The sequence below is a fragment of the Dasypus novemcinctus genome, chromosome 8, assembly GCF_030445035.2.
Source record: "Dasypus novemcinctus isolate mDasNov1 chromosome 8, mDasNov1.1.hap2, whole genome shotgun sequence".
Classification (NCBI taxonomy): domain Eukaryota; kingdom Metazoa; phylum Chordata; class Mammalia; order Cingulata; family Dasypodidae; genus Dasypus; species Dasypus novemcinctus.
Window position 1 is genome coordinate 57,782,505 of NC_080680.1, and position 288,358 is coordinate 58,070,862.

General features: G+C 38.8%; 1 protein-coding gene across 4 annotated transcripts; it reads right to left on the minus strand.

The window, feature by feature from the left end:
• Positions 1–44,598: 44,598 nt before the first annotated feature.
• Positions 44,599–186,552, minus strand: TTC39B (tetratricopeptide repeat domain 39B). 4 transcript variants are annotated; one of them, XR_011649411.1, is made up of 21 exons: positions 129,495–129,774; positions 112,357–112,449; positions 97,169–97,279; positions 94,851–94,982; positions 93,840–93,916; positions 88,842–88,909; positions 85,914–85,978; positions 80,402–80,507; positions 79,501–79,566; positions 78,538–78,646; positions 77,861–77,928; positions 77,714–77,773; positions 76,088–76,249; positions 75,500–75,591; positions 73,072–73,198; positions 70,375–70,483; positions 64,002–64,119; positions 55,795–55,911; positions 51,094–52,902; positions 45,296–45,366; positions 44,599–45,183 (listed from the first exon to the last, which is right to left on the minus strand). XR_011649411.1 is itself a non-coding variant. In XM_058301888.2 (20 exons), exons 1-20 carry the CDS (start codon positions 186,293–186,295, stop codon positions 52,812–52,814), a joined length of 1,848 nt encoding a protein of 615 aa, XP_058157871.1. In that variant the 5' UTR covers positions 186,296–186,552; the 3' UTR covers positions 44,763–52,811. The 4 variants fall into 4 exon arrangements, 3 of the variants coding, with proteins under 3 accessions (XP_071072841.1, XP_058157871.1, XP_058157870.1); XM_058301888.2 differs by lacking the exon at positions 129,495–129,774 and adding exons at positions 145,232–145,266; positions 186,254–186,552 and having other exon boundaries at positions 44,763–52,902; XM_058301887.2 differs by lacking the exon at positions 129,495–129,774 and adding exons at positions 145,232–145,266; positions 149,791–150,015 and having other exon boundaries at positions 44,763–52,902.
• Positions 186,553–288,358: the final 101,806 nt, after the last annotated feature.

The window sequence follows — 288,358 nt, forward strand, 5'->3', positions numbered from 1 at the left end:
AGTTTACTGTTTGTTTGTTTTTTCCTATGTATAGTTTTTTTTTTCTTTCTTAAAACTTTTTAATATGGTCACATATGCAACTCAAAATTTCCCATTCTAAAACTTTCATGTATACAAATCGTTCATATTAATTACATTCACAAAGTTGTGCTATCATCACCACTATCCATTACCAAACCTTTTTCATCACCCCAAACAGAAGCTCTCTGCCAATCAAGTAAACTCCCCATCCCCTAGTCCAGGCCCATTGGAATCCATAACCTACTTTATGTTTCTATGAATTAGCTTATTTTAGTTATTTCATAGAAGTTAGATCATACCATATTTGTACTTTTATATCGGTAAATGTCAGTCAATATGACCTTCAAAGTTCATCCATGTTGTTGTATGTATCATAACTTCACTCCTTTTGACAGGTGAATAATATTCTATTGAATGAATATACCACATTTTGTTTATCCATTCATCTGTAAATGGACACTTGAGTTGCTTCCACCTTTTGACTATTGTGAATGGTGCTGTGAACACTGGTGTACATATATCTACTTGAATGCCTGCTTTCAATTCTTTCAGAAATACACTGAAAAGTGAGATCGCCAGGTCACATGGTAATTCTATATTCAGTTGTCTGCAGAACCACCAAACTGTTTTCCACAACAGCTGCACCATTTTACATTCCCAGCAACAACGTACAAGTGTTCCTATTTCTCTGCATCCTCACCCACACTTGTTATTTTCCATTTTAAAAATAATATCCATCATAGTGGGTATGAAGTGGTATCTCATTGTGGTTCTGATTTGCATTTCCCTGATCAGTGAGTATGCTGAGCATCTTTTCATGTGCTTACTGGTCACCTATATATCATCTTCAGAAAAATGTCTATTCAAGTCCTTTGCTCATTTTTAATTTGGTTTGTTTGTCTTTTTGTTATTGAATTGTAGCAGTTCCTTATATATTATGGATATTAAATCTTTACCAGATATATAATTTCCATATTATTCTCCCTTTCTGTAGGTTGTCTTCTCACTTTTTTCAGTGTCCTTTTATGTAGAGAAAATTTTAATTTTGATGAAATCCAACTTATCTATTTTTTTTTCCTCATACTCTTATCATATTTAAGAAATCACTGCTAAATGCAGGGTCATGAAGGTGTTCCCTGTGTTTTCTTCTAATAACTTTATAGTTTTAGCATGTATTTTAGGTCCTTGATTCATGCTGTGCTAATTTTTGTATATACTGTGAGGTAGGGGTCCAACTTCAATCTTTTACATGTGGACATTCAGTTGTCCCAGCACCATTTGTTGAAGAGACTATACTTTACCCATTAAATGTATTTAACACCTATGTCAAAAATAAGTTGGCCATAGATCTGTGAGTTCATTTCTGAACTGTCAATTCTATTCCATTGGTCTTTATGTCTATCTTTTTGCCAATACTACACTGTTTGGATTACTGTGGCTTCATAGTGTCAACAAAATTTACCTAATTAACATTTGTAGAACTCTATACCCCAAAATTGCAGGATACACCTTTATTTCTTGTGCACATGATAATTCATTAAAATAGACAAGATATTTATTACACAATAAAGCAATTTTCAAAAAATTAAAAAGTACTGAAATCACACAGAATATTTCTATGACTACAGTGGAATTAAATTGGGAATTAATAACATAAGATATCTAGAGTAGCCCCAAATATTTAAAAAGTAAACACACTTTTAAGGTATTAGAGAAGAAATTGCCAAGAAAATCAGAAAATATTTTGAACTGATTGAAAATGAATATACAACATATCAAAACTTGTGGTTTGTTGCTAAAGTAGAATTTAAAGGAAAATTTATATCTGTAAGTTCTATATTAGAAAAGGAGAATGATTTTAAAATTAATAATCTTAGCTTCTACCTTAAGAAACTAGAAAAGAAGAGCAAATTAAACTCAAAGGAAATAGAAGGAAGGAAATAATAAAGATAAAAGCAGAAATCAATGAAATAGAAACAGGACAAATAGAGGAAAATCAATAAAACCAAAAGGTGGTATTTAAAATATCAATAAAGTTGATAACATATAGCTAGATTGATCAACAAAGAAAAGAAAACACAAATTATTAATATAGGCAATAAAAGGGACAATACTAAGGTCCTATGAACATTAAAAGGATAATAAAGGAATATTATGAAGAATTTTATGGCAATAAGTTTGACATCTTAGAGAAATTGGGAAATCCTTAAAAGACACGAACTATCAAAGTTGACACATAAAGAAACAGAACACCAGAAGAGCCTTATAGCTATTAAAGAAATTGAATTCATAGTGCAAAACTTCCTTACCAAAAAAAAAAAAAGAACACAAAAACACCAGACCCATTTGACTTACTGGTGAATTCTACCAAACTTGTAGGAATACCAACAAATTTATCTCAGGAAAAAGAAGAGTAGGGACACTCCTCAGTTCTTCTTATGAGGCTACCATTGTCCTGATATAAAAATAAGACAAAGATATTACAAGAAAGAAAACTACAGATCAATATTCTTCATAAACATAGATGGAAAAATCTTCACCAAAATATTATCAAATTGAATCCAGAAATATATAAAATAATAATGCATCACAGCAAAGTGGAATTCACCCACCCAAGGTTAGTTAAATATTCAAATATGAATCAATGATATTTACTGCATTAAAAGAACAAAAAGCGAAATTCATACCATCATTTCAAGTGATATGGAGAAAGTATTTAACAAAATTCAACTCACTGTGGTACTTAGTGAATTAAAACTCTCATAAAATTAGGAATAGCAGTGAACCAACTGCCTCATCCTTTTAAGGGGCTTCTAAAGAAAACCTACAACTAACATAATACCTGTTCATAAAGTACTGACCATGTTTCCGTAAGACTGGTAACAAAACAAGAATATCTGCTCTCACTATTTCAATCCAACATTGTACTAGAAGTCCTAGATGGTGCATAAAGGCAAACAAAAGAAACAAGAGATTTTCAGATTGGAAAAGAGGACATAAAATTGTCTTTATTCACACACAATGTGCCTGTGAAAAATCCTAAGAAATCTAAAAAATGCTAATAAAACTATTACGTGAGTTTGGCAACACTGCAGTTAAAAAGCCAGTATACAAAAATCAATTGTATAATTGTTAACTTAATATCAAACAATGTAAAATGAGATTTATATACCATATGTAATGGTATCAAAAAACATGAAATGCTTAGTAAAATTTTTAAAAATATTTTTATAGTACAAGTACATGGAGAACTAAAAGTCATTGCTGAGAGAAATAAAAGAACTGAATAAATAGAGAAATATGCCACATTCATGGATTGCAAGAATCAATACTATTAAGAAGTCAATTCTCCCACAATTTTTCTATACATTCTATTAAATCCCAATTAAAATCTGAACAGATATATTTTATAGAAATTGACAAGCTATTTCTAAAATTTACATGGTAATACAAAGGGCCTAGAATACCAAAATGAACAAAATGGTAAGTCTATTGTACCTGAACTGTACTACTGAAAATAAACTGCAGTAATGTGGTATAAGGAGAGACACACAGATCAATGAAACAGAAAGACACCTAAACATTGATGGTCAGTTAACTTTTGACAAGCACAACAAAGGTAATTTAATTCACTACAGAAAGAATAGTCTTATCAACAAATGGTGCCAAAACAACAGGTATCTTGAATAGACAAAAATCATCCTCACACCATGCAAAAGAGTCATTTATCAAAAATAAAACCATAAAACTTCTAAAAGAAAACATAAAAACAATCTTCACTATCTTGATTTGGGCAGATTTTTCTTACATAAGACATGAAAAGCACCAACTATAAAAGAAAATAAAGTGATAATCTGTATTTTTAAACTGATATTTAAAAACTGATTTTTGAAAGACATATTAAAAAATCAAAGGTCAGCCACAGACTGGGAGAAAATACATAAAGAACTTGTACTAGAACTCTTATCTCTCAATAATAAGACAAACCAAATTTTAAAAATTAATAAACTATATTAATGGACATTTCACAAAGGAAGATATACAAATGGCAATTAAACACATGAAAATATTCTCAATCTCTTTAGTCCTAATGAATTTGCAAATCAAAACCTCAGTATGATATAGCTATACACCCATTGGAATGGCTAAAATTTTAAGAACTCACAATACCAAATTCTGTCAAGGATATGGAACAACTGGAATTCTCATACACTGCTGGTGCGGCTGTAAACTGGTACAAGCAAGAAATGGTAAAGAGTTAACCATTCACCTACCATACAACCCAGCAATTGCTCTCTTAAGTATTTACTGAAGATAAATTAAAACATGTCTCCATAAAAATTTGTATATGACTCTTCATTAAAGCTTTGTTCATAACATCTCCAAGCTAGAAATAACCCATATGTCCATTAACAGATAATGGGTAAAATGTGGTATACCCATACAGTGGAAGACTATTCAGCAATAAAAAGGAATAAGTACAGAGAAAATAGCATGGACTTTGGAAATATACTGAGCAAAAGAAGCCAGACATTTTAAAACTGCATAATGTATGATTGCATCTAGATGAAATTCTGGAATGGGTCAAACTAATTCATAGTGACAAAGAAAATTAGTGGTTGCCTGGAATTGAGGGACAGATTGACTATAAAGGGGCATCAGTGAGTCTTGGAGAGAGTTATGGATATATTCTAAATCTGGATTGTAGTGGGGGTTACACAGGTGTATACGTTATACATTTGTTAAAACTTATCAAACTAACGCTTATAATGGGTGCATTTACTGTATTAAATTATATCTTAATAAAGCTGGTTTTTTTAAACCTCTTGACAACACCTCCTCTAAATTACTACTCCACTTCTCTGTTCCTATACAGCTACACTTTCAGAAAGAGTTGTCTGAAATTGCTCATTCTACTTCTCCTTTTCCTCAGGAGCTGACCAAGTCAGGATTATGAACCCACCATGCCAACAAAACTGTTGTATCAGTCAGGGTTCTCTAGGGAAACAGAACTGTCAGGATAACTGTCAGAACTGTCTCATTATTTGTAAATAATGAGATTTTATAAAATTGTCTCAATGCAACGTCATGATACACAGGTCCAAATTCTGTAGGGCAGGTTGCAAGCCAGGAGCTCCAATGAAGACCCTCAGTGAATTCCCCAGGAGAAGCTGGTTGTGAGAAGTAGAAATGGGAATTCTCTCTCTCACTGCTGAAATCACTTCTCCTTTTAAGACCTTCAACTGATTGGATGAGCCTCTCATTCCTGAAGGTAATTTCCTCAGTCTATTGCAGATGTAATCACTCTTAGATGCAATCAACTCACTGGTGATTTAAGTCCATGAAATGTCCTCACAATACAATTAGGCCAGTGCTTGCTTGACCAAGCAACTGGGCACCATTACCAGGCCAAGTTGACACATGAGCCTAATAATCACAAGTGCTCTTGTTAAATCACTGATAACTATAAATTGCCCAACACAATTATCACTTTTATACTGTTTCTTATTCCCTTCTTGGTATGCTTTGAGACAGGTCTCTCTCTTCCTACCTCTCTCTTACTTGTTTTCCTCATCTTTCTCACCTCTACTTGGATTTCCCCATGCTTAGCACTCCTCTATTCCTTCTCTATATTCATTTCCTAGGTTATCTGATCCAGCCATCTGGCTGTAAATGCTATATATAAGCTAAAAATTCTCAAAATTTTAATGCTAGCCAGACCTCTTCCTAAACTCCAGACTCACATAGTGAGCTGTTGCTTGACATTCCACTTGGATGTCTAAGACGTATCTCAGACTCAGCATGCCCTAAAGTGAGCTCCCAATCTCTCCGCTCCAAAACCCTATAGTCTACTTCTCAGTAAATGACTTAGATTAAAAACAAAACAAAACAAAAAAAACTTAAATATACCAAATGTAAGATACTTTGGTTAGTAGTAAGATTTTGAGGATGTGCTTTCATCATTAGTTAAAAATGTTTCATAACAATGCAAGGTATTGGTGGTAGGGTGAGATAGGAGAGCCCTGTACAGTGTTATATATGTTTGTTCTGTAAGTTCACAACTATAACTATACACTTATTGTTTATGTATGTTTATGTATAATGATGTATTTCAATAAATTAAAAAAAGAAAAAGAACTTAGATATATATTCCATGAGAGCAGGGACTTTGTTTTATGCACAATTGTATCTCTAAGCATTAAATAATGTGGGATTTGTAGTAGGTATTAAAAAATCATTTAAGAAATAAATAAGTGAATGTGGAAAACAGAAAAGGTCTATAGAAAACTATCGTTAATATCCTTAAAAATAAATTAAATGTGCATAAAGGTAGATATTGCATCCATGAAATAAGAACAAAATAATATATAGTAGTATTAGAAATCAGAAATCAATAAAAAGAGCTCTTTGAAATGAAAATATCTTGGCTGATTTTTTAAAAATTTATTTTATTTTTTAATTATCTTTTTTAAAGTTAATAGATCACACAAAACATTACATTAAAAAACATAAGAGGTTCCCATATAGCCCACTCCACACCCCCCACCCCTATAATTTTTTATTGTATTTTTCTGAAGATACATGGATCACAAAAAATTTTACATTAAAAAATATAAGAGGTTCCCATATACCCCCCACCTTCCTGATTTTTTAATGCAATATAAGAATTCAAAGAACAGAATGAAAAAGCAGAGGATAAGAAAATTAGGACTGAACAATAGCACCCATTATCCAATTAATATAATTCCCAGAAAAGAGAAGAATTTTCCAAAATTGAAGTACTCTTACATGTCTTTACTTTGAAAGAACCATAAGTGCACATAAAGTTCATTTTAAAAGATCCACATCTCTGTGAAATTTTAGAATGCCAGAGATAGAAAACCTAAGGTATTTCAGAGATTTAATAATAACGATGATGATGAAGGAGGAGGAAGGGGAGGAGGTGGAGCAGAAGGAGGAAGAGAAAGAGGAGGAAGAAGAAGACAAGGGAGGAAGAGGGAATCAAACAACAACAATAACAAAATGGGAATTAGAATGCTATCAGATTTCCTAACAAGAAAACTGTATTAACAAAAACAATAAAAAAGGCCTTCAAAATTCTATTGGGTGGGGAGATTTTTAAAACCAGGAATCCTACACCAGGCCACACAATTAATTAATCAAGGTGTGATAGAGAATAAAGACATTTTCAGACTGTGCAAGAACTCGGAAAATATGCTTCCCAGCACAAGATGTGCTTCAGAAAATCAAGGGAAGGGAAAGACAAGGGATCCAGGAAACCAGGGAGCTAAGACAGAAGAAGTCACAAGGGCTCCTGTGCCCCAGGACTACAGAGCACATACTCCAAGGTGAAAGAGAAGGCCCAGCTCTAGGAGGGAGAGAGGGGTGGAGGGAATAGAACCCACATTTTTTAAAATTGCTTTGAGTGCTGAAAAAAAAATTGCTGACAAATGTTTGACAAATTGGTTGGGGCATTTGGAAACAAATTATCAATGCATACACAGAAAACTAAACAAATGAAAAAATGAGACAATTATTAACTTCAAGATTAAAAAGTTATACAAGAATGGAGCTGGACTCAGATGTGATCTTTGTCCACAAGCCTCTCCTGTTACTTTTACTGAAACTGTAGTTGGTGCTGGGGTTTAATGTATACCTAGGGGCCCTGAATCTCTGAACTGACCATGTGATAGCCAGGCCCTGAGCCTCAACAGACTTGCAACTCCTACACTCTGGTCTATTGGACTTACCCCACTCAGCTAACATGGAGGTGAAGGTCAACCACCACACCAGGGAGCCAAGAGTGCCTACAACTGAAAGCAGGAGGATTGCATCCAGCATCCATGTGGAATCTAAGCCCCCTCTTGATATAGATGTGGAGTGGACACAACCGTTCTAAGGGCCACAGGATGGAGAAATAGAGTATGGATTAGAGTGGACTTACTGATATTCTATTCATGAACTATTGTGATTAGTAATCAAAAGAAATGTGGCACTGGTGTGGAGAAAGTGGCCATGGTGGCTGCGGGAGGTAGGGAGTGGGAGGAAGAGATGTGATGTGGGGGCATTTTCGGGGGTTGGAGTTGTCCTGGGTGGTGCTGCAGGGACAGTTACCGGTCATTGTGTGTCCTCCCATGGCCCACTGGGTAGACTGGGGGAGAATGTGGGCTATGGTGTGGACCATTGACCATGAGGTGCAGCAGTGCTCAGAGATGTATTCACTAAATGTAATGAATGTCTCATGATGATGGAGGAGGTTGTTGTTATGGCGGGAGGAGTGGGGTGAGGGGGATGCGGGGTATATGGGGACCTCATATTTTTTTAATGTAACATTAAAAAAACAAATAAAGACCAAAAAGATGTTATACAAGAAAGGAAGTCCAATCATCAAACATCAGTTGCACCTGCAGTAAACAATTTATATGGTCATTTTCATGTATTAGCACCAATTTAACCAAAAAATTGGACATAAAGTAGATTTATGAGGAAGGGGGCATTGATTTAATAAAAAATTTGAATATAAAGTAGATTTATGAGGAAGGAGGCATTGATTTAACCAAAAATTTGAACATAAAGTAGATTTATGAGGAAGGGGGCATTGATTTAACCAACAATTTGAACATAAAGTAGGTTTATGAAGAAGCAAAAGCAAGCAGTGGGAAAGGGGGAAAAGAAAAAAAAGAACTAAAGCCTCATCCACAATAGCAAAGTAATACCTGAAATTGGGGGAAATTACAAAATATCAGTATAAGCATGATACTTAGAAATATTATAGTAAAAACTAAACAAATACCTAAAAGAGTTTAATGTGATTATCCTCAAGGAGAGCCAGGAAGGAATGAGACAGGAGACTGCTACTTTTCTTTATAAGTCTTTAATCCTATTTGACTGAGCTTATATACGTACATGTATTATTTTGATAAAAATAATGTTAAAGCAAATACTGATATAAATAAGTAAAGGGTTCTGAGCAAGTATGGATATGAAGAGTGAATTTTCCACAAATTGTAAAAAGGGCCATGACACAAGAGTGAGACATCCCTCAATGTGAGGCCAGCAGCAGTGATGATGACAGAGAACCTGCTTTCTAGCCACACCTGGCTCAGAGCTTTTATCAATCCCATGGTGAAAGAGGAATGGAAATTAATAAAACCATGCATTGCTTTTAGTTTTTAGAGCATAAAGTTTTTGTCATGTAGAAATGTGTTTCTGCTTCTCTCCTATGCAAATATGCTCATCACCCTCAGAAGGTCTTTAGATCAATAGGCCTTCAGATATGTCCTAGATCAAAACAAGCACTGGTTGAAACCAAGGGGCAAGTGCAAGGGGCAAGGCTTTATGGTTATGTGCTAATATTAATTAGGTCTTTGCTTGCCCTTTAAATATAGACACAAACACACAGTGTGTGTGTATGTTCATCTGGCATCTTTTCACTCATATTTGCTGTTCCTCTCTCCCTGCCTTCTTATTTTGGTTGTTGCACAACTTTTTAATTGAATACCATTTTCATCTTAACCAGAACAACAAAATATAAATTTCCTTGTGTGAGTTGAGCAAAGGTACAGAATACTGTAGTTGAGAGCATAACTCGTGGAAAAACGAATAATGATAATAACCAAAACTGACCACAAAAATAATCATTGGAAAATTGCTCTAATTTGAAAGGATCTTGCTGTATTATCAACTTCTTAATGGTTTGAAGCTGCATATTTAATTGATATGTAGCTACATATTCATAAAAATATTTTATTGTAAAACAGAGCTAGAAACCTTGAAGGTCTGCCATGTAATAGACCATGAAACAATCTTTAACTTTGACTAAAACAAAAACCATCTACTTTGTTTCAAAAAATACACACTTACTTTTACACAACCACATCATGATCAAAGAGTTGCTTATGTGACCCAGAAGTGGTAGAGATTAAATAACTAAATTGCAAACCCAGCATGTGAGCAAATACCAAGTATCAAGCAAATCCCAGCTAAAAAGAAAATCAATGGTAAGCTAGTAGACATGGAAGCATTTCTAAATAAAAACTTCTAAGGTGTTTCCATGTTGAGGGGTTTTTTTAAATCTAACTGCACAGAATGAGCATTTTGCAACAGGCATTATTAGAACCTGTTCACCCTGGAGGAGAGTTGTCAGTGATTGCAAAATTGCTGTGGCGCTGAGATGCCATTTCAGTCACTTCTGGCCAGTATCTGTGCAGAGGTATTACTGGATAAGACCAACCCTAATGAAACCTGAGTGTGTGGCTCGTGTGTGGCTGCTCTGAGGGAGTGCACACATATAGCGACACATGGACTATGAATTACTAAGCCATATCTAGTTAATTATTATGGAATGAGGTGGCTGTTATGTGGTTGTTTACGTAGTATGGGTTCAACACTTTAGTGACAGCTGGCATTGTGGCTCACCACAAGCTCTGGCACTCGGTCTACCTGGATTCAAATCCCAGCTCAGCCATTTGACCACTCTGTGCTTCAGGTTCCTCCTCTATAAAATGACAATGCGAATGGTATCTACCTCATAAGATTTTGTGAAGAGCAAATGGGTTGATAAATACCAGTGCTTGGCACAGAGTAAGCACCGCATAAGGATTGGCTACTGCTATCATTCTCAGCTTGTATTTTTGTTACCATGAAGTCAAAGTTCAAGACCCCACTGCAGCCTTATTAATGGAAAGAAATTGAATCTGGTGGATGCAACCAAACTTTGAGGCCAAGACATTCAGGTTCATATTGGGAAGGCCAGGAAGGCTGCACCTCTAAGTTCAAAACCCAACTTCCCTATCTTTGCAACTGGAAACATTAGTAATGTTGCTGAGAATAGAAATTACTCCAGTTATGCCTAACCCGGAAAACTGCTGTGAGGGTTCAACAAAATACCATCAGTGAAAGTAGCTGACACATAGCAGGTGCTCCTGAACAGTATTTCACTTTCAGTTCCCTCACAAGATGGTAAAATGTATTGGACAATAAGCTCTGCTGAGACCAAAGCAAATCAACTGTCTTCCTTCCCGCTGTTTTCAGTAGAGCAGTAAATAAATGGCTGTACTAGTATATGCTCAATCAATGGTGGATGAATGAATGAATGGATCTGTTTACAGATTATTGATTAATGAATGAATATATTTGCAAAGAATTTATATTTGTAAAGTTACACCATTCCTTAAAAAGTGACGTTCAAACAGATTTAATTGAATTTATTTGCACTCAGCAAGAGGTATAGATGAAATTTTACTGAAATAAAAGGTGCTGGGAGTAATTAAAATAAAGTAGTTTCAGGGCATGGAATATTATGAAAAGAGTGGGATAAACTTCATAACTGTAATAATAAATTAATTTCAGTCAAAATACCCCCTAATAAAATATGACAGGCCATTATAAATGATGGTGAAATTAAGAATGGGGAGAGATTACAGAGATGACAAGACATTATAATCTTACGTGAATTAGAATACATATTTCTAGGCCTGGAGATATCTGACCTCAGAGATGGGTGAGTCCAACAGAAATTGAAAAACCAGCTACTGTACATACTAGGGGTGTTGAGGTCTCTGGAATTATTAACTTTTTAGGTCAGATACCAGTACTCTAAGCGGTAAAGCCCTCTATACAGGCAGGCTCAAATGGGAGAATACTAGAAAGCTGTTCTGAGAAAGATCAGAGAGTGGGCTGCTAGTGCGTTTGTAACCTGGTGCTACGAAGCTCATGAGAGCACTACCACCTGCGCAGTGCAAGAATGCAAAAGGCATACACAGACCCAAGACCCAGGTTCCCTGGAATGGCCTCAGAACTGACCTTATCCCATTACAGGCGGCTCCAGTATAAGGCCAAAGGAAGAGTTTTTAGATGTTATGAGTCACTAAATCATCATTAGAATAAATATATGCCCTCCCACAGTGGTTTCTTTAATGAACACATTGTTTGTTTAGAGGCAGTCTTTCCAATTTGCTTACTAAAATTCAATCTCATTTCCTTCTTCCACAACTATTTAGTATACAAATGAAGATAATTTGAGAAAAAAGTGACTTTGGGGGTTGGATGGTTCAGGGAAACTTCCCATAGGAAGTGAAATGTATGCTGGTGACCCAAAGCTCTAGAAGGACAAAAGAGAAGGAAGTGCCCTCTTTTCCAACCAAAATGCCCAAGTAAGTGGCAATAAACAGTTCAGGTGTGAACTCGGAGAACAGAGAGCTCTTAAAAATGTACAATGCCTGGGATGTTATTCCAGAAAATGTCCACTTTCCAAATGTACCGGTATTATATTCCAACTTCTATGTTTTATAAAGCAATGAACTCTCAAATATTCTTGTTAAAGAAAGACAAAAGTTGGAATAATATGCCAGTTTGTAATGTCTGTTTTCAATTGGTCTCGTGCCCTTGTGTTTTTAAAAACATTCTCTCCTTCCAATTGTTTTAGTAATAAAAACTCCTATTCAAAACTTTAACATTATAATCTTGTAAAAAGGAAAAAATCCATACCAAAATTGAAAAAAAATAACCATGATTTCTCCTTAGTCTTTGGGAAAAAAAATAATAAAGAAAAGCTTTGTTTTTATATCTTCTCCTTCTCCAAGCACACACGGGCTGGAAAATGGAATCACTTAAATACAACTCAGACATTTTCCTCTCGCAACACAGAATAATAGTGGGAACATTTTTGTGACTCCAAGAAAGCAAATGTTTCCAATTAGCAAACAGGATCAGCTGAGGTAGCTGCTCTGGGCATCTGCGCCTCTCATTGCAGATGCTATCCTACAGACCAGCCAAGCAACCAAATTGTCTGAATTCTGTTTGTGGAGGTTGCCACCTACTGAAGAACATGCAGTACTGCAGTTCACTTTAGGGGTGGGAGAAACATTTTTTGTTTGTTTGTTTTTTAAATCGGGGAACGATGGGAGTGTAAGGAAAAAGCAGCCGATAATCCTGTGATGAGCAGTATGAGATTTACATGCCAAAAGAAAGCAAGAAGGGGGTATAGCACTGATGATACCTACGGGTATCAGGCAGGTCAGACCGGAAGGCTTTGCATAGAGCATGCATTACCCTGGGCAGTAAGAAGCCATTAGGATTTATCAGGAACTAGGAGAAGTGGGGGAGTATATAAAGTGGAAGGCATGGTTTGGATACCACCACAGAGATGAGAAAAGCCAAGATAACTACAAAGTCCAGCGTGCAGAGGAGACTGGCTGTAGATTGTTTGCATTGGGAACTCATAGGAAATGAGATTTGTTACTGAGGGCCTTGGATTCGTGAGTTAAGACATTTCCCCAAAGGCAAAAAGAAGCCATTGGACATTTATCAATTAAGAACCAATGGTTTTGGGCAACGGAGCTCTAACAGAAATCACAGCACAGTCAGCAAACCTCCTGACTCTTTGGAAATTTGTCTTAAAGGAAGCTATTCAGATTAAAGATGGCCATAAGCATTTTACAGTTAAAACAGTATTTCTAATATTATATTGGACCATCACCTTCCACCCAGCACCAAGAGCTACTACACCTGTGAGCCCCACCCCAACCCAAAACCTCATTCTGCCCACACACGGTTTTTTCTCTGCTTCCATGAAAGTCAGACTCCCACACTTCCATTTGTTCTAAAGATGATTCCTAAGCCCAAACTATGTGTCTGGCATTAGCAGAGGGAGAACAAAGGTGAAAAGACATGTAGTTCCTTCTCTCGTGATAGTTATGATCTAGTGAAACAGGGAGACAATAAATACCCTCACAAATGCAAGTATAAGAGTCATAAATACTCTAAACTCAAAGCCACAGGAGCCTAAATAAGGATAATCAAGCTAATCTGGGGTGGAGGACGGCATATAAGGAAATCATATAAGGAAAAAATACGTGGCCAGTATGCACTGATTCATGGCCGCAGTTGGGACCTTCTTTATTAGCAGAGCTGCTAGAAGAGGGGAGGTGCCAGCATAGAGTTTGTTTTTTGTTAAAGATTTATTCATTTCTCTCCCCTTTCCGCTATTGTCTCCTCTCTGTGTCCATTCGCTGTGTATTCTTTGTCCACTTGCATTATCTGGCGGCACTGGGAAACTGCATCTCTTTTTGTTGCATCATCTTGCTGCATCAGCTCTCTGCGTGTGTGGCGCCACTCCTGGGCAGGCTGTGCTTTTTTCAAGTGGGGCAGCTCTCCTTAAGGGGCACACTCCTTGTGTGTGAGGCACCCCTATGTGGGGGTGCCCCTGCATGGCACAGCACACATTGCACACGCAGCACTCTACATGGGCCAGCTCACCACATGGGTCAGGAGGCCCTGGGGATTGAACCCTGGACCCTCCATATGGTAGACAGACTCTCTATCAGTTGAGCCATGTCCACTTCCCAATACAGTTTTGAGTCAACATGCCTGGTTAACAACTATTTCACTGGGCAAGTCTCAGTTTGCTGCTGCATAAAATGGGAATAATTGTGGTAATTAAATAATGAAGTCCAAGAAAGTGCCTAGAAAAATGTCTGGAGTATTGTACACCTTTAAATGTTAACCAATATTATTATTATTGATGTTATTAATCCTCCCAGCCTTTATATTGGAAAAAATGCAAAGAGGCCCACATTTAACTAGTTTAGACTATGAAGTAATTTAAGTCCCAGGGCATTGTTGAAAATAGTAAGGGAAGCAGATGTGGCCCAAGCAATTGGGCTTCCATCTATCATATGGGAGGTCCAGAGTTCAATACCCAGGGACTTCTGGTGAAGGCAAGCTGGCCCATGTTGTGAGCTGGCCCATGTGGAGTGCTGGCCTGTGCAGAGTGCTGCCTTGTGCAGGAGTGCTGGCCCATGCAGACAGCTGGTACAGCAAGATGATGCAACAAAAAGAGACACAGAGGAGAGACAATAAGAGATGCGGCATACCAGGAGCTGAGGTGGCACAAGAGAATGATCACCTCTCTCCCACTCCAGAAGGTCCTGGGATCAGTTCCTGGAGTCATCTAATGAGAATACAAGCAGACACAGAAGAATACATAGCAAATGGACACAGGGAGCAAACAATGGAGAGAGGGGGGAGAAATAAATAAATAAATCTTAAAAAGTAAAAATAATAGAGCCATCAGTTGGAAGTTAGTGGAGTCTTAACAGCTGAGTGTGATACCAACAGCTGTGGACAGCTAACAGATCAGGGAGAGATGGCCAAAGCAAGCCCAGCTAAAACCACTGTCATTCAAGGGTGACTGCAAATGCCCAAGATGGTTTGCACTGAAGAGCAACGTCAGAGGCTTCACAACTATGGGGGAAATAGACTGTGTTGATGTAGGTGCAGCCAAATCACTAAGCAAATAAATTAATAAACACAAGCATCCTGTGAAGGGAGATCATTCTTGAGAGTTGCTAGAATACGTTATATAAAATGTCCAGTTTTCAACAAAAATTATGAGACCTACAAAGAACCATGAAAGTCTCACTTATACACAGGGGGGAGGAAAAGCAGTCATAGAAGCTTCCTGTAAAAGGCCCAGATTCAGACTCACCAGAAAAAGAAAAGAAAACAAAAATTCTGAAAAAGTTATCATAAATATGTTCAAAGAACTAAAGGAAACCATACTTAAAGAAGTAAAGTGTGATAATAATGTCTCATCAAATAGAGAATATCAATAGAGAGAAATTATATGTGAAAGAGCCAAGTGGAAATTCTGAAGTTGAAAATATAATAACCAAAATGAATAACTCACTAGAGGGGCTCAACAATAGATTTAAACTGGCAGAACAGGTAGAAGAAATATGGCAAACTTGAAGATAGAGCAGTAGAAACTATACAATCTGAAAAACAGGGGGAAAATGGATGAAACAACGTGATCCTTGCTGAAAGCAAGTGATCCCAGACAGTAAATCAATTCATACAAAAAACAAAGGGCACCAGAAAAGGCAATTATGAAGATAATTATTTTTAAAACAGTGTAATTGCTTATTTCTTCTCCTTTCTTCTCTTCCAATTAAAAAGAACTGTATAATAGTTGCAACACCTCCTCTCCAATTCATTGGACTCACCTAGGACAACTAACAAGGAGATGATGATGGACAACGAGCATCCCAAGGAACAGAGAGAATCTGCAACTGCAAGAAAGAGAGACCCATCTGTCTACCCCATGGGAAATAAGCCCCCTCTCAATTAGAGGCATCACCATCCCAGAATCCTCAGGATTGGAGAATGAATGATGGACTAGAGCAGACTTATTGGTATTCTACTATAGACATTGTGATTCTAGCAATGGAAGAGCTTATATTATTGATGTGGAGGCAGTGACTACTGGAGGTTCTGAGGGGAGGGAGAGGAGAAAACAGGTATAATATGGGGGCATTTTTGGGATTTTGGAATTGTTCTGAATGACGTAGCAATGGCAGATACAGGCCATTATTTATCTTGCCATAACATACAAAATTGTGTGAGAGAGAGTATAAACTACAATGTAAACTACAATCCACACTTAGTGACAATGCTCCAAAATGTGTTCATCAATTGTAATGAATGTACTACGCTAATGAAGGAGCTTGTTAATGTGGGAAAATGTGGGAGGGGCAGGGAGTGGTGCATATGGGAATCCCCTATATTTTTTAAGTAATATTTATGTAATCTAAGTATCTTTTATAGAAAAATTAAAAACAGAAAAAAACTGTATAAAACAATATGTTTTTAACTGCATCGTTGGGCCTATAATATATAGAAATGTAATTGCCTTATTTTGCCAGGGCTGCTGAAACAAGTATGTCTAGCTGGCTTAAACAATAGAAATTTATTACCTCATGGTTCTGAAGGCTAAAAGTCCAAACTCAAGATGTTGGCAGGGCTTCCTTGTAAAGGAAGGAATCTGTTCCATTCCTTTCCCCTAGCTTCTGGCAGGAGGCTGGCAATCCATGGTATTCCTGGGCATATGGCAGCATAATTTAATCCCTGCCTCTGCTGCATGGCTGTCTCTCTGTTTCCCTCTTACTGTCTATGTCCAAATTTCCTCTTACTATAAGGACAGTGGTTAACTGGATTAGGGTCAGCCCTAATCTAGTTTGGCCTTATCTTAACTAATAATATCTTTGAAGATCCTATTTCCTAATAAATTCACATTCACAGAACTGGGATTTAAGACCTGAACATGTCTTTGGGGGGGGGACACAATTCAATCCATAATGTAATTATTTCACATAACAGTGCAAAGGAGGTACATGGGAGCAAAGTTATATTAGAATAAGGAAATGATACACGAAGGTGATATGAATCCATAAGAATAAATGAAAAGAACCAGAAGTGGTAAATAAGAAGGTTAATATAATAAATTCTATAAATATGAGCTTGCTCTCCTTCCTTCTTTCAGCTTCTTTTAAAGGCATTAATTAAAGTTATAACTAAAACAATGTATTGTTGGGTTTGTACCACATGTAGATGTAATATTTATAGCAATAACAAAAAATAAGAGGAAATAGAGCATTTAGGAGTAACATTTCTATATCTCACTGGAATTAGGTTAGTGTAAATGTGAAGTTAATTTTGATAAGAAAATATTTTGAGATGAATTAAGATGAAAATACAGCATACCAAAATTATGGGATATGGCTAAAGAAATGATTATAGAGAAATTTATAGGTATAAATGCCTAAATTAAAAAAGAAGATAGAGCGCTTCTAACTAAACTTTTACCTTAAGATATGGGAAAAAAGAAGAGTAAACTAAGCTTAAAGCAAAAAAGGAAGGAAATAAAAATTAGAGTGAAAATTAATGAAATAGAGAATAGAAAATAATAGAAAAAAGGAACCAAAAGTTGGTTTTTGAAAAGATCAACAAAATTGGCAAACTTTTAGCTAGATTGACCAGAAAAGGAAAAAAAAAAAACAGAGAAGATTCAAATTACTAGTACCAGAAATGAGAGAGAGGCTATTGCTACCAACCTGAGAGAAATAAAAATATGTAGATATAATACTATGGGAAGCAGATGTGGCACAGGTGACTGAGCTCCCACCTACCACATGGGAGGTCTGCAGTTCAGTTCCCAGTGCCTCCTAAAGAAGACAGCAAGTTGGCAAATGGGCAGATGCTGCAAGCTGACAAACAAGATGATGCAACAAGAGACACAAGAAGAAAAACATAATGAGAGACACAACAAAGCAGGGAGAAGAGGTTCCCAGTGCCTCCTAAAGAAAACAGGCAGGAGGATGAGTTGACATAATGGGCAGGTACAACAAGATGACTCAACAAGAGACACAAGAAGAAACAATGAGAGACACAACAAAGCAGGGAACAGAGGTGGCTCAAGTGATTAGGTGCCTCCCTCCTACATCAGAGGTCCTGGGTTCAGTTCCTGGTCCCTCCTAAAGACACAGCACACAGCAAAGTGCAAACAATGAGGGGGTGGGGAGAAACATATAAAATAAATCTTTTTTAAAAAAAGATAATACTGTTAGCAACTATATGCCAACAAATTAGATAACCCAGATGAAATGGACAAATTCCTAGAAACACACAATATACCAAATCTGACTCAAGAAGAAGCAGAAAATCTACGAGCTGTAACAAAGAAAGAGATTGAATTAGTAATCAAAAACCTCCCAACAAAGAAAAGTGCAGGACCAGATGGTTTCATTGGCAACAAATATTTAGAGAATAATTAATACCAATTCTTCATAAACTCTTACAAAAAGAGAAGAGGAGAGAATACTGCCCAACTCATTCTATGAGCTCAGACTACAACATAACAAGAAACGAAAACTACAGATTGACATCTCTTATGAATATAGATGCACATATCCTCAACAAAATATTACCAAATAAATTCAACAATATCTAAAAGGATTATTTCCCATGATGAGGTGGGATTTATCTCAGAAATGCAAGCTTGGCTTAACATCCAAAAATCAATTAATTTAATATACCATATCAATAAAATAAAGCATAACAATCACATGACCATCTCAAAATACACAGAAAAATGTGTTTGGTAAAATCCAACACCCTTTCATGAAAAAATCACTCAACATACCAGGAATAGAAGGGAACTTCCTCAACCTGATAAAGGGTGTGGCAATTTGAAGCTGGGTGGACTCCAGAAGATCATGTCCTTAGAGCGAATTCCTTCCTGTGACTGTAAACGCACTGTAGATGGGACCTTTTGATTAGATTCATTAACGGACTTTTTGATCAGATCACTTTTGATTAGATTTCTTCAGTTAAGGGCCTTTGATTAGATTGCAGGACCCAGGGTGGGTCTTAATTTACAGAAATCCCACAGCTAGCACCATATTTAATGGTGTAAGGCTGCATGCTCTTCTCATAAGACCAGGAATAAGAGAAATATTTCTGTTCTCACCATTTCTATCCAACATCGTACTAAAGATTCTAGTCAGGGCAATTAGGAAAGAAAAAGAAATGAAAGCCATCCAGGTTGGCAAAGAAAAAATAAAACTATTTGCAAATGACATGACCTTGTTATATAGCAAATATAGAGAATCCACTCTTGAAACTAATAAGTTCAGCAAGATTGCAAGGTACAAGAATAATATACAAAATCAATTGTATTTATATATACTAGCAATGAGCAACCCAAAAATGAAGTTAAAAAACCAATTCCATTTACAATAGCATCAACAAAAACAAAATACTTAGGAATAAATTTAACAAAATAAGTACAAGACTTGTACACCGAAAACTACAAAACATGATTGTGGTAATGGTTACACAACTCTGAATATACTAAAAACTATTGAATTGTACATTTTAAATTGGTGAATTATATCTCGACAAGGCTTTAAAATGAGAGAGGGAGAAGATGGGTGCAATAAAGGCTAAGCAAAGGCGTTGAAATTCTACTAGTAGGTACTCAGCCCTAATGCAAAAGGTTATACAAAAGAGAATTGAAAAATTAAATCGTTCTTATTTTTTACAAAGTAGCTATATTTATAAATATAACAATATGTGGGAGTTGAACTAAAATACTTAAGAAAATGGGTCTTAAGATTTATAACTTTAGTAAATTGGACATTGATTAAAGCAATTAATGTGGGTAAAGGGTTCAAAGCCCTTTTGCATGATGCGGTTAACATCTAGTTCTATTTCCCTGTAGACTGGTAAGGTTGGTGAGGAGTCTTGCTCTAGGCCAAAATCCTACTTGCGCTCTTTCAAGCCCCACCATAGGCAATTGCAGAGATTTGTCTGGCAGGCCTCATGAGGGAAAGTTGCCTTCTCCACCACAGACCTGGTGCATAGTCAATGCATTGTAGTTTCTGGAGGAAGCTGCAATCAAGGATACAAGCTACACACTCCCATGCCGACTGCACTTGTATGCATATTTACATTCCTAGCCCAGGTAAACCCATGGGGAACAGGAGGGTGGCCTCCTTGTTGGAGGCCTTGGCTGAGGCACTCTTCTCCACTTTAACTCAGTATCTTTTCACTCCTAGCTCTTCCCCTTTCCCTTCCCTGGCTCACAGGTTCCTAGAGAGGGATGATCCCCGCCCCCATCACCCATCTGTGCTGCATCTACTTGATCCTCAACTGGTGCTGTTCCATGGGGGAATAATGCAACGCTGGTGGAGCCAGCTCCTCTCCATTTGCCTCTGCTTGCCCTGTTGCAGTAAATGAATAAATACTTGATTGTTCTTTTCAGCTTGGCTCATTGTCCTCATTGAGCATCTCAACACCTGATAGCTTGGCAAGTGGACTGTCAACATGATACTAAGCAACATTGCTTAATGATAAGGATGATCCTTGGTTGGTTATTGCATCTGGTTTGGGAGAAACAATAAATGAACTCTAAATACTTCATAGGACAGTATATCTATGGGTTTCCCTGAGTGTGGTGACTCTTGTCACTGGAATGTCCACAGGAGGACCCTGACAGCCTAAAGAGATGCTACGGTAAATATTTAGTGCATGTGAGGTATGAAGCTTCCACAATATGGCTGCTCTTGCCCTATCTGATGTGTTTTTCCTCTCCTTGCCCCAGAATGTACTGCTGCAAGGACTCCCACTGAAAAGAAATGCCTGATGCTACCCTGCAAATGAGCTGCGGTTCCTGTCAGACACCACTCACAACAATCTGGGGCCAAATGTGTCCTCTGACAGCCTGGAGTCTCAAAGTTGAATTGACTAACAAGATCCCCTGGTGGGAGTGGCAGATACACAAATACTCATTGATCTATCTATTACTTTACATAAAGTGAATCATCCCATAAAGACTGCATTGGAACCTTTTATCACTTAATAAAATATGATAAACTTTCTTGTATTAAATATTCCATATTATTTGCAATAATTGCATAATATCAACCATATAAACAAACCATAATTTACTAAACCTGGTGTTGGATATAAAGGATTTTACAATTTTTTGCTATTTTAAACCACACGTTTAGAAACATGCTTCAAACTAAATAATTTAACAGAACCATGATTATTCCTGGAATATGTTTCTAGAAATGAAAAAATCATATTTATTCTGCCTGGATTCAGGCTAGTCTTGAAACTTCTACAAAATCCTTCTATTACTATTTCTTTGAGATGAGGGCATTTTTCAGCTCTTCAATGTGCGAGGTAAAGGCCTTATCCATACCTATTTCCAATGATCCAGTGCTGCTTTTTAATAACAACAAGGTAATGATATTTTCCAGAAATTTTCCATAAAATAAATTGATTCGATCAAGGTAAACATACTGGTTAAAATCTTTATAAATCTAACAGTCATGGCTTTTGGTTAGAGTCAAGGAACAAAATAGTTTATATTTATAGGCTATACATTTCTTTTTTTCTTGCCAGTGAAATTGGAACAAGAAGTTTCTTTGCTTCCTGAAGCATGTTTATAAACCTCTTCTAAAATTGGAAGTAATTTATGACTGAATGTTCTCTACAATACAGCTGTGTATCCATCTGGCCCTGGTGCTTTATTACCTGATATGTCTTGTAGGGCTTTTTTTTTTTTAATTTCTTTTCATCCACAGAGCTTATTTAATTTCCCTTTGCGTCTGGTCTCAATAATTCTGAAACTCTATTTCATCCTCATGGCACACTCAAAAAATAAATCCTATAATCCTACATGCTATCTTCCAGGGGTCATATTTATAAGGTCCATAAATCAATGGGAAGCTTCCAAAAGGATTTTTCTTCAGTTCTATTTAGAATCTGTTCCTCCTGTGCTTGAACTAAATTTTAATTGTTACTGAAGTTAGCTTTTGTCCCAAGTAAGAATATGCCTTTTTAAAATCACAGATCTGTCTACAAAGAAATTGTCAACATCCTATAAAATTTCTTTTCAAAGAAGAGACCATTTTTAAGAAGTTACCCACAATACTTCAAGGAGCGAGCGGACAAGTCAATTTAACAAGCACTTTTTAGCTTCTCTGAATTTAGACCTCATAATAATAAGGAAATCGTGATTGCCCTTGGTTCCAAAGGCCAATATAGAGGGCTGTCCCTGGAAAGACCAGGCACTCTGACTCATAGCTGCCAGGTATGTGCTGTTTAACAGTGGTCCAGCATGGAGCCCTGGTACAGGGTAGGTCCCTAGAGACATTCCCTAACCCTAACCCACACAAAGAGTCTGAGACTTGAGGGTACAACCATGAGAAAGGCTAAGGGGTGAAATTATTTTTAATGTCTTGTGTAAGCCCAAATGACTAATCCCATACCATGAATGTAAAAAGGTAGTACACCTGTGAGATGGCATAACGCAGATATTGAACTCAGGTAAAAACTGAGAAAATAGTACTGATTACCTTTGCGAGAGGGTGGGCCCAGATGAAAGAGTGAGGGAAAGCTTGATCTGTGGTATGTTTGGCTCACTCTTCTATACCCCAACAATAAAACCAAATCACCACTTTGCCTGATGCCTGGGAAATGAACTGAACATGGTGACTTCCCCCCAAAGGCAGATGAGTTGCCTAAGTTTGGGGAAAATGTGACTATAAAGGGGTGCTCCTATAGCTCTAGGGTACAATATTGCACATTTTATAGTGAACCCTGACTACACGATTGGGAGCCATCTATTTGAGGTTTATTTTTCGTTTTCTTAAGCCACCAGGAAAAGAAGTTTGATGGGGTTAAATTACCTAAAGTGTTTTCTTCAACCAAGAGCATTTAACTCAATCGTTAATAACATTGTTTATTTCAGGTTCACTGTAGGCACAGTGCTAAGCACATCACACGTATTATTTCATTTGCTAAATATCAGAACTAACAGAACTAACAGCATAAGAGTTAAGATTCTCCACTAGATTTCCTTTTGAAGAAGAACTGTATTTTATTTGTCTTTGTATCCTCACTCAGTGGGCACTCGATAAATATTAAATTGAACAATATAAAGCTAGAACTGGGAAACGGATATAGCTCAAGCAATTGGGCTCCCATCTACCATATAGGAAGTCCAGGGTTAAATACCCAGGGCCTCCTGGTGAAGGCAAGCTGGCCAGTGTGGTGAGCTGGCCCGTGCAGAGGGCTGCCCCATGCAGGAGGGCTGCCCTGTGCAGGAGTGCCAGCCCACGCGGAGAGCTGATGCAGCAAGATGATGCCACAAAAAGAGACACATAGGAGAGACAATAAGAGATGCAGCAGACCAGGAAGCTGAGACGGTGCAGAAGAATGATCACTTCTCTCCCACTCTGGAAGATCCAAGAATCGATTCCCTCAGATGCCTAATGAGAATACAAGCAGACACAGAAGAACACACAGCGAATGGACACAGAAAGCAGACAATGGAGGGAGAAGGGAGAAATAAATAGATAGATAGATAGATAGATAGATAGATAGATAGATAGATAGATAGATAGATAGATATTTTTAAAAAAAGAAAGAGCTAGAGCTATTTGAAGCAGTGAAAATTTCCCCAAAGACGGGGAAGTCTTTTGATTTTGTCAGTATTTCAGAATTAATTTCTAGTTAAGTAAATGAAAGCAGGAAAAAGTTATAATAAAAAAAGTTATAATAAAAATTATACTATTTGCTTTAAACATGACATTTCAGAATACAAAAATTAAAGCCAGAGCCTGTTCTAGAAGAGGTAAAACCTGTCCTAGAGTGGTAATAGTCTCCTAGTCTATGCCCATTCTATGCCATTCACTGGTGGTCCCTCCTGTCTCCAGAGGTGTTCTTCAGTGGTATTCTGCTTTCCTAATTGGCAGTCCATATTTAGTAGCTAAGACTCTTCTTCTGTTTGTGTTCTAGAATATTAGAAGAAAAGAAGCAAGAAATAAGGTTCCAGGCCAGAGTCATAAATTCCTGAGTACCAGTTGCTACTGGAGCTAAGAAATCCCTTTGGGGCCACTGGGAACTATGGGCAAGAAGAAATGGATAGTTGAGGAAGGGGTAAAGAGGGCAGGAGAAAGATAAAATACAAGAAAAGCAGAAGAAAAGAGAAAATATGGGAAGGCAACATAAGAAGGAATACATGGCTGAAAAGGAATGTGAAACCATAAACAAGACCCCACCTTCCACACTAACACAATCATCACAGAGTTGAGTTAAACTGAAATCAGCAGAGAGATGACATTCCTGCAGGAGCTGCTGACCAGTGACCTGAAGAGTGGCCCTTAGCCTCTCTCTCTCTAACCACAAGGGAAGCCACCTAAATACACAGCAAATCTTTGCCCTCACTGATTTTTAATGTTTCTCACTATTAAGTTTTCTGCTATTTTTAAATGTGTAATATAAAATCTACTAAAATGATTTAACTTTGACAAAACAAAACAAAACACACAAAGGTTGAGTGGTAGAAGGAGACCATGTGTATTTGGCTTAGAGTCACATATTCAAGATAATTTGAGTTTTAAGAGTCCTTGGAGGCAAACTTGTACTGCTAATGTCCTGCCATGGCCTTCAAAAATGGGTGCTTTTGTAAATGCTTCCTCTTGTACAAATATTTCCAAGTCACACCACTGACTTACCTGCTTCCTGGGCTTCTTATCAGCAGAGACAGTTTAGGTGACTTCTTGGAGCTGGCAACTCTTACCAAAATAGTAGTGCTGGCAAAATCAGATGCAAGCTGGGGTATTTGGAATGCTATCCGCAATCGTGACATCTAGTGGCTTCTAAATCCTACTGCAGCTTTTTAAAGCAGGACATAAAACTGGAATTTTAAGCAGAATCATTATTTGGTGAAAATTTACAGGTATTACTAGTATTCTGGAAAAGGATCCCAGGAAGGGTAGGATTTAACAATCTCCATTTGAATGCTTCTGTTGCTCACTATATTAAAAATTCTGATGAATGATCATGATATAAGTCTCTGTTACTACAGGGGAAGCCACTAGGGAAATACCCAATTATTTTGATCACAAGGGCTGAAACATGTCTCTGGGTAGTGTTTTTTTTTTTTAAAAGATTTATTTATTTATTTATCTCCCCTTCCCCCTGGTTGTCTGTTCTCTGTGTCTATTTGCTGCGTCTTCTTTGTACACTTCTGTTGTTGTCAGCAGAATGGGAATCTGTGTTTCTTTTCATTGCGTCATCTTGTTGTGTCAGTTCTCCGTGTGTGCAGCGCCATTCCTGGGCAGGCTGCACTTTTCTTTCACGCTGGGCGGCTCTCCTTATGGAGTGGACTCCTTGCGCGTGGGGCTCCCCTACGCAGGGGACACCCCTGTGTAGCTTGGCACTCCTTGCATGCATCAGCACTGCGCATGGGCCAGCTACACACAGGTCAAGGAGGCCCGGGGTTTGAACCGCGGACCTCCCATGTGGTAGACGGATGCCCTAACCACTGGGCCAAGTCTGCTTCCCCTCTGGGTAGTGTTTTGAATTAAATTTGTTTTCCACGGTCTGCTCTGTGGTGTCCCTCACCCAAAGACCAGAAAAATGGGTGATGAGCCAGTTAACCCAGGCTTGTGTCCCTATACCCCAACTTTAAAAATGAAATAGCCAAGAAACATTCTTGCCTGAGAATTCTGGAACTGGCAGACCAAAATGTAATGTCATTTATTTTGGGAGTTGATGGTGGAAGTATCCTATCAAGTAGAGTGTTAGCCCAAATGGGCCATGTGTAATATAAAGTTTTGAGGAGGCAGGGTCTATGAGGATGCAGACAAAGCAGGCCAGGAGAGAGGAAAACAGAATAAAAGTGCAGAGAGAGGTAAGGAAGCATAAAGGAAAGGCAGGGAAATCAATGGGGAGGGAAGAGGTCAGAGGGAGTGTGTGGCTTGATCCTTGGGCTACCTTGGGGTCTGCCCTTCCTTGGGCTCAATGATTCCTTAATTAAAAAAAAAAATAGATACAGAGGTAACTTGAGTGATTTCCTAGATATAAAAAGAGACTTGGTTTCTTCTTAATTAATGTATTGAGTCTTTCTCACAAATCTGAATGTTGCTTTCCATACTGCACTAATTCCTAAGTACTCTTATTTCCTGTGTTCCCTATTTATCGCCGATGTTCAATAGTCATGATAGGAGGACTTCTTGTTTGGAGCTAGGAGCTATTAGATACTTTGCTGTCATACAAGTGCATTAAAGACTCAGCAAAAACCATCTGAGAAAAATAAAGCCCAAGAGTTCCTTTGGATTTTACCCAGAAAGACCCAAATCTACATTGATGTTAGTTTAAAGTCAAACATAACAAATTCAAAACAGTGCACCCATCTTCCTTGCCCTCTCTGCCAAATCTGCTTCTCCTGTATCATTCACTCCCTCCCAGGAACCTAAGCCAGAAGCTAGGAGTCATTCCAGGCTTGCTCTCATGCCCCCTATCCAACTTGACATCACCAAATCTGTTTCATTTAGAATTACAGAAGCATAGACCTTAATCAAAACTTGCTTTGTGTAGTTCTCTTATGCATTGCTTATTTCCTTTGCCCTAAAATACAAATGATTCTGGAGAGGTAACACATTAATTACTTCTACCACCATGATTAACAATCAAGATCAATCAGTTTTGGTCCTGACTCAACATTTATTTATCCAACAAATACTCTGACTAAATAATATATGTCAGGAATTATCCTGGGCATAGGATAAGAAACATGATCTAAATATGTCATGTTTTGAAGTCACACTTTCAAATTGATTCCAACCAAATGGTAAGAGGAGTATAGTAGAGGGAAGCAGTTGTGGCTCAACTGATAGAACACCCACCTACCAATAGGAGGTCCAGAATTCAAACCCAGGGCCGCCTGGCCTGTGTGGTGAGCTGGCCCACGTGCAGTGCTGATACGCACAATGAGTGCCATGACACACAGGGATGCCCCCCGTGTAGGGTGCCCCACGTGCAAGGAGTATGCCCTGAAAGGAACGCTGCCCCACACAAAAAGTGCAGCCTGCCCAGGAGTGGTGCTGCACACACAGAGAGCTGATGCAGCAAGATGACACACACAAAAAAAGAGACACAGATTCCTGGTGCCACCGAGAATGCAAGCAGACACAGAAGAACACACAGCAAATGGACACAAGAGAGCAGACAAGGGTGGGGGGGAGAGAAATAAATAAAATAAATCTTAAAAAAAAAGTAGTATAGTAGATGTTTGTGTGGAAAATAACAGATAACGGAGAAAGAAACAATGAATTCAGTCTAAGGAATAGGGATGGGAAAAGCATGTGAACCTTTGGTATCTAATAAATATCACCAAAAAAAAAAGTAAGAAATATAATTTGTTGTGCCTACTCTTATGAAATAAGAAGGAAAGAGCATTCTTAAACATTATTTCCAGACTTTTCAGCACCACTACCACCACCATCCCAAAAAACCAGTAGCACAGTAGGGAAAAGATGAGATCTGGCTTTCCCATGAGGAAGGTGATAGAGCCCAAAATTCTCAAAATGCCCCCACCGCAAAGACAATGAAGAGTGGATAAAACATTCTGCATTGTCTTTAAGTTCTGCCTCCTGCACCCCTCACTGACCTTTGCCCTACCCAGAACCAAAGTGTCTTGGACACTCATACACCTGTCATAATAACGGGTAAGGAATGTGTAAACCATGTGGAGAGAGGGGGTATTCAGGAAAAATCTTGTCCCCTGACCAAGGTAGCATAGAACAAAGCAGTTGGAAATTTTCCCATGGATCAGAGCTGCAGGAAGCAAACTGCCACTATCAATACTGTATTTGCCTTGATGGGGAAATGTGGGAAAATGGATAACAAGCCAAAAGGATGCAAATGATACAGGATTTTGCACCAAGAGGGTTTCCTGAGATGAATAAACAATATACTTGCCAGATTCAAGGCAATCTCAGTTAGATGGTGGCCATATTGTTTCCTGAATTCTCTTCCCTCTCCCAACATTACAGGTAGGTTGTTTGCTCCTTCAAAGATCCTGGTTCTCAGAACAACATCTAAAAGATTATTTAGAATGCTAAAAAGAAAACTCAAAAGATGAAAAAGAGGGAGAGGCAAGGCATCAAAAAACTCCTTTATTTAGGATGCCAAATCACACCTGAGGCGTTTTAAATTAAGTGACTTTCAACCTCATTTTTGGAGAAGTTATGTTACCCCACCTGGGGGAGCCACCTTACACCTCTGAGGTGGAAATATGACAATCAACATAGAAATATGGAATTTGAATAGAAAATAAATGTGCTGAATCTCACATATGGTGCCCTAAAAATGTCCAAAATGATGTCATCCAAAGGGGGAGTTAAGGGGGACTGCAATTAGATGCAAGAAGAAGAGGCAGTTGAGAAAACAGATTAATGATGCCTTTGACACAATCAGCCGGAGAGGAATGCTGGTTTCCATGGCAACCAAACCACTTAACCTAAATTAACAGAGCTATTAAAAAAAGAAAAACTTAAAAAGATGGGGAGGGGAAAACCCAGTGCATCCTCTTTGGGGAAATTAAGTAGCCCGTCCCATCAGTTCCTGTGAGAGGTGTGTGTTAACTACATATCCGCAGGGTGTGTATTCTCTTACACTCTCTGATTCCCAGTAATTAGTTTTCAGAAGCAGTCCAAGGATGTTGAGAAATTGCAACTAATTAGCACAGTTTTCTGATAGAACAGGCTTATTGTCCTAAGGCAGCCCTAGCTAGATGGCAAAGACAAGGAATAGACAAAAGCCTACTTTTTGCTTTTCCCGACTTTGTATTGATGTCCCACCTAGCATGTCTACATCATCCTGGAATCACTCTCTCAACATTAGGCAAGTCAGGCCTCATTCTGGAATGAATGAAACAGACTATTCATGATGAGATTTAATGTCCAAATCAAATAGCAAAATGTTTATTTATACAAAATCTAATGCCCTTCTGTGTAATAAAAGAAATTTCATTTTCCTGAATCACTTTTAAGACAGTGTAGAACTATCACCAAATTTTCCTGGGTCCAAAGTGAGTTAAAGTAACCATGAACCCAGATAGAAGCGAATCTAACAGAGAGGGGGTAGGGAACAGTGTAGTTGTTATTTCTCAGCTTGTAATCCTACATTGCTAATTCCAACATTACTCTTCATCTTTTCCTCAGCCTGAACTCAGCCTGAAGGGTGAGTCTTGTTGGACTGCTTCTTTGTTACTTCTTTAAAAATATGTCTAGTTGTGGCTATTCAACTGCCAACACAATTAAGAAAATAAAAAAATGGGACCCTAATTAGAGTAAGAGCGTGGTCAAGATTTAGCATATTTTATAGGTGATGTTTTACTGCTGATTTTAAAAATAAAAATTTTACATATTAAATTAATATTATAATATTTAATATTATATTCTTATAATAAGAAAGTACATTTTAAAAATGAAACCTTGTTAACATACACTAAATTTTATTAAAAACTAATAATACAGAGGAGCAGATGTAGCTCAAGTGGTTGAGCACCTGCTTCCCATGTAACGAGTTTCCACATTCGTTCCCCAGTACCCTCCTAAAAAATTTTTTTTTTCTTAAAAACACAACTGTCTTGGGGGGCCGGGGGGTCAGATATAGCTCAGTGGTTGAGTGCCTGCTTCCCATGTATGAGGTCCTGGGTTCAATCCCCAGTACCTTCTTTTAAAAAAACTAATAATACATTAGGGTTTTAAAAAACAAAATTCATACTTCTATCAAATTTAATTTTAATAATTAAATCTAAAAGATAGGAAAAATGCACGTTGGAATTATTTTTAAATAAATAGCATTGTATACACTCACACAACCTACATATAGGTATATCTCCTTTTCACAACTTACTCACAAATTTTGACTCACATTTTGTTTCCAATGCTGGGAGTGAAGAAAAAAATCACTTTATCTGTGAATTAGAGGAGCAGTTAGTCTAGTAGAAGAAAGGAGTATCTGTTCAAATTTTACCTCTCACTTTTCCACCTCATATTGATTATATCTTTATGACTACTTATTTTCTGTTAGGGTCATAGAGTTTTTCTTATAGATATTGGTGAGATTTTAAAACATTAAGATAATTAACCATTTTCCAGCCATATTTATGAAATATATCATCCCAGATTACTGCTTTTTAATTTTATATGTTTTAGAGCACAGAAATTTTTCTGTAGTGAAATACACTCAAATTTTCCTTTGAGTTTTCACCTTTCACTTTTATTTCGAGCAGTTTAATATTCATGTATATTTAATCTAATGATTAGCTCAGCTAGGATTTATTTTGATATATGCATCTAACAACATTACCTACAAAATCAATTTCCCAATACCTTTTTTAAATGAGCTATATTTCACATAATATAAAATCCACCATTATAAAATACACAATTCAGTAGTTTTTAGTGTTTCACATAGTTGTGCAACCATCACTCCTGTTTAATTCCAGGACATTTTCATCACAACAAAAAGAAACCCTGCCCACATTATCAGTCAGTCTCTGTTCTCTCCTTTCCATAGCCCTGGACAACCACTAATCTACTTTATGTCTCCAAGGATTAGCCTAGTCTGGGTGTTTCATATAAATGTAAATCATATAATACATGGTCTTTGGTGTTAGGCTTCTTTTCCACTTAATGTTTTCAAATTTCATCCATTTTAGAGCATGAATCAGTACATCACTCCCTTTTTTGGCTAAGTAATATTCCATTGAATAGAAACACCACATTTTGTTCATCCATTCATTCATCAGTTGATGAACATTTGGGCTACTATGAATAATGCTGCTACGGGCCTTCGTGCACAAGCATTTATGAAGACATACACTTTTACTTGTCTTGCATATAAATCCAGAAGTGGAGCCCAATACTTTTTCCCAGTAATATGTGACACTTTATCATACATTACATTCCTACTTATATGAGGGTTATCTAATCTGTTCCACTTCTTTTGCAAATATAGGACCATTTCAATTTTACAGTTTTATTAGTTCACAGGGCAAGTCACGTCTAATTGTTCCTTTCTTAATTTCCCAATTATTATTGCCTGCTTATTCTTCACTATCAACTTTAGAATCATTTTATCGTACCAATGGCATTTTGATTTGGATTGGGAAATTAATTTGAGAAAAGTTAATTTGGGGGGAAGCAGATTTGGCTCAACTGATTGAGTGTCCACCTGGGAGGTCCAGGATTCAAACCCAGGGCCTCCTGACCCATGTGGTGAGCTGGCCCACGCACAGTGCTGATGCGCACAAGGAGTGTCATGCCACACAGGGGTGTCCCCCGTGTAGGGGAGCCCCACGCGCAAGGAGTGCACCCATAAGGAGAGCCGCTCTGTTTGAAAAAAGTGCAGCCTGCCCAGGAGTGGCACCTCACACATGAAGAGCTGACACAGCAAGATGATGCAACAAAAAAAGATTCCTGGTGCTGCTGACAAGAATTCAAGCAGACAAAGAAGAACACACAGCGAATGGACACAGCGAGCAGACAAAGGGGAGTGGGTCGGTGGAGAAATAAATTAAAAAAACAAATAAAATAAAAGTTAATTTGGGGACATTTGATATCCTTACAATATCTCTTCTTTCTACCCACAAACATGGTGTATCTCTTACTTAAATCTTCTACACTATGTTTCACTAAAATGCTGTGGCTTTCCTCATATAGGATTCACCCATTTCTTAAAAGAATAACTTGGTATTCTAACTTGTGGGGAGGTGACAGCTGGGGTAAGACTCAAGTAAAGACCTGAGGAAGACTACTCCAGTCACAGTAAACAGTGAGTGTAAGGCCGATGACTAAAAACAAGCTGGGAATCTTGAAGGAACAAAGGATAGGTGAAAGTGGCTAGGATATAGTGAGCAAGGAAAAGTAAAACGAGTTGAAGTTAGACTTAGGCAGGACCCAGGTCAAATTAGGGCCTCAGAGACCCTATAAGAAGTCTGGACTTTTGGCCTTGTGCAAATAAGAAGTTCCTGAAGGCTTTAAAGCAAGCATGGTTGGCCTGATCGTCTTGCATGAAGGCAGCTCTCTGTGGTCCAGTTAGGAAGTGACCCTGTTGATGTCATCACCTGGTTTCCTGCTCCCCTGGCCAGGGCCAGAACTTAGCGGCCAACTAGGTTCTTCAGAGTGCTGAGAGAAGCTAGTCCATAATCACCTCCTTTGAGCGGTTCCATCAGGACCAGTAAGCTCCCTCAAGTCATCCACCAGTGCTCAGACACTTGTGCTGCAGGCTGGTGCTGAGGCCACCAGCACCGCAGAGAGAACTGCAGGTCCCAGGAAAGGCCAACCCTCAATTATTTATTGCCCATCTGTCCACTCACATACCTATGAAGCTGCAGCCATCAACACTTCTGGAGAGAAGCTGGTTGCAAATATCCTCCTCCCAATTGCTGTGCTTCTTCCTCAAAGCTGCTCCCACAAAGAGCATGGCAGAACTGGGACTACCAATATCAAAAAAAGTTGCCAGAAGTCACCAAAATCCACCACAGTCCTTCGTAGTTTTGCCATATTCACCCAGCTGGAAGCTACTATCTTCTTTGCAGTTATTGCCTTAGTCTCCATCATCATAGTTGCCTGGAGGAATCTGCCCTGGTGAACTAGTTCAGGCATGCCTGTCTAGGAATGGACCCAGCAACTTCATAATCTCTCACCTTGCAGGGGAAGCTGGAGGTGCTGCCAGGCTGAGGCGGCCAGCTTACAGTAGGATATGTGTTGAATCCTAGACAATTGTCATTTTACACCCACTCAATCCTATTTGTACTGTGTCTTCCTGAACTGAAGAGGCTTGAAAGCCAAAAGACTGCATTTCCCAGACACCCTTGCCGCTACAGATCTGTAACCAAATCGAGTTCTATGACCTAGCAGGAAATTTGAAGACAGAAGTGACACAGGCCCTGTCTTCCTAGATCTTTGAGCTGTTTCTACTAGCAATGAGATTTTTCTGGAGCAGGATTCTGTGTGTCACATTTAGAGAGTGGGTATCTTAATTTGCCAGGACTGCTATGACAAATACCACACAATGGGTTGACTTAAACAATGGGAATTAATTGAAAGTGAGCAAGGCTCACTTTCTTCCCAAATACTCTAGTTTTCTGGTGCTGACTGCAGGCAATAGTTGAGTTTAGGTCCTTGGCTTTCTTCCTGTGGCAATGTCCTTTCCCTTCCAGGGTCCTGCTAACTTCCTCTGAGCTGAGTGATGGGATCTACGTTCAACCACACCTTCTTTAGCAAAGAGTTGTTAAGTCCCACCCTCACAAGAGCCCTGTTTCCTGGGAACTCACCTCCTGGGAGCTCAGGGAGGACCCTGAGAGAGTCCTTCTGGCCCTAGCCTATGAACATGCTATCTGGTAAGGCTGAAGATTTTCCAAATCATTACTGGTTTCTTTATGTTTAACAGTTTAATCCTCAGTTTATCTCTTTCCTCTCATTTCACTGTAAGCAGCAAGGAGAAACCAGGCCACACCTTTAACACTTAGCTTGGAAATCTCCTCAGCTAAACATCCAAGGTCTGGAGTCATCCCTGGAGGCCCAGACTAGCACCTGCTTGCTCAACGTCCTGATGAGTTTGTAAGTACCAGTTTTCCTGTATTATATCCATATATACTTAAAATACCTAGAGACCTTGCTGTTGAACACTATCTGATATTCAAACAGTAGCAAAAATGATCAACCATGGGAAAACCAGCATAAGCTGATCTCAACATTCCCCAGAAAGCTCACTCAGCCCATTAACCTTGTAAAACCATTTTTCCCTGTCACTTTCCTAGACAGGAACCTGCCTTCCCTGTCCACCTCTCAGCCCAAAGTCTTAATCAACTGTTAAGCCTGAAGGAGCCTTCTAGGCTTCTGTTTCTAGTCATTCTATTTAGCCATCCCAGAAGACAACCCTACCTGAGGCCCACCAGGCAGAGACAAGACCAGAAAAGGATGCATGATGCCGGTATCCACTGGTTCATTCAACACATACTGACTCCCCATCAGTGCCAGACCTCCTTGCATGAGATTATAGAGGTTCTGAAAGACTCCAAGTCAGCAAATTATTAAGATCAATCATATGGAGGACAAAAAGTAACAATCAAAATGTCCCTGAAGATCAAATCTCAATTGACAGTGGAAGAGAAAAAGGACACTGCAGTGTTTGGGCCCTGCTTAAGCATACCAGTTCGTCTGGAGTACAGCAGAAAAGTCTGACAAAGTGGTTCTAGGTGCCTGCTGTGCCTAGTTCTCCTTCACTTTTAATACCAAAAGGGAGTATTTCAGTAAGACAGCATCCTCCCAGAGATGAACTTCATTCAGGCTTAGACAGAGGTAGGAAAGTAGGAAAGCCATAGGGCAGCCTTTCAATCTTGGAACAAGGCAAGTAGACTCTGCATGTGCGCATTAGAATGCATGTATGTGTATACATCTTGTTTTGGTAGGGTTCTTAAGAGACTAAAAAGGCCACTTTTGTAGAGCCTTGAAACTCCTAGTAACAGGGATTGTCCCCTTTGGCCAAGAGGCCATTTTCTCAATTGGTTGAATGAAGTCTATAGGCTTCAGTATAAGGGAAAAAAAAAAAGATACCAAAGATACTTCAAATTTGTTAAAGTGCAGCAATGAGTTGAATTTGGTTGAACTATAGTGGAACTGTGTTTTTGAGAGAATTGGCAGCTCATTTATGCCTCTGCGATCCGTGATACCCGCCCACTCTAGATAAGCACCATAACTACCCTCTATCAGCCCCATACCAGAAAAAGCTTTCCTCCAGGGCATGCTGAAATAACAGACTCATGAGCTGGTCCATGTTGTTATGTGACCTGCCCAAAGTTCTACTGGTACTGGCAGAATGGTTGTCCCACCTGAGCAGATGGGGATGACAAGCACACCTATATTTGCAGGCTGCCTGCTCCCACAGATCTCCACAGGCCAGTGTTCTGCCTTGAAGGGTGGGCACTTAACTTTTATCCCATACTTTCCCTTTTCCCCACCAAGTCAAGGGGTGGAGGTAACTGGTGACAAACTTATTTAATTCATATTGGATGAGCTGGGTTCTCTGAGTAATGCCTACCCAGAAGAAAAGCAACTTTGGAAATAAACATTCACCTATATCCATTGGCAACACAAGGAGTGTTGCATGAGGCCCTTTCCCCAAATCAAAATGTCCTACTAGTTGGTGTTCTACTCTGTTCTCACTATTTTATTTTTGGCATCTGTGTTTTCTTCTGTAATTTGTCATTTTCATTCTTTTGATTTTTGTACAACTACCTACTATTTAAACTCCTTGTTTCAGGAGGTGTCTGATCTCAGCATATTTTGAATTATTTGGTATGACAAAACTACATATTATATAGAAAAAAGTATACATTTGTTTACCAATAAAAATGACAAAAATAACAGCCACTTACAATATCAAGCATCTACTTTAGACACAAGTTGAGGTCTAAACGCAGGATTTTGAGGAGAGGATGGAAGGCCCTAAGGTGTTCCTGGCCTTCCTTCTATCCATCACTCACAGTTCATCAGCAGAGAGGACAGCAAAGTCTAGAAGTATGACTTACCTTTGTAAATGTGAGCGTCAATGTCTAACATAATCTCCTCTAGTCATGTTAAATCCCGTTTTGCAGGTGCTTAATGAATAAGTGTTCAAGCCACAACCCAGAGCAAAGAAACACAAACCCAATGACTGTTCCAGATAACTGCTTGGAAGCCCAGAGCAAATGCTAGCTCAAATTGGGTACTATCTCTGTCATCTATTGCTACAAGGCCAACCAAGAAAGGAAAAGAAGCAACATTAGCTTCTTTTCCAGGTTCTGCCCAAGGAAGGGGCAATAGCAAGAGCTTAAAAAAAGGAGGAGGGGGTCCTGGGATGTAGCCCAGAAGCTGGAGAGTTAGGGATTGTTAGCGGCATTCATGGGTGAGCCAACAGAAGGCAGTAATGAAAGGACAGTTGATAGCTGGCTGGTTGCCAGAGGCCATCTGGAGAAAGAAATTTACTGACCTTGGAACAGGAGTGTTCCCTTTGGACTAAACTTTACAGCACCTTCTTCTGGAGGACCTAATATTGCTCAAATAAACTTGTCAAGTTGCTAAGAAACAACTTTATTATAAAACAGATGAGAAAGGACCAAGATATTTGCAAAACTCCTAGGTGCTAATATTAGGGAAAATAAAAATTGAGGATCAAATGTTAACAGAAAAATCACTCAGAGATATGGAAAAAGAGAGGTAATCCAGAAGGAAAGGGAGTAGTCACTGAGTTTGTGCTTCCCTGTAGAAGCACAAAATGTCCAAGGTTTTTCAAGTAAGAGCCATGAAAATGGGTTCTAAGTATAGGAGATTCTATTGACCAGGCATTGGTTTCTTGCTCCATAACCAAATGGGAGGCACAGGGTTTCAAAATCAATTATTACGAATTTGTGCTTTCTTGGTCCCCACATATCAAACAATACCACCCAGTAATGACTATCCAGCATAGATTTTGTTAATCAAATCTTGGAAATACCATGGAACTGTACACTTAAAAACAGTTAGATGGGAAAGAATGTGTTATATATATGTTACCACAATTACAAAAAAAAAGTCTTGGGCACTGCAGTGGATTGTGTGCCCCAGTTTGGGCATGCTCTTGATCTTGGTCTGCATTCTGGTGGGTGTGGACCATTGTAAATAAAATAGCTCTTCAAGATGCTACTTCATTTAAAGTGTGGCCTGACTGAAACAAGTTGGGATTTAATCTGTGCTACTGTAGAAGCAAGAAACTGGAAGTCAAAGGAAGCTGGAAGAAAAAGGAAAAGACATCACCATGTACATTGCCATGTGGCAGAAAAGCCAAGGGACCCAAAGATTGCTGGCCAGTCAGAGAGGATACTCACCCCAGGAGGAAGCAAGCCTTCTAGCCTCTGAAACCGTAAGACAATAAACTCCTGTTATTAAGCCAACCTTTTGTACATTATGTGTTTTAGCAGCTAGGAAACAAAAACAGACACCTACTATTTTTTGTTGTGCTTGCATATATTAAAGCTAGGGACACAGACTCACTTAGAAAGAGGAGGGGGGAGACATTTTGGAGGTAGAGAGGAACAGCCAACTGAAATACCATCCCTTATCTCACTCTGCCTAGACAACAATATGTAAAGATAGCTTTGGTACCTCTCCTCCCCCCCCCAAAAAAAGATTTGTGAAAAATTGAGAACCACTACTCTATACCATACTATGGCCCGTACTCCAAACAGATTGCCAAGTTGCTGAGAGATAACTTCTACCAGGAAAAGGAAGCTAGATAACTAAAAAGCATGTCACCAGTAATTGTCTTTGTTCTACAAATGAGTTGAATCTTCACAGACCTTCACAGTTTTCAAATGTAAGGTCTAAGACTTCCTTTCCAAGAATCAGTTTCACTGGCAAAGGGTGTCATGCATCTATTTTAAAAAGAACTACTATCCATCTTTCAGAAAGCAAGTCAGTCACCTTTTGCAGTCAAATTTTGTCTGATTTGGCCTTAAATGATGTGGTAGTTTGAGGCTTTTATGGATCCCAGAAAATCATGTCCTTAGGGTTAATCCATTCCTAAGAGTGTACACGTATTATGGGCAGAACTTTCGTTGATTAAGTCACTTCAGTAGAGAGTGCCCCGGGGTGGGTCTTAATCCTCTTACTGGAGTCCTTTATGAAAGGGATGATCACAGAAAGAGACACAGAGAGAAACCCACAGACACTGAGAGGGAAAGCCAGGAGGTGAAGGCAAAGAAACCCAGAAGAGTAAGAAGAGACAGTAGATGCCACCACGCACCTTCCCATTTGAAAGAGGAGTCCAGGATCCCTGGCAGCTAGTCTTCAGGGAGAAAAGCAATGCCTGATGAAATCATGATTTGCACAATTTTACAACCACAGAATTGTAAATTAATAAATTCCATTGTAAAAGCCATCCCATTTCTGGTATATTGCATTCCAGCAGCCCAGCAAACTGAACAAGTAAGCAAGTCTCCTGCATGAGCAAGGTAGAGAAATGCCTTCCCTTCTTACTGGATAAAAGACACACATACATCTGACCAGGATTAGGGGGAAAAAATACCCTGAGGCACTGAAATGTCAGAATATTTGTTTCCTATTTTATTCATGAGCAGCATAAATATATACAAGGTCTGCTGATATGAAAAACTTATAGGAGGGGAACAGATATATCTCGAGTGGTTGAGCACCTGCTTCCCATGTTCAAGGTCCCAGATTCAATCCTCGGTACCTCCTAAAAACAAACAAACAAAAAACCAACTCAGAGAAGCCAGTGTAGCTCAGTGGTTGAGAGCCTGCTTCCCACATACGAAGTCCTGGGTTCAATCCCTGGCCCCAATACCTAAACACAACAACAACAAAACTTACAGGGGAAGACTGGAAAGAGTGGGAGAAGAAGCTGGATAAGTACTGAAGTAAAAGGAGATTTCTTAATTATGCTATGATCATTTTTTTAAAGACCCATTTTCCTAGAATAAAGGTTTCCATCCTTTTAAGAGCAGCCATTTTATGGACAAAAGGGAGTTTTACCACCATCCCTACACTGATTCCATTATCACCACTCTTTTCTCCATGTTCACTCAGAGTTTGTGAAGTAGATTTTTTCCCCAGATTAAGACTTGATAATAGAGAGGAGGTCAGAAAATAGTTGGTGGGCCAAGGCTTAACAAGAACACATACCCTTAATCTGGGTTTTAAGAAGCTCTAGTGTTCTAGTAACTTCATACAGAGAAACAAAAAAATAGAGAAAAAAATTTTCTATTTTAATAAAGAAAAATACATACATTCTCCAAAAACACTGATTAAAATTACTTTTTAAATCTCAACACAGAAGCACCCTGCTTTAAAACTATTTATAGTTTATTAATATATATCATTAATAAAGGAGAAAAATAAAATGGAAAATTTGTAGTGCTAAAATGAACTCTTATTTTCTGTTTAATATTTGGGTAGAAACAATTCTTGGAAATGATCACAAACCCAATAATTACTGGCTTAATTCTAAATAGGTTTGCAGTCACTCCTTTTCATGTTATTTTTGGCATCCTGGCTGTAGCAGTGGCATGGTGTAATGTTGGTATAACTGCTTTCTCAGAAAACAAGATTTGTGACAATTTGCACCATTCTGCTCCAGAGACAATCTGAGGCTTTCAAAGGCAGGCTAAAAATGCACACAGATCTTCCCCCTCACAGCTGCTTCTTGTTTAACACTGTCAAATTTTCTTAATTAAAATTTGAGATTTTATGCTCAGCTTTTTTTCCCCTCTAAAGCTCAAATGACACTCTACCTCATTTAGATACATGAGGGTCTGCAAACAGCCAGAAAAAAAGGCCCAAATTGTTTCATTGGAAGTCCTGATTCTTACATTTGTGCTTGGTATTACCTATCTATATTTTTTAAACTACGTTTTTAGCTATATATTTTATTCAATATAAAAGAGCAGGCTCAACTCAGCTTTGAAAAAATGCTTTTTGACCTGAATCAAAGGGGGAAATGGAAAGGATAAATGAGTTTATATGGCTATGAGTCTCCAAAAAGAGCCAGGAGGTTATCAGAGGGGTTGCCCTTATGCACACCTGAGCAGAGTCTCAGAGACAGATGAAGTAGATACAATCCGAGGTATTGGTTCTTCTGAGGGCTACAGAGACCCACAGGTTCTATGGTCATGGCAGATGGAGTTCAGTGTCATGTCAGTTGGCCCTACACTGGAGTTTGTGTTTCTGTGTGATGGAGCTGGACTCAGATGTGATCTTTGTTCATAAGGCTCTCCTGTTACTTTTACTGGATCTGTAGTTGGTGCTGGGGTTTAATGTATACCTAGGGGACCTGAATCTCTGAACTGACCATGTGATAGCCAGGCCCTGAGCCTCAACAGACTTCAGCTCCTACACTCTGGTTTATTGGACTTACCCCACTCAGCTAGCACGGAGTTGAAGAAGGTCAACCACCACACCAGGGAGCCAAGAGTGCCTACAACTGAAAGCAGGAGAATTGCATCCAGCATCCATGTGGAATCTAAGCCCCCTCTTGATATAGATGTGGAGTGGACACAACCATTCCAAGGTCCACAGGATGGAGGAATAGAGTATGGATTAGAGTGGACTTACTGATATTCTATTCATTCTATTCTATTCATGAACTATTGTGATTAGTAATCAAAGAAAATGTGGCATTGGTGTGGACAAAGTGGCCATGGTGGCTGCTGGGGGTAGGAATGGAAGAGATGAGATGTGGGGGCGTTTTCGGTACTTGGAGTTGTCTTGGGTGGTGCTGCAGGGACAGTTACCGGACAGTGTATGTCCTCCCATGGCCCACTGGGTGGATTGTGGGAGAGTGAGGGCTATGATGTGGCCCATTGACCATGAGGTGCAGCGGTGCTCAGAGATGTATTCACCAAATGCAATCAATGTCTCGTGATGATGGAGGAGATTTTTGTTATGGGGGGAGGAGTGGGTTGAGGGGGGTGGGGGGTATATGGGGACCTCATATTTTTTTAATGTAATATTAAAAAAATAAAGACAAAAAAAAAAAAAAAAAACTCAACTTTGAGGGTCACCAGGATCTAGAATTCAGTCCCAAATCATAATTACTGATGAAAATGATGGGTAACCCCTGAGCTCTCCTTATAAGGTCTCCTTTGCTGCTTCCTCTTCTTATCCTTAAACCCTCACTGTCTGGCTGCCTCTACCTACAGTCATTTCCATGGTGGTCTCACCCGTTTTCATGGCTGTAGATACCATCGATGTGCTGAAGACTCCCAACTTTTATCTCAATCCAGACTTCTCTCTTGGCTGCATTACTGCAATAACTACCTGTCTCCCAACTTTGATCCTTGCCTACCTCATCCTATTTTCAACATGGCAGCCAATCATGGAGGACCACATACTGTATGATTCCATTTATATGAAATATGCTGAATAGGCAAGTCTACACAGACAGAAAGCCGATTAGTGGGCTGGTGGGGAGGGTGGAATGGGGAGTAACTGCTTGATGGGTATGGGGTTTCTTTTCAGGGTGTTGAAAAGGTTTGGAATTAGAGGTAATGGTTACACAAAATTGTGCATACACAAAAAACCACTAAATTGTGCACTTTAAAATGGTGACTTTTATACTTATATCTCATTTCTTTCAAAAAGCCAGTATGCATCAAAACTCCAGTGAGATTAACTATCATTCCATATACACCAGAATGGCTACAAAAGACTGACAACATAAAGTGTTGGTGAGGATGTAGAGAAATGGGAACCCTCCTTCACTGCTGAGGGGAAGTAAAACGGTACAGCTCCTATAGAAGACAGTATGGCAGTTTCTTAAAAAGTTACATATCTACTTACCACATGACCCAGGAATACCACCCCTGGTATTTACCCAAGAGAAATGAAAACATATGTCCACACAAAGACTTGTATATGAATGCTTACAGTGGAGTTATTCATAAAAGTCAAGACCTGGAAACAATTCACATGTTCACAAACTGGTGAATGGATAAACAGAATGTGGTATATTCATACAATGTGCTACAATTCACAATAAAAAGGAACTATAAAAATGAGCAACAAGATGAATGACTCCCACAAACATTATGCTAAGTGAAAAGTGCCAGAAACAAAAGACTAAATATGACATGCTTTTATTTACATAAATTTTGTATTGAAGGCAAAACTATAGATAGAAAGGTCAGTGTTTGCCTAGGGTAGGGAGATAGGAGTGGGGACTGATAGTAAAACAGCATGAAGGAACTTTCTGAGGTAACAAAAGTGTTCTAAAACTGGATTATGGTGATCATTGCATATTATAAATTTACTAAAACTCACAAAACTGTACATTTTGAAAGAGGTGAACTTTATGGTACTTAAATTATAACTCAAAAAACCCATTTTGTAAAAGGCAGTGTACAATTGCCAGTCTCCTTTCCCTTTGCCATGGTGATGAGCATCATTCCAGGTGTAGGCTACAATGGTTTCCAAAATGTGGAGCAAGGCCCTCTACTGACATAAAATGCACATATAGCATGAGTAAATAATAAACTATTATTATTTTTAGCCACTGAAATTTGGGGTTTGTTACTACAGCATATTCTAACCCATTATGAATAAAGAAATTATTTCCAGAACTGGTATTGAGTCAAGTCAATATTAAGTTAAGCCAATTAACTTGTCCAAGAGAGTTTGGACAAGAGAATGAGAGTAAAATCTTAGAAATAACTCTTGGTTATTTGGCATAAGACTTTAACTAGAATCAAAGAAAAAAGCAGACTAAATTTTTCAGAGAACTGTTCTGCCAAAGAATGATCTGCACTGAACAGACTGTGACTTTTTAAGACTTGAAATGATCCTTTGGGCCCAACTTGAGGCAGGAACAGACTAAGAAAGTTGCTCAGTTCCCAAGGGGTGCAATTTCCCTGACAGTCACTTCAGATGTAGCCACAGAGATTATAGAAAATGAAGAATCTCGCAGATGAAGCCAAATGCCCAAGAACAATAGACAAGGGCACTAGTCCCAGGAAATAGAATCAAGGACTAATCAAGGAACATTCTCCATTTCCAAAGTTGGGAATTCAAAACAGGCAATGTTAGATTTGCCTCAGTGCATGTTTCCCATGCTTCACATTTCAAAAGGGAGTGTCCTTGCCTCTGTTCAACCTGTCTATATAATGTGTGTAGAGAGCAAGTAACTTTTTAGTTCATTGTTTCCACATCAATCAGAACCACACTTGGATCTGAAATAGGCTATAGTGCACACCAGGAAGGTGCCATGGCTGGACAGGACTTTCCAATTATCTCCGTAGGGGCAGAAGTGAGTGTATTTGTGTGTAAGAAGGAGAATGAAGAGAATATCTGGTGACCACAAAGGTTGACTATGGTAGTCATTCATGCTGTTCACTATCTTCTTCTGGTTCTTCTCTCAGACGCATGAGAGGGCAGAACTTTCCTGCCCACTTGAAACTAGCTAAGTCTCTATAATTTGCCTTTGGGCAATGAAATATGTGTCACTTACAGGTGGAAGTTTTAAGAGCCAATATACATACACCATGCTCCCTCCCCACTCTCATTCCACAAGGGCTCCATATGAGGAAAATGTGGGGTGGATTATCCACTAGGCTGAAATAGAGATGGAGCATGAGTGGAAAATAAATCTTTCTTGTTGTGGACATCTTTCTCCCATCGTGTAGCTTGTTAACCACTAGCCAATTTCATCTGCTGAGCAAGAAGCAGATGTGCAGAAGGAGAGAGAAAATATGTTCTCTAGGTCTCTAAAGGTTTTCTGCTCTGAGTTCAAATACTTCCAGAATAACTCCCACATTTCTGCCCCTGAGTTTCATAAGGCACCTTTTATTTAATATATGCCTCCACAGGTTTCTGTTTTTAAGCTGGCTCAAAGTGGTTTCTTTACATTCAACCCAAAGAGTTCTCAGACATTCCTTAATCTATCAAGCTCCTAATGCCAAAGAAAAAAGGAAAGAAAAGCATGAAAGCATAGGAAACTTTGGGAGAACCATGTTGGAATCCAGTCCAAATGTGGATATGGCAGTTAATCTGTTTACCAATCTCATATCCTCGTCTCCTGAGCCCGCAGCTAGACGGTATTTCTCACTGTCATTCAGTGAGGCAAGGTGAGTTCTAGCAAACGAAACGTGAAAAGATGATATGCAGAAGCTATGTGCCACCTCCTTCATGCAACCCACCATGCTTTTTCCTGTTTGGCAGCTTGAAGTAATGCAACCTCAGGGGCCATGTGTTGAAGATGGGAGAACCAAAAGACTCAAAGAACTTAGGTTACCAAATCACAACTTGAAAAGCCACTAACTGAGAGGAACATCTGATTTGTGAAAGACATTAGCTTACCCTAACTCTTATAGAGGAGGAGGGATAGAAAGCCTCATGTTATATTAGTCCTTTGCAGTTCTTGCATATCTCCTCTGATCCTCCCAAGGGCTGAATGAGGGTTTAAGCCAAGTGCAGAAAAGTGGCTGAGGAGGAGGAGGAATCACGTGCCACTATATAGCGAAGTCCAACTTCAAATGCAGATGTCCTGATTCCCATCATCGAGTACTTTTTCCACTGTGCTAAACGGAATGCTAAGTATTCCTCCTGCAACTGGATATGTTAGCAGCTAATCTAAATCTCTGAACAATTAAATAGATAATAAAAAGGTGAAAGAGAAGACAATCCTCCCTCAAGACAATCATCCCAACCCATTTATCTCTTCATGCCCCAGCCAAGAGCATGCCAAAAGTATATGTGCCTCTTAAAGTTAAACAAGTCTTACCAAAAAACAAACAAACAAAATTCTAGTTTACATCATATAACAAAGGACAGCAAAGCAAAACAGATGTTGTGTACATCTTTCACATGTAGAGCAACCCAGAACAAGACTAACTCCATCAAGTGCAATTTATTTAAATAATAATTTAATTGCATGGTATAGGTAAACAAGTTTTAGCAATAAGAAAATATAGAATTCCAAAAACATTTGCCAACTTCAGCATGTATCTAATAACACAGAGTATTCTGTAATATTAAGGATGTGAAAAAAAAAAAGTGTTGATTTTCCAGAAGAGATGATTTATTTTCACTTAAAATACAACTTCTAAGATGACATCTGTTTTCAAAAATGCCTTAATGTTAAAAATAGGCTACAGGAACTGCTGTCTTCAAGCTGAAAATGTAGATCTTATATAGCATTAGCTTATAAATCATAGATGAGAGCATTAAGATAAAAACAGTAAAAGAGAATACTCATTGGGAACACAGTTTTATATTAAAAATATCCAAAGTTCAGTTTTCTTCTTCCTTCTCGACTTATATTGATAAAATGCTCTAATAGTTACAATCTCTTTCACATTCTGGAATGAGATGCAATTTCTACTTGATCAGCAGATGGAGGTTATTAACACATTCGTCTTGCATATAACTCACATGTCTTCCATGCCTAAAAATGTTTTTCTCTGTAAAACTGTGATTGCTGGGAATGGGAAAATTAGAGGAAACTAAGTTCAAATTTAATGAGAAGAAAAAAAGTGAGATAAAATGCTAACAATTTGTACTAACAGAACATTGAATTAAAAAGTACATACAGGTAGGTAGCTTTGATGATTCAGGAGGAAAACTTCAAATTAGTTTTCAAAATGGTATGGTCTCCAACTTTCTATTTAATCCAAATAAAAATTTTAAATACATGTTATTAAAAATTGTTTGTAAATCCCTCTACATGTCAAGTTAACATTAGAAGTTTCCAGGTGACCAGATCACAAGACAGGTTTATTTATTTGTTTAAGGCAAAGCAAAATTTTCCAAGTGAAGCACCTACAAAATAAATTTGCTTTAGAAATAAACTTCAGTAATAAAATAATGCTTCTCATTTATTAAATATATATTTTGTCTCTGCATATGATTTAGCAACTTGCATCAAAAAAACCTCATGTTATATGAACATCTACAAACAAATATTTTAAAACCATAGTATATAAATGACTCAGTTGGTATTCATTCAGGTGTATAGATATCAAGAGTCAACAAAAGAAAAAAAGAACATAATAAAAAATAAGCTACATAATCATAAATCATAAAAATTTTCCCCTAACACAATGTGAGACTGCAACATATTATTGAGAATTAAGTAATTTTCCTGGACAGCACGTTTCAGTGAAACCCATGTGTTCTCCCCCAAATCTAAAACAGAACCAACAGTACTGTTTTCTTAAGCCATTAAATCTAACCAACAGCCTAAGCTTTAGAATGTTTACCATAATCTCTTTTCATGTAAGTTATTTTCTTAAAGAAAAAATAAATCGCTGCACAGAAAGCAACTCTCTACTATGAAGAATAAAAAAAAAAGTAATTAATAAAAATTGTTTAAACTCATTCACTATCTCCAAAATTGTCACCTGGACATTGGCTCCATTAAAGATAAGAATCAATTTAAATGTCTGTATGATTTCCAAAACAGAGTCATACCTTCAAAATGAATAAGACCTTACCACATTTCAAAATAATATAATTCATTTAATAATGAAATACTAAGTAATATTATTTAACATGCTCCTTTTATCCAATTTCCCTGGCTATCAGTTCAGTTACACTGAGACCTAAGACCATCTTTCTCTTTTTTTTTTAAGTGATACACAAGAGATAACCAATAATTAAAATCAATTTACTAGAAAGTATTAAGTAGCAATAAAACAAAATCTTCCACTGGGATTTACCAGCATCCCTTAAATTCATCATTTAAATAATGTGTTTCTAAGAACTACTGGATTATCATGCAAGATATACTGTATAATAATATTCAGCAAGTTTTACTTAACGAGGATTGGTATTAAAGTACCTTGAGTCTTCCTATTAAATATCCAATCTGAGGCATCTGTAGGCATTCTTTACTAGTTAAAAACAATGAGGCAGCTACTTTGACTTCTCCATGCAAAGTTGTATTACAGTATTTCTGTGCCAGATATGTATAATCGAACATTGTAAACAGGAGGGAAATGGGGGTTAGACTTACTCTGAGGCTAGAAGCATATGCCCCTTCTGGATCTTTCAGGCCAAGAACCTGCTCAGCCATCTCAATCCACTAAATAGTCCCTACATCATTTCTTTCTGTAGTTAAGTTCTAAAGACACTAGAATGGATTTCAAAAGACATCCCTTGAAAAGAACATCTAACCATCAAGATCAATAGCAATTGCTCGACACAAAAGATATTTTCCCTTATGATAAATTTGATGTCCTTTGCATTATATTTCAATTTCAACATTCCAAAGCAACTAAATCTAATAGCAAATATATAAAAGACAAAACAAAGAAGGTTTCACAATGGTAACTTTAAAACTTAAGTAAAAAATATGTAAATAATTGGACAATCTGGAGTAGATCCTGCACTCCTACTGAAAATACAGTATAAAATATTGTCTATTTAATATTGTAAGCTGTTATATATCTACTTATCCACTTATAGATAGATGTAGCTGGTCAAAAATGTCTAAAGAGATTAAAAATATATTAATTATACTTGTGCATATTACTTAGGTATTATATACATTCAAAAATATTAATAAGATAGCAAAAGGCATAAAATATATAACTTTAAATAAACCATCTGCCAAATTATTCTCTAAGTAGGCAACTTGTGTCTAAAGATCTTTAAATAGTAATATCGGACTAGCTGAAAGATTCAATGCTGAAGTGTTGATAATAAAAAGGGATTCGTTTTTCAGAATAATGTTATCTTAGAAAATGTTTAATCATGAAATCTCTAAACGTCTCAAAGCTAGGAGTCATTTTCTCTACAATTCTAACATTTTGTGCTGAAGTTGGCTTAAATGTATCATCATGATACAGCTGAAAGTCTGTAAAATTACATTAAAATAGAAATCTTAAAAATAAGGTCTCCTAGTCAAGTATATAAGGAGTTCTAATAATGTGCAAAGGTGCATATGACATTGATGATCTGCAGAAGCGAGAATAAGCATGATGAAATGAGACTTTAAAGACACTCAAACAGAAATAGCAAACTTCACACATATATATTTGAAACACAACTGGCCTACTAAGACGGTGACAGGTGTTCATAGAAGATAGCAAGTAAAAACCAGAACTCCAGAAAGCACAGTAGTGGAAGGTCTTTAAAAAGAACTGCAGCATGTATGAATGAATGCTCCCTTGACAACATCGTTTCAACATTGTAGGACTGGAGGAAAAACAACACTGCTTAAAGGCTGGAGAGGACAAGGTGATTTCCTAAGATACCTTCCAGGCCCAATGGGTCAAAATATCTTAGAGCATCAATACAATCACTGGCATCTTAGTTCTACTCAATTTTAACTAAATGGATTTTAATATAAGGCATAAATATGGAGAGTATAACTAGGGAAAAATCATGAAGATGAAAAAAAATCAGCAGAGTTATTTCAGAAGTTTTTCCAATTGGTCACTGTTAATATATTGAATTGTGTCCCCTAAAAAGACATGTGAATTTATACATAAACAGGATCTTTGAAGATGTTATCAGTTAAGATGAGGCCAAACTAGATTAGGGTGGACCTTAATTCAATATGACTGGTGTCCTTAAAAGGGGAAGAAATTTGGACACAGTAAGAGAGACAGAAACAAGTGGCCATGTGAGGAAGGGAGAGTTTGAGTTATGCTGCCACAAACCAAGGGTTGCCATGGATTGCCAGCCATCCACTAGGAGCCAAGAGAGACACAGAATGGATTTTTCCCTTTAAGAGGACGCATGGATCCTGACACCTTAATTTCAGACTTCTAGCCTTCAGAACTATGAGACAATAAATTTCTGTTGTTTAAACCCATCAGTCTGTGGTACTTTGTTATGGCAGCTCTGGCAAACTAAGACAGTGAAAAAGATCTTTATTATTTTAAATTCCAAGGGAAGGAAAATCTCTAAATCTTATTTGCAAAGATCAAAAGACTCACTTTAAAGGAATGGATGTGAAGTAGAATCATAATGAGTATTACTAGCAGGGACTGTTAGTGTATCTCAAATATAACTAGCTCTAAAAATAGCTTCAAAAGAGGAAACATTTTATTCGAAATAAGAGAATTTTCTTCTTCATAAACTTAACTTATTTGAAGATTGAAAGTCCAACTAGTACAAGTTTTCAGGTCAGGAAAGAAGTTACAGTTAGCCTTGCTAAACTCACCCCTTTGCAAAAGAGCTCTTTTATGCTGATGGATTGCTCCAGTGATTAAAAATCTTTCTTGAGGCTGATTTTTCTGGAATTCATCTGCCTGTAACTTATACTCACTTGTCTCATCTCTGCCTTCTTTCCTATATAACTTGGAACTTTCTTATATTCAGAAGAAGCATAGAAAACATTAAAATATATGTCCATATAAGAGCTGATGCAGTTAATCTTGTACTACCAAGTAGAAATCATGCCTTCCTTGTTACCACTCCTACAAAGCATAACCTGTACTTGAGTCTTAAATTCAGAGAGCACCAATCAGATCTCTGCCTCTTCATTAAGACAAAACAAAACAAAAAGGCAGTTATACCGGGAACTATGCAAACTGCACAAACTATCAGACACATTGGCAGCCCAACTCTTATCATATGCAATGCTCAAAAGATCGGACAAAACACTATCACTTCAGTACTAATTCTTCACAGAACACCCTAAATCATACAATAATTCCCAAAACACAATATTAATGCCACAAGAAATTGGTACTATCAAACTGTCTTGAACATGCAAGTGTCTGATCAATATTTATGGCATTAATGATATTACAAAACTTTTAAAATCTGTTGGATTATATCCATGTTCAAAGCAGCACTATTCACAAAAGCCAAAAGGTAGAAGCAACCTAAGTGTCCATCAGCAGGTGAACGGATAAATAAAGTGTTGTATGTATACACAATGGAACATATTCATCCATAAAAAGAAATGAAGGTCTGATAAATGTTACAATATGAATGAATCTTGAAGATATCATGTTGAGTGAAATAAGCCAGATACAAATAGGCAAATATTTTATGATTTCACTTATATGAAATAAACAGAGAAAGTTGAGTACAGTTACCAAGGGCTGGAGGGATAAGGGGGAAGAATAGGGAGTTATTATCTAATGGGTACAAAGTTTTTGTTTGGGGTGATGAAAAAGGGTGTGTAATGGATGGTGGGTAGCACAATATTGGAAATGCAATTAATATAACTGAATAGTACACATGAAAGTGGTTAATATGGGAAATTTTGTATTGTACATATGTTACCACAATTGAAATTTTTTTAAAATCTAGAGGATAGATGATCCATATTGCTAGATAACATTAAAAAGTATAGGAAGCTAGGGAGTAGATGTAGCTCACTGGTTTGAGTACCTGCTTCTCACGTACAAAGTCCCAGGTTCAATCCCAGTACCTCTTAAAAAAATAAAAACATACAGGAAGGAAGCAGATTTGGTTCCAAGGATAAAGCATCCATTTACCACATGGGAGGTCCAGGGTTCAAACTCAGAGTCTCCTGACCCATGTGATGAGCTGGCCCATGTGCAGTACTGATGCATGCAAGGAGTCCTGTGCCACGCAGGGGTGTCCCCCATGTAGGGGAGCCCCACGCGCGAGGGGTGCGCCTTGTAAGGATAGCCGCCCAGTGCGAAAAAAGTGCAGCCTGCCAAGGAGTGGAGCCGCACACACGGAGAACTGATGTAGCAAGATGATGCAACAAAAAAGAGACACAGATTCCTGGTGCCGCTGACAAGAATACAAGCGGACACAGAAGAATACACAGCGAATGGACACAGAGAGCAGACAACTGGGGGTGGGGAAGAGGAGAGAAATAAATAAAACATAAATCTTTAAAAAAATACATATATATAGGAATAAAAAAATTAAGAAAAAATAAAGGAAAAATTTTAAATGCATAGGAAGTAATAAAAACAAAATTTTAAAAATAACGGAAAAATAAAAAGAATAAGATAAAAACTACTATTAATTTTCCCTTTATACCAGAAAGAGAATTTTTTTTACTGACCTTCCACTCTGAATTGTAGCTTCTTACAAACAAAATGGGTGCAAATGCTTTAAAAAGAATGCTACCTGGCCTTGCTGACACCTTGATTTTGGACTCCTAGCCTCTGAAATTGTGAGCCAATAAATCCCTGCTATTTAAGGGAAAGGAAAAAAAAAGCTATCAAAGCTCCTCTGAAAATATTTAACATAGTTTCCACTACTAACTGTAATGACAGCTAATTTTATTTCCTTTTTTGACTGATCATAATAATTGCACATATTGATATTTACCAGCATACTATCTGGAAAGACAGTTCTCTGGCTCAAGTTGTATTAATCATTTTCCATTGGAAATACATTCACAGTATTAGTCAAGAATCAGTACACTAAATACAAGACCACATACCTGCTGGATATAGGATAATGTAGCAGGGAGTAGGAAGGCACAAATTCACTACCTGGGCTATTGTCAGGATCAACCACATGAATAAGTTTAAATGTGTTTGACTTTCCATGCTTATTTCATTTCATAGCAGAGATCCCAGAATCAGTCAATACTTTTACAATCACTGCAAAGAATCATAATTATTATAAAAACTCCAACTTGTACAGCCCTTCAGTTTACCAAGAGCTAGCATATACATTTTCAAATTGAAACCTCACAAGCACGAAGTACTAAGTTGCTATCCCCACTGTATATATGAGGAAACTGACCCTCAGAAAGGATGAGCAATTTGTTCCATGTCAAGGAATTGTTAATCAACAGAGATGGGGGCTCCTGACTACAGGTCCCGGGCCCTTTATGTTAAACTGCAGAGGCTTCCATGACAAATTATTATTCTTCACAATAGAAACAGGGCAAAATTCTAATTCATCAATCCACTAATCCTTTTTCCTTGCTCTTGATGTAATTTTGTCCTCAGCCACCACCCATACATATAGGGGAGGGAAGGAAAACAGTGATGATTGTGAAATAAAAGTAGGAATGATTTGTGATTAAACACTATAACATTTTTTAAAATAAATACCATACACAGACTCACAGTTGTAAAACAGAGAGCTTGAAAGTCACCTGCTCTTTTTTCCATTTCAACAGATGGAGAAAATGTGGTAATGCAGAGTGAGCAGGAGACTCATTCAAGGTCACCCAGCTAAGCGGGAGTAGGGACAGGATCTCTTCCATTGCCAGGCCTTGATTATACTGCCCAATTAAAGGACTAAATAACCACAGTCCAAATATTTACAAGGAACTGTCATAGTTACAGAGAGGTTAGAAAGTTCAATCTTACACATCAGTATCATGAGCGTAAAATTACTGATACTTACATTTTGTTTAAAGCAGCAGGAATTTTACTTTGCTTCCTATAGAATCAATAATCAACACATATATTTTCAGACTCTCATGGACTTGTTCTTCCCTTTAGAAACACAGGTTTTTAAAATTTTGTTATAATACACTTAGTACATTCAAAAGCAGGAGAGTCTCAATATTGTCTCACTACGTTTTACCCAATATGAAGAAAGAATTTTTTTAAAAAAAACTGAATACTTCTTTTCTAGATACAGGACTCTTTAACCTATCAAGTAGTTGCAACATCCTCCTCCCCTGTTCATGCCTCTGCCTGTCTTTTTCAGAAGTCTTCAGGTCACTGCTAAGCTATCTTTGAGTTTAAATGATGTTTTATTTCCTCTCTGCATATTTAAATACTAGGCAACAAAATACCTCTGAAGTCTAACTGATCAACAAATCTAAAAATGGCTCAACTTGTAAGCCATTTGCTACTTAATATTAATTTCCACATTAAAAAAATAAATACTCTAATTAGACTTTATTGTACCTGTGAGTCTTTTAAAAGACTTCTTCACTCCCCAATTCAAGTTTAATATGAAAAATTTTGGAGAGGCAAAATATAAGAATTTTCTAGATAGTACTGAACATCATTATGTAGGGAATAAAAAAAATTATGTAGACCAACAGTAAACCATACAGATAATAGAAAATATTGACAATAAAATTAGGTTTTTTGTCTCTCATTTACAATCATTTTTACACTTTAATACAAGGTCCAATCTACAGTAGATGCCAATGCTAATTGAGGGAAAACACCATCCTTCAAGTTCACGTCAATCTGAGGAAGGATTTTTCCAGAGGTGAAGAGCTGCCTGAATTCTGAAGTGCAGTCTGGATTCCATGGAATAATCTTTGTAGTTGTTTCTGAAGACAATAACAATAAAATTGTAAAGTCAAAATTGTTGTATAACAGTGCACCACCACCCTCCTCTTTCTCTCTACTCTGCATTTCTTGTTTGCTTCCAAACAAATAAGATGTTCAACAATGCATCTTGCTAAAATGTAGATTCTGGTTGGGAGGATGGGGATTGGGGGGAGAGGCAGGAACAATAGTCTTCATTTCTGGTAATGATCCACAGACCACATTTTGAGTAGCAAGGTTCTACTCAACAACTAAGCCATTCACAAAACTAGGAAGAAGGTTATGAGGGGGAAGAGCAAATTTCGTGAACTATTCCTAACTATGTTGATTTCCTTTTTTAAAAAACTGGAAATATCTGAGGCAGCCTCCTGTAAGCTTGGTGTACATGATCAATCGCTTAAAAACACCCTTTGAAATTCTTATGAAACAACGACAAAAGGTATGAGAATTACTTATTCTAGTTCTCACTTGCAATTGGCAATCCTTTGGCCAATAAACATTATACAACAATGTCTGAAGGGCCCAGAGAGATCCAAAGATAATATAAAAAACTTACTCAGATCATTCATATTGACTTCCCCTTGTTAAAATTGTTAAGAAGCTGCAAAATGGAATGAAATGGCAGGAACGGCTCCTGCTTTCACACACTGCCTTGACCCGCAGTGGACCCTTCTTCTTTGCAGTGGTACTCATTGCTACAGTTCTTCACTTTATACATGTCTAAGGGCTACTTACTGGTAAACTTAGTAAAGGTTATGAAAACGTATTATTCAAAAACCAAAAATTTTTTTCTAAAAAAAATTTACTAGAATTTACCAAAGAACATAATTGAATATTTTCTTAATTATCTGCCCACCCATTTTGTCAACTTTGCAAATCTCCTACTGCAGACAATTTATAGTCTTGAAATTATTAGGAAGCATGTTTATATTTGCATCATTGGTACTGCCTTGAGTTAGTGGTGGCTTTTGATTGCTTCATGTCTGGCTTTTTAGTAGTAAATTACCAGTCTTTTATTTTCATCATTATAAATTGGCTTATTATGCATCGCTTAGGTAATACACAAATATGTCCTCATAATGTGTCCTCGAAACAAAAGTATCTATAGATCACAATTTTCCAACACCTAGGTTTGAAAATATGTATACAATATAGTTAAAATGACTCATCTTCATTCTCACCAAATTAACTTCAAAAGTGACAGGCTTTTATAGTTCCCATATCAAAAAAAAGTCCAGTCTTGGCTCCTTCTTGCTGTTGAAGCTTCTGCTCATTACTATGCTTTAGTAACAGCAAAACATCCTAAAAATGTTGCCTAAAGTAACTGACTTATTTTCATACTACCCTTATTAAGGTCACCAGTGACTGTCTTGCAGCCAAATTTAGCAGTCACTTCTCTGGTTTCCTCTTGCTTAACTTCTCATCAGCACTGCTCACAATGGACCACTCCCTTCTTTTTGAAACACTTCATTTACTCGGCTTTCCTAGAGTCTTTCTGTGGTTTCTTCTTTGTTTCATCTCCAAAATGATGGTATATCCCAGGCAGTGGACTGTGCCTCTTTCTCTCGCTGTATAACTTACCCAAGATAGTCGACTCCACCAGGTAGTGTGGCTTTAAATATCATGTGTGCTAGTGTCTGAAATCTCTATCCAGCTGTGACCTTTTCATCAAACTCCAGGCTGATATATTTAACTGCTAATTCACCATACCCAAATAGATACTCAATAGCATCTCCTTTTAATATTCCCCATCTCAGTTAAAACAAAACAAAACATCTTCTATCTCACAATCTAGAAATTACATAGCTATGGATTCTTCCTGGAAGACTCCCACCCCTACTGATTTCCTCAGGACTGGTTTTAGTTATGCAGACCTCAACTACAATATCACCTCCTCAAGGAGACCTTTCCAAATCAATCAAACAGCAAAAATAACACCAATCTCTACAAAGCACACACACTGATAATTTTCTTACTTACTCAGATCATTCATATTGAAGAATATTAAAGAACTGAGTAAGTTCTTTAGTTAGTATCTCCCTGCAACTCAGAGAATAGAAACGTTGCCTGTTTAGTTTACAGTTGTTTCTCTAGAGCATTTACTACTGTCTGGTACATAATAGGTACTCAGTGATTACTTCCTGAGTGAATAAATGAACAAACCAATAAACCACTAAGCTATTTATGGCCTGGAGTCATTATGGCATTCTTTCTCCACTGCAAGAAGTGTTCAAAGTAATTAGACTTGTCCCACCTAAAGTGAGCCACGATCAAAAATCTGAGAGCCACTGATGAGCAGAAATAATAAAGTACTTTGAAACTGTCACAGTAGACAGAGAGAATAGAGGCAGAGGGAGATACAAAGAGCTTCATGAAATCAGTGGTTTTCTAAGGAAATGATACATAAGGTTGACACAGACCAGGGACACACAAACTAAGAGTTAAGGGCCAAATTGCTCTGTGCCCATTTGTTTATATATTGTCTTCTATGGTTACTTTCCATATAATGGCAAAATTGAGAAGTTACAATAAAGCCCAAAATACTTACTACCTGGCCCTTTATAGAAAAGGTGTGCCAACCCCTGATAGAGAAAAGTTAGAAATTTTTCAAAAGGAATGTCCACAATTATCACATCTGTGAATAATCAGAGAACCAGAAGGTTGAAAACAGAAAAAAATTACAGCAAAACTGTGAGCATAATAAACTAAGCATAAGGTAGCAAAAGGAACAGATAAAAATTTTATATTAATATATTAATTCATAAGTGTTCCATTTTAACTGCTGCTGCTATTTTAACAATATTGATACTCATACCTACAGGAGCCAGAAGGTTGAGCTGGTATAAACATGCTTCTTCCACAGTAATCAAGAAAAAGCTGCCATCACCACTCACCTTGCAGTCTCTAGGGCCTTTATAGCCTTGTCAATATCTCCTTGGCTTTTGTACAAAAACGCCAGCTCAAACAGAGTGAATGGCACAAGGTAGTGGTCATACTTCAGGAGCTTTTCACTAAAAGAGCAAATGAAAAGCAATTAAGTTTTAACAGAACAAGAAAAATACCATTCCACCATTTTCCTACTCCTCAGAAAACAGATGCACAGCACTAAATCTTTTATCAGAGAAAATCCAGTATTTTAAGAGAAAATCATACAGTTAAGGAGCCTTAAAAATATGTCAGTAAATAGCATGCTTTTAACATAGTAATCTTCTGGTTTATTCCTTCATCTAAATCCAGCACTGATGACATATGACTGCCCCTCAGAAAGATGACTGCATGCAGATCATTAAAGATTAACTCTGGAAATGGCAAGACCATCTTCCAGAACACGAATGTGCTCAGGGAATGACTCTGTTTAGAGATAAGAAAGCCATATTATTTTTTAATAATGTTCAATTCCTTTTATATTTTTAAGTCATAATGCATAAAAATGTCAATAAAGATTCTGGTCAACACTTCTGCTTTCAACAATATTATGGAATTTCTCTGGCTACAGAATATTTAGAAGCACTAAAAGAATATAAGTAATGCCTTTTCAAATGCATAACTTAGTACACACAAAAAAAGAAAAACTTTCAGGTGACAAAACAAAGCTAGAAATGAAAAAAACAGAATCGTATGTATACGAGGTAAGGCTGAAGCAATCTTGGGGTGTTGACAGTCTTAATGATGCAGGGCTTTGGGTCTCAATGTCCACGCAGATGAGGTCCTAGGCCCATGTAAAGCATGGAGCTGGATCTGAAACTTCACTTAAAGCTGGCACCCTTTAAGGGCTACTCCATCAGAGAAATAGTAATGTTAGAAATTAAATCATGTCTTCCATAAAGACCATATCAATTAGGGTGCTCCCAATCGAATTAGGATAGGTCTTAATCCTATTTTTGGAGTCCTTTATAAAGCAGAATGAAATTCAGACACACAGAGAGAAAGCCATGAGAAGTCAGAAATCAATGGAACTGGGAAGCGGACATGGCTCAACTGATAGAGCATCCACCTACCATGTGAGATGGTCCAGGGTTTGATACCCAGGGCCTCCTGACCCATGTGGTGAGCTGGCCCATAAGCAGAGCTGCCGTGAGCAAGGAGTGCTGTGCCAAGCAGGGGTGTCCCCGTGTGGGGGTGCCCCATGAGCAAGGATTGTGCCTTGCAAGGAGAGCCGCCCCACGTGAAAAATTCACAGCCCGCCCAGGAGTGGCCCTGCACACATAGAGAGCTGACACAGCAAGATGATGCAACAAAAAAGAGACACAGTGCCACTGAGGGTGCAAGCGGACACAGAACACACAGCAAATGGACACAGAGAGCAGACAACGGGGGAGGGGGAGAGAAATAAATAAATCTTTTTTAAAAAATAACAAGTTAGAAGAAATAATGGATGAGCAAGAAAAGAGAAAATAGCTAGAAACAAGAAATATGCAAACACTCAGGAGGAAAACTTTAAAACACTCTTGATTGTCTCAAAAGTAGACATGAACAGGGAAGCAGATTTGGCCCAATGGATAGGGCATCTGTCTACCACTTGGGAAGTCCACAGTTCAAACCCAGGGCCTCCTTGAACCGTGTGGAGCTGGCCCACGTGCAGTGCTGATGTGCACAAGGAGTGCCCTGCTACACAGGGGTGTCCCTGCATAGGGGAGCCCCATGCGCAGGGAGTGCGCCCCGTAAGGAGAGTCGCCCAGTGTAAAAGAAAGTGCAGCCTGCCCAGGAGTGGCAGCCGCACACACGGAGAGCTGACACAGCAAGATGATGCAACAAGGGACACAGATTCCTAGTGCTGCTGACAACAATACAACAATAGAAGCAGACACAGAACAGACAACTGGGGTGGGGTGGAGGGAATGGGAGAGAAATAAATAAATAAAATAAATCTTAAAAAAAAAAAGTAGACATGAACAAAAGAAGACATCCCATATTGTTGGAAAGAGTGGCTCAACATAATAAAAACACCAATTCTCCTCAAGTTCAAATATAAATTTTTAAAGATTCCCAATAAGAACATCAACAATGTTTTTTTCTAGAGCTAGCCAAGTTGATTCATATGGTAAAAAAAACACAAGAATAGCCCCTCAGGAGTAGGGGATAGAACTACAAGATATTAAAACATCTGTTTAATTAAAAACAGTATACTTTTGGTGCAAGAATAGGCAAATAGATCAAGGGAATAGAAATTTCAAAAATAGGCCAAGTGTAATGGATGTAGAAATTTAACATATGCCAAAGATGGCATCTCCTATTTCTTGAGAAAAGATGGATTTCAAGAGCAATGAAGCTAAGACAACTGGAAAGCTATTTGGGAAAAGATAAAATTGGATCCTTATGTCAAAGCACATACCAGGATAAAATTTCAAATGATTAGAGATCTGAGTGAAAAAAAAAGAAATTATACAACTTTAAGAGGTAAGCAGGAATGAATGCTTTTATAATCTGGAATTAGGGAGAGCCTTTTGTAATTATGCCTAAATATACAGCAACAAAAAAGGAAAAAGACAGAGACAGACAGACAGACAGACAGACAGATAGTTAGATATACATTCTATACCTAAAAATAAAAGGCTTTCACCTGCTTCAAAAAAAGCTATATGTGAAGTAAAAACACATTTTATTAAAAAATGGGCAAAAGACATGGACAGCTCACAGAAAAAGAAATGTTAATGGCATCTAAAAATATGAAAAGAAGCTCAACATCATCCTTAAGAAAAGTGCAAATGAAAGCAATCAGATAACATTTCTTCCCTATCACTTGGACAACACACTCCGTTCTGGAATATGTTGCTGGTGACAACCTGAAAGGAGGGGAGTGTGGCAATATCTAAATAAATCAGAAATGTTTTACCCTTTATCCTGGTAGGAAACTACCTAAGAAGTACTCTTCCATAAATATGAAATGAATTATGAAAAAGATTATTCATCACAGCATTATTTGTAAGAGCAAAAGGTTAGAAACAAGTTGAAGTCAATATGGCAAAATGTCAATGGGAGTTCACTCTAGGTGGTGGGTAATTGACTGCTCATTTAACTTTTTGTATATTTGTAATTTATCATAATAAGAAAAAAAACACAAGAAAAGCAAAAACAGGATGGAAAGTACAAAAGAAAATGGGGGAAATAAATCCAAATATACTAGCAAGCACAATATACTTACCAGCTTAACTTTCAGAGACAGTCAGATGGGATGGGGGAAAAAACTGCTATACTATTTATAAGAGACAGAGACATACCTGAAAAACTTAAGGACTCAGAAAGGCTGAAAATCAAAGACTAGAAAAAGATATACCAGACAAACACTAGTCAAAAGAATGTGGGTGTAACTATATTAATTTCCAAAATGGGTTTTAAGGTAAAAAAAGCATCACTGGAGATTCATAAGGAAGGTAACTATTCTATAATGGCATACACAATAGTTTCAATATATATATAGCAAAACAAATAAAAAACTCAATAAGTTCTCATTCAGTACATCTCTCTCAGTAATTAATAGAGCAAGCAAAACAAAAATTAGAAAGCATATAGGGGATTTGGACGATATATATAACACACTTGGTAAGTGGACATATCCAGCCCTAAACCCAACAATCTGAGAATACACGTTCTTTGAGTATCCATGGAAAAAAACTGAAGCAAATGTGGGAAAAATGTTAAGATTGTTAAAACTAAGTATTGGGTATTACAAGTGTGCTATATTATTCTCTATAATTTTCTGAATGGTTGGATGATTTCTTAATAAGTAATTTAATTTTTTTTAGGATTCTAGGGAATGGAAACTCAAGATGAGATAAATTCCATATTTCTGAAACTAACCATTATTTGACTATCTCTTGCCACGCTTAAAAGATGCAATTCTTTCCAATTATCTTGAATTTTTTAAAGCAATGCCATAAAAACATATAAGGGGCAAACATAGCCAGTTACCATACTTTCCCAAAATAAACTCATTTTGAATTTCTAATTCTAATAATTCCTTTTCAAGTCTCTAATATTTCTATATGAATAGCTAATATTTATGCCCAAGTTTCAAGAAAGTGCTTTCTATTGAGAACAAGAAATAATCTCAAAGTTGTTAAATGACTTTTTTGTGTGCAGGGCCTGAAATGATTTAGACCCAAACCAAATATTTCTCATCACTGAGTTACTTATACTTGAAGACAGGGGAATTGTGCAATACTACCCTGAGCATTAGAGGATGTTCAGCATCTTTGACCTCTACCCAGTGCATGCTAGCATGTTCCCTCTTCCCAGACATTGTGACAACCAATGCTCTCAACACATCCCCTTGGAAATCAGGACCACCCCTAGTTGAGAACACTCTAAGAGGCATCTAAACAGAAGTCACCTTTACCTTTTACTTATTTTAAAAATTAAAAGGGAGAAGGGAAATTAGATCATTATAACTTACCAAAAGTATTCCAAACAGCTCTTACTCTATGGTATTTATGATTTATTTATTATGTTTATATATTTATTACATTTTAAAATTTTTAATTAAAAAGCAATATTGCCCTCCCCAAGGGGAAAACATTAGAAATCTCCAACTATTTACTTAATGTTTTTTCCTTGCAGCAATATTAATAGTTTAAGGAGTAGTTCTTTAAATGGTGAGTTAACCATGCAAACTTTTTTCTATGATGTTCCCTTTCATAATCCTTCCCCCTGCCCCTTTTTTTTTTCTTTTGCCTCTCAAGCACTGCTTTCAATTGCTTGGTAGCGCTGACCATTATAAACTTCTCCTTGGGAACACAGTAAATTTGTTAAATTCTTCTTTTAACACTGTAGGTCCCCAAAATTTGAAAATAATTTTGTTATCACTAAGTATTCTCTCCTATATATTAAACAGTCTCAAATAATCAAGTACTAGAGTTTTGAGTCCACTTTCCCTCTGTTCTCTGTATTTTCTCCATTTTAGCCACTCCTTTTTTTTTTCATGTTCCACACACATAGCAGAAATCTAATACATGTTTGTTAAATTAAAAGAGAAAAGGAAAAAGCAGGCCCAAAAGCAGGACAGAACTACACTGAAATTAGAAGGTCAGATAAGTTCAGTCTACTTCCACTAAGGATATAGGAGGCTGCAAAGACCGTTATTCTCATCATAATAAGAACAGACTGGATAATCTATAAAATCATATTTCTTTTGAGTCCATTAGAACTCCTAAAAGCAAGGACAAATTGAACTGCCTTTAGCTGCCATAAAAGTAAGAAAGAAGAAAATAGCTGAAATTTTAGTGAATTTGCAAAGGCTGAGTGTTGCAGTTTAGAATCTCTGGGCGCCTCAGACACAAGGGGAGTCTGTACCTACTTTCCGGTATATTTCCATGTGCCACCAGAGAGTGCTCACAATAGAGATTGAGGGTAGGATAGAGACCCAAGGGTAACCTCTCTGTGGTATAGGTGGTACTGGGCTGCAGGGTATGTCTACATTTCAAGACAGAGCAGAAGAACCTGGAGAAGGCCTACCACACTTTAGACTATGCATGAAAATGAGGTGATTGTTGGATGCTAGAGGAACAGGTAGGAAGGCCATCTGTGTCCCAGACCCTTCTCTGATATGAGATAAAAGCCATCTTCCATTAGAGGAAGGATAGGATACTTGCCTGCCCCAGATCTTGCCCTGACAGTAGGCAAAAGACATTTGGTGCTGGGGGAAAGGCAGGAAATCTGCTCCCAGCCAGGACTTTGCATCAGTGGTTTGATGTCACAGGGAAAGGGGCAAGAAACCAACTCACACCCAAAATTCTCCAACATAAGGTAGAACTGTGCTGCCTCTGGGAGGGAAAGCAGGAATCCACGTATGCTCTAGACTCTGCATTAAAGAGATGGCAAAGGAACTTTGGGGGAGAGGCAAAAAGCCTCCCTTCCCACACTCTGAGGTTCAGGCACACTAAGACTGAGATGGGAGAAGAAGAACTAAGAAATATTCCCATACCCTACCATGAGTATTATACCAAGTAACAAGAAATGGCACTCTACCACTAGCAGAGGGACAAGAATGAGGAAAGAGAACTTTAGCTCTAGTGCAGGAGTGTAGGGCATGTTGAGGGCTGGGGGTGAAGCAGCAACACTGAGAAAAGTCATTCAGCATCACAGGCCCCATACTAAACAAAAGGTAATAGAAGCCCACTACAAGGACTTTGAAGTCTGCGGTGCACTAATGATAACTATAAATACAACAAAATCCAAACCCAGGTGAACTGGGGCTAGAGTGACTCAAATTCTCACACTGAAAGCATGGAAGAAAAACAGGTGCTCCTATTTCCAGGAATAAACACCATTTAACTCAGTCTCTACTGTTTTTTATATACCATGTCTGTCATGCAATCAAAAATTTCAAGACACCAAAAAAGCAAAACGGAAAACTAGACCCAGAGATAGCCCAAATCTTTAAATTATCAGACAGGGACTTTAAAACAGCAATTATTAATATGTTAAGAAAGCATCTAATGGGCAAGTGGACAGCATATGAACAGAATGTGGAATATCAGCTGAGATATACAATCTATTAAAGGGCTTCCAATGGAAATGATAGAAATGAAAAACATATCATAGAGGAAGATATCAAAAGTGTCTCTGCAAAGAGACTAGGAAGAATTGCTCCAGAAAGCAGAATTTAAGTTTTTGTCTAGCAAAAATATAAAAACTTCACTCTAATTGAAGGATGTTAATCTTTCTAAGTGAGGTAGAGTTCCATTATTCTCACAATAATTACCCATCCTCTGCTTCTCAAGTTAATTTGACGTGAACACTCTAAGTGTATGGGTGTTAGCAAGGAGAAACTTAAGTTGTTCTTTAAATCAAAGTATCACCTAAAACAATATGCAAAGTCACTTACAAAATCTTTGAAGATTTTGGTAATTATATTTCCCAACTTACTCTAAGGGACTCTTCTGAACCAAGGTCAAAATGCTGCAAGTAAGTACAGTATACATTTCACCCAGCTGAGGGCCTCTCTGGAATCCTAAACATGCCCTTAAAGTAAGCACCCTGCTTACTTTACCTCTATGAGCTGCATTCCCCCCACCCCCCATAATTTCTTAATCAGGATCTTTCAGATGTAGGTTCACAGCAGCTGAGCACTGGAGAGAAGAAACATTCCATTAGCATTTCTATATTACCACAAAATACTGTCAGGAAGAAGGAGATAAGGGATAATGATTGGAAAGGTATATGATAGAGAATAGAGTATGCAAAATGGCAGCCCCTAGTTATGATCTTTTTGGCTTACAAAGCATTTTAGAATGTTTTGGACCAATATTTCCAAATCAGGAGATTTTACATAAAATCCAGACTTTGACCTTCTCTTGAAAATTGTAGGGATTAGCAATACTAGGTCCACATTGTACAGTGCAATAATCAGAGCTAAGGAGTGGCTGCACTTTTCACAAGAAGACAATCTCCCTTATCTACAAGTGCCCATCAATTCCACTTCTTGATGTCAGTCAGCCTGCCTCGCTCAGTAAGGCTACCTCTCTGGTCCTTGGAGATATTTAGATTTATGACCTCAGATGTAGAAAAGCGGGCTAGATAGACATAAAGGCTGTGATTCCATTCTATGTTTTGTAAGGTATAAGATACCTTCATCAAGCTATTTTTTTTTTAAACTCATTGATATACAGAAGAAATGCCCTTTGCCAAAACAGCATCATTTACAGCACTCATCACATGTCTTTTTTCCCTGCCAGTTTCTAATTACAGTGATAGCAAACCTGTCTACTTAAATCTGAATCCCTAGGATTCTGCACAGTGTCTGGCACATGGTAGGTGCTTAAATGTTTGTGTAATAAACGAATGAATAAACAAAATGCACGAATTTAAAAAATATCAGAGGTTCAGTATATCACTGCCAGAAATTAGATAGACACCTGTTAGCCTGGCCATAAATTTAGTTTTTGTGTGCTACCATTGAACATCAAGTGGAAAGGCATGAAACTATCTTTCAGTTAGATTATAATTCTGTTCACAAAGAACAAAGAAAATACTACCAGATTTGCTTTCTAGTGACACCAGCAAAATTTCAGCAGAAGGAGATAAAAGCATTTGTATCATTTTCTCACAGTAATTCCCCAGAAACCACAATTTCAGTTAGGTTGATTTTTCTATTTGTTTTTACCTTTGAATAACATGATTGAAACACAATTCAGCTTGCAAGGGCCTTTGTAAATTCTTCAGACAGCATCCCTTCAGCAACTTCACTAAGCACTCATCATCCATGGAGTAGTCACTGAAGTCTTCAAACAAACAAAACACACACACACAAGAAAATACTTTTAGAAATCCTAATTAAGAGGAAGAATTAAAAGTGTTTAGGTTTTAGAGGAAAACTTTAAAATAAGGAAAACATTTTAGCATTTGTTAGGCCTTACTAAAATACAATAAAAATTTTTAAATTTAAAAAAATGTTGTATTTACTACCTTAGTACACCATGCTATCTACTTTTAAAAATTTATGAGATCATACTCTGAGTTACGTGACCTTAGATACAACAGAAAATCTGAACTCTAAGTATTAAGAGCTTTATTTAATCCTATAAAAGGTAAAACCACCGGGAGCAAGATGGCTGCCGCCTCCTGTTGTTTTGGCTTATGACTGTGTTAGCTTCGATACAGGGGAGGATAACACGCCCATATGGAGCAGCAGATGGTCTTATAACCATTAAAAATTCAGGAAGTAAAAATGCCCTCTCCAGATCATTATGTTTACAACTTATGATCAATTCTCCCAGGTTATGTTCTTTTGGGGAGAAATTATGTAATAAAATTAGACAAAACAGTTCTGAAGTACCTGGAAGCACCTAACCCCACTCCCCCCACACACACACAACCCACTTCTAATTGCTTGAGGGAAACATAAAGAATTTTCTCCCATCACTTTTTCCCATTTTGGAAATGATGTTTTACCTTCTACAGTCCAAAGCAAACATTATTAAACAGAAGGAATCATATTATCTGTGACATCTATCTGACAAAGGTAGCTCTTCATGTCTATCACTCTTGAATTTTGTTTTTTGCAAGTTATATGTCCTAAGGAGTCATTCAAAGACAGACTGATAATTTATATATTTCAGGCTGTGATAACTAGGTGGGAGGGACAGTAAAATGAACTAATGAGGTCCTCATATTAAAATCCTCCTGCTCTCAGTACAAACCTCAGAAATCATCCTGAGTATGTGCTGATGTTTTAGTTAGTGAACTGCTTATCCACAGCAGGTTAATGATGCTACTTAGCCAACTAGAAGGGGATCTTTTACTTTTAGGTGCTGCAAACATTGTTCACTTCTAATTACCAAGCCTTGATAAGTAATTCACAATGAAAATCACAGATATCAACACCACATTACCTTTCCAATTACTTATTAAGAACCATTATACTAACACCCAGACAAATATATTCTTCCAATCACAGATGTTCATTGAAATATATATTCAATGAAATAGTACTTTTCAGGATCCAAACTCTCAGGGTCCATACTGGATGCTATCATTTATTATCACTTTCGTACATCCCACTGAGCTCCTTACAGCATGTTATTGACAGTCTGTGCTATCACAAATTCTGGTGCTCAGTGAATGACTTTGCAAAGGAACAAACACCATGGAAAGCTATGGCACCAGTAGGGCCACACTTAATTTTTGTTTAAATCACAAGTAGGGATATGGTAAACGGGTTCAAAAATACTATATTCCTCCAAAAACCTCAGACTACAGAGCACTATCTATCTGGTGATTGTTTCCCTTTAAAATATGAAAGCTTGATCATGAGTCTCCACCTCATGCTTGTGTTCATGGATGAACATCTCAAACATGCAGGGTTTCCAATCTACCTTCAAAGAAAATCACATGACAGTGCAGTCAAAGCAGTTTCATCACAAAAGATATGCCAAACTTAGGAACTTACTAATAAAACAGAGGGGAAAAAATAAATTTGAGGCCCAATCCACAAAAATATCTGTTGAAATTTTTTTTTTTAATGAACAAGTTAGTTTTTGTTCTTTTTGTTTTCTGTTGAAATTTTTAAAAGCTAATGGAAATGCACCAAGAGAAATCTGAAAATAGATTTGGTAAGTGAAAAGATTTTTACATAACTCAGATTATGTTTGCTATACAATTTCATTAAGCATTTTAACTGTGTAACAAATAGTAAAAGTAGAACCAATGTGTCAACTTCTCACTACATTTTGAATTTAGTTAGATTTCAAATGAAATGCTATGGAATCAATGACCAAATGCTAACTCCAAACACACCACCAAGTACCTCTTGTCTTCAAACAGGATTCCACATTTTGTATCAGTGATCAGCCTTTCAACCTATAACCAACCTATAACCTATAACCAGAACATTGCCAGAAAAGAATACTAATTGTACTCCCGTCATCTTTTAGAAATGATTTCACTTATCTAGGAAATGGAAACAAACACTAGTAATGGGGGAAGAGATGGAGGAGATTGAAGTAACTTCAGGCTTATATCTTAATGACATTTTCCAATTTTGTATTTTTTCCCACTCTTAAGGATAGGAGCCTTACCAAAAAGGCCCTAACAACTCCTTATCTATTTGGGATGGAGAGAGACAGGGAAGGGGAGGGGGAGAGGAGTGCAATAATCTTCCTACATAAAATAACGGACCTGAAGACATGATAAATTCATGTGGAACACCTGGCAAAGGTGATCTTAAGAAAGTAAACCAATTTTTATTGAAGTGGAAGACATGTAAAGCCAGAATTATACAGAGGTATAGTTTTTCTATCTGTCTCAGCTACTCTCGCTCTTGCTTATATGCCTCCAAAGCCTCTCATTTTCATAAATCACGAGAAAAAAAAAAGGAATGGTGGAGAGGAACAGCCTGACATCAGTGATAGAATTGTTCTCTAAACTTCTTTTGCCTTTCACATGAACAGTTTGATACATCTATTACTCCTTTAACTTTTTCCCAATTGATGGAGAGACAAAATAAAAGGGAGGGGGAAAAAAACGAGCTTGCCCAAATAGAGAAATATCCAATAGACCCAATGCCAGGACTTCTGGATATACAAAGGCCCCACTATTTGGAGGTACATATTAATCTATATATACTATGGAGGAGATACATTCAAATATCAGAATTTATTCTACTGAATTAAAACCCTTACCTTTATTGGAAAACGTTAGAAGAAAAGCTGACCTGTTTCTTCTAGGAAAAAACATGCTACAAATGATTTCAGTTAATAAAAAAGGATTTTCCTTTTCTTCCCACTTCTCATATATCCACTTATTTTTAAATATATTCATTTATGGATTTAACTTTATGGATTTGGGAGGTTTTCATCACAGATTCTTTAAGAGCAAGAATAATAATATTTTCTCTACATTACCTATCTAGTATGGGAAAACAAAGGGTGTTCAAATAAGCTAATTAACTAAAAGTGGTAAAATTATTTGAACAAAAATAAATACTAAAAAATGTGTTAAAAGATCAAATGGATTTTTACAGGTATGCATATTTTGAAATTTCACTCTTTAAGGTGAACTCTCCTATATTTTTATTTCATCTGAATTTCAAAATGGTGTGGCTTTAAGTTATCTCAAATCAAGAGAGACCACTTTCCATATTTGAAATTATTTCACATTAAAAATCATAAGAAAACTTATCAAAACTCCACATTAATAAAAACTCTGTAGAGATATGTTAGTGACAGCATTAGCTAGAAGAATGCACAAATGAAGTCTGAAATGTTCATCCAGGAGTCTACAGTCTGTATTTTTACATACGTTTCTCTCGTTCTTTACGAAACAGTACAAACTTTGCCTTCCTCTTTCTGCTCCCAGATTCTTGAGACTTCTTTCTACTTGCTTCCCTGTAGCCCAGAATTTAAAGGGAATTCTCAGTCCCTGAAATGAATTCCTCAATATTTTGACTACTCTACCTAACTTCCAGCTCAATAAGAGGATGATGTTTCATACATTCTCTGTGAAAGGGGGAGGGAAAAGAAAGACAAAGGGAATCTACTTCAGTTTGGTTCTTCAACAAAAGAGCCACCTTTAGTATGAGAAAGTGACATACTTCCAACAACAGATGAGCTTTGCAAATGACCATTTTTTTCAATAGCAGAGTAGAGTAATCCACTTGAATCTATGCACCTCATGTTCTACCAGAGAGCACTAGTCTGCAGACGTCCAAAGTTGGGGAGGTGGGGTTCAGGCTGCGGAGGGGATTGTGGTTGAGACTGTGGCCTCCCAACAGCATTGTTCTGTTTGATTTCTTAGCTATTTGGGCCCCAAACCTCAGCCTTACTAGCAAATGAGTTCACTGACTCAGCTTTCATTCTTTTATATTTCTTTCCCTATTGATGGAAAACTAAAGCTAGAATTATTTTAAATGTGGAAAGCAGCTTAAATGCCCAACAATACTGGAAGAGTTAGTTAAATTATGATACATGAGCTACATGGAGTGTGCTATATAAAGCTTTTGGAATTATCAGTATAAAGGTTATTTAGCAACAAGGAAAAAACATTTATGATATGCTAAATGAAAAAAAAAAACTAGGACAGTAGGTATTCAGGTACACAGTGACTGGAACTATAAAAATAAGACTAGAATGGAATATACAATATTCTAAAGTCATTGTGTTATAGTAGCAAAAATATGGGTGATTTTTTTCACCTATACCTAACAATTCTGTGTTTAATTTTAAAAGGGTAATTTAAAAGAGAAATCTTATTAAGCATCTCAGCTTTATATAGAAGCTCTAATATTTAAAAAACAAAACAACACAAAACAAAAAAAAAACCAAAATGGGGTCCTCATCCCTGGAGCCAATTCAATCATTTAATCCCCCAAGTGGGTAGAATGTTGAGTCTAGAGCCAGAGCTCCTTCAGGGGCATCTTTTTCCATGTAAGAAAAATGAGTTCATGCTTATTAAATTATTTTTCCAAACTATTTCCGAATTTCTATGCACTTTACCATGTTTCATTTTACTTCTATGCTTAGAGTATTCCAAAACCTAAGACCATTACCTTGAGATATACTTAAATGATTTGGGGGTTGAGAAGGAATAAAATAAAGGTTTTCATTTATAGCTTTGCTTACTGAAAGATAAAAATCTCTATTAAAAACAAACTCAGAAAATGTCAAAGCAAGAAATTAACTTTGGGTATTAGCTTGTCCAACACTCCTCCCATTTAAAGCAAACTAACAAGCAAACAACAACAAAAACCTGAAGCACGGAACAATGAGGTATACTTCCCAGAGTCTGAAAGCTGCAGTGCTGGGACTAGAAACCTATCTCCTGATTCTCCCTCTACTATGTCAGCTGCTTCCAGGAAAAAGAGCTAATTTGGGGTAGGTCTTCTAGTATAACCAAAAGTAACAGGTAAAATAATTAAATTATGATGAGATTTCAACTTGAAAACATTTATTTCCTTGTGTTGCAAAAACACAATAGCCTAACAGTGGGAAAGGTCACAACAAAGAAAAACCAGAAGAAAATGAGCATTTTCTGAGTGTACTTACTGATATTCTATTCATGAACTATTGTGATTAGTAGTAATCGAAGAAAATGTGGCATTGGTGTGGAGAAAGTGGCCATGGTGGCTGCTGAGGGTAGGGAGTAGGAGGAAGAGATGTGATGTGGGTGCCTTTTCGGGGGTTGGAGTTGTCCTGGGTGGTGCTTCAGGGACAGTTACTGGACATTGTATGTCCTCCTATGGCCCACTGGGTGGACTGTGGGAGAGTGTGGACTATGGTGTGGACCATTGACCATGAGGTGCAGCGGTGCTCAGAGATGTATTCACCAAGTGCAATGAATGTCTCATGATGATGGAGGAAGTTGCTATTATGGAAGGAGGAGTGGGGTGAGGGGGGTGGGGGGTATATGGGGGCCTCATATTTTTTTAATGTAACATTAAAAAAACAAATAAAGACAAAAAACCTTGAATGGCTGCCTCCCTCTCTTCATCTTTACTTTTTATTTTTGGTTAAAGCTTTATTGAGGTATAATTCACATACCATATAATTCGCCCATTTAAAGTGTACAATTCAACAACTTTTCGCATATTCACAGTTGTGCCACCATCAATTTTAGAACACTTCATCAGCCCAAAAAAAATCCCATACCCTTTAGCTATCATCATCCCCCCCATCCCTCCCCCTCCACTACCACTTCCAACCCTAGGCAACCACTACTCTACTTTCTGCCCCTATAGGTTTGCCTATTCATATAACTGGAATCATAACATATGTCACTTTATGTGTCTGGCTTCTCTCACTCAGAATAATGTTTTCAAGGTTTATCCAAGTTGCAGCATGCATCATTCCTCTCTTCATCTTGATTACAAACCTACCCCCCCATTCACCTCCCATCCTACCCCCCCACTGCAATGTCTTCAGTTCAGGTTCTTGTCCTGGTGATGCACACAAATTAGCATGAGTAGATATGCACAAGAAAACAACAGGCGAATGGGAGAGGAGCCAAGAAAAGGATCCTATGTTCTTACCTTTCATACTTACTTTCATTTTGTAAAGCTGCCTCAGCCTTTTCAACAGTTACCAACAAATTTTCAGAAAGGTCTTTTCTTTTGCTCACTATTGGAAAACCATTCCAGACATACATCATTTCCTAAAGAAGAAGAATGAAACACCATTTGCAACTGTGAGGTTATTCGAAGTAATTTTCAACAACAAAACTATGTATGTTGTTCTGTCTTGGTTGCTAGGAACCTCAAGACACCATTTGGAGATCATTTTCCTTAGTTTCCTCATTCAGAGTTCAGTAAAATAATTTCCCTTTTTCTCATTTTATTGTATGCTTTTCAGTTTTTATAATGTGAAGTAATTCAGTGTATGCTGCATATATTATGTTTTTACCGAAAACTCAATTTATTCATTCAGTTAACAAATATTTATTAAGAATCTACTGGCATTCAATTCTTTTAGGAAGTTATTACACAAAAGATACATAAATAAACATAATATTTTAAACTGATAATATGAACAATACTAATTTTTTTAAGTAAAGAGAAACATTTTAAAATAGCAGCCAGTTGTTTATATGAAATGTTTCCAAGAACATCTCTGGAAATGAGCATTAGAAATATTTTACTGGGCTCAGGTTCTCTTATAACACTAAACACAGTCCAGTAATGCAATCCAATATGCAGAAAATGCATTCATTTAAAGGCCATATGGTTGAATGACAGCCCCTGAAAACGTAAACTAATGATTTCTGATTACAGATTATGTTTAACAGGCTAACAGATGAGAAATTTTTTTTGGATCAAAAACAAATGTGCTTTTGCTTGAAAATATTTTTCTAATTTTCCTGGTAGTGCAGTTCAGATTTTGAAGGATATGAAATAAGCAGGGTAATTAGTATCTTCTTAGAAATGAATTTTAAAACGAGATAAAGATATTGCCTGAAAAGTCTCTTACCAGGAAAGCAGTGGAACTGAGGAAGACACATTAAATACAATGACAGCAAAGTGAACTCTATTTTTGCAACTAAAAACTAAGATCACAACACTCTGCCTTCAATTTTACATGTTATATTCTAATTGCTAAATAGAGTAAGAGCTAAATTCAATAACTGATAGACTATTTTATCAGAAGGAGGCAAGCACAAGTCTGACATTTTATGAAAAAGAGGCTTCTGATAAAAGTCCTGGGAGCCACAAATTCAAGCCAATATTCTATAAGTTCTACATTCATAAGCCTAGAGAAAAAAGTGCAGTGCAGTAGCAAAGCAAGATACAATTACGTGGACTAAAATTTAAGTACTAGGGCAGAGAAAGAACTATGATGCTCTAGAAAATGTTCAGGACAGTTCTGTAAAACAGTAAGAAAAAAACTTCCAGGGAAAATTATTGAATGGCAAGGTATCGGGAGATCCCTTTCTTGTGTAAACTACCTATGCAACAACTGAAACCCCAGAGTCATGGTGATTTGATATAGTCATCCCTTTTTAAGAAGTCTTCATTTAGAAAATTTCAGATAAAATTACGCTTTTCACAAAAATTACTCTTTTCACCAAAGTATGGTATAAATAGCTTAACAATGAAGAATGCATGGCTCTAATCTAGACCTGAGCTGCCCAAAAGGGCAGACAGCAACCCTGGGGACCCCCAAGCACTTGAAATGCAGCTAGTTCACACTGAGGTGTGCTGCAAATACAAAACATAGGCAGATGTCAGAGAATTCATGTGATACAAAAGAATGTGAAATACCTCAATAATTTTTTATTACATGTTGAAATGACAAAATTTTGCGCATACTGGGTTAGACAAAATATAATCTTCAAATTAATTTTCATGTTTCCTTTTGCTTTTTTTAATGTGGGTGCTAGAAAATGTAAAATTACGCATGCGGCTCACATAATAATTCTGTTGGAATGAGATATATACATAAAATGTCTGCTCTGGAATCAATTCTGCCACTCCCTAGCTCTGTGACTTTGATTTCAACATCTTAACCTCTTTCTACTTGAATTTCCTTATCTGTTTTGTTGTTTTTTAAAAGATTTATTTTATTTATTTCTCTCCTGTCCATCCCCCTCCCCAATTGTCTGCTCTCTGTGTCCATTTGCTGTGTGTTCTTCTGCATCCACTTGCATTATCAGGCGGCACTGAGAAACTGCGTCTATTTTTGCTGCATCGTATTGCTGCATCAGCTCTCCATGTATGCAGCACCACTTTCCGGCAGGCTGCGCAGACTGCGCTTTTTTCATGTGGGGTGGCTCTCCTTGCAGGGTACACACCTTGCGCATGGGGCACCACTACGCAGGGGCACCCCTGCATGGCACTCCTTGAGTGCAGCAGCACAGCACTTGGGCCAGCTCATCACAAGGGTCAGGAGGCCCTGGAGATCAAACCCTGGACCTTTCATATGGTAGACGGACGCTCTTATCAATTGAGCCACGTCCGCTTCCCAAATTTCCTTATCTGTTAACAGGGCTAAAAAGAGAAACTACCCTCATAGAGTTATTGCAAGAATTAAATTATATATATGTATATATATATAATTGTATCATGTCTAGAACATACACTAGCTGAAATTATTTATTAATAAATTAAATTATGTATACAAAGTCACCTTACAAAAACACTTACAATGGTTTTTAATTTTCCAACAAAAGTTAGATATGCCCCCTGCTGCTGTAAATAGACAATTTATTTCTAGAACTCAAACAGTAAATAAAATAAATGCAGATACCAGGGCAGGTAAGACGAGCTTCACTGGTGCAGGCAAGGAGATGGAGTAACGTCGTGATTTCCTCACAGCGAACTTCTCAGTAGGAATAGATTTACCAGCTATTCTCTGCTTCAAGCTTTCCACCTGTCTGTGAAGATTCCCAGCCACCACCCCCAGTGAAAGACAAAGTGATTAGAACACACAGCATTTACACTGGTGGTTTTCACAGCGTGATCTGCAGACACTGTGATGTTCACTGTAAGTTGAACATCACCTAGAAACCTGTTCGAAATGCAAATTTTCAGTCTCTACCCCAGACCTACTGAATCAGAAACTCCAGGGGTAGGGCTCATTAACCTGGATTTCAATAAGTCTTCCAGGTAATTTTGATGCACCCTCAAGTTTAAGAACCACTGATTTATACTTTTTTTTTACTAGCCAACTTAGCTAATGCCATTTTCTATCAAACAGGGTCTGGGCAGTCTAGGTATATAATTTCTATAAGCAAGCAGTAAAGATTCCAAACTATTTTTCACTCTAGTACCTACATTGTACATTTCATGTTCCTATCTGCAAGTATGAACAGATTTATAAAAGAATGTGGCTCAAAAGATAGCCCATCAATTAATTTATAATTTAAAAACATGTTTTCCAAGCATAGGCAATTGCAGAAATGATCAGCTAAAGACAAGCAGCAGGTTTACCAACTTCTCAAAATTCTAAGGTATTCAATTATGAAATTCACAAACAAACAAAAAATGAGGCAGAATGGAGAGACTATCTGTTCCTGGAAGTAATTTCTTACATTTTCTTGTGAATGAATCAAATGGGCTGCCAAGAAAGAATTTGGGGATATATCCAGTTATATCACTAAAAGAAAAACTATTCTGATATTAGCTCAAACTTGTGGTAGGTTATTTCTGGATACAATTTGAGTATTTTAAACCAGAATGTCTCATCATTTGATATTCAATTAACACCAGTGGAACAGGCCGGAGAAGGGCAGGATAGGGGAGGAGGGACAGGAAGCACGCCTGGGACATGAAACCCCATGGCTTAAAAATCACAGTCTGTATAAGAGAACACTCATATTTAGGAGTTTCACTATCCCAATAAATTATATGTTATCACATATACGTTATATATTGTATCTCAAGCTTTCCCCTAAAAATAAGATTGGTAATTTTCAGACAAATTGTTTTGATATAGAGAAAAGTTAAAATGAAGTGGAGAAAATGGGGGGAGATCTAAAAGACTTTAATGTACCACATTCCACTAACTCATTAACTCTCAGTCCATTCCATTATGCATTGTTGATGTGAACTGAGGAAATGCATTTTACCATTAAGAGGTGACATTTATCAGACAATGGTTCTAATATTGTTAATTCTGCTGTTATTATACATAGCCCTATTTTTTTTAAAAAACTTAAAAAGGAAATGAAAAACTGTGGACAATATACAAGGTCCTGGTTATTACACTTGCAAATTTGTTCTGGCAAGTCTATAAGTTCCAGTAAGCCATTATTTTTCAAGGTGTGACCACAGAAAACAGTACCCCATTTAAAAGAATCAATTATGCTTGAAAAATGTAGTGGGGTCTGTGGTCTTTTTTTTGTCTCAGCCACCCACACCTATAGTCATATCCCTTTATCACCTCTAACTTTTCCAGTTCAAAGCATTAACTCATGTAGGCTACATTTGAACACTACCTCCTCCTTCTAACTTAGCTGTTATAAGACTTTCAGTCCACTTGCCCTTCAACTTTCTCCCAATCCAGCAGTCTCTCTTTATCGCTGTCCCTCTATATTCCAACTTAGATTGCACTGTGTCCTTCACTTCAGCAAGCTTTGGCCTATATCCTAAACTCCTTTGTCCACTGCCTCGTCTTCACACCCAATTGGCAAAAACCCAACCCTGGATGGACCACAGAATCCATTTTCCTTGCATCCGCACTGAGAGCAAACTGGTATCACTGTAAAACCATCATCCATCCCCAACCTCGTATGCGCCCTTACACGGCCTGCCATTCCTCTTACTGTCTTTCTCTGGTCACCTCATTCTCTGTAACAATGAGTTCAGACATTTTCCACCCTCCTCATAGCCTCTCCCTTTTCTTTAACATCTTTTGGTAAAATACAAATTAGTAAACTGCGTTAAAAATTCAGTAGCAAAGTCCCAATAATAAAACCTACTCCCAAAACATTAATAAAAAGATGTGTTCTCAAGATCCCAATCACACCAGCATATTTGCAAAATCCTACTAAAAGGATGACATTTTGACACTTGGCTAAATGTGCTATTTTAAGGGTTCCTGTATCAAATTATTATGTAAATTAAAGAAATATGGAGGTGAAGCATAGGAGAACATTAAGGGAAAACGGAAGAAGATGTATTTGTGTGCTCATTTATATGTATGTAAGACAATACAGAAATACTATCTTGTTTACCTGAATAAAGTTACCACATTCTCTTTAGTTGCTACTGCATCCTCCTCTGGAAGCATACTCAAAATTGCAGCTTTCAGAAACACATACGTTGCCTTGAGGAAAAGAAGAACAGCAACTGGTTACAGAATATCCCTGGTACATGTCATTTCTACTGGCAAATCAGGAATGACCTACAAATCCTCCAGATAAAATATGAAGGGAAATAAAAAGTTTTATATTGCTTATTCCAAATGAATATAATACTTTTCACTTAATTTAGATCATTTTTGTAGTATACAACTGTAATGAGAGACTGCTATCTCATTCCTTTCAACTTCTCACAAATGGATAAGAATTAATTCTGATTATCATGAAAAGCCTGATCATCAAAGCATCTGAAAGTCTAAGAGAATTATCTGGTCTATTGATATTTAATAACTTTATATATAAGTGCAGTTCACTGCTCGAGGCAGTAGATACTTAATGCATATTTACTCCTTTGATGGATCTCTAAGTTGAGAAATTAGTGTTGATGTCATGCTTTCAACAAATAGTCCTAAATGAAAATCATTCTGGCCACTTATCAACAAAAAGATGCCTGCAATTTACCTTGGACCATTTACTCTCTTTGCAAAGCAGATCTGAATAGTAATATGCCTGTATCCAGTTTTGTTGGAATACATAAATCCACATCAGCTCCCAGTAACAAAGATGGTGAAACTGTTTCCATTCTTCTTGAACTGAAATGCATTTTCGGAATATCTCTTGTGCCTATAAGTGAATTGCATAAAGTTGATCATCCAGATATTAGACTAGGAGTTAATAACCTAATAGAAAAATATATAAAACACTTTGCACAAAAAGAACAAAATTATAATTCATCAAACCACTCAATATTACAATATGTTCCTTCCCTTACATGCACTGACATATTTAAGCTCTGTGCTTTTATTTAACTTTGTGATGGGGCCTTGAAACTTTATAACATGGGAGTAGGGAAGTCTCTTCCCAAGTAAGATATAAAAGGCAGAAGTCTTTTAGGAAAACTGTCAAATTTGAGTTCACAAAAAGTCAAAACTTCCACTGAGTAAAACACACCTTAAACAAAGTTAAAGGCAATGGATAGATGGAGAAAAGATATTTACTGCATATATAATGATAAAGGATTAACCCTTTATCATACTATTTTATAAAATCCTTAAAGAAAAGACCAACAACTCAATGGAAAAATTGGCAAAGATGTGAACAGGCAAATCAGACAGAAGGATACACAAATGACAACTTTACATACGAAGAAATCTGTAAACAGGAAAATAAAGATTGGCAAAAATTTAAAAGATAGATAACGTCCAGAGTTGGCAAATATAACTGGAAAAAAGTATTTTGAACAAACTTAAAATTAGGAGAGCAATTTTGATAGATTTATCATAATGCATCCACCTTTCAAACCAGAAATTCTACTTATCCAAAGGTGTTTCAGGGAGTAGATGTGATACAAGTGGTTGAGCACCTGCTTCCCACATGGGAGGTCCCGGGTTTGGTTCCCGGTGCCTCCTAAAAACAAAACAAAACAAAAAACAAGGGACGCGAACTTGACCTCCCATGCTTCCCACATGGGAGGTCCGCGGTTCAAACCCAGGACCTCCTTGACCCATGCGGAGCTGGCCCGCATGCAGTGCTGATGTGCGCAAGGAGTGCTGTGCCACGCAGGGGGTCTCCACATAGGGGAGTCCCACGCACAAGGAGTGCACCCCGTAAGGAAAGCCACCCAGTGTGAAATAAAGTCCAGCCTGCCAAGGAATGGCGCCACACACACAGAGAGCTGACGCAGCAAGAGGCTGCAACAAAAAGGGACACAGATTCCCGTGCCGCTGACATGAAAAGAAGCAGACACAGAACACATACAGCGAATCAACACAGAGAGCAGACAACTGGGAGAAGGGTGGAAATAAGTACAAAAAAAAAACAACAACAATAAAACCAACTAGGGAGCCAATGTGGCTCAATGGATGAGTGCCAGCTTCCCACATATGAGGTCCTGGGTTTAATCCCTGGTCCCAGTACCTCCAAAAAAAAAGGTGTTTTATATATGCACAGAAATATATACACAATAATAATATTTGCAACGGCATTGTCTGTAGTAGCCAATATCTATGAAGAATGGATTGCATTAGTAAGTATAGTTATCTTCCCCATTTAGACAACTCCCCAAATAACCCTCCTGAAATAAATTACCTCTTCAACATTCCCTTTCAGCAGTTCTATTCGGGCATGATAAAATAAGATGAGTGAGCCCTGTGGAGAAAGGAAGAAAATACACTGTTCAACGAGTGCATGTTGACTAATTACGGTTGAAACATACACTTGAAATACTAAGCATACATTTGGAAACTGCTGGAGGAAGGGTGCAAGGAGCCTCTCTGCTTCCACAATATTCACTTCTCCTGTACCTAGAAATTTAACAGGAAAAGTTTCAGTCTTATTGAAACATGGTGGATACTTATAACTAACTCTCCACATTTCATTAACATATTGCAAAGACCTAACCAGGGAAAAGGTGAAAACTATTTTTTTCTTGTTTTTACATTTGGAAGATAAAATAAGACAAGTATCATCTTGATTTTTAAAGGATTTTGAGAGAGACTGAGTAATTCTTAAGAATGGAAGTAGTTGTCTTAGGTTCCTGGATTGTAATTTCTGGTTTCGATAGCAATACTAACTTATTTTAACCAAAAATTTAGTTTTCTACTAAAAAATAAATCTAATCGAATATGCTAAACAGATCATCTTAAATAAACTTTATAGAAATTTTTAGCTGGGAATAATTTTTTAAATGTTCAATGAAAGAAACTACCCCAATCACTCTCCCAAATATAACTGAGGATATGTAATTAAAAAGAAATGAACTCCTCAATCTTTTTCCCATTTTGGTTTCCCCCTCTCAAAAAATGTAAACAGATACAGACTTCTGGGTCTTACTGACTTTCCTAAATTTTTACTGACTCAGCAGATGCAAGAAAGTCAACCTTGAATGAAGTAAAATGAAATCCATTCCTTACCAAGTATTAGGGAGATATAAGTATGAAAAGCTAGTATAGTTAAGCAGCATAGTGGAGACCTCATGCTTCTTCCTGATGCACCTTCTTTTAACTGCTTGAGGCCCAACTCCTGCGGAAATTAAATGCATCTTAGAGAAAAAAACATGACTGAAAATCATATTCAGAAACTTTGAAATGCTAGTTCATATATCCTCACCCTCCATGAAGGTGGTGTCCCTTCTCAAGAGTTTAGCACAGTAGTAATGCTTTTATTCATAACCAGAAACAAGACTTACATTTTAAACACATTATAGTTTATGAAGAGCATGAACAGTGTAGTAAGCAGAAAAAAATTTTGCTTCTGCTTGCTCTCACACATTTCTCAAAACCTGCTGTCCTGAACACTAGAGACAGCTTTTACAATAAGGAAATCATTGTAATATCATATTATGATTACTAAATATTACAAGCTATAAAAACAAACACCATACAATATTCAATAAAACTCATGGAAAGCAAATTTCCTCTTGCAGTTTTATAGTGAAACTTGTAAAAATACAAGGAAGTTCCACATAATGCAAATAGTTCCCCTTGCTATTTGAGACATTAGAATAAAAAAATATCAGACATGGAAATCTAGCCCAACTCCCTCATTTTACAGATGGAGACTCCGGGGGGCACTAAAGCATAAAGACTATCCTAACCACATAAGAGTACTACAGATCCAGTAAGTAGCAATATTAGTTAAACCTAATTTTTAATCCTAAAACTTAAGTAACAAAGATGAAAATTTTTTTCATTTCAATTGAAAACACTGTCTAACTCCTAAAAAATATGACCAAGGATCAATGTGTCCTTATTGTCCTGCAAATAAATTGCCAATAATTATCACACTACTTATGGAGATATACTGTATTGCACTCATATTAAATAGATAATGTTTTATCTTCCCTGTCAAAATTAAGATAAAATTAAATTTTGTACCCTGTTTCCAGAAAATCCAATAAATTCTAGTAGTCTGATAATCCTTGCTGGTAAAAGGGACAGCATCTGTAAGAGAGAAAAAATACTATATAGTTATGTTAGAGTATCAAACTGTAGATAGCTATCAAACTCAAAATAACTTAAAGTTTTATTGCTTCAGTAATATGTTGATTATGTGGTAAATAATGGCATGTTAAAGTAAAGTGATTAATAGTGCTAAGCTAAAACCACTACACATGTCTCAATAATCATACACTATAGTCATTACTTATGAATTAATTTCATTTAGCTAAGACATGGAACCTAAAAAAAAGGAACTCCTCAGTACTATCCTCCAGACAAGGTTTCTTTTAGCTTCCTTTCCTGGGAAGCAAAAGTCTGTTTAAGGATCACTCATCTGTAAGATTCTCTTTATCTCTTTATTTTCTCCCTGATTCCAGGTAAACCTTAATAAAATTTCAACATTTCTAAATATTACATATCACAATTTGGCAGATATCTGCTCAGACTTTTCATCTCCCCAGAGCATCAAAATCATTCCTCAAATTATACCACTCTCTCAAGTAATTTCAATTCCAAGGCCACTGATTGCCAAAGCAGCAATACTTCCAATGGCAAAATGAAACTGGATTCCAAGCTCCTTCTTAGCAAAAAAGCATAAAAGTCCATTCAGAGGGCTAGATGCTTCTCTTATGTTGTGCAATGCAAAACTATTCTGAGCATGTGCAGAATTTCACAATACATAAGCATCAAAATGTAGGAAAACTGGTCCCACTCTTGCCACTTGTCAATCAAATCCTGTTAGGAATGCGTGGTGAGGCTCAAAGGAGGTAGAAAAGACACTGAAAACCACAGAATTTTCTACAATAGGTTCTGGCTTCTTTATAATTTATTTGCTTACCAAATTAAAGGCTCCTATTCCAAGCTTGACACCCCCTTCAAACTCATTGAAGAATTGTTGCTCAATTTTATTCTTTTGAATTACTTGCAGGATAGAAAGACATTCCCTGGATTGAAGGAAAAAAGTTATAGTATGAGTTTACTATGACTCTGAAAGTTAATTTAAAATCAAAATTTATACTAACACATTATAAAATAAATATTATTAGCCAAAACACTAAAGAATTTTTAAATGGATGTTGCTGTGCTGAGTTTACTCTTAAGGCTACTGAGTAATAATCATTGAGGATAAGGGACCCACCCATTTCATTTTTACACTGTTTAGCAGGACAAGTCTTCTGGGTTTAAAGCAAGAGAGGGTTCAAACATCAGCAAGCATCACCCAAGAGCCACAGAACCAAAGGCCTGTGCTCTTATAGCTTCCTGGTAGTACTGTTTCTCAGCTGCCATGCACACTTTAGCAACCCTAGCATCCACCAAGTAAGGGAGATACTGCTGGCATTGAACCAAAAAAACTAGGACTTGTGACTAGGATAGACTGAAAGAGGAAGTCAAATTCCCATCACAACTGTCCCATTTGTCCTTAGTTTTTCCTGCGTCATCTAAGAAAATCTTTCTGATGTCTCATTTTAATTTCTTTTCTATGCCATCATCTTCAGGAGGCAAATACCTAATCAGAGAAACACAAATTAAAACAATGACAAAGATATAAAAATAGGTAATGTCCAGGAATTGTTTATCAAATTGGCAAACTTTTTTTTTTTTGAGGTACTGGGGCCTAGGGATTGAACCCAGGACCTCGTACGTGGGAAGCCAGCACTCAACCACTGAGCCACATTGGCTTCCCTGAGTAGGTTTTTTCATTTGCTTTGTTTGTTGTTTGTTTTTTCAGGAGGCACTGGGAACCAAACCCAAGGCCTCCCTTGTAGGAGGTGGGTACTCAACCACTTGAGCCACATCCACTCCCAGACATATTTTTGAAGAAATAACTAAAAATTAGATATTGTATAACACCTGGTGTGATGTAAATATAAAACATGCAAATTCCCTTATGACTTATTCCAGCCAAATTCATTTAACCTGACTCTATCGAGCCTATAGACCTAATTTCTAGTTTACAGGAACTAAAGGGAGCTAGAGGAACAAGCTAAATGAAAATTCAAGAAAGCCATCAGACAAATCAATGGGATATTCTGCAGATCAAGTGCTTGAGCTACTTAACAACTGACGTGAAAATAGAGATAGCTCAAGAATAAAATATATTTAATGGATATTAAAAAAACAGATGCAATAGACAGCTGTGGCTTAGATCCTAGTTTAGACATATCAGCTGTAAAACAAATTTGGGGACTACCTGGGAAAATCTGAAGATAGACTGGGCAATACATGAAATGAAAATCTATTGAAATGAAAAAGTAAAGATTAACTTAGAAAAGCAGGTTTTCACTAAAGAGTATAACAGTGTAACCTCATTTTGTTAAAAAATACATATGTATTATAGAAAATAATCTGAAAGAATATATACCAAGGTGTTAGCCACCGTAATCACTGAGTGACGACTATATGGAGTCTTTGTTAAAAATATTTGCTCATTTATATTTTCTAATTTTCCAAAATTTATGTATGCCACCTTTGTAGTGATAAGGCATTATTTCAATTTAAAAACAAAACAAAACAAAACAAAACAAAAACCTAGTCCTAGCAAAGGTAAGAACAAATAGGCATGCTCATCTACTTCTGGAAAATGGTAGATAAAGTGCAGGGAGTTGACCAACTTTTGAAACATAGCCATGCCCATTCATTTCCTTATTGTCTACGGCTGCTTTCACACTGCAGCCATGGAATTGAGTAGCTGTGACAGACCTTAGGACCCACAAGCCTAAAATACTATCTGGCCCTTTAAAAAAATAAATTCGCTATCCCAATTATTCTTCAGAATAATTTTGCAATATATATCAAAAGCCTTATACACAAAAAAAACCTTGACACAACAAATCCAATTTTATGAATTTATTCTAAGGAAATATCATGGATATACACAAAACTTTAACTACAAGAGAGATACTACCTTACTATTTACAGTGAAAATTTGTAAACAGTTGAAATGTCCTGCAAGAAGAATATAGTTAGGATGACAATTGCATCTGTGCATACACTTCTATACATACATATGTATATCCACATGCTGGAATACAATGCAGTCATTAAACACCATGATAAATAAAAATATTTAATGATATAAAAGGGGATATGCATCCATGGATTGTGGTGGCTTGAAGCTGTGTGTATCCCAGAAAAACATGTTCTTAAACCTAATCTAGTCCTGAAGGTGTAAACCCATCAGAAGTAGGACCTTTTGATGAGGCTACTTCATTAAAGGTATAACCCAACTAATTCAGGATGGGACTTAATCCTGTTACTGGAGTCCTTCATAAACTGAATGAATACAGAAAGAGAGAGAGAAAGCCGTGAAAGCAAGAAGCTGAAATCAACGAAATACGGAAGAAAAGAAAGAGACCAGTTGATGCCGCCATGTGCCTTGCTATGTGGCAGAGGAGTCAAGGATCGCAGGCAGCTGGTCTTCAGGAAGAAGGCATCACCTTGATGATGCCCAAAATATATGAAGTAAATAATGACATATTTGAAGGGAGAAACTGAAGGTTCTATACAATAATAGGAGACTTTAATATAACACTTTCAATAATGGACAGAACATGTAGGCAGACAGTTAACGAGGAAACAGAAGGCTTGAATGATACTCTAAACCAGATAGGCCTAACAGACATATAAAGAACACTTGACCCAACAACAACAGAATATATATTCCTCTTAAGCGCACATGGCTCATTCTCCAGGATAGACCATATCTTAGATCACAAAAGTCTCAATAATTTCAAAAATAGTGAAATCATATAATGAATCTTCTCTGACCACAACAGGATGGAGGTAGAACTTAATTCAGAGGGATAAATGTAAAATTCAAAAGTAAATGGAAATTAAATGAAAGACTCTTAAATAACCAATGGGATAAAGAGGAAATCACAAGGGAAATTAGGAAATATCTTGACTCTAATAAAAATGAAAACACAATATGTCAAAACTTAAGGGATGCAGCAAAGGTTGTAGAGAGGAAAATGTAGGTTCTAAATGCTTACATTAAATACAGAAAAATTTCAAATTAAAAAACTAACCTCAAAACTGGAAGAACTAGGAAAAAAAGAGCAAACTAAACCCAAAGGCAGCAGAAGGAAAGAAATAACAAAGATTAGAATGGAGACAAATGAAATAGAGAATTAAAAAGCAAAAGAGAAAATTGACAAACCCAAAAATTGGTTCCTTGAAAAGATCAATAAAATTGACAAAGTTCTAGGTAGGCTGATGAAGAAAAAAAAACAGAGAGGATACAAATAACTAAAGCAGAAATGAAAATGGGGCTATTACTATCAATCCCACTATAACAAAAAGGACCGTAAGAAGTTACTATGAACAACCGTACGGTAAGAAATTAGAAAACTTAGATGAAATAGATAAATTCCTAGACACACACAAATTGTCTCACTGACTCAGGAAGAAAGAGAAGATCTCATCAAACCAATAACTTGAAAGAGTCTGAATGAGTCATCAAAAACTGCCCAGAAAACAAAAACCCAGGACCAGATGGCATTACAGGGGAATTTAAACTATTATCCCAGGAAGAACTGATACCAATCTTGCTCAAACTCTTCCAAAAGGTGAAGGGGAAGGAACACTCCCTAATTCATTGTACAAGGTCAACATCACCTTCATAACAAAGCAGATAAAGATACCACAAGAAAAGAAAATTACAGACCATTATCTTGTGAATACAGATATAAAAATGATCAACAAAATACTAGCAAACCAAATCCAAAAGCACATTAAGAGAATTATACACCATGATCAAGTGGGATTTATCCTAGGTATGAAAGGGTGGTTCAACTTAAGAAAATCTATTAATGAAATACACATTGAAAGAATTAAGGAAAAAGAAACCACATCTTTGTCTACTGAGGCAAAAATGACATCTGACAAAACCCAGTACCCCTTCTTCATAAAAACACTTAAAACACTAGGAATAGAAGGGAACTTCCTCAACATGATAAAAGGCATATTAAAACAAAACAAAACAAAAAAACAACAACCCAAAGCTAACATCCTCATTAATGGTGGAAGTCTTAGAGATTTTCCTCTAAGATTGGAAATGAGACAAGGATGCCCACTGTTGTCACTGTTATTTACCACTGCCCTGGAAGTACTAGTCACAGCAATTAGGAAAAAAAAAGAAGGAAGAAAGAAAAGGCATCCAAATTGGAAAGGAAAAATTAAACTTTCTCTGTTTGCATATTGACATGATCCTATATACAAAAAATCCTGAAAAAATCCACAACAGAGCTCCTAGAACTAATAAACAAATTCAGCAAAGTGGTGGGGTACAAGATCAATAGACAATAATCAGTAGTGTTTCAATACACAAGTAAACTGTAATGACTAGAGCAACCACTAAAAAAATTAAAGAGGTATATAGCTAAAAAGACAATAGAGGGATTACACTAAAACATTTTTTTTTATTTTTTAAAGTAAAAACAGGCAGGGAATGTGGGGGAAAAACAAATGAAGCAAAAAGAAAAAGTAAAATAGTAGTAATAAATGCAAATATATCTATTGTCATACTGGATAAAAAAGCAAGACTGAATTATGTATATCTAAAAGAACTGTAATTTAAATATAAAAACAAAGATAGTCTTAAAAAAGTAAAAGTATATATACCATGCAAACACTAATTATAAAAAGCATGAGTGACCATATTAATATCAGAAAAAATAAATTTCAAAACAAAGAATATTACTAGAGCTAAATAGGGATATTTCATAATGATAAGGTTAATTCATCAGAAAGACAAAACAACCATAAATATATATGAGCCTAAACACAAAAGTTCAAAGCATATAAGTAAAAACTGACAGAACTAAGGGGGAAATAGAAGTTGGAGATTTTAACATGCTGACTGACAATCTACAGGACAACTAGATTTTTAAAAATCTATAAGACTATAAAAGATATGACTAGCACAACAGTTCACCTCAATTGAACATACGCCTGACAACAGCAGAACACTGTCTTGGGCAACACAGAGACAGAACATTTCCATCATTGCACAAAGTCCTACTTGGCAGCACTCCTCTAGAGTCTAGACCAAAGACACACCTGTCATTTTGAATTTATACTTTGTTTTTAGGAGAGAGGAGCTAATATTATCCAATTGGAAATTATGCCAATAGCACTCTTTTCAGCTCTTTTGCTATGAAAATGGTATTTAAACCTAAATTCTGTTGTCCTATGGCATTGAATACATACTCAATAAGCCAACAACAAGAGCATTTTCACTGACACCAAATAAAAAAATCTAACCATATTTAGTTAATGAGAATTTTGAAGTACAAAATGGCATAAAGCACAAGAATCATTTAAAAACCACATCTTAATTTTTAACTTACTTATATGTTTGGTAACTTGTTCTAATTTTGAGTCCACCTTTGATGAAGCTGATCATATTTTCATCCTGAAAATAATTCAATTAAATTATTAGATCATTTAGCACAAGAGTCTTAAACTATTTTTATCACTGTGTACTTGCGGGATTAGAACTATTTTTGAGGTAAGGATTTTGAAATTAACACATTCTTCTTGCTTTACATTTGAAAAGCTTTTGTGTAATTTCTTCCAAGTTAGCAGCAAAAAGAGGACATTTTAATAATCCTTGCATTATTTTATATTATTACAGAAGTAATCCTCACAAATTAGGGGCCCCATGGGTTAGTTCAAACCTAGTTTAATAACCATCATAATATACTAAGCTCTTTTCTTCTGGGTTCAATAGAATACAAAGAGTTGAATTTAAGGCTATGCTCTAAGGCCAAACTTTTTGGTCTGTTATATTCCAATAAATGGGTCTATGGCTCCTCTTCCATAGGACTCTTTAGCAGCCAGAGTATTTAATATTGTGTAGTTAATTCATAAACATTTCCAAACCAAAAACGACTGGTCTGGATTCTAACCTGGCTTTGTTACTAATAGGTAATTTTGTTTCGGAAAAAAAATCACTTCACTAGTCTTTGCCTTTTGGTCACTGACCATAAAATTGAAGCAGCTGGCCTAGAAGAATGTCATTTTCAGGGTCAAGCAGTGTATGATTCCAAGAAAATCTTTTAATAAATTATGTACCAAATAACCACTTGAAGTAAGTTACTCTAATAGATGGTGCTAATGGAGACAGTCCCTTGTTTCACATTTCCAGGAACAATGTTTTCCTACTCTACTGATATTGGAAAGATACTCTGGTATTTATTTCTTATGCACTTAAGAATCCTTGCGACACAAAAGAAAAACTGACTTTGGTTTACTCACTTCACTAATTACTTAAATATTTAACATTTCAATTATTATTAGAAGCAATGTATAAAAAAATCCACTATATAACGTAAATGTTTATTTTCTCATTTTAAGAAATCTTATGATTACAAAAGTTCAAATATCAGCCAGGAAAGAATGTCTTAAATTAGATTAAAACCTGCTTCAAATTAAGAGCATTTCATTTCATGATTCATCAAACACTCGCTGAATGCCTATTGTAAACCAGGCACCCAAATGCAAAAACGGATGAAAGCAAATACAACATGCTGTGGGTGGACGCATGCACAGGGATGGAGACATACACAGGATGTCTTGAGAGCACACAGGGAGGGCATGGAGAAGGCTGGAAAAGCCTCCTAGAAGCATCAGCATCTAAAGAACAAAAGATGATGAGGAAGTAGCCCAGTGAAAGGAGGCAAGGTAGATGTGAACTTTGCAAGCAAAGGAAAACTCAAATGGAAAGGCAGGGAAGCATTAAGGATCATGGAGTGCTTGCCTATCTGTGCATTTCTAACTCAGTACTGCGGAAAAGTCTATTGCAAAGAAGGGATTAGAGAGTAAGAAAGCTGCCTCTACCTGTGCCACTCAAATATGCAACATACCACTGCCGGTAGCACCTGAGGACATCTGTAATAGGGAAAGGAGAGAATTTGGGGGAGATACAAGTTTAGTTTAAAAAAATCCTCTCCCATTTCTTATATTCTGATATAGAATCACCACCATAGTTAATGAGAGCCACGAAATGTTGAAGTAGAGAAATGACAAGATCTCAATTTTGAGAGTATACTCAAATGATAGAATGCAGACTGGGCTGGACATGAAAGAGGCTCGAGACACAGGGATACCAAGTGGCTGTGCAGTCTGATAGCCAGAATAGAGAGGCAGCGCTGGAGTTGTTAAATCTTTAAAAGCAAAAGAAGCTTGACTATGAAACAGATTGGATATAGGGGCATGATGACAAGGGAAGAGTTGTATGTATCTTCCAGATGTTTAATTTCAAGTCTCAGAATATAAAAGAAGCCTTCAAATTCCAGATTTTATTTTTAATTCTCCATTTGGAAAACACATCAGAAAAAATTGGGGGCCTCTGTGACTAGCACTATGATGTTCACTGAGACAGGAAGATTGTGTTTCAACCAGAATTCATAACGTAGAGTTTTAGGAAAGAGGGCCATGGATTCAATTTTACTAAACCAAAATCCAATCTAAGAGGTCAACCTCCAGAAAAAGAGAGAAGCAATTCTCAAAACAATTTAAAAGACTAGGTTGAGGAAGATTTTCCATTAGTATCAATTAATTTCTGCCACCTCTACCTTATAGCCTCCCTAATTACTGCCATCAGACCATGATGTAGAAATTTATGTCTTATATTAAGAAGTCTTGGAAGATACAGGGATAGACAAGGTACTGATTGTAATTGTTCTTAAAGCTGAAATTAAAGTGCCAAATAGGAAAAGGAGTTATTGTTTTGTTCAGGGGTACTTTAAAATTGCTCTCCCAAAAGAAGAAATAAAAGCAAGAAAGGGGAATGAGAATGTAAAGAGGGAAAAAATAAAATATCAAGTATATACAAAAAGATTTATATATGCATGCATAACTGAGCTTCGCTGAAACATCTGGTGCAAGAAGGGAATGGCCAAGGATGAAGGAAGCCTCCACTGCCTGGGCCACCTCTTAGTGCAGCACTCTACCATTAGCAAGCACAAAAAGGAAGAATCTAGGTTTTCACACAGAAAAGTATCTGGAAATTAGGTGTGGCAGTTGCAAGACAAGTTTCTTTAAAAAGCAGTGATTCCCAGTAGACTGAAGGTCAAAACAGACTTCAAGTTCATTTAAGCAGGACTAAAGTTCCCTGGAGTCTTTTTTCAGCCTGTTTATCAGAATAACAAATACCTTTCATTACAATTCTAAGTCAAAAGAACTGAAGCACCCGCATAGAATGAGCCACATTTCTCTAGGCTGTGCTGGCAGTCTTCCCAGCTACTACAAATTCTAAGCCAAATGTTCATTACCTGCACAAACGTGAGTGCTGCTTTCTGTAGGAGACACTCGGCATAACAGATTTCAGCATGCATTTCCTCTATTAAAAACAAATAAAATTATATTAAAGAAGATCCCATGTCCACAGCAGTTGCTCTGAGATGGTTCGAAAAGAACAGTAGATAAATGAGCCCAAAAGAGACACAAAATCCTAGAATGCTTTGGTGCTTCCATAAAAGCAGAATGACAGCCTCAGTCTCCATCCCTCATCAAGATTTTCCTGGAATGTAGATGTTCGGGCAAGTCATCTTTGGCTCCATTCAAATGTAATTGCAAAGGTCAGTCACTTGGTGTCAGAGATCCAAACTCAGCTTACAAAAGGAAATGAAAATTTAAAAACCATTTTTTCTAAAAAAGTAAATAACTTATTTTTAAAGTTAACAGTAACGTGCAATTTTAACACAGTTATAAAGACTTGAAAAAAAGATTAAATTTATGAATTCTAGTTTCTGAAGCATGAAGGTATGATAATAAAGATTAGGACTAGACACATTATTAATTTGGTGAGAAACCAGCAATTCCCTAGAGTTTTAAGAAAACAGAACTACTCCACGTGCCCAAATCATGACTCCTCCCACAGAGAAAACCTGATGTGGAAAGAGTTAGCAGTATCACTTTTATGCTATATTGATCATTTAGATACCTAGTACGAGAACAAAGCACTCACAAAAGGGGCCAGGAAACACCATGTATATCCTAGGCACATGTGGAGGGATCCAAAACACATAATCAACCTTCTTAATCCACTGTTCTCACAGAAACTGGGGGAAAATCACTGCATTTTTGCATAAACAAAAACAGTGGATTCCTGCTTTGTCCCGTAGGATGCAAATTGGTGTGTTACAAGTAAATGAGCCAGGATTGGAGGATAGGCTCTGTCACATAAAGCTGTAGGACCTTAAGCTTCCCTACCTCTGTCTGCCAGTTTCCTCATTTGTAAAGCTAATAATGTATTCACTTCACAGATGAAGAATTAAAAGAAGTACTGCATGAAGAGCTTACAATAAAGAATACGCCCTCGATAAATGTTAGCACCTTTCACTCTTGACCCATGTCATGCTTTTTGGAAAAGTTCCGAAAGCAGAATGTTTAAACGTAAAGTACTTGATGGAAAAATATGGCATTTCCATGTTACTGGGAATGCTGTTGAATCAAACTGGGTAAGAACCAGGGCTTGCTTTCTTTCGTTTATACACAAAGACACCTCCCTCTTCCCACAAAGACACACACCCTACTGTTCCCAATAATTGGTTCAACTTCCTGCCATGCTCATATTCTAAATGTTTTACAAATAAGCAACCATGCAGCTAAGATCTCCAAAAGCATGCGCATACAGATGGACCTCATCTGTGTCAGGCAAAGCCTGAAGGATTACGGCCCGTACATTCTGACAGCACCAACGTCTGGGATCTTAAGTTCTTAGAGACGCCTCACCTCGAAGTGTGCCTTTTTATTTTCTCAGTGTGTTCAGTGGGATACAATCCAGTGACCTTTATCGTTTTTACAGTCACTTGAATATACTCTTCCTAGGTAAACTGATGATGACTATGTTAGGAATTTGTAACTCTGAAAGTCTGCTCAGTAACAGATTACTGGCTTAGAGCATGTGCAGAGAGGGATGCGGCTGGTGCTGGAAGAGGAAACAGCATAGAGGCAGGAAAGCCCAGCGCTCCTTAGGGAATGCCAGCACCCCAGCTTTGGCTGGAGCATAAGTGTACAGGGAGGCGTGGGCAGTGACACTAGAAAGGTCAGTCCAGGCTAAATTATGGATGACCTTGAATATCAGAGTCTGAGCGTGATTCAGGAGGCAATGGTGAGTCCTTGCAGGGATCTAAGCAGAAGGACAAATCTTAAGGGCAGCCTAAAGGACCAAACAAGAAGAAAGAGATAAAAGGCAAGAAAGTTTGAACTCTGAATCCAATATAGAAGTGGTCTTCATCTTAAATCTCTTCCCTGTCATACCCTAAGCACTGCATTTCAATATGTTTTTAAAGGCAATCCAAAACCCATTCAGGGCAACATGCCAGGCATGTTAAACTCATGAAAAGTTTAGTTAAATATACTCACTCCTGCAGACAACCAGCCACTCAAGGATGCAAATGGATATTACCAAAAGTAAAAACAAATCACATACTAAAGCTACAATGTTTTGACATGCTCCCTTGAACACAAAGTCTGTTTGGTTTGCAGTGACAGCCAAGCTCACTAGGAAAAAAGATGCATCTTAATTTATAAAAGTCTTATTTCTTCACTCTGGGTAATTTCTATTGGGCAGTTCTTACTTCTCCAAATTAGCCATTAAGCATTTATGAGTAGATACCTATCAGAATATATCTTAATTATAAATTCTTTTGTCCACTGAAGAAAACGTCATGATGCACTGAAATGTTAGCTACACACAGCCTTTACATAAAAAAGTCTAAATAAAATCCTTATCTCAGAATAAGCTAGAGTCACAAGCTAATTTATGTTTTAAGAATTAGTAAATAGTCATTTCTACCTTATTCCAGATTTTCCAAAACGCCATCCTCCAAAGATATTATAAAAAATAAGAACACAATATAATTTATTTTCAAGATATCTAACAATGGAATAATTTGACATTTCCCTCATCCATATATGACATATCTTGTGCCCTTTTCTAAGGTAGGTACAGCTTTTCTAAGGTGGCTTAGGGAAAGACAGACTGGATTTGAATTCTGTTCTGCTAGGTGCCAGAAGTTTAATCTCCCTGAATATCTGCTCCTAGTCTATGAAGACGTGGCTACACAGAGAGATTGGATAATGTTAAGGAAAGCACCAAAGACTGCCTGACACAGTACTTTTAAGAAATGGGGAATTATCTTATTATTTTATAAATTATTATCATTATTCATTTACCAAAAACACCATGTCATTCTTTCCAAAACTAAAGTAAAAAATTTCAAAAGCCAGTGATCATACCACAAAGAAAAGTAGAGAGGAGAGGAGAAGAATGGGTCAAGGCAGAGAAGCCATAGAAGGAAACAGGAGAATAAAAGGAAAGAGTTAAATTTCTTTAGGGTCCATGTAGTTTCCCATTGACCCACTTTAGTGGACTTTATGCCTTCTGGAGCCAATTTGCATAAATGGGTTAAAGATGGAAAATATGAAGGCATACTCTATCAGAAATCAAAGCAATAAACATGTATGGGTTCCTGGAGATGAGTTTCTGGAGGAAAAGAAGATGGGCTTCAGCTGCCTGGAGTGACTGATGAAATGCCATTCTGGTCTACAAGGCTTTGGCCAACAAGATACCCTTTTGAATCACATCCCAAAGATGTGATCAAGCCTCACAATCCATTCCTGTAATCAACACCCTAGCCTCATTTCACACAAATGCCCCATAATCTCCAATGCTGTAAAAGTTAACAAAATGAACAAAACTTCCTAACACTGATAGGTCTGACATACACTTGACTACTGGGGATGACTCCGACAGCAGTAACGGAAACTTCTACTTTAACCAGCCACAACTACTTTTAGTATTTTGTGTTGCCTCTTCCAGAGGTAATAACAACACAGACAACATAGACACAAATTCTCCTGGGACTGCAGAAGCTTTATTCTACAATGGCCACAGTAAAGGACATATTTTCTCTTCAAAAGGATTATCTGGATGCTCCTTTCTTACATATAAACCATTCTGACTAGAGTAGAACCCAACAAAACAGATAATAAAATCTGGCAAAATCTCAGTAGGAACATGAAACAACTGAAAAAAGAAGTCATTTCCTCTCTTTCATCTGGTCAAGATGATGCTGTTCCTGAATTCTTGAATATTCCTAAATGCCCATAAACCAAATATCTTGCATACTGTGAAACATTACTTTCACCTTGGAAAATAAAGTTTTTAATATAACGTAGAAAACAGAAACTCTCATACATGGATGGTAAGAAAATAAACTAACAATTCTTTGAAGAAAAAAAATTGATAGTAGCTATAGATATTTAATTTTCAAACCCTCAGATCCAGTAATTCCACTTTTAGGAATCAACTCTTTGAACTTGTTTAAAAAATGCATAAAGATACACACACAAAGATTTTAGGATGGCATTATTTGAAATAGTGAAAAAATAAAAACAATGTAACTATGCTGCAATAGAGAAAAAAATAAGTAAATCATGGTACATCCCATTCTATGGAATACTACATAGCTATTAAGCAGAATAAAGTACATTTTTCTATACTGACCTGGGAAAACATCAATGTCAAAAATCGTGCATAGTATGAGTCTAGGCTTGCAAAAAGCAAACAATGTATAAACAGCAAAAAGCCTATGTGCACCAATCCAAGATCCACAGAGAAAAGGTGGCATTGGAGTGGAGTGGGAAAAGTGGACATAGTGGCTGATATGGGTATGGGGAATGGCAGGAAGAGATGAGATGTGGAGGCGCCTTTGGGACTTAGAGTTGCCCTGGATGGTGCTGCAGGGGCAATCACCGGACATTGTAAATCCTCCCAGGGCCCACTGGATGGAATGTGGGAGAGTATGGGCCATGATGTGGACCACTGACCATGAGGTGCAGAGATGCCCAGAGATGTACTTACCAAATGCAATGGATGTATCATGATGATGGGAGTGAGTGTTGCTGGGGGGGGGGGGGGGAGAGGTGGGGTGGGGGTGGTAGGGTTGAATGGGACCTCATATTGTTTTTTTAATGTAATATTTTTATAAAATCAATTAAAAATAATAATAAAATAAATAAATAAATAAAAAGAAAAAAAAAAGCCTCTGTGCATCTTATGTATTCAGTTGTATTTGAACACAGAATAGTCTGCAAGGCTTCAAAACCAACAACTAACAATGATTACTTCTGGAGAATGAGTGTGATAGGGAAGAAAAAAAGACATTCCATTTGCTTTATACACTTATACAGGATTTTATGAGCACTATCACTTTGTAATTTTTACAAGAAAGGAAAACATTAACTTTTTAAATGACTCTTACCCTCAGTCAGCTGTTCCAATGATCCTCTGGAAAGAAAACTGGAGAAAGATTCTACAACTGTACATTTTTTCCTGTATCTGCATTGAAAAAGTAGAAGGGGAAATGAAAATAAAAAATAAATCAGGCTGAGCTCATTTTCATTTGACATTCATTGCAGCCACAATCACACCAAACACCAAGCCAGGACTCCCAACCCTAAATTCCGCAGGACAGAGACTACCCTGCACTGAGCTGGTCCCCTGTGGCATTCAATCCATGTTTATTGAACAAATGTATGGTCAAACCCACACAAACCTGCAAAGCACCTTTCCCTATCTGTATGACTAAAATCAATGTTTCTGTGGTAAGAGTCCCCACAAGTTAAGAATGGAGTTAAAGTGCAATAGTTGAAAGCTCACTTCATTTGAAGGGCTTCAAATGTAATTTCATGAGAGTAGAATTTCCACCATGTTAAAATTCACCAATGCTACTAATAAAAGCTTTTGCTGAGGTCATCCCATATACACAGAGCAAAGCTTAAAATAAAACTGAAAATCTCATTTTCACCGACCAAAAGTGTTCAAATATGGCTTTATTAAACAAACAAAACAGTCTGTTCTGAATTTGCATTTCCCACCAAAAAAAAAAAAAAGGAGTGTTCCTCCCTTATTTGGGTTGGCAGGCAGTACCTAAACTGGGTCACCACAGGAAACCCTTGAGAGATGATTGCTGCTAACCCCTCTGAGAGCCAAAATCTCCCCCTCAGACTGAATCTGCAGCTCATACCTCAACTTATTAAAAATGAAAAGCTAAAAATATATCTGCCAAGTGTCTGCCCAAACAGGAATCATACTAAGATTCCACATGGAAATTTTTTTTACCCCCATTACACCAAACTACATGGGGCCAAGAAGTTTTAAAGTGGAAGTCCTTTTCTGTAATTGTGGCCAAGTCCAAATACAGAGCATTCAGCTGGGCAAATAGCATTAATTTTGTGATTCAGTTGTAAAGGTCTGTAGTCATATCTCATACTTTTGGCAGGTTTGTAAAGCGTCCTTCATGGCAGAAATGCCATTTTGGATATCCTGTTGCTCAAAGGTCATGACAGCCTGTAGCACCACAATAGTGCTGTAGCCCAAGGCATGGTACATGCTCTCTTTAGACCTGGAGAAAACACAGGGAATTAGTACATTTCAACTCAACTGAAAAGGCATGACAGGTTTTTACTGATACTAATCACAAAAAATCCTAATAAATACATATTGTGACTTTCACAGTAATAACATTTACTACTTCAACATAATCACTGAAATGGCATGAACTATGAAAGACATGCTGTAAAAAACGCAAGGATCAAGGATTTTCCCACTTTACATCCACTCGGGCCCATCAAATCATTCCAAAGCAGCAAGCAATATGCTTTTCCCTTTTTCAGCACAAGGGGGCACCCTACGGATTAATTTTCTAGAAAAGGTTTCAAAGCAAACCAATTTTTCCTAGATGATTACCTTCTCTCAGTGAACAAAGGGCCATTTACTGTCTTCAGCTTTGAAATACGTGTTAAAAGAAAGGCCACTGAAAATGTTTTTTGTGACAGAGAGATTCTGACAGGTTTTGTTCATTTAAAATTGTTACCTCTCTCCTGTCAAAGGCCAAGAGGAAGGAAGAATTTTGCAGTAAATCAGGCCTGCCACAGAGGGCCCTAACAAAAAGCACATCTTAGCTCCTATATCTAATTTTTAAACACTATGAATTCATTATCTGTACTTCCTGAATAAAAGTACTGATAATTTAAATTATCAAGTTATCAGTGGGAATTGCTTCATTCTTGACATTAATTAATCCTAATGTATTATAGACATCCCAGATTCTTAGGTTGTGAAAATTTCACCATCTCTTGTATCAAAACCTACATTATATTAATGATTTATGAGTTTTTTAAAACTCAGTATATGGTTGTTTCAATTCAAATATTAATGTATAAAAGCCATCGCTATGCAAAACAAATCAAAGCTACATTATTCTTTCTGTTCATTTCTTTGGTAATACATGTAGTTTATCCTGAACAGTGAAGGCACTGCCTGCTCAAGAACCATAAAGAATAAGAGCAGCCCAAAGTTTACCATTAATTATGGTTTCAAACCTCATATTTTTGAATTAAAGCTCTTCCAAGATAGAAAAAGTATTCAAGTGAGGGGAAAAAAGCATATTTTTAACAGGAAAAAGGTGCATAAAGATCAGAGAATATAAAACTTGACTAAATACAATACTAAATCATATATTTTCTTTCCAAATTATGACCAGCTGCATGTCAGTGGCAGAGAAAAAAAGACTTGTTTTAGTGAAAAACAGAAACAAAACAAAAGGAAAAAAGCAGGTAGGCAGAGGAGACAGACAAAGAGACAGAGAGACACAGGTAGACAGAGACATGTGTAAGGGACTGAAAAAGGACAGAGGTAAAAAGATGGAGACAGGTAGGAGAGAAAGAAGGTGTGAGGCAGAGGGATTCTGAGACAAATGTCAGAGACAATACTGGACTTAGACTACGAACTCCATCTATTTTATCACTTGTTTTGAACTTCTGAAATGCTAATTGACTTATCTTGGTCACTGCTTTTCTAAAGTCACTAGGTAAATTAATCTTCAAGATTCAAAACGAGTGACCAAAGTCACAACACAAAGTAAAGAATGGGATTCCTACTTGTCTACCCAAATGACCCTCTAGAAAATTATTACACGAGATCTAAATTTCACCCAAGCAAGTGGCTGAGTTTGAAGCTCTATCACATTATAGAGCTGGCAACCATGGTCAAAGTAAGGCCCAGGAAACATGCTGAGGACAGGCTTTGTTGCCACATGTGAAAAATTAACAGGTGCTACAAGCTGAGAGTAAAATTAAATTGCTTAACTTGTTTATCACATAAATAAAAGAGCCCAATAATATCCCTATCTTAAATTTATCAGCATTTGAGATTAGTATGGTCTAGTTCTTCCCCTCCCCATTTCAAAGGAAATGATGTGTTTTCAACTATATTTAAAAGGAACAATCACAAAAATATTTCACAGAAAAAAAAAATTGAAGCCCTATAAAACTACTTAAAATGACAATATCTCAACAAGGAAGAATGGAAATTAAAATATGAAAAAAGATCAGAAATTTTTGACTGATTAAGTCCGAAAAATCAGACTGCTTAACTGGATATGAAACTGACCAATAATAAAAGGCCTCAAACAAATAAACTCACAAAATACTCAAGTGGAAATGTTAACAAGTTAACTTCCAAACATAACAGACAGAATCTGCAGAAAACATCTGAAATTACATATTTTATCAAAAAGAAAGTAATTACCATGGACGAAGCAATTCTAAGGCGTCTGAAAATTTGTTACTTAAAAATAAGTTCAATGCCACTTCACATTCTTCTAGGCCAGTCTTGAGACCCACCTTGGCTGTTGATGACCTAAAAATCAAGGAACACAATATACAGCATTTCTATAGCTTTTACTATCAGCAAGTTGTAGCAGGAAGTATGTGTATAGACTCTGGAACCAGAAGGACAGGCTAAAATTCTAACTCTGGCATTTATTAGCTGTCATTAACCTCTCTGAGACTCACTTTTCTTATCTGTAAAATGGGAACACCACCCAAACTTTAAGGAGCTCTTGTGAGAATGGAATAAGTTGACAAAAAATGCATATAGAAGGCATTACATAGGTGACAGTGACAGTTCCCTCCCCCACTGCTCCAAAGAAACATGTGCAAACTACCTTTGTTCATGGAAGGAAGATTGGGGGTGGGGGAGGAGACTGAGTATTTTGTTTTGGTTTGTTTATGAAGGGAAAAATCTGTGCTTCTGTGGAAAACTATGCATTATCTAGACTCTAGAGGAGACCCTTTTAGATTATTTGATTCTGATTCTAAGAGAGCTATCTTACCATTCTGTAATTATAGATATGCAAAATAATTGTTATCTATAGACATCTAAATTCTGTGCAGTCCAGAGGTGAGTGGCTCAATTGATTTCCCTACCCACCTGTGGAAGATCCTAGGATCCTAGTTTTGCTTCCATTTGCACATTGATTTCAACATTCCTTTATTCCATATAAACTTATGCTGTTTTGACTTCTCCTTTAAACCTGTTATAAAATCTACCTATTACCCTTGCTTGTTTTTTTTTAAATCTTGAACCCACCTTCACTTTTTTTTTTTTGTAGTTTTATTTGACCTTCACTTTTATAACTGTAAGAAAGTCATTATTCCACCCTTTTTTTTCCAAAACTGTCTATAGCAATCATTTATGATGGATAGAAAATTTGCTCTTTAAAATTAGAATCATCTCTAAAATGTTAATGTTGTGTAATAACTTTTAACAGGAAAATATTTCAATAAGTGAGCAGTAGGATGATTTGACAAAAGTACTGAGAATGTACTACAATTTAAAGAAATAATCTTGAAAAGTACTTAAAGTTGAATTTTCAACCTCTCCACACTCATTCTTTAATATATGAAAGCCAAGTTCCTACTACAGTTACTAGTGTACCAGAAATGGATTCTGAAGGCACTCCAGAAGCCTCAGCAAGAAACCAACCTCTTTCCCCAGATCTTCTCCTGGTAGGCTCCTCTGTGTTTTTCAGATCTCAGTTCAAACAGCAGTAACTCAGAGAGATCTTCCTTGGCCCCAACCCACTCCAATCCCATTTCAATGTTTTGTTTTCTCCATACTACTTATTATGATCTAAAAGTTTCTTGTACATTCATTTGCAGACACATTTGTCTACCTTGTCTGTAGAATCTAAGGACAGGGAGGTTGTCTTGGTCTTGGCTATAGTCACCTTTGTCTTCAGCAGTAAGTAGAACATGCTCAGTTAATATTGTTGAGTGGGTTTATGGACAGATAAAAGGGTGGGCAAGTGAAAAGTAAGTTAGAGATGCTCTGGGTAAAAAGAAAATTCCTCACACCTGGGTCCAAAGGCACCTTTCCTCCATAGTGATGGAGAAATGAGACAACATCTGAGTGGAGAGGTAGCTGGAAAGTTTTGCTCTTGAGTTTTTCATGAATGAAGAAGACAAAAATGCGGGGAGTTCACAAACCTCTCACAGGAAGATCATAAGAACATTGCTTGATACCTCTCGTATCAGTCCATCAGTTTCACTGCCTAAGTATCTCTTGAATTTATCCTATTTCATCTCCAGCTCAGAAATTTCCACTCTTAATTTTCCAGTTTTCATCTCACCTCTTCTGATAATCTTTACTTCTACTTGATCTAAGGTTATGACTCATCCTTTATTAACAGGAAATGAGTTGAGAACAGATATTGTTCTGGACAAATAACCACTTCTGCATCTCAGCTAGCCACACTGTCACTTGGGAAGATGATTTCTAAATGCCCTCAAGCTTACAGGATAAACAAAAGTGGGAATTCAGCATCTCAAAACAAAATAAATTCAGCCCTTCTAAATGGTTTACTAAGCTGTTCACACGGAATTACTCCCTCACTCACCAACACTTGTGCTATGTTGTTCTGTAGGGAAATTAACATTAATCTCAGGACCAGGACTTCTCTCAAATACCTCTAAGAGTCAAACTGCTTCTTTACATTTCTACTGCCATCACATAATTGAGACTCTAATCATTCAAGTCTTAATTCTGAAACAGTCTCCAAGAACGCCTTTGTGGCAATCCTCCTTTATTCAATGGTTCAAACCTTAGTGTGCATACGAGTCATCTGGAGGGCTTGTAACAACACACAGTGGTGGGCCTAGGCACAGAGTTTGATTCAGTAAATCTGGTGTGGGACAGAAAAACGTCCCTTACTAACAAGTTCCCAGAAGATGCTAACTTTTAATTCCTAGGCTACTTAAGCAAATGCCATGAAATGGGTCAGGTTAAAGAACAGGAATTTATTGGCTCGTGGTTTTGAAGGCAGGAAAATTTCCAAACCAAGGCATCATCATGGCGATACCTTCTCCTCTAAGACTGTGGTATTCTGGGGCTGGTTGCCAGTGATCCTTGGTTCCTGAGCCACATGGCAAGGCACACAACAGTGTCTCCTGGTCTCTTCCTTCTCTTCTGGGTTCCAGTTCAGCTTCTTGCTTCTGATGGCTTTCTCTGTGAGTGTGTGCTAAATTTCATTCTGCTTATAAGTACTCCAGTAGAAGAATTAAGACCAATCCTGATTGAGGTGAGTCATACTGTAACTTAATTAGCCTCATCAAAAGGTCCTACTTATAATGGGTTCACATGCACAGGAATCAATTAAATTTAAGAACATGTTTTTCTGGGGCACACACAGCTTTTCAAACCAGCACATTAATGACATTTTATTTTTTTCTCATTGGATTTTTCTAAAAATTATTTTTCTCAGATAAGTTGTAAACTTACAAAAAAATCATGCATAATGTGCAGAATTCTCACACATCACTCCTCCACCAACACCTTACATTGTTGCGGAACATTTGTTACAGATGATGAAAGAACATGATGAGATTATTACTGCTAACTATGGTCCATAGTGTACACTTGGTATATTTTTTCCATACACCCCCTATTATTAACACAATGCATTAGTATTGTACATTTGTTATAGTTAATGAGAGAACACTCATATTTGTACTGTTGGTCACAGTCCATCTTCTCATTAGATTTTGTAAATTATTTTTTGTTAGAGAAGTTGTAGGTTTAAAGAAGTATCATGCATAAAATAACATAAAACACAGAGTTCCCATTTACTACCCTATTATTAACACCTTCCATTACTTTGGTACATTCGTTATAATTCATGAAAGAACATTTTTATAATTGTACTATTAACTATGGTCTATCATTTACAATAGAGTTTACTGTGTTATACAGTACTATGTATTTTAAATTTGAATTCAGTAATATACATGTGACCAAAAATTTCCCCTTTTAACCACATTCATGTATATAATACATTCACAATGTGCTACCATCACCATCATCCATCACCAAAACATTACAATCAAGCCAAACAGAAAATCTGTAAAATTTGGGTATTAACTACCCATTACCTACCCACAGCACAACCCCTGACATGTTCTTTAACTGTAGATTATTGATTATTCTAATTATTTCATATCAGTGAGATCATAAAATAATTATCCTTTTGTGTCTGGCTTATTTTACTAAATGTGATGTATTTTAGGTTCATCCATGTTGTCACATGAATCAAAGCTTCTTTTTTTTTTAATGCTGAATAATATTCTATTATATGTATATACTACATTTTGTTTATCCTTTCTTCAGTAGATGGACACTTGGGTTGCTTCCACCTTTTGGCAATTGTGAGTAATGCTGCTATGAACACAGTTGTGCAAATATCTGTTCAAGTCCCTGCTTTCAATTCTTTTGGGTATATACCTAATAGTGGGATTGCCAGGCCATATGGTAATTCTATACGTAGCTTTCTGATAAACTACCAAACTGTTTTCCATAGAAGCTGTGTCACTTTACACTGCCACGAGCAATGAATGAGTGCTCTATTTCTCCAGGTTTTCTCCAACGCTACTAATTTTCTACTTTTTAAAAACAGAAGTCATTCTAGTGGGTGTGAAATGGTATCTCATGGTTTTGACTTGCATTTCCCTAACAGCTAATGACACTAAACATCTTTACATTGCCCTTTTTAGTCATTTGTATATCCTGTTAGAGAACTGCCTACTCATGTCTTTGCCCATTTTTAAAATGGATCATTAGTTTTAGTTTTTTTATTGAGTTGTAGGATTTCTTTACATATTCTAGAGATCAAACCCTTAACAGATTTGGGGTATCCAAATATTTTCTCCCTTAAAGTAAGCTATATTTTCACTTTGATGATAAGGTCCTTTAACATGCAAAAGTTTTTAATTTTGATGAGATTCCATTAATCTACTTTTTCTTTTGTTGCTTGTGCTTTTGGGTATAAAGTCTAAGAAACCACTGCCTAACATGAAATCCTAAAGCTGCTTCCCTACATTTTCCTCTAGGGGGTATATAGTTCTGCTTCTCATATTAAGATCTCTGATCCATTTTGAGTTGATTTTATAATATGTTGTGAGATAGGGGTCTTCTTTTATTCTTTTGCATATGTATATCCAGTTCTCCCAGCACCATTTGTTGAAGAGACTATTCTTTCCCAATTGAGTAGACCTCACAGTCTTGTCTAAAATCAATTGGCCATAGATGTGAATGCCTATTTCTTAATTCTTAATGTCATTCAGTTGTTCCATAAAACTACTCTTGTACCAGACCCATTTGGTTTTAACAGCTGTGGCTCTGTAATAAGTTTTAAGACAAGGAAGTATGAGTCCTCCAACATTGTTTTTCTTTTTCAGGGTTTTAGCTATTTAGGCCCTTTACCCTTCCAAACAAATCTGATGATTGGCTTTTCCATTTCTGAAAAAAAAAAAAAGGCTGTTTCAATTTTTATAGGAATTGAGCTGAATCTGTTAATCATTTTGGGTAGAACTGACATTTTAACAACATTTAGTCCTCCAAACCATGAGCATGGAATTTCCTTCCATTTGATTTCTTTTAGCAATGTTTTGTAGTTTTCCATTTCCTTTACATCCTTGGTTAAATTTATTCCTACATATTTGATTCTTGCAGTTGCTCTTGTAATTGGCTCATTTTCTTCATTTCCTCCTCAGACTGCTCATTCCTAGTGTATAGAAACACTACTAAATTTTGTATGTTGATCTTGTATCCCGCCATTTTGCTGAATTGATTAGCACTAGGAGCTTTGCTGTAGACTTTTGGGGACTTTCTGTACAGAACCATGACATCTGCAAATAGTGTAAACTTTACTTCTTCCTCTCCTATTTGGATGGCTTCTCTTTTTTCTTGCCTACTTCTGTAGTGTTCCCTCCTCTTAATATTTTTTTTGGAGAAGACTCAGCAGAACTGGTATTAATTTTTCTTGGAATGGTTGGTAGAATTCACCTGTGAAGCCATCTGGTCCTGGGGTTTTCTTTGTCAAGAGGTTTTCAATGATGAGTCAATCTCTTCTAATTGGTCTGTTGAGATCTTCTATTTCTTCTAGTGTCAGTGTAGGTTGCTTATGTGTTTCTAGGAATTTTTCCGTAACTTCTAGGTTGCCCAATTTCTTGGCATACAGTTGTGTGTAGTATCTTTTTATGATGCTTTTTATTTCTGTGGGCTCAGTAGTAATGTGCTCTCTCTCATTTCTGGTTTTATTTGTGTCTTCTCTCTTGTTTTGTCAGTTTAGTTAAACACTTCTAAATTTTATTGATCTTTCAAACGAACCAGCTTTTTGTTCTGTTAAATTTTTTTTCTCTATTTCATTAACTTCTGCTCTAATCTTTATCTCTTTCCTTCTGCTTACTTTGTGTTTAGTTTGCTGTTCTTTTTCTAGGCCTTCCAGGTATGCAGTAAGGCCTTTGATTTTAGCTCTTTCTTTTTTTTTAATGCTAGCATTTAGGGAGAAAAAATTCCCTCTCAGCACAGTCTTCACTGTACCTCATAAGTTTTGGAATGTTATCATTCTCATTCATCTCAAGATATTTCCTAATCTCTCCTGTAATTGCTTCTTTGACTCACTGACTGTTTAAAAGTGTTTTGTTTAACTTATGTACATACTTCCTAGTTCTCTGCCTGTTATTTATTTTCAGCTTCATTCCATTGCTGTCAGAAGAGGCTTTGTATAAATTTTAGGTTTTTTTAAATTTATTGAGACTAGTTTTGTGACCTAACACGTGCTCTATGCTGCAAAATGATCCCTGTGCACCTGAGAAGAATGATTATCCTGCTCTTTTGGGAGTGCAATGTTCTGTATATGTCTGTTAGGTCTAGTTCATTTATCATATTATTCAAGTTCTCTGTTTCCTTATTGATCTTCTGTCTAGATGTTCTATCTATTGATAAGAGTGGTGTACTGAAATCTCCAGTTACTATTGTAGAGGTGTCTATTTCTCCCTCTAGGTTTGCCAGTGTTTGCCTCATGTATTTTGGGGTACTATGGATAGGTGCATAAATATTTATGATTATTTCTTCTTGATGGATTGATCCTTTCATTAATATATAGTGTTCTTCTTTGTCTCTAGTAATACCTTTTGACTTAAAGTCTGTTTTGTCCAATATTAGAATAATTACTCCAGCTCTCATTTGGTTACTATTTGCATGGATTATATCTTTCCATCCTTTCAACCTATTTGTGTCTTTGAGTCTAAGGTGAATCTCTTATAAACAACATATAGTTGGACAGTGTTTTTTAAATCCAGCCAGCCAATCTCTGTGTTTTGATTGGAGAGTTCAATCCATTAACATTCAGTGTTACTACTGTAAAGGCAGTACTTACTTCACCTATTTTTTCCCTTTGATTTGTGCACTTATCCATTTAGTTACCTTTACTGAAAAGTAGTTCTACTAGGGTTTATCTTGCTTGGAGTAGGTTGCATTTTTTAGACATGCATATTTATGCCTTTCATAAGAGTTGGGAAATTTTTGGTCATTATCTCCTCTAATATTTTGGCCTTTTTCCTTTCTATTCCTCTTGGACATCCAACATGCACATGTTTGTACACTTCATGCCATAACTCATGTCCCTGAGGCACTACTCCATTTTTTTCTATTCTTTTCTCTATCTGTTCTTCTGATTGTATGCTTTCAATTGTCCAGTCTTCTGGTTTGCTGATTCTTTCTATTCAAATCTACTTTGGTTTGCTTGTAGTGTATTTTCAGTCTCCCTTATTGTGCCTTTTATCTCCAAAATTTGTTTCTTTTTAAACTTTCTAATTCTTTTGCTTACACATTGTCTTAATATCCTTTAGCTTTATATCCACCATTAGTTTATTTCTATTCATATTTTCCTTCATCTCCTTGAATTGATTTAGGAAATTTGTTTGAATTTCTTTGAATAGTTGTTCTAAGTTCTGTGTCTCCTCTTAAGTTTTACTTTGTTCCCTTGACTGGACCATATCTTCCTGTTCTTAGTATGGTTTGTACTTTTTTGCTGATGTCTGGGCATGATTATTTTGACCTTTTAACTCTGAAGATCAGTTTCTCTCTCTTGTCTAGGTCTTATTGTTGATTGGCTTTGTGTTAAGGCTCTTCTTTGATGCCTAATCTAACTTATTCTGGACCTTTACAGGAACTCGTGTTTGTTCAGATTTTCCCACCTCTTCTGCATCTGATTCTTGACCTGGTTACGCAGTAGAATTTTTAAGGTTGCCCTCTTATGTGCAACTGTTTCACCTCCAGGAGAAAACTTCCTTTCCTCTTTTCCTTCTCCAGGAATACTGATGTGTTCTGTTTGTTTCTGTGCAGAATTTTCTCCCTAGTTCCCATGATTTATTTAAATTATCCCCCTTTCATTTCACTATCCAGGCCTGGAACCCATCCTGTCTTATAGCAGTTCAGTTCCCTATCCCCACCTTTTGTCCTTTCAGACTTTTCTGCCTCTAGGTTCTTCCCTGTTAGGGTATCCCACCCCAGGGAGCCAGATAGGGTTAAACCAGAAAGGCCCATTTTGTGTTTAGGTGGTCCAGCAAAGAAAGACTGGATTTAGTGTGTATACCTCTTGCCAACAGTTCTGCCACAGTCTCTTTTTTCCCTGGAGGCCCGTATGTATGCAGCACTCCTCAGCTGTTTGTGTTCTGCCCTAGGTCTCTGCAGTCTTTGGTCCCTGTGGGTGGGGTTCTAACTCGCTGCAGTGAGTATGGTCTGCTTTTGTGGCAGGAGGGACCAAGGCCATGCTGCCTCTGTGTGACTCTTAAGCTGAGCAAGACCGAGTGAGGGGAGGAATCTGGACTGCCAGGTCTGCAATGTAAATCTCCGACCTGATTTTGGTGTTTTTCTTTTTCTTTTTCTTTGATTCAGCATTTGTGGAGTCCTTCTCCAGTCACTGTCGTTCTCCAGAGTTTTATGCAAGTGGGAGTTGTCCTTTTATTAGTTGGTTCTGAGGGGAGACTTCTGCAGGGATGTCTTACATTGTCATGTTTATGACATCAACCCCTACTGATGCTTTAATTCAGCCAGGGTACCATTCTAAGACCACTTTTCCTAAGACAGATGTTCTTCACAATGCCCTCCTTAGATCAAGAACCATCATGGCCGCTTTTTGCCTACCATATGAAGTTCAAACTCTTCTATCTGGCTTTAAGACTTCAGAAATCTGGCCCCACCACACCTATCCAGCCAGACCACAGTGATGAGCAAGACCATGTGAAAACAACCAAGTATCTTGCAAGTGGCTTACTAACATAGCATTCCTCTCAAGCCTGATATAATGAAAAGATAAGTGGACTGGGAATTGGAAGTCAGCATTTCCATTCTCTAGCCATGTGACCTTTGGAAAGTCAAGTATCCTCCTGAGTCCACTGCCTCATCTCTGAAATGGATAATGGTTCCTGCCCTCCCATTTCACAATGTGTTCAGAAGAAACAAAGGCAATGGTTGCTATGAACGCGCTTTGTGAACTCTCAAGCCCTCCTCAAATGAACAACCACGAATAATTTTCAGAAAACTTTGGCTGCCATGACTAGCCTATCCCAGAAAGGCTATACATCATTCCTATTTCCTGACCTGTTGGAATCCCAGGTGTCTTTCTTAATATAACTTCAGGAAAGTGAAGACTCTTTCTAATTTAGAAGATATATTAAAGGCAGAATGAGCTTATGACTTATATTTTTAAAAAGAAAAATATAAGCAAAACCAATATATACTTTATAAAGATTTAGGGCTAAACTAGAATTATCACATTCCAATTCCATTTGTTCCTCTACTAATTAATTAGTAAGCCTTCATGCAAAACAAAAAGCTATCTTTAATGTTGTGCCTAACAGCATGGGCTCTGAAACCGGACACTTTCTGTTTACTTTTTATTCATTTTCTCACCCCCCACCTCCCCTCCCCCAGCTATGACCATGACAAGCATCTTTTCCTCTCTGGCTCTTGATTTCCTCATCTGTAAAATGGAGTCAGTAAAAGTACCCATCTCATATACCGTGTTGAGAATTAAAGTGAATTATTACACATATGTGCTTAGAGTACTGCCTGCCACATAGCAGTTCTCAAGAAATGTCAGCTATTGATATCATTATTTTAAGTAACTGAATAGCCTTTAATAATTCATAGCTGTCAAGTACATAACCATTAGATGCATTTATTTTAATAAATTGTTCATTTATTCAATCAATTGTATAATAAGTTAGCAATGATCACAGTGGGGAAAGATTAAAGTATCAATATGGAGGATAGAGGATGAACAAAGATAAATTCAGAGCATCTGAAGAAATTCTTTCCAAAGAGTTTTCCTTATTAAACCTTACTAGTCATTTGGGACATACAGGTTATATTTCCCATAGAAGACTCAACATGTCAGAATTTTATTATTTATAAAGATTTGAAAATGTTGGAGGGAAGAGAGTCCCCTATGGATCAAGGGAGTAGAAGGCAGACAGGAATTCTGTATTCTTTAAGTGCATCAAGAGAAAGATATCCTTTACTCAGGGGCCCAGGATCCCTTTTGTCTCAAGAGTCCCAATCTAAGATTTCCCAGAATGAACTGATTCCACTGAAATTGTGGCCCTGACCAGTTCTCAACCTCCCAATGCCATTTTCAATTATTTACCTGGAAAAGACTTTTGTTCCTACCTCCTGAAAACATTTAATTTATCCTGGCTTATGCTGGGTAGGAAGATAATTGGTGGCTTTTTTCTCTCCTTACCAAATTATTTGACCTCCACTTATGATACTTTTATAGTGAAAAACTGATTTATAAAGGTTTAAAACATAAAAGTAGTGTTTTAAAGTAATATAAAGAAAAAATTTATCTCTACCACTTACCAGCTCAGAAACCTTGAACAGTTCACTTTACCTCTCTAATTTTCAGTTTCCTTATCTGTAAGATAGTAAAGCCTGCTGTGACTACTTTACAGGGTAGTTGAAAACAACCAGGTAATCTCATGGAAATAAAAGAACAAAGCACTTAAACATAATGAGGCAGTACTATAATTCTCTAAGAGTATCCAGCTGCCCAGTCTCACCTGATAAAGACCCACATACTCATACTTTCTGACCTGGCAAAGTTTCCCGGCACTATGCTGGTAAAATGATGACTGACTATTACAATATCTGAATCAAGAGACCTGTTGATTAAAAGGTAAAGAAGAGATTTTTATGATTTGTTTTAAAATGAATAAAAGCCTACAATACCAGTATATGATACTGCTATACTCCAGAGTCCCTCCTTACTTACTCACATCTTACATTTTCGATTTCTTCCTTTACTTGTTTGATCAAATCAATTATTTAAAAGAGTTACGAACATTTTAGAATCATCCAAAAGTGTCTCTAATCTCTAATATGAGTCTATTTTAAATCCACCTTTCTGTAATAAAGTTTTTCAACTAAGGATATGTGAGCATTATAAATATTGATATAGTAGCTACCTAGGAAACTCTCAGATGAGTTAAAGAGTAACAACTCTGAGAGACACCTTTTCCCAAAATTCAGATTTCCATGAATGGGGACTGTGTTCAATAGTCCTGGATTCTCTCCTCTTCATTCCTCCCCTGGGAGAGGAATGAGTTATCTGATTGGTGAGTTGAAAAGAAAAACTGGGCATGAGTGGCCAGCCCTTTTTTTTAATAGGGAAGGAGGTTGAATAATAGTCAATTCCCTTTGCAATGCACTGAGTTAAGGGCAGGCTCTACTCCCACCCCCACCATCCCCACCATCCCCACCATCCACATCATCCCTACCATCCACATCATCCCAAGGAAGTCCTACAATTTAAGGCCTAACTTTCATTCAGGGGAGTATTAAAAACCCCATTCCTCCACGCACCTAAGCCACATCCTCCAAAAAAGTCTTTATGAATAACAAAGCTGAGACTGGGATCACCATAGTGCTGATGTCAACACCAATAGGTCAAAGGGCTCTAAACTTTGCCCCCTAGAAAAGCCAGTTGTTTCAAACAAAGAGCTAAACACATAGGATTTGTACCCACAGGATGGTAGGACAGAGCCCTTTACTAATGTGTATGGGAGTATCTAGGGTTCTTCAAACAAATCCAAGATCCCTTCTGTACTTGAGGTCTTCCCTGCCCTCAAGAGTTCCTGCAGTCTTCACCAACCAATTCCAGAGAGGACCCCCTCTTCCCTGACACCCAGTCAAAATTCTGTCAAAACCTTAATCATTTAGTCATTTGGAAACCTCATCCCACTAAACAGTCCTGAATGGCCAGAACTTCCTACGTACTCTGGGGTTTCCTCAATGCCAATCCTCATTAAGTAACTAAAGCTATCAGTGACTTGTACCCACTCTGAGCTGACAAGCTAGGCTGGGTAAAGGGAGTAGAGAAAACTCTATAAAAGGTTTTCTCTCCTTTCCTCTAATCCTGAGGCCCTAGACCCCATTCTGCTTCCTGATTCTGATGAATCTCTCAAGTTGATCAAAAAGGGAAAAGGTACTTTATCTTAGAGATTTTTAAAGTGGGCAACCTTGTTGTTATTCTTTTTCCCATGGAAAAATACATATTTGAAAACCAAATATGTCTTCTAACTCATCAGAACAGACACAGTGAGAAAAGGAAATGAAGAAAAGTTCTAGGAAAGGTTGGAAAGTCCTTTCTCACTTTTCCAAATGTGACCTTAACACAGCTGCTTCAATACCCAGTGTGCCAAGACATTTAAAGTTACGAACACACGACTTATGGCTCAGACTTTGTCACTGGTACCCTTTAAGAAGAAAAGTCACCAGGAATAAATTCAAACTCGAGAAATATCAGAGCTGCCAGGCAGCTTTGCTAGTCATGAATATCTTGGGACATCAGGATCCTTACATAGGAAGATTCTGCCTGGTTCTTTCAAGGTTGAAGTACAAATCAAAAGAAATTACGGTTGTCAAAACACTTTGTAAAATTAAACAGATGACAGGGATTAAAACCAAGGAGGCAAATGTGTTCGTTAAAATACACTAGCCTGGAAATGCGATTAAGCTCAGGTTGCACTGCCAACACTGCCTGCCTGTGGGGCCCAGTGCATCGCTTTATAGCCAAGGTTTCCCATTTATTTACTGGTGACCAAAACTCCCTCCTTAACTGCCTCCATTACCTCGTCCCAAATGTAAACAGGGAACAAAGGAATACATCAGGTAAAGCACTGTTATTTCCTGTGTAGTCTTAACTTCTTTAGAACTACACCCAAGTACTTCCTGTCCATGACTGAAGCTTCACTCTTCCTTGCAGGTGTTCTTATAGGCTGTTCCACACTATGTTTATAGGTGTTTGCTTTTATACTTGTTTTACCAGACCTGTTGATTAGTTTTTTAAAAAAGAAAAGGGCTATGAGACTTACAAATGCTATCATTATACTTGAAAAAGTCTCTAAATTATTTCCTACATTTTACTTTCATATCTTCCTATCTCTTTTAACTTCATCTTCTCTGAACCCTCCCCCTCAAATTAGAAAGATGCTTAATTCTCACTCATTTTTATGTAAAGCACAACCAACAAAGAAGATAACTTTCCCTAGATCCTGTTTTCTCTCCTAACCGACAACTGTACCCACTCCTTCTCTTGATAGACAAGGGCTTCAAGAAAGATTAGATGCTCCCTCTCCCCACTTCCCCAAGGACCCTTCACCTTCAGCCTCCACAGCCTGATTTCTGTCCCAACTACAAACCTTCCAAACTAAAGGTCTCTTTGATGACCTAATTATAAAATGCAAAAGATACTTTTCAGCATGTAGCTATGCAGACCTCTTTGCAATACTTGGCTCTGTTGACCAGATTCCAGAACCCATCGCACAAATCCCTTGTCTATTCTGCAGGCACCACCTCAATGTCACCTTCCTCTCTCTGACACCTTTCCGTGGCTCTTCTTGAACTCTCATTCCTTTAGCCTTCCCCTTCAATGACTGTGTTACTATTCTCTTCTCATTTTGTATGCTTCCTCTTGAAGATAGCATTTGTGGTTCACGTCCTTAACTAACGACTACTTATATGCTGAAGACTCCCAAGGACAGCTCCAACCCAGACTGCTTTCTAACTCAGCCAGGGAGCACTGGAAACTGTCAGATGAGTGAGAGGGTAACAGCTGTGAGGCAGGGACACCTCTTCCCATTCTTCAGACTTCCATGAGCAGGGATGTATGGAATAGAAAAGCAATGTAGAAAATAAATGCCTTCAGTTACCTAGAAGTTACTTTCATCTCTATGGCAATGTACCCTTTCCTTATTAGTATGAGGCCTGAATGCCAAGACAACCCCAAAATCACAAATATTGCTACAGCATCATATTACAAACATTCATAAATAACTGAAATGTCAAATGCAAAATTCAAAATGCTAAAGTTCTGCTGTATAATTTAAAAAGTTTAATAAAACTGTAAGAAAGATATAAAGCAATTCTCATGGTACTAAAACATAGCTTTAACAGTTGCCTTAATAGCTGATAAAGGAATAACTTACATACTCAAAAAGATTAAAATGGACAAATTAATTCTAGAATTAGCATAGAAAAGAAAACAACTAAGCAATTAAATATGATAAGGTAGAAAAATATGTAATGGAAAGGAAAAATGTCATGATACATTAAGTTTTAAAATGCAGATTATTAAGAATATATTTAATATGATCCCAATTACGCAGAAAAAAAATGTTTCTCTATACAAATGGAAAAAGAAATGAAAGTATACACACCAAAAAAAAACCACAAAAAACAAAAACCCAACTTATTGTGGCAGTAGTACATATTTTATCCTCTGTGCTTTTCTATATTTCCTGAATTTCCTACAATGACCATGTTTTTATGTTTGTTTTCTTTGTTTTTTTTAGGTACCAGAGACTGAACCTGGGACCTTGTATATGGAAAGCTGGCACTCAACCACTGAGGCACATCAGCTTCCCTGAGTTGGTTTTTTTCATTTGTTTTGCTTGTTGTTTGCTTTTGTCTTTCTCAGGAGGCACCGGGAACTGAACCCAAGACCTCCCATGTGGGAGGCGGGCGCTCAACAGCTTGTGCCACATCTGTTCCCTGAACATGTTTCTTAAAGTATATTTTTAAGCCAAGGTTGTAAGCAGAATGTAACAAAGTAAAAAATAATCATAAAATAATAATCAATGAAAAATTTACATAGTTACAACCACACATCAAGAAGCACATGCCAGGAAAAAGACTAGAGTGAAATATGCCAAAATCTTAGCAGTCTTTCAAGTGGTCATAATGAAAGTTGATGTTTCTCCTGTCCTCCATTTTCTCCAATGTTTGGCAATGTGGTTATATTACTTCATAATAAAAATAATCATTATAAATTTTAAGATAAACAAGAGCTGTGTCCCAAAAGTTCAATTTAGTTTTGTTTTTGCTTTTATATAACAGTTGCCCCACTAAGGCCCTTAGGAGCTCTGAGTCTCATTCCCTTATTTGTAAAACAGGTGCTATATCTGCCTGGGCTGCAATACCTCACTGGCTTGTAAAGTACAAAGCATTATTTTAATATCAATCATATAATTCACCAAAGGGTCGAACTGTTCTCTCCTGGCCTCCCCCAGGAATGCCCACATACTTTTCCTCACCTGCTCAAATTAGATGTTCCCTGCTGTCCAGATGCCCGTTTGGAATCAAATGATACAAAGTGACGGCTGCCTGATGCCATTTCCGATTGAGATCTGTAAATTGAAAAGGCAGGGTAAGGTTCTGACTTGTTCATCTCATAGGAAAAGCCTACTTGTACAAATACCAGTATACTATACAAGCCCTTCAATTATTTCATATTTTACCTCCATTTCTTTATTTAGGAACTTGGAAAACCAAGTAACAAGAATCTCCTCAGGCACCTGTCACTGAACATTCCTAAAACACAGGGCTAATAAAATAAACTTCCGCTCAGAGATGAACTTACCAGGTGCAATGGATGTGTCATGAGGATGGGGGGGAGTGTTGCTGTGGGGGGAGTGGGGGGCGGGGGCGGTGGGGTTGAATGGGACCTCATATTTTTCATAATGTAATTTTAAAAAAATAATAAATAATTTTAAAAAATTATTTCAAAAAATAAATAAATTAAAAAAAATAAAATAAAATAAAATAAATATCCATGCATTATCCTGAAAAAAAATAAAATAAACTTCCTTTTCTTTTCATTTTATTACCCAAAAAGAAATCAATTGAAATCATCCCAGTAGCACTCTATCCAAAGATAATATTTTATCTTGTATATATTCTTCCAGAGCTTTTCCCCAAGTAAATTTACACATTTCTATTATAGTATATATAAATGACAAAATATTTGTATATTTTATTAAAATGATATATTATATACTTAACTTCTCCTAAATCTTTTCTTCTCAATAAATACAGAGTTGCTGTATCATAATTAGCATCTGCACAACATTCTCCAGAATAGAAGTACCATAATTTGTTATACGGGCACATATGTTGCTTCCAAAGTTATGTTATTGTAATAATACCCTAATAGCTTTTATTCAGTTGCCTGGTTATTTCCTGAGGATAAATTTGTGAGTTAAAGGATAAGTATTTAGGAAGACTAAACAGAAAACTGCTCAATTTCCCTAGCTATACCACTGAGTGCTGCAGTAACCTAAAGAAGGTAGAAACGGTTCTGATTTGTGGACCACTTTATTGACCTAGAAATACTGCCAGAGACACACCATGGCGGCAGGTGGACCTAAGAGTAGGAAACTCTCACAAAGAGCCTAATAACAAGCTTTGTTCTGCACTCACTGATATCCTTCCATTTCCTTTCACCTTAACAGATGCACTACCTGAAGAAGAGATAAAAACATTAACAAAAGATGAAGAGGAGAAAGTTATGACTTTCCCTTTTGGGGAAGCTTTTTTTTTTAACTTTTAAGATGTAAAATGCCTTCAGTTAAATAGTTTAGGGGTTGATTATACCCTAACTTGCAGACTTCCTGATACCTTGTAATATTTTACATTCAGCATTCATGTTATCTTGAATACCTCAGATTTCCCTAAACTTTATAGTTCAGCTAGTGGAAAATCTTGTAGCAATGGTGGTAGGTAGGTGGTAGGTAGACGGTAGAAGGGATGGGAGGGAAGAAAAGTTAAAAGGAGCTAGAAGGAAGGTTATTTTCCATCACAAAAACTTTTTAGGGGAATAGAGGAAGTACTTCTATAAATAACTCGCTAGGGCAGTGGCTGTCAACTCTATTTACAAGCAGGTAAAGAGGAAGAGACAAATTCAAAAGGCTTTCCACCCTTAAGAATCACTGGTACCCATCTGTTCTCTTATAGATTCATTTATATGAGCTAGCAAACTTGGCCTGTGAAATGTACTACAAAAATGCCCCTTTCCCCTAACCCATTTCTCATTTGCCTTTAGCCTTCATTATAAAATTCTCCCTCAACACTGAAGATTTTAATTCATATTTAATAAAAACTATTACTCTTTATCATTTCTCATTTTGACAGCATACTCAGAAAAACCTCTTCACAGATTATATAATTTGCAGTTTCAGCAGTGCTGTTACTTTTTAATATTTAATTTGTTGATCCATTCATGATATGAATATATGATTTGAGACAGTGCTGTAACCACAGGCGTCAGCAGTTTTACCTGTTTATTATAATCGTTACTTTGGCTTAGTTCTATCCCTTTTCTTGATATTGTAGTTACCATCGTATGTTCGCTGAGTGATTTGTAACACTGCTTGGTAACAACTCCACCTCTCCTTGTTTGAATCCCATAAAAACCCTAAACTCTTTAGACTAAGGGAGACAGATTTGAACCAAGGGAGCTTCTATATCCACGCCCATCTACCTTGCATTAAAGCTCTTTCCTTTTCTCAAAATCCCAATGTGATAGCACTGACCTCTGTGAGCATCAAACAACCCTTACTTGGTAACAGTGCCATGCATTTTTTCTTAATCTTCTGCTATTTGTCCCAAGATCATTTTTTAAAACCACATCATTAAAAACCAATGATCTGACACAGTGTATATATAAAACACTAAAATCTTACTAAGTTCTTCTGAAATCAAATATGCTGTACGAGGTTAGGACAATTTTTATTCAGCAGTACTTTTAAAAAATTGATCCTTATTATAAAAACATAAATCATTCCTTTAAACTACTACATTTCTTCATTTGTCTTTATCATGTTCTAGCTATTCACCACCTAGTGAACATTTAGGCTGTTTGCAATGTTTAACTATCACAAGCTATGCTGCAATGAACATCCATGTGGACATTTTCCTACACATATTAGAAATACTTTGTAAAGTAAAAGAGAAGAACAGACTTTTGGAGCCATTGAGTAAATACATTTCCAGTTTTCACAATCACAGTCAAAATTCCCTCAAAAATGTCTCTTAAATTTACATTTCCATCATCATAAAAGTAGCTGTTTCTCCAAAACCTCACCAGTGTTTGATATCGTAAGACTTTAATATCTATTGTTAATATTGTTGGTGGAAAATGACATATCTATGTGTTTTTTTTCTTTCTAATTTCCCTAATTCCTAAGATTAGACAACTTTATCATATATTTAACATATCATACTTGGAGTCCCTGTATGGTGAGCTGCATTATTTTTATCTTCTGCTCATCTTTTTAAATCAAGTTCTCATTGATTTGTAAGAGCTCTTAGTCTATTCTTGATTCTAAACCTTTGTTGTATGCATTGCCAACATGTTTCCTTATGCTGCATTTCTCCTAATTTTATTTACAGTATTTGGTAATACAGAAAATTTTACTTTAATATGGCAAACTTATCAGTCATTTTTTAGAATGTGCTTGTATTTGTACATGTACATGCGCATACCTTAAGAAAGACTTCCCCAATCCCAAAGCCATATAGATATTTTAATTTTCTTCTAATACTTTTAATCTGCTAAATTTTTCATTTGTGGCATGTGTGCATATAAGTTACTATTTGTTAGATCACACATTGCATGAGAATAGTCACCATGTCTACACTGTTTACTGAGAAATCCTCAGGGACTAGAAACAGGCCCTCAAATATTTGTGGAATTAGTGATAAAAAGGTGCCTGCATTATCAAGAACTTACTTTCTCCTTTTATTGTTTTATGTTAAATATTTCAAATACATAGGGTGGAGAAAATAATTAGGCATTCTCATGTATGTTTGCAATCCGTTTTTGTGTACAGTGCAAGACAGGAAGCTAAATTTATTTTTCCCACATGCACAGACAATTATCCCAATACCACTGAATGCTTCAGTTATTTACTAGCTTGGAAATAAGGCAAAAAGAAGGGCATGTCCTTTCAATGTCTTCTTGGAGCACTGTTTAATAGGCCAAACCAAGGATTTACTTAATTCTTTGTTGAACTACTATCAACCATTGATTAAGGCCCATACTATGTCAAATTATATGCTAACTTGTACATTTTTGTCTGGTAGATATATGCATAATTTCTCTCTGGTAAGGTTAAGATTTTATTGCCTTGTAGGCAAGTAACCAGTTTTATAACTAAACAACATTCTTTCTTTGGTGACCATAAACATTAAGTTCTTCAAATGCTGTCGCAACCAATTTTACTATCTTGCTGATTTCCTCACTCACAAGCTAAATTTTCAGCATGTAGTAATTCTATAATTATGAGAACATAGTATTAGAGTACTGAACTCTACTACCATCTCTACATAGAGCAGGTTTCTATGTATGTATGGGTTTGTTTCTGAGCACTTTTTTGTCTACTTTTACATATTTTACATTTTACCTCTGTACAGTTTAAATCCTCATGGCTTTCTCTTTTTTTTTTTTAATTTTTCTCCCCTTCCCCCTCGCCCCCTGTTGTCTGCTCTCTGTGCCCATTCACTTTGTTTTCTTCTTTGTCTGTTTGCATTCTTGTCAGTGGCACTGGGAATCTGTGTTTCTTTTTTGTTGTGTCATCTTGCTGCATCAGCTCTCCATGTGTGCGGTGCCACTCCTGGGCGCTGCGCTTTCATCACGCAAGGCGGATCTCCTTGAGGGACACACACCTTGCGCGTGGGGCTCCCCTATGTGGGGGGCATCCCTGCCTGGCATGGCACTCTTTGTGTGCTTCTGCACTGCACACCTCACAGCTTTCTGATACATTGTATTTCCAATGAGGAAAGTCTCCCACTTATTTTAAAAGCTCTTGGGAGGGGTAGCATTCTTGAAACCTTCATTTCTGTTTATGAATTTTAGAACTGTTCATTGTAAAGTTACAAGAAAAGTCCTGCACAGGTTTTGACTGGGACTGCATTACATTTTCAGAGTACTTTATGGAGGATTGCTGTCCTTACAATATTTTATCTGCATGTCTATGTACACTTACTCAGGTCTTATTCCCTTCAATAAAAATTTTGAAAATAGGAACACTGCAGTAATTTGCATGTCAACCCTGCAAAAAAAGATACGCTAAATCCTTTGTTCTACTCCAATTTTAGAATTTGTGCCAAGGTAAGAACAATTAAAATTTTAACTGTATAAATTGACTTATAATGCACTCCTGAGTATGCTCTACATGTTAGAATAAACTTGTCTTCAGCTATTGAAAAAATACTGTTATTTAGTTGGTAGAGGTTAAGAAAAACAATACGCTACATTTCACTTACAGGTATCAGAATATTGAAAAAGTTGCCATTTTACCCTATTTTTACTGCTTTAATTTTTTAAACTTTTTAGAAAGCTTTATTGATACAATTCACATGCCACACAATTCACCCATGTAAAGTATACAATCAGTGTTTTTTACTACACTCGGAGTTGTGCAACCATCACAACAGTCTAATTTTAGAACGTCTCAACAACTTTTTACAGGGAAAATGCTTCTACAACCACCAGCAGGATGCAGAAAATGCTTTCCAAGAGTTTGTTAAATCCCAAAGCATTGATTTTTACACTTATCTCTCATTGGCAAAAATGTGTTGATTGTAACAGTTCCTATTTTGATTAATAAAAATATGTTTGAGCCCAGTTATAATGATTTAAAATTCATGGTCTGAGGTGATATATGGCTGACAGGGAGCTGTACAGAACATATGTCCAGGGTGCATGGTAATGTTTGGATATACTCATAGTGGCAACAATTAAAAACCACAGCAGGGGGAGTACTGGGTTCCTGGCCAGTGGTGCTCTGTCGTGGTCCCTAGGGGAGCAGCGACAGTCTCCCAGGTACAGTGGCGGGGACCAGGAGGGAGTGAGGGTTCAACAGTGAGCCCCTGATGCTAATGACTATGCTTGTGAGCTGATAAACCCAAAATAAGAACAAGGCCTAGAACAACTTTGTGCCTGGGAATTTCCTCCTGTCAGCCTTCATGTTACTCAAATGTGGCCAGTCTCGAAGCCAAACTCAGCATGTAAATGCAATGCCTTCCCCCCAGCGTGGGACATGACACCCGGGGATGAGCCTCCCTGGCAACGAGGGACCACTATCAACTACCAACTGATGATGCAACTGGAAAATGACCTTATACGGAAGGTTCAATGCGGATCAGCAGAATATCCATGTCTACATAAAATACCATGACTTTAAAATGCTGTTTGACCTAAAGTAAGGGGGAAATGGAAAGGAGAAATGAGTTTATATGGCTACGAGTTTCTAAAAAAGAGTCTGGAGACTGGCAGAAGGTTTGCCCCCATGCACAACTGAGCAGAGTCAGAGAGACAGATAAAGCAGATACAACCCCCAGATATTGGTTCCTTTGAGGGCTAAAGAGACCCACGGGAGTTATGGTCATGGCCGATGGGGTTAACTACCAGGGCAGATGGCCCCTCTTTGGAAATGGTGTTTATGTGTGATGAATCTGGACTCAGATGGGATCTCCCTTCATAAGACTTTCATGCCAATGTGCTGGAGGTGCAGTTAATGTTGGGGTTTAAGATATATTTAGGGGATTTGAATCTCTGGACTGACAATGTGATAGCCAGATCCTGAGCCTCAACAGACTCCAGCACCTACAATCTGATTTATTGGACTTACCACACTCAGCTAAGATGGAGTTGAAGAAGGACAACCACCACACCATGAAGCCTAGAGTGATTACAACTGAAAATGGGAGGATTGCATCCAGCATCCAGGTGGAATCTGACCCTCCTCTTGACATAGAGGTGCAATGGACACAACCAATCCAATGTCCACATAGAAGAGGTGGCATTGGAATGGGAAAAGTGGACATAGTGGACGAAGGGTATGGGGAAAGGCAGGAAGAGATGAGAGGTGGAGGTGTCTTTGGGACATGGAGCTGCCCTGGATGGTACTTCAGAGGCAATCACCGGACATTGTAAATCCTCACAGGGCCCACTGGATGGAATGGAGGAGAGTATGGGCTATGATGTGAACCAATGTATATGAGGTGCAGAGGTGCCCAAAGATGTACTTACAAAATCCAATGGATGTGTCATGATGATGGGAACGAGTGTTGTTGGGGGGGGGAGAGGGGGGGGTGGGGGGATGGGGTTGAATGGGACCTCACATATATATTTTTAATGTAATATTATTACAAAGTCAATAAAAAATTTAAAAATTAAAAAAAATAAAAAAAATAAAAAAATAAAATAAAATAAAATTCATGGTCTGAAACCGCAATTCCTTTTGCACCAACCTAATAACAAAAAACATTAACCTATTCTTTCTCAGCACCCAACCTTAGTGTGAGTTAGGAAAAAGTGCACTGGGACACAGGGCAGAGTGCTTGGGTTTCCGCCCCAGGTATACCAGTCACTTGCAAGCAGCGTGACTTTGGACAAATCACTCAGCTCTGTGGGACTCAGTGTCCTCATCTGCAAAACCAGAGAAGGGATAACACCTGTCATCTCACCTCCCAAGAATGTCAGGAGGAAGAAATATATTTCATCTTGTAAAATCACTTTTTAAAATGAAGCCTCATATTAATGTGAGGGAATGTTGGTGGAGCTGGTGTTATTAGAGGAGGTAAATGATTGGAGCCAAGGACTTCCCATTAGACAGATCGTTCCGTTCCTGCTTCTTAGCAGTTCTGCTTAATATTTCCTGCGGTTCTGAGGCAGAGGCCACTTAAGAAGCACTTTGCCATTTTCATTATGTCCTTCAAAGTGTGGATGCAGACATGGTTTCTGGATGCAGAGCACATGCAAGTTTTCAGTGTAACACAGAATGGGGAAGTTGTTTGTTGATTTGTTGGTTTATTTTAAGTACTACAACCTAAAATAAAGAGTACCAATGAAAGAAATTTTTTAAAAAGCAACGCTGATAAGTTTTCCTTTCATTTGCCTCATAATCCATGAAGAGGATAAGAGGATTACCCATGAGTCATTTTCTCAGGCTAGATCAAGTGCCTTTCCTCTGGGCTCCTTGGTCACTTTAAAATCTATCATAGTATAATTACCGGTCTACTTTTAGTCTGTGGTGGGTAGATTATGAGATCCCTACGGAAAAGAACACTCAGCCCAGAGATGTTCAATTTTTACTAATTTTGTACATTTATTAGCACCACAGTGCCAAACACAGTCTCAGGAGTTGGCATTTCATGTTACATATAGAGAACATGGAAAGCACCCATGAATATAATATCACAGATTCCTTCATTCATGAATAAGCAAGATTTAAGAATCAAACAGCTACAGCTTCTAGTAAATATAAGGGCTTTCCCCACAAACATCTACCAGTAGAAAAGACAAACCAAACAAAAGGAGTAGCATGAACATACTCAAGCGCTTTAAGCTCTGTTGGGGATAGAATTATGTACCAGAAGGGAAAAACAAAACAAAACAAAACATGCTCTTAAACTTAATCCACACCTATTAGTGTGAACCCATCGTAAATAGGACCTTTTGAAGATGTTATTTTTAGTTAACGTGTGACCAAGGAAATCAGTTTTGGCTTTAGTCAGGATTATTGGAGTCCATTATAAACAGAATGAAATTCAGACATAAAAAGAGAAGCCAGGAGAATAGCAAGATGCTGGGAGTCCAAAGAACCTGGAAGAGAAAGGAGAAGATGCCACCATATACACTGCCATGTGACAGAAAATCCAAAGAACTCCAAAGATTTCCAGCCAGCCTCCTGAGAGTAAGCAAGCTTTCTAGGCTCTGAAACCATGAGTCAATCAATTGCATGGTATTTGTTTTAGCATCCTGGAAACTAAAATCATTTTTGGTACTATAAAGTGGGGTGTTGCTATGACAAATACCTAAAAATGTGGAAATAGCTTTGGAATTGGGAAATGACTACAGGTTGGAACAACTGAGGTGCTTGATATTAACAAAAGAAGCCTAGATTACTTTGAAGAGATTCCTTTGAAGGGTTAGTAGAATCATGATCATTAAAGTACTTCTTGTGAGGCCTTAGAAGGAAATGATATATGCATGTCACTGGAAATTGAAGGAAAAGTGATCCTTGTTATAAATTGGCAGAGAACTTCACAAAATTATGTCCTGATGTTCAATGGAAGTCAGAACTTGAAAGCAATGAACTTGGATATCTAGCCAAGGAGATTTCCAAACTATGTATGGAAGGTGCAGCCTGGCTTCTCCTTGCAGCTTACGGTAAAATGCAAGAGGAAAGGGAGGAGCTAAGAATTAAACTGTTAAGCACAAAGGAACCAGAAACTGATGATTTTGAAAATTCTCAGCCTATCCAGGTAACATGCTCCAAAGACTAAAGCCAGAACCGGTTCTATCAAGGACCTCCTTGAGCATTTAGGAAACAAGTCCCTAGAGAACAGGGCTCCATGTGAGGATTTAACTGCACAAACCTTTGGTAAAGATCCAGTCAGCCATTTCAGTGAACGTCAGGTTGGGAAATGCAGGTAACCAAGAAGGATATGTGGAAAGTTCTAGTCTCTGATGGTTTTAATCCCCTTTGAACTGTACTCAAAGCCAACAAGGCTTTTGCAAAATTTAAATGAACAGAAGCACTGCCATCTTGGACAGAGAAGGGAAGAATTGAAGGAAGAATCACTTCAAGGGTAAGATCATGGAAGCAGAGGTCTGGAACCTACAGTTCTCCTCAGGACAAGAGAGCGGGACCACCCCACTGTGTGGAAAGGGCAGGTCCACTCCTGCACTTATAGGAAGGAGCCCATCTGGCCCATCACTTAGAGGAAGCAGGCATTGAGCCCTGATGTCCAGGGAGTGTTGTCCCCAATCCTTGGAGGAGGTGGGGACTTTGTCCCAGAGTTTACAGAGAGCCTTGCCACCATCACACTGCTTAGAAAGGATGGGGCCTACAACCCCAGTGTTCAGAAAAGCATGGCCACTATACAAGTGTTGGGAAAGTGGGGGCTGCCGCTCCAGCAGGCCCAGAGGACAAGGCATCATTCTAGAGATGACTCTCAGACTTTAAGAGCTAATGAAGGGAAGCGGACTTGGCCCAATGGATAGGGCATCCCTCTACCCCATGGGAGGTCCACGGTTCAAACCCTGGGCCTCCTTGACCTGTGTGGAGCTGGCCAAGCATGGTGCTGAGGCACACAAGGAGTCCTGTGCCACGCAGGGGTGTCCCCCACATAGGGGAGCCCCACGCGCAAGGAGTGCGCCCCGTAAGGAGAGCCGCCCAGCGTGAAAGCAAGTTCAGCCTGCCCAAGAACGGCGCTGCACACACAGAGAATTGATGCAGCAAGATGACGAAACAAAAAGAGACCCAGATTCCTATGCTGCTGACAACAACAGAAGCGGACAAAGAAGAACATGCAGCAAATGGACACAGAGAATAGACAACTAGGGTGGGGGGGAGGGGAAGGGGAGAGAAATAAATAAAAATAAATCTTTTTAAAAAAAGAGCTAATGAATTTGCCCTGATGGTTTCAGACTTGCTTGGGACCCGTGATCCCTGTTTGCCTTCCAATTTCTACCTTCTGGAATGGGAGTGTCTATCCTATGCCTGTCCCACCATTATATTAGAAGCAGATAACTTGTTTTCTAGGTTTCACAGGTCCACTGGAGAGGAATTTTGCCCCAGGACAAACCATACCCATAACTAGTCTTGAGAATGTGTACTTAGCACTGCTACTAAAATAACTTAAGCTTTTGGGATGTTGTGATGAGTGAACATATTTTATATGTGGGAAGACCAAGTATTTTTGGGTTCCAGCGGGTGGACAGTTGGAGATTGAATTATGTAGCCCAGGGAAAAAAACACGTACTTAGTCTAATCCATTCCTGTTATTTTTGGTTAAGATATGGCCAACTGAATGTTTGGACTTTAATCCTGATTACTGGAGTCCCTTATAAGCAGAATGAAATTCAGACTTAAAGAAAACCACAGGAAGAGTAACAGGCTAAAAGTCAATGGAACCCAGAAGAGAAAGGAGAAGACACCACCACGTATATTGTCATGTGAGAGAAAAGCCAAGGACCAAAGGATTGCCAGCAGCCAGGCCCAGAATACCACAATCTTCAGGGAGAAAGCATTGCCTGGCTAACACCTCAATTATGGACTTCTCCTAGCCTTAAAACTATGTGCCAATAAATACCCACATTTTAAGCCAACCTATTGTATGGTATTTGTTTTAGCAGCCAAGAAACTAAGACAAGCCCCAACATTTAATTTTCTTTAGCCTTTCAATGTACGGCTATTTTCATAGATTGTATACTGTATTTGTTCAGACTATGGTATCAAGCAGGTACACAAAATAGGTTTGCTTTAAAAAAATTTTTTAAACTTAAGCTAATATTAAGGAGGGGTGATGGCAAAGAAATGCTAAAATTCTACATCCTGGTTTACTGGATCATGGAAGGATCAAATTCTGCCCCACCCACTTGCTGAGAAGATAATGACTACAGCCACAGACCACAGGAGAAATTCAAGACTTAGTCCCATTCTTCCCTGCTTTCTAAAACACAATCATCTGTAATGATCTGAAATAAGGTATTCTATTACCCACTAATCTAAAATAATCATCAAAGAAATCCATTCATACCACTTGAATGGTCACTAAAGACTTTCCACACCTGTGGAATGATGAAATATCAAAAGAAAAATAAACCATGCATGAAATTTGTATCAAACTCATGTTCAAATTTGTCTTCTATTAAGCACTTACACCTCCCTGGTTAAGTCAATGAATATGGATAGAATGGCACTGTGAGGTTATTTCTTACCTGGTTAAATCACCAGAACCAAGTTTCGATTAAGGTCTTGATGTTAGTCTGAACAGAAGTCTTTAATTACCAAAGGCTTGCCCTCACCAACATATTTATCATATCCTGAGCAAGGACATAGTAAACATTCTTAATATTTATGTGGCTGACATGGTCTCAGGGTGGATAATTCTTATGAAAGATACCAGAATCAAGATTCAAAATCATCTTAAAGGACACAATATTAAGAGAAACTCAGGAAAGAGAAAATTGTTACATGGAAAGTAATGATCATCTGAGTGCAAGATAAAGAGACCACTCATAGCAAGGGTTCAAATGTAACTTTGAGGATTTAGTAGACAAGCTTAATATATGTGCCATAGCTGGGGGAGAAAAACCAATAAATGGGCAATGTGATAGATTACAGATGGCCATAAATTATTTGAAATGGAGTTTATGTCCCCTCCCCTTGAACTGAACAGTCTCTGTGACTACCTGGCCAGTAGAGCATTGTGTCAGTTTTGGGATCCAAGTCTTAAACACCAGCTGTCTCTACTTTCTGTCACTTGGAATACTGGATCTTGAAGACAAGGTTCATGGTTGTGAGGTCCAAGCAGTTCCATGGACAGGAACCAAGGCCCTCATTCAACCATCCCTGCTGAACTCCTAGCTGACAATCAGCACTAAATGGTTAGCCAGGTAAGTGAGTAATCTTGGAAATAGATCCTCCAGCTAAAGGTGATTCCAAGTAGAGCAAAGATGAGCTATCCCCTCTGAGATCTGCCAAAACTGCAAATAAACAATTGTTATTGCTTTAAACCCACAAAGTTCTGTGGTGGTTTGTTACACAGCGATTGATAACTAGCACAGGAAGCATTAATAGAAAAGGTACATTGAGTCACAAGAAAAAATGACCAATCTGTACTCTCTGCTCACTAGACTATACATGGACTACAGCATCCAGTTCTGAATGTTACCATCTAGAAACTATCACAGGTCAAATGCAAAGAGATCAAGATGGTGAGAAGTCTGGAAGTATGAGGAAGAAGTGACAGAGGTGAGGATGTTCAGCCTAGGAATATAGAGATGCACCAGGGAGGTGGGAAGAACATGTATTTGAAAGACTACTTGATAAAAGACTTCTTAGTAAAAACATTACAAGTAAAAACTTAGTAAAAAAATTCATAGGATTTATCCTATGAGCAATGAATCAGAGCATGCAGGGAGGCAAACTTTATCTTTGTTAAGGAAGAATATTCTACCAACTTCTCAGAAATGGAATGGACAGATGCCTGGGGATCATCTGTTATAACACCTCTTCTGAGAAGTTAGGCACTGTCTACCCTCAGCAATTTGCAAATTTATAAGAATTTCAAATCAATACTGGGAGGCAAGTCCTTTGAACAATTTGGGATATTCTAGCTCTCTAGAGAATTTCTGATGTTGAAGGGAATTTGAACTAACCTTAGCAATTTGAATTAAAATTCAAGAAATTCTTGATTTGCTCCATTGGCGTTTCTTGGATAAACTCTTCCCATGTTCTCTGACCTGCCACTGAGGTATAATCTGTCTGTTTATGGAGTCCTACCTCCTATATGGCACAAGTGTAAATGTGGTAGCAAAAAGCAAAAAGAAAGTACAAGATGTTTGGATGATTTTTAGGCATGAAGCCAAAAAACTAAGTATTTGTCACCACACAAGAAATCCAAGACTATATGGTAGCTCATTTTAAAAAAGAGAGAGATATAAAACAAAATAGAAAAGGAAAAGAAAAAGGAAGAAGCTGCCTACACTCTAAATTCAACTTATGGCTATGAGACATAATATAGCAGCTTTAAGGAGCACAGATTTAACAATTTTTCAGCATGGTGGAGTTACATTCAGCACACTTGGACCTAAGGCTGGGTTCTGTCACTTAAACTCTGAATTGAGCAACTGATTTAACCCTTGTGCACCTCATTTCCTCATCTGTAAAATAGGCATGACAAGACCAATTGATAAGTTAATTGTTAAAGATTCTGGCACAGAATCTTTTTTTAAAAATGAAGTTATAAAAACAGTAAGTTATAAAAACAAAGAACAAAGAGGTGCTAAACCTTTCTCCCTACTTTGTTCAGGAAACATCAAAATGCCCTATCTCATGACAGGTCAGAGCCTTCTGCTAATCAAATGAGGGATGTGAAAGATGTGTCAGAAAAATAGAACCAAACGTATACACATCACAAGTGGGTTATTTTTTTAAAGTTTGTTTATAAATCATTGGGTAGAAACAAAAGAAAAATATTTTTCTATAGAAACACTACTATAGACAGATGTAGGTACAGATACATACATACATACATACATATATATAAAATTTTCAATCTCAGCCATAAAATCCTGTTTAAGCCCTAAATTATTAACAACTCTGTCCAGTCTCAGAGCCAGGAGCAAGGTGTCATATTGTAGGATTGAGGTATACTCCCCTTCCCCTTCCCCACACTGGAGCCAGGGAGGCCTGCCTCAGCACAAATCCATGTAAGCCCCATGATGAAAACACCTCAGAGGCTTGTCACTGCCCTGTCACAGCTCCATGGCAAGGAACTATTACTACCTGTCTTCTTATGCCCAGCTTCCTCCTCTCTAAAACTCCAGGCCTCCCAAGCTCTTTGACAAACCTGAACTGACCATGGCCTCTCACACCTTAGAGCCCTTGCACTTATAAATACTCCAGCTACACCCTGCTGCCCCCAGCATCTAGCAATATCTGCCTCAAATCAGTCATCTCCTCCCCAGGCCCCCATCCAAGGCCCATCCTCTGTGCTCCCACAGAACTCTGGCCATTTCCACACCACAGCACTCGTCTCCTTGCCTCCTAGTTACTGGGTTTCCGGTCTATTCCCCACGAGACAGTAGATGCCCTGGGGACAGGAATGGTGTTTGGGGCATTTTAGCCTCAGTGCCTAATATCTGGTACATAGTGCTCAGTTAATATTTGCTGAACAGGTGTTAGTAAATCAAGATACTTGCTTTGTAAAAAATAATTTCTACCTGGTTTGCTTTCAGGAAATAAAAACCATCAGGCAGCACAGAGTCAGGACCATCAGGGCAGCCAGGTCAGGTCTGCAGGGGCTCTTCCTTGGCTCCAAGAGCAACCAAAACCTATTAAGGTTCAGGAACTCCTTGCTGTTGCTCTGGGTTTTTGTAGTTGTTTCTTGTTTGTTTTGTCTTCTTTAAAAGAACTTTTGGTGTTTTGTTTGTTTTTGGTTCTGGGTTTTAGTTTTCTTAATATTTTCCAAGTGGCTGGGCAGTCAGGAAACCTGGTTCCTGGTCCCATTTCTACTACTGAATGATCTCAATCCCTTCACCCCTATCTCCTCCCACTAGTAATTGTGGAAATAGTATAAAGGTTCTTAAACCTAGCTGCCCAGAGTCACCAGGGAAGCCTGTAATAAATACTCTTCCCCTCTGGACCTCAGGAAGCCCTTAGGTCTTAAGTGTCCTTGGTAACTGTGACACGTAGTCAGGTCTAGAGACCTCAGAAAGGAGCCGGGGCTTGAACTCAAATCACACCTGGGGCAGTGACCTAATTCCTCCACTCCCAGTATGACCTTGACCTAATTACTCAACCTCTCCAGGCCTAAGTTGACTCACTTGTTAACAGCAGCTATGATAACTGGTTTATAGGATGGAAGGGAATTAGACAGTGTACACAAAACACAAATAGAGACTGGCATATAGCAGATGCCCAGGAAATGATAGTGAGGTAGCTCCCCTCTCCTGTGTGTGCTCTCCAGGGCCCTCAGAGCTTCTAGGGGGCACAGCATCTATCTTACTCTCCACCCATCCCTGTACTCAGGACTACAACAGATAACCCAACAGATCTCTGTCAAATTAATGGATCAACAGCACTTATTAGAATATACTGATATAACCATTTTCCCTCCCTCCCCACTAGACTAGTGTTTGAGCTCCTTCCAATGTAGGAACCATTTCTTACTCACTGATCTAAACCCAGCACTTAGTATAGTGCCAATTATATGTTCGTTGAGCTAATTAAATTATTTCTAATACCTCTTTCTAGATGAAGTATTCTGAAGATCTGTAACTTCCAAAGATCAGAGGCAGAATTAGTTACTTGTATGTCTTGTATATGGTTGGCCACGAAGTGCCTAAACTTATACAACTGAAAAATCACCACAATAGTAATGAAATAATTAGGTAGGTTTTGAAATGCTACCCTCGCTGCTAAAAATAACTTCTCTATGAGGCAGATTGTCTTGTTCTCATTACTGCCAAACACTGGCAAGAGCTTTGCAACAGTTTTCCAACAAATGTAAAGATTTGTTGAATGAATGAATGAATGAATGAAAAGAATGAATGAATGAATGAAAAGAATGAATGAATGTAAGTTCTTTGTAAATGGAGGTAAGACAGAATTCCCTAAATTAGGAATTCTTCCTAATGACATCTGAAGTTGCAGCATGTAGATATGACAAAATGTTAAAAATAAAAACAGCAGATGCTAGATCTCTGGGTGGTGAGGGAAGTTTCCTTTTTTAAATCCTTGACTTGGTTTACACTGTGGGAAATCAACCAAAATACTGACACTTAAAAAGCCTGCATAATGAGTTAGCCTAAGTCAAACACATCCTGTATCTATAAAGATGACTATAAGTTGTATCCGTTGGCATTTAAAAGTACTTAGACTACTGATCTCTGAACATATCAACTTTTATAAATCACTTTAGCTAATATGGTTTTAAGATAAAGGAATGAGACCAATAGCTAAATGATATGAACGAGTTCACTAAAATAACAAGACTTTCATTTAAAAGGACAAATCAAGAATACATGAGGTTTTTGGTGGGAATAAAACATTAACCCCGACCTATACAAAATGTTCAATAATAACTCAGCTATGATAGTGCTAGTCTCCAGTGAATTCCAGGGAGAGTGGGACACAATGACTAAGGAAAGATCTTTAGACTTCAGGGTCTGCGTCACAATTTAAAAAATGGCACCAATTCAAATGCATAATTAGAAAAGGATAGTCATGCAAAGGTCACTTTTTGATAACTCCAATTTTCTGTTATCTGCTACAAAGGGCTGAAAAGCCACACAGCACATTCAGAGGTGAATGAAGGTCTATGACCCTCAACATACTATTTCTGAGAGCATGCCATTTTACTTAATCTTTAAGGTTTTATTTATCCTAACAAAACAAAACTACGAACGATTAAAAAAAAAAAAATCCTATAATGAAGCCAGCAAAGGACAGAAGGCAAACACGGTAACTACAAAGTGAAAGTCATTATCCTGCCATTGTTTGCAGCTGGAGTCTCCGCAACCTCGAAGCACACCTTGCAGCGGCGAGAAACCAGCCATGGCATCCTGGGAAGACCAGATCCTCTGCAGCAGCAGGAGATGCTATTTTCTCCTATTTCAGCGCTCGCCCTTAGGAAGTTAAAAGAAAAAAAATGGGGGTGGGGGAGTTGGTAGAGAATCCGTAGCAAGCATGAAATGAAGCCTTTAGTGAAGATCACATCAACTAAAAAACAAAACAAAACTGCAGATGTCCAAGGAAATTTAATTCTGGTTTAAAAAATTTACATCACTTTCCTTAAATTAAATCTTCACAGATTTAAAGAGAATATTATAATCATAGCCCCAGGCACTGCAAAAGAAATACAACATACTCACAGATTTGAAGCAGCTGTAACTTTGAAGGAATGAATATAATCCCACTATGAAGATGTCTTTCCCTCTCTTCTACGAGATTTTTTTTAAGCCAACAAAAAGAAGAGAAAAATCCTCAATTGAAAAGCCAACAAAAATCCTCAATTTTTGTTTTATTCCCTGGTGTCAGTAAGACTCATTTGTCAGACATAAGCAAAGAAGTTCCTGAGGTGGCTGACAGCATCCCAGGGCTTTCCTGATCAGAATTTAAGACATGTCAGTTAAAGTGGCAGCTACACTCACTGCTGTGTCGCTGATGCCTCTGCAGGAGGGGATGCCGGGAGTTTTCTTCCCCAATCTCTACTGCAGCCTAAATCTAATCCATCATTCTTTAATTACCCAAGGGAACAGACAAGCAAAATACAAATGACCTAGATTTATAAAAACTACAGGGTTTTTAAAATGATTTTTCACCTCCCACCTAAAAGGGACTGAGTGAAGAACAAAATAAATTACCTTTTGTTTTCAGGAAAAATTTAAGAGCAGACTGATATACCAAGGTTAGACTTAGATTTTATATCCCCTGTACTTTTTTAAAGCAGTATATGAGAGAAAAAAGGAATTTCTCTGAAGTTTTTAGTCTGACAGATTAAATGCACAAAAGTTAAATTAGCAGTGAATGAAACACGGCATAAGAGTCACAGCAATGTATTTAGAAATGGCACTTTAAAATTATTGTTACATAAACAAATTTGAAGTGGTTTTGTTGAAACTTAAAAAAAAAAAGGGAAACGGACTTTGGCCCAGTGGTTAGGGCGTCCGTCTACCACATGGGAGGTCTGCGGTTCAAGCCCCGGGCCTCCTTGACCCATGTGGAGCTGGCCCATGCGCAGTGCTGATGCGCGCAAGGAGTGCCATGCTACACAGGGGTGTCCCCCGCGTAGGGGAGCCCCACGCGCAAGGAGTGCACCCATAAGGAGAGCCGCCCAGCACCAAGGAGGGAGCAGCCTGCCGAGGAATGGCGCTGCCCACACTTCCCGTGCTGCTGACGACAACAGAAGCAGACAGAGAAACAAGACGCAGCAAAAAGACACAGAAAACAGACAACTGGGGGAGGGGAGGGGAATTAAATAAATAAAAATAAATCTTAAAAAAAAAAACATACATTTAAGAAACACTAGTAGGGGAAGCAGATGTGGCTCAAGCAGCTGGGCACCCACCTACCACATGGGAGGTCCTGGGTTCGGTTTCCAGTGCCTCCTAAAGAAGATGAGCAAGGCAGTGGGCTGACACAATGGGCTGGCATGGTGAGCTGACACATCATGCAGTGAGGTGATGCAATGAAGAGACACAGAAAGGAAACACAATGAGAGATACAACAAACAAGAAGTGGAGATGGTTCAAGTGATTAGGTGTCTCCCTTCCATGTGGGAGGTCCCAGGTTTGGTTCCCAGGGCCTCCTAAAAAGACAAACAGAGCAGACAGCAAGTGCAAACAATGGGTTGGGATGGAGCTGAGGGGGAATAAAATTAAAATCTTTTAAAAAAATACTAGTTCAAAGATTATAAATTGAAACATAATTTCTCATCATTAATAAAATATATTCCATAAAATTTTTGATCATATAAAAAATTGAGATTATTTTAAATAATAATCTGTAATCCCACCACATTGAGACCACCAATCCCAAATAGATTGTTTGTGTCCTCATGTGGACTTCATACATACACATGTACATATATACATACATATGTGTAATGCTCCACCATGCATGCTATTCTATACCTGTGATGGGCTGAATAATGGCTCAAAGATAACCAGGTTCTAATCCCTGGAATTTGTGAATGCCAGTTTATATGACAAGAGAGACTACAGATATGATTAAATTAAGGCTCTTGAGATGGGGAGTTTATTCTGGATGGCCCTAAATGCAATTCCAAGTGTCCTTATAAAAGGAAGGAAAAGGAAGATTTGATACAGAAGGCAGAAGGTGATGTGATCATGAAAGCAGAGAGAGATTTGAAGATGCTACACTCCTGGCTTTGAAGATGGAGGAAGAGGCCATGAGCCAAGGAGTAAAGCTAGAAGCTGGAAAAGGCAAGGAAATTTATTCTCCCCCAGAGCCTCCCGAGGGTGGTGAGGCCTTGGTTTCGGCCAAGTAAAATCCACCTCTGACTCCTGACCTGCAGAATAATAAGAGAATAAATTTGTATTGTTTTAAGCAACTAAATTTATGGTATTTTTGTTACAGCAGCCAGAGGACCAATACAGTAGTCTTACTGACATGCATTTCCTCTTTCAATTATCTGCGTTTATCTCTACCAATTTTTCCATCAAAGCATTCTTCTTTTTCTTGATCTGTTTTTGGCATTAACCCTTTCATACATGCCCAATTTTTTTCCAATTTAATTTTCATTTAACTGAGTTTATGAGGGTTTTGTCATAATGATCAAAACTATCACTCTTTTGTTCCTGTTGGTGTCAAGATTAAAAAATACTTCTCTACCCAAAGATTACAGAATATTTGCCTTAATTTGCTTCCCTCACCTCCAATGGCGCTCTCATCTGTTTGCTTGTTGTTTTTGCTCATTGTTTTGTTTTTTTAATCAAATTCATGTTTAAAAATTACAGGCACCAGGCGCCCCCTTCCCCCACCCAGCCAGCAACAGGGGTGATGTGGGGGCTGGGGCATATGCCCCCAGCAACGAGGACAGCCGTCCCAAGAGTGATTTTCAGAAAATAAAAAGGACCCCAGGGGCAGGTGGTTTTGCTCGTTGTTTTTGTTCATTATCTTTGCTCATTGTTATTGTTGTTTCCTTTTAGGAGGCACCAGGAAGCAAAACTGAGACCTCCCATGTGGGAGTGGGTGCTCAACTGCTTGAGCCACATCAACTCCCTGCTTGGTTTTTTTGGTTTGTTTTTTGTTCATTGTCTGCTCGTTGTCTGCTCATTTTATTGTTGTTGTTGCTCACTGTCTGTTCGTTGTTTGTATGTCTTCTTCTTTAGGAGGCACCAGGAACCAAACCCAGGACCTCCCATGTAGGAAGTAGGTACTCAACAGCTTGAGCCACATCAACTCCCTGGTTTTGTTTGTTTTTTGCTCAGTGTCTACTCATTGTTTGCTCTTTGTCTTGCTGTTGTGGTTGCTCATTGTCTGCTCATTGTTTGTTTGTCTTCTTTAGGAGGCACCAGGAACCAAACCCAGGACCTCCAATGGGGGAGGCGGGCACTCAACTGCTTGAGCCACATCCACTACCCTTAATTTGCTTTTAATATGTAAAAAAATAAAAGCTGCAACCTTTCCTTCATCACCAAGCACCATGCAAATCCACCTATCCTCACACCCATGTCTTTGCCCCCTTCCGTCCCTGGTCCAGAGTCAACACAGGGACTTGGATGGAGAATGAGTAGTCAAGGGAGGACAGATGGCTTTCTGGAGACTCCCATCCATATGTACACCTTGTTTGGCAAGTCTGTCCCCCCAAACTAACTCAGTGCCTGGTGTAAGAATGTGCTCAGCAAATATTTGTTAAACTTAATGTGCCTATGAATTCATAAAACTGACATTAAAAACAACAACAACATGCAAAACAGGTACGCACACCTTATCCCTCTGATGGGGTGGGTCTCAGGCATGGGGAAATGTCAGGGATAAAAGTTACTCTTACATCTTCAAGATTTGTTAGATTTAACAAATTTTTTTCTTTTTATCTTTTTTAAACTGTGTTTTTATCTTTAGTGGCCATTGTGAAGCTGCATGAAGGGAGGGATAATCATTTGACAAAAACAGCAGTACTCCCTGGGACACTCTTATTCATTAAGAGACTGGTATATGCGCACACGTGTGTGTTCTTGCATTTGTTTTCCACTTTGCAGTTTTATTAAATGCTTTTGAATAAATTCTTTCATAGGTTAAAGACATATATTACAAATTAATTTTTTTCACTTAAACTGATTGTCCAAAAAGGCATCCTTTTATTATTTTAGTAACTAAGTTCTGCTGAAGACATAGGATCCATCTATGTATCTAAACAATAAAATTGTGAAGTATAAAGAGAATATTCTTTCAAAATCTGTACACTTTAAATAGCCAGTCAAGGAATTAATTTTCTTACAGGGATTTTAAAGATTTTAACCAATGCAAACTACATGTTGTGGATGAAATGTCTTTTAAATTGGAGCCAAAATTCTCAAAAGGCAACAAATCATTTAAAGCAACAGGAGATTTGACACATAGAACTTTATATATACACATTTTATATTGCATAAAAGTAAAGTCAAGTTACCCTTGCAGAACACTGCCAAAACAAAAAGGAATCACAAGTTTATAATTATATTGCTTACAGGGGAGACCAAAATTATGTCAATACCTCCAAAAAGGCTAACAGAGCCGAATGTTATAACTAGAACTGAAAACTTTAAAGCTCCATGTATCTCCACTTATAGAAAATTTTTAAAAAGACCGCTTGTTGGCTTGAATATTTTAATTCTGGACAACAAAAATAAAATAGCAGAGAACTTATTCTGCATAATAATAAAAGTCCTACATAAATCCCCAAACACCTCTCCAATTTTAAGCACTTTCAGAGTCCTTCAGTTGTTATTGTCTATTAAGTCTTCAGACTATTCATTATATGCTTGATACATGATACTGAGCTATATACACTATTCAAAGAGGAACGCACACCAAATATCATGCTGCCTTTGAGAAGTTCTATCCATAAGGTACTAAAATGGTGATGAGGGACAATCTAGAACAGTGTTTACTATGCCCAAGGTGGGGAGAGACGGAAGTTGGGGGGGAGGGGGCAGAGAACCAGAAAAAGCGATTAATTTTCAAAACTTAAGTGATGGAAACATTTGGCACTTTCTAAAAACACAGCTCCCAAATACCTGCTTTCCGGTGCCTTATAGTCATGTTAGGTTGCTATTTTTATTAAAAGGTAGAGGACAGAAAAAGACAGAAAACAAGACAGGAAAAAGATGACAGAAAGAGTTAATGAGGTTCTCTCACTGGGTTCTCTCCTCTCTTCAGCTCTGGTTCCCGCTCTCTGCAAGCCATGCCCTGCTCTGGCGTCTGTATCCGTTTTGCTCCGCTCTGGGAGCACGCTACGGCCCGACCAACGGGTGCGCACAGGCAGTGGGCTAGGACCTGTACAGTGTCCACGATTACCCAGTACCCGCTATGGAGAAAGCCCTTGTGAAAACATTCAGCTAGCCCTTCCTCCGGGATGTTATGGAAGAGTAGCTCCACATTCTGGCATGGCTGCAAAACACTTCCTAGATGTACGAGCTGGTGTCACAGATGAAGATTATAGAGGAAATGTTAGTGCTGTGCTATTTAATTTTGGCAAAGAAAAGTTTGAAGTGAAAAAGGTGCTTGAATTGCACAGCTGATTTGTGAACGGATTTTTTTTATCCAGAAATAGAGGAGGTTCAGGGGTTGGATGTTGTTAAAAGGAATTCAGGTGGTTCTGGGTCTACTGGAAAGAATTAAAATTATGCCAAAAATAGAAAACATAATTTTAGTTAAAAATAATGCTTTCACTTAGTGTTTTGGTGTTAGTGCATCTGTAAACCTATTAAACTTTAACTTCTAAAGACATTTGGTTTTCTTATGTTTAAGGAAAAGACACCTCTGGTGGGATCACATAGAAACTTTCTTGTGTTTTTCTACTTATTGTTGAATGTAAATCTGCTTCGTGGTGTCCTAATACAGTTTTTTTTTCAGTTCATATTACGTATAAATGTACATCTATTGGAAAATACGTATTTTTTAATTCACTAAATGCTACCCCTTCAGCAACTTATTCTATTTGCTTTATAAACCATAAATGATGCCTTTTACTCAGTAAACTTTTATTCAATAAACTTCTTACACAGATACAAATTATTGCATAAACTGAACTAAAAGATAATAAAAAGGAGAGGTTAAAGTTTTAAAAAAAGAGTTAATGAAAGGAAGTAAAACATAGGACATTTCGTTAAGATTCTGACAGCTCATTTACATGAACTTAAAGAGAAAAGTGAGTCAGCTCATGGTTGAGAGATGGAAAAAGAGACACCAATAAACTAGAACAGTGTTTACTATGCCCAACAACTGGGGGTTACCTCATTATTTATGTGTGTATTTGGACTGATGAACAGCTGTGCTCATCATTAAGAAAAGAAATGTGCATTTCAAAAGATCCCTTAACTCGCTCACCCTTCAATCACAGCAACTACCACTGTGCCCTACACTTAGTAAATACTCAGTAAATGATGGGACTGAAGTTTTAAACACTGCAAAGTCTGGCAGGCTACACTGAGTACCTGTCTACGTTTTCTGATTAACACATGATTGGCGTGTGTTGCACACCTCCTATTTGCCAAGTACAGTGCTTGGGTGCAGACTGCACCATGAGCAGCAAAAGAGACCAGAGGAGCAAAATGAAACTTATGCAGCCCAAAGGAACAGATGGAAAGAAATAGTAAAATTAACTACAAAATGAAAAGTAGAGCGAGAGAAATAAACAGGATGCCAGATAGGGACTCGGGGGAGGAGTAACCTATTTAGGTAGAGTCCTTAAGGTGGGAGGCCAGATTTCTAGGCAACACGGAAACTGAGAGCTGACTGTCAGCCGAAGAAGCCATGGAGGAGTGAGAGGACGCGTACTCTGGTGGGAGATCAGCAAATCTAGGGCAGCAAAGGTTTTGCTAGGTTAAAAGACTGAAAAAGGTTTGTGGCTGGCGTCCAGCGAATGAGGGAGACAGATGCCCTAGATGAGCTGAAGAAGTACGCAGGAGCCTGACCACAAGCCTTGTGGACTGAGACAAGCTGAGGTCTTGAACCCAGAGAAGGGCAAAGTCAGAGATGTTAAACAAGGCAGTGACATCATCCAATTTAATTTCTCAAAGGATCACTCTGTCTTGATTCAAACACACACACTGTTAAAAAATAAACAAACTATGAAATAACCAGGGACATGTGAACACAGGCAGGGTATTTGATGAATACTGTTAACATTTTAGGTGTGATAATGGTTTTCAAAGAGACCTTATCTTGGCGTTGGACTTGGTCCAGTGGTTAGGGCGTCCGTCTACCACATGAGAGGTCTGCAGTTCAAACCTCAGGCCTCCTTGACCCATGTGGAGCTGGCCCATGCGCAGTGCTGATGCGTACAAGGAGTGCCCTGCCACGCAGGGGTGTCCCCACGTAGGGGAGCCCCATGCACACGGAGTGTGCCCCGTAAGGAGAGCCGCCCAGCGTGAAAGAAAGTGCAGCCTGCCCAAGAATGGTGCCGCACACACGGAGAGCTGACACAACAAGATGACACAACAAAAAGAAACACAGATTCCCGTGCCGCTGACAACAGAAGTGGACAGAAGTGGACAAAGAAGACTCAGCAAATAGACATAGAGAAAAGACAACCAGGGTGGGGGGTGGGAAGGGGAGAGAAATACATAAATAAATAAATCTTAAAAAAAAAAAGACCTTATCTTTTATATTTGCATACTAAAATGCAGATAAAATGATGTCATATATATAGATTATTGTTCTGTATCAACATTAATTACCTGACTGATATCCAAACTATTGTTATGTAAGAGAAAATTAGACTCAGTATGGTGGCTTGGAGTTGTAAGCACTCCAGAAAAACGTGTTCTTAACCTTAATCCATTCCTGTTGGTTTGAACCCACTGTAAATAGGATTTTTTGATGCGTTTACTTCAGTTAAGGTGTGGCCTTCATCCTATTACTAGGATCCTTAATAAGGGAAATGAAATTCAGACAGAGAAAGCCTTGGGAAGCAAGAAGCTGAAGTTCAACCAGTCCTGGAAGACTACTGAGAGGTCAGGAGAGGCCACCATATGCATTGCCATGTGACAGAAGAGCCCAGGACCAAGAATTGCCAGCAGCCAGCCCTAGAATGCCAAAGTCTTTGGGAATAAAGCATCGCTTTGATGATGCCTTGCTTTGGAATTTATTCCTAACTTCAAACCGTAAGCCATTAAATTCCCATTGTTTAAGCCAGCCCATTGCATAGTATTTGCTTGAGCAGCCAAGGAAACTAAAACACTTGGTAAAGGGAAGGAATCAAGGATGCCTACAAAGCATCTAGTTTGAGCAAGTGGGAGGATGGTAGGTAGAGAAATTTACAGAGATGGAGGAGATTGGGAGAGAAACAGGTTTAAGATGGAGGACGGCAGTGGATTCAACTAGTTCAATTTGGCACATATAAATTAAGGTGTTTGTAAAACATCCAAGTGGGTGACCAAATAAGCAACGATTAGTCATATTTCTCATTACAAGCATTATAACAAATCATCCCAAGACACAGAAGCACAGGGCAGTCTCCATGTCCTGAAGGTGACTGATGGAGGGGGAGAGGAGCCCAGCACGGGGAGCAGAGCCCTCTGGCTTTCAGACATGATCTCAGTATTGCAGCCCCTGGTTTAGAGAGGTTCCAAGGGTCTCCTGGGACTGACAGAAAGGACAACCACAACGGCAAAGATCCTGCCCATTGGGGTTCACATTTTGCTACCAACAACACCCTGACCATGAGCAAGTGTTCCACCTCCTCTGGGCCTCCTTGGTCATACGAGATGATTGGACCAAGGGGTGCCAAGTTGTAAAACCCTGTCATACTCCTTATGGTGAAAGGAAGCATTTATAGCACACATACTTTAACATAAAATGTGTACCCATCCTTTCCCCCCAAAATAGTCTTATATGAAGAACTTCTCACTTTAAATATCATTTAAGGAGGACTAAGTACAAATATATATATATATATGCAGGAAAGCAATTCAAATGTTAACAACAATTACAGGGACAAGACAGCAGAGATGCTCACACTGGGCATTTTAGAGGACTTTTATTTCCAGTTACTGTATTTTACTGACTCTAACTTAAACAGTTTTTCATCATGTTAATTTACGCTGAAACTGGGATACATCTTAGAATTAACAGCAACTTTGTTAAGCTTAGATCAAAGTTAAGTTCTGAGGGAAAAGATCTGCATTTGCTTTTGTCTGTTTCCTGGGGAGCCCACCAGACTGATCCACTGAAAATTAAATTATCCACATATGGTAACTTGGACCACATATGGTAACTTGCATTCAGGTCACATATCATCTTGTGTTTAGAATTCTTGGTATTAAAACATAGACTCACCTTATGACTACTCTAGGTATGTACCCAAGAGAATTAAAAACATATGTCCACTCAAAGACTTCTACACAAATGGTCACAGAAGCATTATTCACAGTACCAAAAACTGGAACCAACCCAAATGTGAATGAATAAATAAAATGTGGTATATACATACAATTAAATATTATTCAGTCACAAAAAGGAATGAAGTACAGATACATACTGCAACATGGATGAACCGCAAAAGCCAGACAACAGAACAAATAAGATTCAATTTATATGAAATGTCAACAGAGAGAAATCTATAGATACAAAAATTAGACTAGTGGTTGCCTAGGTCTGGGGGTAGGAATGGGAACTGACTGTAAAGGGGCACAAGGTTTCTTTTTTGGGTGATAAAAATATTCTAAAATTAGATTGTAGAGATGGTTGTACACTTCTGTTAATATGCTAAGAGTCACTGAATTTACACTTAAATTGGGGGTTTTGTGGGATGTAAATTATATTGCAATAAAGCTGTTAAAGCAAAGTTCTCAGGGCAGAGAACTCACAAGAGATTTTTTCATTCCCTCCACCTAGTACCCAGGCTGAAAGATACACATTTTTTTTTACTATGCCTTCCTGCATCAGAGTTTTATTTATCCTTTCTCTTATGCAATATCTCCTATAAAATTCCCCATCATGTTTTTTCACACCTTAGCAGTGTATAAAATAACAATATCAATGGAATTTTAGGTCCAATTAAATAAATTAAGTGTTGACCTGGTTAAGAAAATCAGTTTAGCAGTGGAGGAAGTCCCTGCCCAGGCCTGAGCAACATTTGCATTACCTAAGTGGGGGAGGTGGGGCCAGAAAAATATGAAAGCAGAGAAAAATGAAAAGTAATCCAACTCTGCATGCAGTTATATAATTTGACCACCATGAAGACAAAATTTTACTAGATATTTCCCAACTATCTTCACCAATTTTCACCCTTAACCAACCTTAAAACAGGCCAACTATCCCATCATCATTAATTGAGCTAACCTAGTCAGAAGAAAATTGGTCCTAAAAACTTAGACCCATTCTAACCTACAACTTATGGTTCAAAAGAGAAGGTATGAGGAAATAATAAGTCCATGAGAAAGGCTATACTACAAAATATTTTTATTTCCATTTTAAGTCCAAACCACCTGGCTAAAAATGTCTGCCTATTTCAACTTCTAGATTTAAGCACAAATTCACAGCAGTTCTCGTACATAAACAGCTTCAAGCTTCATGTACACTTCTTTCCTACTGCCCTCAGGACCTGAAGGTATGCAAATTTCTATGTAAGTATAAATTAAAAATTTTAATAAGATGTTATGGAATATACAAGACCACTACTGAGAACATAGTGAGCCTGCATCTGTTCTAAACTGACTTCTCTAAACTAACATTAAAAAGGAAATCTTTTTAAACAGCAACTGACCAGGCCCTGCAGTTAACGAGATTTGTGTCCTATTTCCCACTGTGGCTCCTAAGGGCAGGAGGTAAATCGAAAACATCACCAAGTAACAAAGATTCCACGTGGTTGGTCCTCTCCCCCGACCAGACCAAGGCCAGGACTCCAAACGACCCAACTTCACTGTGTCCACAGGGTCCATCCATGTGCCACTACTCTGTGCTCTGGCCACACTGCCCCTGTTCAAATTGCTGTTCGTCCAGCACTTTCCCACCTCTGTGCCACTCACTGCACATTTTGCTCTCCGACAATTCCTTCCAACTGGAATCCTGCCCATCCCTCAAGAACCAAAGCAAATATCAGCCTCTCCCATCTCCCAACCAGAAAAAAATTCTCTTTTGGAACTTCCAAAACATTTTACTTGTTCTTCACTTGTCATAACACAGTTAATCTACGAAGAGACTTTATTTACATCTGCCACTATATTGTCAGAGATGGTAGTTGTGCACAAACACTGGAGGAAGTGATGGCCTCTCATCAGAACGTCAGAAGCCCATGCCAACCAAGGAATGTTAAACCAGGAAGCAAGAGACTACAGCAGAGTGAATCTGGAACTACGCAGTGTTTATAGCAAATCACTATAGCTCATAGGATAGGTGTTAAGTTACTGCCCTTATGCCAAGCAGATCATAAAGTTCATCAACAGTTTTATTGTTTAAAAAGGACATGATCAATGTGCCACTAATGGTTTAAAAAGGGCAGTGGCGGTAGGGGCTATGATCAATAATCTAATTTTCCTGCAGTTCTAAATGGCTAAGATTTTATCTGCCAGCTTCCAAACTAGCAACTTCCCAAAGTAGTTACTCAGTGGCAATAAAAGTTGTTACCACAAAGATCTGGAAATAGGAAAATCTATGTCTGAGTGATAAACCCATTAGACAAAAAAGGAAAGTAGGAAATAGTTTTCTCTTACGGAAACAATTTAAGACCTCACTTATCTGTTAGCTTGCCCCTTTTCATTAGATATTCAGGAGAAAATATTCACATGGAGAAATTAATCAGGTCAGCAAGAACACCTTATCCTGCCGCAGAGAGAATGAAGTGCTGCTATCTGTGCTGAAAACCAAAACAAATTAAATGAATGGTTTAAGCAGCCTAAGAAAAAAAGGGAGCTACTGAATTTAGTGACTAATAAATCTTGCAAGGGAAAAACCATGGCATTGCCAACTTAGGAGGAAACAAACAAAAAAAAAAAAACACCTAGTAAACCTTAGAATTAGGACAGACTAAAAGTTGACATAAAAAACAACTGAAGGGAAGCGGATGTGGTTCAACTGATAGAGCATCCGCCTGCCATATAGGAGGTCCAGGGTTCAAACCCTGGGCCTTCTGGCCCATGTGGTGAGCTGGCTCATGCTCAGTGCAACCACACACAAGGAATGCCTTGCCATGCAGGGGTGTCTCCGGCATAGGGGAGCCCTACATGCGAGGAGTGTGCCCCACAAGGAAAGCTACCTCACAGCCTGCCCAGGAGTGGCGCTGCACACACAGAGAGCTGACACAGCAAGATGACACAACAAAAAAGAGGCATAGATTCCCAGTGCCACCGAGAATACAAGTAGACAGAGAAGAACACACAGCGAATGGACACAAGAGAACAGACAACAGAGAGCGGGGGGAGGGGAGGGAAATAAATCTTAAAAAAAAACTGAGATTTTCAACCATTAATATGCATTTATAATGAGGAAAAAATACACAAAATTCACAATAAGCCTTTCAGAACTTTCCATGGCAAAATTACGCAAGGGACCAAAAAGCAAGGTAAATTAGAATCAGACTTAATTGTAAATAGACCCTGAATGAAGGCCTATACCACAAGTGCAAGATTTTAAGAGCATGGACTTTAATACCTGCTTTGGCTAACCTTTCTAGATTTTGACTCTATTTCAAATAGATGAGGTTCTCTATCAGGCAAAATATTACTATAATTTGTTATTCCAACCAAGGTGAGAGGCATGTATACTAGGGAAATTTTAGCAACACTGAAAAGGACAATCAAAAATGTTTATCAGTCTTAAGAGACATAAGAAATAATGCACACCAGAAACACAAAAGAGCAAGATAAAGTCTAGAATGAGTAAACCTTTGTATTTGCTAGAGTGAGCAAGACAGGGAAGTTAAATTTACAAGAAGGAAGAAAAGGCTGGCAACCGTAGATAAACACAGCCTGGTAATTAAAATACTTACAGAATGTTTTAGTGTTGATTTCTGGAAATAGTTAATGTGTTCTGTTTATAAGGGTGAGCTTGTATATTCAGTTGTTTGTCTGGAGTTTAATCAGTGTCGTCGTTAAATGTCTGTGTTTAGTATAAAAGAAAATAACCTAAGTATTTAGAAAGAAAAAAAAAAATACAGCCGAGAAAAGGCTAAAGAGGCAATGTAGGGTAAAGAAAACATTAGATAATTAGAAGCGAAATGGAGTTAAAAGACTATCGTTTTCAAGATGAGAAAACATGTAACATGGTGGAGGCTAGAATGAAAACCAAGACACACAATGCCTCCCCAGACCCACATTTTAAAAGAACATGAAGGGTCCCTGATAGTAACAAATCAAAAACATCCCAATCTCAGGGGTCATTTTAGGATGCTGTTCTTCTGAGAACCAGTCATAATGACATTAAAGCATAATCTAAAACAGTTGAATGAAAGAGTAGGTTTATGCAAAGACATAAAGATCAAATAAACAAACTGGAAGGCCAAGAAACAGAGCGTTATTATTTCAATGAGTTTATTATTTGATAAAGGTGGCGTCATACTTAAATTTTCTTTCTTTTGTGGACTTAGTAAAAGGTGTTGGAATAGCAATTTTAGGGCTGGTGTGAGATAAGGATCTAAATTAACTTCAACTGGGTTTAAAGTTCAGCATCCACCACCCCACCCCACCCCTGCATAATCAGATTTTTAAAAACCTAACCGATGTTAGAAATTGTCCAGTGTCTTCAAGGCGCCCCAGAGATGAAGCTGCTGCCAGCCTAATGCAGCCAGTGAAAGCTCAGAGAAACACGAGGACTTGCATGCTGCTTTTGGCTGGGCAGGTCAGTTATGACATCAGGCCAGTGGGCAACTGCAAGGCCAATCCCCTTTGTGTGTGTGTCTTTGGTTTTCGAGGGATGGGGTGAGAACAGCCCTCCATGGTGCACACCAGTTACTAGGCCCCAGCCTGATCCTTCCCACCACCTGAATGCAACCCATACTCAACTCCTGCCAACACCCAGAGTACAGCAGCAGCAGCAGCAAACGGAATTGAATAATTTAAAAGATTTCTGGATGGCAATAACTCACTAACCTTAAAAGTGACTTTTAAAATCTTTTTTAAACAGAGTTTTTTGTTCAGTTTTTGTTTATATTCTTATTGAAGTAATGAAAATGCTCTAATATTGATTGAAGTGACAAATGCACAACCTGTGATTATACCAAATATCATTGATTATACACTTTGGATGGATTGTATGTTTTATGAATATGTATCAATAAAATTTATTTTTTTTAAATCACATCAACAGATTTTATTCCAAAGAGTACAGAATGGAAAGGGAAGGGGAAAAAAAGAGTAACTCTCCAGCGGAGACACCTAACAGACACTCCCCAGCCAGTGGTCAAGGTCCACATCAACGGTGAAAAAGCATGTCCAGGGCAGGTCCCCTTGATGTGATGCGATGAGAAGGGTACTTTAGCTCTGCGGTCTTCCTTCCCAAACGCATTACCCCCGTCTAATCAGGAGGAAAGCTTCAGACAAATGCCAACCGGGATACATTCTATAAAATACCTGGCCAGTACTCCTAAGACTGTCAAGGTCAGCAGAAACAGGGAAAGTCTAAGAAATTGTCACAACCAAAAGGAGTCTAGGGAGACTTGACAACTAAACGTAATGTGACATCCTGGGTGGCATCCAGGAAGAGAAAAAGTAAATTTGTTAAAAACTAAGGAAATCTGAATTAATTATCCAATTTATTTAACCATAATGTATCCATATTGGTTCATTAATTTTGACAAATGTACCATACTAATGTCAGGTGTTACTAATAGGGGAACTGGGTTTGGAGCATACGGGAATTCTCTGTACTATCTTCTCAGTAATTCTGGAACTCTAAAACTGTTTTAAAACAAAAGGGTTATTTTTTTAAATTCCTCATCACAATTGAGTTTCATTTTGTTTTTTTAGTCACATAATCAAACATTCAAGAACATAAACATTTAAAACTTTTTGAAAATATAAAAATTTTTAACCATAAAAAAATAGCAGTTAAGGGAAAATATCTATAGCAAATATGACTAAAGATTACGGTGCATACAATCTAAAAGTTGTTTAAATATTAAGAAAAACATTAAGAAAAAACATTAAAGAGGCAAAAGAAAACCAGAATTTGTACAAAAAGAAATGCAATTTACTAAACAATGGTAATGAAAATAAAAACTAAAACAATTAGGTATCATTTAATATTTAAAGTAACAAAATTGTTTTTCAAATAATTGCTAGTTATGGTGATGCTACATTTAAAACCACTTAAATGGTATTTGTGACCACATAAATTGAAAAACCTCTTTTAGGAAGTTGAGACACTGATAAAGAGTAATAAAAATATTCATCCCTTTTAATCGAGTAATCCTACATCTATGAAATTAACCTTTGGAAATAATGCAAAGATATGATACCACTATACACATGAAAATAATCACTACTTAAATTTTAAGTTTCTAAAGTGGTAACAATCTAAATGTCTAACAATGGGAAAATTGATAAGTAAACTGGTATTCTACTTGATCTAATATAATGCAGTCATTAGAATTATTTAAAATAGGCTTATAGGAAATACTTGTAATAAAATTAAGTGAAAAAAAAAAAGGCAAAAAATCTATACCATGAGGCCAACAACGTACATAAATATGGACAAGAATTAAAAGGGTTAGCTATAAACAAAATAATTTAATTTGTTAGGAACATTTTTTTTATTTTAACTCAGTGTTGTGAGAAATAATACTTAAAAATAGATCCTTCACTTAAACATACTTATATCTTCTTAAACTACAGAAAAGTTACTATTTTCTGACAGTAGCCACTACTCTCAAAAATAGAGAATGAAATATTTACATTTCATAATAAAACCATCCATTTTTCTTTACTAGAAACTTTTTATTACTTACATAGGGATGTTTTCCAAGGCATCTTCAAAGATGTCCTGGGGGAATAAAAAATACAATGAGTTTCTTAAGAATCAAGAACTCCAAATTTAAGAGCAAAAATGAAAAGTGTATGTATGCATGAGGGCAGGGGTGGGGAGGCATTTTGGAGGGAGGGTAAAGCAAGCAGTAGAAACATTCAACCTAAATCTCACTAATGGAATTCCTTTCAGAGAAATCAAGTATATGAATTTAAGTGAAGTTTAATTTCTTTTTTGTAATTAAGGTTAATAAAATACTTAGCTAGCAATCAAACTGGGTTCATTTGAAGAGGGTGTAATTCCTTTAATAGAGTTATCTTTAAAACTTCCCAGTCTCATCATCTCAGATATTACACAAAACAAACAGATAACATTATTTGCCTACTTTAGTCTTCTCTTTCTCCAGAGGTAGCCACATGAGCATCCTCTGGGCCTTCATTTTACATCGAAATGCACTACCCTCCAGCTTTTCCCCCAGTTTAATCTGTTCCACATAAGACAGCCCCTTCCCTCAAAAGCTGCAACAGGGGAAAAGCCCTAACACACAAACATAAGCACATGCTCACCCTCAATACAAATCCACACCACCCCCACACTCCACACTCATACGCACTGGCTCATACACTCAGTCTCACACACAAACGTGTTCTTACATCTACATATACACTCATACACCCACACTTACAATAGCTCCTAAGAGCTGCAAAGATTAAAATCCAAGCTCCTTGTCCAGGTATTTCCGATCTACCATAACCCAGGCCTAACTTTTAAAGCATCCTTCTCCCTACAGTTCTACCCCTTCGGCTGCAGCCAAAATCACTAGGACCTCCGCATGTGACGCCTCCCTGGTCTCCCTACTATCACACCTGACACCCTCCATTCAATTCTTCACACAACAGTGTTACTCTTTTTTATTTTTTTTAGTTTCATAACCACATACTGTTCCGCTGCTCTAGATCTTTTTCAGATCTTTCCAATGCACTTAGAATAAACCCAAACTCCTTCCCATGATCTACAAAGCCTTGCACCTTCAGGTCCTGCCTGCCTCTGGCCACATCTCTGCCCCATCCCCAGGGTGGGGACCTTGACAGGCCACCACCCCTCGCCACTCCACTTCAGTGGCAGGTCTTTCTTTCTAAGAACAAGTCAAAGTCATGCCACTTTTTCCCACCTTTTTCCAAGAACGCCCTTCACTCAACTTTCCCCACAGATGACGCATTCTCACACTTCCTGTCTCAGCTCAGAAAGCCACCACCTCAAAGAGACCACCTCCATCACCCTAATTAAAATTACTAAGAATAGCAGCCTACTTAAGTTACCATCTTGTTTGATTTATGTGGTTACTGTCTCCATCAAGGTAAGCTCTTATTTGTCATGTTAACAGAAAGATCTCCAGGACTTGGCACAGAGTTGTTGCTCAATAAAGATTTATTACTTAATGAATGAACGAATCCAGCTTGGATGGTCACGGCAGTTATCATATCACACCCCATTTAGAGATGTGATACAGAAATGAGGAGAGAGGGTTAGAGAACATTTCCCTGTGTGAACACTGCTTGGACGGTTCTGGATTCTGCATTTAGGGAAAAGGGGGGAAAAGCTGCATAAATACTGAAAAAAGAAGAAACAGAAGTATAAGTAATGGCAGAAGTGAATTTACAAAGTGTTGTTCTGACCCTATTAATCTACATTCATAAAGCAGGTCTCTGTAAAGTAGGTAGAGGTAAGGGCAACTCCATCTTACCATCACTCTCCAGAGATTAGGTACTGAAGCAAAATCAGAAGCTCATAAACCAGTGACTGGAAGAGAAATGAACCAATACTGAAGCAGAAGGGCCTAAGCTAAAACTAAAAAGATGACTGTCTGGCCTCTAGAAAAGTACCCAGCTGGAAAAAGACTCCTTTGTCCATACCCAAAGTCTGAAGAGGCTCTTGGAATGGCAGCTTTGTATTTTTTCATCACAGCTGGTTTTTCCACAGGCCAGGACGCAGGTCATCATACTAGCAGTTGCAGAGGAGGAGAGAACATCTGCTCTCTAGTAACCTACATCTGGTGGTGATATATGGAGTGCCTGTACCACTCACTGGCTGAGCTCTGTGGACCTGCCTGCTTGCCTTCACCAAGTGAGGGGGTGCACAGAAGAGCATACTCCCGGAGGGCAGGACCTACCAGATATTTCTGAGTAACCTTTCCCTCCTCACAAGTCTCCACACAAATGGGACCACACAGCTTACACTAAAATATTTGAAAACCTGGGAAGCCAGCTCTCCATTTTGGAGACAAGACTAACATTTTCGTGTGAACAAGAAATACCCCATTTTCACCCTGACAAAAAGAAAAACTGAAGGATATCAAAGCAAGAAATCATTTTCACTTAAGTATGTGGTAACAGTATGCAGAGGGTCCCCTAAGTAAAGCAGACTTTGCCTATGAAGGCCAGACAAAAGGTAAACATTTTTTTAAATTATTTTCAAAAGCAGAAGCATAAAGAGAAGAACTAAGATTTACTGAGTGCCTGTTATATGCCTGGCACTTTACAAAAGCTATCTCATTTGCTGCTCCCAATTTACAGCAAGTACATGCCATTACAGAGAGGGTACTTACCTGTCCAATATTACACAGCTGGTAAGTGAAAGAACTGGGATTTGTTCTAAAGTTTAAATCCAAAGCATTTTTTAAAATGTTAATAAAAATTATCTAAAACGTGGAAATAAGGCAGTTGGGGGTGGTTAGGAGAGGATGGGAAAGAGAGGACACCATGTCATACTGTACCTCTGTTTAACAAGCTCACCCAAGGATTAGTTCATTCTTTAGGACATACTTGTTTTGACTTTGCTACTTACTGGTTAGACCCAGACACCATGAATTTACACGTTAATGCACAGATTTCTGAATGGGAGAAAAGATTATCTCAAAAGTTATGGTTTTATTGCCCTGTAGGACTTTACCTAGTTTTATGAATAGTCTAGCAACCTTAATTTAACATTCTTTTTTTTTTTAAGCCTATAAATACCCAGTTTCTCAAATGTCTTTGAAGCAGTTTACCATATCACTGGTTCTCTCCTTAATGGGTTAAATAAGATTCTGAAAAACAATTCATTTTACATCTGGATGAAACACCAGAAGTAAAGGGGAACTGTCTGCTCACACCTCCTATACCAGATCCAGAGGGACCAATGCATCCTTTTCCTTCTGACTCTCTAGGTCCCCAGCATCCAGTTCATATTCTAACCCCTTCGGCTGCGGCGTCAGGATGCTCCGTTCTCCTTTCCTCTGTGGGATTACCATCAGGAGCCCTACCTTTGGTACTTTGATCTGCAATCGAATGCTATTCAACAGTCTCCCTGTCAATGTCCTTCACATAGCAGAACTAGATTTTTCTGCCTATGGCCTCTGCTTCTCTACACTCACCATCAGCGTCCCAGCACCTCTCCAGTGCTGGGCTTCATTTCCTCAGCGATTACCATAAGACGTGATTCCCTTAGCCCCCAGTACTGGCAAGGCTCACCATCTGTACTCCAGTTACAACAGAGAAGCAAGAAAGTCCTTCAAGTTTAAGGAAAGTAAGACAGAGAAGCTGGCACTACTGTCAAATAGGACCTGTTCATAGGAAAGCCTCAGTATTTAGTTTCTTTCTGGAAGGAAACTGCATTGCCTCCCCCACTCCCATGTGGAGAGGTCACCATTCTTGGGCATGATTTAACAGATGCATAACTGAACCACACTTGGCTCCCAATCATATGTTGCCTCAAAATAGTACCTAACTTTTTCAAGAGTCTGTCCCAACTCCGTGGGTGGAGCCAAGGACCATCATACTCCTTTTGAATCCACTTTGTAACCCAGCACAGTACTTTGCACTTAACAGACTCTTAGCAAATAACTGTTGGCTGGCTGGCTGGCTGAGTACTGTCTGGCTTTAATGTGGAAGCAGAGGGTTAGTCCTTGCCTGCAGCAGTTTCATTTTGCAATTTAGCCCATGGGCTCACCCTGTTAGGTAAAGGATTCCCTGGAGGGCCTTCCAGATACAAGACTAGCACTCCCGGGCCTGTTCGGTCCAAGGTAGGACACCTGAAACCCTACCCCTGCTCCTGGGAAGGATGTCAGTCATGATAACTGACATAAAAGTGAGGAACAGGTAGGGGGGTGCTGCATCACTCCTAGGGCTTTTCTAGACTATTTCATTTTCATCAGTTAACTTTTGTCATATTCTGAGTGGTAAAAATGCTTGCAAGCAACAGGTTCTTAATATTTATTTGATTTTAAAACCTCAAATAATTACGGAGCCAGGACTCCAATGTTTACATTATTTTTATACATGGGAGGGAGAGGCAAAGAATAAAGACATTAAATATGCTACTAACAGTAGAAATTTCAAAACCCTGTATTAATTTCCAAAGAGACTAAACAGATTTACAAACTTTTCAGGCTTCCACATATGAATTCTAATTCACTCTGTGTTGTGAAAAGAAACGTGCAAAAATTACTCCAAGAAGGAAGAGGAAATAGGAAGTAATACGTCAAAAATAGAAAGAATTAGGTACCACAAATCCAAAAGGTTGAATTCCTTCTCCTGAGCCTCCTCTTCTCTCCCCTTCCCTTCCCTTCGGCTGCCTCTTCTGCCACTTCTTCCTCCATTTCCCCTCTTTCTCATATGGATGACTTCGAGGGCCTGTGAGGGATGTTAACCATGTTCTCATTTAACTGTTGTCCTTTAGGAGGGATGGCAGTTTAGATGGGGCTCTGCAGGCACCTTCCTCCTCAACAAGAAGCCGCTTCCCTCTCCTCATTGGAGTTTTCACCCACATTCCGTTCTATTGACCAGAAACTGTAGACTAGAGAACTCAAAGAACCCTAGAGCCGCTGAGAACTGTGACAAGTCACAGATTCTATGCATGGTTTTGGGGCACATCTGGACCATTCCAAGGAGATAAGACATGAAAAGGATGCACCAACTTCCCCTAGGGATTAAGAGCTGTGGGAGGAGAAAGGTTATATGAGAATCCTCTATACTTTTGATGTAACTTCTCTGTAATCTAAAATTTCTCTGAAAATAAAGTTTATAATGAATTTGAAAAGAAAAGAGAGCTGTAGGTATTGGGGTCCTAAGGACTGCAAACACTCCTCCAACATGGATTCAACCCTGCTGAATCAAGAGTTCCAAAGTAGGAAACCAGCCTGGCATAGTTCATTACTCTCCATCATAATCATAGACACATTGGGCGGCGCCTCAAATACTGAATGTAAATCTCTTCAAACATAAAGGGAGAGGGCATACTGCTAGTTAAAAGACTCATATCAGCAATATACAAACTTAAGAATATCACTCTATACTACAATTTGAATAAGTGTTGACTTTTTAAATTAGAATTATTTTAAAATAGACCTTTATCATGTGTCCATGAAGTGACTTTTAGAAGAATAACTGGGTAGGACTATTTTTTTTAAATATATGCCCTGAGATCATATGTCAGGAATAATCTTTCATTCTGCTCACATCTGCCCTTCGTTTCTCTGTCATCTCTTTGAGCTCAAAAAGTAACCCATGGCCTTCTCGAGCATATAACTTCCCAAATGAATCCTGAGAGATTCCACCAGTTGCATCTTATACACAGGGCAACTTTTTTCAAATTTTCATATTGCATGCGGGAAGTGCCAATGCCCTGAAACTCCCAAAGCCTAATATAAAAATTAGCCTCAGCATCCTCATCACTACTTCAGAAGGGTGAAAACATCTCGCATATACCCCATTATAGGGTTAACATCAAAGTTCTCTGTGAAACCTTAAGGGACCCAGAGATCTTAAATGAAGGGAAAGAGCGACTGAAGCCAACACACTAGAAGACTACTTACACTCCAAGCCACCACCTATAAGGATATGCTCCTGGCTCTTCCCGTGAACAAAATGAGATCTTCAAAGGTTTAAAAGATCAGCGTATAGGAAGCAGATGAGGCTCAAGCAACTGGGCTCCTGTCTACCATATGGGAGGTCCCAGCTTTGGTTCACAGAGGCGCCTGGTGAAGACAAAGCTAGCCTGCGCCACAGAGAGCTGACACAACAATATGACACAACAAAAAAGATACACAGAGGAAAGACAATGAAAGACACAACAAACCAGGGAACTGAGGTGGCTCAAGTGATTGGGTACCTCTCTCCCACGTCGGAGGTCCCAGAATCTGTTCCTGGTGCCTCCTAAAGAGAAGATGAGAAGAGAAGACAAGAAAACACAGAAGGAATGTGCAGTGAATGGACACAGAGAGCAGACAGCAAGCACAGGCAGGAGGAGAGGGGTAGAGGTGGTAGAATAAAATAAAATAAAATTTTTAAAAAGAGGTGCTTTCTCAACAAAGTCAACTACTATTAAAAAAAAAAAAGATCAGGCTATGAACACAATTCTCAAATACAGCAGAACAAAAATTAACATGACACAAAATATTCATCTTCAGTGCCTGTCCAGGTTTGCTAAATCTGATTTTTATATGCTTACTAAAAAACTGGAGGTTTTCAAAAATAGGTTGCTTTTAATTTTATAAAGAAAAATCAGCTGCCAGAAGGGAAAATTTATGCCTTAGAAATTTTTATTTTAAACAGTCATCACTTGAAATTGAAAATATCTTCACACATTCTCAAAGAACAGCACTAATACGTTCTCATGCTGGGTAAGTATTCTAATAAATCTCCCATACAAATTCTGTCTTTTTTAAGCTTCATATTTACCAAAAATTATAGATCTGTTAGTCAAAATTGGCAATGCAGAGCCATAGTTCACTAAGAAGGATTGCTTTCTACAAATTTAGGAACAAGAAAGAATTACATAAATTGAGCAGATTTTTAACTGAGCAGCTACTACTTCTCAGTGAGGTAGGCTTTATTCAATGAGCCATTCAAATAGTTGTTGAGCACCAAAGGCCAAGCACTAGAAAAAAAAGACCCCGTCCCTGCTTTAAGGAATTCCAGTCTCCTGGGGCAAGGGCAGTATATACCATTATGAGACCACCAAGCAAAGGGCCCTAACCTTCTCAAGGGAATGAGGGCGGAGAATGGGGGGGCATGGCTGCTGGAGGCACAGTGGGAAAAGGATTAGGCAGAGGAAACAGCATAAAATAAGGCTCTGAGTGTACTGATCACAGTTCTATAAAATGTAAGAATGATGAGTCACACAAAGCTCATTATTATGGATCCAGGGAGCAGAAGGCAGACAGGAAGAAAGAGTGGAGGAGCCCATCTGCACTGTATTTGTAAGGAGCTAGTAAAGCAGGCTGACAGTGATCTACACCCGGTGTTTCACAGATCTTTGCAGACATCAGGGAGAGAGAGCTGTTGAATGTCACCTTCAGCAATTTGTAAGAAACAAGTGTTACTATGTAAACAACATGAACTGTAACTAACCAAGCTGTGCCCCATCTGGGAGTGGCTGAAGGGCCCCAGGCCTGCATGTCAGCAATTACTCTGAAACATTTTCTGGGAACTGAAGAATGAGAAGGGGTTATTGGCAGCACATTTTACTTTAGTCTAAAAGGACCCTTCAGATTTGGTGGCAAGGAGGCCCTAGGAGGAGAAAGGTGTGGGCCTGGTGAACCTGCTCGCCCCACCACTGGGTTCAGCGGGTCTAGCACAAGGGACAGATACAACCTCCTGGCCACCCATTCTCTCCTCCTTTTTCTTCCCTACATTGCAAACCCTTTCATTTCATTCCAGGGTTCTCTGTAAAATGGGGATCACAGTTATCTACCCCAGAGAACTGTTAGGAGGCTCAAAGAAGGCTGTGTAGTAAAATGCTTGGCTGTTCTGGGACAGCCAGTGCGCTGTCAATACGATGATGGCATGATGATGACTGAAGCCCTTTCTCCTCTCTTTGCAAACATGAAATACTCCTGGAAGTATCCATGTGGCCAAATACTGATGGTAAATCCAGTGGTCATGTACTCAAACATTCTAGGAGCAAGTTTATTTCCAGTGCCTAAATACTATCTGCTAACAACAAATATGCATATATGATTTCAGTTATACAGTCAACATAGTTCAGCAAAAAGCACAGATTTATGTTTGCAAGTCATACTTGTTTGAGTTTGAATTCTACCATCCAATGCTGGCCAGGTCTAGTCCATCCCATTCTCGTCGGCTGTTGTATAGAATGGGGATGCCAACCACCTCCCAGGATTGTTACAAAGATGGGAGTATATAACAGACTGGATGCAAAGCAGGCTCAATAAATGGAAATTCTGTAACATAAAATTCTCACATATGGGCTGAATCAGTAGACTATGGAGATAGAACTGGGATGCCTCACTGTACTTCCTCAACAACTCTTTTTCACTCCAAAGATTCACATACTCTTTTAGAAAAGTGGAAAAGAGGTGTGCAGGAATATATATAGCAAAGAGCAGGTGCTCACAGTGTTAACTGCCTTCTCTTCTCCTATCTTAAAATGCCTTCATCAGACATGCCAGAACTGTCTTACTCAGCCAGTTACTCAGCAAGAATGACATAATATATGGGTACAGAGCCTAGGACCTCAGCTCACTGGGAAGCAGCGTGATCTTGGGCAACACATCAGCCCCTCTGGGCACCAATTTCCTCATGAGCAAAGCAGAAAGGCTGACATGGATACTATCCTCTCTTCAAAATCCTCCCAAATGAGGTGGTTTTATCCATCATCTAAAATAAAAGTTCCCAGGGAAGGCTGGAGTTTAGAGAGACTGCATTGGGGAGCACTGGGCTTTTCAAAATTTGATCAATATCAGCAGTGTAAACTTGATCCTTGACAGCTGGGACAGCTACTGTGGTAAGGACCAAGCAAAGTAGACACATAATTCTTTCCAATTTCCAACAACATTTGGCCAATGGCAAGGAAATCATGAGAATTAAAAAGGAACCACCAGATGTCACTCTCACAAAAATATTGCATTAAATGGTACTGCTTTAGTTTCTACTAACAGACACATAGATTAGAAGTAAAAAAAAAAAAAGAAATAGCTAACTTTAATAAGGGTGCAAAAATAACCCTCTCTGCATGTCATTATAAAACAGAGTTGAGTTGTAGCTTAAGGCAGGGTTTAAGTTCGAAGGTCATACTTAAAAAGAAAATCATGTACATTCAAAATTAATAATAAATGTTTTAAATTGCTGTTATAATAGAGTTCACATGATTTTGGATATCTAGAGTATATCATAAAGAACGTATATGCAAAATAAGGTTTTTTAAATACAACTGTAAATAGTTGATTTGTTTAATGGGAAAATGATTTTATTATACTTCCCTGAACCTATTCATCAGCTACTATTTTTATGACTATTAAATGAGCCTTGAATATCAATTATGTCAAGTACCACTAAACATCCTCTAGACCTGTCCTACCTAATCTACAACAAATAAAGGAATATCTAGGGCATGCCATTTTTATGGGGCATAATTTTACAAAAAAGAAGAACAAAAATAAAAACAGGAGGACAACCAGCAAGATGGCAGTGGAGTAAGGAGCTCCTAGAGTCAGCTCCTGCTACAGGGCAGGTAGTAAACACCCAGAGCTACCTGGAATTAGCTGAAGCACCTGTTTGAGAGCTCCAGGAGACCAGATGAGCATTCTGCCACATCCTTGCAGGAGTAGAAGGAGGAGACTGCCCATCTGCAGAGAAGACTCATAAGTAGAGCACTCCACGCCCCAGAGGCCAGTGCCCATCCTCCACTGGAGAGACAAGCCACCGCAGGAGCTGTTCCACAGCTGGAACTGAAAGCTCCACTTCCCAAAAATGGGGGAGGAAGAGATGGTTGAGCACCAACTTCAGCTACTGATGAGTAGATTCAGAGGGCTAAAGTATAATCCTGAGAACAGCTAAAGTTTGAGCCTGTCCAAGTTGGAAGGAGGCTGGTAGCCTCCACACCTGGCATGAGGGGAAGCGCAGCAGATTGAAAACCACACGCTGGTGGGGACCGGCTTCTTTCCTTCCAGATCAGATTACAGCTCTAGCCTACGCCCCAGTGCCACCTCCAGCAGGGAGGAAGGTACGGGAACCTGCGCCAGCCTCTTCAGGAAATTACCAGCCAAGTCGCGAAGGCCAGTGATAATCCTACTCTGACGGCACAAGCTGCCCGAGGAGTTATTCTGCGGCTGGAATTGGAAGCTCCATTTCCCAAAAACAGGGGAGGAGGAGATGGTTGGCTGCTGATTTTGGCTACTGATTGGTAGACTTGGCTGGCTAAGACATAACCCTGGGAACAGTTGGGGTGTGAATCTGCCCAAGTCAGAAAGAGGCAAGTTGCCGTCATTTTGACTCTGCCTCCAGCCTGAGGGGAAGCCCAGCTGACTGAAAATCACAGTGATGGTAGGAACCGGTTTCTTTCACCCAGATCAGTCTGCAGCCCTAGCCTAGGCTTCAGCCCCGCCTCTGGCACGGAGGAGGCTGGCAGGACCGTCACCAGCCTATCCAGGTAACTGCAGGTATCTTAGGCTGGCACAGACTGAAAATAGGAAGTCTAATGGGGCAACTGCGGTCATCTTGGACCCACACTGCATAGATTGCTGCCCACACCTGCAGCTCCATCTCTGCCCCAGGAAGGGGAGAAAGGGACAACTACAGTCTAGGCCTGCACAACTCTGATTATTCCACACAGCTGTGACTCGTTCCCTATCCCTGGCAAAGGAGAAAGATGGGAGAAACTTCATTGGTCCCTGGCACAATGAGGGCAGCTTGAGCCTCCACAGCCTATAGGACCAACTACATGCTTGGCTCATACTGCACAGCCAGCAAGAGAGAAAGGGCAGGAAGCCCTAAATTAAAGAGAAAAACTGCATGCAGAATAAATACTCTGGTAATCCAGATGCCAAGGCACAAACAAAAATTACAATTCACACCAAGAAACAGGAAGCTATTTCTTGTTAAAGAACAAGATAAGTTAAAGGAACAAGCTAAGCCTCCAGATGACATAAAGGAATTGAAACAACTAATGACAGATGTTCAAACAAATCTCCTTAATAAATTCACTGAGATGGTCAAAGAGATTAAGGATATTAAGACACTGGATGAAAACAAAGAAGAATTTGAAAGCATACGTAGAAAAATAGCATATCTTAAGGGAATGAAAGGTGCAATAAATGAAATTTAATAAAACATTGGAATCATATACTAGCAGATTTGAGGAGGCAGAAGAAAGGATTGGTGAGCTTGAAGAAATGGCCTCTGAAAGTGAACATACAAAGGAACAGATGAAGAAAAGAATGGAAAAAATTGAACAAGTTCTCAGGGAACTACATGACAGCAAACGGCATGCAAACATACATGTCATGGGTGTCCCAGAAGGAGAAGGGAAAGGGGCAGAAAGACTATTTGAAGGAAAAAAGGTAGAAAACTTCCCATACTTATTGAAGGACATAGATACCCATGTCCAAGAAGAACAACGTACTCCCATCCAAAAAAATCTGAATAGACCAACTCTGAGACACATACTTATCAGAATGTCAAATGCCAAAGACAAAGAGAGAATTTTGAGAACAGCAAGAGAAAAGCAATGCAAAACATATAAGGAATACCCAGTAAGATTAAGTGCTGATTTCTCACCAGAAACCATGGAGGCAAGAAGACTAGTCTGATATATTTCAGTTACTACAAGAGAAAAACTTCCAGCCAAGAATCTTATATCTAGCAAGATGGTCTTTCAAAAACAATGGTGAGATTAGAATATTCACAGATAAACAGAAACTGAGAGAATTTCTAAGCAAGAGATCAGATTTTCAGAAAATACCAAAGGGTGTGCTAGAGCCTGAAAAAAAGACAGGAGAGAGAAGCCTGGAAGAGAGTTTAGAAATGAAGATTATGTCAATAAAAGTAACAAAGTGTCAAGAGTGGTAAAAAGAAAATATGGGGAAGCAGCCGTGGCTCAACTGGTAGAGCGTCCACCTACCATATGGGAGGGTCCAGGATTTGAGACCCAGGTCCTCCTGACTCGTGTGGTGAGCTGGCCCATGCACAGAGCTGCTGTGCACAAGGAGTGCTGTGCCACACAGAGGCGCCCCTGCGTGGGGCTGCCCCACACACAAGGAGTGTGCCTTGCAAGGAGAGCCGCCCCACATTATGAAAGCACAGCCTGCCCAGGAGTGGCGTCACACACACGGAGAGCTGACACAGCAAGATGATGCAACAAAAAAGAGACAGTTTCCCGGTGCTGCTGAGGGTGCAAGAGGACACAGAAGAACACACAGCAAAAGGACAGAGAGAGCAGACAATGGGGGGAGGGGATGAGAGAAAATAAATTTAAAAAAAAAATGTAAATATATAGGTAAAATTCAAATAGGAATAAACTTAACCAACGACGTAAAGCACATGTATTCAGAAAACTGCAACTCAATGTTAAAAGAAATCAAAAAAGGCCTAAATAACTGGAAGAACATTCCATACTCATGGATTGGAAGACTAAATATCATTAAGACGTCAATTCTACTCAAACTGATAGATTCAATGCAATCCCGATAAAAATTCCACCAGCATTTGAAGAAAAAAAAATTGAAAATACAATCATCTAATTTATTTGGAAGGGTAAGGGGTCCTGAATAGCCAGAAACATCATAAAAAGGAAAAGCAAACCCTCATCTCCAGACTTTAAATCATATTACCGGGGAAACGGACTTTGGCCCAGTGGTTAGGGCATCCGTCTACCACATGGGAGGTCCGAGGTTCAAACCCCAGGCTTTCTTGACCCGTGTGGAGCTGGCCCATGCGCAGTGCTGATGCGCGGAAGGAGTGCCGCACCACTCAGGGGTGTCCCCCGCGTAGGGGAGCCCCACGCGCAAGGAGTGCACCCCGTAAGGAGAGCCGCCCAGCGTGAAAGAAAGTGTAGCCTGCCAAGGAATGGCGCCGCCCACACTTCCCGTGCCTCTGACGACAACAGAAGCGGACAAAGAAACAAGACGCAGCAAAAAGACACAGAAAACAGACAACCGGGGGAGGGGAGGGGAATTAAATAAATAAAAATAAATCTTTAAAAATAAATAAATAAATAAATAAATCATATTACCTAGCTATAGTGGTGAAAACAGCATGGTACTGGCATAAAGACAGACACATAGACCAACAGAACCAAATTTATGGTTCAGAAACAGACCATCACACATATGGTTAAGTGATTTCTGACTAGCCTGTCAAACTCACACAGCTTGGGTAGAACAGTCCATTCAACAAATGATGCTGAAAGAATTGGATATTATAACTGAAAGAAGGAAAGAGAACCCCTATCTCACACCTTATCCAAAAAGTAAATGGACCAAAAACCTAAAAATAAAAGAACCAGGGAAGCAGACTTGGCCCAAATGACAGGGCGTCCACATAGCACATGAGAGGTCCATGGTTCAAACCCTGGGCCTCCTTGACCTGTGTGGAGCTGGCCCATGCGCAGTGCTGATGCACGCAAGGAATGCTGTGCCACTCAGGGGTGTCCCCCACATAGGGGAGCCCCATGCACAAGAAGTGTGCCCATAAGGAGAGCCGCTGGCATGAAAGAAAGTGTAGCCTGCCCAAGAATGGCACCACACACACGGAGAGCTGGAATAACAAGATGACACAATAAAAAGAAACACAGATTCCCGGTGCCACTGATAAGGATAGAAGCCGTCACAGAATAAGACACAGCAAATGGATACAGAAAGCAGACAACTGCGGGGGAGGGGGGGAAAGGGGAGAGAAATAAATAAAAAACAAACCTTAAAAAAACAACATAAAACTTCTAGAAGAAATTGTAGGAAAATATCTTCAAGACCTCCTGTGAGGTGGTGGATCCTCAAAGGAATAAGAGGAAGACTGAGGTGGACTACTGATGTTTAATGCATGTAGAAGTTTTAATTAGCTTTACTGTAAAAGTGTGGAAATGTATCGAGTGGATGGTAATGGAGTGACCTACATACAGACTGTGGTTAGCAGTAATAATATTCTTGCATCTATGCAAAAGGCATACTGTGTTGATAATGACACAGTATGGAAAATATGAGCCAAATATACACTATGGACATAGTAACAATCAGATGATATTATCTTATCTGTAGTAAATGTTCCACCACAATGTGGTGTGTTGATGGTGGAGTGTTGCTTGGGAATTCTGCACATGTGCATGATTGTTTTATAAGTTTACAACTTCTGTCACAAAAAAATATATTTAAAAAATAATAGGGTGGGCAGGGAGAAACACACCAAATGTAAGATAAGGACTTGAGTAGTAGTAAGATTTTGACAATATTCTTTGATAATTTATAACAAACATCTCACGACAATGCAAGGTATTAGTGGAGGGTTGATGTATTGGACCCCTATATGATGTTATGCATGTTTGCTTTGTAAGTTCACAGCTTTTACTATACACTTAATTGTTTAAGTAAGTTCATATATAAATGATATAAAGATAATAATATAGGGCTGGTTGGGGGGAAAATACTTTGGTTAGTAGTAATTTTTTTTTTTAAGATTTATTTATTTATTTATTTCTATCCCCTTCCCCACCCCCACCCCGGTTGTCTGTTCTCTGTGTCTATTTGCTGTGTGTTCTTCTTTGTCCGCTTCTGTTGTCAGCGGCATGGGAATCTGCGTCTTTTTGTTACATCACCTTGTTGTGTCAGCTCTCCATGTGTGCGGCACCATTCTTGGGCAGGCTGCACTTTCTTTCGCACTGGGTGGCTCTCTTTACAGGGCGCACTCCTTGTGCGTGGGGCTCCCCTACACAGGGGACACCCCTGCATGGCACGGCACTCCTTGCACGCATCAGCACTGCGCATGGTCCAGCTCCACACAGGTCAAGGAGGCCCGGGATATGAACCGGGGACCCCCCGTGTGGTAGACAGATGCCCTAACCACTGGGCCAAGTCCGCTTCCCAGTAGTAATATTTTGACAAGGCTCTTTAATCATTAGTTAAAAAGGTTTAACAACAATGCAAGTTATTGGTAGTAGGGTGAGTTATGAGGGTTCTGTATGATGTTATATATGTTTGCTTTGTAAGTTCTCAACTATCATTATATACTTACTGTTTATGTATGTTTATGTATGAGTAATATACTTCAATAAATTAATTTAAAAAAAACAACACCAGGAGACTGAGTTTTAACATTTTAAAGTGCTTCTTCTGAAGCCATCACTAGTGGAGATATTTTTAAATGAAAGAAAATAGAGTTTATAGCTTCCTTCTATGAATAACAAGAGATTCCATTTATTAAGAGCAATACTTACATAGTTATTTCTAAGTCGCAATTATGAAAAATGAGAATTTCACCTCTCTTATTACTATTACTACCAAGTTCCGGTCATAATAACAATGATGACAAAATAACAAGAAACTACTTAGCGTCAAACACACCTCTAAATCCTAACTCATTTTATCTTCATAACAATCCTGTGAGATAGAATGAACAAACTGAAGCTCAAAGAGATTTGAATAACGTATCCAATGTTCCATAGTGGAGCCTCAGGTTTCCCATCTGCACAATGGGAATAATGACAATTACAGCACTGTTGTGAGGTATTGTATAACTGAGATGACATATTTAATGCACCTACCACAGTGGTGTCACCACAGACACAATAAATAATCCCCATTTTTACTATTCAAGTGGTTCTAGACCTGAAAGTCTCCAGAGCAGCCTACAGATGAACAAAAAGAAACTTCTTACATCTTGCTGAACCCTCGAACTCTCCAAATATAAGAGAAAAACAGAGCTAACATTCTCTCACTTGTAGCTCTGCTACAAAGTAAATGTCTTGAAGAAGAAAACACAGAACCTGGTTACACTTCATACCATTACCCTGAAGAGGTAGTTACTGAAAAGTAAGGCTTCAAAGGTGACTTCAAACTGAGGAACTGGGTGGTGATGAGGTCAGAAAGCTTGAGTGCACGGCTGGGAGTCAGCTGCCTGGTTTCAAACCACAGTTTCTTTAGGTTTGTGAGCCTCTGTTACCATCATACTGGGTTACTGTCCACAGATTAAAATGACACATGTGAAAAGCACTTAGAAGGAAGTATCCAGAATAAAATGTTAGATAGTATCATGATTATTATTGTTACTTGACTCTCCAAAAGGGACCAAAGAGACGCTATGAGAAGTAACCTAGGTCAGCTAGGAGCACAAGACTTGGCACTCCTGGCTCTGCCTCTCTGAGACTGGCATGTCCCAACATCCCCTAGCAGATCAGTCCACTATGGCAAGATCAGCAAATTACAGCCCACTGGCCAAATCTGGCCTGCTGCCTGTTTTGGGGTTAAAGGTTTACTAGAACAAAAGCAAGCTCATGAAATCAACTTTCATGTTAAAACTGCAGAGTTCAGTAGTTGCAACTGAGACCACATGGTCTGCAAAGCTGAAAATATTTATTATTTATACCGTAACAGAAAAAGTTTGCCAACCCAGCCACTAATGGATAAAATATCGAAAAGTCTGTCCCTACCCCACTGGATGTTCTGTGGATAGTGTTAAAAACAGATGTGATAAAATCTACAAAGTTTAAAGGGTTGGCAAATATGAGAAATTATTTATCCAAAATAAATCATTGACTTCGAGCTTTAAATTCAAGGGAGCAAAAATGCTAAGAACGTGGACTATAGAGTCCCACCACCTGGGTTTGAATCCCAGCTCCATGATTTAACTATGTGTGGCCTTGGGCAAGTTAGTTCACCCATCATCTGTAAAATAGGAATAACAACACTTCCAAACTTGTGAGGTTGAAAGCATTAAATAGATGTACATAGAGTTTAGCATGGTGCCTGGTCCCATAGTAAGCACTCACGTCAGTTGCCATTAAATACTTTCATTGTTCACTGCAGGGGACAGTTATATGTTCCAATATTGCCTACTCACACAGTGACACCCCTCTCATGGTATCTAACCTCATAGGAATCGAGATGTTAAAGCAGAGATGCTGAAAAATCGGGTCTTTCAGGACAGGCTAAGAAAGGACTTCAACATATTCATTTCTGTCAAAACTAAATTCCTCTCCACCCCCACCAACATTCATTTCCCCCTCAACAGGAAGTTGCAGCAAGAAGCTAAAGGACTGTCTATGCACCTACACATTTATATTATGTAGAGAAATAAGCTCTAAATTATCCCATGAAACAAACTAACCAAATCAATCCCATCATTAAGTGAAATGCTAGCAATTAAAGTTCTACCAAGGAGCAATTAAATATGGAGACATTTAAAACTAGCAGGAAGAAGAGACCGCCAGAAGGGATTCATATAACAGACCATATAAAGAGTATCTCAAATTTAATACATCTTACTCATCAAAAAATAAATGAATAAAAATTTTAAACATGCTAAAAGATAAAAACTAAAATTCCAGTAACAAAATGCATTAAAAAGAATTTGGAATGACTGCAGAGAAACATGAGAGAATATTTGGGGACTGATATCTTGTAGTAGTGGTAAAATGGGTACATATTTAGTAAGCTTAATCTGCATGGATGCATGTAAATTACATTTCGGTAAAAACTGATTTTTAAAAGAATTTGAGAAAAAGTCAACAGAAGCAAAAATTTCCATTTTTAGGAAATGTGTTCAAAACTTGGATGCTGATGATGTCATAATAATGGCTCACACTTCTACATCACTCTTTCTGTGACAGGAACTCCTTACGTACCTCTGAAGTGGTTTTGTATTATTCCCAGTTACAAATGGGGAATGATGAAACAAGGCACAGAAAGTTAAGTAACTTGCCCAAGGTCACAAAGTACATAAGAGACAGAATCAGGATTTGAACCCACAGAAACCAAGTTCAGAACCTCTGAGCTACACCAATTGTTGTGAAAGCTTTTAAAACTGTTTTGGAAAAACAAATATTGTAAATTGAGCAAACTGAGCTATTCGACAAAATAAACTTCAAACTGAGCCAAAGCCATGGAATACTCTAACCTCTCTTCATCCTACATATCTTAATCTGAACTTCAAAATCAGGTGTGCAGGGAAACGGACTTTGGCCCAGCGGTTAGGGCGTCCGTCTACCATATGGGAGGTCCGCGGTTCAAACCCCGGGCCTCCTTGACCCGTGTGGAGCTGGCCATGCGCAGTGCTGATGCACGCAAGGAGTGCCCTGCCACGCAGGGGTGTCCCCCGCATAGGGGAGCCCCACGCGCAAGGAGTGCGCCCGTGAGGAAAGCCGCCCAGCGTGAAAAGAAAGAGCAGCCTGCCCAGGAATGGCGCCGCCCACACTTCCCGTGCCACTGACGACAACAGAAGCGGACAAAGAAACAAGACGCAGCAAAAAGACACCAAGAACAGACAACCAGGGGAGGGGGGGAAATTAAATAAATAAATAAATCTTTAAAAAAAAAAAAAAAATCAGGTGTGCAGTTATTTGTTTCGTGTCTATCTTCCCTCCAGGCTGCAGGTTCTGTGAAGCAGGGTCACTGTTACACCCATTAGCACCAAGCACAGGGCCTACACAGGGCAGCTGCACCAGAAATGCTAATACTAGTTGAAGGAATAAATAAACAAATAAATGGGTTCAAGAATGCATTAATGCATTTACCTACAAATTGTGCATTTATTTCTACAGGAAAGATTACTGGAGTCAGAAATTTTGTTCATGTATGTATATACACACCATGCACCACTCTTTCTTAAATGAATGTAGAGCTTATTTTGATTAATAAACTTTAAAATGTTATTGATCCTACAGTTCCGTCATTATGGGGATATATAATATTTTTAGCACATCTGTGCAGCAAGTATTGTGCTTTGCATTTTTATACAATGTCTCACATAAAGCTGACAACAATTTTCTAAAGTAAATGTGATTATCATTCTAGAACAAATAAATGGTTTACACACACTGAGAATTGTTTTACATAAAGAGAGGTCAGCAACAAAATTCAAACAGGCTTTTCAGTGGAACCTGACAAAGTAGTTCTAACATTATCCGGGAAAAAAAATTTTATAGGACTTACCCTGCCAAATCAAATTATAAAATTGACACAGGAAAGAATATATACACACACACACACACACACACATATATACCACAAACATATATATCAATACAACCTAATAAAGAGCACAAAGGAATTTATTTTGTGATTCAATTAATATTTTAAATTGGATAGAGAATAATGAATTATGTAATAAAGGATGCTGCGGAAATTGGTTATCTTTTTGAACAAAAGGGAAATTAAAGTGTTATTCAAATTTCCAGATAGATTAAAGAGATAAAGACAACAGATGAATGTGTGGGTAATATTTATTGAAACAGGGACAATTTTTCTAAGCAAAACACAAAACCCAGAAGCTATAAAGAAAAGAGTTAAGATTTGGCCACATAAAAATTTTAACTTCCAAGACAAGCAACTAGCTAAGAGAAAATACTTAAGGCATTTATTACCCAGAATATATAAAGAACTCTTACAGGTCAATAAGAAAAAGATAAAGAACCAAAAAGAACAATGAATGACAGGTGTGAAGAGGCAGTGCACTGAAGAAGAAATTCAAATAGTCAACAAACTTGGAAATGTGTACCTAAAAAGTGATGGCATTATTTTGCTCATATGATTGGCAAAAATATAAAAACTTAATAATATCTAGGGTGGGCAGAGATGCTGGACAGCAAACATACACTGTTGCTACAGTCTATTTAGAAATCAGTCTTGCAGTATTGACATAATGATACCACTTTGGGATTCTATACTATAAAATATGCATACACGTGCATAAGGGTCCATCTGTTTCAGGAAATAATTAGAAACTACACAAACGATCTTTAATAGGGAAGTAGTTAAATTATAGTACAGTTACTCAATTCTCTTCAACCATTATATAAAGAATGAAGCAAACAGTGGAAATACCTCTAAGATTTATTAGGTGAAAAATACTAGTCCCAGGAATGGTGTATATGGTATAGCATCCCATTTATATAGATAAAATCTAGATTTGCATATTGTGATGGTTAGGTTAATGTGTCAACTCTGCTAGGTAAATGTGCCCAGTTGTTTGGTCAAGCAACTACTGGGCTAACTGTAATACAATGACATTTATGGATTTTAGTCACCACTGAGTTTACTGCAAAGATAGCGATTACATCTATGTCAATCAGAGAGACTGTCATCAGCAATGAGTGAAGCTTCATCCAATCGGTTGAATGTCTTAAAAGGGAAAGTGATTTCAGCATTCAGACAGAATTTCCCAGCTTGTCTTTGGACAGCCAATGTCTCCCAGAAACTCATCAAGGACCTTCACTGAACTTTCATTGGAGCCCCTGGTTTGCAGCCTGCCTGCAGAACCTGGACTTTGTGCATCCCCACAGTCATATGAGATACTCTTATAAAAACACATACTGAGCATACACTAACCATGGCACCAACCACAGGTTCAGTAAAAGTGACAGAAGAGGCATGTGTAGAGAGGTCACATTTGAGTCCAACTCCATCACACTCAGAAGCACAAGTTTCAAAGTAGGGCCTACTGGCAAGGCACTGAACTCCAGAGTCATCTATCATGACCATAGGACCTGGGTGTCTCCATAGCCATCAGGAGCACCAGTACCTGGGGTTGGATCTACTTTGGCGGTCTCTGAGATCCTGCTGAGACGTAAGTGCGACCCCTCTGATGACCTCCCAACTCATTTTGAAGTCTCTTAGACATATAAACTCATTTGTCTTAACCATCTCCCCCTTTTATTCAAAGTCTGTTTCTAGTTGCATCACCAGCTGGTGCTTGGTAGTAATCTTTCAGCGCCAGGTAGGCCCATCCCCAGGAGTCATGTCCCATGCTGCGGGGGAGGTAATGCATTTACATGCTGAGTTTGGCTTAGAGAGTGGCCACATTTGAGCAACATGGAGGCTCTCAGGAGGTAACTCATAGGCACCCTGTAGCTCTAGGCCTAGCTGAAATTTCAAGCATACAGGTTCATAAGAAGAGTCATCAGTATCAAGGGCCCATCATTGGACCATCCTTCTTCACTGGTATTTGCCCTTGCACTTGAGGGACTGTTGCTGCTCCACTGGGGATTGCAACAGAGCTCCCCAAAATGGGAACTCAGCACTCCCTCAGTCTTCGTTTGAAACTCTACCCACTATGTCAATACCCAACAAACATCCAAACATATCTATACACCTTATGTGCATGCCCTGGAGAACTCCCTCCCACCCATGCATCCCGCATCAATGACACCACACATCAGTGGTCCTCCCCTGCCATAGTTGAACCCCTCTTGAATCCAAAATTTCTTCAAAAATGAAGTCTAATATATTGCCAAATTCAATTAAAAGGAAAATGAAATAGTAACAATAGGTTTAAAGATTAGAAATAGAATACATAATAATTTAGAAAAACTAAAATAAAATAAAAAATAAATTGGGGTATTAAAAAATGAAAAATATCATTAGAAAATCTTTTTGATGTTTTGCCTTCCATTACTGTCATAGGTGTTGCCCTGTATGTACAGTGACAAGGCAATCTTTTCCATTTTTTTCCTCAGTGTCTACATCCTTTTTTATTTTATGTCTTCAAAAAAGTTTTCGGTCACAGTAAAGTCACATATAGATAGGGGACATTTTCGGGACTTGGAGTTGTCCTGAATGATATTGCAGGGATAGATGCAGGATATCATATATCCTGCCATAACCCACTGAATGGTCAGGGAGAGAGTGTAAACTACAATGTAAACTAAGATCCATGCTGTGTAGCAGTGTTCCAAAATGTATTCATCAAATGCAATGAATGTAACACAATAATAAAAGAGGTTGTTGATGTGGGAGGAGTGGGGATAGATGGGAGGGTATATGGGAACCTCTTAAATTTTTTAATATAACATTTTGTGTGATCTATGTATCTTTAAAAGAAAAAAAGAAAAAAAAAAACACATACTATTGACAGATATCTCCTATTGATTCTGTTTCCCTGGAGAACACTGGCTAATACACATATATATAGACAAAAGACTGGAAGGTTACCATAAAATTCTTAATGCTGGTTTCTTTGGGAAAGGAAAGGAAGGGAATGGAAAAGAGAAAATTCATGGTTTGTCTTTTAAATGATTTAATGTTTTATGAGAATGTTTTCATGTTTCCAATGTCCAATGTCCAATGTTAAAAGGATGAAAAATTTCAGACAGGTGTCCTTATACAAAAAAAGTTTGTAAAAGCATTACTGTGAGATAAGCAGATCCAACATACCTAAAGAAAAACTCAAGCACGGGAAGGTAAAATGATATTTCAATTAAATTCATTTTATAACCCAGAACTTTCACACCTAATATAAGTGACCAGCGGTCAATCCTATCCTCTGACATCATGCTTACTTTCAGTCTCTAGTAACTTTTTTTTTTAAAGATTTATTTTCTATTTATTTCTTTCCCCTTCCCTGCCCTCTGCAGCACCCTCCCCCCACCCCCATTATCTGCTCTCTCTGTATATTTGCTGTGTGTTCTTCTGTGTCCACTTATATTCTTGTGAGTGGCACCAGGAATCTGTGTCTCTTTTTCTTGCATCAGCTCTCCATGTGTGTGGTACCACTCCAGGTCAGGCTGCACTTTTTTCACGCTGGGTGGCTCTCCTTATGGGGAGCACTCCTTGAGCGTGGGGCTCCCCTATGCAGGAGACATCCCTGCGTGGTACAGCACTCCTTGCACGCTTTAGCACTGCGTATGGGTCAGCTCATCACACGGGTCAGGAGGCCCTGGGTTTGAACCCTGGACTTCCCATGTGGTAGGCAGACGCTCTATCCATTGAGCCAAATACTCTTCCCTCTAGGTAACTTTTTAAAAACTTTTTATTTTGGAAATATTTTCTACCTTAGGAGAGAAAAAAATCACCAGACTAAGAATAGTACACAGAACACCTATAGGTGCTTTATCCAGATTCATCTATTGTTCTTTTGCTTTATAATCTGCTCCTCCCTCTCTTCCTCCTGCCCTCTGTCTACACCATATTTATATATTTATATTTTTTCCTGAGCTATTTGAGAGTAAATTGCATATTTTGTAGCCCTTTACCTCTAAACACTTCAGTGTGTATTTCCTAAAAATAAGGAAATTCTCTTACATAAGCACAGTACAGTTATCCACCTTAGTAAATTTAACTACTTTAAACTACTGCCCATATTCCAATTTTATGAACAGACCCAATAATGTCCTTTACAGCATTTTCACCTACAAAACAGGATCCAGTTTAGGGTCAGCTGTTGCCTCTAGTGGTCATGTCTTTTTAGCCTCCTTTAACCTGGAACATTTTCACAGCCTTTCTCTGTTTTTATAACACTGACGTTTTTGAAGAACCCAGTCCCCTTTCTTTTTTTAATAGCATGCTCCTCACTTAGAGATTCTCTGATGTTCCCTTGTGACTAGATTCAGGTTAGACTACCATGGAAAGGACACTGTCCTTCCCAGGGCATTAAATCTGGAACATCATGTCCATCTGGCCCTACTGGTGATATTAATTTTGATCAGCCAGTCAAGTGTTGTCTGATTTCTCTACTGCACAGCTACTATTTTTGCCGTTTAGCAAAACAAGGAGTCTGTGGTGAGACAATGTAAAACCACCATGTTCCTCATCCAAATCTGCGCTTAGATTCAGCACCTGTGATGATACCTGCCTGAATCAATCTTCACTATGATGAATGAAAAGTGATTTTCCAACTCCATCCCCACATCTACCAGCCGGCCTTCACTATTCTACTGAAAGAGAGAGCCATCTCCCCCTGCCCCCGCTCCCACCCCCATTTATCTATTTAGTTATCTATCATTTACATGGACTCAAGGATTCCTATTGTTCTCAGTGGTCTATATAATACAATACAATATTTTATTGCTCAAATTATCCCAAATATGGCCTAGGCAACTTTTAAATTTCTCACAGTTTACCTCTTCAGGACAAATTCTAAAACCTCGAACTTGCTTATTTTGAGATTTCTGTTTTAACAAGGTATCTGGCCTTCCTCTGCTGCCACCAGTGCTCCGTGCTGCTCCTCCCCGGCCAAGGCATTCACGATCACAGCCTTCTGCTATATGACAGCCCGCTTATCTTTTTCACCATCTGGCACATTACAGCTTTGAAGAACTTAAGACTGATTACAAGAATCCTGTAGACCAGTGTAACACCCTGAAACCTCTTGTACTTCCAGAGTTCCTCATCCATGCTTTCCTCTGTGTCCTGTTTCTTCGCGCAGCAGAATGGCTCACAAGGATCTCCATATGCCCCTCTTGGCATATCCTGTTTGGAGGTATGTGAGTAGACCAGTGATGAGTGGACCAGGACTCTTATGACCCCACAACCATCATCAATGCAGATGTTCTAGCATGTTATCAGAAAGGATGGTGCAAATTTGCTTTTTATCTCCTATTATTTTTTTACTATTTTTTTTTAGCTCCCATTATTTTTTTACTACAGCATGATCTATGTTTTGGTGAGTTCTTAGAACAACACACACAAGAATTGAGCCAGTTAAGTACATGCAAAAGCCACCAAATGGAGGGATTCTATCCAACAAGATACTGTTTCCAAGAGTAGCCTATGGAATCTGATCAGTTACTTTAAAAAATGACTCCTTATTTTTTAAACATTTCCACGTTTTTTGCTTGTGGAAAGACTGTCTCATATGTTATACTTGGATAAAGAATTTAAATGGAATTACGTATAAGTTAATATAAAATGATTACCTCTAGTGCTGACAGGTTTGAACTTGCACTCCTTAAGGAACAGCCATAATCCTCTGAATGATTGCATTAATTACTGACTGTCCTTAGACCATTGGACACTTTTGTGACAGCAACCTGTAAGGCTCATTTTGGTTTTATTGAAATGCCATCTACTTATAAATTAGTAGATATCAGATGCTTCTGATGAACTGAAAAATGTATATCTGACCTATGAGAAACATCATGAGTTTCCTTGACTATCATGTAGATGATTATATATGGATACATCTACAAAAAAAAAGAGTGGAATCTCCCCCCTTGACTTGAATATTATCCCTGTATGTTGTATGAATGAGAGGTTTTCCATATTTCCATCAGAGTAATATACTTGAATTAATTCTTCAGCATAAGTGAATATGATATAAAACATATACTGAATTACTTGTGAAGAATGCATTTAAAGCTATTTTAAACGTGTTTTTATTTGTAAGACATTGCTTATTAAGAAATTGGTTATTATGCTTACTATTCTAATCTGGTGGTGAAAGTATTCTTTAGACTTTGCAAATACCATAGATTTTCAAAACTGAATGAGAGAGAACACTGTATAACCATCCTGCTGTTCCTTTAATGCAATACAATAAACTCTGAAATTAAGACTTTTAAAAAAGCAAACAAGGAATCTTATTTGGTTGAGGCATTATCTAAACTTCAGCAGTAAGACTCACTTATTTTTCTTATTATCCTAATGAAAACTGAGATCTGTAGCCACTGATTTACATATTCAACACATCAATGTACAATCCAAAGTGGACTTTATTAAAATGGGAATGCTAAGGGTCTGCCTGACTTGCTGCAGTCTGAAGTGGACCTTCACTAATTCTTAGTTGATCTGTTTACTCACTGCTCTGAAAGCTCGGGAAAGAACTTAAAGGATGGCTGTATCAGAATAATAGTTCAGGCCTCTAAAACCCAGTCTCTTTAAATCATTTATTTTTAATTAAGAGAGAGCCAAAATATAGTGAAAACCAGAAAGATGGGCAGCCAATCAGAAAACAGAGAATGGCAGAAATTAAGGTTGCAAAACATCTAGAGGCAACAGAGCCACTAAATCCCAAAGAGCTTTGGTCAGTTTTAACAGAAACTTGAGCTTCAGCAAAATCGAGACAGGAGCTCCTAAACACCTTTTAGCTTAGTGACTGGGGAGGAAGTGAACTGACTCTGGGCTTGAATCACATTCCCCCCTAATAAGATGCGTGTGTGCGAGATTCCATAGGCCGAAACCATTTTCCTGTCCCTTTCTGACTTAATTCTGTTTCAACAGCAGTGTTTCTACATTGATTCTCCAGCTTCCTACATATAAAAGGCAGTGGCCTTTTCCTGATTCCTGAATCACTGCTCCTGCACAGTGCTGTGAATTCTTAACTCCAGAGTCTGCCACAGAGTACCCGCAGTTCCCCTAGATGGACGGGTTGTCCTGGAGTCCAGCTAGAAGCATTCCTTCACCTCCTAGCACGTGCCAAGTGCCTAATTCTCTTCTAAACTCTTCTCAAACTACCTGGAGCAGTTTCTGGCACCCGAAATCTGATGGAGGAGGACAGATGACCAAGAAGAAAACAAACAACACACAGTGCGATAATATCTATGAGGAAACCAACAGCATTCATAACAGAGAAAAGAGACTGAGCACTTTGAAGATGTGACCCAAGAACAGCCTCATACAGAACCTGTCCTTCAAAGTGATAGTGGAAAGGTGAGAAGGGACTGGTCACAGGAGGAACTGGTGAAGCACTCCAAGCTGGGGATACACCTGTGCAAGAGCACTATCTTGGGAAAGAAATCTAATGGAAGCCAGGCAATGAGGGGGAGAAGGGGCAGGCAATGAGCTAGAAATGAAAGGCAAAAGTCAGACCAAGCAGGACACAAGAAGGGGCTTGGGTTTTATTCTAAATGCTATGGAAAGCCAGTAAAAAGCAATTAATGCTTATAAGGAGCACTTTGGCTACTGAACGGTGAAAGGCTTACAGAGGGCAGAAAGAGGAAGACCAGTCAGGATGTTCTCCAGAAGTCAGGCATGAGAAGACTGGCAGGGGGCAAAGGAGATGAAGACAAGGTTCAGAGGGAGACCTACAGGACCAGATGATGACCAAAATGTGGTGACAGAAGAACGGGAAGTGGACAGGAGCAAAAGGAGTAATTGAGGATAAGGCATTGGGAAGATATTTTTGGTGGAGCAATGATGTTTGAAAAAATGATGGAAAGGACAACTGTCTCCAAATTGCCACAACTGAACTGGAATGATCTGCAATCTTTAACAAAGGGACAAGAGTTCATAAAGGAGTGCCACTGGTCTTTCATTCTCTAAAATGCCCAAAATGTATCACTGCCAAGTGAAACATGCTTCCCCAGACATGCAGACCTAAAGTTCTGACTGGAACAGGGCTATATGTAGCAACACAACACACTTATTGGTGCGCTCACTAGGACATGGAAACTGATTGCAGGTAGAAAGTTTATTGGGAAGCTCTCCCAACGGAGGGGTCTGACAAATAGACTTCAGCTCCCCTGCCGGTATGGCAGGGATCTGAAGAGAGACTTCAGCCCACCCCTGGAAAAGGGGGATTTGAATTTATACAGTATATTCCTAGGCAGGGAAATGACAGTCGGTGGGAGGGGGTTGCGGGTTTGAGTAAGGTCCAGGGACCAACAGGAAGCCCTAGAGGCGAAGATTTTCCCTTTTATGGCTAGAGTGTAGTGGGTTAGGCGTTATATCTTCTTGGAATGCTGGAGGAGCAGGTAGCACTTTGATCTGGAAGGAGTGAAGGTCTCTATCTCCCTTTACTCCCTTTTCTATATGGTTTCTTCGTTCAACCTTTGGGGATGTGCCATACTTTCAGACACATAGGCTATGTGGAGGAGGGGGGAGTGGCTTGTCTTTCCTCAATTCATGTCAGAGGGAACTGAGTCACAGCTTGTTAATTATTGCCAACCTAGTGAGGAGGAACCTCTAACACTTATTGAAATTAAAATGTCACCTTCTCCACCTCCTCTTCTATAAAGCACACGGGAAAGTAAAGACAGGAGAACCTTTAGAAGAAAAAAAAATATTTTCAAGTCAGTAGTTTCACTTTTTCAATTTCAAATATAATTAGCTTTATAATTAGACTTGTGGAGTACCCACACCTTAGTAAAGTCATCTCTATTATTTATGAAATCAGATTCAGTTTGCTTTATATCAGGTGAAAATTCAAAGAATCTCAATGTTTTCTATTTTGAACAGTTGTGAACATACACTATTATTACCAAGTAAACAAGTTGATAGAAATTTAAACACCAGGCTTCTAAGAGCATCAAGTGTTTGAATAAATTACCATCAAGCTCATTTTGTGAGTGCGCAGAAACTACCCAGATGAGAAAGTTGTCCACACGGCTTCAGTGGGCCCTGCTATGTAAGAGATGAAACCATGGCTTGGTTACCTGCCATGAACCAGTCCTCCAAAAGGATGTTTCTCTGTAGTCTGTTCTCCAAGGGCCATTTACCACTGTTTGTATTTTTAAATAAAAATAAAACCTTCCCTCCTAAAACAAGATCTTAAATGAATACCGGTAAATGAATACTTACTACCAAGACATTCAATATAGCTAGTTGCTGTCTTTGAAACCAATTTATTAACTTTGACTCTTTCCTCACTCTGTAAAATTTTAGCCTCCTAAATATATTTATAAAAAGTAAAACCTCTACATAATTGCTAACCAAATTAATGGCTGCAAGTAAACATTTACAGTGTGCCAAGCACTGGACAAAGTGCCAGGACTGTACACAGGGCATTTTATAATCCCAGTTTGACTGATGAGGAGATTGAACTTCAGAGTAGTTAAGTAACTTGCTCAAGGTCACACTGCCACAAAGGCAGAACCCAACCCATGTCTGCTAATTACCAAACCCATCCATGTTCTTTATTTACCCTCTCCTTCCTAGGAACAGGCACACAAATCTGAAATTCAGTGTACCTGTAAAGACGCTGATTTTGTTTGACTCTGTCCTATTTGAGACTTTAAATACAGTGACAGTCTGCTGTATTCAACAGGCAATGGCTTAGAAATAAAATTGCTTGTTTATCCTTCGAACAGGAAGCCACACATCTTAGATAAATAAGAGCTGCCTAGAGGAATGAACTAGGAAATCAGGAAAAACCATCATCCATATATACTACACATCTTCTGCTTTCTTGCAAATGGAACAAATGATTCATTTGGACAGGGGTAATTCACACAACCCTTGACCCTCTCCTCTGATGATGTCACACTGTAAAAGCCACAAAGCCACACCAACCACTGACCCAAATGCACCCGCTCTCCAGTCTTGCTTGTAGATGCCTAACATTTTTGCTCTATCCTCATCATCTGTAATAGCTGTTCTTTTTTTTCCTGCCTGGGAAATTTTATTTTCTCCTCGTGATTTACAATTTTTCTATTATTTTAAGTGTTAAAAGTATATTGTGGTGACAGCAAATGGGCACAAGGAATCTTTTTGGAATGATGGAAATGTTCTAAAATTAAACTGTAGTGCTGGTTGAAGAACCCTGTAAATGTTCTAAAAGTCATTGAATTGTACACTTAAAAAGTGAATTGTTCAGTCATAAAAAGGAAGTTAGTCCTGATATATGCTAAAACGTGGATGAAACTTGAAGACATCATGTTGAGTGAAATAAGATAGACACAAAAGGACATATACGATTCCACCTATATGAAATATCCAAAAGAAGCAAATTAGTACAAACCAAGTAGATTAGAGGGTAGAGGGACAGGGGGGAGAAGGAGAAAAGGAGTGTTAAAGCATAATATATTCAGGATTTCCTTTTGGGGTGATGATGGTAACATGATATTATGAAAGTAATTAATGCCTCCGAATTGTATGCTTGAAAGTGGTTAAAATGGGAAATTTTATGTTATATATATGCTACCACAATAAAAAAATATTAACCAGCCAAATGGGTAAAATTCCAACCATTCATATGGAAGGATTTATGCCAAAATGTTATGGTTTAATAAGGGAGAAGGGGGATTACAAGGGATATTCCTTTAAAAAAAAAAAAAATTTCTGTATTGTGTAAAATTTTGCTTAGAACCTGTAAAAACTTTGCAATCAGTAAAAACAACAGAGATATTTAAAAAAGAAAAGGTGAATTTTATGGAATATAAATTATACCTCAAAAAACATTATAACTCAATTAAGCTGTTCTGTTGTTGTTATTATTTAATGTTTGGAGAAAATGCTAATGGATCATGGAGTAAATTCCCCTGGTTGAGAGGATATAAATATCAGGTTGTCAGAAAACACTAAAGGGAGTTCCTATGCTGCTTTTCATGGGGTTGAAGGGCCACCCTTTCCTACTGGAAGCCAGGGTGCCTACTTTCCAGCTTTCCTGCTGGATGCCACAACATGAATGCCAAAAGGGGACTGTCCTCTTGGAGGCAGCCAGGAACGTTAAATATATAGTTATTGAGCACCTAGATAGTTAGGAAAGAAGGAAGTATCTTCTAAGAGGAGGTACATAAGGAAGCCCTTAAATGATTTAAAAAAAAAAAAAAAGGAATTGGCCACACAAGGGAATAGCTTATGAAAAAGCTGGCAGGAGAGAAAGGACTGACCTTTAGGGAGATGGAGATGGAAAGGGGAACTACCAGCACTTCAGAATGGCTAATGTTAAAAGACCCTTAGCTTTGCACGATCTTGAGATTCACTCCAGAGTTACTGAATAAGTATCTCTGGTGCTGGGTCCCAGGAACAGGCATCTAAACAAATCGCCCACTCCCCTAACCAGGTGATTCTTAGGCACTCTCGAGTGTGAGAACCATCGTGCTGCATGCCTTATATGCCATACCAAGGTGTATGCATTTTACCTCGAAGGCAATGAAAAACTGTGGACAGAGTTTAAGCAGCAAGGTGAGAACCGATTTGCACTTTAGAGAGAGCAGTCTAGCATGGCACATTACTTCCAGGGCAGAGCAAGCACCTGAGAGTTCCCTCCAGGGCCCAGGAGTTCACACACAGTGTCACCTCCTCTAACTTTTAACATCTTATAATATGTAACAGAGAACAAAGTTAGGCACCAGAAGCAAACCCTGTAAGAATGTTACAGTTTTCACCAACAGAGACAGGGGACTACACAGCAAAAGGTCTGGAGAAATCACACTTTACAACACACACGTTATGTGTTGGTGGAAAATGCCGTTTTCAAAATATTATTGACACTGCCACCTCCCTCGCTGACAAATATTAGTGTTATAACTAAGAGTTAAGAGTTAATAATTGATTATAGTTACTGACTCATTCTACAGATGGCTTTTCACTTTCTAGTATATTGTAGAATAGCCAAAAGGAAATACCTGAAACCACTGAAACTTACCGACCTGTAACCCAGATGCCTTCATCTTTGATAATGATTGTCTGACAATCAATCTTCACCTTGTGACTGTAAAAGCCTCAGGATAACTTGTGCCTGGCCCCTCTTGTATCCCTTTAACTTCTTTTACAACTTTGAGTCTTGTGATCATGCAGACGGCCTTTGTTTATCAATGAAGGAATTTGAGTCAGCCCAGAACTAACAAACCACAATTCCTAAACTATCTTACTAGACAAAGCTAGTCTAACCAAAATCGGTCAGCCACCTGACAATGTGCAGTAGCTTAAATCTTAAGCTACAGGTGACCTACACCTCATTGTGATACTAAGAATCACACCCATCATCATGTTAAGGCTGCCATTTTCTCACATATGTTCTGTGACTAGGCATGTCACCAATCTGCACATGCTCAATAATTAGTCTAACTTCGTCATCTTGAGTCATTATACTCATTATTCTAAACCATACTCCTCTGGATATTATAAAGCACTCAGAGTTACTTCAGTTCAGGGAGACAGATTTAAGGCCCGTAGGCCTTCTGTTCTCCTTCCTTTCTACATGGCAATAAAACTCCTCCCTTGAAACCCATAGGAATTGGTCATTGTGCGCATTGGGCAGAGAATGCCCTGCATTGATCGGCATCAGCACTACTCAGTTTTAGATGGAGCTAGAACAAATGGCCTTTTGAAAGTCCACATTTACCACTATCTTTTTTGGGGTAAACAGTTTCCCCTCTCCCATACAGGGAATGAGGTGTAAGGTCTGTAAACTTGCAGAATTTACCCAGCTGGAGTTCTGGGTGCTATCCCAAGAGGTAATTGAATCTATCCAAAGGAACCCCTCTGGAGGAAGTGCTGTGCAGCCCCTGGACGGGCTTACCTTTATACAATGCGCATTCCTTAACAAGTCAGGAGCACTGTCAAGGAGTGCAGCCTTGGGAAAAATACTGCTAAGAGCCAGGTTAGAGTCCCATGTGCTAAGTACTTTATAGACCTTTAATCTTTACAATGACCCTAGGAAGTAGGTTTTAGGATCTCCATTTTACAGAAGCAGCCACTGAGACTTAAGGAGATAAAGTAATTTACCCAGGATTATACAGCTTGTACATAGATGAGCAGGGATTCAAACCCATAATGGTCAGACTCCAAAAGCTGTTCCATACTACTTCATGGGATATGCCAAACTGACATTTTTTCCTAGTTTTTGATGCCTATGTGAGTATTAAAGAAATAAATTTATTTCAAAAGGTTTATAGTACATTAGACTTACATCTACATTGATGCCTAGAAATCACCTAATGCAGGGGTCTACCAACTTTTTCTGTCACTGGCCAGACAGCTAATATTTAAGGCTTTGTAAGACAAACATTCTGTTTTCCAACTACTCAATTCTGCCCTTGCAGTATGAAAGTAGCCATAGACAATACCTAAACAAGTGGATGTGGCTGTGTTCCAATAAAACTTCATTTACAAAAATGCAGGGGCTGACCAGTTCTGGATTCTGCCCTGAAACCTAGTAGAATGGGCGATCAATTAGGAATTAAGCCACATGGCTTCTAACCCTGATTCTGTGCCTAAGCAAGCAGAGTGACCTCGGGCCAGTCACTTCCTACCCGTTTCTAAGATGTATACTCCTGCAGAATTTTCCTCTTGATTGACTGCAAGAATAAGGTAAAAACATGTTCCAACACTAAAATATTAGTGGCAGATGCTTCATCAAGCACATCAATATGAACACTGGTGGCAACATTCTAATGTAAAAGCATGAGGGAAAAGAGAAGGGGCATTTTAGGAGCACTGCTATGTGCCAGGTGCTTTGTAAAGTGTAATCTCATTTTGTACTACACCATCCTTATGGGGTAGGTATCACTATCCCCATTTTACAAAGCGAGAGAGAAGTTCACACGTCCATTGCCACCACAGTAAACCCAAGGCCAGGATTTGCACCTGAGCTAGCTGCTCCCTCAGAAGCTCAACACAGCCCTGTGCGGTGGGTGGCTGTTCTGGGCAAATGGCCACTTGACCAATGATTTTGGGCCAATGATGGCATCCGAGCACTTCTAGGAGAAAGTTTTGGAGTCAGGCCTTAGCCTGCTTGCTTCAGGATGCCCCCACTCGGCCCTGTCTTTTCCACCCCTTCTCAACTAGGTCACAGCCCCTTTGGCCTGAAAAACAAGATGTGGGAATACAAGGATTTTTTCCCTTTACTTCTGAGTGGAAGGACTGTGGCTCATGCATTGAAAGAGACAAAAACCCCAGGACTCGAGGACAAAGCAGTCTAAGGTAGCAGGGAAAGAGCAAAGCAGGTCCAAATTCACCCTTAGACAGGCTATGACTAGTCCTGCTGGCCACACCAGGGCTATGTATCAAGTTGGTTCTGTATCTCAGAACTTATGAAATATAAGCCTATGGAACCACTGAAATATGCCTGACCTTGTCTGTTAGTCTCCCCACTGCATTTCAGTTCAAAGTTAACCCTTTCAAACTGTTCTTTGAAAATGGGGTTGGGAAAGGGGAAAGTGAAACCAAGAAATTAGATCATCATTGACTCTATTATTAAAAATTAAAAAAAACAAAAACAGAAGAAGAGAAAAGGCAAAACAGTCTCAAAACATAAAGAAGAGATATATATGTCTTCCTACTGCCAAAAAAGAAAACTCCAAGGCCACAATTCTTGGTGAAGGATTGAATCTGGCTGGAACACAAACACTGCGGTTCTCCTGCCTTAACTGCAGGACTCTCGCATACCTTCTGCTCCAGCCAAAACGGCCTCTATCAAGCGTCCACCATGCCTGAGCATGGATCCCCTGCTACTACCTCTGCCTGAAGGAGTGGAGGAGTGAAGGCGTGACCGCTCCATGGCTGCCTGCTGAAATTCCACCCCTCAAAGTCCAGATCAAATGTCCCTTCTAGATCACAGACGCCAAAGCTGAGAGGAAGGTTACAGATAGATCATCATTTCAGTTCCTTCCTGTTACCTACGAGGAATCCCAGAAGGGTTACGGACTTGCTCCAAGTCACCCCACTTTCCAGTAAAGACTTGATCAGGAAACTAAGTCTGCTGATTTCTAGGCTGGGCCACTCAACACGACGTCCTGCTGACTGCCCCCTGAACACCCATTTCTCCTCCTGAGAGCCACAGGGCTGCTTACACTCTGACCTCTCCCCAGCACTTGACGTTAGTGTTGTCTGTTGGGGTACACCTTCCTGCCGAGCTATCCAAAGGGTCAAAAACCATGTCTTAGCCCTTGCATTACCCTGTGCACTTAGCAACCCTCCATACCATAGGCCTTCAGCGGGCTCTATCATTCATTCGACAAACAAAACAAAACACCAGAAAACCACCTTCCTCCCCACTCCAGTGCTGTCTCCCTCCAAACAGCTGCCATGCACTACCAGATAGAGCCACCGAGGGCAAGACTGTGCTTGCCTCTCAAGCACCTAGCACAGAACCCAACATATTAAAGTAGACTGACTTCTCCTCATTTACTAGTTAAAATCAGGCCCCAACAAATACAAAGCATCATTTCATTAAAATATTTTAACATCTTCAGGCCCTATATATATATCAGCACCACCAAGGGGGCATGTCCCACAGATCACAACGAAAAGCATTTATTACACTCCTACAGTCTTCAAATGAAGAGCTTAAGACACATAATGGACTGGGAACTGCCAGGCATTCAGCACCTCAGAAGCCCTTTAGAGAGGGGTGCTGACCTAACCAAGTAGTCAAGGAGCATGGGGCGGGGAGCCCAGATCCACTGCACGCAGGGCAGAAGAGGTGAGTTCTCACACAGTTAGCGACTACAGGAAGACTGGACAGAGGAAAGTCCCTCCCCACGAAGCCTCACGCGCCTCATTTTCTGGGACATGAGCACACAGTGTCTTCTGGAGACTCCACCTGACAGAGCCAATTGGCGGGCAGGGGGATGTCAACAGATGGCTAGATGGAAATCAGGCATTGCCGAATTCACAGCATCAGATTCATACTGTGAATAATTAGTAACAGCACCCAAAGGCGGGGCACTAAAATGATAAGGCAAATAGCTAATACAGGAACTGACACCTGCCTAGAGAAGTATAACTGCCTCACTGCGCTTGAAAGGAAGAGGGTACCAAGATGCTGGGTGGGGAGTGGGGGGAGAAAATGAGGGAAAGTTTCACTGAGAAAGTAGCAGTTATAGAATGGGTGGGATTTCAAGAGATTCAAGAGTGAACATTTTGGGAAAATGGCCTGCTGTTAACCTGAGCTGGAATTGAGGCTGAGTGTAAACTGACACGGTGCTCTCCTCCCACTAATCTGCATTACCAATTTACAAACACTCTTTCTTAACCTTCCCAAACTCCTACACTCAAAATAAATGGCCTGTGCTCCCTCAGTAAGAAAATAAGCAATGCTCTTTCCCACCATGTTAGTGTATTCTCCACCCTCGTCCTTCCCCACCCTATTCCTCTGCCTTAGGCAAAAGCACCACCGCCCAGCCCCACAAGGAACCCAGAATTATCAGTGAATCAGTACTGGGGACCAGTCACCAAGGGAGGTCCTCCTTCCTGTCCTCACAAAGCCCCACGTCAGGCCTCTCCGTCCTGTCCCACAACCTCTGCTCTACTTCAGTCCTTTCACCTCCCACATGAACTGCTGCGACAGTCAAGTGCCTCTTGCCCTTCCTGCTGCCCCCTCCACCATCTGGCTCCATCAGCTTCCCCAGACATGACTTCCTAAAACAAATAAATAGGTCTTACTACAACTGCCTAGTTAAAAATCTTCCAGGTTCCCCATTTCTTAGGAGAGATTATCGAACTCCTTCAGGTGACGTTCCAGACATCGAAGCTTGTGATCCAAGCCACAGTTTCAGGCCCTCGGCCGCTGCCCACCGTGTTCTGAGTCCTGCGGGGAACCCGTGGCACCCTCATCCAGGCAGTCTCTGCTTCCACCCTGGCCTGTGCTCGATCCCACTTGCTCTACCAAACACACTTCCGCTCACCTTCAAGGCCCCATTCAAATACCATCCCTTCTTTAAAGTCACCCTAAACTGGGGTGGTCAACCATCCCTTTTTGGCTGTTGTCCTAGCGCAATTACTAAAGTGCCCCATTTACTCTCATTGTGCCCTGTGTTGGACAATAAGGTATATGGCCCTCCCACCTAAAACCTACCCAAAGACAGAACTAGTTACTTGAGTATCTGCGCCTCCTGCCAGACAGTGTGTTCATCCAGCGCAAAAACTCCATCTTATTTCAGTGTTAGCTAAACAGCGTTTAGGACCCAAGATGTGCTTAGGAGACATTTGAGGGATGAAAGAATGAATCTAATTCTAAATAAGTTGCAGCCTATTTATACCCCGTGACTCAATTTACCTAAACTTCATCTAAACTTCTAGAGGGGAAATTTTCTTAATCAGAACTAGATTGAGATCCTGGGCCAAAAGACAGGCCCTGAAATCATCTGTGAAATAAGCCATTTCTTTCCTTAACTCAGCGTGTCTCAAAAGCTTTTCGCTATCACCCCATTGAGGAGTCTTTTTAGACATTTTTTAAAATTACACCCCCATGAAATTTTACTAGCACAGAGAAATATTTCTGTGGTATACATAAGCATAAAGCTTACTCTTTTTATTCAATGCTGGGTTCAGAGTAACTAAATAAGAAATGTTGAAAGTTAAATTAACTATCTTAACGCCATTATTAAACCTAAACTGGGGAGGGGATGTAGCGCATTGGTTGAGTGCCTACCTCCCATATATGAGGTCCTGGGTTCAATCCCCCGTACCTCCTAAAAAAAAAAAAATATTTCCTGAATAACTTTTAACATAATTTAATGTAAAGTATAGTGTACCAAATTACATGTACAAATTACCAATTTCTAAAACTATATGATAATAGCAATATGATCAAATATTTGAAAACCACTCAAAACGTTTTTCCAGCAAAAGTAAACCAATTGAAAAAATTATTTTATTCCAAGTTATTTTTAATGACCTTAACTTTTGCTTCACATGCGAAAATAACTAACTGCTAAATATTTGTTCAGATATTGTCAATATTTTCTTTCAGCAATTGATATAATTATTGATGGATCAAATAGCTTTAATAGAATCTAATAATAAAATACAAGCTATTTTTATTTAATTCTCCAAACCCAAGTCATACACAAAAGCAGTGAGTGTGAAACATAAGGAACATATGCAAGGCCAACGGCGGCCCATAAGGATGAAGCCACTTCTCCGATGCGATTTGGAGATGGAGCAAACGATTCACCATAGTTTGCAGTATTGGCCTTCATATATTTTGTCTATCTTCCATGAAATCTGTGTCAATGCTGCTTATGTAATAACCACAAAAACCCAAAGGAGAAAATTTTAAATGCTGAGAAAAAAAGATTTCATCAATTGAGCTTTGTTTGCCATTGTAATAACTAAAGTTTTTGAGCTCCCAAATCAAATTTCACCCCCACTGTGAATGCAGGCCCTAACCTCTGTGCTCCCACATTTTACCCTCCTAGCACCTAAGAAGGAAAAAAACGACCACCAGTTAACCTAAGAACACACTTCATCCCACAGCTTCCACAAGAGCTCCCTGCTACCGTCATCTCCTTCAGCACTTTGAGAGAAAAGGGGTTTCCACATCATTTACCCTTTTCTCAAAATGTGGTACCCCTCCCTCCAAAAAAGTATCTGTTTTTAGAGGTGGAAGAACACTTAGGGTTCATCCATTCCACCACCTCCTTTTTCAGATGACAAAACTGAAAAAGGCCTCAAAGGTTGAGAGACTTGCACAATCAAGGTCATCAATCCTGGACAGGGACCTTGTGTCCCTGTTTTGTTCACTGTTGTATCCCCAGGCTAGCACAGGGGCTGGCACATAAAAGACACTCAGTTGTTTGCACACATGGTAAATAAGTGGCTATGGGGCAATTTAGTGACAGAGGTGAGATCCCAGTTTACCTAATTCCTAGCCTAGTACTTTTCCCACTACACCACTTTTCCTTCTATTACCTCCCAACAATATAAAAAACAAAGACTATCATACTCTTCATAAGTGTTTCTAAAGCTTCCCAGCTGAAATAAGCAATTTTAATTTCACATGTCCAATAAAACTGAAGAGCAGGGTCATGTTCATTCATGAGTAGAGAGTAGACGTCTTCAGGCCATTTAAAGTTAGAGAATTTTCTACAAGTCAAGGGTACCCAGTCTACAATGCACTTCTTCTTGCTTGCTTACCCTGCCTTAATCTTTTTTCTAGATTTTTTTATACATGTCATATTTCCTTATTCAGAATGTGAATGCTAGAGAGCCAAAACTGTGTCTTCTATTTTTAAGGCATCTATCCAGTTTGAGTACAGAGCAAATACTCACTAAATACTTGCTAAAATTTACACCAATTGAAATGGTACAGCATGAGGGACAAAAGCAGATGTGGCATAAACAAAAAATGCTATTTATACTTTGCTCACCACTGAACTCCTAGGACTATATAGTACCTAACATGTAATAGGAACCGAATAGTTATTGAATGAAGGAAAAAACTGAAAAGTTATTAAGCAACATCTTTTCTGCAGTCATTCATTCAACAAATATTTACTTACCAAGTATCTCTATGCCAGACTCTCTGTTGCTCTTAAACTTAATTTCCCCCATAGAGCTAAAGCCCTTCTCCCCACCTAAATATCTCTACACTTTGGTTCTTCTTGTCAACGATGGGCATAGCTCAGATGACCATATGTCCCAAAATGCCCAGGATACTCCCAGTTTACACCTATTTGTCCCAGCCTTAATTATTAATAGCATCCCCTTTCTCTCTAAACAATGTCCCGGTATAGACAATAAACTATATAGTATAGCAAATCTTTTGCAACAATCAGACCAGGGGATTCAGATATTTCACTCCAAAACCACCAGATACCATTTCATACCTACAAGGATGGCTATCGTTTTAAAAATGGAAAATAAAAAGTGGTGGAAAATACAGAGAAATTGTAACTCTAGTGCATTGTTAGTGGGAATGTAAAATGGCACAGCCTCTGTGGAAAAGAATATGGTAGTTCCTTGATCCCACTTCTAGGTATATACCCAAAGAGAGTGAAAACAGGGTCGCAAACAGATGCTGGTACACCAATGTTTACAGTATCATTATTCACAACAGCCAAAAGCTGGAAACAACTCAAATGTCCATCCAGAAATGAATGGATAAAGAAGATACGGTCCATACACTATGAAGTTGAGACATGCTCCAACATGGAAGCAATTTGAAAACATTATGTTCAATGAAACAAACAAGAAACAGAAGAACAAAAATTGTATGATCCCACTTACAAGAGATGACTAGAAGTAGCAAAATTAGCAGAGCCAGAAAGCAGATTAGAGGTTCCTGGAGGAAGAGAGATGAGGGGGAAAGGAGTGTTTGGAAATACATTTTTTTAAGTAAAATAAAAATAAAATCCAGTGAAGCTGAAAACCAAGCCAGATCACAGGTGAAAGAAATTTCAGTCACTACCTAAGGGACCTCAGAGGGTTAAAAAAAAAATTTTCACTCCACAGTTACTAGCTACTCTCAGTTTTATTTTCTTACTAGTAATATGGAAATAGCACTGATTAGAGTAAATGGTTATACATAGGGAAGCAGCTGCTGTGGGGACAAGGTTGGAACACAGGACAGACACCATTCTGCAGACACTTGAACGTCAGGTACATGGGTATTTCATTCAATTCACAGTAGGGAGCAATAAAAGCTGCTTAGGAAAGATGAGAATGTATGGTCAAAGCACAGTGAAAGTGTTACTACTACCTTGATTACAGAGAAGAACCAAAGCAGAAGGGGTAAAAGACAGTCTTTAGTTACAAATTTTAAAAAAAATTGTCACATGAAAACAGCAAATATTATTTCATCATTTGCTTTTATGTGTGGTTTAAAGTTTCAACAATAAATGCATGCAGCTGAACAAGCCCTAGCTCATTGGTCCGCGATCTTGGCACCCTCAATGCAAGGGACAGACTTGCCCTTCTATCTGCCGGTCACGTAAAGGAGCTGTAGTTTTCTGCTTTGTTTTTATTTGAAGGCCTACATTTAAAGCGTAGTATTCATCGTTAGGAGTTTCCTTACATTGTAGAGATTGACAGAAATCTTAACCCGCCTCCTCTGGATCATCCACTATTGCATCATTTGAAACCAATCCTCCTCAGGCAGCAACTAGTCAAATTCAAGTCAGGTAAAATGGCAGCAGCTGCTGCTGCTGCTGCGCGAGCCTTCGCCTCAACTTCCAGCGCAGGAGAGCGCACTCTCCAGAGCCGACAAGTGCAGAAAGGAACAGCCAATAAATCAACAGGTTGGGCGCCCCCGCCCGAGGGTGCTCAGACCTGGGCGCGCCGCACAGGAGGAAGTGGCGAGTTACTCGGAGACAGTTGAGACCCGAAGCGGCCAAAGTCTTTTCTCAGAAGCCTCCCCGCCGGTCACGACCGACCCTCGGGACCTGCTTGGGGAAGTGTCCGGGACCCCGAGGCGTGAGCGGAAGCACCACTTCCTGGGTTCCTGCCCTCAGCCCCCAGACCTCTCTGCAACCCCCTCGCCAGCCTGCCCGCTCGGGCAGACACCCCCAGGGTCCTTCTTCCTCCGGCTGTCCTTCCACTCATCGATTTGAAGCCCTTTGGTTCTGCCACCAGGAAACTTCCATAGAAGGTTAGAATCCCAGGTCGAAAGACGATCCCACAACACCCCAAGTCAGTGCCGGGACTTCAGGGTCCTTCAGTTTCAGCTGATTGCTGCGGGTGCTCCACTGCCCGCGTTTGCATCCATCCACCCCGGCGGGGGAGCCTTCATCCCCAAGACCCTACGGCCCGCCCCAGAGTCCCCTCCTCGCTCCCACAGAGACACAGTCTCCCAAGTCCGGGTCCTCCGCCCGCAGTCCCTGCCCTCTCCGAGGCTGGGGACCAAGGGGGCGGGTCCTCGGCGGTCCCTGCCCTGCCCGCCCATCCCTCCCAGGCCCCCTTCCCGCGCTCCCCGCCGGCCACTACCTCGTCCGCTTCCAGCTCCGCTCCGTTGCCTACGAGCGCCATGTTCCTCCTCCAGCGGCAGTCGCCCAAAACCCAAGCAGCGAGCGAGGCGCCGACTCGGCTTCTCCGCTCCGGGCACAGCCCAGCACAGGAGAGGGAAGAAGGGGGCGGCTCTGGGCTCCCGCCGGATTCCGGGCGGGGCCCGCGCGCCGCCAAGCGGGCAATTTCCCCGCCCCCCCAGCACTCGGGGACCAGCGGGGCATCCACTTCCCGAGGGGGCGCTCGGCTGTCCGCGCCGCGGCAAGCTCCGCCCCCACGCGGCTCCCTCTGGCGCAACCAACCAGCTTCCCGGAACGCGTCGCGGGGGCGGAGCCACCTCGTTGCCGGTGCTCCAGTACCCTTGGCCGCAACCCTTAGGAAAGTGCTTTGAGAGTCCTGGGCGCTTGTGCCCTTCGAAACTCTGACGCGCGCCTGGGATCAAGGGAGCCCGGGACTGACCAGGTCAGGGGCAAAGCCGCACTCCTCCTGGGGCCAAAGAAGCGTCCACCTGGTCCTCGGGCCGGTGCCAGTGCTCTCCTTCGCCAGGTGGGCACCGCTTCTCGCAGGTGATAGACCAGAGGAGCGGCTTGGGTAACAGTCAACCTTCACCGCGTGTCACGCCACCTGCAAGGACACTGTATCGGGCATCATGTTCAAATACAGGGACGTGGTGTTTGCTTTCTGTAGATATGTGAATAAAAGAAAAACCACGGTCCAGATATGTGTACATTTAGAGCCCCTCTCCCTCTTCTGTCCACTCCTTTGCGCTCCCCATAGCAACCCACACTTTTATAATTCCAAAATACGTGTGTAATTCGTGTGTGAACTGTAAACTTCATGAGGGTAGGGATGCTGTAAGTTTTCTACACCAGCGCATAGAACAGTTACACATAGGTATTTAAAAAATATTTGTTGACTGAGTTTAGAAATTGATTCTTGCCCCTGACTTGAAATAATTGAAATATCCAGTTCAGTTGGAATCTTTTCTTAGGGTTCCTTTTTGGATTTCAGTCAGCTTTATTTTCTGTACAATAAAATTCACCAAACTTGTATTCCTATGAACTTTGATAAATGTATACAAACACCATCTAATCATAATATAGAACACCCCAAAGAATTTCCTTATAGTCCTTTGCTGTCAACCCCTCCATTCACTCCCTGTCCTCTAGCAAACACTAATCTGCTTTCAATCACCAGAGTTTTGCCTTTTCTAAGATTTCATATAATTGAATCATAGAGCATGTGGGCTTTTGTGTCTGCCTTCATGAAAGGCTATTTAATGATCATCCAGTGATAATCATAAAAATAGCTAACATTGATTGAGTGCTTACTAAATTGCAGGATTATGCCGAGTCCCTTGCATATATTACCTCATTTATCCTTCATAACTGTGTGAAGTAGGCACTTTATCTTACACATGAGCAAACTGAGGCTCAGAGACCTCAGACACCTAGTAAGTAGGGATGCCAAAATCTGAACCCCAGCAGTCTGACTGCTTTTCTGTACTTCCTCCAGTCACCTTCCCTCTCCTTCTCCATGTTTGTTTCAATAGAGCAGTTGCCTGTACATGTAAATTACACATATTTTCAGTGAGTCACCTTTGCATCACTGATACTTGATATACATTTTAGAATCACCATGGAACTTTTTTAAAAAGCAGCTTTATTTAGATATATTCACATACCATATACATTTAATACTAGAAAAATAAAAGTTTCTACTCCAAAACATTAAAAATGTGTTCAATTGTGCTATTGATTGCACAACTCTATGGACTTCTAAAAATCATAGAATTGTTTACTCACAATGGGTGAATTTTATGGTATGTAGTTTTAGGCATACTTTGAAAAATTTAAAAGAAAGTACAGAATTCTCCCCCCATGTTGTTTTGTTTTTGTTTTTAATGGGTTAACACATTCTTTGGGAATTTTTGTTTTTACTTATTTCTTCATTAATTCTCTCTCCTACCTCCCCCCAGATGTCTGCTCTCTGTGTCCATTCGCTGTGTGTTCTTCTGTGTCCACTTGTATTCTTGTTAACAGCATCGGAAATCTGTGTCTCTTTGTTGCGTCATCTTGCTGCATCATCTCTCCTTATGTGCATGCCACCCTGGGTAGGCTGCACTTTTTTCAGGCTGTGTGGCTCTCCTTACAGGGCGCACTCCTTGTGCATAGAGCTCCCCTATGCGGGGGACACCCCTGTGTGGCACGGCACTCCTTGTGCACATCAGCAAGGGCCAGCTCATTACACAGATCAGGAGTCTCTGGGTTTGAACCCTGGACCTTCCATGTGGTAGGCAGATGCTCTATCCATTGAGCCAAATTCGCTTCCCCTCTTTGGGCATTTAGAGTCAAAGATATGGGACTAGAAAGGGCCTAGACTTAATTTACTTCTGACACACCAAGAAGTTTCCATTCCTCTCCCCGAGCCCCCACCCTCATCTCCTGTTTATGCTTCATTTTTTCAAGGAGTATTTCCTGTTTGAGACCAGATTCTATTCTGTATTACTAATGCATGATTCTATTTTTTAAAGTTTACTGTTTCCTAAAATAATATCACATCTTTTTTACCTGAAACTAGGTGGTGGTTCTTCCTCTCTCATATACTTTGTTATTCTCCCTTTTTTTAAAAGAAAATTTATTCCAGTAAAATATATACAGCCTAAAATTTCTGGTTTTAACCACATTCAAGTATATAATCCAGTGGTATTCTTTTTTTTTTTAAAGATTTATTTATTTATTTCTCTCCCCTCGCCCCCCCCACACCCTGGTTGTCTGTTCTCTGTGTCTATTTGCTGCGTCTTGTTTCTTTGTTCGCTTCTGTTATTGTCAGCGGCTGGGGAATCTGTGTCTCTTTTTGTTGCATCAACTTGTTGTGTCAGCTTCTCCATGTGGGTGGCACCATTCTTAGGCAGGTTGCACTTTCTTTCGCGCTGGGCGGCTCTCCTTACGGGGCGCACTCCTTGCACGTGGGTTCCCCTATGTGGGGGACACCCCTGAGTGGCACAGCACTCCTTGTGTGCATCAGCACTATGCATGGGCCAGCTCCACGTGGGTTAAGGAGGCCATAACCACTGGGCCAAGTCCAATTCCCTCCAGTGGTATTTTTTATATTCACAGTGCTGCAGTCACCACCATCCATTACCAAAAGTTTTACATCACCCCAAACAGAAATTCTGTACCAATTAAGTTTAACTCCCCATTTCCTATGCCACCCTGGCCTGGTAATTAGTATTCTAGTTTCTAACTATTTGTTTGCCTTTTCTAATTGTTTCAGTGAAATCATACTATATTTGTGCTTTTATCTCTGACTTGTTTCATTCAACATGTCTTCAAGGTTTGTCCATGATTTCGTTGTATATATACCACATTTTATTTATCCATTCATTTGTCGATGGGTACTTGGGTTGCTTCCGTCTTTTGGCAATTGTGAATAATGCTGCCATAAACATAAACAACAGTGTACAAATATCTGTTTGTATCCCTGCTTTCCGGTTTTTTTTTAAGATTTATTTTTTTAATTTATTTCTCTCCCCTTCCCGCCTTCCCCCACCCTCCCCCACCCTTCCCCAACCCCCAGTTGTCTGCTCTCTGTGTCCATTCACTGTGTCTGCTTATATTCTTGTAGCAACACCAGGAATCTGTGTCTCTTTTTGTTGTGTCATCTTGCTGTGTCAGCTCTCCGTGTGTGCAGTGCCTCTCCTGAGCAGGCTGCATTTTTTCACCCAGGGCGGGTCTCCTTACAGGGCACATTCCTTGTGTGGGGGGCTCCCCTACACAGGAGACAGCCCTGTGTAGCACGGCACTCCTTGCATGCATCAGCACTGCGCATGGGCCAGCTCATCACACGGGTCAGGAGGCCCTGGGTTTGAACCTTTGACCTCCCATGTGGTAGGCAGATGCTCTATCTGTTGAAGCAAATCCGCTTCCCCCTACTTTCAATTTTTAGAGTGTATAATTAGTAGCAGGATTACTGGGTCATATGGTAATTCTATGTAGTACTTAACTTTCTGAGGAATTACCAAACTGTCTTCCACAGTGGGTGCACCATTTTACATTCCCACCAACAATGAAAAACTGTGCAATTTCTCCACATCCCCTCCAACACTTAGTACATTGTGTTTTTTTTTATTACAAGTCATGGTAGTGGGTGTGAAGTAGAGCATTATATTGTAGTTTTGATTTCCAATTCCCTAATGGGAAATAACACTGAGCATCTTTTCATGTGCTTTTTCATCATTTGTATAACTCTTTTTTTGAGAAATGCCTGTTCAAGTCTTTTGCCCATTTTTTTAAATTGGGGTATTTGTCTTTGGTTGTTTAATTGAAGGATTTCTGGATATTAAAATTTTCTCAGATATGTGGTTTTCCAGTATTTTTCCCCATTCTGGAGGTTGTCTATTTTTTTATTTTCTTGATGAAGTCCACAAAAGATTTTGATTCTGATAAAGTCCCATTTATCGATTTTTAATTTTGTTGATTGTGATTTTGATATAAGATCAAAGAATCCACTGCCTAGCATAAGGTCCTGAAGATACCTCCTTGTATTTTCTAGGTGGTTTATAGTTTAGGTTCTTATATTTAAGTGTCTGGTCCATTTGACCAAATTAATTTTTGTGTATGGTGTGAGGTAGGGGCTTACCTTTGTTCTTTTGAATATGGACATATAGTTTTCCCAGCATCATTTGTTGACAAAACTATTCTTTCCCAATTGAGTGGACTTGACACCCCATCAAAAATTAGTGGGCAAAAAAGGGGGGGGGAGAGGGGCAAGATGGTGGCAGAGTAGGGAGGTCCAGGAGTCAGCTCTTCCTACAGGAGAGTTAGTAATCAGTCAGAGCTATGTAAGTCACCTGTTTAGGGGGCCAGGAGACCAGAAGAGCATCCTGCAACATCCTTGGAAAAACCTGAAGGAAGAGACTGCCCATTTGCAGTGAAGATTCATGAGTAAAGGACTCCACACGATGGAGGTCAGAGCCCATCCTCCACTGAGAGATTGTGAACAAAAGTCTGGCTTTGCCAAAAATACTAAAGGGAGTGCTACAGCCTGAAAAGAAGACAGGAGAGAGAGGCTTGGAAGAGAGTCTTGAAATGAAGATAATGTCAGTAAAAGTAACTAAAAATGTAAAAAAAAGTGGTGAAAACAAGATATGACAGATAAAACCGAACGAGCAAAATGGGTGAAGTAAGAACTGCCTTTACAGTAATATCACTGAATGTTAATGGATGAAATTCCCCAGGAAAAAGACACAGACTGGCAAAATGGATAAGAAAATATAAGCCATTTATATGCTATCTACAAGAAACTTACCTAGACCCAAGGATACAAATAGATTGAAAGTGAAAAGCTGGAAAAAGTTATTCCACTAATGCAGTCACAACAACAACAACAACAACAACAAAAGCTGGAATAGCTATTATTTGGAGGAACATAGATTTTAAAAGCAAAGCATTATTAGAGACAAGGAAGGTCATTATGTAATAATAAAAGGGACAATTCACCAGGAAGAAATAGTAATCATAAATGTATATGCACCTGACCAGGAAGCCCCAAATTATATGAGGCAAACACTGGCAAAACTGAAGTGAAAAATGTATGTATCTACAATACTAGTTAGAGACTTCAATACACCACTCTCATATTTGGATAGATCATCTCAGCAGAGGATCAAAAACGAAACAGTTTAAATAATATGATAAATGAACTAAACCTAATAGATGTATACAAAACATTGCACCCCAAAACAGCAGGATATGTATTCTTCTCAAGTGCTCATGGATCTTTCTCCAAGATAAACCATATGGTGGGTCACAAAGCAGATCTAAATAAATTTAAAAGGTCAAAATTATATGAAGCACTTTCTCTGATCATAATGGAATAAAACTGGAAATCAACAACAGACAGATAAAGGGAAAATCCACAAATATATTGAGATTAAACAATACACTATTAATCAGTGGGTAAAAGAAGAAATTACAAGAGAAATCAGTAAATATCTTAAAATGAATGAAAACAAGAACACAACATATCAAAATCTATGGGCTGCAGTGAAAGTGCTGAGAGGGAAATTTATAGCCCCCGATACTTACATTAAAAAAGAGGAAAGGGGAGCAGAAGTGGCTCAAGCAGTTGGGTGCCCGCCTACCACACGGAAGTTCCCAGGTTCAGTTCCTGGTTCCTCCTAAAGAAGACAGGCAGGACAGCAAGCTGGCATGATGGGCTGTCACAGTGAGCTGATGAAACAAGATGGTGCAATGAGATGACACAATAAGGAGTCAAATGGCTTAAATGATTGGGTGCTTCCCTCCCACATGGGGAGTTCCTGGGATTGGTTCCCAGTGCCTCCTTGAAAAAAGAGGATGAGCAGACACAGAGAGGACACAAAACACACACACACAGAGGAGACAGCGAGTGCAAAAATGGGGAGGGAGAATAAATAAATAAAATAAATCTTTAAAAAAAAGAAGAAAGAACTAAAATCAACAACCTAACTACACAGCTGGAGGAACTAGAAAAAGAACAGCAAACTATGCCCAAAGCAAGCAGAAGGAATGAAATAACAAAGATCAGTGGATAAACAAATGAAATTGAGAACTAAAAAGCAGTAGAGAGAATTAGCAAAATCATCCTTCGTAACAATAAAAAAAATTGATGAACCCTTAGCTAGACTGACAAAGAAAAAAAGAGAGGAGATGCAAATAAATAAAATCAGAAATGAGAGTGGGGACATTACAACTGACCCTGCAGAAATAAGAGAGATCATAAGGGAATACTATGAATAACTGTATACCAAAAAGCTATACAATGTAGATGAAATAGACAGATTCCTAGAAACACATGAACCATCTACACTGACCCAAGAAGAAATAGGAGACCACAACAAAACAATCGTGAGTATAGAGATTGAAACAGTCATCAAAAACCTCCTGGGCAGCAGATGTGGTTCAAGTGATACAGTTTCCACCTACCATATGGGAGGACATGGGTTCTATCCCTGGGGTCACCTGGTGAAAAAGAAGAGAAAGCATGCCTGTGTGGTGAACCATTGCCCATGCAGTGAGCCAAGTACCCACATGAGTGCCCATGTGGCAAGCTGAGTGCCTGTGTGGAGAGCTGAGTGCCCGCATGAGTGCCCACATGGCAAGCCAGTGCCTGCGCGGTGAGCCAGTGCCCATGTGGCAAGCCAAGTGCCTGCATGGTGCAGCAGTGCCCACGCAAGTAAGTCACACAACAAGATGTTGACATAACAAGACATGAAGGGAAGAGAGTCAAGATGAAGTGCAGCAGAAACCAGAAACTGAGGTGGTGCCATTGATAGGGAACCTCTCTCCACATCAGAGGTCTCCAGGATTGAATCCTGGTGAATCCTAGAGGAGAAAAAATGGTAAGAGAAGACAAAAAGAGAAATAGATACAGAAGACCACACAACGAATGGACACAGCAAAAACAGCAGGGCGGGGGGAGGGGGGTAGGAAGGAGGGAAATAAATAAATAAACCTTTTAAAAAAACCTCCCCAAAGATGAAAAGCCTGGGACCAGATGGCTTCACATTTGAATTCTACCAATCATTCACAGATGATCTAATACCAATCTTGCTCAAAATCTTCCAAAAAATTGAATAGAAAAGGACACTACCAAATTCATTCTATGAAGCCAACATCTCCCTAATTTCCAAACCAGATAAAGGTACTATAAAAACAGAAAATTACAGACCAATATCCCTAATGAATATAGATGCAAAAATCCTCAACAAAACACTTTCAAACCAAATCCGAAAGCATATTAAGGAATTATAGGGTAGCAGACGTGGTTCAACTGATGGAGCATCCATTTACCATATGGAGGGTTCAGGGTTCAATCCCCAGGGCCTCCTGACCTGTGTGATAAGCTGGCCCATGAGCAATGCTGCTGTGCGCAAGGAGTGCCATGCCACACAGGGGCACCCCTGCGTAGGGGTGCCCCACACACAAGGTGTGTGCCTTGCAAGGAGAGCCGCCCCACATGAAAAAAGCACAGCCTGCCCACAAGTGTTGCCACATACACGGAGAGCTGACGCAGCAAGATGACACAACAAAAAAGAGACGCAGATTCCCAGTGCCGTCTGTGCAAGCAGACACAGAAGACACACAGCAAATGGACACAGAGAGCAGACAATGGAGGGAGAAGGGAAGAGAAATAACTAAAATAAATCTTAAAAAAAAAAAGGAATTATACACCACAATCAAGTGGGTTTTATCCCAGGTATGGAAGGGTGGTTCAGCACAAGAAAATCAATTAGTGTAATAAACCACATTGATAAATTGAAGAAGAAAAAGCACAAGATCTCTCAATCATGCAGAAAAAGGCATTTGATAAGATACAGCAGCCTTTCCTGGTAAAAACACTCCAAAAGATAGAAATCAAAGGAAACTTTCTCAAAATGATAAAGGCCATAAATGAAAAACCCACAGCTAAAATTATACTCGATGGTGAAAGACTGGAAGCTTTCCTGTTGATGTCAAGAACAAGACAAAGATGCCCACTGTCACCACTGTTGTTCAGTACAGTGCAAGAGGTTCTAGTTAGAGCAATCAGGTAAGAAAAAGAAATAATTTGTGTCCAAATTGGAAAGGAAGAAGTAAAACTTTCACTATTCACAGATGATGTAATCCTACATCCCAAAAAATCTACAACAAAACTACAAGAGTTAATAAATGAGTTAATTGGGTGGTAGGATACAAAATTAAACTCAAAGTCAGTAGTGTTTCTGTACATTAGAAATGAGCAATTTGAGGAGGAAGTCAGGAAAAGAATTCCACTCACAGTAGTGACAAACAGAACCAATATTTAGGAATGAATTTAATCAAGGACCTAAAGCACTTGTATTCTAAAAACCACAATGCATTGCTAAAAGAAACCAAAGAAAACCTAAATAAATTGAAGAACGTTCTGTGTTCATGCATGGGATGATTAAATGTCATTAAGATGTCAATTCTAAGCAAACTGATATACAAATTCAATGCGAACCCAATAAAAATTCCAACAGGTTTTTTAAAGAAATGGAAAAACAAATTATCAAATTTATTTGGAAGGTAAGAGGCCCTGAATAGCCAGAAACATCTTAAAAAGGAAGAACGATTTGGAGGATTCTCACTTCCAGGCTTTAACTTACATTACCTAGCTACCATGGTGAAAACTGCATGACACTGGCATAAGGATAGACATATAGACAAATGGAACTGAATTATGCTTCCAAAACAGACCCTTACATATATGGTCAAGTGATTTTTACAAGGTTGGGGCAGAACTTTCTGTTCAATCAGTGGTGCTGGGAAACTGGATATTCATAGCCAAAAGAGTGGAAGAGAACCCCTATGTCACACCTCATATAAAAATTAACTTTAAATGGAACAAAGACCTCAATATAAAAGGGAGAACCATAAAACTTCTAGAAGAAAATACATCTTCAGGAACTGGTGGTAGGTGGGGTTTCTTAATCCTTACATGGGGGAAGCGGACTTGGCTCAACTGATAGTGTCTGCCTACCATATAGGAGGGTCCAGGGTTCGATACCCATGGCCTCCTGACCCTTGTGGTGAGCTGCTGTGCACAAGGAGTGCTGCGCCACGCAGGGGTGCCTCACGCACAAGGAGTATGCCCTTGCAAGGAGAGCCACCCTGTGTGAAAAAAGCACAGCCCACCCATGAGTGGCGCCATGCACATGGAGAGCTGATGCAGCAAGACGACGTAACAACAACAACAAAAAAAGAAACGCAGTTTCCCAGTGCCACTGAGGACACAAGCAGACAGAGAGCAGACAACGGGGGGACAGGAGAGAGAAATAAATAAATCTTTGAAAAAAAAAACAACCTTACATGGAAAGCATGAGAAGTGAAGGAAAAACTGGATAAATGGGACCTTCTCTAAAAACTTAAACACTTCTGTGCTTCAAAGGTCTTTGTCACTAAGGTGAAAAAGGCAACCACTCAAAGGGAGAAAATATTTGGAAACTACATATCTGATAAGGGTTTGGTTTCGGTGCTCTGTAAAGAGATCATGCAACTCAACAGTAAAAGAACAAGCAATCCAATCTAAAAACAGGCAAAAGAATTAAATAGACGTTTTTCCCAAGAGGAAGTAAAAATGGTGGAAAAGTATATGAAAAAATATTCAATAACACTAGCTATTAGGGAAATTCAAATCAAAACTACAATGCGATATCATCTCACACCTCATAGAATGGCCATTATTTAAAACAGAAAACAACAAGTGCTGGAGAGGATGTGGAGAAATAGGAACACTCCTTCACTATTGGTGGGAATGTAGAGCAGCGTCTGTGGAAGACAGTTTGGCAGTTCCTCAGGAAGCTCAAAATAGACCTGCCATATGATACGGCAATCCCTCTACTAGAAATATATCCGGGAGAACTGAAAACAGTGACATTAGAACAGACATTTGCCTGTGGATGTTCATAGCGGCGTTATTCACAATTGTCAAAAGATGGAAACAACCCAAGTGTTCATCAACCAATGAAGAGATAAACAAAATGCGGTGTATGTATACAATGGAATACTATGCTGCTGTAAGAACACATGAAAGTGGGGCACATATGGTAACATGGATGGACCTTGAGGACATTATGCTAAGTGAAATAAGTTTGGTCTCACTAATATGAACTAAATACAAAGAATAAACACATGGAGTTAAAACCTAGACTAGATTGCTGTAGGATAGGATGAGGACTGAGAGATGGTAGTGATCCTTAATGATGAAGAATTTTCAATTAGTATGGCTATGAAAGTGTGGAAAAGGATAGAGTTAATGATAACACATTATAGTGAGTATAACTAACACGGCTGGTTTATAAATGGGATTGTGGCTGAAAGGGGTAGTCTAGGAATGTAAATGTCAATTGAAAGAAAGCTAGAGAATAATCTAGAGACTGCATAACATAGAGAACCCAGAGGTGGATGAGGATTGTGGTTAATAGTACAAATACAAGAATGTTCTTCTATGAACTAGAACAAATGTACATCACTAATATAAGGTGAAAAGAATACAGTGATGCATGGAAAAATGCAATTAATATAACTTATGGACCATAGTTAACAGCAATATTGTAATATTCTTACATCAGTGTCAAAGAAGGTTCTACGTCAATGCTGAGACAATAATAGGGGGGTAAGGGATTTTTTCTTTTGTACTAAGGAAAACGTTCAAAGGTTTATTGGGGCAATGACTGCACAACTCTGTGATGAAAGTGAGAGCCACTGAGTGTTCACTTTGGATAGAATAAATAAGGGATAGGACTGTATAACAGTGAACCATATGGTAGCAAATGGATTGTGGTTAACAGTACAAACATGAGAGTGGTCTTTCATGAACTATAACACATGTACAATACTAATACATATTGTTAATAATAGGGTGTATACCAAGTGTACACTATGGACCATAGTTAGTGGTAAAAATCTAATCATGTTCTTTCATAATCTCTAATAAATGTTCCACAACAATGTATGTTTTTGGTGGAGGGGTGAATTATAGGAATTCTGCACACTGTGCATGATTGTTTTGTAAGCTCATAACTTCTCTAACTAAAAAAAGAAGAAGAAAGAATAAAAGTGAAACACCATGCACATTTAAATAAGCAAAAATTTTAGACTGCTAATAAACAATAGAACACTTTGAATATTAAAAAGGAAAAAAATAGTGGGCATATATGTGAGGGTTTATTTCTGAACTCTCAATTTGATTCCAAATGGAATGTCTTTCCTTGTGCCAGAATACTATGCCATTTATTACTCTAGCTTTGTAATGAGTTTTTAAATGGGTAAGTGTGAGTCTCCCAACTTCATTCTTTTCTTTCAAGATGGCTTTGGCAATTTGAGGCCCTTTACACTTGCATATAAATTTTATGTTTGGCTTTTCCATTTATGCAAAGAAAGCATTTGTATTTTGATTGGGATTGTATTGAATATGTATATTGCTTTGGATAGAATTCATCTCTTTAAAAAAATTTAGTCTTGCACTCCATGAACAAGGAATGTCTTTTCATTTATTTATACCTTCTTTGATTTCTTTCAGCAATGTTTTGTAATTGTTCATGTACAATCCTCTACACACTTGCATGAATTTTTTCCTAGATAGTTGATTCTTTTATTTGCTATGATAAATGGAATTTTTCCTTGAATTCCTCTTTGTGCTATTCTTTACTAGTGTATTTTTACTGATTACTGATTTTTGTGTTTCCATCTTGTTCCCTGCTTTTTGCTGGATTTGCATTTGGATATTAGCTCTAGCTTTCTTGTGGACTTCTTGGGATTTCTATTGATAAAATCATGTCATCTGCAAAAAAGGAAAACTTTATTCCTCCTTTCCAATTTGGATGGCTTTTATTTCTTTTTTCTTGCTTAATTGCTCTGAGAAGAACTTCCACTACCATGTTGAATACTAGTGGTGACAACAGGCATCCTTATCTTGCTCCTGATCTTGTGCTGAGGGACAGCATTCAGTCTTTCACCATTAAGTAGGATGTTAGCCATGGGTTTTTAAATAAGCCCTTTATCATATTGAGGAAGTTTCCTTCTATTCCTAGTTTTCTGAGAATTTTTATCAAGAAAGGGTGCTGGATTTTGTCCAATGCTTTTACTGTGTCAGTTGAGACCATGTGTTCCTTTTCCATTGTTCTCTTCATGTGGTGTATTATATTAATTGATTTTCTTACATTGAACCAACTTCACACAACTGGGATAATCCCACTTCACTGTGGTATATAATTCTTTTAATGTGCTGTTGGATTTGGTTGCTATTAATAGTATTTTGTTGAAGATTTTTGCATCTATATTCATAAGGGTATTGGACTGTAATTTTCTTTTTTTTTGTGGTATTTTTATTTTGCTTTGGTATTAGGGTAATCTTGGCCTCATAGAATGTGTTAGGAAATGTTCCCTCTTCTTCAACTTTTTGGAAGCGTTTGAACAGGATTGTTGTTTATTTTGGGGGAATGTTTGGTAAAATTCTCCAGTGAAGTCATCTGGTCCTGGGCTTTTCTTTGATGGGAGTTTCGTGATGACCAATTCAATCTCTTTATGTGTTATTGGTCTGTTGAGATCTATTTCTTCTTGTTTTTTGTTTTTATTGTTTTGTTGTTATAGAAGTTGTAGTTTTATAAAAAACTTATGCATAAAATAGAGTCCCCATATCCTACCCTATTACTCACATTTTGCATTTGTGTGGTACATTTGTTACAATTGCTGTAAGACATTTCTTATAATTGTACTAATAACTACAGTCCGTTATTACTGTTTGTGTTGCACAGTCCTAAGTTTTTTATATTCTAGGGACATATATACAACCTAAAATTTCCCTTTTTTAACCACATTCAAATATATAATTCAGTGATGTTAATCCCATCCACAATGTTGTGCTACCATCACTACCATTCATTACCAAAACTATTCTATCAAGCCAAAAAGAAAGTCTGTACAATTTAAGCATTGACTGCCTTTTTCCTACTCCTACCACTACCCCCTTCTATTTGTTCTTGAGTCAATTTAGTTAGTTTGTGTATGCAATGGTTAGGTTTATGTGTCAATTTGGCCAGTTAATTGTGCCCACCTTTTAGTCAAGCAAGCGCTGGGCTAATTGTAATATAAGGACACTTATGGGCTTAGTCATTGAGTTTACTGCATATATGACTGATTATTATCTGCAATCAACCTGGGAGATTGCCATCAGCAATGAGTAACATTTTATCTAATCAGCTGAAGACCTTAAAAGGAGACGTGATTCTGGCATTCAGAGAGAATTTCCCAGTTCATCTTTGGACAACCGACACCTCCCGGAAACTCATCAAGGACCTTTATTGGACTTTCATTGGAGCCCCTGGTTTGCAGCCTACCTGTGGAACCTGGCCTTGTACATCCCCACAGTCACATGAGAGAATCTTTAATTAATCTCATACTATTTACAGATATCTCCTGTTAATTCTGCTTGCCAAAAGAACCCTGACTAATATACAGCTGGTACCGGGAGTGGTATTGTGCTTTTGCAATTACCAAAATGCTGGAACAGTTTAATAGTAGGAAAGGGGTATTTTTTGGAGGAATTCTGAGATGCATGGTAGAAAAGACCTACAGTGATTTGAAGAGACTGTTGATAGTGATATAGATTCTAAAGAGACTTTTTTGAGGCCTTAGAAGTAAATGATGAAACTATTATTGAAAACTGAAGGAAAGACGATCCATATATAGCAGTTTGATATTGTTTATGAATTCCAAAACTAAGTATTGGATTATGTTTGTGAACTGGTCTTTTCCTCTGAGCGTATTAGATTATATTGGATTCAGAGGTTTCGCTTTTACTTGATTAAATAATGATTAAGGCTTTGATTGGATCACATCAGTAGGACGCTGAGTCCCCTTGATGGGTGGGGACTCAGAAAAACTGCACCACAGAGAGGGTAGTTTGGAGTTTTGGATGCTGGAACCCAGGAAGTAAGGAGACAGAATTGCGGAGAGAAGTCTTGATTAGACACAGTAGAGTCTCCAGGAAGTGAAAAAACCATAAGCCTGAAAGTCTTCAGCTCGCCTTGTGGAAAAAGGAGAGCAGTTGACCTGGGAGAGAAATGAGTACTGGGAAGAGAGGAACCCAGGAAGCTGAACCCTTGCAGATGTTGGCAGCCATCTTGCCCCAACATTTGGTGACAGACTTTGGTGAGGGAATAACTTATGTTTTATGGCCTGGTAATTGTAAGCATCTGTCATGTCTTTTGCCCATTTTTTAATTGGGTCATTTGTCTTTTTATCATTGAGTTGTAGGATCTCTTTATATATCACAGATATTAAACCCTTGTTGGATATGTGGTGTTTTAGTTTGCCAAAGGGCTGCCAATGCAAAGTACCAGATATGGTACTTTAGTTGTGAAAAGTCCACACTGAAGCACCATCAGAGATGCTTTCTCATCAAAATTAGCTGCTATGTGTTGAAGTAAGATGGCCACTAATCTCTGCCAAGGTTTTAGGTAAACTGAGGGCATCCAGGCATGGGGCTTGACTCTTTCTGGGCCTCCTATATCAGTCTCAGCTGTTGCACTCTCTTCCCAAGTTCAGTTGTAAGCTATATGCCTATATCACAGGGCTGGTCTCCTCTTGAACTGCTCCATGGCCCAGCCTCTTACATGGAAGAATAAAATATGGCAGCTGAATGACATTGCAATGACAGATATAGGCCATTATGTATCTTCCCATAACCTACAGAATTGTGTGGGAGATAGTGTAAACTACAATGTAAACTATAATCCATGCTCATTGGCAATGCCACAAAATGAGTTTATCAATTGCAATGAATGTACCACACTAATGAAGGATGTTGTTTATGTGGGAAAATGTAGGTGGTGGGGGAAGCAGGTATATGGGAATACATATATTTTTTGTGTAACACTTATGTAATCTAAGTATCTTTTTAAAAATTAACAAGTATATTAAATATATATATATATGGCAGCTTCCTTCTCCTGTGTCTGTCTGTCTCTTTCTGTTTTTCCATTTATATTGGACCCAGAAAGGGGGCAGAGACTCAACCTGAGTCAGGCCTCACTGACTAGTCCAATCAAAAGCCCTAAAGCAATCTTATCAAGTAATCTAATCAAAGGGCCCTCAACTGAATTTAATGCAATCAAAGGGTATCACACCCACAGAAATAAACTAGTTAAAAAACACAATCTTTCTCTTTTTAGGATTCATAAAATAATCTCAACTGGCTACATATGGTTTCCAAATATTTTCTCCCATTGAATAGGCTACCTTTGTACCTTCTTAAGAAAGTCCTTTGAAGCACAAAAGCATTTGAGAAGGTATCATTTGTCTACTTTTTCTTTCATTGCTCATGCTTTAGTTGTAAGACTTAAGAAATCACCTCCTACACTAACCTCCTCCTCCTACACTAACATCTTGAACATGCTTTCCCACCTTTTCCTTTAAGAGTTTATGGTCCTGACTTTTATATTTATCCCTTTGATCCACTTTGAATAAATTTTTATATAAGGTGTGATATAGGGATCCTCTTTCATTCTTCTGGATATGGATATTCAGTTTTCCCAACACCATTTGTTGAAGAAACTGTTCTGTCCCAGTTGAATGAGCTTGGTAGCCTTGTCAAAAATTAATTGACCAGGAAAGCAGATTTGGCTCACTGATAGAGCATCCGCTTACCACATAGGAAGTCCAGGGTTCAAACCCAGGGCCTCCTGACCCATGTGGTGAGCTGGCCCACGTGCAGTGCTGACACACGCAAGGAGTGCCATGTCAGGCAGGGGTGTCCACTGCGTAGGGGAGCCCCATGCACAAGGAGTGCGCCCTGCATGAAAAAAAGCTCAGCCTGCCCAGGAGTGGCGCTGCACACATGGAGAGCTGATGCAGCAAGATGATGCAACAAAAAGAGACACAGATTCCTGGTGCCACTGACAAGAATGCGAGCGGACACAGAAGAACACACAACTAATGGACACAGAGAGCAGACAATGTGGGGGGAGGGGAGAGAAATAAGTAAAAAATAAATCTTAAAAGAAAAAATTAATTGACCAGAGAGGTAAGGGTCTATTTCTCAACACTCAATTCAATTCCATTGATCTATATGTCTATCTTTATGCCAATACCATGCTGTTTTGACCACTGTAGCTTTGTAATATCCTTTGAAGTCAGGAAGTGTCAGTCTACTGACTTCATTCTTCTTTTTTAAGATTTTTCTTTTTTTTACTATTTTGGGTCCCTTTTGCTTCCAAATAAATTTGGTAATTGACTTTTCCATTTTTGAAACAGGCTGTTGGAATTTTGATTGGGATTACATTGATTCTGTAAATCAATTTGGGTATAATTGACATCTTAATGATATTTAGTCTTCCAGTCCATGAATCCAGAATGTCTTTCCCTTTACTTAGGTGTTCTTTAATTTCTTTTAGCAATGTTTTGTAGTTTTCTGAGTACAGATCCTTTACATCTCTACTTAAATTTATTCCTAATACTTGGTTCTTTTAGTTGCTATTGTAAATGGTATTTGTTCCCTGATTTCCTCGCCAGGGTGTTCATCTCTCTTGTATAGAAACACTGCTGATTTCTGCATGTTAATCTTGTATCCCACCACTTTTCTGAATTTGTTTATGAGCTCCAGTAGTTTCATTGTCTATTTGGGGGGTTCTAAATATAGGATTACATCATCTGCAAATAGTAAAATTATTACTTCTTCCCTTCTGATTTGGATTCCTTTTTATTTCTTTTTCTTACCTAATTGCTCTAGCTAGAACTTCTAGTACAATGTTGAATGACATCCTTGCTTGTTCCCCATCTTAGAGGGAAAGGTTTCATCCATTCACCATTGAGTACAATGTTGGATGACAGTTTTTCATATATACCCTATATCAAGTTTAGGAAATTTCCTTGCATTCCATCTCTTTTTATCAAGAAAGGATGCTGGATTTTTTCAAATGCCTTTTCTACATTGATAGAGATTGACCATGTGATTTTTCTACTTCAATTTGTTAATGTGGTATATTATGTTAATTGATTTCTTGCCTTGGATCACCCTTACATACCTGGGTTAAAACCCCTTGATCATGGTGTATAATTCTTTTAATATGCTGTTGGATTCAATTTGCAAAAAATTTCTTGAGGATTTTTACATCTACAGTCCCTGGAAGTGATTGGTCTATAATTTTTTCTTGTAGTATCTTTATCTGGCTTTGGTATTAGGGTGATGTTGGCTTCATGGAATGAGTTTGGTAGAGGTCCCTCCTCTTCAATTTTTTGGAAGAGTTTGAACAAGATCAGTATTAATTCTTCTTGAAATTACTGGTAGAATTCACCTGTGAAGCCATCTGGTCCTGGGCTTTTTTGGGGAAGTTTCATACAATTTTTAAAGCTTATTTTTAAAATTTGGCACTCAGCCAGTTACTGCAACCCTTTAACTGTTTCAGGGGAGTTTTGAGGAAGATGGTTCCATCCACTTTTGCTACTTTTCCAAAGATTCTAGGCAGAAACAGCACCCTGGAGTATCTACACTGCCATCTTAGTGAACCTGGGAGCCCTCCTATTCTCTTACTAATGAATTTCGTTTCCTCAAATCTTCACAAGACAAAATAATTTGACTCTAATTAGTGATGTGATTATGTCCTAATGAGGATCGAGTTTAATTTTTCAAAAATCTATTCATGTAGATGAAGAGGTTCAGTGGGTTTTTTTTTTCTTTTAATATATGAGGGATCAAATCTGAGGGCATATATGTTTTAAATTCACACCAGTAAATGAGCAACACTCATGTTTATGAGGAAGTCAATTATAAGCAATGAATGAATAAACATAGCTTAGTTCCTGGAATATTGAATCAAATTTGTTAAGTTCCTGGCAGATATCAACTTTCTTTACCTGCTCATGTGTGATTTTACAAGATGTAAATCACAAATATAAAACAGCTTTTTTTCAGAGAACATTTAGAATTGATTCATTTTTGTAACAGAATCCCCCCATACATTCTTTTCTTGTGAGTTTGATGATACATTGTACTGTAGCAGTTAAGTGAGATTACTTAAATATTTCACTTCCCAGAGGTAACTGGGGTAGGGATTAAGCAACAACTATGTCTGTATTGTTTTATTCTTGTGCTCCTACTGGCAACTGTCAGTTTCACAATAAATTTAATATTGCATCTACAGTATTCCTGAACCTGTTTCCCTTAGATGTAGGGTTTTTTGGTTGTTGCTCATATCCAATTTAAAGAAAAATTGGATCTTCATCATTTGTGTAGTAGGAAAGAAAATGATTTTGTAATTAAACATAAAAAAGTTTAGAAACTTCTATCCATGAAAAAAACATTTAATGTAAATTATGCATTTGTTAATGACTTTGTCTGACAATCATGCCTGGCTCCTGTAAAAGAACTTCCCCTTCTAAAATATCCCCTCCCTATCAGTTACACTATACCACAGCCTCCTGCTGTCTTCACAGCACTTACCACTACCTGAAATTATCTTGTTTATTTTATTTGCTTAGTTGATTAAGGTCTATCTCCCTCCACAACCCCACTCCCCAATTTCATATAAGCTCCACGAGGGAAGGAAACTTGGATTTTATGTCTAGAATTGAAACTCCAGCACCCGACATTTATGGGTACTTAATAAATAGCTATTGAGTGAGTGAATGAAGGAAGGTATAAAAATTCCATAGCACACTGCCCAATATAGTTCAAACCTTGCAGTATTGATATTTGCCATAATGGTTTTTTAATTCATTTTTGTTTTTGAGGGACTGGGGATTGGGGATTGAACCCAGGACCTGGTATGTGGTAAGCCAGCACTCAAGCACTGAGCCACATCTGCTTCCATAAGTTCGTAATTTCGTTTGTTTTGCTTATTGTTTGTTTTTGTTTTTGTTTTTTCTGGAGGCACCAGGAACCAAACCTGGGACTCCCTATGTGGGAGGTGAGCGCTCAACTACTTAAGCCATATCCACTCCCCATAATGGTTTTTTAAAACAATGAATACCGGTAATCATGAGAGAGATTTAAAATATGCTAATTATATGACATCTGAAGAGTAAATGCTGTTTCTTAAGGTAATGTGACAGACATAATGACTATCTTTAATGCCAGCTCGCTTTTCTTCAAAATTAATCAAGAGCTAAGCACTTGCAAGTCCCTCAGTGACCTAAAGGGGAGAATTCATGCCCCTGGGAGAGACTTAGGCACCAGGAGGAAAAACCTCATCACTTAGTGGAGGCTGAAATCTTCCCTTAAGAATATCCTTCTTCTAGGCATTTGTGTAAGCCCTTGTTTTGCCCTGTTTATCAGTTATTTGTTCATTTTTTTTCACTCTTGCATTATCTCTCCAACCATGTTGCTATTTGTTTTTCTCACTGTTTTGTCTTTTTTTTTTTTTTTGTCAAATGAGAAGAGTGAGACCCAGAGAAAAGAAAAACCAGACTAACTTTGGCAATGTGGGGCCTCAGGGCAAAGGACCGGGATTTCAAAACAAGAGCAATAAAAATAAATAGGGAGTCTGTGGGAGAGGTTGGTCATTGCCAACTGATGTTCATTCTCCCCCTGCTCTGTTAGTATGAGAACTTGATTTTATATAGGGCAGTCTCACACCAGCTAACAGATTACACTTCCAAAGACTCTTTTGTAACTAGGCTTGGCCAATATAACTAAATTCCAGCCAAAGAAATATATTGTATTTGATTTTCAATAAGACTAATTAAAGGGAAATGATTCAATGGGACCTGTGTCCTTCTGACCTTTTGCCCTTCTGCCTCTCCTCCTTCCCATAGCCTGGATCAGTTGTTTTGGTTGGAGCTCCTGCATCCCTCTTGGACCATGAGACAAAACCTTTATAATGCTACTGTGATGGTTTGAAGCTGAATGGACCCCAGAAATCCTGTCGTTAGAGTTAATCCATCCCTGTGGGTGTGAACCTATTGTAGGTGGGACCTTTTGGTAAGATCACCCCAGTCAAGGGCCTTTTGATTAGATTACTTCAGTAAGGTGTGACCCAGGTTAGGTCTTAATCCTCTTACTGGAGTCCTTTATAAATGAAATGAATGCAAAAAGGAAGCCCCAGAAACTGACAGAGGCAAAAAATCACAGGAGTAGAAAGAGAAAGCCATGAGAGCAAGGAGTTAAATCATGGAACCTGAGAGAGAAACTGAAGCAATGAAACCTGGAAGAGAAGGGAGAGACCTGCAGATCATTCCATGTGCTGGTTCAGAAAAAAGTATCACCTGATGATGCCTCAATTTGGACACTCTCACAGCTTCAGAACTATAAGCTTGCAACCTATTAAATCCCCATTGTAAAACACCCCATTTTTGGTATATCGCTTTCTGCAGCTTTCAGCAAACTAAAACAACTCCCAACCTTCTGAATACCAACCTCAATTTCATGAATGAAAAATCAACTACTATCTTGCTTAAGTCACTGCTATATTAGGTTTTCCATTATATGCAGTGAAATCTAAGTCTGCTTGTATAAATACCCTAATTTCAAAGTATTATTAGACGGTCTGGTTCCCCATACACACTCCTGCTCACTCCAGCAACATATTTTTTAACTATAGTCAGTGCTGGACTGGAGTCACCAACTTGGAATAGTTTTGCAGCCCATACATAGCTTATTTCCTGTAGAGACCACCCTCAAGTCTTCTTTGAGTCATATTGTGTCTTCTACTCCAGCATGTTTCCCCTCACATCGCTAGGGTCTTTTATTATCCCACAAGTCCAAATATTCTCCACATTCTGAAGGATAACAGCATCTTCTTTTAATAACATTCTCATTGAATGTCTTGCATAGTGTTAGTAAACCAATAATTATCTTTTCCCATTTTAAGCAATTCTATTCTGAGTCTCAAAGACACAGTATTTACTACCTGTCTGACTGAGCACTTTGGGTTTATATCAGGCACATCCTACACTCGCCTAGAGAAGGGGTCACAAATATAAACCTTCTCTATAAGACTTACACTCAACAACATCCATATTATAAAATCAGTTTGACTCAACACTACAATGATTATTTCTAAGTGACTCTGAAGCAGTGGTTCTCAAACTTGAGAGTTGGAAAGCTTTAAAACACAGATTACTGGCCTTACCTCCAGAGATTCTGATTAGATATGTGGTGGGGGTGGGGGGCACACTCGCTGCTGGGTTGTCAAGGACCACCCTTTAAGGACTACTGCTCTAAATCTTGACAAGAAACTTGAGCCTGGCTCCCGGGTATGGCCCACTAACTAAGAATTCAGGATGCAAATCTAGGAAAGGGCTTCTGTGTTGCCACTTCATCACAAACCTGGCCCACATTAACATTCTTTCTAAATGAAAAGCTGTGACAATTTTCTCTGTGATATTCTTCCAACAATAAGAAAAAAATCTACATGGTAAGAATCAATCTTTTTTTCCCATGTAACTAAACAAAACCACTTTCATTTCATTTCCATACATTTTTATTTTGTCCAAGTGAACCATGTGGAAAAAAAGGTGAACCCTTACACCTCACAGTCAGGCTATGAGTCAGTCACAGCCTGACTCCCTCACAGATAACAGACAACCAATAGTAAAGCTCATTTCTTATCTCTTGGAGACTTGGGTTCATGACCTTGAAAAATCCACCTCAATTCTTTCAGCACTTTTTATGCATGTCAAATGAGGGGTTAAAGTACATAACCTTCTACACCTAAAATATTACAACCCTGGAATTCTAGTAGTTGAATGAAAGAAAAATATCTTTGACTCATAGTTATGACTGAAATTGGGTTTTGATGACTGGAAGCAGCAAAGTAAATTATTTTAATTGTTCCCAAATCACCAGGTATATATAAAGTCATTTCTCCAAAAACATTATGCTAGTTAATGGGCTAGAGGGGGAAAAAATTAAGAAAAAAATATATGCTATTCTATATGCTTTATACTATCTTTATATTTTAAACTTTTTAAAAATAATAATAAAAGATATTTAGATTACATAAATGTTACAAAAAATTTTGGGCAATTCTCACATGCCTCACTCCCTACACCTTGCACATTTTCCCACATTAACAACATCCTTCATTGGTGTGGTACATTTGTTAAATTGATGAACACATTTTGGAGAATTGCCACTAAGCATGGATTATAATTTACATTGTAATTTATACCTCACTCCTGCACAATTTTGTAAGTCATGACAAGATATATAATGGCCTATATCTGTCTTTGCAATGTCATTCATGACAATTCCCAAGTCCCCAAAATGTCCCCATGTTACACCTGTTTCTCCCTCTTCCTCCTCTCAGAACCTCCATTGGCCACTGCCTCTACCTCAGTGATAACGGTTCTTCCATTGCCAGAATCACAATAAATCTATAGTGCAATAACTGTAAGTTTATTTACTCTAATCTGTCATTCATTCCCCAATCCTGAAGATTCTGGGATGGTGATATCCACTCCACCTCTAATTGAGAGGGGGCTTAGATCCCATGGGGCAGATGGATGGGACTATCTTACTTGCAGTTGCAGACTCTCTCTGTTCTTTGGGATGATCATTTTCCGTATTCATCTCCTTGTTAGTTGTCCTGGGTAAGTCCAATGAACTGAAGAGTAGGTATTGGAACTCTGTTGAGATTCAGGGCCCAGCTGGCACATGGACAGCCCAAAGATTTAAATCTCTTAGACATACACTTATCAACTCTAGTACTAACTATAGATTCAAACAGAAGGGGCAAAAGAGCCATGTGTAGGAAAACCACAGCGGAGTCCAACTCTGTGATGGGGAGCATAGATTCCAAAGTATGGCCCACTGGTAGGGCACCAAACTCCTGAGCTGTCAGCCCTGCCTATAGGGTTTGGATATCTCCAGAGCCCTCAGGAGCCCCACGGTTTGAGGCACTGTTTACTGTGGTAGTCATTGAGATCCTGCTGAGATGCGCATAAGCATAACGTCTGGAATGACCTCCTGATGCACTTTGAAGTCTCTTAGCCATACAACTGATTTGTCTTTAAGCTTTCTCCCTTCTAGTCAAGGTCTTTTTCCAGTTGCCTTGCTAGTTTGGTGCTTTATTTTAACCTCTTTTTGAAGTTTCCAGCTGCCTTGGAATTCCCCATTGGTTTTGCAACAGAAAGGCTTATCCAGAAATATACTGGAATACTAAAAGGTAGGCTCCAGGGTGATAGGCCTCAAGTGCAGTCTGGAACCCTCTGGTCTGCCTCAGCAGTTAACCATAGGGCCAGAGGCAACAAAGAAAGATTCCTTTATGTTTGAACTGTTTTACTATGTCCAAAGCACCTTTCACAACAATCCTGTGGGATAGGCAGGGCTTCCATCTTCCAGAAGACAATTGAAGAGTGATTTAGGTGACTTGCCCAGTCTTCCCTGAGTGAGGAAAAGAACTCATGTCTCATAACACTTTTCTAAAGAGTATTTGGATATAACTATGGCCCCGATGGTTTTTGGAGAAGATTGGAAAGGTTTAAAAACTCCAAAAACCTACCTCAGTACAGAAGCTTGTGAACTCCCCAACCCCTCACTACCACACGCCTTGCCCACCTAGCCCGTCCCCCAAGCTGTTTATTTTGTTATTATCAGGAAATCCCAAGGTCTTTGGATAAAACTCCTGGTAGGCTCAAAATATATTTTTATGGCACTGCTCTGCCTAAGCAATCTATAAAATCATGGATGTTGAACTGTGATGAATACTGAAATAATGTCAAAAACATTCATAAAATTCCAAAAGGTTCTTTGGAAGAAAAAGAATAAAAATGATTGGTCTGTACAGAAAGGATAGATGATTCTATCATTTCAGAGAGGTAACTGTGTTTTCTTTCAGTTTCATTAACAAGAATACAGACCTCATGGCACTTCTCTGCTTTCAGAATTATACATGTGTAAGAATGACACATTACTTCCTTTACTCAGCACTTACTTACTACAGGGCTGATATTCAGCTCGAGCTCACTGATGTTTATACCAAGGGACTTTTCTGACTGACTGGGGAATCTATTTTAATGCCTATGACATATCAGCTGTTAATATTTTTGACATCACTCCTGCCTCTAAATGTCTGACACTCTTCTTAACATGGGGAATATAGCCGTTGAAGAAATCAGACAAAACTCTGGACCGTCAGAGAGCTTACATTCCAATGGGAGACAGAAAATGAGCAGAATAAAATGGTAATTCTATTATGGAAAATATAGATAAGAGCTAAGGAGAAAAATAAAGCAGGAAAAGGGAATAGGAAGTACTGGGAATTCTGCTTCCAGTGATGCCTCAGAAGCTCCTAGAGACCAACCCTCTCGCAGGTAACAATTTTAAACTCAGGACAAAACAAAACACCTTTGACAGGGAGTTATACAGGGCATATGCCCAGGGTATATAGTAATGTCTAGATATACTCATAGTGGAAACAATTAAAAACAATAGCTGGGGGGGGGTACTGGGCCTCTGGCCGAGGGGTCACTGTTGTGGACCCTGGGGGAACAGCGGCAGTTCCCCAGGTGCAACGGCAAGAACCTGGAAGGAAGGAGGGCCGAACAGTGGGCTCCTGATACTTATGGCTATGCTTTTGAGCCTATACACCTCCAATAAGAATAAGGCCTAGAGTATCACTGTGCCTGGGACTTTCCTCCTGACAGCCTTCATGTTACTCAAATGTGGCCACTCTCACAGCCAAACTCAGCATGTAAATGCAGTGCAGTCCCCCCAGTGTGGGACATGACACCCGGGGATGAGCCTCCCTGGCACCGAGGGATCACTACCACATATCAGCTGAAGATGCAACTAGAAAAGGACCTTGAATTAAAGGTTCAACACGGATCAGCAGAATATCCCTGTCTACATATAATAACATGACTTCAAAATGCTGTTTGACCTAATGTAAGGGGGAAATGGAAAGGAGAAATGAGATTATAAGGCTATGAGTCTCTAAAAAAGAGTCTGGAGGCTGTCAGAAGGAATGCCCTCATGCACAAATGAGCAGAGTCTGAGAGACAGATAAAGTAGATACAATCCCAGGTATTGGTTCTTTTGAGGAATAAAGAGACCCACGGGTTCTATGATCATGGCAGATGGGGTTCACTGCCATGGCAGATGGCCCTTCTCTGGAGCTGGTGTTTCTGCGTGATGGAATTGGACTCAGAGGGGATCTCTTTTCACAAGACTTGCATGCTACTTTAATGGAATTGTAGTTGGTGCTGGGGTTTTAGATATATTTAGGGGATTTGAATCTCTGGACTGATAATATGACACCCAGGCCCAGAGCCTCAACAGACTTCAGCTCCTACACTTTGATTTATTGGACTTACCCCACTCAGCTAACATCGAGTTGAAGAAGGTCAACCACCACACCATGGAGCCTAGAGTGTCTACAACTGAAAGCAGGAGGAGTGCATCCAGCATCCATGTGGAATCTAAGCCCCCACTTGACATAGATGTGCAATGGACACAACCAATCCAATGTCCACAGAGAAAATGTGGAATGGGTGTGGGAAGGGTAGCCATAGTGGCTGCTGGGTTTGGGGAATGGGAGGAAGAGATGAGATGTGGAGGCATTTTTGGGACGAGGAGATGTCCTGGGTAGTGCTTCACGGACAATTACAGGACATTGTAGAGCCCCCCAGGGCCCACTGGATGGAACGTGGGAGAGTGTGGGCTATGATGTGGACCATTGACTAGGGGTGCAGTGATACTCAGAGATGTACTTACCAGGTGCAATGGATGTGTCACGATGAGGGGAGAGAGTGTTGCTGTGGGGGGAGTGGGGGGTGGGGGCGGTGGGGTTGAATGAGACCTCACATTTTTTTAATGTAATTTTTAAAAATAAATAAATAATTTAAATTAAAAAAAAAAAAACACCTAAAGGCACTAGAGAGCATATCAAACCTGACACATTCTGGAGGGGTCTCTGGTACTTGGAAGAGGAGAACTTCACTCTGTCAGTTTCTTGTTTTCACAGCTTTAGGCTGAAGGTAGACTCCACTGAAGAATGACTAAGAATAAAAGAGGAGAGTTTTATTGGCTCGAATTACCCAAGGACATAGTTCAGGGCCGCCAAAGCAGTTGGAAAGGGAAAAGAGTGAAGCAGGAAAGGGAACCGGCAGAGAAGGAGAGCTCCAACTTCTGGGTATAAACTCTTACTCAAATCTCTGGCTGACTGTTGAACCATGCACATGGGAGGCCAACTCCAACCAGCCCAGCTAGGGTTCCAAGAACTGACCTGAAATTTCAGCTGCCACTCACCACAGGGGAGATAGAGTTTACAGTTGTAATCAGTTAACTGATTAAAATCAAACAAACAAACTATCCACCACACACTCTTCAGAGGACGTAAAAGAATCCAACTCAAATTCTGATATGTTTGGGGGTAGATGTAGCTCAAGTGCTTGACTGCCTGCTTCCCACATACAAGGCCCCAGGTTTGATTCCCCGTACCTTCTAAAAGCAAGCAAAAAAAACAACTCTCGTTGGAGAACAGATGTAGCTCAGTGGTTGAGCACCTGCCTCCCATGCACGAGGTCCTGGGTTTACTCTCTGGTACCTCCAAAAATAAAAAAATAAAAAAACTTTTAAAATTCTGACATGTTTGATCCCAAAAGCTATTTTCTTACCTTCTGCACATTACCCCTTTACACTAGTATTTAAATTATCTCTTCTCAAACATTGTTAGGAACTGTTGGTGGGAATGGGAAAATCAGCACATCTTTCTGGAAAACTGACAACATGGAACAAGAAATTTGCATGCTTTTAATAAGGTAATTCCTCTTCTAGAATCTTATCTTTCACAGAGAAACAAAGAAGTGTACAAAGATACACATATAAAGTTTTTAATTGTAGCACTGATTTTAATTTTTTAATTGCATATTAACTGTCAGATAGACAAAGATCAAAAGGGTTGATAGAACATTATGTTGGAAAGGGTTTTGGGGAAAAAAAAATCCATAGTTGTTAGTGGTAGTTTCATTGCCACAATTCCAGCGTGGGAAATTTGGCAGCAATCTGCCAAAATTACAAATTGCTGTACCTTTTGACCCAGCAACCCCATATATGGAAATTCATCCTACAGAAATACTCACAGGTTTGTGAAATTAGTTACGTACATGGCTACTCTTTACAGAATGTTTTTTAAAGTAATTTTTGCAGACATCTAAATATTCTCCAACAAGGGGCTGGTTAAATACCTTGTGGTACTACCAAACAATTGAATATTATTCAGCCTTTTAAAAAATTAATTGCATAAAAACAAGGGACTTCTTTAAGTGCTGATATTAAGCTCTCTCCAAGATAGATTAAGTGAAATAAGCAAGGTACAGAAATTATTAATCATCCCCCAATAGGCTCTCCCGTTTCTCCCAAAATTTTTAGCCAGATACATGACCACCCAAAATACACTGCATTTTCCAGTCTCCTTTGCAGCCAGCTGTTGCCACACGACTGAGGTCTGCTCAATGAGATGTGAGCAAAAACTGTCACATGGCAGTTTCCAGAACCCTTCCTTAAAGTGCTGTGTACTGCAATGACATTAACAGTCGTGAATCCCAGAAATATTGTAAGCATGTTGACCACAATTCGAATGTAAACAAATTGAGAACATGTTTGTGTAATACATTATAACCAGACATTAGGCGAAGATAAGCGATGGGCTCACCTGATGCCTCCCTCGATAAGGACAGGAGACACCAGCCACTGCGGTGAGCCTCAGGCAGAGGCTGATTGACACCGCGTGGCTCTGACACCTAGTAGCCCTGACTCTGGGCTCCAGTGCCTGTGTTGTATCGCAAGGCTTGCTGGGGTCCTGGCTGCACTGCAACCAGCACCTCCTGCCTCCACTGACACTGTGTGAGATCAGCCCCTGGATCCACCTGCCTTGTGTTGGCCATTGAGTCCATGGACTTTAGAGACTCTGGTATCCTCCACCTTTAAATATGTTATGTGCCCTGGACCTGGTTATTGCGTTGGCAGCTTGCAATTAGCAAACAACTCATATCGAGCATCCAAACTGTACTTGTGCCAAATGTGCTTTGAACTTGCAATCATTTCTCAGGTCATTTTATGACAATTTTAGGACACCTACAAGACCTAGAGATAGGTGTTACGTGGCCTTTACTGCATTTCCTCACTGGACACATCCTTCACAGGACACACTCCACCCTGCTGCCTGAAAGATCAATTTTCTCCTCTTGGTCCATGAGTGAGTTGGAAGGAGCCTTGAGGCCTTCTTGGAGCAGAGACACATACTGGCCCTGGACCATACACTTTTGTTTTAATCATTGTTATTTTGGGTCTTTATTATTTGAAGTTGTACTTAATCCTAACTCTTAAGCAGGTATAAACATTTTAAGACTTTTGCCATAGCTGGTAAAATGCCCTGCAGAGAGAAAGTGTCAATTTGCACTGCAATGAACATTATATTAATTTGCATAGGGCTCTCTTTGCTGCATTGTGCTACCTCCCACGTGCCAGCTGCCTGTTGGCGCCAGAGACAGATAGAAGAGAGAAACAAACACGACCTGGACGCCAGGGCAGGCAGGGGCACCATTCCCAGCAGGATGAAACTTGAAAGGTAAAGGCTGCTCTTGCTTTCACCACCTAATAAGCCTCCCTTTCTCCTCTCACAGCTTTCCTGCAGGCACCAGATCTCTTCTCTTCTAATCTCAGATCCCTGTAATGCCCGAACTAGACCTGTTTTCTGGGTGGGAAACCAAGAATTTGGATGCCTGCCCATCACATTGAGAAAGAAAAAGTAGCAACCGTCACCGAGTGTCAGTTCTCTACTTGCTAAATATGGCCTTGGCCAGCAGGAAAGAGCTCACTCGTCCTCAATCATGTGGAGAAAAAAAAAAAAGGGTGGTGGCGTTAAAAAGCGTAATTACATTGAGAACTGAAACTGCCTACAGCCCCACCCAGCTTATTGTATACATTAACATGACTTTATCACTCTATTTTTTTTCATTAGCATAACTATGGTTCCTGGATATGCTTAGCCAAGCAAATACTGGATGCTTCATTAAGGAACTACCCGGAAAGATGCATTCCCTCCTCGACAGTCTCAACAGACTACACCCTAAGATCTTAGAATCCTTTGCCCTGCCCCCCAAGCTCTCATTGCGCTGTTTCCACCAATCCTTAACTGTTTATGTCATGATCCTTACCCAATCCTGATCAAAACTCCACCCTGAAAAACTGGCCTTAAATCAAATTTCCAATTCATAGTCAATTTCGACCTTGCCTTCCCTGACCCAAGACTGCCAAAGTTCTTTTGAGGTGGTTTTCTCTCACAGCGGTAAGCAATAAAGTCAGCTGGATCTTCTCATCAAGTTATATCGGTGACATTTGGGAAGCCACATTTGGCAATGGGAAACCAAGAATTTGTATGCCAAGAAATGACTGACAGATTGAACGAGCTGAAAACACAAGATACCAGCATTCTCTCTCCCACTGTCCCTTCAAATCCACTCTGTGGTCCTACTGCTTTCTGTTTCTGGATGGAATTTCAAGTTTGTGCAGTGCAAAGAAAAGACGGCTCCCTTCTTTCCTTCCTCACTTTTTCCTCCACATACCCCTCAGTCATGAGAATTTGGGGATCCTCCACCCCTGGGGTTGGAACAAGAGCGGCGAAGGGCACAAAGGCTTTTTACTTGACTAGGACAGTTAGTTGTACGTGGCTTGGGTGGCCACTGGTGTGGCAGATTGCCTCCTCTCATAGTGCACCTTTGCAGATTCCTTGGAGACTCCTCCAGGTCCTTCCTCAGTCCCATCCCTCCAAACCCAGATGCCTCTAGAGAGTCCCTTTACCTCTCCGGGTGTTACTGGAGAGTTTTCCAGGACAACTTCTAGCCAGCTTTTTTCTGGAGGACCAACATCTAGTGTCTGAGAAACACACACTTGCACCTGCAATAGAAGGAAACTCAGCTTCCTCCCAGGGAAGTACCTCCTTTTCTGCTAAATCTGGGGCACGCTCTGCAGCCAGCCATCACCTAGACCTCCTCAGGCAACCACAGACCAGTTCCTATGCCCCCAACTCCAGTGGATGTGTATCAAGCTTTCCCAGTGGTTTTACTGAGGACTGCTTTTTTCCAGTGGAAGAGAAGAAAACATCCCCTCTCATGGGAGTGGGGGGGTGGACTCCCCAGGACACTAACAGCTTTCCCTCCCCAAATCAGCTTTACTCATATTACCCCCAATGACCCCTAATGAATTCTTAACTTCTGCTTGAATCACCTCAAAGTGGATAATAAGGCAAGGTCACGAAACAGTTTTGGAAACTCACCCCCTTTGGTTGTTCCACAGAGGTGGTCTAGCCTCCGCCTGGACAGGTTAAGCGTGAAGGTGTGGGATGAAGGGCTTCCAAAACCAAGAGACAATAGCTTGTATCATAGTGAACTTATTTTAGATAAATATTTACTTGTATATGCAGAGAATATGTCTGGAATGATATATAAGAAACAGGTAACCTTATTTGCCACTAGGAAAGAGAAATTGTTGGAGAACATAGGAGTGGAAGGGAGAATTTTCAGAACATGGTAAAAAGAACCTCCCAAGAATGTCTCCCCTCTTTTCCTGGTCGACTGCCTCTTGGTTTTAAGCATCCAAACTTCATAAAACATGCGTATTTCTCAATACATTTTCCAGATATTGTTTATACAGGAAAAGAATCATATTTACATTCCCAAACACTTTTCAGGAACAGTCTTAGTTATATTGTAAGTACAATTGGTAGAATACCAGAATCTCACATAGATATTTGGGAAAGTGCCCTGAATGTCAACAAAGAGGACCTTCGCCAAAGACATCGCTGGTGTTAACAGACATGGCTACCTGCCAACAAATTTTTGTTTATAACCTCGTCCATTGTGTGGTGAGGTGGGTGAAGCCTTGTACATCCTACCAGGATCACCTGGTTAACTGTATTTTAACTATATTTTAGGAAATTGGTTGGGTTCAGGGTTTGATATTTAATGCATTATATTTTTTTCTTGTTGAACATATTCAACTAGAGCACTGTCTCACTGTCTTAGAGGCACCAGCTTCCCGTAACTTTTATTTGACTTAATGTTTACTAAGAAATGGTCCTCAGACTGTAACAACTTATAAAATATAAATATTTTGCAAACAATTCCTGTACAGTGGAAACGGTTTCCCTAAAAGTTACAGGTTTATTGCCCTCTAATGTATTAATCAGTTTTGTGTCTCACTTAGCAATATCATTTTACATTTTTTCTTTCATTGGCTTAGGTCTCTCCCCTGCGCCTTGAGCTAGTAATACTAAACTGGTTCCCTTACTGATGAGGTCAATACTTTTTGGCATGTACTCACCATATGTTTGTATTAGAATCACGTTTTTAATATGCTGCAAATTCTAAGATTATAATTTATGTGTTGAGTGAAAAAATTATAGAATCATAATAATCATAAAATTTCATTTACATAAAATGATGTCGTTCTGTGTATTTGCAACCAGAAATATCTGAAATAATTGTCACTAAAATAGAACATTAGTGGTTCTTTCTGGGTGATGAGATTTACAGTGACTTTTACTTTCTTCACACATCTCTATTGTTCACATTATTTTATAATGAACATGTATTCAATTTTAAAAGTAGAAAGAAAAAAATAAGTTACTTTTCCTTTTTCAAACTATAGTATAGGTATGTGCATACAGTGGAATAGTACCCAGCCATAAAAAGGAATGACATTGTGATACATGCTACAACATGATAAAACTTGAATTGAATTTTTTAAAATGTAAAGATAATTTAATGTTTTGTTTTGTTTTTTAAGTCACCTACATAAGTTTTGCCTCAGTCATTGCATTTTGGGCTTTAGAAGACAAGAATGATGTCACACTTATTACTAAATACACAACATCTAGCTAAGTGCATATAGTATGTGGTCAATAAATATCCTTTTCTCACCATTACCCACTTCTCTGAATAACAAACTCAAAGCCATAAAAGATTTTGCCTCAGTCCTGTAATGAAGTTCTGATGTTTGAAGATTACCAGGTGGAATCCACTAGAGTAGACATCTGCCATTCTTTTCAGCCACTCAGCGTCTAAAACCCTGCATTTAGAAAACTCCCATCCAATAGGGCAAAGTCTATCACCCACTTGAAAAACTGAAAATGCCAAAAATTTGCTTCCCTAAGCTTTCTTGTAACTTGTAACAATGTGAGCCATGACCTATGTGCCAGCAGTCATAAGTGCCCAACCCAGGTGCTGAACTGAAGCTTGAACGTGAACCATCAGGTACCCTGCAGAATCCACTCTGGAGATGGGCAGTGGCAGGGGAAGTTGCTACAAGCTACTCTAGTAAGAGAGGCCACTCTAGCAATTCTAGTGGTGGCAGTCAGTGTCCATCTAGAGTCAGCTGCATTGGCAACTAAGATGTAATATCTGTGTCCACTGTGGTATCTTAATGGAACCAGCACTGTGGAGTGATATTGGGCATTGTTTTTGGTCATGAAGCCTCTGACTTGGTTCTCTGAGCCCTCTGGAAAATGAGCAAGACACCTGTAGCAGTTTGATATTATTTATGAATTCCAAAAAGAGAAGTAGACTATGTTTGTAAATTGGTCTGTCCCTTTGGGAGTGATACCCTTTGGTTGTATTAGATTCAGCTGAGATGTCTTTATTATATTAAGATTAGGGCTCTGTGAGTGCCTGCATGGTAAGCCAAGTGCCTGCATGGTGAGCCAAATGCCTGTGTGAGTGCCCACGTGGAGAGCCAAGTGCCTACGTGGTGAGCTAGTGCCCACACAGCGAGGTAAGTGCTCACAAGGCAAGCTGAGGGTCTGCATAGTGAGCCAGTGCCCACGCAAATAAGTCATGCAGCAAGATGATGATGCAACAAAAAGAAAGACCAGGGTGAAAGTCGAGGTAAAGCACAGCAGAAACCAGGAACTGAGGTGACGCAATTGACAGGGAACCTCTCTCCACATCAGAAGTCCCCAGGATCAAATCCTGGTGAATCCTAGAGGAGAAAGACGAGAAGAGAAAAAGAGAAATAGATACAGGAGATCACACAGCGAATGGACACAGCAAAAACAGCAGGGCAGTTAGAAAAAAAAAGAGTAGGACTTTGATTTGATCATATGAGTAGAGTATAACTCAGTTTAAGTTATAGTGCCCTCTATAGCAGGTTATATAAATGGACACTTATGCCAGATACACACAGAAGAAAGAGAGCTCCATGGACATGGTAAAGAGAGAACCTTGATCCTGGGACCCTGGAGAGCGCTGAGCCATTCACCTAATAACTTGGAGCTGAAGAGACCAGAGCCCTGAGCATCTGAGCCAGCCTGGAAAGAAACGAGCCCTCCAGCCTAGAGCTGAGATCGGAAGAAGCTGGGCCCAAATAGCCTTAAGAGGAAAAGGAAAGCAGAACCCTAATAGACATTGCCTGCCATCTTGCTTCAACACGTGGCAACAGACTTTGGTGAGAAAGTAACTTTGAGTTGGACTCTTTAGTGCCTTGTAACTGCAAACTTTTACTCCAAAAAAATACGCTTTATATAACCCAACAGATTTATGGTACTTTGCATCAGCACCCCTTTGGCTAACTAATACAAAACCCAACATCCTTTTTTAAAAAATCTGTTGAGGTAAAATTCATATAACATAAAATTAACCTTTTTTTTTTTTTTTTTGGTACCAGGGCAAGGGATTGAACCCAGGACCTCATATGTGGGAAGCCGGTGCTCAACCACTGAGCCAAATCGGTTCCCCTGAGTTGGATTTTTTGTTTCTTTGCTGGTTGTTTGTTTTTTTATGAGGCACCAGGACTGAACAACACAGAACCTCCCATGTGGCAGGTGGGAGTTCAATTGCTTGAACCACATCTGCCCTCCAAAATTAATCATTTTAAAGTGAACAATTCATTTCATACATTCAGAATGTTATGTGACTATCACCCCTAACCAGTTCCAAAACATTTTGATCACTCCAATGTATCCCAGTTTCACCCTATTTCATCCTACCCTCCAGCCCCTGACAAGCACCAAATCTTCATTTTGTCTCCATGGATTTACCTAATCTGGGTAATTCATATAAGAGGAATCATACAATATGTGACCTTTTATGTCTGACTTCTTTCATTAAGCATAAGGTTTCTGAGATTCATGCATGTTGTAGCATGTACCAGAATTTCATTCATTTTCATGGCTGAATAATATTTCATTGGTATGTGTGTATATACATATATAATATTTGTATATACAAATAAAATGTGTAAATACATATATAATGGTATCTGTATATTATATACATATATAATATTTTGTTTATCCATTCATCCTTTGATTGACAGTTGGATTGTTTCACAATTTGACTATTGTGAATAATGCTGCTATGAACTGTCCTAGTATCTGTCCTAGTCCCTGCTTTCGAATTTTTTGGGTATATACCTAGAGCAGAATTTCTGGGTCATATAGCAATTCTGTTTAACCTTTTGAGGAACCACCAAACTGTTTTCCATAGCAGCTGCACCATTTTACATTCTAACTAACAATGTGTGAGGGTTCCAATTTCTCCACAATCTCACTAACTCTTGTTATTTTCCTTTCTAAAAAATATTATTATAGCTATCCTAGTAGGTGTGAAGTGTTATTTCATTGTGGTTTTGATTTGCATTTCCCTAATGACTAATGATATTTAGCATCTTTTCATGTGCTTTTTGTCCATCCGCATATTGTCTTTGGAGAAATGTCTATTCAAATCCTTTGTTCATTTTTAAATTGGGGTTGTTTGTCTTTTTGTTCCTGAGTTATAAGTGTTCTCTATATATTCTAGATACTATACCCTTATCCAAAGTTATTTTAATGAATCTCATTTCTGCCTCAATTAGCAGGAAATGGTTTTTGTTGCTTGCAATTAAGAATCCTGACAATATAATGGGTTGTCCTCCTAAATAATAGTTTGGATATTATTTTGACTGTTTTAACAGTGAGCAAAATTACAGCAGCTTAAATAAAATTGAAAAGTATAACTTTCTGATAAAAGATCAAAGTTGGAAGATGATCCAACAAGTTTGAGTGGCACAAATCATCAAGATCACCTAGAGTCCTAGATTCTTACTATTGTGGTCCTTCTCATAGGGAGGGGTTTGTTCTCATCCACATGGTCAAGGCTGGTTCCATCACCCATATTTACATTTTGACCTGCAGGATAGGGAAAGAGGAAGTGGAGAGCAAACAGTATCCTGGGTATATAACCCACAATTTCTATACATCAGTTCTCACATTTCATTAGCTAGAATTTGGTCACATGCAAGAGAAAAGGAAAAATGTAGTCTCTACCTGAACAACAATGTACTCATCAAAATCCAGAGAATTGTATAACTAAAAGGAAGAAGAGAAAAGTGAATATTGGTGGGGGGCAATTGTCAATTTTGATTAAATATTTATAGTTTACAAATTACTGCTAACATTTGTTGAACTTGCACAAAGTGCCAGAAACTTCACCTACATTATCTGATGTATACTACGTAATAGAAACTGTTTGGATCCTCACTTTATACGTAAGGAAGCTTATGTTTAGTTGCAGTTGCCACCCCACTTTCCATTCATCTCCTCTTCCTTAACCCAACTTTTAGCTGGGCGCAGTTTACCAAAACAAAGATTTACATTTCTCAGATTCATTTTCCCACTGTGTGACAATGAGAAAACTAAAATCTAGCTAATGATATGTAAACACAAGCTTCGAATGGTGGCTTCTGGAAATGTCCTTAAAAGGCAATAGTCTTCACCCTTTGCCCCTTTCTCCTTTCTGTTTACTGAAATGTAGAAGTAATATCTGGAATTCTAGCAACTTTCTTATACCACAAGGCTGCACACTAAGAATTTTGGACTAACAAAATAGAAAGAACTTAGTTCCCTGATGACCATATTAACCCTTGACTGCCTGTCTCTGGATTCCCTGTATATCAAAGAGAAATCTTTAACTGTTAGAAATCTCTAACTGTTCAAACCACTCTTCATTCTACCCTTTGTGATATTTCATTCCTTTTTTTCTTGAAATAAAAATATCATCATACAGTCTTTGAATAACCAGTTTCTAAATTAATAGCCTACCTCTTATTCCAAAGCCAACTAGAATTCACTTAAGGCCCAAGATGTTTCTTTTCCTAACAATAAAAAATATTGTTCTTTATTGCTGCAACAATAAAGACTATATGACTTGGGCTATTTTTCCCTAATCTTATTTTTATCCTATTTGCTTCATTAAGGTTTTATCTCTAGCCCAATTATATCTAGACCAAACTGAGTTTAACCTCCGACTAACTCAAATTTATGTTCCTCAGGAATTTCCATTTATCTTCCTAAGGAGAGTTTATAAAAATCTATATTAATAAAAAAAAGATAAATTTTAAAATGAGATATGATAATTATAGAAACTAAAACTGGATGATTTGATTTTAAGGAAGAAAACAGGGTTAGTGAAATGTTATCTGTTTTTGTACCCGTAAAATGACCAGACACCATCTTTCAGATTCTCGTAATATAAAACAGAACCATAATAACTTGATCTTTGTCCTGCTTCCTTAAATTGACACCTTGAGCTAGGCTTTTATTACATAGAACTTTTAAAGCAAAGATATCTGGCCTGATCTTGAGTGGAAGAACACGAAATTTTATAGTAGAGGAATGGCTCTACTCTAATCTCTTTTTCTATGCATTTCTAGTGCAGGATTTTTATAGCCAGTAGAAGGAAGGCACACACTAATTCTTTTTGAATCTCTCTCTATATCAGACAATTGAAGGGGAAAAAAAGAAAGAAGACAGCCATATCTATTAACCTTTCCTGCTCCAGACAAAACTAAGAAACTGGGCATTTTTTTTCTTCTGATGCCCTCCTCTCCCTCCCAGAGTTGTCACCTGCTTCAACACACATGATGCCTCGTTAACACCCACTACCACCCTGCCTCTCCCAAACTGCGTTTTTTTTCTTAATTAATTGTTTACTCATGTACATTCATGCATTCCACAAACATCTATAATAGTCTACCATAAGCAAGGCACTACGCTTGACCTGCAGATGTAAAGATGGATGATACATGGGGACCTGGACTGGGGTGGTTTGTTTACTTGTGACTAGTAATAAATAATGATCCATGGAAGACAGATCCATGTTTTGTGGGCCTGAGACTTATAAAGATTTGGGAACCCTCTTGAAGTGGAAGAGGAATTTGGGGTACAAAATTAGGAATACAAAATTTGGTATGAAAATAAGAATTGATTTACAATAAGAATAAATCACAACAAAATGTAAGAGGATGGCAATTTAAGTCCCTTTCTTTTGAGATGTCTTTAGTTAATTTATCAAAAATACTTTCACAGAAATAGAAGTATTTCCTGGCTCCAACCTGGCTTTCTCTCCCACTCAGAAAATCCTACAATTCCCAGCAACACTTCCTTAATGCCCTGATATTAAGGTTAATCTGCCTCCAGGCACAATACCTTGCAAATTCTCTCAGAATTAAGTGCAAAGCACAAAGGGAGTTTAAGGAGGACATGGCTTTGCTTTAGTTGGAGAAAACTTCCTAGAATACTTAATGTTTAAGAAAGACAAGGAATAAAATGTGGAGGGGTGGATAAAAAGTGGTGTTTGAATTTTGGCCCTGTTGAGAATTTCAGAGTTTAAGACCTTCCATCCCATCACAATTATGATACGCTATCTAAATTGTTGTCTTCCTCCTAGATTTGTCCTTCCTTCCATGTTAAAGATGGCACACTCTTTTTTTTATCTGTTAGATCCACTTTTTCTAATCAGTTTCAATCTTTTTGTTTTAATGCCCACTCTTTAAGGCCAAGAGATTAAGACTTTGAAAACAGAGTTCATTAATATAGAGGATGAAAAAAAATTCTACCTAAAGCCAAAGGCCCAGTTAAGACACACTCAAACCTACAGAGGTGAACGCTCTCTTGTAAAAGAGACTTTGATCTTGGTGAAGTCCATTTTGTCATGGAGACAGAGGTCTGAAACTCTGACAGGTGCATTCTGCTCCCTATGATTTCTTGCTCAATCTTTATTCTCTTTCTCCCCTCAAACTGTAGCATCCCTTACCTACTTCCCCCCATCCTACCCCAGAAGGTCTGCCTAGACCCCTTTTTCATTCCATGCTCTGTTATCTCCCCAGATGGTCATATCCACTACCCTTGTAAAGTGTCTTCTCTAAGTGTGGGATTCCCAAGTGAACATCTCTGGCCAGGTCTCCACCTCATCCCAAGCCTGTGTCTCCACCTGCCAGCACAACATCTCTTCTCAGATTTTGCATGGGCATGCCTTACCCCGGTGGTGCCCAGCAGAACTCATCATCTCTTCCTATGTCTCATAACTTGGTCCTCGTAGTCAAACTGCTAGAAAACCAAGTCCCTTTTGGCTCATCACCTTCATTCATCCCCCATGTAATCTGTCACTGAGTCCTATCATTTCACCCTGTAGGCCTCTCCTCTCCATCCACCCAGGATCTGGGCTAGTGGCATTCTCTCACTGTTCACTTGAATTTTCAGCTGATCTTGCAGACTCTAATTTCCTGGTTGGGCAATGGATCCTGTACATTAGGGAAGCAGAACGGCACAAAAGTAAGTAATCAGGTTCTGGCCTGAATTCAAATAGAATCTTGGCTCCACTGTTTCATGACTTCTAGTAAGGTACTTAATTCAGCTAAATAGCAGTCTCTTCATATATAAAATGGAGACAATTATAACTCATAATGTTGTTATTAGGAACTTATAAAATAATCTCAGCAAAATGTCTAGTGCATAGAAATGTTCAATATATTTTACCTGTTATTATCATTATTCCTATTAAAGTTATCTAGAAATACAGATTGGGTCATATGCTAGGCATTACTAGTTGTCTCAGTCTGCCAGGCTGCTATGACAAATACCACACAGTGGGTTGGCTTAACGACAGGCATTTATTGGCTCACAGTTCGAGAGGCTAGAAGTCCAACTCAAGGTGTTTGTACGCCATGTTTTCTCCTCAAAGTTCGTAATGTTCTGGTGCTGGCTTGCCACAATCCTTGGGGTTCCTTGCCTTGCTTCTCTGACTCCTGTCCCATGGAGCTTTCTCTCACCTTGTGTCTGTTCTGGTTTCTGCTGGCTTCCAGCTTTTTCCTCCTCCCTGTGGCTTTCTCTGAATTCTGGCTTCCAGTTTCTTCTGTTTATAAGTCCTCAAAAATACAGGTTAAGACCCACCCCAATTCATCTGACCACACCTTAACTAAAAATAACATCTTACAAATGGTTTCACACCCACAAGAATGTGGATGAAGATCAATAGCATGTTTTTGTTGGAGTATATAAGTCAAGCTACATATTAGTGCACACCTATATCTGATTCTTCTGTCCTTTGGGGCAGGTGAAAGTCCTCACTTCCTAGCCACCTCCCAGTTAAGTGAGGCCATGTGAATAGTTCTAGTAAATTGGCTAAATTATAAAAGATTGGGTATGAGATTCTGATATGCTTTCTTTGTGCGTTGACCAAGGGTTCTAGATGGTGCTTCTATAAGATGATGGAGTCTCCATCTGCCTGGGTCCCTCTGGGTAACCATGGATTAGTGCCCCACACCAAACTGCCATGAATGCATGACGTGAGCAACTCAGACTTTGGGGTTATTACCACTTCAGAGCCTTGCCCCCTGTGTCCTAATATAGGATACTTTGTTTCCCACTGCTCAATAACCTCTAAGACACATAAAATTTCCTAAAATAAATGTACCAACAGATGCCAAAAATTCTAGTTATTTGGGAACAAAGGAATGTCTGTAGTTTTAATTTACTTTTCAAAGTAATTGTCTCCATATATTTAGTTGCCAGTGATAAAATGCCAAAGGCTGACTTAAGCAAAATAGGAAACTTATTGAGTCACGTAAATTAAAAGTCCAGCAGAGGAATAGGCATGGGGCATGTTGGATGAAGAGCTTAGACCAGGTATCAAGGACCCAGTCATGCTCTTTTGAGCTTGCTCTGTTTTCTTTTGTGAAGGTAATGTGTTCAGGCAAGGGCTCCTCTTTTATTAGAAAGATGGCTGCCAACAGTTCCAGAATCACATTTCTTTCTTTTTGCAGCTTCAGCAGAAAGAGTGATTCTCTCTCCCAATAGTCTCAGAAAACTCCTAGCATTTACACTAATTGGACCAAATAGAGTCACATACCCAACATTTAACCAGTCACTGTGACCAGAAATTGAATATTCTGATTGGCAAATCTAATTTATATGCCTAGTCCTAAATCTGGGGGTAGGAACATCCACAGTGAAGCCACATGAAATAAGGGGAGTAGTGGTTCCCCACGGAAAATCAAACTACTGTTACCAGAAGAAGGATGAATGAATACAGGGTAGGGGAAAATAGTAATTGTTCCCTCTAGACATTGATATAATGCAAATGGCAATTTTGAGGAACTACATTGTTGTAGAAGTTGAGAGAGATTCAGTTATTTGCGTCTAGAAAGGCCAGGACTCAGGAATGATTTTGAGAAGGAAAAATGGTTTATTGACAGCAGGCGGGACTCAGGAGCTTTCTGTTTCAAAACCGGAGCCTGGAACAAGATTTTCAAGTTCCTTTTATACATGGTGGGGAGTCAAATGGTGCTTTTATCAAAGAAAACTGCTTTCTTTGTTAGTTAAGTCTTTGCCTGAGTACCAGATAGGTTTTGAATTAACATAATGCCCACATTTCAGGTGAGCTTGAATTGGCATCTTGCCCACATTCCGTCTGGATGCAACCTTGAACATACATTTGGATGCAACCTTGAATATACATTTAGTCTTACATCCTTTCTGAACATTCAAAGCCCATATCACTTAACTGGATTTCTAGAGACTAGGCACACTTGGATACAGAATTAGATGATTTTGAATTTATGCACAGGCTGTATTATATTTCCCTTTTGAGTCTAAGTCCAAATTCCCTTAAGTTTCGGCATCACCACCTTCAGAGTTTCCCTGAACTGGCTGGTATGTATATAGAGTTTGCATTGCTAAATGGCCTCCCGGGACTGGAGTCCTTGCCATGGTCACCAAGGGCAGGACTGCAGTCTCTTACCCTCCCACTCCCACAAGTCAGGACAGACAGCTTAGGTTGTCTCCTAAGAGACAAAGAGCCTCCCACCCATAGCCCACATCAACATAACCAGTTAAGGAACTTCATGAAAAAGTCCTAATGATAAGATAGAATCTTACTATACTTGTCTTGCCCTGAATGTACCATCTTCCTTCTGAATGCATTGTAAGATTCAAAATAGCACACTTTCAAACACTTTTCCTCTTATACCCTCCCACCACTTACCATGCTTATCTTTTGTAGGCTTCTAAAATTATCCTGGAAAACAATTTTAAGGATCACAATGTATTACAGACTTCTTAGTCATAGTTATTATGAAAAATGACTTTAGCACATTTTTACATCGCTCATGTTATCAAGTATAAAAGAAATGTATAAGGAAAAAATGCAAAATACATTTGATTTTCCTTGTTTTTGTTGTTGTTGGGTTATGTGTGTGTGCACTTGTTTGTGTTTGTGTTTTTTATTGTTTTGTGTCTCCTGTACCAAATCCTTGAAGACTTGCTGTCTTCCAAAATGGGTTGAAACTCCCACATCAGCCGTTTTACTGTTTGTCTTTTCTCCCACACAGGCCCAACCTCTTGAGAGCTTCTAGCTTCAGGGACTCACATGAAGCAGTAACAGGCACAACGCAATGTATGGAGAGAATCAATCCTGGCAATTTTAATCTGCTTCTTACCGTGACAGGAGCCTCAAGACTAGAAACGAATATCAGGAGAAATTGAAATGGGACACTGCTCTTTGGCTTGTCTATAGTTTGTGAAAGGTGAAGGAATTTATTTATAAAACTATCACCCCACTGGTTTGTGAGCTTCTCAGGGACTTAGAACACGTTTTATGCATGTCTGTCTCTACAGCACTCAGGACTGTAAAAGATGATAGACCTTGCCCCCAGGTTGTTCAAAGTCTAGTAGAAATATAAAACTGGTATATGAATAACGATAATATAAAGCAGAGATTATAAACTGATCATTGAAGTACAGACAAAGGGTTTTGGGATTTCAAAGGAGGAAGAAATTACTTCCAGCCGAAGAGACCAGAAATCTTTGCCAAGCAGGTAGATTTAAGATAGATAAAAGAAGTATGCCAGGCAGAAGAGCCCCTAGTAAAAGTAATTTTTTAAAAAGCCAAAAATTTTATCTGAATTATTAGCACCAGAATAGGAGAGAACATTGTTTGTTTGGAAAAATACTTTGGTATATAGATATAGTTGTCTGTTCTCTGTGTCCATTCGCTATGTGTTCTTCTGTGACTGCTTCTATCCTTATCAGCAGCACTGGGAATTTGTGTTTCTTCTTGTTGCGTCATCTTGTTGTGTCAGCTCTCTGTGTGTGCAGCGCCATTCCTGGGCAGGCTGCACTTTCTTTTGCACTGGGCGGCTCTCCTTACGGGGTGCGCTCCTTGTGCATGGAGCTTCCCTATGAGGGGGACACCCCTGCGTGGCAGGGCACTCCTTGCGTGCATCAGCACTGCACGTGGGCCAGCTCCACACAGGTCAAGGAGACCCGGGGTTTGAACCACAGGCCTCCCATGTGGTAGGCGGAAGCCCTATCCACTGGGCCAAGATCGCTTCCTGTAAGCTACACTATATAAACGTGAGAAGTTCAAGTTCATGAGTGACTACACAGATCCAAGCAAAAATCATTAGACACAGAAGGGACTCCAGTGCCTAGCCAGATTTGGAGAACAATACCCTGAGCCATACACCCTTTCATATTATGCTGGAATGCACTAAGCATTTTGGGGAGTGGCAAGGAGTTCAAAGGCGACTGCACTGTTGGGAATGCCTAAATATGACATGAAAGACAGCCTGAAAATATAAGTTGCAGCCATATCACAAAGTGAAAAATGCCACAGTGATGGAGTTTGAGGATTTATTCTGAGACCAATTGCCTCAGGCCATGGCTTTTTTCATCAATATCCCCACTATCCACCCACTTCTTGTTGTTTTATCAGAGATCCCATATACACTTTACCCAGTGTTCCCCAACAGTAACATTTTGCCAAACAATAATATAAAATCACAACCAGGATATTAACATCTATAGAATCCACTGATCTTATTCAGATTCTCCTAGTGCTTGTACACATCCTGTGTATGTATTTTGTTCTATACAATTTTATTACGTGTAGGTTCATATAGACACCATCACAGTCAAGATCCTGAACACTTCCAATGCCCTAAGGATCCCTTGTGTTGCCCTTTTATAACCATACCACCTCCCTGTCCCCTTTCACCCCTGACCCTAGCCCCTGGCAACCACTAATCTGTCCATCATTTGTTTAGAAGCCTATTCTTTCTCCACTGAATTGCTTCTGCACCTTTGTCAAATATTGGTTGAACGTACCGTGTGGGCCTATTTCTGGATTCTCTCTTCTGTTCCATTGATCTAAATCCTTTTCCGAAGCACCCTGTCTTCATTACTGTAGTTATATAGCAAGTCTTTTATAGTAATATCGTAGAATGATTCTTTCCATTTTATTCTTCTTTGACAAGATCATTTTAGCTATTCTGGGGCCCAGACCTGTACATATAAATTTTAGAATAAACTTGTCTATATCTATAAAAATCTTGCTAGGATTTTGATAGGCATTGCATTACGCCTGTAGATCAATTTGGGGATAATTCACATCATTACTATGTTGAGTCTTCCAATCCAGTAACACAACATGTCTATTTATTTAAGTCTTATTTGATTTGTTTCATCAATATTTTGTAATTTTTAGCATACAGATCCTATCCATGTTTTGGTTAAGCGTATACCTATTTATTTCATTTTCTTTGGAGAAATTGCACTGGGCTGCATTTTTTATTTTTGTTTATATATTTTTATTAGTAGTATATAGAGATATGTTTGATGTTTGTATATTTGTCATATCCTGTGACCTCGTTAAACTCACATTAGTTCTAGGAGGGTCTTTTGTAGAATCCTTGGAATTTTCTGTATAGACAATCATGTCATTGCAAATAGTTTTATTTCTTCCTTTCCAATCTGTACACCTTTAATTTATTTTTCTTGCTATATTGAAGTTCCTAGAACTTCCAGTACTATGCTATGTTGAACAGGAGTGGTGAAAGCAGACATCCCTGCTGTACTCTGGATCTTAGGAGGAAGCATTCAGTCTTTCACCATTAAGTATGACGTTAGTTGTAGGAGGTTTTTGTAGATGCTCTTCATCAAGTTGAGGTAATTTCCCTCAGTTCCCAATTTGCTGAGGATTTTTTATCATTAATAGATGTTAAATTTTGCCAAATGCTTTTTCTTCAATTGCTATGATCATATGATTTTTATTCTTAGCTTATTAATATGTTAGAGTACATTGAATGATTTCAAATGTTGAACCAGCCTTGTAGAATAAGTCTCACTTGGTCAGGGTGTATGATTCTTTTTATACGTTATTGATCCACCCATTTTTGAAAGCCAGAAACCTAGATGTCATCCTTAATACTTCCCTCCCTTTCTCCCTCTCCCATGCATTGTTCCATTGCCATTCTTTTACCTCTATTTCCATTGCTACTCTTTCAGTCGATGCCCCTAACCTGTTCCACTGCAAGAGCTTCCTAGTGGGTCCCCTTGCATTAATTTTTGCTCCCCTCTAACCATTCTCTACTCAGCAGCCAGGGATATTTTCAAAGCACAAATCTAATTATGATATTTGTCTGCTTAAACTCTTTCACTGACTTTGTGCCCCTCCTAGGATAAAGCCCCATGTCCTTAATGTGACCTATGAGGCCCAGTATGATATGGTCTCTCTCTACCTCTGGAACCTTACTGTGACCCATTCACTGCTCTTCAGCCCAGGAGCCTTCTCAAATTCTCCAGATTCATCTGCCATCATCATGGGGCCTTTGAATGTCCTATGCTCACATATTGCCCCCATCCTTAGTCAGCATGACTCTTTCAACTGACAAATCACTTTTGGAGGAAAACTGTCCTGCATTCTCCAGTTTGGTCAGGTCAGCTGTTATTCTCTTTCATGGTCCTCTTTCCCTTCAGAGCTTTTATCACAGTTTGTGCATATGTATTTATTTGTGTGATTATTTGATTAATATGAGTCTCTATTGAGACTGTAAAACTTCTTGAGAGCAGTGACTGTATCTGTTTTGCTCTACATGTATTTTTTAAATATATAAATGAGTGCAACTGCCCCTCCTTAAACAGTTCATCAATATGTATATTTTGAACATCACATGTGTCTTTTCAGGAAAACAGTAATTATTTTAAAAGAGGAAAAGAGAGAGGAAAAAAAGATAGCTAGTGCGTATTAGGTCCTTATTACAAATAATCAGAACAGCAAAACAATCCTTCTCATATAATTTTATTAGGGGTAAGGATGTCTTCTGCCAATATGATTGGTAAAAGAATTATATGATATGATACAGTTGGAGATCCATCAGGAGACATCATTTTCACTTTATATTTTCTGAGCTATGTTTATATTATTTTCATCTTTGGGAACTACTTTTCAAAAATACATTTGGAGGAATGGATATGGGTCAAGCAGTTGAGCATCTGCTTCCCATATGGGAAGGTTCCAGGTTTGGTTCTCAGTGCCTCCTAAGAACAAACAAACAAACAAACAAACAAATTCAGGGAAGCCAATGTGGCTCAGTGGTTGAGCACTGGCTTCCCACATTCAAGGTCCTGGGTTCAATTCCCAGCGCTAGTACCTAAAAAAAAAAAAAAAAAAAAAATTTGGAGATGATTTTTTAAAAAGGAAAAAATAAACTTGATCCCTGTGACACTGCCCATCTTTCTCCCTTATCACACACATTTATCAACAAACACAAAATAGTCATAGTGCAGGCTTAGCCTTCAAGGGTCTCTCTAATCTGACTTTACTTCCCAGTACCCCTCCCCTCCTCAAGCCAATCTCCCCAAACAGCCAGACACACCACATCAGAATTCTGTACTTCTATCCAAATTGTCCCCTTTTCCTGGTCCCTTCTTCTCTCCTCCACTACCCTATAGTTCCTTTAGCTGCTTTTAATGAACAATACAGAATACCTGTATTCTACAAACATCAAACCATCAGCTTCCCAGCGTTTCTCCAAAGCAGTTTAAAGAAGTGATGTTGAGGATGAGCTTCCCTGGTGCCAAGGGATTACTAGCAAGCACCAGGTCTTGATGTACCTAGAAAAAGACCTTGAACAAAAGGGTCAACTCAGACCAGCAGAATATCTAAGCCCACATGTAGGATCATGTGTTAAAAACTGCTTTTTGACCTTGAATAAAAGGGAAAAATGGCAAAGTCAAATGAGTTTACATGACTAAGAGTCTTCAGAAAAGAGTCAAGAGGTCATTAGAGGTGTCATGCTTACACACTCCTCAGGAGGACCCCAGAAACAGTCAAAGTGGCTACAACCCCAGTTACTGGTTCTCCTGAGGGCTAAAGAGACCCACACAGATATGGTCATGGCAGATTGCTCTGGAGCTCAGTACCATGTCAGTGGGCCCTACTTTGGAATTTGTGTCCCTGAGTGTGATGGAGTTGGACTCAGATGTGACCTTTCTACACATGCCTCTTCTGTCACTTTTAATGAACCTTTGGTTGGTGCTAGTGTTGGTGTATATTCAGGAGACTTGAATCTCTGGACTGTCCATGTGCCAGCTGGGCCCTGAGCCTCAGCAGAGTTGCAACTCCTACTCTATGGTTCATTGGACTTACCCAGGTCAGCTAACAAGGAGGTGAAGATGGTCAATCACCACACCAGGGAACTGAGAATGCCTACAACTACAAGCAGGAGAATTTCATCCATCATCCATGTGGAATCTAAGCCCCCTCTCGATATAGAGGTGGAGTGGACATCACCATCCCAGGGCCCACAGAGTGGAGGAATAAAATATGGATTAGAGTGGACTTACTGATATTCTACTATAAAACTTTTGTGACTACTAATAGAAGAAATTGTATCATTGATAGGGAGAAAGTGGCCACAGTAGTTGCTGAGGGCAGGGAGTGGGAAGAAGAGATGTGATGAGGGGGCATTTTTGGAACTTTGGAGTTGTCCTAAATAATATTGCAGGGTCAGATGCTGGACATTATATATCCTGTCATAACCCACCGAATGTACTAGGGGGGAGCGTGAACTATAGAGTAAACTATTATCCATGTGGTGCAAAAAAATAAAATAAAGAAGAGATGTTGAGGGAGAACTCTAGTTGATCCATTCATTGGGTTGAAAATGTCTGCCATTTATTGAGATTTTTCTTGACCCAGGCTTTGTGCTAAGCCTTTTACCTGCATTATCACATCTCATCCTCACAACAACTTTTCAAGCTTCCCTGATACTAATATTTTTCACTTTTTTATAATCCAATACTATAAACTCACTCAAATTATTTGTAGAGAAAGAAGAAACAAATCATTTATACTTAAATTCAAGTCATATTTTCTTCATGAGGTTAAAAAAAAATCAATGCTTAGAGAACGAAGGAAACTCATAGATTATATAGTGACTTTCAATGCCCCAACTCCCACCCCACCACCTCATCCTCCCCCACAGACATTCTTCCCTCCCCCCTACCTTCCTTCCTCCCTTCCTCCTTTCTTCCTTTCTCCCTTCCTCTGCTCCCTCTCTTTCTATGCTCCACATGTGACTCTGATTCCCAGCCAGGTTTGTGATTCAGCCATCTCCATAATGAAAGATGGTGCTAACATTTGTGGAACACTTACTACTCTGCTACCTGCCTTACCTGCTTTCTCTAACAAGGGGTGATTGGAAAGCTGTGATGTCAGGGGATTTAGCCCAGAGACACAGCTAAGTATTGACCAATCCAACATTAAAACCTGTATTTCCTAACCCCAAATTCTTTTTCCTAAATGAAAACCAATTATTTAATTAGCATAAGCCTTTTGCATAGATGATCATATTTAATTTTATTTAATAGATACTATTATTACTACTTTATGTAAATGAAGAAAGTGAGGCTACTAGAGCAGTAATTTGCTGAATATCAGACAGCTGGTACCTGGTTATTGCTAGTCAAATTGTGTCCCCCTCAAAAAGACACATTCACTTCCTAAGCCCCAGCACCTATAAATGTGACTCTGCTTGGAAAAAAGGGTCTTGCCAAATGTGATTAGTTAAGATGAGATCATATTAGATTAGGGTGAACTCTAATCCAGTATGACTGGTGTCCTTACAAGAAGAGGGAAATTTAGACGCGGACACACAGACTCAGGGAACATAATGCCATGTGAAGATAGGCAGAGATTGGAGTTATGCTGCCCAAAGCCAAGGAACCCCTGGGATCACAAGAAGCTGGAAATAACAAGGAAGAAGTCTCCCCTAGAGCCTCTGGAAGGAGCATGGCCCTGCTGACACCTTGATTTTGTTTTTCTAGACTTCAGAACTGTAAGAGAATAAGTTTCTGTTGTTTTATGCCACCCAGTGTGTGGTACTTGGGAAGCCTGAGAAAGCTAATGCAATGATGAAGGTGGGACTTGAAGTCAGATTTTCAGTTTCCACTTCCTGAGTTCCACACTCATCACTGTCCCATGCTGAGTGTGTATGTGCAGCCCTCGTGCTCTTGCCTCTGCCCACCCTTTAGCACTTCATTATACGTTGCTTCTACTGAAACTTCACATTGCACTTTCAGGGGCTTTCTTCTTAAATCCCCACCTGGACCACAAGACAGAGAGGCAAGTATATGAGTTCTGGAGCCAGATGGTCTTTACTTTCAATCCTACCACTTACTAGGTTTGAGACCTTGGTCAATAACAAAAATTGCTAACATTTGTTGAGTGCTTAGTATATTCCAGTAATGGTTCTTGATATAAATTAACTCATTTAATCTTCACAACTCAAGGAAGTAGAGATGATTAATATTCATTTCCACTTAGTGGAAGAGGAATTAAGAGAATCTGTTTTCTTATCTTAGCCAGTCAAATTATTATTTAGGGTCATAAATCTGTCTTTCTGCATCTGAGATCATTCAGACTGTATTAGTTTCCTAGCTGCTAAAAACGAATACATGTAATGACTTGGCATAAAAATGAGAATTTATTGGCTCATGATTTTAAAGCAAGGAGAAGTCCAAAATCAAGATGTCATCAAGATGATGCTTTCTCCCAGAAGACAATGGCATTCTGGGGCTGGCTGCTGGCAATCCTTGGTCCTTAGCTTTTCTGTCACATGATAATAATGCACATGGAGGTCTCTTCTGGATTCTTTCTCTTCTGGGTTTCATTAACTTTCAGCTTCTGGCTGTTCCCTCTGGCTTTCTCTCTCTCTATTACTGTCTCCATAAGGCCTTCAGGAATAGGATTAAGACTCATCCTGAGTCAGTTGGGCCACACCTTAACTGAAGTAGCCTCATCAAATGGTTCTAATTACAAAGTTCACACCCACAGAAATGGTAATTGGGTTTAAGCACGTTTTTGGGGGGTACATAGCTCCAAGACACAATAACCAAATATCATGACATGGTACAGTCACTATAGAGCAAAACTGAAAAAATTATGATGTAGACCATGATCAACAAACAGGTGGCTGGCCCTCCCTGTGCTCACAATCACAGCTCTCTCCCCACTGAGTTCTGGTCCTTCAGCCCTTCCCAAGAGAGCATCTCAGTTGTCACGTGAGATGGAGCTTAATTTTGCACAAGATATGCACACCCCTAAAATCTCTTACAAGACAGCATTTATTCCATAATCATCAATTGAGAGCCTATTCTGGGCTAGGAATTGGGTTAGCTGCTAGCAAAATGAAAGTCAATCCTATGTGGTTTCTGCCCTCAAGGAACTCAGTCTACCAGAGAAGAGAAAATGTGGAGGTGCTCTTGTAGAAAATGTACACCATGCTCTTGGAACACAGAGAACAAAGCAATTAACGGTGCCTGGGAGAATCAGGAAAGATGAGGAGGGCTGTCAACAGAGCTGGGTCTTAAAGGATTAAGTATGAATTCACCAGGTCCCCTTCAATTGAGAGACTAGCATGTACAAATGCACTGTCACATGAAATAGCTGTTGAGTTCAGATCTAAAGTAGTTTAGAATGACTGCAGCCTGTAGTGAGCACAGGGGATTGACAGAAAGTAAGTCTGTAAAGAAAAGCTTTAAGACCTTTGTATGGCACTACGGTGTTTGTACAACAGCCGGCACTGTCTGATAGAACTTTCTGTGATGATGGAAATTAGGGGAGTAGTTTAGGCAAGAAAGAGGATAGGAATTCCAAGAGCAGACCTGAATTCAAAGGAAAGGTTTTGGACCTACATCAAAAAATCAATGTATCTATGTATGCTTACATGGTTTAATTTAGATAAAATGTATAAATTCTGTTTCTGTCCTTTTTAATGATTCTTCTTTAATGATTCTTAATTCTAATGAATTTTTTTATGTCCATAGACTAATCACCAATCCAGAGACCTTCTTTTAAATACCAAACTAAGGATGGGAGCTACTGTTTACATCAGCGTGCTTACTCAGTAATATGATTTAGCACTACCCCACCCCCTACTCACTATTAATAATCTCAGATCTGAGCCATTCTGCTTAAGTGATATTCACGCCTTAGACTATCTTAGTTTCAAACCTCCCAGTTACCAGTCTGAATCCTTGTATCCAGTTTTTGCATTGTCTAGCCCTTTTGCCTCAGTGCTCAATCCTGTTTTTCTAGCTGCAAATGTGACTTGCCTTGACTGAATTGGTTCTCCACCTAGTTTTGTTGGTCACATAACTTTGAATGAGCCTGAGATGCACCTACCCCAGTCCCACTCTCATGTGTTGTGCTGCCAACAGGCTTGTCCCAGCTTCTTAAACAAGGTGAAGGAGAAAAGGGTCCAGGTTTTTCTTGAACGATTAGATGGGTGGTGGTGACAACAGATAATGCTCCCAAGAGAGGAAACAGAAAAATATTTTGTGTGTTAGATAATAAGTTCAGCTTTAGGTGTGTTAATTTTGAAGTGTTTTTGTACTGTTCAGGTGGCAATGAATGCTAGCCAATTCTATCCCTAAAAAGCATTCTCTGACATCTATTCTTCCATATCTGTTTATCCTTCCTATTTACTTTTTTTTAAGATTTATTTTTATTTATTTCTCTCTCCTCCCCCACCTCCCAGTTGTCTGTTCTTTGTGTCCATTTTGCTGCACGTTCTTCTTTGTCCACTTCTGTTGTTGTCAGTGGCACGGGAATCTGAGTCTCTTTTTCTTGTGTCATCTTGCTGCGTCAATTCTCCGTGTGTGCGACGCCATTCCTGGGCAGAACTTTGTTTTGCACTGGGCGACTCTCCTTATGGGGTGCACTCTTTGGGCGTGTGGCTCCCCTATGCAGAGGGCATCCCTGCATGGCAGGGCACTCCTTACACGCATCAGCACTGCATGTGGGCCAGCTCCACACGGGTCAAGGAGGCCCGGGGTTTGAACCGCGGACCTCCCATGTGGTAGACGGATGCCTTAACCACTGGGCCAAGCGTGCTTCCCTCCTATTTACTTCTGATCTGCCTTCATCAGGGCACTTATCAAACTTTTGTGGGAACTCCTTGAGGGCCAGAGGTATGTTTTTACCTTTGTACTCCACTGCCTGGCATAGTATGCAGTACACAGAATTAAATAAAGTTGGATGGATGAATAAATGAATATTGATTGAGATGGTTTTCCTAATAGACCAGAGATTAGTTTGAATAAGGAAAAAGAGTTTTCATAGAAAGAAGAAAGGAAAGGTAAATTATAGATCAGTTGTATAGAGGTAAAAAAGCTGACATTGTTTCACCCTTTACTAAACTAAGTTAAAGATTTATGATTCATGTTTATTAGTAAAAGCCCTAAATTGACTAAGCATACATTTACAAAGCTGAGTCAGAGTCAAATTCATTCTGACCTGCTTTCACGTTTGTAAGCATGGAGTCCAGTGCTCCTACCACTGTTAGTACTCAATAGACATTAATTGTGCATTTAAGAAGTTCGTGGTTAGTAACTGCTGCATGAGTGGATAAAGAAAAAACCTTTTAACTTGCCTTGGGGTTAGATGCAATAATGGCAGGAAGTCAAAAGATAAACACTTTTAAATTTAATAGGGGAAGCGGACTTGGCCCAGTGGATAGGGCGTCCACCTACCACATGGGAGGTCCGCGGTTCAAACCCCTGGGCCTCCTTGACCCGTGTGGAGCTGGCCCATGCACAGTGCTGATGTGCGCAAGGAGTGCCCTGCCACACAGGGGTGTCCCCCTCCCTGTGTAGGGGAGCCCCACGTGCAAGGAGTGCGCCCCGTAAGGAGAGCCGCCCAGCGCGAAAGAAAAGTACAGCCTGCCCAAAGTACAGCCTGCCCAAGAATGGCACCGCACACATGGAGAGCTGACAAAAGATGACGTAACAAAAAGAAACACAGATTCCTGGTGCCGCTGATAAGGATAGAAGCGGTCACAGAAGAACACACAGTGAATGGACACAGAGAGCAGACAACTGCTCTCTCCTCCTTACCTCTAAAAGCTGAGTACGAGTATTTACTGAAAAAACATTGAGGAGTCATTTAAATTTAAACAGGATAAGATCAATTAGATGTTAGCAGATCATTTCTTTTTTTTTTAGAGCTGTCATAGGTTTATAGAAAAATCATGCACATGGTACAGAGATCATTTCTTACACAAAAGAATAAAGAACAAGATGAAAGACCATCTATTCAAGGAATCTGAGAAATATCATCCATGATCACCCTTGTTACTCTGTTGAGCTAGATAAATTCGGGAGTTTAATAAATAATTCTTTGCAGGCAGATTTTTAAACAAACATTTTCCTATGTTTGCTTTGATTATGTTGTTCTATGGATACACACTCTTGTTTGTTCAAATTCTCCCTGCATTGGCCTCCTACAGCTAAATAGGACTTAATTTACAAGGTAATAGCAGTGCATATTCAACAGAAAAATCAACCCACCTGTTCTAGGTTGAACTCGGTTGCTACCGTGGAAACAGGTAAACCCACAGATACAAATAAGCCATTATCCTCTGCTTAGTAATTTGAACTCTCTCTCACAAGTCCTTTTACTGGGGTGCTCTCCTGGAGGAATGTCTTGAAACGTCACTGTTGAGTAGATTAAACATTATTTTTCTCTCATTCATTGTTTAAACATTTCTTTTCTTTTTACAAAAGCAACACTTTGTATTATAGAAAAATCTGGAAAAGCAGATAAGCAAAAAGAACAGAGAATAACACTAACGTAATTGGACATCCAGCTAATAGGTCAGATGGGACTTGAGTGATTAAATAAAAAATAAAAGAGAAAAACACCTAGAGATGACTACTCCTAATTACAGTATACATCAGTGATTTGCAAATTTTTTAAATTTGCAAAACCTTTTTTTTTCAAATGAATCTTATGTAGAAAAAACATGCAAAACAGATAAAAGTAAAATAGGAGGTAGGGAAAGCCCAATGAATCGACCCTAAACTGATTCCCAAGTTGACTCCTGAGGCACCTCATTGGTTCCTTAGAATTTTTCAGGGCAAAGTTTAAATCCCACTGATATTTATCATTCCAGACCTTTTTCTATGAATAATAATTCTATTACATAATAATATTCATATAAAAGGTATACTTTTTCACAATCTATTTTCATCTCATATATTATAAATCATGAACAGTTTTCCCACATCAAGATAGTCCCTTTTAGGAAGTGGATTTGGCCCAACAGATAGAGCGTCCACCTACCACATGGAAGGTCCAAGGTTCAAACCCAGGGCCCCCTGACGCATGTGGTGAGCTGGCCCACGCTCAGAGCTGATGCACACAAGGAGTGCCGTGTCACACAGGGGTGTCCCCCGCATACAGGGGCCCCATGCGCAATAAGTGTGCCATGAAAGGAGAGCCACCCAGCGTGAAAAAAGTGCAGCCTGCCCAGGAATGGCACCACACACACAGAGAGCTGATGCAGCAAGATGACACAACAAAAAAGAGAAACAGTTTCCAGGTGCTCCTGACAAGAATACAGGTGGACAAGGAAGAATGCACAGCGAATGGACACAGAGAGCGGATAACTGGGGTGGGGAGAAGGGAAGGGGAGAGAAATAAATAAAAAATAAATAAATCTAAAAAAAAGATAGCCCCTTTTATGACATTATTTTAAACAGTTGCATAGTATTCCACTATTTTGATTTACTATATTTATTTAACCACTACCCAGATGCTAGACATGTTAATCGTTGCCAGTTTTTCCCCATTTTTAACCACCACTGTGATGAGCATCCTTGTAGTAGTAATATGTATGTGCATTCTTAATTATTTCCTTGGGTTTAACATTTTCATGTGCTTTTTAAAGTAGGTAAGGCTCTTAAAATATGCACATTGACAAACAATGCTCTGCAGAAACTGTATCTATGACCTGGAACCATGTTCCTGCCCCTGACTGCCAGAAGAACACAAACCGATGAGGCAAAGATAGAGAAGGATTGACGGCTCCTGTAGACAACTGCATATCAACTCTGGGGATAAAGATAGTAATATTTCAGGACAAAAGCAACATATAGGGGGAAAAAAAAGACTAGCCTGGAGTAAATTTGTGTATAGTAAATCTGTAAGCAAATTTTGATAGGAGTAATAGCCCCAATCACAATTATCATCTGTCCATGAGCACAATTACTACTCCCCTATTAAAAGCCCACTGTACTTGGAATAAAATTCAAACTCTTTACTGTGATCTATTTTTTAAAAATCGGAAGGGCCCAAAAAGTCTTTAAAACTTTCCTAAGTCAAAAAGAAAATCAGGATCGATATTTCTCATAGGAAAATATCTGCTACATCTGCTCCCACCTTATATTTCTATAATAAATCTCAACTCACATTTCATTTCCTTCTGCTTTCTGGCCATGTCCTCCTTTTTCTCACATCTCCTTCCTTATATCTTGCTTTTGGGTCTTCCTGTAAAGAAGCAATTTATATGTCTTTTTAAAATTTGTGGAAAAATATTTGGTGACAGTTTTTATCCCTCTTTTCTATTACATCTTCTCTGCTGAATTTGGCTCCTCTTTCCCACCTTTTATATTTCAGTATCTTGGTATTGTTGTCATGCCAGGTCTCTATTTCTCCTAATGGAGTGGGTTGAGTTTTTCTGGCCCAGCTACTTGCAGTAGTTATCTTCAGGGAGTATATTTTTATTAGCATTTTCTGAGGTCATCTGTAACAGCCATTTATATGTTTTCTCCATATCTTTGTTGCATGCCATGAAAACTTGCACACACACACACACAATTTTTTCCTTTATTGTTATACATTTCTTTTTTTATGACATTTTTTCCCCCTTCCCCCCTCCCCCAGTTGTCTGCTCTCTGTGTCCATTCACTGTATGTTCTTCTGTGACCGCTTCTTATCAGCGGCACTGGGAATCTGTGTTTCTTTTTGTTGTTGTTGTTGTGTCAACTCTCTGTTTGTGCAGCCCCACTCCTGGGCAGGCTGCACTTTCTTTTGCGCTGGGCGGCTCTCCTTACAGTGCGCACTCCTTGCGTGTGGGGCTCCCCTACGAGGGGGACAACCCAGTGTGGCAGGGCACTCCTTGCGTGCATCAGCACTGCGCGTAGGCCAGCTCCACACAGGTCAAAGAGGCTCGGGGTTTGAACCGTGGACCTCCCATGTGGTAGACAGACGCCCTATTCATTGGGCCAAGTCCGCTTCCCATACATTTCTTATTATAAAGGCTAAACTACCTGGATTACCCGTGTTTGCATAGAAAAAGCTACTTTTTTTTCATTAACAGAGAATGCCTAAATAATTATTTTTCCTGTTTTAATGATTTGGTGGTGGGCAGGTTAGGAGGACAGTAGATAAGTCTTGTTTTCTTTTACAAAGTAGAAATAGATTTTTTAATGAATTATAAAATAAAATATCTTAACATTTTTTTCTTTATTAGAGAAGCTATGACTTTACAGGACATAAAATACATAAATGCATAGATATGTAAAATGCATGAAATACAGAATTCCCATATACCACCCTATTATTAACACCTTGCATTAATGTGGAACATTGGTTACGATTGATGATAGCATATTTTATACTTGTGCTATTAACTATAGCCCATGTTTTAACTTAGGTATCACTATTTGCGTAGTGTATTCCATGGATTTGTTTTTTAATTTTATCTGGTTACCATATATACAGTCTAACATTTCCCCCTTTTGATCACATTCAGGTATATATTTCAGAACTGTTAATTCCATTCACAATGTTGTGCTACCATCACCATCATCCATCACCAACACATTTCTATCATTCCAAATAAGAACCTGTACATTTTATATTTTAAGCCTTAACTTCCCCTCCCAATCCCCACCACTTCCCCCTGGTAACTTACATTCTGTATTTTGACTCTACAAGTTTACTTATTCTAATTATTACAAATCAGTGAGATCATACCCTATTTGTCCTTTTGTGCCTGGCTTATTTCACTCAACATGATGTCTTCAAGGTTCAGCTATGTTGTTACATGTACAAAATTTCATTGCTTTTTATGGCTGAATAATAATCCACTGTGGATATATATAACACATTTTGTTTATCCATTTATCAGTTGATGGACACTTGGGTTGCTTCCATCTTTTGGCAATTGCGAATAATGTCACTATGAGCATCAGTGTTCAAATAACTGAGTCCCTGCTTTCAATGCTTTTGGGGTATATACCTAGTAGCGGGATTGCCGCGTTACATGGTGTTCTATACTTAGCTTTCTGTCTTCAACAGTGGCTGCACCATTTTACATTGCCCTCTGCAAGGAATGAGTGTTCCTATTTCTCTGCAGTCTCTCCAACACTTATTTTCTGTTTTTTAATGGCAGCCATTTTAATGTGTGAAGTGGTATCTCATTGTGGTTTTGATTTGCATTTCCCTGATAGTCAATGATGTTGAGCGTCTTTTCATGTGCGTTCTGGACATTTGTATATCTTCTTTGGAGAGATATCTATTCAAGCCTTTTGCCCATTATTTAATTGGGTTGTTGTCTTTTTGTTAAGTTGAAGGATTTCTTTATATATTCTGGATATTTAAAAAACACTGTACTTTTTAAAAATACAAATAATATGGGAAGTGTTGGCCCCCTATTATCAGTAAAACAGTAATTTATTACTGTTCACATTTTGTTGCTCTAGGCTTCCAAGTTTTTTTCTAAGTATATAATCACACCATATACACATTCAAGCATTTTTTAAAAAATGAGATCAGAGCATATATTCTGTTTTGTAGTCTGTTTTGTTTTGTTTTTTTCATTTAACATATCATGGCCCTCTTTCTGTACTATCATATATACATCAATAGCTTTCTAATGGTTATAATATTACTTATATACCAGTCTTCTCTTGATGGTAATTTAGGTTGTCTATTAGTCAGCCGAAGGGGTGCTGACACAAAATACCAGAAATTGGTTGATTTTTATAAAGGGTATTTTTTTGGGATAGGAGCTTGCAGATAACAGGCAATAAAGCATAAGTTACTTCCCTCACGAAGGTCTGTTGTCACGTGTTGGAGCAAGATGGCTGCCGACATCTGCGAGGGTTCAGGTTTCCTGGGTTCCTACATTCCTGGGGCTTGTTTTTCTCTGGGTTCAAGGTTTCTTTCTTCCTGGGGCTGGCTTCTCTTTCCTCTGTGAGGCTACTTCCCGAGGCTCCTGCTTAAGTCTTCAGCATCAAACTCCAACATCAAAACTCCAACATCAGAAAATCTCAACTCTGCTCTTTGCCATGCCTTTTATCTGTGAGTCCCCACCCACCAAGGGGTGGAGACTCAAAGCTCTAATCATAACTCAATCATGCCCAGGTACAGATCAGATTACAAACATAATCCAATATCTGTTATTGGAATTCATAACCATATCAAACTGCTACAGGTTGTTTCTCATTTTTTGCTACTATAAACAATGTTTCCATGAATATCCCATGCTCTTGTCTAATTGTTTCCTTAGAATACACTCCTCAATAGAAAACCACAAGGTCAGAGGGTTTATCTATTTTTAAATTAAATCACTGTTTACTAAACATAATTTCAATTAAACTTAAATAAAACTTAACATTTAAAAGTTGATTTTTCCACTACACTAAATACTTACAAAATGTTCCTATTCTAAAATAATCTGCAAATATCAAATACAATCTCGGTTGAGAATTTCTAGGTCATGGAAAATTTTTACAGTCCCAGAATTTATTTTTTAATTTTTTTTTACAATTTAGCTGTCAAGTACTTCTGTCTTCTTGGAAAAAGTCATCATTTATTAGAATTAATTTCTTTACCAAGTCTTCCAACAGAATAAGTGAGATTACAAAAATGACCTAATATGACTGATTTTTTTGGTCAGATTCATTAAGGTAAAATTTAGATGCAGTAAAATCGCCCTTTTTAGTGTACAGTTTTAGGGTTTTTGACAAATGCTTAGTCATGTAATGGTAACTAAAAGAGAACAGTTTCATCACCCTCCAAAACCCGTCATGCCCCTGGGTAGGCAACCCCATCTCCTACTCTAGTCTCCAGCTACTACTGATCTGTTTTCTATCCCTATAATTTTGCCTATAGAATGTCATTTAAATGGACTCATGCAGACTTTTGAGACTGTCTTTTTTTACTCAGGCTAATGCTTTTGAGAGTCATCCTAGTCAAAAAAGGAATAAAAAGGAATAGTTTGTTCCTTTTTATTTCTGAGTAGTATTCCATAGCATATGATAGTTTACTTTTATTTCTGAGTAGTATTCCAAACTATGGATAAAAGACAGTTTGTTTATCCATTTACCGATTGAGGACATTTGGGATGTGCTTCCATTTTGGGCACTTACAAATAAAGCTATATAAACACTCACGTAGTGAGTAGATGTGGCTCAAGCAGTTGGACACCCACCTTCCACATGCGAGGTCCTGGATTCAGTTCCCAGCGCCTTTTAAAGAAGATGAGCAGACACAATGAGCAGACAGATGAGGGAGCCATCTTGGAGTGGAGAGTGTGGAAAAACATTCACATAAAGGCTTTAATGTGACCATAATTTTCATTTCTGACGGTATTGCTGGGTTGTACAGTAAGCAACTGCCAAACTATTTTCCAAAGTGGCTGTGCCTTTTGCATTCCTATAAGCAATGTATGTGTTCATGTGAATCATTTTTAAAATTCATTCATGTATTCAGAATTTATGACATATATACTATTTGCCACAGGTACAATTCCACCCTCAGGAATTTGTTTGCTAGCTAACATCCAAATGAGTGTTTTCAACTTTCAAATATTGAGCTTAGAAGGACGTACATTTATTCTAAAATAGATTTAAAAGATTAAGTATGCTGTTCAATGTTACATAACTAGTAAACCTATTTTGCTAGCTAGTATAGATCACTCTTTACCCAGTTGGCTAGCATCTTACCATTTAACCACCTTATGCAAGCCCTCAGCAGAGACTAATATCTCAGGCATAAGCGTAAAACCAGAAAACTTAAATGGTGTTGGTTGAACACTGCCCCCCCTGCCCATATAACCTTTACCATTGTTCTTACTTTCCTGCCCAGTAGGAGATATCAACTTTTAATGAAGGAATGATGGGGTTATGTAAGTTAGCCATGACTCACAGGGAAGTGCAGGGAGGCAGGGACAACTTCTTCCTTTCCTTCTGCAGAAAGGTGCTTAGCCCGGTGCTCAGCCAGTCATCTCATTGCCATGGTAACACTAGTCTTCATTCCCACTCGGGTGCTCTGGCTGCCTGAGCTGATGGAAGGGCACTGCCCGTATTTGTATCAGTACTCAAATAGACTTTCTAAGAGGGTAACTAACACACGAACAAGATGTGTTTTTGTAAAACCATCCAGCCAGTAATTTTTCATTACAAAAGAATCTTTTAAAACAAGAGAGAATGAATGTGCAGAAAGTCAGCTGTCTCTGCACTGCCCAGCATTCTAACAACTCATGAGAAATAGCACTGGTCCTTATTCAGAGTCATCTTAGAAAAACTGTCTAATCCCTCCTCCCCTCAGTTTCATCCTCTGTAAAGTGGAGATGGTGACAACCAGCAGTGATATGAGAATTAAATGAAGTGTTCATCCATGTATTCGATTAGTAGTGATTTAATTTCAATGTGAATAATTGAGGAGCTGATTAAGCAATTTGAATATTTTCCCACACTTTTGCTTCTCATTTTTTCCCCTGCTGTTTGACTTTTGATAATTTCATTCTCCTTAATTTCTTCACCTATACAAGCAGTTAGGGTCATAATAGAAGGAAAATCAATCAACTTTGCTTTTACGACAATAATCATAGAAAAAATTTTGAAGGGAGATTAGAGAGGGCTATTTGATCAAATAAGGACTTTTATCGACCAACTAGAATGGTTTCATTTATCCATGCTCTACTGCTCATTCTAACCTTGGAATTCTCTTTACCCAGTGTGCTGAACCAGGATATTCACGGGAAAAAACCCAAGGTCTTACTTGAGAGGCAGTTCCACCAATGGGGAGCCCAGACTGGGAACTCACCTCGCTGATGCCTGCCTGCCCTGGGTCTGAGATAAAAGTGTAGGGGCAATCTGTCACTCCTCCCGCCAGGGTCCTTCTCAAGCCTGAGCTTGATAATGAAGATGATAGCCAAAAGATACTGATCGCCTACAATGTACCTACTTTCCTTTACTTCTTCACTTTATATTAAATCTATTTGGCTGAATCATATGAAATTTCCATGCCTTTGGGCCAAAAAATGGTAGAATATCAGTAACTTCATATGGCTAAACCTAATATTTGTTATTTAACCACTAACCATTGACAGTCAGTCCTGCTCTTTCCCATATCTTACTGGCTTCAAAACTTAGTCCAAACTTGGAGATGTCACTCTTGAATTAACCATTTTCTATGTGTACAAAGAACTGTTTCAAAACATTCTCATTTGCATCAAAGTGTTTTACTGGTGCCATAGCAATTAATTAATCTATGTATCTGGATATACCTGATGTGCAAATATATGTATTCTCTTCCCTGTTCCCCACTCTCTCTGGGATTCTGATGACTGCTAGCTCAATGAACATAATGTGATTAAGCCATTATTTGCCAAGAACACGTTACATTTGGAAATCTAAGCCAGTGTTCATTGCACTTTTCTCTGAATTTCTAGAACACTTAAACACTTATTCATTTATGCAGCAAACATTTATTGAGCATCTACTGTATGCTAAGTACTGTGTTAATCAATGAGAACACAAATCAACCCTTTGACAGGATGGCCTTTCTTCAGCACAGAAGGAACATGTTAAGAGAGTAACTACAACACCTATAGGTAGGGGAAAGAAATCAGCATGGGGAACTGGAGAAGTTGTCCTTGTTGTAGAGGTGAGATTTGATCTGCATTTCCTGGAGCAAGTAGGCATTCCTGGGGCAGTTTGGGATAGAGGGGCTGTCATCCAGGGAAGAACATTATAGGAACCACACACCAAGTAAAAGGCCTTATAATCGAGGCTATACCCTAAAACCCAGATGTTGCAGGTGCACATCGTGAAGGTCCATAAGACCAGGGAGGAGGTCAGAACCGTGCTGGGGAGGTTGTAGGTAACGTGTTGGCTGCTCTGTCAAGGAATTTAACTCTGAATGGAAGGATAAAGAATTAAGCAAGGGCTCTGGTTGTGTTTTGATTTTTTTTTTTTTTAAATAAGAGATTTGGGCATCTTTTTAAGTTGAGAAGAAGGAGCTAGCAGAGCCGGAAGGACAGAGAAAGGTTGCCATGGGTTGAAAGAAAAGGAGTTATTTTAAAAGTTACAACCTAATCAGAGCCCAGGTAGAAGGGTTAGCTGCAGAATGCTTGAGAGGCAGCTGCTCGAGGAAAGGAGTTAGGATGTATGTGGCTATGTACAAATTTTTAAGTTGGGAAGTGGAGTGGTAAGGGATTATCTGTTGGACAGCCTCTATTTTATCTATTAAATAGATAAGCAAGATCCTAAACTGAAGGAGGCAAAGTTGGGGGTGAGTGGGAGGCCCTCAGAAGAATGGTGAAACTTTCCAATTGCCAAATAGGCAGAGAGCTGACCATCAACAGGTTCAGGAATTATTGAAAGATGAACCTAATTAAAATAGAAGATGATAAAATTGAAGTGACCCCAGTCTGATTAATAATTTTTTATCCTTGAGTGGGGTGGGGGGTATATGGGGACCTCATATTTTTTGAATGTAACATTTTAAAAAAAGACAAAAAAATTTTTTAATGTAAAAACAACAACAACAACAAAAAAAAAATAATTGTTAATCCTACCTTTAGCTATGTCCTGCCGCCCATATGTGGGAGCAGAGAAGGCCGAGGCTGGTTAGGGTCCATGAACTGCAGAGCAGACAAGGAAGAACCATATAACCTTTTCTATTTATTCTTAGTTAATGCTAAGTCCTCTGGTCAATTGTCACAACTTTGAACTACACGTTAAGCTGAGTCCTCTTCCCCAATCCCCCATTTTTGGCTTGTGGTCAGGAGTTATCAGCTGCTTTTCTTTCTCTCACTTTGGGCTTTTACTATTCTATCTCCACCTTGCCATCTGTGTTTCTAATCCTTCCAGGTTTCGATCATGGAAAATTTATAGAGTGCAGGAAAATTATTACTTCACTTGTGCCACTGAGGTTAACTAGTTGGCACTCTTCGGAACTGCCTGATAATTAAAGCTGTATATTTCTCTCATGGGTGCATTTGTGAATTCTTTGGAGACCCCTGGTCAGTAAGGGTTCCTAGCAGAAAATAGCATTTACCCCAGATAGTTCAAATGAAGAGAATCTAATGAAGGGACTACTTACAGAGTTGGGCACAGGTTTAATGAAATACATGAGGGACCATGTCGTATACAGATTAGTAACAAGAGAAAGCCTTTACCATCCCAAGCATAAAAGGACAAGAGAAGAGAAAAGTAGTACCAGAGCCCAGTGAAAGCCAAAATTGTGAAGTTTCTTGGCCACAGTATAGGCCTAGAACAATGAGACCAATGCCAAAGACACAACCTCTATGCAGGGAGGCAGCAAGGAAGAAATACCTAGAACTGCCTTCTCTTGCTCAGTGATTTCCTGCCAGTGCTTTGCATTCGTCAGATTCAATTGGTAGGTAGTTGGAAGCGCAATAATGGAGTTCTTTGGAGACAGCCTCCAAATAATGCCTCTCCTGGGAAAAAATAATGCATCTACAGGGGCAAACAGAAAAAAACAGTACATCCCCATCACTAGGGATCTCTGTCTTCCACTGCCCCTGATGAAGGCAAGTACATCTCTGTTGTGACTAGTTGCTTACTCTTTCCTAAACTTCTGGGAATTAATCCTGTAATGTTAGCAGCTTCCTTCTACAGAGGTTTACAGAAAACACCCACACATTCTTTATGTATAGCATTTACTATCTAATATTTAACATTTAATATTTAATATGCTGTTACATATTTGGGGCCAGGCGTTGTGCTAGCTACCTTTCCTCGCATGCTTTCTCTTTAAACCTCACAATAGCTCTTCAAGAAGGCAGATAACATCTTTGAAGAGAATGATTTGGGGGAAAGAGCTGGTTGAGAGAGAGTACAATGAAGAAGAGAGAGATTGACCCAAAAGGGTTAAATGACTTCCCAGGCCACAAAACTATCTTTCTATACCAAATTGCCTCTAGGAACAGAGAAAACAGCACCTCTTGATTTCACATTAGTTGTTTTGGGTTTTATCACTCTGCTTCGTTCTTGAAGTTGGTATCAGTATATTTAGCTTGGGCCTTGCAAACAACTGAGCTTGGCTCTGAGATCTAAGATTTCCACTGGGAATTGGTTTACGTCAAGTTGGTTAAAGAAACCAAATCCCATGTGTCCTCCTTAATTTCTGGCTCATGCTTTTAGCCATTGGATGTTTTATTTAGAGTCTTTTAGGGAACAACTGCCCTTGTTCGTCCCTTTGTGCAAGGACTCTTTCCTGGGCTAAGACACAAATTAATGATCATCTCGCAAGAAGTGTAAACAAAATATGCTATAGCTGTTTCATTCTGGAAAATTCTGAAATGGTAATGTTCAGCACCTATCAAGAGATTGGTATTCATCACAAACTATCTTCTTTCCTGATCTAACCTTTAACCTGAACAGAATCTGTGTCTATGCATTCAGCCCTTAGGGAACCCTCTGGGGCCAATTCAAGATTGAAAGGGGCGGGGGTTTCCACTGAAGTAGGCTCTCAGGGCTATTCTGAGTGAGCAGTGCAGATACAGGGCAGTCCTATTCTGACTTATTTTAAGCAAGACATGCTCTGCAGGAGCAGGGAAGACTTGTCTTGACTGCCAGGTGTAAATAAGTAACCCTCTATTGAAAATTGAGGGTGCATAAGCCTATTGTGATGAGTTAAATCTAGTCGATCAATTCTCAAGAGCCTCTCTCCAAGCAGCTTCTTTGTAAGTCTCTCTGGAAAGTCTTACAGAATTTCACTCTATTATTAAACACAGATTGAAGATTTTTTTAAAGAAAATCTATAGGTGCCATTTGATTTTAATAAGAAATTTAGGTTACTCCTTCCTATAAGAGCAATAGGTTTTTCAAAATTTAGTTTTGAGATATAATTTACAAGCAATAAAATTCACCCATTTTAAGCTGTAGTTTGATAAGTTTTAACAATGTATACAGTCCTGTAACTATGACCACAATCAAGATATAGAATAGTCCATCACCCTGAAAAGTTCCTTTATGCCAGTTTGCAGTTTTTCCCTTCACCTGGCCCCCAGGCACAGGCAACACTGATCTGTTTTTTATCACCATGGTCTTGCCTTTTTTTTTAAGCTTTATTTTATTTATTTATCTCTCCACACCCCCTCATTGTTTGCACTTGCTATGTCTGTTCATCTTGCTTCTTTAGGCAGCACTGGAAACTGAACCCTGGACCTCCAACATGGGAGGGAGGCATCTAATTGCTTGCGCCACCTCCGTTCCCTGCTTTGTTGTGTCTCTCATTATGTTTTCCTTCTTGTGTCTCTTGTTGTGTCATCTTGTGACCTCAGCTTGCCATGCCTGCCCATCACGCCAGCTCACTATCTTCTTTAGAGGCACCGGGAACCAAACCAGGGACCTCCCATGTGGTAGGCGGAAGCCCAATCACTGGAGCCACATCCATTTCCTGGGTCTTGCCTTTTTTAGAACTTTATAAAAAATGGAATATATATATTAGTATGAATATATTACATCTGGCTTCTTTCACTTAGCATACTTTTGAGATTCATCAATGTCTTTGCATGCTTCAGTAGTTCCATCTTATTGCTGAATAGTATTCCACTGTATGGATATACCACAATTTATTTATCCATTCACCAGTTGATGGACTTTTGGATTATTTCCAGTTTGGGCCTATTGTGAATAAAGCTGCTGTGAACATTTGAGTACAAGTCTTTGAGTGGGCAATTGTTTTCATTTCTCTTGGGTAGATAACTAGTAATGAGATTGATGGGATGTTGGTAAGTGTATTTTAGCTTCAAGATTTCCCAACTGTTTTTCAAAGCAGCAGTTGCCTTATATCCTTGCCAAAATATTAGTATTTAATTTTATTATTCTAATGATTTGTTGTATTGTCTTATTATGGTTGTAATTTTCATTTTCCTAATAAATAATGATGTTGAGCACCTTTTCATGTGCTTTTTTGCAGTTTTTAATACATATATATATATCTTTTATTTCTCTCCCCTCCCCACCCACACAAGGAGTCTGCTCTCTGTGTCCATTCACTGTGTGTTCTTCTGTGACCACTTCTATCCTTATCGGCAGCACCAGGAATCTGTGTTCCTTTTTGTTGCATCATCTTGTTGTGTCAGCTCTCTGTGTGTGCAGTGCCATTCTTGGGCAGGCTGCACTTTCTTTCGTGCTGAGCAGCTCTCCTTAGGGCTCACCCCTTGCACATAGGGCTCCCCTACACGGGGGACTCCCCTGAGTGGCACGGCACTCCTTGCACGCATCAGCACTGTGCATGGGCCAGCTCCACACGAGTCCAGGAGGCCCAGGGTTTGGTAGGTGGACACCCTATCCATTGGGCCAGGTCCGCTTCCCAGTTTTTAATATTGTTTGGTGAAATGTCTGTTCTACTCTTTTGCTCATTATCTATATTGTTAATGTTATTGAGTTGTAAGGTATTTTTGTGTGTTCTGGCTACAAGTCCTCTATAAGACATGAATTTTGCAAGTTTTTTCTCAGTGTGTAGCTTACCTTTAATGTTTTTAACAGTGACTTCTGAAGAACAAGATATTTAAAATTGATGAAGTCAGTTTAGAATTTTTTTCTTATGGTTCATGTTTTTGTGTCCTATCTAAGAAAACGTTGCCTAACCAAATCTCATAAAGATTTTCTGGTGTTTTCTTCTAGAAATAGTATAGTTTAGCTCTTATGTTTACATCTTTGTTGTATTTTGATTAATTTTTATAAATAATGTGAGGTAAGAGACAAGGATCATTTGTTTTATATGATTATATTTTCTTATTGATCCAGCACCCTTTAAGACTATCCTTTCCTGCACTGAATATTCATTTACCTTTGTTGAAAATCGATTGGCCATATATATGTGGGTCTATTTTTGAACTCAATAGTTTTGTTCATTTGTTATCATGCTACAAATATCACATTGTGTTGATTACTATAGCTATATCATAAGCCTTGAAATCAGTGTAACTCTTCAGACTTCTTCTTTTTCAGGACTAGTTTAGGTCCTTTGCAGTCTATATAAATTTTAGAATCATCTGATATTGTCTACATTAAAACTCCTGGGATTTTGATTGGATTGCATTGAGTCTAAAGATAATTTGGGAGAATTAACATCTAAAGAATTATGAGTGGAGCAGGTGTAGCTCAGTGGTTGAGTGTGTGTTTCAAATGTTCAAAGTTCCGGGAAACGGACTTGGCCCAGTGGTTATACGAGTCTGTCTACCCATGGGAGGTCCACGGTTAAAACTCCGGGCCTCCTTGACCCGTGGAGCTGGCCCATGCGCAGTGCTGATGTGCGCAAGGAGTGCCGTGCCACGCAAGGGTGTCCCCCGCGTAGGGGAGCCCCACGCGCAAGGAGTGCGCCCTGTAAGGAGAGCCGCCCAGCGTGAAAGAAAGTGCAGCCTGCCCAGGAATAGCGCCGCCCACACTTTCCCTGCCGCTGACGACAACAGAAGCGGACAAAGAAAAAAGACGCAGCAAATAAACACAGAGAACAGACAACCGGGGGAGGGGGGAATTAAATAAATAAATAAATCTTAAAAAAAAAAAATGTTCAAAGTTCCAGGTTCAGTGCCCGGTACTTCCTAAACAGAAAGAATAATGAGTTTGCCAATCCCTGGAAGTGTATACATTTCCTAAATAGGGTTTTTAAAATTTCTTTCAACAATGTTTTATAGTTTTGATTTACAGGTCTTGCACTAATTTCATTAAATCCATCCTTAAATATTTAATATTTTTTGATGATTTTAATTGTATTGATTTTTTATTTTAACTTCCAATAGTTGTTTGCTATAATTTAGAAATACTTTATTTTGGGGTATTTATCATGTGTCTTGTAGATTCCTTAGGAATTCCTGTGTAGACAATCACATTGTCTGTGACATTTCCACTTCTTCTGGTCCAATCTTTATGACTTTTATTCCTATTTCTTCCATCATTAAACTAGCTAGGCCCTTCAATACAACATCGAATAGAAGTGATAAGAGTGGACATCCTTGTCTTGTTCTTGATCTTGGGGAAAAGCATTGAGTCTTTTATCATTAAGTATAAATTGAGCTATAACTTTTTTGTAGATGCTCTTTATCATGTTGAGGAAATTCCCATCTTTTCATGGTTTGCTGAAATTTTTCATAAATTAGTGTTGAATCTTGTGAAATGCCTTTTCTGTATCTACTGAGATTATATGACTTTTCCCCCTTTATTCCCCTCTTTTAATGTGATAAATTATATTGATTGATTTTCAAATGTTAAATCAACCTTACATTCCTAGATAAACTCTACTTGGTCATGATATATTATCTTATTTATATTTCAAATTCAATTTCCTAATATTTTGTTAAGGCTTATATGTCTCTGTTCACAAGAGATATTGGTCTATGGTTTCTTTCCCTGTAATAACCTTGTCAGCTTTTAATATCAGGGCTTTGCTGGCCTCATAAAACAATTTGGGAAATGTTTCTTCTTCCTTTTTTATGAAAAAGTTTGTATAGTACTACTATTTCTTCTTTAGATTTTTGATGGAATCACAAGTGAAATCATTTGGGCTTCCTTCTCGAGGTTTTTTAAATCACAAATTCAATTTCTTCATCAGTTAGATGACTACACAGATTTTCTGTTTTTTCTAGTTTTTGGTAAATTATGTTTTTCAAAGAATTTGCCCTTTTTATCTAAGAGTTCAAAGTTATTGGAATAAAGCTCATAATAATATTCCTTCATTATCCGTCCATCTATAGTATTTGTAATGATGTTTCCTCTTTAATTTCTGATGTTTGTAGTTCTCCTTTTTTCTTTATCATTCTTCCTCAGAGTACATTAATCTCTTCAAGGAACCAAATTTGGCTTTAACAATAGTATCTATTGTTTCTGTGATTTATCTTTCTTATTTCTGCTCTGATTATTTCTTTCCTTCTACCCATTTTTTGTTTAATTTGCTTCTTTTTTCTAGCTTTTTAAGGTAGAAACTCAGATCACTGATTGTAAGCCGTACTTCTTTCCTCATATAATCATTTCAGGCTATAAATTTTAACCTAAGCACTGCTTTAGCTACATCCCACAAATTCTGATATTTTGTGTTTTCATTATCATTCAGTTCAAAGTATTTTTCATTTTCCCTCGGATTTCTTTGGCTCATGGCTTATTTAGAGGTACATTGCTTAATATCCAAAATACTTGGGTTTTGGTTTTTTAAAGATCTTTTACTCTTACTTGTAATATTATTCTGCTATATAGTCAGAGAATATATTCTGTATCAATCAAAACCTGACATGTATTTTAGGGCCTATCAGATTATCTTGGGGAACATTTCCTATGCACCTTCAAAGAATGTATCTTCTGCAGTTGGGTTAGAGATCTCTAAAAGTCAGTTAGGTCAAGTTGTCTAGAACTGTAGCTCGAATCTTCTATATTGATGCTGATTTTATTTGTTTTTTTGTTCTATCAATTATTGAAAGAGGGAGGTTAAAATCTCCAACTATAATTGTCAATTTTTGACTTCTCCTCTCAGTTCGTGCAGTTCTTGGTTCTGCTAGGTCTTGCAGAGACTTTCTTTGTGTTCATGCAGCCCAGCCTCAGTCAAGGGACAAAGGGGACCTACCCATGAAGCTTTCTGGTCCCTCTCTCCTTCCTTCTTTCCCCAGAGCCTCCTCTCTGATTCCTTGTCCCCAAATTTCTGAACTTCTCAGCTGCGGCAGAAGTCCCTGATGTCTACTCAGGCTCTGAATATCCAAACAATTTCAAATTTACTGCAGAACACATCAGCATTTTCTGTCTAGCCCACATGATGGAAAAAAATAAAAATGAACCATTCAAACACTTGTAATTTCACTATGTTGAAGTTGCAAATTATTATGACTTTTCTCCACCATCAATGAAACTCCAACAATAAATACTGAATGAATGATACTACAGTATACCATGTTGATTGCTTATCATAGCTGACTGGGTGGATTATAAATCTAGTTAATGAAATGTTCTTGGCTATTTATTTTTCTCCACCCACTGACTTATACCCTTCTAATGCGGTAGCTTTGTTCTCATTATCTGGCTCTGCTACTGCTTTCCACTTACCAGATTCTCCTAGCCAGGATAAACACTTCCCTATCTCTACCTGCAGGCTCTGAATATAGGAATAGGTTGATTATGTCATAACTGGCAATCAGGTATTAAGAAAATGAGAGGCACAATTTGAATGCTGCTTGCTACTGTCCAAATAGGAACAAAGTCCATGGTATCTATCTAAGTGTGGTAGAGGTAACCTGTTAGCAAATTCCAGAAGAGGGAGGTCACAAACCTAGGTAAAGTTGAACAGGTTCTAGACTTGGGCGGAGGTGTTGGGAATAACAGGAAAAGGACATCCAGCCTCTAGGAACATTGGGACATCTTTGAGGACTCAATTATTAAAGAAATTAAGAACCACATCCCCAAACTTAGTCAATCCTAATCTTCCATGACTTTATTCATAGTATGTCTATGCTAATTACTAGGGTACGATTTTCTAGCCATCTCTCTATGGGTATCATACTGGGCTCCTAACTGTCTGGATCCTTAAACCCACAAGGGGAGAGTGTGTGTTATTTCTTCTGTTCTATTATACTTGAGATAATGTAAAGTAATATTGTGCTATTCAAAATTATCTGTATGGGAGACAATATGCTCAATGAGATAAGACATCATTACTGGGAATAATTTTGAAATTTCTGTTACATAGTTGTCTTCAGAAGGTTTTTTGTTTTCATTTTTCTGTTGTTGTTGTTATATCTGTGATTTATTTTATGATAAAAGTTTTTATGTCTTTGGAATAAGCCAAAATCATTAGGAACTTAGTCTAGAGAAAGATATGAATGATCACCCTGGGCGATTCAATTTAGGTCAAAAATGAAGGTGCAACTATTAAGTAAGAACACTTCCTCTAAACTCCATTTTACAGAGGAGATTACAAAGGCACAGTTAGGTTAATCAAGTAGCCTGGTCTCACATACTCAGGAATTGTCTAAGCTAAAGATTAGACCCACCCCTTTTTTAATTAGAGAAGTTGTAGGTTTACAGAAAAATCATGCATAAAAGTTTTCCATACACCATCCTATTCTTAACACTTTGTAGATTTACCTTCTTATCCAGTATGTTATGCTGCCTTCCTCTATGTAACTATCTATCTACCTTAAAGTATAATGCCTAGCAGATTGTAAGTTAATAAATGCTATGTATTATTACTAACAGAAGTTGATACGTGTTTGTAATTATCTAATAAGTTCCTTTTGTTATGAAACACAGAATATTATAATAATAAATAACTGACAATAACAACAACAACAACAACAACAACAACAACAACAACGGAAAAAACCTCAGGGGAAAAAGAGAAGGACAAAGAACAGAGAGCATAGCTTGCTACTAGTCTCAGGTTTTTGTAGTCCCAGTGACTAGGGCGGTGCACAGCTAAGAGCCATAAGAGGGCAGTGACTGGGGAGGAGATGGACTTTGTAGTAAGACAAACCTGCTTTCAAGTTCTATCCTCAGCATGGCTCTCTGGGTAACTTTGTACAAGTTATTCTCTCTAGGCGTTAGTTTTATCTCTAAAATGGAGATAATTTTAGTTCCCAGTTCATAAGGTATTTTAGAATATTAAATGTACCAAGCATATTGCCTGGGACCCTGGATCACTCAATAAACGATAATTTCTGCTTTCAATGAATTGATTCCATATATGTTGAAATCAGTCCTTTTCCTTTTTTTTTTTTTTTTACTTACAGCCACCCACCACATACAAACAAACAAAAAGACCCACTCACATAAGGGTGTTTACATGCATAGCAGAAAATATTTGGGAGGGGGACAAGATTTATATCACAGAAAGCTAACACTTTAAAAGAGAATATTAGAATAAAGTCCAAAAAATTTTTTGGAGGAAAAAAAAAAAGAGTTGGTGGAGGGGTGAAGTATGAGACCCCTGTGTGATGTTATTTCTGTTTATTTTGTAAGTTCGCAATTTGTACTATACACTTATTGCTTATGTGTGTTCATGTATGAATGATATACCTCAATAAAAAAATAAAAATAAAAAAGTAAAAAAAAGAAAAATGGCAAAGAGGAAGGCTAGAATGAACCTCTTAGTGCTGTATTTGAGTAAGAGACATTTGCATAAACGCATGGTTTTAATATTTGTAGATATTGAAATAAATAAAATGTGTGTATGTGTAAAAAAAAAGAGAGAATATTAGATACTCCTACCCTTAAGAAGGTCCTCCCATCAATTGCAGAGGCTGTGAACTCCACCTACCGCTATACTGATGAGCCCTCCTCTCTACTTTCCTCTCTGCCACCCCTCCACCTCCAAATTTCTGCTCATTTCTAATGCACAAAATTTAACACTTACTTTGTATCCATAGAAATCCTTTCCAACACAAAACCGTGTTTCTCCCAACAGGCTTTGGGTTTTTTTTTTTTTTTTTTCCTTACCTGTTGCTGTAGTAACTTTTTCAAATCTGGTTACATTTGGTTTACTTTTTGAAGTTCTGGAAAAGAGTTCTACTACTAATGGTAGTGGAATGGTAAAGACAGTATAAAAATAGTTTTAAAATAACTTTTACAGACCAATCATAAAAGTAAGGAAGATAATCTACCATATTATTCCCAAGAAACTATATAGTTAAGTTCAAAGTTGCCTTGGGAAGACCAGACTATACTGGTGGTAGTACTCATTTCTGCTTTGTTTTATCATATATGATGTGAAAATTTTACCAAATGAGTAAAGACGAATGCTGGGAATACTGGCATATCTTTGCAGAGGCTAACATTCGTGTGGCCGTACATATGGCATTCATATGGCGTATCTTTACTGAGCAAGTTCTCCAAAGTAACAGCGATTTCTAATGGCCTTAAAGGCCGAGACACCAGAGGCATCATGTTTTTAGTGCAGTAAAAGCGCTTGATGTCAGCTAATTGAAGTCCTGCACCTTAAAGATGAGGAAACTGAACCATGAACTAATTAACAGAGCAGAGCCCAGAGTCAGGGTTCCCTGGCCGCAAGTGCATTCCGTTGTTCCTGACACCAGGACTGTCACCTAGTCACTATTAAAAGACAGGCACCTTTATGGTAACACACAAGCAACACTCCCTTCTACCCACGCTAAAAAAAAATTACATAATACTGTCAGAAAAAAAGGTCTTAAAAATTATATATTTTAATGAGAAATAAATTCAATAAAGAATGATAATACCAAGAAACAAGGCATTCAAAGATTTCAAAAGTCATGCTTTTTAAAGTTGATCCAAAATTTTGTCAGCTAAGTTTTCAAACATTTGTTCAGAGCCAACATTACTCAAAAATGTCACACATTAATTTCATATATTTACTTCCTCCCAATAAAAGACCTTTGATAAACATCTAAAATGTCTAGGTATAACATAGTTGAGATGAAACTGGATCAAATACTGGTATTGTTTTTAACTATCACCTCAATTGTTTGAGTGCCACAAATTTATTCAGCCAACCAAACAAAATAAAAATATAAATGGCACAGCATATATTGTAAATAAATCAAAACAACTGTATGTATAACAGAAAGAAAAAGCAGTGGCACATTAAACCAAAGCTAGCTGAATATGAAACAATAAACGTCTATTGCATAGTAAATAAACTGAAAATTGACATGAGAAACATGTAAGATAATGTATTTACAGCCATTGTTACAAGTTAATAATACATTTTTCTATCTTGTTTTATACATATGTTGCATAACATTCAAAAAGAATTTTTTTCTTGATTGAGAAAAGGATACAAAATGCAAAATCCACAATTTTGTTAACTGAAAACTGCCAGTTGTTTTGCAGTACTTTATTATATAGGGTGTCTTGTCTTTTTGGGGCTTTTAGTTAGCTAATGAATGAATACATTAGATACATTTGGGTTTTAGTTGGGATTTTACATAGCTTGTGTTTTAATTCTTTGGTTCTTTGCTGTTTCTATTAACTCATAGCATTTTAATAAATGTTATAATACCAACCTTGAAAAAAAATACAGGCATCCTGAGCCCCAGTTTGTATATGATAAGGTTCAAGGGAATCTAGGGGGTACTGCAAGGAGGGAAATATGAGCATTGGGGTCTGAGAGAACTGTGTTCAAGTTACTATACCTTCCTTGGCCTAAATTAATTCACCTATAAAAAGAGGTCTAATCCTTCCCTCAAAGGGCTATTTTGAGGATTAAAAATGCAATAATGTATATGAGATCTCTATCATGACATCTGGAGCATAGTATGCACAAAATGCTGGTGTCCACGCCTTTCTCCGTTACATCAGCATACAACTTGGATTCATGGTCAAATAATACCAACTAGAATAAAACAAGCACCAATAGTTGAGACACGATGAAATACATGGACATTTTAGTCAGTGCACTCTGTGGGGAGTAAAGCAGGCTGGCCTGTCCCTCACAGTTACAGCCTGTGGGTGAGTGATGCGAAAGGCATGGGTAGCTCTACTCCAAGTTCTGTATCAAGGAATGCTGCATGCCAGGCCCACCCTGGTTTCCAGCCTGCACATTCATCCTTGAGGCCCTCCACTCATTTCCCAAAGGAAGGCTCCTTCCTCTTCTAGTTAACCATCTTATCCTGGAGTCAGATGTGCTCTGAGGATGCCAATTCCACACTTGGCTGCTAGCCAAACCCTGACCTGGTGCCCCAGTCTTGGTGATTTGGTGTCTACTGTTCTCTTACTTGATTCCTTGCCCACTAACCTGATTTCCACTTTTCCCTGGCTTCCTTATTTGATGGGAAGTACACTGCCGGTCATCTTGGACACTCTGCTAGTCAAAAATTACCATGCCTGCCTAGCTCACGAGTGCTTCAAAGGCCATGCTGTGCTTCCCTTCCTCGACTTTAGCTCTGCCTGAATGAGGGAAGAGGCAACTGACCCTATCAGGTTTTCTTTCTTGGAAATTTTGAGAACTTTACTGAGAAAGAATTAGTAAGAACTGCCACGTCATCTCTGGCAATGTTCAAAAGAGAAGCCCACGAGCACTTCCTGTTTCTGAAAGACTGACCCTGTTACCACCTTTCCTGAGACATGGGTGTTCAATTCTGCCTTCTATTGTAAACTTCTGTGATAACTCTAATTTTTTCTTAAGTGATTAAAGGTCAGTTTCTATTGCTTGCATCTGAACTTTCTCCAATACAGACCTAAATTGCTGACTATTTATCTGAACTCAGTAGATCCTGCTTCTGGTCCACTTCCTCTCTCTTAGCTCACTCATCCAGGCCAAATCCTGGCATTTAATATTCATCTTTGTAAACTGTGCATGTATGTTTAGAAGGTCACTCAATATTTTTAAGAAGTCACTTTAGGTTGCTAATATTACAAGTGACTAAAAGTATTTTAATGCTATGATTTCGATTTTCAGTTAAAATAAGAGAAACAAACATAGGCCATCTAAACTCTTGAGGTACTAAAGAATATAAGACAACTAATAAAGTTTATACGAAAGACAGAACAGTGCATATCAGAGCTAAGTGACATGAGTTGCACTTTGAATGATTTGGATGAACAGAAAAAAACAGTGCTCATGTTCTAGATAAATGGAATGTTATTAGCAAAGTGCCAAAAAGGAAGCAGGCAAGGTCAACCTGACTGGAGCAGGGGGTGAGGAGAAGCAGGCAGTTCAGTGGGCCCCATAACATAAGATTCGTATCTGGGAGTCTCAAGACTAAGGCAGGAGAGGGGCCAGAATTGGGCAACTAGAAAAGGAACTGCTTCTGGGCTTAGGCAGAGAAGGCAGAGAGGTGGAGGACCAGCAAGATGGAGACTGCTGGTGGATATGCCTCACTGCTGGTAGCCCCTTCTCTCTGCGAACCTCTATGTGGGATGCTTCACCCATAAACGGCCCATCACTAAGGCCACAGGTGATTAGACCAAGGGTGGGCATAGGACAGGGCCATTTGAATGCTGACCAATGGCTCAGCATAGTACAAAGGCATTTTCCCAAACAGAGAAGAGCTGGGCCAATCCTAATCGCTCTCTTTCTGCCTCTGGCTTTTGTGCTCTCTCAGGAGACCCAGAGGGCAGTTCTTGTACCTCGACAAGCTGATCTGAAGAGTTATGAGATAGATAATGGGGACGGCCCAGGGTTGCCAGATAAAATACAGAACAGTTAAATTTGAATTTCATAAAAGCAACAAATACTTCTTGTAGCATATCTAGTCCCAGTCAGGGCACTGGACGTACTTATGCCAAAATGTTATGCTCTGTTTACTTGGCATTTCAGATTTCACTGGGTGTCCTATATTTTTATTTGCTGAATCTGGCAACCCTGTCAGGAGCTATTAGACAGTATGTGAATATGACGTATGTGGGGCAAAATGCAGATCTCCCTCTTTCTGTTCTAAGGAGGAAAACTTGAGTCTAGTGCTTAGGGACTCTGCTCTGGTCCTGCAGGTATGTCTCCCGTCACGCCCCGCTGGAGCCCCATAAGGCTACAAGAGAGCATTTACTGTTCCTTCCTGGAAATCTTTGCTGCTTGGTCTTCCCTGACCAGACACACACTGTGCTAGGAGAGAGGAACAGACATTCATCGCCAAGGGGTCCGGCTGTAAGTGTTCGACTTTAGTCTTTATCCTACCACACCAGGGAAAGCCTTCTAGACGAAGTCTTCGAAAGGAAGGAGGAATGTTCACTTGTTCCCTCTGCCTTATTCTTCAAGCACTCTCCAGTTAATGTAGCCCCTCTTAGAAGCCCCCAGTCCGGTGCCCCTACCCACCCACTCCCACAGAAAACCACTGTCTTCGCCGCAGGAAGAGAATATCCCCCCAGTCTCAGTCCTTTGCAGTTTTGCTTGCAAACGTAAACACCTCTGGCTTTAATGTCCTTCCAACAGAGGCTGGGCTTTACCTCCTCAGAGATGACTCCAGGGGAGTAAGGATAAGCCTGAGTTGGGGTGGGGAAAGCTAGTCCTGGGCAGTGGGGACGAAAGAGTCCTCCATTGCCCCTCCCACCGCCCCGCCACGGGGTTTCTACCACCCCACCAGAGAGAGACATACTTGAAATGCTCAGAAATGTACCTAAAAAGCAAGGGACACCTCTCTAAGCAGTTTTCCCCTCAGCTACAAAAATTTTATTGCGTACAAGGACAGAATATTATTCCTGGAAATGGCATTAATCTGGTTTTTTGCAAAACAATAATTATGTTGAGAAAGAACTGGATTTTTTTCCCCTGGACTTGGCTTACGTGAACATGTAAATGGCTCTCTTTACCATCCTAGGAGGCTACAGAGCCAATTAGATCCTCCTTTTTTTTTTTTTAAGATTTATTTTCTTTATTTCTCTCCCCTTCCCTGTCTCCCTCCTCCCGCCAGTTGTCTGCTCTCTGTGTCCATTCACTGTGTGTTCTTCTGTGCCCACTTGTATTCTTGTCATCAGTACTGAGAAACTGCATCTCTTTTTTGTTGCGTCATCTTGTTGTGTCAGCTCTCCATGTGTGCAGTGCCACATCTGGGCAGGCTGCACTGTGTTTGCACAGGGCGGCTCTCCTTACGGGGTGCACTTCTTATGCATGGGGCTCCCCTATGCTCAGGCAACACCCCTATGTGGCACGGCACTCCTTGCACGCATCAGCACTGAGCATGGGCCAGCTCATCACAGGCCAGGAGGTCCTGGGTTTGAACCCTGGACCTCCCATGTGATAGGCAGACGCTCTATCAGGTGAGCCAAATCCACTTCCCTAGATCCTTCTTGGTTACAAATCTCTCTTCTTTCCAACTCAGCTAGAAGGGGAAATTTCCCCCCACAATTTACCGGTCTAGATTTGCCAGTCTCTGGCAGAGGGAACCAACCATTTCCTACCACTCCAGCCCCTGGGAACCTATTTCTAGTTCCTGATTCTATGAATTTGTTTATTCTAATTATTTCATATCAGTGAAATGATACAATGTTTGTCTTTTTACGTCTGGCTTATTTTACTCAACATGATGTCTTTAAGGTTCCTCCATGTTTTCACATGTATCAGAACTTCATTTCTTTTTATGGTTGAATAATATTCCATTGTGTGTATATACCACATTTTATTTATCCACTCATTGGTTGATGGACACTGGGGTTGCTTCCATCTTTTGGCAATTGTGAATAATGTTATTGTGAATGTCATGTGCATGTATCTGTTTGAGTTCTTGCTGTCCATTCTTCTGGATATATACTTAAAAATGGGATTGACAAGTCATATGGTAATTCTATACTTAAATTTCTGAGTAACCACCAAACTGTCTTCCACAAAGTCTGTACTATTTTACATTCCCACCAACAATAAGGGAGTGTTCCTATTTTTCCACATCCTCTCTAACACTTGTAATTTTCCATTTTTTTTAATAGTAACCATTCTAATGGGTGTGAAATGGTATCTCACTGTGGTTTTGATTTGCATTTCCCTAATGGCTAATGATGCTAAGCATCATTTCATGTGCTTTTGGGCCATTTGTATATATTTTTTTGAAAGATACCTATTCAAGTCTTTTGTCAGTTTTTTAATTGGTTTTTCTTTTTTGTTGTTGAGTTGTAGGATTTCTTTGAACATTCCAGATATTAAACCTGTTTTGTATATGTGGGTTCCAAGTATTTTCTCCCATTCTGTAGGTTGCTTTTTTACTTTCATGATAAAATCCTTCGATATACAAAAGATGTAAGTTTTGATCAGGTCCCATTTTCTGTTTTTTCTTTTGTTCTCATGCTTTGAGTGTAAAGTCTAAGAAACCATTGCCTAACTCAAGGTCCTGAAAATGTTTCTCTAAGTTTTCTTTTTAGCAGTTGTATAGTTCTGATTCTTATATTTAGGTATTTGATCCATTTTGAGTTGATTTTTGTATACGGCGCAAGGTAGGCATCTTCCTTCATTCTTTGGCATTGAACATCTGGTTTTCCAAGCACCATTTGTTGAAGAGACTATTCTTTCCCAATTGATGGGACTAGATGCACTTTTTGCCAGCCATATTTTTTTTAGGTGCTTGGATTTATCTTTTAATAAAACAGAAAATAATCTCTGCCTTTACTAAGCTTACAGTGTAGCAGGTAGAGAGATACAATAATTAAGTAAATTATGTAGTATGCTGGAAGGTGATATGTGCTATAGAAAAAAATAACAGCATGGTAAGGAGGATTGGGCATGCTGGGAAGAACTGGGATGTTCCACTTTAAATAGGGTGGTATCTGGTATGCACATGGAACAGCAAGTAGTCCAGGTTAACTGGAGCAGAGTAAGCTAGTGGAAAAGTAGCAAGAGATGGTATCAAAAAGGCAAGAGAGGAAGGGCCCACATAAGGCCTTTTAGGCCTTTATAAGGACTTTAGCTTAATTTGTGTGAAATGAGGAGCTGCTGAAGCAAAATGACACTGTCTAACTTACCTTTTAGAATGACCATTCTGGCTGATATGTTGAGAAGAAATTATAGGAAGACAAGAATAAAAGGTAAGAGACCAGTAAATAGACTATTACAGCTATCCAGATAAGAGGTAACAGTTTCATGAACTGGAGTAGTATCACTTGAGGTGGTGAGAAGTGGTTGGATTCTGTATATATCTTCAAGATAAAGCCAATAGAATTTACAGATGAGCTAATTATATAGAATTCACATAAAGTCCCATTCACATAAAGTATTTTAATAACTATATTACAATAGTTTGAGTCTCCCAGAGAGCTCATAATTCTTTATCCCTCTTCTGCAGAGCATCCCCTGAATATTTATGAAGCACTTGTTTTTTTGTTGGGAAAAATTGTTCAAATCTAGGAAATAAGGCATGTTATACTGAGGTCCACCTAAGAATTATTTCTTTCTCTAGAGCTGCAATGTTCAATCCAGCAGCCATTAGCCACATGTGGCTATGTAAGGTAAATATTAAAATTAAACTTAATTTAATTTAAAATTCAGCACTTCAGTGGCACTACCATATTTCAAGTACTCAATTGTCTTGTGTGTCTCATGACTATTGTATGGAACAGAGAAGATATGGGCCATTTCCATAATTGCAGAGAGTTCTAATAGACAATGCTAATCTTGAGGAAGATGTGTTTGTTTAACTTTCTTTTTAATATTGACTAGAGCCCAGACTCTAATAAAGTTACATGTTGCAGAAGATTGATAACGTGCAATTGATTTTATCCATTAGATGCAAATAATTTGTCTGGTAGGATTTAGTGACCTATAAGATATTAACCATTTTTTAAATCTAACTTGGCAAGTTATTTCAACACTCCTTCCCTGATTGACTATATAAATCTCCGTTCCTCAACTGTTTTTCTCTTTCAAAAATTAAATCAAGCTTTGACATATGCTCACTATATGTGCTATGAGAATTATGTTTTTATTTTTGAAAAATATAACTGGAGAGTTTATCTCTTTTTTTTTTTGCCCAACTAAGGTAATAGCACATAAAGAAGCATCCTTCCTGGGGTATTCATTCTTAAAGAGAAAACTGTACCAAAAAGTCTCTGCAGTTTTTCAGAGCAATGTACTAATGACCTGAACCAGTAAACAATAAGCCTCATACTTGTGGACCTTTCTAAACTTTCTCCAACCTCACTAATTGGAAGATTTTTTAATTCCTCATTATATTAACATTTATTTCAATTCATGGAATTGAAAGATGCTTTTCTTCAGAGATGGGGCAGGATGATCCTCTATCAGAGAAGATCTGATTATCTGGTTCCACAATTCTTAGACTTCAATTTTTCTATACCATTCCTAGAATGCATTTTTCTGCTTCAGTGAATGACCCACTAGAAGTACAACATTAATTGTACACAGAATAAAATGGACAGGAGCTCAGAAATCACTTTATCCAAAAGAAAGCTAAGTGAAGTCTTTGTGGACCTGGGTTGAGCTAATCGTTCAGTGGACCCTAAACTCAGTGGCTTGACCACTATTTCCCCCATATATATTTCTGGGTTTGCTTTTTTCTTTTAAACTTTATTTATTATTTTTCCTTAATTTTAAACCTTATTTATTATAAAGCATTCATTATATATGTTATTTTTAAACTTTACTTATTGGAAAGCATTGTAACTACATTTTATTTGCAGATCATAGTTAATATTAACATGAAGACTTGCTTATACCTAGTGTTTTAGTTTGCTAAAGACTGCCAATGCAAAAATACGAGAAATTGGTTGACTTTTTAATGCGAATTTATTAGGGTAAAATCTTATAGTTCCAGGCTGTGAAAATGTCCAAGTCACCACCAGAGATGCTGTCTCACCAAAAGATCTGCTGCTGGCAGATCCTGGACTTCTGCCACATGGCAAGGCAAAATGGTGGCCAGACTCTGCCTTTTCTTCCAGGTTCACTCTTCCCAAGCTCAGCTGAGAACAATCAGGCATATAATTCATCTCTCCTTGGGCCTCATCTCTTCAGTTTCAGGCTACTCCACTGATTCCAGCCTCTGGCCTCTCTCTCCTGGCCTCTAGGGGTTTCTCTAAGCTCACTCTCTCCCTGAGCTCAACTGTGGCAATCCTGGAGTCCTCTCTCACATGGCAGGGTGAAAATGGCTGCTTCCTTTCTCTATGTGTCTCTGCCTTCAGCCCTCAGTTTATATAAGACTCAGTGAGAGGATTAGGACCACCCTGGGTCCCACAATATAATCAAAAGTCCCTAACTAAAGTGATCTAATCAAAGGGATTTACAAAGGTCCCTTAACTGACTCTAACCAAAAGGTCCTACATATAATAGACGTACATGACAGGAATGGCTTAGTTTAGGAACATAATTTTCTGGGGTTCACAAAAGAGTCAAACCAAGACAAATAGTTTATCATTACTATCAAGCCTCTGAATAGTTATAAATCTTATTCCTCAGATGAATAGTTATTACAATTATTCCACCAACAGCTGCCACGACTAAACTTTTCCAGCTGTTTTTCTTGTTCAAATGATTCTCCTTCCATCTACTCTACCATTCCTTTCTTTAGCAGAGAGAAACCCTTTGCAATCCCCATGCTTCAGGAAAGCAATTCTCCACTTGAGCACTCAACCTGTATTGAAATGCAGTGTTTAGGAAAAGTACCAAGCAAAGACCATCTCTTCTTTGTATCTTCAAGAAGTCTCCAATCTTTTTGTGGGGAAGAGATGGTTAGTTGTTATTTCCTTTAAAATCCTCTCAACCTCTAAGGGCTGGGTTTGGATTAGGCATTTATCCCCTAATCCCTTCTCACTAGATATGCCAAAAAGAATTGGCTCTAGCAAAACTGTTTCATGGTCAGTCATGAAGGGCCTTTCTTTGAACCTATTGTGAATGCCTGCCTGTGTTAGATTGAATTATGTAGCCAGGAAAAGGCATGATTTTAAACATAATTCCTATCCCTGTGAGTATGAACCCATTGTAAGTAGTGTTTTTGCATATGTTAAAGTGAGTCAGAGTGTGGACCGATTTGTTAATAGGTTCTTTGAAGATCCTATTTTGGTATGGCCAAGTTAATCAGAGTGGTCCTAGGTCTGGATTACCTGAGACTTTATAAAGAGAAAGTGGGGGAGACTTCTGGGAAGATGGTATTGGAGTAGGCAGGCAGGGCTCAACTCTCTCACAAAAACAATGGAGAAAGGACAAAAATCTGTCTGAGAGAACTGCGAGGGGAGTTAGAAGACCAGGACAGTGATGCACAACCCACAGGAGGGCAAGGGAGAGAGACAAAGAACCCAAAATGACAACCATGAGTTACTAACACCACCACCCCCTCCCCGCGACAAGGAAGGGCACCCATCCCCCACCCCCAAGACATGCAGCCTGGATAAAACCCATGGTTCACTGCAGCCAACTGAGAGGGGAACAAACATTCCTCCCTGAGAAGAGGGAGAGTATGGTGGAGGGTGGAGTATGGTTCCTCTTCAGTGAATTTGTCTAGCATAGCCTGCTTTGAATCTCAGCTCAGACCAGATTAGAAGCACCAGCATGGGGAGAATAAGAGAGACACCACTCTGAAAAGGTTCAGTGATGAGCGCCCTCTGCTGGTCAACCCAGAAACTACAAGGAAAAACTGCTTTTAGGTCTCTTGTTCTGAACTCCTAGGAAAACATCTGTGTCCCATTAGTGAGACCATAGCCCAATACTGATAACTGAAGCTGGACAATTTTAAAGACTCAGAATAAGTTGAACCAAATATAAAGAAGAGTTGGGGGGGGGGAGGAAACTAGGCAGGAGAGAGAAATTGACCATCAGAGTAAATTCACCAACATATTCAGATGCCTAGACATCAGCAAAATATTAAAAGCCATATTAAGAAACAGGTAGAGAAGGCCCAGGCAAAGGAACAAACCGAATATCTTGATGAAGTACAGTATTTAAGACAACTGATCAATAATAATCATGCAGGGAAGCAGTTGTGGCTCAACTGATAGAGCATCCACCTACCATATGGAGGGTCCAGGGTTCGATACCCAGGGCCTCCTGCCTGCATGGTGAGCTGGCCCACGCACAGTGCTGATGCACGCAACGAGTACCCTGCCATGCAGGGGTGTCCCCTGAGTAGGGGTGCCCCATGTGCAAGGAATGCACCCCACAAGGAGAGCCCCCTGTGCAACAAAAATGCAGCCCACCCAGGAGTGGCACCACATACCTGGAGAGCTGATGCAGCAAGATGATGCAACAAAAAGAGACAGAGATTCCTGGTGCCACTGACAAGAATGCAAGCAGACACAGAAGAACACACAGTGAATGGACACAGAGAGCAGACAATGGGGGGAGAGGGGGAGAGAAATAAATAAAATAAATCTTTAAAAATCATCATCATCATCATCATGCAAATCTCCTAAATCAATACAAAGAGTTAAAGAAAAATAATACTAAAGAGATGAAGGATATGAAGAAAACACTGGGTGAGCATGAAGAACAATTTGAAAGCCTGCAAAGAAAAGTAACAGAGATTATGGGAATAAAAGACACAATAGATGAGATTAAAAATACATTAGAGGTACATAAAAACAGATTTGAATTGATCAAAGACAGAATTAGTGATATCAAGGACAGAACATCTGAATCTGAAAAAACAGGAGAACAGAAGGAGAAAAGAATGGAAAAAATGGAACTGAATGACATGGAATTGAATGACAATGTGAAACACACAAACATACATATTATTGGTGTTTTAAGAGAAGATAACAGAAAAGAACAAAAAAGAATATTCGAGGAAATAATGACCAAAAACTTCCCAACCCTTAAAAAAGACATAAATATCAATATCCAAAAAAGGACAATATACCCCAAACAGAATAAATTTGAATAGGCCTACTCTGAGACACCTACTATTTGGGATGACAAATACCAGAACTAAAGAGTGGATTCTGAAAGCAGCAAGAGAAAAGCAAAGCATCACATACAAGGAAGCCTCAATAAGACTGAGTGATGACCTCTCATAAGAAACTATGGAGGTAAGAAGAAAGTGGTATGATATATTTCAGGTACTAAAAGAGAAAAACTGCCAGCTAAGAATTCTGTGTCTGGAAAACTGTCCTTCAAAAAGTGATGATGACTTTGTCTTCACAGACAAACAGACAAATGAAAACAGGGAATATGTTATCAAAAGACAAGATATACAAGAGGTACTAAAGGGAGTGCTGCAGCCTGAAAGGAAAAACAAAGGTGAGAGACTTGGAGAAGGGTATAGAGATGAAGATTATTAGGAAGGGTAAATGAAAGGGTAAAAAGACAGATAATTGTAAGATATGACAATGGAAAGCCAAAGGATAAAATGGATGAAATAAGTAATGTTTTTTCAGTAATAACATTGAATGTTAGTGGATTGAATTCTCCAATCAAAAGACACAGGCTGACAGAATGTATTAAAAAATATGAGCCATCTGTATACTGTCTACAAGAGACTCACCTCAGACATAAGGACACAATCAGGTTGAAAATGAAAGGTTGGAAAAAGATATTCCAGAAAATAGTAAACAAAAAAGATCTGGAGTAGCAATATTTATTCAGACAAAATAGATTTAAATGTAAAATTGTTACATGGGATGAAAAAGGTCATTACATATCAAAAAAAATGTCAATTTGCCAACAGGAAATAACTATACTAAGTATTTATGCACCTAACCTTGTTGATCCAAGATATAAGAGGCATACATTAGCAAAATTGAAGGGAAAAATAGATATATATACAATACTAATGGGAGACTTTGGTACATCACATTCAGCATTGGATAGAACATCTGGACAGAGGATAAATAAGGAAACAGAGAGCTTGAATAATATGATAAATGAACTAGACCTAACAGGCTTTTATACAGCATTACACCCCAAAAAAGCAGGATATATATCATTTTCAGGCATTCATGGATCCTTCTCCAAGATATGCAGGGTAATAAGACAGGCCTCAATAAATTTTAAAAGACTGAAATTATATAAAACACTTTCCATGATCATAATAGAATGAAACTTGAAATAAACAATGGATGGAAGAAAAGGAGATTCACAAATATATAGAGATTAAACAATACACTTTTAAATAATCAGTGGGTCAATGAAGAAATTGCAAGAGAATTCAGTAAATACCTTGAGACTAATGAAAATAAGAACACAATATATCAAAACCTGTGGGACATGGCAAAGGCAGTACTGAAACAGAAATTTATAACCTTTAATGCTTCTTTTAAACAAGAAAAAGATAAAATCAAAGATCTAACTGCCAATCTGGAGAAACTAGAAAAAGAATAGCAAATGAATCCCAAACCAAGCTGAAGGAAAGAAATAATAAAGATCAGAGTCGAAATAATGAAACTGAGAACAAAAAAAGACAGAGAAACCAATACAACCTAAAGTTGGCTCTTTCAGAAAATCAACAAAATTGGCAAACCCTTAGCTAGCCTGACAAAGGAAAAGAGAGAAGATACAAATAAATAAAATCAGAAATGAGAGAGGGGATATTACCACTGACCCCATAGAAATAAGAGGATAACATGAGCAACTGTATGCCAAAAAACTAGACAACATAGATGAAATGGACAAATTCCTATAAACACACAGTCTACACTGACCCTAGCAGAAATAGAAGATCTCAAAAAGCAAATTGCAAGTAAAGAGATTGAAACAATCATCAAAAACTTCCCAAAGATGAAAAGCCCAGAACCCCAAGCCTTCACAGATGAATTCAACCAATCATTCAAAGACGATCTAGCTCAATCTTTTCCAAAAAAAATTGAATGGAAGGAACAATATCAAACTTGTTCTATGAAGTCAACATCACCCTAATACCAAAAACAGATAAAGATACTATAGTAAAAAGAAAATTACAGGCAAATAACTCTAATGAATATAGATACAAAAATCCTCACCAGAATATTTGCAAATTGAATCCAAAAGCACATTAAAAGAATTATACATCATGATCAAATGGGTTTCATCCCAGGTATGCAATGGTTCTACAACACAAGAAATCAATTAGTGTAATAAACCACATTAGTAAATTGAAGAAAAATTACACGTTCTCCTCGATTGATGCAGAAAAAGCATTTGATAAAATACAGCAACCTTTCTTGATAAAAACATCCCAAAAGATAGAAATAGAAGGAAGCCTTCTCAGCATGCTAAAGTGCATATATGAAAAACCCACAGCTAACATTGTACTCAGTGGTGAAAGACTGAAATCTTTCCCTCTGAGATCAGCAACAAGACAAGAATGCCCACTGTCGCCACTGTTATTCCATATAGATAAAGAAATAAAAGCCACCCAAATAGGAAAGGAAGAAGTAAAACATTCGCTATTCACTGATGGTATGATCCAATATTTAGTAAATCCTGAAAAAATCCACTAGAACTAAAAGATGGGTTCAGCAAAGTGGCAGGATACAAGATTAATATGTATTTTATATGCTACTGATGAACAATCTGAGGAGGAAATCAGGAAAAAAAATCCATTTACAATATAGACTAAAAGAATCAAATATTTAGGAATAAACTTAACTGAAGATATAAAAGACCTGTATTCAGAAAACTACAAAACATTTCTAAAAGAAACCGAAGAAGACTTAAATAAATGGAAGGACGTTCTGTGTTCATGGACTGGAAGACTACATATCATTAAGATGTCAGTTCCACCCAAACTGATTTACAGATTCAAGGAAATCCCAATAAAAATTCCAACAGCCTTTTTTGCAAAAATGGAAAAGCCAATGATGAAATTTATTTGGAAGGGTGAGGAGCCCCGAAGTGCCAAAATGTCTTTAAAAAGAAGAATGGAGTTGGAGGACTCTAACTTCCTGACTTGAAAGCATATTACTTGGCTACAGTGGTAAAAACAGCCTGGTACTGGCATGATAGCTAGACTGACCAAAGGAACCAAATTGAGAACTCAGAAATAGGTCTTCACATCCACAGTCAAGTGATTTTTGACAAGGCTGTCAAGCCCACTCAGCTGGGCCAGAACAGTCTGTTCAACAGATGGTGCTGGGGCAACTGGATCCATTTCCAAAAGAAAGAAAGAATACCACTATTTCACACCATATAGAAAAATTAAATCCAAATGGATGAAGAATCTAGATATAAAAGCAACAGCCATAAAACTCCTAGAACAGGGGTTCTTAACCTCTTCTGTTCCACAGACCCCTTTGCCAGTCAGGTGAAAACCATGGACCTCTTACTAAATCCACACTATACTGTGTATCAGTTAATAAATATATTACACGCATGCCAACACAGCCACCCAAGAATGTTTTTTTGAATTTCAATTCAAGCTCACAGACCTCTTGTTAAGAACCCCTGTCCTAGAAGAAAACGTACGAAAGCATCTTTAACATCTTGTAGCAGGCAGTAGTTTCTTAACCCTTACACCCAAAGCATGAGCAATGAAAGAAAAAATGGATAAATGGGACCTCCTCAAACTTAAACACTTATGCTTCGAAGGACTTTGTCAAGGTGAAAAGTCAACCCAATCAATGGAGAAAATATTTGCAAGCCACATATCTGATAAGGGTTTGATTTCCATGTTCTATAAAGAAATCATACAACTCAACAATAGAAGAGCAAGCAATCCAATTTAAAAATGGGCAAAAGACTTAAATAGACATTTCTTCCAAGAGGAAATAAAAACGGTGAAAAAACATGAAAAAATGTTCAATATCACTAGCTGTTAGGGAAATCCAAATCAAAACTACAATGTGATATCTCACACCTTATAGAATGGCCATTATGTTAAAAAAAAAAAAAAAAAAAAAAACAAGCACTGGAGAGAATGTGGAGAAATAGGAATACTTCTTTACTGTTGGTGGGAATGTAGAGCAACCTCAGTGGAAGACAGTTTGGTGGGAATGTAGAGCAACCTCAGTGGAAGATAGTTTGGCAGTTCCTCAGAAGCTAAAAATAGAACTGCTGTATGCGCCGGCAATCCCTCTACATGGAATATAACCAGAAAAACTGAAAAAAATGACATGAACAGTCATTTGCACATGGATGTTCATAGCAACATTATCCACAATTGCCAAAAGATGGAAACAACCCGAGAATCCATCAACCAATGAAAGGATAAACAAAATGTGATATATACATATGGAATACTATACTACTGTAAGAGGACATGAAAGTGGGCACATAAGATAACATGAATGGGCCTTGAGGAAATTATGCTCAAAGGACAAATATTATATGGTCTTGCAAACATGAACTACGTATGAAAAATAAACACATGGAGTTAAAATCTTGACTATAGGTTACTAGGAATAGGATGAGGCCTGAGAAGAGGCACTGATGCTTAATGTATGTAGAATTTTCAATTTACTTGACTCTAAAAGTGTGGAAATGGGTAGTGTTAATGGTAACACATTACAGTGAGTATAACTAACATGACTGGTTTATAAATGGAATTGTGACTAAAAGGGGTAGTCTAGGGTATAAATGTCATTTGAAAGAAAGCTAGAGAATAATCTAGGGACTGAATAACATAGTGAACCCAGAGGTGGATGAGGATTGTGGTTAATAGTACAGATACAAGAATGTTCTTCTATAAACTAGAACAAATGTACATCACTAATACAGGGTAGTTAGAATATAGTGATGCATGAGAAAATACAATTAATGTAACTTATGGACTATAGTTAACAACAATATTGTAATATTCTTGAACCAGTGTCAAAGAAGGTACTATATCAACACTAATAGTCAAAAACAGGGGGGATGGGATTTTTTCTTTTGAACTAAGGAAAACTTTCAAAGGTTTACTGGAGCTATGACAGCACAACTCTGTGATAAAAGTGAGAACCACTGAGTGTATACTTTGGATAGAATGTACAAGGCATGGGACTGTATAACTCAGTGAACCATGTGATGGAGGATGGCCTGTGTTTAACAATACAAATATGAGAGTGTTCTCTCATGAGCTATAACAAATGTATAATACCAATCCATAGTTGGTAATAATAGAGGCATGTAGAAACAAATACACCAAGTGTATGTTAGGGACCATAGTTAATGGTAAACGTCTGATCATGGTCTTTCATAATTTATAAAAATGTTCCACAACAATGTGATGTGTTGGTGAAGGAGAGATGTATGGGAATGCTGCACATTATGCATGATTGTTTTGTAAGCTCACAACTTCTCTCATAAAAAGATAAAAAAATTAAAATTAAACACTTGTTCTTCAAAAGATTTTGTCAAGAAAGTAAAAAGGCAGCCTGCTCAGTGGGAGAAAATATTGTAAACCACATATCCAATAAGGGTTTGATATCCATTGTATATAAAGAGATCATACAACTCAATGATAAAAAAACAAGCAACACAATTTTTAAATGGGCAAAAGAGACAACAGGCAAGATGACAGCAGAGTAAGGAGTGCGGAAAGTCAACTCATGCTGCAGTGTAGTTAGTAATCACCCAGAGCTATCTAAAGCACGTGTAGGGGCTCCAGGAGACCAGAAGAGCATCCTGCAACATCCTTGAAAGAATGGAAGGAAGAGACTATCCATCTGCAGAGAATTTTTGTGAGGAGAGCACTCTACACTCATCCTCCATTGGCAGCACAAGCCAGCTCAAGAGCTATTCTGTAGCCAAAAATGGAAGCTCCACTTCCCAAAAACAGGGGAAGAAGAGAGACAGTTGGGTAACTACTTCAGTTACTGATTAGTAAATTCAGCAGTCTAAAGTAGAATCCTTAGAACAGCTAAAGTTTGAATCTGTCCAAGTCAGAAAGAGGCTGGTAGCTGCCATTTTGACTCTGCCCCAGCATGAGTGGAACCAGGCTGATTGAAAATCTCAGTGACAGTAGAGACCAGCTTCTTTCCATTCAGATCAGGCCGCAGCACTGGCCTAGACTTCAGCCCCATCTCTGCCAAGAATGAAGCTGGCCAGACCAGCGTCTCTGGGTAACTGAAGATATATTTGACCGGCACAGACTTAATAGTCCTAAGGCTACTGGGGTGAGTACAGTAATTTTGGATCCACATGGCATAGATTGCTGCACAAACCTACAGCTCCATCCCTGCTCCAGGCAGGAGAGGAAGTGATGTGAAGCTTCATCATTCTTTCTGGGTGACTACAGTCTAGCCCTGCAAGACTTGGATTATTACACACAGCTGTGGCTCTGTCCCTACCCCTGATAAAGGAGAAAGTTGGGAGAAGCTTCATTCATCCCTGGGGCAATGAGCACAGGTTGAGCCTCCACAGTTTATAGCACCAATTACATCCTTGGCTCCTACTGCACAAACAGCAAGGGAGAAAGGACACGAAGCCCTAAACTAAAGAGAAAAACTGCATCCAGAATAAATACTCTAGTAATCCAGATGCCAAGATACCAACCAAAAATTATAATCCACACCATGCAACAGGAAGATATGGCCCACTTAAAAGAACAAGATAAACCTCCAGATGACATAAAGGAGTTGAGACAATCAAATACTCAAACAAATCTCCTTAATAAATTCAAAGGAATGGCTAAAGAGATTAATGATATTAAGAAGACACTGGGGGACCACAAAGAAGAATTTCAAAGCATACATAGAAAAATAGCAGATTTCACAGGAATGAAAGGTACACTCAGTGAAATTTAAAATACGCAGGAATTGGAGAATTATAGCAAGATGGCGGCAGAGTAAGGAGCTCCTAGAGTTGGCTCCTGCTACAGGGCAGTTAGTAAACACCCAGAGCTCTCTGGAGCTAGCTGAAGCACCTGTGGGCTTCAGGAGGCCAGAAGGTCATCCTGCAACATCCTTGAAGGAAAGGAAGAAGAAGGCTGCCCATGTGCAGAGAAGACTCATAAGTAGAGCGCTCCACACCCTGGAGGCTGGTGCCCATCCTATACCGGAGGCACAAGTCACCTTGGGAGCTGTTCCGCAGCTGGAATTAAAAGCTCCAATTCCCAAAAAAGGAGGAGGAAGAGATGGTTGGGCACCAACTTCAGCTACTGATGAGTAAATTCAGCGGGCTACAATATAATCAGCTAAAGTCTGAGCCTGTCCAAGTCAGAAAGAGGCCGGGAGCTGCCATCTTAACTCCATGCCTGTCACTAGGGGAAGTGGGGGGGACTGAAAATCCCAGTGCTGTGGGGACCAGCTTCTTTCCATCCAGATCATATTGCAGCTCTAGCCTAGGCCCCAGTGCCACCTCCAGCAAGGAGGAAGCTGCAGGGACCTGCGTCAGCCTCTCTGGGAAATTGCCGGCCAAGCCAGGGAGGCCAGTGATTGTCCTACTCTGATAGTGAAAGCTGCCCCAGGAGTTATTCTGTGACTGGAATTGGAAGCTCCATTTCCCAAAAACAGGGGAGGAGCAGACAGTTGGCAGCCTATTTCAGCTACTGATTGGTAGACTTGGATGGCTAAGGAATAACCCTAGGAACTGCTGGGGTGTGAATCTGTCCAAGTTGGAAAAAGGCCGGTGGCCTTCGTTTTGACTCCACCCCAGCCTGAGGGGAAGCCCGGCTGACCAAATATCACAGTGATGGTAGGAACTGGTTTCTTTCACCCTGATCAGCCTGCAGCCCTAGCCTAGGCTTCAGTCCCACATCTGGCAGGGAGGAGGCTGGCTAGCTCAGCACCAGTCTATCCAGCTAACTGAGGGTACATTTGGCTGGCACATACTGAATAATTAAAAGTCTGCAGGGGGGGAGGGGGGGAGTGGACGTGGCTCAACTAATAGAGCGTCTGCCTACCATATGGGAGGGTCCAGGGTTCAATCCCCAGGGCCTCCTTACCCGTGTGGTGAGCTGCAGCGCGCAAGGAATGTGCCCTGAAAGGAGAGCCACCCCCTGTGAAAAAAGCACAGCCCACCCAGGAGCCTCAACATGGAGAGCTGACACAGCAAAATGATGTAACAAAAAAGAGACGCAATTTCCCTGTGCCACCGAGGGTGCAAGCAGATACAGAAGAACACACAGCGAGTGGACACAGAGAGCATACAACAGGGAGGGGGGAAGGAGAGAGAAAGACATAAGATAAATCTTAAAAAAAAAAAAGTCTACTGGGGCAACTGCGATCATCTTGGCTCTTCACTGCATAGACTGCTGCCCACACCTGCAACATCCATGCCCCAGGCAGGGGAGAAAGGGGCATGAAGCTTCATCAGTCTCTCTGTTAAAGGAACAAGATAAGCCTCCAGATGACATAAAGGAGTTGAGACAACTAATCAAAGATGTTCAAACAAATCTCCTTAATAAATTCAATGAGATGGCTAAAGAGATTAAGGGTATTAAGAAGACACTGGATGAGCACAAAGAAGAATTTGAAAGCATGCATAGAAAAATAGCAGATCTTATGAGAATGAAAGGCACAATAAATGAAATTTTAAAAAACATTAGAATCACATAATAGCAGATTTGAGGAGGCAGAAGAAAGGATTGGTGAACTTTAAAAAGTGGCCTCTGAAAGTGAACATACAAAGGAACAGATGAAAAAAAGAATGGAAAAAATTGAACAAGGCCTCAGGGAACTAAACGACAGCCAGTGATGTGCAAACATACGTGTCATGGGTTTCCCAGAAGGAGAAGGGAAGAAAAAAGGGGCAGAAGGATAAGAAATAACATTAGAAAATTTCCCAACCCTATTGAAGAACGTAGAGATCCATGTCCAAGGAGCACAACGTACTCCCACCCAAAAAAATCTGAATAGACCAACTCTGAGACACATACTCATCAGAATGACAAATGCCAATGACAAAGAAAGAATTCTGAGAACAGCAAGAGAAAGCAATGCATTACATATAAGGGATACCCAATAAGATTAAGTGCTGATTTCTCACCAGAAACTGTGGAGGCAAGAAGACACCAGTCTGATATATTTAACATACTATGAGAGAAAAACTTCCAGCCAAGAATTTTATATCCAGCAAGACTGTCTTTCAAAAATGAGGGTAAGATTAGAATATTCACAGATAAACAGAAACTGAGAGAATTTCTAAGCAAGAGACCAGATTTTCATAAAATACTAAAGGGTGTGCTAGAGCCTGAAACAAAAAGACAGGAGAGAGAGGCCTGGAAGTCTAGAAATGAAGATTATTTCAATAAAAGTAACTAAAAGTGTCAAAAGAGTGGTGAAAATAAAATATGACAGATACAACTCAAGTAGTCAGGAATAAACTTAACCAATGATGTAAAGCACTTGTATTCAGAAAAATGCAACTCAATGTTAAAAGAAATATAAAAATCCTAAATAACTGGAAGAACATTCTGTGCTCATGGATTGGAAGACTAAAAATCACTAAGATGTCAGTTCTACTCAAATTGATATACAGATTCAATGCAACCCTGATAAAAATTCCACCAGCATTTAAAAAAAATTTTCAAAACACAATTAGCAAATTTATTTGGAAGGGTAAAGGGTCCTGAATAGCCAGAAACATCATAAAAGGAAAAGCAAACCCTCATCTCTAGACTTTAAATCATACTACCAAGCTATAGTGGTAAAAACAGCATGGTACTGGCATAAAGACAGACACATAGACCAATGGAACCAAATTGATGGTTCAGAAACAGCTCCTCACATGTATGGCCAAGTGATTTCTGACTAGCCTGTCAAACCCACACAGCTTGGCAGAACAGTCCATTCAGCAAAATGGTGCTGAAAGAACTGCATATCTATAGCCAAAGGAAGGAAAGAGGACCTCTGTCTCACACCTTATCCAAAAATTAACTCAAAATGGCTCAAAAACCTAAAAATAAAAGCAAGAACCATAAAACTTCTAGAAGAAATTGTAGGAAAATACCTTCAAGACCTGTTGGTAGTTGGTGGATTCTTAATGGAGATAAGAGAAGAACTGAGATGAACTACTAATGTTTAATGTATATAGAAGTTTTAATTAGTTTTACTATAAAACTGTGGAAATGTATAGAATGGATGGTAAAAATAGTAACATCTAGTTTATAAATAGGCATGTGGCTGAAAACAGTAGTCTAGGGATGTAAATGCCAGTTGACAGAATACTAAAGAATAATGTAGAAATTGAATAGCACAGTAAACCAAGAGGTAGATGAGAATTGTGATTGATGGTACAGATGAAAGAGTATCCTTTGTGAGCTAGAGCAAATGTATATCACTACTTCAGGGTGTTGGGAATACATGGGAAAAATGCAACTGGAATGACCTATGGACTGTGGTTAGCAGTAATAATATAATATTCTTGCATCTATGCCAAAGATGTACTGTGCTGATAATGGGGCAGTATGGAAAATGTGAGCCAAATGTATACTATGGACATGGTAACAATCGGATGATATTATTTTATCTGTAGTAAATGTTCCACCACAGAGTGTGGTGTGTTGATAGAGGGGTGTTGCTTGGGAATTCTGCATATGTGCATGACTGTTTTATAAGTTTATAACTTCTGTTATAAAAAATATATTTAAAAAATAATAAGGTGTGTTGGCAGAAAAACACACCAAATGTGTTACTACTATAGCAGTAAGATTTTGACAGTATTCTTTCATAATTTGTAACAAACATCTCACGACAATGCAAGGTGTTGGTGGAGGGTTGATGTATGGGGCCCCTGTATTATGTTATGCATGTTTGCTCTGTAAGTTCACAATTTTTACTATACACTTAATTGTTTATGTATGTTCATACATAAGTGAAATAAAAATAATAATAGGGAGGGTTGGGGGAAAATACTTTGGTTAGTAGTAATATTTTGACAATGCTTTTTAATCGTTAGTTAAAAAGGGTTAACAACAATGTAAGCTATTGGTGGTAGGGTGAGTTATGAGAGTCCTGTATGATGCTATATATGTTTATTTTTTAAGTTTACAATTATTACTATACACTTATTGTTTATGTATGTTTGTGTTTGGGTAATATATTTCAATAAATTAATTTTTTAAAAAATACACAGGAATCATAACAGAAGATTTGAGGAGGCAAAAGAAAGGATTGGTGAGCTTAAAGAAATGGCCTCTAAAAGCAAACATACAAAAAGCAGATGAGAAAAAGAATGGAAAAATTCAACAGGGTCTCAGGGAATTAAATGACAGCAAGAGATGTGCAAACATACATGTCTTGGGTGTCCCAGAAGAAGAAGAGAAGGAGAAAGGGGCAGAAGGAATATTTGAAGAAATAATGGTAGAAAATTTCCCAACCCTATTGAAGGACATAGATATCCATGACCAAGAAGCACAATGTACACCCATCTGAAAAAATCCAAATAGACCGACTCCAAAACACATACTATTCAGAATGTCAAGTCAAAGACAAAGAGAGAATTCTGAGAGCAACAACAGAAAAGAAATGCATAACACATAAGGAATGCCAAATGTGACGGTTAGGCAAATGTGTCTACTCGCCTAGGTAATTGTGCCCAGTTGTCTGGTCAAGCAAGCACTGGGCTAACTGTAATATAAGGGCATTTATGGACTTTAGTTACCATTGACTTTATTGCAGTGGTAAATCATAGATAGCTGATTACAATTACATCAATCAGGGAGATTACCATCAGCAGTGTGTGACATTTTATACAATCAGTTGACTGCCTTAAAAGGGGAAGTGATTCCAGCATGGACTGAGTTTCCCAGCTCATCTTTAGAGAGCCAACATCTCCCAGAACTCATCAAGAACCTTCTTTGGACATTCATTGGAGCCCCTGGTTGCAACCTACCTGCGGAACCCGGACTTGTGCATCCCCATGGTCACAGTGAGAAACTCTGATAAGATCTCTTACTATTGACAGATATCTCTTGTTGATTCTGTTTCCCTAGAGAACCCTGACTAATACAGCTGGGTACCGGCAGTGGTTCTTGAGGAACAGAGTCTTAAACATGGGGTGTCTGAAGTGGTTCTGGGAGTTTTGCAATTGGCTCTCTACTCTAATTGGACTCAAGGGTACTGATGACTCCCTTTCCAATAACGAAGAGGCTGGTAACAGTCCATGGCATGAGTTGGCAATCGAGATACACAAAATATCATCACTGAATTCCCCTACTTCCACACTTACGAAAAGCAAGGATTTGGGTGAGAGTGTTTTCAACACCTTAACAGAGTTTTGTGGAGTCAAACAGTATAATGATTTTGGCTGGCTCCTCCTAGGTACTCTGGATACTGTTACAAAAGAAAGAAATGAGTTAAAGGCTTCAAATTTGAAACTTAAACACTGCATGAACGACATGAAAGTTTCTATGTGTGCTCTGAAAGAAAGTCTTGTCGTCTGTAGCCACAGACTCGAAATATCTGAGAACTAAACTCAGATTCTCATTGTACACGTAGCAGAGTTACAAAGGAAACTAAAATCTCAACCCCGCAGGTTTTCTGTAGTTAAAGTGAAGGAACTGATTGGAAAAGAGTGGAATCCAGAGAATTCAGGATAGAGACATATGGAATGATGATAATATTGGTGGTGACATTGGAACCCTGAATTCTGCTGAGACTTTACCAAACGGGCCTGCCTTGTCCTGCCCTTTCCAGACCACACCTTGTAAACCTTGTATCTTCCAGCCTCCAGTCTGCCCCAGGGAGTCTGGACCTCCTCCCAGCCCTGAAGCACATACTGACCAAACTCCAGCAGGCACTTGCAAGCCTCCAGTCTGCCCTGAGGAAACTGCCTTCCAACTTCTGCCAGAAGAGATTAATCCTGTCTTACAGGAAAAACCTGTGGAGGAAAGCCCTGAGGTCAGTAGCTTGCAATACATTTCTTTTTTTTTTTTTTTTTGTCTCTTGCAATGCATTTCTAATCCTTCTCCTTACTCACCCCACCACCTCACTTGTCTTTGAGACCTATTACTAGACTAAAGTCACAACAAGCCCCCAAAGGTGAAATACAAAGTGTGACCCAAGAGGAAGTATACTCAGAAAGAACTGCATGAGTTTTCCAACTTATATAGACAGAAATCAGGGGAATGTATGTGGGAATGGATACTAAAGGTATGGGATAATGGTGGAAGGAATATAAAGTTGGGTCAGGCTGAATTTATTGATATGGGCCCACTAAGCAGAAATTCTGGATTCAACGCTTAGCTCAAGGGGTTCAAAAGGGCTCTAACAGTTTGTTTGGGTGGCTGACTGAAACATGGACCAAAAATATCTGAGATTGAGATTCCCAGTTTGCCCTGGTATACAGTAGAAGAGGGAATTCAAAGGCTTAGAGAGATGGAAATGCTAGAATGGATTTACCATTTGAGTCTGCCCACCCACTCCAGGAATGTCCAGAGGACTCACCTTTAACCAGGACTGTGAGGAATAAATTTGTAAAACTACCTCCATCTTCTCTGAAGAGCTTCATGGTTGCTCTTCTCTGTAGTCCTGATATTATTGTAGAGGGGGTTGTGATGGAATTAGAATCCTTAAACATTATGGGGGTGATTGGATGTTGGTCCTGTAAAAGTCAAGTATCTGCAGTTAATTGCCAAAGTCAAGGTGGGCATGGCTACCACAGTGAAGGCAGATTCAAAAAAGCACTCAAAACAGTCTGAGTCAAGTAGAATTATGGCGTTGGCTAACATATCATGGGATATCTAGAAGTGAAATAGATGGGCAGTCTACTAAACTTTTCTGAATCTATATAAACAGAAGACTTCTAGGTGAAGTGAACGAAATCCTAGCTCAAAATATAGATGCAGAGAGCAGACAACAGGCGAAGGGCAGAGAAATAAATAAATCTTTAAAAAATAGTAATAATAATAAACACACAATAAATAAATAAATAAATAAATAAATAAATAAAAATTAAAATTAAAATAAAATAAAATAAAGTGAAGGATAAACTGTTGCATCTGGATTCTCTTATGACCAAAAAAGAGGCACAAAGCTCGGTTGGTCTCTTTGGATTTTGGAGACAACACATTTCTCATTTGGTTGTGCTACTCCAGCCCATTTACCGGGTGACCAGAAAAGCTGCTAGTTTTGACTGGGGTCTGGAACAAGAAGAGGCTCCGCGTCAGGTCCAGGCTGCTGTGCAAGCTGCACTACCACTTGGGCCATATGATCCAGCAGATCCAATGGCGCTGGAAGTTTCAGTGGCAAATAGAGATGCTGTCTAGAGCAATTGGCAGGCACCTATAGGAGAATCACAACATAGACCCTTAGGATTTTGGAGCAAAGTCCTGCCATCCTCTGCAGATAACTACTTCCCTTTTGAGAAACAGCTTTTGGCCTGCTACTGGGCCTTAGTAGAGACTGAATGCTTAACCATGGGCCATCAAGTTAGCATAAGACCTGAGCTGCCTATCATGAGCTGGGTATTGTCTGACCCACCAAACCATAAAGTTGGGCATGCACAGCAGCACTCCATAATAAAGTGGAAGTGGTATATATGAGATAGGGCTCGAGCGGGTCCTGAAGTCACAAGTAAGTTACATGAGGAAATAGCCAAAATGCCCATGGTTACCTCTGCCATTTTACCTTCTCTTTCCCAGCCCACATCTTTGGCCTCTTGGGCCACTTCCACCATGGAAGGGGTGGAGATTTGCTTTAATTGGAATAGACACATACTCTGGATATGGGTTTGCATTTCCTGCACACAATGCTTCTCCCAAAATTACCACCTATGGACTTAATGAATGTTTTATCTACCATCGTATTCCACACAACATTGCTTCCGATCAAGGAACCCATTTCACAGCAAATGATGTGTGGGAATGGGCACATACCCATGGAATTCACTGGTCTTACCATGTTCCCATCACGCTGAAGCAGCTGGATTGATAGAATGGTGGAATGGCCTTTTGAAGACTCAATTATGGCACCAACCAGGTGGTAATACCATGCAGGGCTGGGGCAGTGTTCTCCAGGAGACTATGTATGCTCTAAATCAGTGTCCATTTTATGGTGCTGTTTCTTCCTTAATCAGGATCCATGGATCCAGGAATCAAAGGGTGGAAATGGGAGTGGCACCACTCATTATTACCCCTAGTGACCCACTAGGAAAATTTTTGCTTTCTGTCCCTGTAACCTCAAACTCTGCTGGTCGACAGGTTTTAGTCCCAAAAGAAGGGGTGCTGTCACCAGGGAAGACAACAAGGATTCCATTGAACTGGAAGTTAAAACTGCCACCTGGCCACTTTGGGCTCCTCTTACCTCTGAATCAACAGTCAAAGAAGGGAATTACTCGGGAAACGGACTTTGGCCCAGTGGTTAGGGCGTCCGTCTACCATATGGGAGGTCCGCGGTTCAAACCCCGGGCCTCCTTGACCCGTGTGGAGCTGGCCATGCGCAGTGCTGATGCGCGCAAGGAGTGCCGTGCCACGCAAGGGTGTCCCCCGCGTGGGGGAGCCCCACGCGCAAGGAGTGCGCCCGTGAGGAAAGCCGCCCCACGCACAAGGAGTGCGCCCGTGAGGAAAGCCGCCCAGCGTGAAAAGAAAGGGCAGCCTGCCCAGGAATGGCGCCGCCCACACTTCCCGTGCCGCTGACGACGACAGAAGCGGACAAAGAAACAAGATGCAGCAAATAGACACCGAGAACAGACAACCAGGGGAGGGGGAGAAATTAAATAAATAAATAAATCTTTAAAAAAAAAAAAAAAAAGAAGGGAATTACTGTACTGGCTGGGGTGACGGACCCTGACCATCAAGAGGAAATAGGACTGCATCTACATAATGGGGATAAAGAAAAGTTTGCCTGGAATACAGGAGATCCTCTAGGGCATTTCCTAGTACTGCCATGTCCTATGATTAAAGTCAATGGAAAAGTGCAACAACCTCATCCAAGCAGGACTAACAATGGTCCAGAATCTTCAGGAATGAAAGTTTGGGTCACCTCACCAGGCAAAGAACCATGGCTAGCTGAAGTGCTTGCTGAGGGTAATGAAAACATGGAATGGGTAGTGGAAGAGGTAGTGATAAATATGAACTTTGATCATGTGACCAGTTATAGAAATGAGGACTGTAATGGTCATGAACCTTTCTTCCCTGTTTCATTATAATGATGACTGTATATGCGCACAAAATGAATTTCTTTGTCTTCTTCCTCAAGCTTATCCCTTATCATATAACAAGTTATATCAGTTTCATGACATAATATTTGAGATGTCAAGTTTAACAGTGAATATTACCCAAGAACTTGCACCTTATTCTGTATGGAATTAATGTGTTTCTGGTGTACACAGGAGAGTTGAACATTCTTAGGTGGAAATATATATATATGCATGTCTGTTATTGTTTTTACTTAGAAACTAAGTATGATTTAAGGTAGTGTGTATGGTTGCCAAGTTGACAAGGGGTGGACTGTGATAGTTAGGCTAATGTGTCAACTTGGCCAGGTAACTGTGTCCTGTTTTGGTCAAGCAAGCACCGGACTAACTGTAATACAAGGGCACTTATGGACTTTAGCTACCCTTGACTTTACTGCAGTGGTAAATCAAAGATAGCTATTACAATTACATCCATCAGGGGGATTGCCATCAGTAATGAGGGACACTCTATCCAATCAGTTGAATGCCTTAAAAGGGAAAGTGATTCCAGCATTGACTGAGAATTTCCCAGCTCGTCTTTGGACAGCCAACATCTTCCAAAACTCATCAAGAACCTTCATTGGTCTTTCATTGGAGCCCCTGGTTGTAGCCTGCCCATGGAACCTGAACTTGTGCATCCCCATGGTCATGTGAGAGACTCTGATAAAATCTCTTACTATTGACAGATATCTCTTGTTGATTCTGTTTCCCTAGAGAACCCTGACTAATACACCCAATAAGAGTAAATGCTGATTTCTCATCAGAAACTATAGAGGCAAGAAGGCAGTGGCATGTCATATTTAAGATACTACAAGAGAAAAACTGCCAGGCAGCAAGACTGTCTTTCAAAAATGAGGGCAATAGATCCCCAGAGTGCCTAAGAGTTACCTCCTGAGAGACTCCATGTTGCTCAAATGGGGCCACTCTCTAAGCCAAACTCAGCGTGTAAATGCATTACCTTCTCCCCAGTATGGGACATGACTCCCATGGACGAAACTCCCTAGCACTGAGGGATTACTACCAAGCACCAGCTGGTGATGCAACTAGAAAAAGACCTTGAATAAAGGGGGAAATGATAAAGATAAATGAGTTTATATGGCTAAGAGACTTCAAAGTGAGTCAGGAGGTCATCAGAGGGGTTGCACTTAGGCATGTCTCAGCAGGATCTCAGAGACAATGTAGATACAATCCCATCTAGTGGTGCTCCTGAGGGCTACAGAGACATGCAGGTCCTATAGTCATGGCAGATGGCTCTGGAGTTCAGTGCCTTGCCAGCAGGCCCTACTTTGGAATTTGTGCTTTTGAGTGTGATAGAGTTAGACTCAGATGTCGCAACTCCTACTTTCCGGTTCATTGGACTTACCCAGGTCAGCTAATAGGGAGTTGAGGATGGTCAACCACCACACCAGGGAACTGAGAGAGTCTACAACTGCAAGCAGGAGAATTGAATCCATCATCAGGGAATCTACACCCCCTCTTGATTTAGAGGTGAAGTGGATCTTGCTATGCCAGGGTCCTCAGGATGGAGGAATAAAATATGAATTAGAGTAGGCTTGCTGGTATTCTCCTATAGAATTAATGTGACTCTAGCAATGGAAGAAATTATATCATTGGTGTGTAGACAGTG

What these genes read in the sequence shown, in the direction of transcription:
- TTC39B (XM_058301887.2), bottom strand. Translation starts at nt 149,946, where the DNA reads ATGAGAACATGGTTAACATCCCTCACAGGCCCTCGAAGTCATCCATAT. An exon ending in TTCAATCATGTTATTCAAAG is followed by an intron (nt 55,912 to 64,001) that starts GTAAAAACAAAT and finishes TTGCTCTTTTAG; the next exon opens with TGAAAAGCTCCTGAAGTATG. An exon ending in AAGGCCCTAGAGACTGCAAG is followed by an intron (nt 52,903 to 55,794) that starts GTGAGTGGTGAT and finishes TATTGTCTTCAG; the next exon opens with AAACAACTACAAAGATTATT.